Raw genomic sequence first — 288,358 nt, 5'->3', positions numbered from 1 at the left:
TTCTAAAAAGACTGAAGGATCTTTTTTTTTTCTCTCTTTTTTTTTATTTTATTTTTTTGACAGGCAGAATGGACAGTGAGAGAGAGAAACATGGAGAAAGGTCTTCCTTTGCCGTTGGTTCACCCTCCAATGGCCACCGCGGCCAGCGCGTTGCGGCCAACGCACCGCACTGAGATGGCAGGAGCCAGGTGCTTCTCCTGGTCTCCCATGGGGTGCAGGGCCCAAGCACTTGGGCCATCCTCCACTGCACTCCCTGGCCACAGCAGAGAGCTGGCCTGGAAGAGGGGCAACCTGGACAGAATCCGTTGCCCCGACCAGGACTAGAACCTGCTGTGCTGGCGCCGCAAGGCGGAGGATTAGCCTGTTGAGCTGCAGCGCCAGCCAAGACTGAAGGATCTTAAAGGATAAGTTCACCCATGCTTCAGTTGAGCAGCCCCCAAAATGCTTGGAAATAGTGCTGTTAAATAACCATTACCAGGTTTTGCAGAATTAAGAAATATGTGAAAAACAAACAAGTTAACAAGCACTACTTCCACTGAAATGGAAAAGAGCATGAAAGGGTTCCTATCCAAAAAAAAAAAAAAAAAAAAAATTTAAACTCTGGAAGAGACTGGTTTGCTTATTACTGGTTTCAATAACCGCATCCCTTCCTTCTTTAAATATTATTGATGAAATTGTTAGGTACAAACCTCATTTATGCACTTCTGCCAACTATGCCTTTAGATTGCATTTCATTTATTGGCCAAATATAGCTCATAATTTGGCAGTGGAATCAGATGTAGAATGGCATTTTCTATGCTTTTTCCATCTCAGATGAAAGGAAATATTTGATAACTATTTGTAGATACAGCTTGACATGACTAAAGACAGGATGGTGGTAACCACCAACTTGCACACTAGGGGACCCTGACAAGCAACCCACATCTATGGAATAAAAGTTTTTAAGGCATTCTACCAAATTTCTCATGCAGGTACAAATGCCTGGTATAGCATTTAACTGCTTCCTGACCTGTTAATATTTCTTGAGAAAGTCCACCTCTGTCTGGCTTAGCATATAAACTGCTTCCTGTTGCCCTGCTGCGTGGAGTCCACCTAACTTGGCATTACCCAATAGCAGACTTCTATCATAACTCCTCAGTAAATTAGATTCTGTGTTATCCTGGATTTGTTCTCCTCTTTCTACACTCGATCTTAGCCAAAAGGCCGAGAAGTGATGTTCTACTTTCTTTGGGCTCATAACCACTTCTACAGTTAGTTATTTGTTCTCAAACACCAGGTTTTCCTGAGATACTACTACTTCTTATAAGCAAATTTACCGCATCCTATATTACAGGTTTGTTTCTTAATTGACTCAGAAATATCTTGTAGAGTCATTTAATATATCATGGGTTATAAGACCAATGTTCTACCAATTAATTTCATTAATTAATACATCAAATAGCTAGAATTTTCTCAAATTCAAAGAGAAATTCTAATAACTAAAGAAGAGAATGGCTTTCACTGAAGTTTAGATGTTGCTCTATGGAATGCTTTTTATGCTGTCATATATAATGAGTTAATGTCCAAAAGCTTTCTTTTTTAAAAAATTAGGTCATTTTGAGGATGTTTCTTTACTGAAGTCAAAAATAAGAACAAATAATAATAATTTGGGTTATAAAAATCATTGATGTGCATTTTCTATATACTTGGTATAATAACAAAACTTTGCATGTATAGAAACTCCCATATTCACAAAATGCTTAAATTCAACTTACATGTTTATTAATAATCTCTGAACTTTTAGTATTCCAATAAGATAAACTCCCTTATGATCAATATGCATTCAATATCACATAATAAAACATTAATATTTTACGAGAGGCAGAAACAGTTCAACTGACATTAAAAGATGTATTCTTTGGAAACAAATACATTCATATTCTCATTTTGGAATTCATTAGAATGAATGAAGATGTAAATTGTAATGAAATGATCAAAGAGAAGGCTGGCTGCATCTGGCTCTCTGCTTGGGAAGCTCAGGGATGCCCTTCTTTCCATTTTCAGGGATAATCAGTCCCTGAGGGACAATCTTATGCTAACTAAACAGCAGAGACTGAAGAGAAAAAACAGATTGCAATTTTATTAATTACCGTGAGAATAAAGTTGTCACAAGACCTGAAATTCAGAATTTATGTCGGATCAAGTACTACATCTTCATCCTGTAGTTACACTACATAGAAATCCCATTATTGTCAGGAGAGCTTTGATTGTAGTAACTTTAGAAACAGTTTTCTTAGAGATAAGACTCAGGGACAGCATAAGCACCCTGTCTTAGTTTTACTGTAGAGTCCTTCCCTGATTAGCAACACCAGCAGAGGTTAGCTTCAGATGAGCAAATGAAGTTTGAAAATCATTAAAATCATTGCCCCCCAAAGTGTCACATATCCCTTCAGCTCGTATCTCTGAATGAGAGATATTCAGAGGGTCACACTCAGAGTGTGCTGTTAGCAAGGAGGAGTGTGATGTTAGTCCCTGGCTGGGTGGCTATTCCCAGTGATGATTCAACACCTTGGAAAAGGAACATAGATTTGGTAATGAAATGGCCATCTCAACCATTTGGATGAACAAGTCCAGAGAGCAAGAGATAATCTTAAGGATTGTGAAAGCATTCTACATAAAATATTTTAATAAGTAAATCTTGCTTTGCTGGCTATAAAGAAGCAAGTAACAGAAACAAAACTAAAGGATATGTTGAATATAAGATAAAATATTTTTCTAGAAGAAATATTACATTGACAAATAACTCTAATCTCAAAAGTCTATATATAAATATTGTTTTCACAAAATTATACCATCTGCATGACAATATACCCTTCTTTTATCACTTTATGGTCATTTATGCTAATCTGATTATGTGATTTAAATATCCCTATTTTCAAGAAATTCTAGTATATATGGGTATATACAAAACATCTATTTATGAGGTGAATATGGCAAAGTGTTAAAAACATGTTTAATCTTGAAATAAATTTAAAAAGTGTTTCTAGAAGCACAAAATACCAAACACTGTACCCATAAATATATATAATTATTGTTAATAAAATATTTTAACAAAAATTAAGTTTAAGCAATGAGAAAAAACTATTAGTGGTTGGAATAATTTTGAATCTTATTTTATTTAAAACCATATTGGCTGACTAACAAAAGAAATTGGTATCTCTGAGCTTACCTTAGAGCAATATGTCAAGATAAGCTCATTCAGTAACTAGGAGAACTTGTACCACGGTTCCAAATTATTTGCTGCCTCAGCTTCTAAGTGCCTTTCCACGTTCTCTGACATGGCTTGGTCATGTGACACACCAATGTAACTGACTAGGATGACCTTAGCATGGAAATGAGCATCAACATCTCCTGTTTCAGACATGTTTCTTTTACAAGTATCATGATGGTTCTGCATATATTCTACCCTAAAATTATTCCTTAAGCCTGGATTCTGTATGGAAAACATATATCAAAGTAAAAGTTAACTTGAGAAGAACATTTATTCTGATGGAGAAATAAACCTTTGTTGCTTATAAAATTGTTTCATAAGAAAAAGTGCTTATGAGAAAAGGTAATACATGAGATTTGCATTCAGCTGAATGTTCTTGAAGGAATCTATCTCTCCATGGTATTTTTTACTTCCTTTTTCTTTTAGGGAAAGGTTTTTCATTTGTTGGATTCTTATATTTTAAGAAAATAACTGCTTGTGCCTCAGTCTAGTACCTGCTTTGTTTTTAACTATATATTATAATATTGCTACTATCTACATACATTGTAATATAAAGATAGAAATTAAGTCTATTTAAAGCTCTTGCTAAAGGAAGATCTTGTCTCCAGAGACTGCACACCTTCAGTTCCAACTCTTGATTCAACAGAAACTATGTGGAAAGACAATTACTCATAGGTTGCTCAGAAAGTTAGTAAATTAAGTTCTTTCAAATGTGAGTGTTTGAAGGGTTGCTTTCAAATTTCATCCTGAAGACCCATTCATTGGAAGTATTGCCACATCTGCAATATTTGGATGGACTACCCAGGGCACTCTTCCATTCCTTTAGGTACAAACTGTGCATCACTATATAATTTCCTTTAGTTTTTAAAAAAAGTATTTGTGTTGGTCCGAATGTAAAAAACAAAATGTCATCTTTTAAATAGCATAACTTCAAGTTCTTGTTCACTTTATCATTAGACAGTTAAGCTTAAAAGTTGCAAGACATTAATGCTAAGGGTAAATTTTAGATAGACATCTTACCATGGACCAAAAGTTTTCAAGGGAACATCTGTCTTGCTAACTCCTATATAGAATCATCTAAAACACCTGCTGTGCAGATGGGAGGGAATTGGGAGATTTGGCTTCTGCTTCTGATCCCAGAAATCTTTAGTATTTTGGATAATATATAGAGACTGTGGTCTGTGATTGGGCTCCATGAGAGAAACACAGTATGGACATGGTTATGCTCCTGTCAATTGACAAGAGAAAACTCAAAGAAAGCAGTAAAGGTGAATGAAAGCTAAGGGTAATGAACTTGATGTCTTAGTAACAACTGAGGATGAAAGCTCCTCTTTAATCAATTTAGGAGTTTAATATGTCAAGCACAAACATTTACAAAAGTGGGAAGCAGCCCTGCCTATGCAGCAAAGCTCTTAAGATTGTTTGCAGGAAATGTTAGTGCCAACAAGGCTATGTGGACAAGGAGATACACATGCAAAGAAAGACACACAAATTAACAAAATGAAAACATGTCTTTAATTATGCAAATAATGTTCAGCTTTTGTTTTCTTTTTAACCACCTCTCTTTTTGTCAGTCATATTGAGGAGCTTAGAACCTCTTGTCACAATATAAACTACATAAGCATCCTGTGAGTTTTGCTGGGTTGCATTGTGATGCACAATATCTGAAAAGAAAATAGGTGGGTTTTTTTCATCCTCTGACTTTCTCTTCAATACACACACACCAGAGGTGATAGGCAATGAAAAAAAATTAGCAATCCATCTACCTTTGTTGTTCAGATTGTGCTTAATTGGTCCAATACTACTTTATACTAAGAAAATTAAGAAACACTTTCTATTTTGAAAAACACACAAGATATCAGCATATTTCTTCAGTTTCGGGTCGCTGCTCTTCTTCATTGTTAAAATCTCAATGGTTTCTTTTCCTCAGAGGAATGTCTATGACTTTGAAGGCCTTTGTCTAATATTCATTTTATAGGTTAGTGATCATTGCATTAATGTTATTTTCCTAAACCTGAAGTTCTTCTTTTTCAACAATCTTTCATTCAACTTTTACAATTATATATATTATATATAATGTTATATAATATATAATACATATAATTATATATAAATATATAATATATTATTATATATTATGTATTATATATATGCCCTTCCTCTAGTCTCTCAAGCTTTATCTATGTCCAAATTTAAGCAGTTGGTACCAATACTGTATATGACACAATTACAAGCATGACTTTTAATAAAAGTCTAAGTAGGTATCTAATATGACCAAGGTATTATCCTCATGTGACATAATACAAAATGCCCTTCTTAAAATAAATGCATTTTTCTTAATTAGTATATATACTCCTGAATTAAGACCTGAAAATGTGAGAGGCTCTGGGGAAATTTAGTGTTATACCTAAGAGAAACTAGAGTAGTGTAGGACACAGAAATGTTTTCATAAAGTTGTTTTTAATCTTACTTTGGGGACTATGAACACACACTTGGGAAACTCAATAGAAGAGGTAAATATTTCACATTATAGTGTGCTTTTGCATTCAGCATGATTGCTTGGGGAATAAATCCATTTTGAAGCACATAAAGGCATCATTATATCTAATCCTGGACACCTTCTAAAAATAATGGCCATTATGTCTGGTTCACACGCACATTCAGAGCAATAAAATTGGATTTGAAAACTTCTACAGTGTTGAAATATTGTGCATTTTTGTTTTAGTTTTTTATTTATTGTTCTCTTTCCTATGGCCGAGTATCCTTCTGGAATCTCTTTGATTCTCATTATCCCTAACTGGGAATAATCTCATCTGGGATGCTAGTGTCTTAAACTTTCTACACACTTACTTTAGCACTAAGGAAGGTCTGTTTTAGAAAACGCATAGAAAAGTAGAAGGAGCTTGTACCAAGAAATAAACAGAGTGTCAGAGAAATGGGGTGGTTTTGCATCCCTGAAATCCAAAACAAGTTTACAGTTTGTCTAATAAGCACCTAGAATCTGAACACTTAATTACAATGCAATGTTCTTATAACTGGCATGTTAACCAAAGAGAAAGAGAATTTGAATGGTGTTTATTGAAAATGATGAAAGATAATTGAAATTAATAAGTTGCCATATATCATTCCAACCCTGAATTTGCTCAGACCCTTCTCTTGACACATTAACAGAGTGGTAGGGAAAATAGCCTCTTTCTAAAGTGAATTTTCCTATTCCCTTAAGGCTTTTTATTACCATCTCACTTTAACTTGTCAATTAAAATAGATTAAAATTAATTTGTAAATGGGAATTTTAACAACATTCCTTTAAAGAAAAGATGAGCATTGTTTAAAACATATCCCCTGCTTTTGTATACTCTAAGAAAAATTGGTTTAAACACTAAATTGATATGTATTCTCTAAATACATTTTTTTAAAATAGAAGAAACACTTTCTTCTTTCCCTAATAAAATATTCTTAATTCCCCAGTAAGTTTCTTCCAACTGATGTTTTCCAGTTTGTTCTGTATAAAGAACATAGTTGCAGACACTCAGAAAGCACCTATTACTAGCAATTTATCAATTTCCTTTGGAGGCGTAGCTCTAATGATGAAGTAGGGAACAAATACTGATACATTATCTGATCTGCAGTCTTCAATAACGTAATCATTCTACAATGTGGAATTTGTGTTGACATTTTTCATAACAAAGTTTTACTTAGAGCAAACGCAGAAAAGATAGAGCGATAGGCCAAATAATGAAACATTTCCTCTCTATGGTTGGACAGAAATTATTACAATGAAATACTAAAATAACTATAACCCGTTTGGAATGTTTGATGATGCTCTTAAAATTATGCAAGGATCGTCTACAAAAAGATTGACAAATGAAAGTAATGAGTGTCATTCCACACATAGGAGCACTGGATCAAACTGAAAACACAAAGACTCTTCTAACTCTGGGCAAGTAGAAAAAAAAAAAAAAGACACTAACATTTTATAGATTAACAGTGTGCTGCCAAACTAACCGCTTCATTTCAAGAGTATAACACAATGGTCTAGAAAATGTATTGATTTTAATCAAAATCATAAACCTTTATTACATCTCAAGACTCTTCCCCTCTTATGCAGGATGAATGCATTCTTATGCTTTGCTTAATAACACTTTGGAAGCTAGAAATAGCATAAATACTCTTTTATAATATTTTCTCCCCTCATGTCTTATACAAGTTATGCAAAATGCATTCATAGTCAACTATTTCTCATAGATCCTCTAATTTATATACTGTATTATCACCTCTGAAATGATGCTCAAGGTGTGTAACGCCTCTCTAGGATCTGAAGAATTAAAAAAAGCTTACTAAAAATAGAAGAGACCAAAAAATAGGTCAAAAAAGTTGCAAAGTTATAATCTCCACCTTTTTCATCATCTTTCTCCTGCTGCAAAGAATGCCTTGACAAAGATAAAGAGACATGTCCTCCAAGGTAATATCACTTTACATAAAATATTCTAATCTTTGATAATTACCAGCCTTTCTCGACCCCTAAATTGTATCACCAATAATATAGTTTGAATAAAACTCCTAAATTTTGTTTAAGATTTAACTAAATCTGATCTTTTTTCATTTCAAAACATATTTTGGCAGACTAGCTATAATTTAATACAAAATCAGTACTTACAAAGCGATAGACAATTTTCCAGGGACTTCCCTTGTATTTGTTCTTTGTATATTTCTAAAAATCTTATTAAATGGGACTGCTTCTATTTTCCAAATGAGAGCTAAAGCTCACAGACTGAGCAGTAACTATTTTGATCACAGCTTAAATACTCTGAATATTTGTTGGTAAATAATCTGAATATTAAACAAATTAATGATAAAATCTAAAACCTGCTTTACAAAGCTCACAATATTATTAAGCATAATACAAATGTTTATCAATTATTGTTGCTTGCAGAACTGTACATGATTTCCTTCTTAGTGAAACACCAATTTGAATAGAGAAAAGCAAAGAAAATCTGTACCAGTACACCGAAATTAGTTCCTTCCTTTATTTTGTATAGATTTAGATAGATTTACAAAGACACAGATAAACAATATTTCTATAAATGGACTGTCTTGTCTCATCACGGTTTGATTAGAGTTTTTCAGCTTTACAAAAATATGCAAGTGCTGTGCGTTCAGTAGAAATTATACTTTTAATTTGGATCTTTTCTTGGGCTTAATGTTATGACATTTTCTCATGATGCTGGGCAGCAGCAGCAGGCTGCAGCTTCATGTCAGCCACATGATCATGAGAGGAAACAAATGACATTCTTGAGTGTTATGTACTGTATTGCTTAGCTGTGATTCCAGGAGGTTAGGTGTTCCAAATGCATTTTCGACTTAAGGTATTTTCAATTTATGATGAGTATGTAAGGACATAATCCTGTCAAAAGTCAATAAACATCCATATAGTTTAGAATATTCTAAACAGTCACTGTATATCACTGCATTGGGAATAAGTAACTCCATGTCTTTTTCCCTAATGTCTGAATCATGTTGTATTATCGGATAAGAGATGGGTTTGGCTGGGATGAGACAAATCCAGGTGGTTCCCTAATGATTATCATGTGCACATATTGCCTACCACCTGCTGAATATTACTTCATTCTGCTCTCTTCTGTAATAGCCCTTTAACCACAAAATTAAGAATATACTCAGAGGTGGACAAGTGGAAACTGAGCACATATTATTCCAAATTGTTATTATTTCTCTCAAATTGGCTTGAAGGCATTTCACTATTTAGGGACCAAGGGCTCATACATTTGCCTAGAATACAGGATCAAGCAGAGTTATAATTCTCTCTCTAATATCAAGAGTGGTTGCAATTTCCCTATAAAATATGTATCACTTTACTGGAGAGATATCAAACAGCTAACATAAAAGACTTTTTATGTGATTGGACCCTGTTTTATGATTCTGTTGAAATGATCTATTAATTTAGGCTCACCTATATAGTTTGGATTCATAGAAATGAGATGACTTGAGAATAAAGATAAAACTAATCAAAAAGTTAACTGGCATTTAGATTACATGCTTCCATATTTTTCATGTAATTTACCAAAAATTTGCATAAATATATAGAATGTTCACTTTGTGTAAGGTATAAACACATAATTAGAGCCCCTTCAGGTGGTTTTGAGTTAGATACAAAAGTAAATGAACATATTTAAAATGTAATTTATATAATCTGTTATGAATTATGAATTACAAGCACAATAATATAAATAAAATCATATATTGACAAATATAATCAGCAATAAATTTTTGTAATCTGTTATTAGATTTTCTTAAGTATTATATGACTTTTTTCTTAAATTTTTGTTATTTGACCGAGTTAGACAGTGAAGGAGAGAGACAGATAGAAAGGTCTTCCTTCCATTGGTTCACTCCCCAAATGGCCACTATGGCCAGAGCTATGCTGATCTGAAGCCAGGAGCCAGGTGCTTCCTCCCGGTCTCCCTTGCGGTTGCAGGGACCCAAGCACTTGGGCCATCCTCCACTGCCTTCCCAGACCACAGCAGAGAGCTGGACTGGAAGAGGAGCGACCGGGACTAGACTGGTGCCCATGTGGGATACTGGCGCTGCAGGCAGAGGATTAACCAAGTGAGCCACGGCATAGTCCCTTATGATTTTCTGTATTATTACTCTTTTCTAGATTCTGGTGGAAGACCAAAACACAAAGCTATTTGCCCTCAAGAAGATTCCAATCTAGAAAAAGATGGAGGTGTAGAAGCAGATGAGAAGGAAAATACAGCACCCATGGGATCTCCCACAGACACCAAATTCTCAGATGTCCAAGTCCCTTACATAGAAAATGGCTTTTCAGATCTTCATATAACCTTTGCACATCGTGTCGTATACTTTTGATCATGTCTAGATGGCTTATAATAGTTAACATAATGTAACTGTTACAGATACCTCCTATACTGCATTGTTTACAGAATAATGACAAGAAAAACATCTATGCACTTTCAATGGAGGCACATTTTTTTACAACTATTTTCCATCTGCTATCTGTTGAATGTGTAGATGAGGAACCTGAAGATACAGTGGGGAAATTTTACAGAATTCACAATTCATTCAAGGCAATAGTGCATTCATTACTAGGATATTACTGGGATTTCCTGGAATCATACAAGTTTAGTATGAACATGATTGTAATTCATATTATTCAGTCCATCAAAAGGAATCACCACTAAACTATTGAATCTTCAACAAAACCAAGTGAAGGTCATATAAACTCTTAAGTCATTGGAAATTTAGGAAATCATGGCCTCTAAGATGGACTTTGGGTTGCCTGCTCGAGAGACAGATTTACTCCTGATCATTTTAAGTGAAATCTTTAAACAAATGAATATTCAGAGTGTTAGCTTCATTAATAAATATTTGCATGTTATGCCAGTATTATCTCATGCTAATTTTCCTAAACACTGAATACCAAATTATTCAAGTAAGTTAAAAACCAACCATCCACCATGATCCTAATTATTTTGTGAACTTACCTACAACTGAGATGCAACACTTGGGATGCAAGCACCTGCTGAACACTGTGATGAGGAGGTATCTGTGCCTTGGCATATCTCCAATATTTAATTAACCCGTCATCTTTTATTAAGTCTGCAAAGCATCTACATCTTGTACAAGTTCAACATGCTAATAATATTTCCAAGTCAAACCTAGGATTAATTTAAAGTTTGTCCAATTATATGGATAATGACTATTTTTTAATTTATAGTGTTTTTCTTCTTATGAGGGGTTTTGCCATTCTTATGGTTAAAGTCTTAGCAAGTCCAATTGATAGTAATTTTAAATAGGTTAAGAAAGTAAAGCTCATAAGGGTGAGATTATAATTCACTTGTGTATTACATTTGTAATTATTCTTTGCAATTAGGCCCAAAATGTTAAAGAAATTTAAGTGTTTTCATCAACATTTTGTCTAAAACATCCAGAATGAAACACAGTTGAATTCAGTGTGCAGATATGGCATGCTACGGTGCTGCCCTCATACAATGTGAGATCTGGTACCGTCTCACTAGGGTTCAGTCTCACTAGAATATTTATCACTATTTTACATCTCTGTGTTTAATTACTATTCCTCATAAATATTATATTTCAGGAGTTCATGACTTGGCACCCATTTACATTCAGGGCCTCTGCTCTGGTGGCATAGTATCTGATTCAGATATATGCTTCTGAGCAAGATAAATTTACAAAGTAAATGCGTAAGTCATTTTTCTTAACATTTCTTATTTTGCTGCTTGATACATTTTTGTGAAGCATAGTATTTAGAAAAGCTATATTACCAGTGTTTTCTTAGTCACTGCCGTTTCTGGACCAAAGTTTCTTTTTATTCATTTAAATGCCTATCAGTAGTTCTGTAGTAGTAGTCCCTTGAAAAGAACTAATTTCCACTTGCTACTCCAGACCTATTGGACCAGAAAAGTAAACTGATCGCAGTCTTTTCAGGACAGGAGACAGGGATCTCAACATTCCACTGGAGACTTGTGTATGACTCATGAATGTGCAGATTTTCCAAGGCAGACTGAGGTTCTGAGGCTCGGTAGTTTGTAAAGAAAGAGGATAATTGAACTCACAGTTTTGGAGGGACGCTGCTGGCTCTGACAAGGGCCGCCTTGGCTGCAAAGCATCATGGTGAACACACCTGCAAGAGGGAGATGTAACATGATAAGCAAGGAGCCAAAGAGGTGGGGGAAGGGCCATCTGGCTCCTTCATAACAACCCTCTGGAGAAAAAACCTTCTGCAACCTCGTCAGAACCTCCTTCTGAGGTTCCATGAGAACTCTCTTCACCCCTTCTAAGGGCACAAATCCAATAACCAAGTCACCTCCAGCATGCTCCAGCTCTCCAAGGCGCCACCACCTCTTAACATCATTGTGCTGGCCACCGAGCGTCAAGCACATGACACTTTGAGGGACACCCTCAAACCACAGCATGTGTTTCAAATCATTTACTAAATGAATGTGTTTTCTAGATAATAACAAATGCCTCTAATTTAGATCTTCAATAAACTAAATCTATTAATCGTTAGTTCTGCCGGACTTTCTAAGATGCAGAATTACTCAGCAGATTTTTTTTTAAATTAGGATGCATATTAGAAAATTGAAGTATTCATTAGGTGGAATTAAGCTAAATATTCATCTGCTCATCAAATCACATTGTCCTCTGGGTTCAGCAGACTTTTAAGGGTCCTACAGATTGATGGCAAATAATTACGTGCTTAGAAGGCAAATAATGAATAGTGTTGGGCAAACAATTTCAAGAATTAATAACTAATAGGAATTCAAGGATCACACCTGCTTTAGTACTACCCACACTAGGCTTATTTTACTGTAAGTCATAGAACTTTCTATTCTTATTGAGAAGCAGATATTTTCTTATTAGGTTGTGCACATAGAAGAGGAGAAAAGCAACATTTAGACTCTAAAAATATGTGGCCATTTAAAAAGATTTCTTTACCTTGAAACAATAGATCTTAAGAGGGACACATGTGCTGGTAAGTTACAGGTAACGAGTACAGTCAGAATCATTTACTTATTTTATTTGAGGACCAGAGAGACTCAGAGAAGAAGGGAGAGAGAGAATGGTAGGGAGAAGGTGGGAAGAAGGGATGCGATTGGGAGAGAAAAACTAACATAAAGAGCTTACATCAAGTAGTTTACTACAAATATACCCACAATGCAGGGTTAGGCCAGGCTAAAGTCAAAAGCCAGGAAATCCATGCAAGTCTCCACATGGGTGGTAAGGTCATATATTCCTGAGTCAACAGGTGCTACCTCCCAGAATCCACATTATTAGGAAGATGGAGTCAGGAGTACAGCCAAGGACTCAAACCCTCTGCTATGGCATGGGGGCATCCCAAGAGGCATCTTAATTACTACGTCCAATACCCACCACTAAAATGAGAATTTTGATTGAAAATTATGAAAAATTATTATTTGCCCAGTACAACTTATAAAATTCCTGACAAGAAATTCATCATTTATATATCATGTTATAATATTTAACTATGCTTCCTGTTTCCTTTCCAATTTCTCACAGAGAAAACAATAGTTTTTGTCATTTAAGTACATTTACATAATATTGTTACGAATAATATTTGAACTTATCTTAGAATTTACATTCTTTATATGTCAGGTAATGCAAGCCTAACAAGCTGCATCTTTACTATAATATTTATTTATTTTTAATTTTTTTTTATTTTTTTACAGGCAGAGTGGACAGTTTATCTAGAAAAAAATTGAAGATAAAACACCTATAATTAAGAAAATCATCAATTTTGTATAGGATCCAAGGTAATATTAATTAATCATTGGTTATAACCTGAGCTTGTCAGTTCCTTTCAAATCACCAAGCATTACTTTTGCAAGCATATCTTCACATTTGTATCTATCTTTATCTATTTGAATGCATTCATTTGAGTTGAAACTAACTTATTTAACAGTTAAAAAGAACTACACTTTGCCTTAAATGATTTTAATGGTAAGAAAAAAGAAAGAGACCACACTCTTTACACAGAAAGCCATGTCACTGCCAATAGTTAAACTATGAAAGATCAGTAAACCTTCCTGACTTAACTCTAGCTAACAGAATTTAAATGTTTCTGTGCATCTCCCAGATACTCACCTTAGAGAACAAGGCACTAAGGACAGCATTTCCAGAGTTGTAGGCTCTTGGTCCCTCACAAATCAATCTCCTTCAGGGAGCAACTTATCCAAGTCATGCGCACACATCGGATGCCTGTCAGAAGTGAGAGTGCGGGCCCAGCCTCATGCCCCACTTTGATTCTGATGGGCCAACCAACGTGAGATTCCCTGTGGGATATGCCAACACCATTGCTGGAAGTGCAATGCAGTCTCTTCACTCCCCTGAAGCCTGCTTCCTTCCCTCATTATTCCAGTCAATATCCCCTGGACTTTTTGCATGCACGTCTCTGCCTCAGGTTCGGTTCTCCAGGGAGTCCAATCAAAACTGCCTTCTGTGTTGGAAGAACGAAATAGGAGCTGGTGTGGTGGTGGCCATCTTATACTCTGGTCCTCAGAGTTTTCCTTGCAGGAGAAAACAGTGTGTGTAGAGATGTTTGCACTTTATCCGTAGGCAGAACAGTTAACTTAGGGGCACCTGTAGAGACCATAGGTGAAATGACTTCAATTCAATCCCTAAGGCAAGAATGTAAATCAGCCATCTGGAGGGAAGAAAATGTGAGGCTTAGGGTAGAAATTCTCAGTGTGCATGTGGTTGAGCACCACGAAGGCAAGTTTTTCTTTGCTGAACAATAGTAAATAATGGCATGTTAAAATTCATCAGTAAAGTTAGAATTAACTTTTACCAGCAGAAAATGTCTTTATGACACCAAGTCAAATGGAAATCCCAATTGTTTTAAACTAATGCTCTACTAGTTCTGAACATACTCTCAGTTTTCTCTTAATATGTGTTACTCTGTCACTGATTATGTAGGTGCAAGCTCTCAGAACAGACAGCAAAGGGTTAAGGAAAAATTACAGAACTTAAAATTCAGAGAATGTTCTATCAATTTTATAAGTCTTCTCAATTTAGAAAAGTAGTTTGAGTGTAAATCTAACAGAAATATACAGAAGCATAGTACAAGAGCCCAAAACCTAGCAAAAGCAAGCCTCCAGCTGAGGGAAAGCAGGGAGAAAAGTTGGCAGCTGCTAGAATGTACGGTTTATGCATCTTGAGAGGGGAGCCTTGGACTTCATGGGGTCTCTCTTAATTACAGTGTCAATGTCATATTTCTTTTCAAATCTCTCAATTGTGTGCTTCTAAACATGTTGACTACAAGTTATTTATTTATTTTAAAGGCAGAGAGACAGAGATCTTCTATCCATTGATTCACTCCCCAAGTGCCAGTCAGAGCCAGGGCTGGGGCAAGTTAAATCCACAAGCCTACAATTCAGTCTGGGTCTCCCACATGGGTGGAAGGGACCCAGTCACTTGTGCCATCACTTCTTGCCTCCCAAGATGTACATGAGCAGGAAGCTTGAATAGAGAGAGGAGCCAGGATTTGAACACAGGCATTAGGTTGGGGATGCAGGTGTCCCACGTGAATCTCAGTGGCGCCTTAACCACTGCACCTTGAATGCTGTGCCAAACATCTGCTCCTTCAGTGACTAATATTGTCTGACATTGGTCCTGGACAGCTATACAATCAACTTTTATAAATAATCTGTAAACAAAAAGGGATGTTTTTCCCCAAATAAGCAACTGATCATAATAAGAAATACCTCTATAGAAAAGTGTTCATGAGAAATCAAACAAGAGAAAAAAAGTTTTAAAAAATGATCAGATTAGTCCATTTTAGTAGATTTCAATAGTTCAAGTGTATGTTTTGAATTTCATTGTTTTCTGAAAATTTGAATCTATTGCATTTAGACTAAGGACAATGTTCCTGCATTATTATACATAGGGTGATCACAGTGACAATTCAATTTATAATGTCATGACTAATAAAACCTTTCTGTAGGTTTAAACCTAACTTTAAACCAAAATCCTTTCAGCATGTATATCTGTCATTCCTTAAATATTTTTCTAAAAATACTGTATTTCTTAAAAATAAATATCTCAGTGGGCTCCCTTTTAATGAATTCCTAGGGTTGACAGTATCAGTAAGTTCAGTGGCTACAATATCACACTGTTTAATAGATACTTTCCAGCGAGGATATAATAGTATTTCCCTTCCTTCCCCTGTGGACCCTCACCTCCATCTACATCCATTTTACTTAGATGTTGTTTTTGCTTGCTCTTTGGCCCAAAGTTCATACCCTCAGTGAGAATAAAGACTAAATAACTAGATGACAGAAAAAAAAAAAAAACTCTAGAATTAAATCCTACAAATTTTTGTGCTTTGACTCATAGGATCTATTACTTCCAACAGTCATAGAATTCTTGTTTTTCTTTTAAGTATACCAAATGACAATACTCACCAGGAATTTAAATGGAGAAAATTTACATATGGATCACAAGCTACTAAAAAATAACAGTTAAATGCAACATGTCCAGAGGTATTCTGTTCATTCAGCATACTGAAAATAGACAATTCGTTAATAAAAGATCCTACATACAAATAGAGAGGAAATAGTTTTTACTATAACCCAGAAAGCACTAAATACTTTGATTTATTATATGTTTTTTATTGCTTTTCTGCCTGTATTCATTTATTAGTTCAGCAAAATAACACACAGATGCAGATTTTAGGCCTCATTCTATGATACATTAACATGTTCCATAAACAGGTACATGCACACCAAAAAAGAAAAAAAAAAAGTATTACTTTTGAAACTATAGAACAACTGTGAACTATATATTGTCTATTCCATTAAATCATAATTATATACTCATCCTAAGTAAGGAAACTGACAGGGACACGAGTTTCTTTAGAAAATTAGAATTATTCCATGAACAACCTATGCGGACATTTCTCAGGTTGAGGAGCAGCTATACAGTAAACTGAGGACACTAACTAATTATGGTGACTTTGAAGAAGGCATTAAGACAGTAAGAGTTATCTTGTGCCTACTATTTGAATCAATTATCTTCTTGAATACTTATTAGAGATGAGTGCGACCTCAGAAAGACCACATAAAAACATGGTTACATTATTCTTTCAGCAGTTACTTCAAAAAATTATATACAATTAATTTGTCAGAGCTATTTTGTTTCATGTTAATTAAATGCCTAGATTTTTGTTCTCATATGAGATTAGACTACCAGCATTAGTTCAACTCCATTCTAGAAGACTGCAATACAGTGTTTATTACTTATGTAAATGTGGCTAATTACACACCAACTCAGTTATCTTATTTATTGCATTTCAATTAGTATCCTTTTAATAGTCACTAACTCTTTAATTAACTCACAAGAATAAGAGGTGTCTTGTTAAATGTAAATTAAATAGATTTAAATAGACACTAGATTACAATTGGTAGATTTACTGCTAATGCTATAGAAAACTGTTGCTGGAAGTTTTAAATGTATTCAACCATCTGCCTTCCCCTCTAGGCAAGAAGAAAATACTATTTTCCTTGGCATTCCCTGTAGGCTAAAGATGAAACCATGACAAAATACAAATATGACAGGTCTGTGTTTTGTTCTGGTTTTGCGAGAATGTATTAAGTGTAATTTAGAGTTTTGCCTTATTATCCATGACAAATTCTAAACATGTGGGAAAGTATAAAAGAAAATCTTTCTTTGGTGTGGAATACCTTCTAAAACGAATGTTAAAAGGCTTACAAACAATCCAGGACCACTGATACATTTATCCAGGGTAGAAAGGAACAAAGTACCCCAGCTCCTCCCTAAACACTCCCTTGTCACCTAAGGAGGAAATTAATTAGCAGGGCAGCACAGTGGCAACAACGTGACTACAGGGGAGCCAGAAGGTCAGCGGGCTGACACTGTAACCCAGTTTTGTTAGCATTAATGTCTCTGCTTTAGCCTGCTTATTTCTCAGAGGCCAAATAAAGGCTTAGTTTAGCTGCAGAGCAAAACTACTTTCATTTAATAGCAAGTTTTATTCCTTGTAAAGGGAATTCAAGAGCATTTCTGGATTTTGTTATTTATGCTTGGGGACTGAAAGCATCTGTCACTCTAAACACAGGAAATAGATAGAGCAGGAGTTCCTGCATATTCCTTTGCTATTTTCTTCATGCTTTGCCTTATTAAAAGGAGCAATGGAGAATAAAAAGTTTAAAATACATGTGGTCCAGTGTTTGGGTACTTCTTATTTTAACAGAATGACACAAAATAAAATGACATTGCCATAAAACTCTGAATTTTTGATACAAAATTCTGGCTTTTTCTTTCAAAATAGGAAGATTCAAATTTATCTTTTTAAATATTTATTTAATTATTTGAAAGATAGAGTTACAGAAAGGCATGGGGAGGGAAAAGGGAGAGAGGGAGGGAGGGAGGGAAAGAGAAAAAGAAAGAAGCGAGTGAGCTCTTCCAATGCCTATATGGGATGCCTGCATTGTAAGTGGCAGCTTTACCTACTACGCCAAGATTCCAATTTAACAAATGAAATAATAATGATTTAAGCTAACAAAAACAACATCATTGTAATCCATAAGCTGTACTTTGGAAATTTATATTCATTAAATAAAAGTTAAAAATTAAAAAAAAAATTAAAAAATAAAATAATATGCTAAATTGATCTTCTGTATATAAAGATAATTGAAAATTAATCTTGATGTGAATGGAGGGGGAGAAGGAGGGAGAGAGAGGAGTGTTGTGGGTGGGAGGGAAGTTATGGGGGGGGAGCTATTGTAATCTATAAGCTGTACTTTGGAAATTTATGTTCATTAAATAAAATAAAAAAAAGTTTATATGCATATAAAAAAATTCCAAATATATTAGAATTTTGTAAAAAAATGCCTTTATAGTAAAACAAATGCCTTTATAGTAAACAAATGTGGTCTATGTGGTATCATTTATTAGATATGTGTTAAAATTTGCTTTATGGACCAATTCTTATAAATATTTCACATGAATGGATAAATGAGTGTTCTTTAACAAAAAAAAATTTTCTTAACTTCTCCAAATGCAAATTCTTCAGTTTTTTCAATGAATATAATAACTATTGATATATCAAGTTTACTATGAAGATCAATCAACATTTTATAGGAAGATTATTATCAACTGTTTAAAGCAATATTGTTGATATATTGTGATTGCTAAATAAATGGTAGATGTATCTGTCAAAGCACTGAAAGGTCATGTTTGCATCAGTGACAAAAGCATTTTTGAGGATGCAAATAAAAAATATGAATATATGTTACTATTTTTATACTTAAGGATTATTTCCTAGGTTGAAAGTAACAGTATTCACAACATTGTTTATCCTGAGATTATGCAGTAAAAAACAAAACTAAACAAAAATCTGAAATTCTTATAAGGATTGGATGTACAAATAGTGTAATCTTTATAAATTATTCTTATTTTTAACATGGATGACACCAACAACCACCTTAGGGAATTCATTGCCTTTGATATACACAGTGTTTATGTCTCTCCAGAATCCCTAAATTGGGAACCTAATCCCTAAGCTCACAACACTGGCTCCTAAAAATGCATTTCAAAATTTCTTAATGGAGTAATATTTCATGGATGTTATCTTATCAAATAATTTACAATTAAAAATTCTGTGATTCTCCTCTCCTTAATCTGAACAACTTAAAGAGTTTTCTCCAACAAAAGGATGATCCATGATTAGCAGCAGATTTATCTCATGATTCATTTTTGACACTTATGATGGGTGATTTTCCTGCATTTTTAAATCTGAACTGAATCTTCAAGTTTTGAATATCACAAATTTCTGTAGAACAAGAGTGACTTTGATCATTTATATAGTCAGAAATCTTGCTAGAAAAGGTGACAGTAAAGTTGGATGATTTTAATCAGTGCAGTTTATGACAAGAAATAGGAGCTGAGTAATCTGGAACAGATAATAAACACACTCTCTAGGTAATACTCTTTTTTTTTTTTTTAATTTTTTGACAGGCAGAGTGGACAGTGAGAGAGAGAGACAGAGAGAAAGGTCTTCCTTTGCCGTTGGTTCACCCTCCAATGGCCACCGCGGCTGGCGCACCGGAATGATCCCATGGCAGGAGTCAGGTACTTATCCTGGTCTCCCATGGGGTGCAGGGCCCAAGCACTTGGGCCATCCTCCACTGCACTCCCTGGCCACAGCAGAGAGCTGGCCTGGAAGAGGGGCAACCGGGACAGAATCCGGCGCCCCGACCGGGACTAGAACCCGGTGTGCCGGCGCCGCTAGGCGGAGGATTAGCCTAGTGAGCCGTGGCGCCAGCTGGTAATGCTCTTTTATGAGACTGTTTTTAAGGAAAGGGAAAACCTGTCATCCATATTTTGCATAGTTATATAGTAACTACTCATGCTGTCTTTGCAGGGTCTGAGGAAACAAAGTAGCTTAGAGAGTTACAATTTGGGAAATCTCTAATACTGATGCACAAGCCTAAACTGCTTGCTTTAGCCAGGTCACTTAAATTTGTAAAGTGATGAGCACTTTAAACACCTACTAAATATCCATTTTCCAACTTTCAAGGTTTAGTTGATGAAATGAAAATGAGATAGCAGAATTACTAACAAATTTAATATGCCGTCATCTCTTTTCATTCCCTTTAGTAGAATCTCAGCATTTTTTTCAGCAGTTGCCTTTACTTCTTAGTGTAATAATCCTGGAAGAAATTGAAATTTAGAAAATCTGGCCACCTACCTACTATTGCATTGATTGCCACTTGATGACTTGTTGAACAAGTGGGCTTCTTTATCTTTCTGCGTACATCACTTCTAAAGCTGCCAGTGTGGATAGAAGATGGAAGAAAGGGATTGAAAGATGGAAGAAAGCAGGATTTTCTTCTAAGATGGAAGAAAGCAGGATTTGACAGATTCACGTGATGGAGAGGAATGAAATAGGAATGGAGACATCTTGTGAAAAATGATTTTGCTAGAACATAGCTTAAAGACATAGTTACCAATATATCTATCCTTGGTAATCAGGATAGTACGCTGCACTGGACAGCTCACTGTAGTAAGTTCAAAATATATACTCTCTTTATTTGACTCTACACACATCAAAAAGACCTGATGGGGGCACAATTTATCCCACTATGAAGTAGATAATTGTGAGCCAAAGATTTATAGGTAAAGGTTAGGGAGGAAAAGTGATGTATTTTATCATGGCTGTCCTTTTCTGATCATAATATTTATCAACATTTATTTAGGTAGTGTACATGATTCATTTCTCTCTCTCTCTATCCTCCCTCCCCTCACCTTTTTGCTGGTCTCCATGGCAACTACAAGGGACAAAGGTCATGGCTTCTCAGAGCATTTTCTCATGTAATTGCTCAATTTTCATAGCTTTCAAGCTGTTAGTAGTGAATAGTTAGGTTATGTCCCCTTACACTATCTATCATGGTTGTTTGCTAACTCTCCATTTCAAAATGACCTTCGAGAAGCTTAAAAATTTGGAAGCTGTCTACACTTCTGCAGTTTCTATAGTCAATATGGAAGTAAAATGGAACAGGAAATTTTTTAAGTGCAGTATTCAAACATTCATACAGAAACAAAATAATAGTCTTAATGATGGTTCTTTTTCAAGTAAACACATTCAAAAATTGTTAATATTGCATTCCCTCAGGTGAACACAAAACACACATGGATTTCATGCAGTGAGAAATATGTCAGAGAATACAGTTTGGCAAAGAAAGGGAATAGGGAATCCTAAAAAGTTATTTGTATCATTTGTGCAGGTGATTATTGTGACATAGTCATATTGTTCTCCTAAATTTTCTGCATCAATTTACTGACTATAATTCATAATATATGAGGACATTTCTTTTTTCTTTTTTCTTTTTTTACAGGCAGAGTAGACAGTGAGAGAGACAGAGAGAAAGGTCTTCCTTTACCATTGGTTCACCCTCCAATGGCCGCTGCAGCCAGCGCACTGCGGCTGGCGCACTGCGCTGATCCGAAGCCAGGAGCCAGGTGCTTCTCCTCCCTTGTCCAAACTGTCGAGGAAGAGTTTGCTGTTTTATTATTTTTAGTATTTTCTTTTTCTACTTAATACCATTGGTTGAACTTTTTTTTTTTTTAGATTTTATTTCGTTATTTGAAAGTCAGTTACACAGAGAGAGAAGGAGAGGTAGAGAGAGAGAGAGGTCTTCCATCCGATGGTTCACTCCCCAATTGGCCTCAATGGACAGAGTTGTGTCGATGGGAAACCAAGAGCCTCCTCTGGGTATCCCATGTGGGTGCAAGGGGCCCAAGGAATTGGGCCATCCTCCACTGCTTTCCCAGGCCACAGCATAGAGCTGGATAGGAAGTAGAGCAGTCGGTCCCAAACCAGTGCCCATATGGGATGCCAGTGCCGCAGGCCAGGGTGTTAACACACTGTGCCACAGCTCCGGCCCCAGTTGAATTCTTTATTTAACAGAGAATTATTCTTAGGCATTTAAATCCAATTGAAAATTGACCCCTGTTAAAATAAGAGTGGGGATAAGAGAGAGAGGAGATGTACAGTTTTTGCACACGTTTCCTCAGACTTATCCCTTAAGGGTAAACCTAAAAACTTGACATGCGACTCCAAATCCCATTAAGTTGGCAGATACCAATGCTACCTACTAGTTAAAGTGATCACTTTAAGTTCATAACTGATCATAAAGATATGATTAAGTGTCAAAGGGATCATATAAATATGACCAAGTGCCTGCTGATAATAATAGATAGAATTAAGAAGGAGAGAACGATCCAAGATGAGAAGCAGGCCACACAGCAGACTCATAGAACGACAAATGCCCTAAATAGCACTCTTGGCTCAGAAGCAACCCTTTAGGCATTCGGATCTGGCTAAAAAGACCATGAGAGCATTTCAGGCATGGAAAGCCCAGATACTATGGTGAAAAATGACCTAAATGAAAGATCTCCATGAGATCCCGGAAAAAAGAAGGGGCCATCAAAGAAGGAGGTACCTTTCTCTGAAGGGAGGAGAGAACTACCACTTTGATTATGGTCCTGTCTAAATAAGATCGGAGTTTGTGGATTCAATAGGCTTCCATAGCCTTGGCAGCTCAGGACAAGAGCCTCCAGTAATCACTGATGTCATAAATAAGAGTGTCAATTGTTAAATCAACAACGGGAGTCACTGTGCACTTACTTCCCATGTAGAATCTCTGTCCTTAATGAGTTGTACTATGAGAATTATCAGTAAAACTAGTCTTCAAACAGTACTTTATACTCTGTGTGTCTGTGTGTTTGCAAACTGTTGAAATCTTTACATAGTATAGAGTTGATCTTCTGTATATAAAGATAATTAAAATGAATCTTAATGAAAAATGGGATGGGAGAGGGAGTAGGGAGGTGACCTGGTTTGGGGGTGGGAGGGCAGGTATTAGGGGAAGAACCACTATATTTCTAAAGTTGTACTTACGAAATTTATATTTATTATATAAAAGCATTCTATAAAAAATAATTTAAAAATAAGTAAAACTTTATTAAGACAAGAGCATTAGAACATTTCTTTCACACTATGAGACCCACTGCAAAACTGCTAGGCTCTGGCTCTGAACTCAAGGTCATGATTCCTGGTTCTTTATTGTTTACACTTAAAATACAAAATTACCCACAGAAAAGCAACAGACATTTTTAATTCAGAAAGATGAAGTCATACTTTCTTGGTCACATAAATTCTTACCACCTGTCAAATTTATCTTCTTTGACTATTCTCTATCCGACTTATATTAACATGATCAAATATGCTTTGAGTGCAGTGGTATGATATATGTATAAATAAAATATATTTTAACACTTATATTAAATGCATTGCATTAATACATTTTGATGGCCTTTGACACAATTAGTGTTACAAGTCAATTGGATCAGTAAGTTAGTGTTACAGAGCTAATTATTCAATGGAATTCTTTTTCCTTCAAATAATTCTTTTAACTAGAGGCTTACTTTTAAAGCTTTATGGCATTTTTTTCATTGAGCAATATAAAACATTTATTTTTAAATAAACTTTGTGAATTAAAACAAGGAAGTAATAAAGATATCTTAGAATAAAGATCAGAATTACATTGATCTCCAAAGGGGAAATCTTATATTTATTTCTATTATTGCATTAGTTCCTAAAATTTCAACTAAAAGTTTCAGGATGCATGCATTGTTCCAGTGTTTTCCTTTGTTTTGTATCTGCCAATTTAAAGACACCTCTCTATTTTATTCTAAATTTTCTCTCAATATTGTTTTTATAAAATACAACATTTTTTTCTACTCAGAACTGATTAATTACTGGACAGAAATTGTATTGGTGCATTTGCACAACAAAAAAGCTACCCATTAGCATGAATTTTCCCCTCAATAAGTAAATCTATCATATTATTCACCTTCAATGTCCATAACCCCAGCAGGAGAAAATCACCCACTTTCAAATTAAATTTAACCTTTCAAAGTATTAATTATTTATGCAACAATTTCCTTTCTGACTATTCACATGCAGTATTACTCACATGCATTGACTTCTGTGACAATGAATAATTACAAAATAGAAGCTGAAGAAATAGAATCCTCTGGGTTGGATTGGTTTTAGAATTGCTATTTTAGTTCTTTTAACTAGATGGCACTTTAAAAAGCCCTGTTTCAACATTAGAAATCCCTAATCAAATGAATGGTTTTGCATAAAAATTATAACATCAAATGATAATTATATCAGAAATGTTCATAGATTTTTTTACACACAAGGTAATTAAATTAAAACTTAATAAGTCAAGTGTAAAGACCAAATGTGAAAAAAAATGAGAGGTTTTAGGAAGTAAATTATTATTGTCATTTTTTTTCAAATACTAGAAGTGCATTGAATTTAATGAGGCTAATTTTCTTATTGTCTCAGAACCACTTCAGTGAAAAAGTAGAGGCATGATATATTGCTGTCTAAATTACAGAGTCCTGAATTCCAAATAACTCCCATCCCAGGCCCTCATCCCCAGAATGCTGAATGGATTAGTTTAGGGACAGAATTAGGCATTGATTCATCATCAAAGCTCTCTGGTAATTAAAATGTACAATCAGGGGGAATCCCTTTTATTTCATTTACTACAGGGTTTTCAACCATGTTGAACTTTGGAATGATATGAAAAAGCTTTTAAAAATCTGAGTGCCACCTCCAGTTTAATTGTTCTGGGTTACTGCCTGCACATCAGGGTTTCTCAGGCCCCCACCCCATCCTGCCCTGATCCTGGATTCCAGGGGCTGAAGTGTTCACTTGCTCCAGTCACCACCAACAAATCCTAGTATGCTCTGGGTCATCTTCCAGGTATATACCTATTGCTGCAGGCTAGCACTGTTAGTGAATGGGGCTGCCTGCCCAACCTCTTTGTGGCATCCCATTGTACTTTTTGCCTTATCTTCCCAACTTCATTTCAACGCCCCTCAAGTGTGATTTACATTATCCTCTAAAATCCTTGGGACACTTCCTGTCCTCCTAACTTCGCCTGGAGCCCCCTTTCACGGGACATTGCCTTCCTTATGATTGCATAGCTAATACTCCCATCAGAGTCAACAGGTTCTCTCCAAATAGGAACAAGATGAAACAGAGGCAGGTCTTGAACCATGATAGCTTGGGAGGCATGGGGACCAGGACAGGACAATTTGGGAACCCCTTATTCGAACTTACTCTTCCAAACTCCTGAGCTGACAAACTCCTAAAGCAAAAGTCTTTCATTAATTTTCTTCAGGAAGCCTTGACAAATAGATTCCTGAATCCCTGTGGACAAAATCCTGTAGTGTCCATTGATCCACAGAAATATATTACTTCTTAATTTGATAAATCGCTCATATGTTGTCCAGGCCACTCAGGGCTCTCACACCCCACATCCGTTCTCTTGTCAACCTCAGCACCCACAGGTGACTTTCTGTGTCCTTTTATGCACACACACAGACTTCACCAACAGCTAGGACAACCTGTTTCTGCTTCACTTTAGTTTAATGGAATAAGACATTAATAAGTTGTTTTTGGTTTCTATTGTTTTCAACTTTGTGTCCATTTACTTTGTGTTGCTAGAGTTGGAGGCTCTGAAATCTAATTTCATTGAAGCTCCAAAACTGAATTTCCAAAATACACTATAGAATAGCGCACTCAAAACCAATCTGCAAAGAAGTCATTCCACAGGCCGGCACCTTGGCTCAATAGGCTAATCCTCTGCCTTGGGGTGCCAGCACACCGGGTTCTAGTCCCAGTCGGGGCGCCGGATTCTGTCCCGGTTGCCCCTCTTCCAGGCCAGCTCTCTGCTGTGGCCCGGGAGTGCAATGGAGGATGGCCCAAGTGCTTGGGCCCTGCACCCCATGGGAGACCAGGAGAAGCACCTGGCTCCTGCCTTTGGATCAGCGTAGCGTGCTGGCCACAGCGGCTATTGGAAGGTGAACCAACGGCAAAGGAAGACCTTTCTCTCTGCCTCTCTCTCTCCATTCTGCCTGTAAAAAAAAAAAAAAAAAAAAAAAAAAAAGATGTCATTCCACAACTGAACTACTCATCATGTAAGCTTTGTAGGTTCATGCTGAATATAAATTCTTTGAAATGCTGAATTCTACAGGTCTAGATTATAGTCTGTCTCCTTCTATTTCTTTCAATGGATGTGAAATTATTGATTCTACCTGGAGTCCTAACCAGATGAGGAAGCAATTCAGTCTTTACAGTGAAAAGCTATTAATGAGGTGATTTTTGCTATTTTGTGAAAAATGAAAAGAATAAATCCCTGCTTCTTGATTGCAGAGAAAGATGGTGTGTGTTCCTTTTCACTTTAGGCCATATACTGAACTGTGATTTTCACGCTATTTATATCTTTCATACTACCCACTAATGATAAAATAAAAAAAAGGAACAGATATTTGATAATCCTTAAAGAAAAAAAGGGTAACTTAAATGGCAGACTTTTACACACTTTCGGACAAATATATTGAAAGCTGTATCAAAATTAATAATACATTTTTGAAACATTTGCAATATGTGTAATGCCTTCATAGCCTAATACTCAAGCTCTTAGTGTGTTTAAATTTTGCCAACATATTAATTCCATATTTCAATAATTTCAATCTAAAATAAAGTTAGGCAAAGATAACTTTTATAAATTATTTGGTCACTAAAATAAATTAAAATAAACATGTAAGACTTCTCACTATCTTATGTAAGTATATAGCATCTATTTTTATACCATTGTATAAAAATTTATACAACTAAGTACATTTTGAGTAGTTTTAAGAGAAGTAAGGCATGTGGCTTCAAGAATGGTATGCTAGGGGCCGGCACTCTGGCACAGTAAGTTAATCCTCCACCTGTGGTACCAGCATCCCATATGGACACCAGTTCTAGTCCTGGCTGCTCCTCTTCCAATCCAGCTCTCTGCAATGGCCTGGGAAACAGTACAAGATGACCCAAGTCTTTGGGCACCTGCACTCACATGGGAGACCCAGAAGAAGCTCCTGGCTCCTGGCTTCAGATCACATCAACACATAACTGATCCCTGTGGCCATTTGGAGAGCGAACCAGCAGATGGAAAACCTTTCTATCTCCCTCTATCTCTAACTCTACCTCTCAAATAAATAAATAAAATCTTTAAAAAATTATATGCCAGTAAATGAATAACTGTCAGGCAAAGAGAACTATATTTATATATGCATCAACATTATAAATTTTACAAATAAATAGTAGTACAATATACACCATACAGGCAATAATGTATCCCGTATTCTTCAGTCTAAATTCCATATGCACAGTTAAGTCTGAAAACATGCTTGTGTGGATTTTTGCTGAACTCTTTGTTTCCAGAGTCACTGTGCTTGCAGGTGATAAATGAATATCGATCTAACACAAATGTTGGTGGATATTTTTGTTTAAATTGATGAGCAAGATGAAAGTGAAAGACGACACTTGTGGGAATTTCACCCTTTCATCAAGGATGTTAGGGGGCTTCTTTGCTGACTTGGATAATAGTTTCTGAAATAATGGAAGAACAGATTCTCATTCCTTCATGATGTTCATAATGTTATGTCAAAAGACATAACATGCTTTTCAATTTCAACTGCATTAACAATTTTCCATTGCTTTCTTAAGTTGAGATCATAGTTTTATAAAGTTCTTCCTCAAGAGCCAGATGATGCATGCTTTGGGCTTGTTGGCCTTACCTGTTACAACTGTATTCCTGTCATCCTAGAGCAGTGTTCCAATAGCACATTACTTATTAAAACAGGCAGCTGATCCACAGATGGTGGTTTACTGATTCCTGGTTTCGATAATGAATCAAACAATAAATCAAGTCCTACTTGGTAGAAATTGCTGACTGCTATGGTATAAGTACTCTCACCATGGCCAATTTCAAGCTACCAAGATTAATTCACAGAAAGCAGAGATGGGAACAGATATTTAGTTGCAGAAGTTCATATAGTATCTGACACACACATACACAAAAAGATACAAGAGGTTTTTATAAGGCTGATAATTTATATCATGATAAAATAATGACTTAATCAGGAAATAATACATTTGGAATTTTCTTTTTACCCTTGTTTGAACACAGTTTATTTAATTGTGTTCACAAATACACACACACACATACACATAACATGAGGGGACTTCAAAAAAGCTCATGGAGTGGGTATTGAGCCTAGTGGCTAAGACGTTGGTGGCTCCCTCATTGGAGTACCTGAGTTGAATACTTGGCTCTGACTCCTAATTTCAGCTTCCTGTGAATGCAGGCCCTGGAAGGCAGAGTGATGACTCAAGTAGTTGGGTTCCAGCCACCCACATGAGATTTATGGATTTAGTTCCTGGCTCCAGTTTTGGCCTGGTGCATTATGGGCGCCTGGAAAGTCGACCAGCCAATGGAATCAATGAAAGCTAGTGGTCTCTCTTTCTCTCTCTCCCTCTCTCTCTCTCTCTCTGACTCTCAAATAAAATTTTCAAAGCTCTTGGAAAATGAAATCAAAATGTTTTTTTGTTATGTGTTTCTTTTTCTGAAGACAAAGAAAAAATGGATACATTAAATTGAGTCAAACATTAAAAATAATATGCAGATTATAAGCTTAAAAACGTCCCTCCAAGTTGAAACACAACTATAAGAAAGAGCATTTATCATAGGTGGATATGTTTATGAGGATAAAACAGTAGGACTTCTTTCACCTTTCGATGCTTTCCCCATTCACAAAGCAAGGATTATGAGCCTTACAATATGCCTCCCTCCCAGGAATATCATCAGGACAAAGAAATATCCACAGTACTTACTTAGCTCTTGACTGGGAAGGCATTTTGCTAAAAACAAAGAGACTTTTAAACTCCTTGCACAGTGTGACCTAGTGTTACAGTAAATTGCAGCATTGAATAGGGCACACACGGCGGGTATGCCAGATCCTACCTGGGCTGGCAGTTCCACTGTTTCTCACCCCATCTCTTCACACCTTCCTTTTGAATACAACCTTATGGCGAGAGCATGATGGTTTGACAGAGGGTCCAGCAGAGAAGTTGCGGGATCCTTGACTTCTATATGCTAAACTCGGCCTCAGGTAATCCTTCATGGATCGACCTTTCAGATTAACGATGGTAACTTCAGCTTTACAGCACAAATACAAACGTGCTTCTGCCAACAATAGTTTGAGGCTGATAATATTCAGTCTTCATGTGTGGGAAAATGAAAGGATAACCACAAAACCCTTTGTTTGCTAGTTGGAGAACAGAAAAAAAAAAAAAAAACCTACACTGACATATGAGTACCTGCAAAATTACCTCTAACTTATTTCAAAATGAGTTTATTTAAAAAATCTATAAGGCAGGTGTATTTAATTTTATTTTCAGAAGTGAAGTTCAAAGAAAAGCCTTTAGTAAGAAAAAGGGCTGAAACAATTTATCTTCTAAACAGTTTTGAAACAGCTTCCATATTTAGTGATTTATGAAATGATTTCCTCAATTCCAAATTCTAATAAGTTTCCCAGGAGAAAATGAAAGAACAAAACAGCAAACCTGGAAGGGGTTCTGTGAGAACAGCAAGAAAACTTTCATGGAATCACTTATTTTTTAGCATTTTGTTATTTTCTAACCCCTCTGAGAAGCTTACATAATTTCAATATAACGTGATCAGCTTCCTGTCCTGATATAAGATTTTAAACATTTTTATACTTTTGCAAAAACAAACAAAAAGCATAAATGCTGAGGTCTTTTAAGGTTCCCATCAGATAGCAAAGAGCTAAAAGCGAGAAATTGCTGGTAGCATTCTGCTGTTGTTAAAGCAGCAATAGCTAGCTATGTTGTTGAACACAAATTTTTAATTAAGGCCTGAAGTAATTTATGAGTTGTTTTTCACCTGATCAGGAGAGGGAGATTTTATCAAACATGAATGACAGATGTCAGGGCACTGGATTAAAAACATTTCCTAGCCATTTCTAGTTGAGGTAAATTTATGTCACATTTAATTTATCACTGATAACAAAAATTAAACTTTGCTTAATCTTCTTTCTGTTTGAAATAAAGGTTTGTTCTTCAGTAGAACTGGACTTGAACCTAAAAAAGTTAATTATTTTTGAATTTATAAATGTTTTATCAAATATAAGCATTATGGCTCTTCATTCTTGATTTTTCAAATTAAAAATGTTTTTGCCTCTGAATGGAGACATATCCCATGTTTTCACGGAGAAGGCTCCTAGGAGTTTAGGTTAGTCTAGAAGAGTGTACACTTCACCTCGTTAATTCTTCTGTACCTTGGAGCTCTTCAGACCACCCTCCGGTGAGAACTATTGCATCAGGTACATATATGCCACATGCCCTTAAAGGTGTTAATTTCAGGTAGAATAAAAAGATGGCGGAATAACAAAATAACTGAGGGCACTATATACATAACTGAGAAAATGGACTGGAAAATGGAGCCCAATGAAGTCTATGATATGTGTCTGGGACAGACAGTTTTGTTTTTATCCATGTCCACATGTTCAAGTCACCTATCAAATATAAATGACAATGAGGAAGCAGTTGAATTTCACAACCTCAGCATGCTCATTTAGTGGCTCCCTAGTCTATTGTACAGTAATTTTTGATGATAAAGAAATCAATGCCAAAACCATATCCCAGCTGAAGCGTAGAAAAATCTCAGATGGAGAAGACCTAGGAATCCTCCACTAACCAGTGTTAAAACTACTGTGTTGGCCTAATCAATAGTTGGTTCATATACATGTAACAAATCACCTGCAAAATATGAGTATTTTCAGAAACTAATGGAGTAGCATTTCAATTTTAAAATGTCTAACTTTTTTTTCTGCAAACATCTGTTCTTTAAAATGCTCTGATTTTTCTGATGTAGTCTCATGACTATGTGGAATACAAACTTAGAAATGTTTTCCTAAAGCTTCACAAAGCTACTTTGTTCCTGAGCAGAAATGATTAAGTTTTCACAATATTTCTATTTCTGAGTATTGTGTTGGGAAATGAAAGCACGGGAACTACCTACACAGCCACCTTTCTCTCCTCAGTTCCTTGCATCTAGAATGAGCCACGTGACCACACCCTACCAGTGGGATGGAAGTGGAAGCAGTATGTTCCACTTCTGCCCCAAAGAGGTTAAGCAAGCCATGTGCTTCTGCACCTCCTTTTACCACATCTGTGTCAAATGCGCAGGTCCTAGGAGTGGAATTCTCCAAAGATAAAAGAACATGAGGCCCTAAACCATCACTAAGAAGACAGGTACCCATGGAACAGCAGAGACATTGAATTTCAACTAAGTAGGATATCAATTCCTATCCATTTAAGCTACTGAGATTTGTGGATTTATTTGTTAAATTTATTTGCATTCCCTTAATGACTATAACCTATAAAGCTGATTAAAGATCCATTACCTATCTAAGCTTAGATCTCCTTCTTTGTCAGTCAGAAAATTTATTGAATATTGCTATGAAGTTTATAAAATCTAAATCTTGACCTAATTTAAAAAAATTAAAATTATATCCACAAAAAAAGAGGCAAGATGGCGGAATAGGAAGGGAGCACACTGATAGTCCGGGGAGAGATAGTTTAATAAAAGTGGAGATACTGCAGGTTCAAGGAAGAGTAGGGGAGGAAACAGCAGAAGAAACTCTTCCGGAACGCGTGATTCACAGCAGACCTGCGTGGAGAGCGTGGGAGCCCACAGTTCGGGACACCAGCGGCAGACTCAACACACCAGCGCTGGAACTCGAGGTGAGCCGAACCTCAATAGCCCGAGACACCAGCAGGCAAACGGAGAGAGGAGACTAGAGGGAACGTCCCCCAGGGGGGAAAAGTTCACCTGGCTAACTAGAAGAGAGAGAGAGAAAAAAAAAAGGTGACTGGTACGGACACGGGTTTCTCTCTCTCCACTCACCTCTCAAGGGCGAGCAAGACAAAGAGCAGGCGCCATCTTGGACATACATCATAAGCAGAGCGACCTCAGGTCTGCACCGGCCCTGAGCCTAGCAGAAAAACCTGACTCTGGGTGGGGCGAATTAACAGGAGATTAGGACCTAGCAAATTTGTGGTGCTACTGAACTGAGACTGTGAAAAAAGAGACGGTGGGGGAGAGAACTCACAGAATTCACGTGAGCACTCTCCAGAGACGCTACAATTCCATAACTTTGGCAACCCAGTGGGAGACTGAAGGGGAATTTGAGCCCACTCTGAGGGCAGAACAGATTCCCTGTGTGGTCCTTGGGAAAGAGCTTCCAATCTCTGGCTCCTGTGGGTATATCATTTGCCTGCTAACTACCTCCAACTTCGTTCAGCTGTGCAGAATTACTTCCCTTTTGAATCAAAAAAAGAAAGAGAGAGAGAGAGAGAGATTTACCACGCCTAACCTGGGAGTGTCACCTTTGTCACACCAAACAGAGCTCTCAGGCCACACCCATCTCAAGCCCTAAGGCTCCATCAAAAACAGATAGTCCACTTAATCTAGAGTCATAGTATAACAAGAAAAAGCACCACAGTGAAGAAACCAAATATCTCCAATATGCCAAATAACAAACGCAAAAACCGAGGTAATAAAAACAAGGAAGTCACTATGACGCCCTCAAATGAAAAAGACACCCCAATTCAAGATTATGAAGATGATGACATAGAAGAAATGCAAGAAGCAGATCTCAAAAAATTGATAAGAACATTAAGAAGTTCTCAAAAACAAATTCTGGAACTGCAGAAATCCTTAATGGACAAGATAGAAAATCTCTCTCGTGAAAATGAAATATTAAGGAGGAATCAAAATGAAACGAAACAACTAGTACAACAGGAAACTGTGATAGTGACTGAAGTGAAGAATTCAATAGATCAAATGAAAAACACAATAGAGAGCCTTACAAACAGAATGGGTGAAGCAGAAGAGAGAATATCGGACTTAGAAGACAGAGAACAGGAAAGGATACAGTCAGGCCAAAGAAAAGAAGAGGAAATTAGAAATCTAAAGCATATTGTCGGGAATCTTCAAGATACTATTAAAAAAACCAACATTCGGGTTCTAGGAGTTCCTGAAGGCATGGAGAGGGAGAAAGGATTAGAAGGCCTTTTTAGTGAGATATTAGCAGAAAATTTCCCAGGTTTGGAGAAGGACAGAGAAATCCTAGTACAGGAAGCCCACAGAACCCCTAATAAACACGACCAAAAGAGATCCTCACCACGACACGTTGTAATTAAACTCTCCACAGTGAAACATAAAGAAAAGATCCTAAAATGTGCAAGAGAGAAACGTCAAATTACTCTCAGAGGATCTCCAATCAGACTCACAGCTGACTTCTCATCAGAAACTCTACAAGCTAGGAGGGAATGGCGAGATATAGCCCACGTACTAAGAGAGAAAAACTGCCAGCCCAGAATATTATATCCTGCAAAGCTCTCATTTGTGAATGAAGGTGAAATAAAGACTTTTCATAGCAAACAGAAATTGAAAGAATTTGTCGCCACTCGTCCAGCCCTGCAACAGATGCTTAAAGATGTGCTACACACAGAAACACAGAAACACGGTCATCAATATGAAAGAAGGGAAAGGAAAGAAACCTCACAGCAAAAGATCACAGGGAATTCAAAGCATATATTAGAACTTATCTTTGGCAAATGGCAGGGCAAAGTTACCACTTTTCATTAGTCACATTGAATGTTAATGGCCTGAACTGTCCAGTTAAAAGACACCGATTGGCTGATTGGGTTAAGGAACAAAACCCATCTATTTGCTGCTTACAAGAAACACATCTTTCCAACAAAGATCCATACAGACTGAAAGTGAAAGGCTGGAAAAAGATATACCATGCCAACAGAAATGAAAAAAGAGCGGGCGTAGCCATCTTAATATCAGACAACATAAACTTTACCACAAAAACTGTTAAGAGAGACAAAGAGGGGCACTATATAGTGATTAAGGGATCAATAAAACAAGAAGATATAACAATTATCAATGTATGTGCACCTAACTACAGGGCACCGGTTTATCTAAAAGATTTGTTAACGGACTTAAAGGGAGACTTAGACCCCAATACAATAGTACTGGGGGACTTCAATACTCCACTCTCAGAAATAGACAGATCAATAGGACAGAAGATCAACAAGGATACAGTAGATTTAAATGACACTATAGCCCAAATGGATCTAACAGATATATACAGAACTTTCAATCCTACAGCTAAAGATTTTACATTCTTCTCAGCGGTACATGGAACCTTCTCTAGGATTGACCACATACTAGGCCATAAAGCAAGTCTCAGCAAATTCAAAAGAATTAGAATCATACCATGCAGCTTCTCAGACCATAAAGGAATGAAGTTGGAAATTAGCAACTCAGGAATCCCTAGAGCATTTGCAAACACATGGAGATTGAACAACATGCTCCGGAATGAACAATGGGTCATAGAAGACATTAAAAGAGAAATCAAAAATTTTCTGGAAGTAAATGAGGATAACAGCACAACATACCAAAACTTATGGGACGCAGCAAAAGCAATGTTAAGAGGAAAGTTTATATCAATAGGTGCCTACATCAAGAAATTGGAAAGGCACCAAATAGATGAGCTTTCAATTCAACTCAAGGATCTAGAAAAACTACAGCAAACCAGACCCAAATCTAGTAGGAGAAGAGAAATAATTAAAATCAGAGAAGAAATCAACAGGATTGAATCAAGAAAAACATTCCAAAAAATCAGCCAAACGAGGAGCTGTTTTTTTGAAAAAATAACAAAATTGACACCCCATTGGCCCAACTAACTAAAAAAAGAAGAGAAAAGACCCAAATCAATAAAATCAGAGATGAAAAAGGAGGCATAACAACAGACACCACAGAAATAAAAAGAATCATCAGAAATTACTACAAGGACTTGTATGCCAGCAAACAGGGAAACCTATCAGAAATGGATAGATTCCTGGACACATGCAACCTACCTAAATTGAACCAGGAAGACATAATAGAAAACCTAAACAGACCCATAAATGAGTCAGAAATTGAAACAGTAATTAAGGCCCTCGCAACAAAGAAAAGCCCAGGACCAGATGGATTCACTGCTGAATTCTACCAGACATTTAAAGAAGAACTAACTCCAATTCTTCTCAAACTATTCAGAACAATCGAAGAAGAGGGAATCCTCCCAAATTCTTTCTATGAAGCCAGCATCACCTTAATTCCTAAGCCGGAAAAAGATGCAGCACTGAAAGAGAATTACAGACCAATATCCCTGATGAACATAGATGCAAAAATCCTCAATAAAATTCTCGCCAATAGAATGCAACAACACATCAGAAAGATCATCCACCCAGACCAAGTGGGATTTATCCCTGGTATGCAGGGATGGTTTAATGTGTGCAAGACAATCAATGTGATACACCACATTAACAGACTGCAGAAGAAAAACCATATGATTATCTCAATAGATGCCGATAAAGCATTTGATAAAATACAACACCCATTCATGATGAAAACTCTAAGCAAACTGGGTTTGGAAGGAGCATTCCTCAATACAATCAAAGCAATCTATGAAAAACCCACAGTCAACATCCTATTGAATGGGGAAAAGTTGGAAGCATTTCCACTGAGATCTGGCACCAGACAGGGATGCCCACTCTCACCAATGCTATTCAATATAGTTCTGGATGTTCTAGCCAGAGCTATTAGGCAAGAAAAAGAAATTAAAGGGATACAAATTGGGAAGGAAGAACTCAAACTATCCCTCTTTGCAGATGATATGATTCTTTATTTAGAGGACTCAAAGAACTCTACTAAGAGACTATTGGAACTCATAGAAGAGTTTGGCAAAGTAGCAGGGTATAAAATCAATGCACAAAAATCAACAGCCTTTGGGGCCGGCGCCGCAGCTCAATAGGCTAATCCTGCGCCTAGCGGCGCCGGCACACCGGGTTCTAGTCCCGGTCGGGGCGCCGGATTCTGTCCCGGTTGCCCCTCTTCCAGGCCAGCCCTCTGCTGTGGCCAGGGAGTGCAGTGGAGGATGGCCCAGGTGCTTGGGCCCTGCACCCCATGGGAGACCAGGAAAAGCACCTGGCTCCTGGCTCCTGCCATCGGATCAGCGCGGTGCGCCGGCCGCAGCGCGCCGGCCGCAGCGCGCCGGCCGCGGCGGCCATTGGAGGGTGAACCAACGGCAAAGGAAGACCTTTCTCTCTGTCTCTCTCTCTCACTGTCCACTCTGCCTATCAAAAAATTAAAAAAATTAAAAAAAAATCAACAGCCTTTGTATACACAGGCAATGACATGGCTGAGCAAGAACTTCTAAGATCAATCCCATTCACAATAGCTACAAAAACAATCAAATACCTTGGAATAAGCTTAACCAAGGACGTTAAATATCTCTACGAGGAGAATTACAAAACCTTAAAGAAAGAAATAGAAGAGGATACCAAGAAATGGAAAAATCTTCCATGATCATGGATTGGAAGATTCAACACCATCAAAATGTCCATTCTCCCAAAAGCAATTTATAGATTCAATGCAATCCCAATCAAGATACCAAAGACATTCTTCTCAGATCTGGAAAAAATGGTGCTGAAATTTATATGGAGGCACAAGAGACCTTGAATAGCTAAAGCAATCTTGTACAACAAAAACAAAGCCGGAGGCATCACAATACCAGATTTCAGGACATACTACAGGGCAGTTGTAATCAAAACAGCATGGTACTGGTACAGAAACAGATGGATAGACCAATGGAACAGAATTGAAACACTAGAAATCAATCCAAACATGTACAGCCAACTTATATTTGATAAAGGATCTAAAACTAATTCCTGGAGCAAGGACAGTCTATTCAATAAATGGTGCTGGGAAAATTGGATTTCCACGTGCAGAATCATGAAGCAAGACCCCTACCTTACACCTTACACAAAAATCCACTCAACATGGATTAAAGACGTAAATCTATGACCTGACACCATCAAGTTATTAGAGAACATTGCAAAAACCCTTCAAGATATAGGCACAGGCAAAGAATTTCTGGAAAAGACCCGGGAGGCACAGGCAGTCAAAGCCAAAATCAACTATTGGGATTGCATCAAATTGAGAAGTTTCTCTACTGCAAAAGAAACAGGAGAGTGAAGAGACAACCGACAGAATGGGAAAAAATATTTGCAAACTATGCAACAGATAAAGGGTTAATAACCAGAATCTACAAAGAGATCAAGAAACTCCACAAAAACAAAACCAACAACCCACTTAAGAGATGGGCCAAGGACCTCAATAGACATTTTTCAAAAGAGGAAATCCAAATGGCCAACAGGCACATGGAAAAATGTTCAAGGTCATTAGCAATCAGGGAAATGCAAATCAAAACCACAATGATGTTTCACCTCACCCCGGTTAGAATGGCTCACATGCAGAAATCCACCAACAACAGATGCTGGCGAGGATGTGGGGAAAAAGGGACACTAACCCACTGTTGGTGGGAATGCAAACTGGTCAAGGCACTATGGAAGTCAGTCTGGAGATTCCTCAGAAACCTGAAGATAACCCTACCGTTCCACCCAGCCATCCCACTCCTTGGAATTTACCCAAAGGAATTTAAATTGGCAAACAAAAAAGCGGTCTGCAGCCTAATGTTTATTGCAGCTCAATTCACAATAGCTAAGACCTGGAACCAAACTAAATGCCCATCAACGGTAGACTGGATAAAGAAATTATGGGATATGTACTCTTTAGAATACTATACCGCAGTAAGAAACAATGAAATCCAGTCATTTGCAACAAAATGGAGGAATCTGGAACACATCATGCTGAGTGAAATAAGCCACTCCCAAAGGGACAAATATCATATGTTCTCCCTGATGGGTGACAACTGACTGAACACCAAAAAGGAAACCTGTTGAAGTGAAATGGACACTATGAGAAACGGTGACTTGATCAGCATAGCCCTGACTGTTAATACATAATTGTTAATAATAACTTAATACATTATCCCTCTTAGTAGTTTTTTGTCTGTTCTACTTTATATGACTGGTTTAATTCTGTAATTAATACACAATTATTCTTAAGTGTTGAAATTTAACTGAAATGTGATCCCTGTTAAACATAAGAGTAGGAATAAGAGAGGGAAGAGATGTATAATTTGGGACATGCTCAAGCTGACTTGCCCCAAATGGTAGAGTTAGAAACATACCAGGGGACTCCAATTTAATCCCATCAAGGTGGCATGTACCAATGCCATCTCACCAGTCCAAGTGATCAATTTCAGTTCACAATTGATCATAATGAAAGGACTTAGAGTCAAAGGAAGCACATAAACAAGTCTAGTACCTGCTAATACTAACCGATAGAATAAATAAAGGGGAGAGTGATCCAACATGGGAAGCGAGATACTCAGCAGACTCATAGAATGGCGGATGTCCTAAACAGCACTCTGGCCTCAGAATCAGCCCTAAAGGCATTCGGATCTGGCTGAAAAGCCCATGAGAGTATTTCAGGCATGGAAAGCCAAGACACTCTGGAAAAAAAAAAAAAAAAAAAAAAAAAAAACTCTAAATGAAAGATCTCTGTGAGTGAGATCCCAGTGGAAAGAACAGGTCTTCAAAGAAGGAGGTACCTTTCTCTGAAGGGAGGAGAGGACCTCCACTTTGACTATGACCGTGTCTAAACAAGATAAGAGTCGGTGAACTCAAAAGGCTTTCATAGCCTTGGAAACTCATGACTGGTGCATAGGGAGATTACTGATGCCATAGACAGGAGTGTCAATTGGTAAAGTCAACAACAGGAGTCACTGTGCACTTACTCCTCATGTAGGATCTCTGTCCTTAATGTGCTGTACATTGAGATTTAATGCTATAATGAGTACTCAAACAGTATATTTCACTTTGTGTTTCTATGGGGGTGCAAACTGTTGAAATCTTTACTTAATGTATACTAAACTGATCTTCTGTAAAAAAAAAAAAAAAAGAATAAATTATCAATTCCCAACTTGACTCTCACTGGGATTAAACATGACAATAGGTCTGATCTGATTTCATCATCATTTAAAAAATCATCTATTATTTTTCACTTCATGTTTGTGTGGGAGCAAACTGTTGAAATCTTTACTTAATGTATGCTAAACTGATCTTCTGTATATAAAGAGAATCGAAAATGAATCCTCATATGAATGGAAGGGGAGAGGGAGTGGGAAAGGGGAGGGATGCGGGTGGGAGAGACGATATGGGGGGGGAAGCCATTGTAATCCATAAGCCGTACTTTGGAAATTTATATTCATTAAATAAAAGTTAAAAAAAAAATTATATCCACAAAGTGATTTATTAATCTTCATCATTTTTGAGAAAAGTATCCTGTGATAGATAATTAAAATTGTAATATAACTCCCCCAATTGGATTTCATATTTGTTTCTATATTCTAATTATATGCAATATAAATATATAAATTTTCAAATTTTTTGAAGTTCTTTATATTTATTTTAGAATTAAAGTATTCAAAATACGTATTTTATTTATCTAAAGGGAACAAATTTCATATATTTCATACATACAGCTTTAAGAACATAATGATGCTTCCCAAATTAATTTTAAAATAATTTTAGAATTTGATAGGTTAAGAATGCCACATTTGGGGCCAGCAATATGGCACACCATGTTTTGCTACTGCCTGTCACTCCTACATCCCATGTGGGGTCCCAAGTCCCAGCTGTTCCACTTCCAATGCAGCTCCCTGCTGAAGTGCCTGGGAAAGCAGAGAATGATTGCCCATGTGCTTGGGCCACCCAGACGGAGTTCTTGGCCCCTGCTTCAGCCTGGAAGTGTGGACATTTTGTGTCTCAACCAATGGATGGATGATCTTGCTCTCATATGCAAGTGCGCTGTGTGTGTGTGTGTGTGTGTATGTTTATCTCCCTCTCTAATTCGGCCTTTGCCTTTCAATCTAATAAAAAAACAGAATGCCAAATTTATTAAAAATTAATCAAAAGGAAAGTAGGAAGGAAGTATGTAAGTGCTGAAATGGAAGCTTAAACACACAAAATGAGAAAAAGAAGACTTGACATAAAAGATGTTGAAGTGGTGAGAAAATACATTATAAGATGCTGATTTTTTTTAAAAAAAACTTTTATTTGTGGAATACTTATTTAGGGTCTGGGAACTTACCTAGATACTTTACAAATATTAAAATACAGGGGCAGTGTTTGGTATATTAGCTAAAATGTACAACAAAACAAACAATCCAGTTAAGAAATGGACAAAGAACATTAATAGGAATTTTTAAAAAGAGGAAATTCAAATGGCCCACAGACACATGAAAAAATACTCAATATCACTATCTATCAGGGAGATGTAAATCAAAACCTCAATGAGGTTTCTCCTTACCTCAGTTAGTACAGCTCTCATGCAGAAATCAAAATACAACAAAGGCTGATGAGAATGTGGGGAATAAGCACCCTAATACATCTTTGGTGGGAATGCAAACCAGTACAGCCATTGTGGATTACAGTATAAATATTCCTCAGAAATATGAAAATAGATCTATCATATGATCCAACAATCCCACTCCTGGGAATTGACTCAAACAGAATGAAATGAGCATACGAACGGGCTACCTGCAGCCCCCATGGTTACTGCAGCTCAATTCACAGGATACAGAATCATCCAAGATGCCCATCAACCGATGACTGGACAAAGAAAATGTGGTACACACACACACACACACACACACATATGCATCTATCTATCTATCTATCTATATATAATGTGGTATATATACACTATGGAAAACTACACAGAAGTCATAAAAAATGAAATCCTGTCTTTTGCAATAAAATGGATGCAACTAGAAACCGCTATACTTAGTGAAATAAGCCAGTCACAAAAGGACAAAGAACATGTTTTTCCCTGATCTGTGGTTACTAATAGAGTACAAAAAATTTAATGTATATGAATGAAATTGACATTTTGACTACTGATTATGGTTTACAGCTCTTGTCTCTACTGTTGAGAAACAGTATTTTTTTCTACTTACCATTTGTTGAATTATTTACTTGATGGAGGGTTAAACTTATGATTTTAAAATAAGTTGAAAGTATGTCATTGTAAAATTAAAAGAAATAATAATAAAGGCAGGAGGGGAAGGGTGGGATCATGGGCAGGAGGGAGGGTAGGGTGGGAAGTATCACTAATCTCCTAAATCTGTGTATATGTAATACATAAAATTTGTTCACATTGTACAAATTAAAAGAGAAAAGAAAAAATGATGACAAAAAATCTTCTTTCCTAAAATTGATTTTGAGTAAATTCTACCCACTGACTTAAACTTCAGTAGTCAAATATTTGTCACATAAGCATGATCCATTAGAAGCATGTAAATGCTATATTTTAGATGACCATCTTAAGAAAACAAGCCTTTGTTATTATGAACGAGGAGAGGATACATTCTGAATAGGCTTAATCATGGCTTCCTCAAAATAGAACTTTTGCACATGCATTAGAAGCCATGAAAGGAATCCTTGAGGAAGAAGGATGGTATTAATCACCTGTGTACCATCAGCGATCAGCAAATAGAACACAGTCAAAACAAAATACATGATAAATTTATCTATTATATTAAGAACACCAGAAGAACATTTATTTGTATGTGCTATAACCATGACCTCAGCTCATACTATTCTTTTACTTTCTATTATAAACCTGTTCTCATACAGTCATAAATTTTGTCAGAAGACCCACTTTTAAGCCTGCATTTTAACACTTTTTATGTTCATTCTCGGCTGAGCAACATAAGGCATGCTACAGAATCTCTCTGAAGTATATTTTTCTCACTTACACACCAGGAAGTTAAGACTTACCTAAAAGGGATGTGAAATAATTACAAATGAATGTATCTATAAAATTCTTTTAAAAATGCCTAACACCTAGTTAGTGAATAGTCATTTTTATTTTAAGCATTATTCCTACATCAGAGAAGATATTCGTCTTTTACTACTCAATTTTTGGCTCAAAATTTTTGACTGAGAATAAAATATTTAGCTATTATTCTTGTTTACAAAATCCCAGGTGGATGACAAATTGTATTTACCATTCCTGATATTTCTTCTCTTGTAAAGGCAGCTCTCCATAGCAGAATGCTGGCCAACTTTCAGAAGCATCTTGTCCATTCTCCTTCATGCAAAAGCCGATGAAATACCTACAACTCAGAGTAAATATGTCAACTATATAGCCCACAGGATCTCAAATTAATCACAAAAAGGTCCATTATTTTAAAATTTCTATTTTAAAAAATCATATTTAATTACTTATTTAAATCTCACATGCTGGAATTTCAACTTATTTGCTCTTTGTGTATTCTTAGTGGAGCAAGTAAACTACTACTCTCACTGTTGGAGACAGAAAACAAAACCATCATTTGGATAAAACAAAAAAATTAAATTATGATGATCTTAATTTTGCATATAAAGAGTTGAAATGCATATTAGTAGGAAACTAATGGCTATCTTTCCAATGTTTAAAGTTTTAAGAAAGGTTTTAGTCACTGACTTCATAAAATGTCTGAAGTTACTAAACAAACACCAATAAAAATAAATTCACCTGGTAGAAAGAGTAGAAATAACCTTTCCTATTAGGATAGGAGAGTCAGCAATCCTTGAAAACTTATTCATCCTCTTGGACCCAGGGGATGCTCAGGTAATTGAAAAAGAACTCAGTAATACTGGGTTTCTACTGGGTCAGCAATGCTGCATTTATGGAAACATTGAAACTGTAGTTAAACAATCGTGGCGCACTGCTTAGTGAGCATAAATATAATGGAAGTGCTTTTAAAGATTTTTTGTCATGCGTTTACACAAAATGAAGGAGAATTTAATGTAATGTTTAGGAATAATAATTTACCATTTAATTTATATATTTGCTTACTGCCATAAAATCAAGCTAATCAATTTAGCTCTAGGCAATGTAATCTATTTTTCATAATTTTGAATAACCTTTTTATTTTCCAAAATGCATTTTAATATATGAGTTACGTTAATTGATATCCATGTGATTAATCATAGCAGAGCTCTAGACATTTGTTAGCTTTGGAGACATTCTGCAGCAAAACAAGAAATTCATTATTGGGTGTTTGCTTCTAACCATCATGAGTGTTTGTGTTCCAAATACATTTTTAATGGAATTACTGAGAAAGAATCACTAGTGTCTAAAGATTAAAAAATGGAGGGCTTTAAGAGTGACATTTATTAAAAAAATAAACAGGTAGGTGTGGGGAGCGGGGCCCTGTGGGGAGCAGGGCCCGTCTCCTGCAACATGGCGAAATAAGTATTGAGACTGAGACTAGACTAGACTACTGAGACTATTAAGACTAACTCTATGCGCCTGATCTCCCACCATATGGCGCTGAGAGGGAGTAAACAAATCTTACACAGCTGCTTCGTTAATTAGCTGATTCCTGATCCAACCTCTGATTGGAGGAGAACAGCGTGCTCAGCACGTGGGCAGCAGAGCAGGGATTGGTAGGAGAGGACTATAAAGGCGAGACAGAAGTGGCGCGGGGCGGGACGGGGGATTTGTTTGTGCGCCACAGACATCTCACACCAAGCGCCAAAAGAATAACAAGAATGCGGACACACACCAAGTGGAATGCGGTTAGAATGTAGTTAGCACAGGAGCGAACTTGACCGCACAACGCAGAGTCATTCACTTAAACAACAGCGTCTGGTCCGGTGTCGGTCTCCAGGTAGCTCACGGAGGAGCGACAGGTAGGAAGAGAAGGAGGTGAAAGCATGAAAAAATAACAAAATATGGAAGCAGAAAATGAGTGAAAAACTATGCAGTATGCAGGAATTTCCTATGCCTAGGAGTGATGAGGAAGGGGACAAAACAAGTGACAGAAGAAACAAATGCATTTATGAATTACATTACATCTTTTCCCTTTCTAAAAATAAAACATGTAAGAAAAATAAATAACTACAAAAGAGAAACATATCGTAAAGTTAAACAACATTCCTCTATGGGTTAAAACTTCAAGGAATGATGGTCAGTATGTATGTGGTTTACAGTTTAGAATGGAGCAGAATGTGTAGAGCTGAGTATAAGTGAGTTGCTGGTGAACTTTGTGAGGATACTTTTCATAAAAGAGAATATCACATAGGCCAATGAAGATCAAAGGCAAAAACTATCAGAGCTGTTAGAAGGCTCCTAGAGGTGACAATCACACAAAGTACAGTCTTAAAAGCTGAAGTTAGGGTTGTGGTGACAACTGTAGAGAGACATTGAAAAACAATTTACCTGTAGGAAAAAGAACTGGGAAAGTTTATCTGCTTATCAGAGAGCTGTTGTGGTTTGAGTCTGTGACGGTTACCTTTGCATGTCATTTTGACTGAGCCACAGGATGCCCAAATATTTGGTTAAACATTCTGGGCATTTCTGTGATGGTGTTTCTAGATAAGATTAATGTTTTAAAAACAGTAAATGGAGGGCCGGCGCCATGGCTCACTTGGTTGATCCTCCGCCTGTGGCACTAGCATCCCATATGGGCACAAGGTTCTAGTCCCGGATGCTCCTCTTCCAGTCCAGCTCTCTGCTGTGGCCCGGAAGGGCAGTGGAGTATGGCCCAGGTACTTGGGTCCCTGCAACCACGTGGGAGACCAGGAGGAAGCACCTGGCTCCTGGCTTCAGATCGGCGTAGCTCTGGACATAGCGGCCATCTGGGGAGTGAACCAACGGAAGGAAGACCTTTCTCTCTGTCTGTCTGTCTGTCTCTCTCTCTCTCTCTCTCTAACTCTATCTGTAAAATTAAGAAAAAAAAAAAAACTGAACAGAACAGATTATGCTCCCTAATGTGGGTGGGCCTCACCCAGTCCATGGCACAACTGAATAGATCAGAATGATACAATAAGATAAAATTTCCTGTCTTGGAACCTCTGCCTTTTCTTCCTTTTGGAATCAAGGTGGAAGTGTCATCATTTCTACTGGGTCTCCAGCTTGCCAACTGCAGATCCAGGGACCTCTTGTCCTCCATAACTATTTGAGTCAATTCCTTACATAATAAATCTCTTTATATTTGCATTGTGCATATGTGTGCATGTGTTCTCTGAAAGCACAGATTAATACAGATTTTAGATTTTGGTCTGAGAATAATTCAACAAGAACTGAATTGTAAGGATGAGTTATCTGAATTAGTTCCTCAGTTTCTGGAATTAGCTCTCTACTCTGATTAGATTTAAAGACATTAATCACTCTAATTCCAATAATAAAGAGAATACTTGTAGTCAGTGGTATGATATGGCAACAGCCAGAGCAAAATATCTATGTTGGATATTCACAATCACCCACATATAAAAAACAAGGAGCTGTGAGACACATAGATGACAGATATGATATACATATATATATATGATATTCATTTATATCATATATATGCATGATCCATATACATACACATATATACATACATATATATATATATATATGGCACTTTCAAACATTTTTGGAAGAGTAATTAACAAGGTTTGCTGATTGCTCCTAATGCTACTGTGCAAAGTAGTAAATGAAAAGGCTGATCTCAAGAATTTTAGCTCCCAGTATAAGTTCTGCATACGTGACATGAAAGAGTTTGTGTGTGCATTGAAGAATATTTATTTCCTGTAGCCACAGGGCTAAAACTGTTTAAAAAATCAAAAGCAGAACCCCATCTTACAACTGGTCAACTTACAACACAAGTTGAACTCTCAGGCTTACAAGGTGAAGTTACTCATTAGGAAATAAGGGATGTCTGTAGACTGGAATAGGGATATGTTGGAAGACCCTAACAGACTGGGGCAGTTGGATCTCTAAATTTTAAGGGATCTTCTTTGTCAGTGGAAGGTGCCTCCCCAACCCTAATGAAAACGGCCCATCTACTCCCACCTCAGGGAATTAACTCATTTCCTGAGAAAAACATAATATCCTGTTCCAAGGCACTTGCCATGCAAGACGACTGATTCCTGATTCTCCTCAGGACCCGTCCCCACAAGCCCTCTTTGCTTTCTGACCTATAACTAGACTAAATCCAGACATGACCTAAAAGGTAAGATACAAAGACAGACACTTCAGGAGGTACATAGCACTATGCAAGAACTACAGCCATGTGCCTCATGTCATTATTTTGCCCAACCACACACCTCATATACAAGATTATATGGCCTAGTGATGCCTTAGCCTACTCAGTTTTTGTAAGCATACTCTATGACGTTCATACAATAATGAAATCACTTTATTATAGATTTCTCTTAATACATCCCTCTTTTTAAGTGGTGTATGGCTATACATGAATTTTCTAATATAGAGAAACAAAAATATAGGGGATGTGTATAGGGATGGATGTTAATGAGGTGGGATAATGGTGCAAGGAACATAAAGTTGTATAAAGCTGAGGTTATTGATTTTGGCTCACTAAGCAGAAATTCTGCATTTAATGTTGCATTTTAGGGAGGCAGAAAGGGCTCAATAGTTTGGCTGACTGAAACACGGAACAAAAGGTAATATATAGTGAGCAAATAAATGCTGGATCTGGCTGGGTTTCATATGAAAGTGATTCAAAGTCTTAGGCATATTGGTTTGTTAGAGTGGATTTGACACTTAAGACCTACATATCCACTATGGAAGGGTGCAGAAAACATCTTTCACAACTTCTGTAAGAAAAATAATTTATGAAGGGAAACTTGGCATCACTAAAGATCTCTGTGATTGTACTTTTGTCTAAATGGGACCTCATTGTGTGGACTGAAGTCACTGAAGTGTAATACTTAAATGCTACAGGAGTAACTATATTGTGGAGTGACATAGGTCAAATAGTATCATTCAATCACAAATACAATGTGGGTATGGTTAGTATAATGGATTCCAAAGTCAAAGGAGCAATCAGAATAGCCAGACTAATGCAGATCTATGCTGTTGACTAGTTGATTTGGTATACCTAGAGGGGAAATAGCTAGGAAGTCCTACTTGATCTGTATAAGCTGAAAAATTCTAGGTCAAGTGAACAAAATCTAACCTGAATAATGAAAAGAAAGTCACATATTTCCCCAAATTGAGCAATTCTGTCAATTCAGAATCCCCTGAATGGGGGTAGGGGCAGTGCTGTGGTATAGTGGGCAAAGCCAGATATGTGGTACCAGTATCCCATATGGGCACTACTTTGAGTCTTGGCTTCTCCACTTCATATCCACTCTCTGCTAGTACACCTTGGAAAGCAGAGGAAGACATCCCAACTACCTGGGCCCCTGCACCAATGTGGGAGACCTGGAGGAAGCTCTGATCTGTTCTTTTCTGATCTAGAAAAAATGATGCTGAAATTCATGTGGAAGCACAGGATAGCTTAAATAGCTAAAGCAACCTTATACAACAAAAACCAAGCTGGCAGCATCAAAATACCAGATTTCAAGACATATACAAGGCAGTTATAATCAAAACAGCCTGGTACTGGTATAAAAAGAAAATTGGCAGACCAATGGAACAGAACAGATACACCAGAAATCAATCCAAGCATCTACAACCAACATATATTGGACTAAGGAGGTAAAAACCAATCCCTGGAGCAAGGACAGTCTCTTCAATAAATGGTTCTGGGAAAACTAGATTTGTATATGCATAAGTATGAAGCAGGGCCTCTGCCTTATACCTTACAAAAAAACTCATTCAATTGGATTAAAGACCTAAATCTACAACCTGATACCTTCAAATTATTAGAGAGCATTGAGGAAACACTGCAAGACATTTGAACAGGCAAATAGTTACTGGAAAAGATCCCAGAGGCACATACAATAAAAGCCAAAATTAACAAATCGAATTACATCAAATTGAGAAGCTTCTGTCCTACAAAAGAAACAGTCAGGAAATTAAAGGGGCAACTGACAGAATGGGAGACATTGTTTGCAAACCATGCAACTGATAAAGGTTTAATGACCCAAATATATAAAGAGATCAAGATAGTCTACAACAACTAAATAAACAACCCAGTTAAGAAATGGGCAAAGGAGTGGAAGGAACTGTATAGTTATGCATACATTCCTATGGATTTAATTCTAAGGGTAAAGCTAAAACTTGCCATGGGACTCCAAATCCCATTAAGCTGGGTGGTAATAATGCCACGCTGTTAAAGTGATCATATGAAGTGTTCAGTTGATCATATAGATAAGATTAAGTGTAAAAGGTAAAGGAATAATATAAGTGAGATCAAATGTTTGGTAATAACAATAGATAGAATTGAAAAGGTGAGAATGTTCCAACCTGGGAAGCAGTCCACACAGCAGACTCATAGATTGACAAATGTTCTAAACAGCACTCTGATCTCAGAATCAGCCCTTAAGGCATCTGGTCTGGCTGAAAAGCTCATGAGAGTATCTCAGGCATGGAATACCAAGACATTGTGGCAAAAAAAAAAAAATGTTCTACATAAAGAATCTCTGTGAGTGAGACCCCAGGGGAAAGAAGAGGCCATCAAGGAAGGATGTACTTTCCTCTGAAAAGTGTACTTTGTTTATGCCTTGTCTAAGTACTGACAGAGATTGTGGACTCAAAAGGCTTCCATAGCTTTCGCAGCTCATGTCAAGAGCCTTGGATGATCACTACCATCATTAACACATAAGTGTGTTAATTGTTAAATTAACAACAGGAGTCACTGTGCACTTACTCCCTATTCAGGCCCTCTGTCCTTAATGAGTTGTACTATGAGAATTAACAGTAAAAGATATTCTCAGCTTTTTATATTTTGTGTGTGTTTGTGGGTGCAAATTAATGAAATCTTAGTATAGAGTTGGTCTCATGTGTATAAAGTTAATTAAAATGAACATTAATGGAGAATGAGAATATGAATGGGAAAGGGAGGAATAGATGGGATGGGAGTGGGGGTGGGAGGGCAGGTATGGGGGGAAGAGCCACTATATTTCTAAAGCTGCATTTATGGAATTCGAACTCATTAAACAAAAGATTTCTTTGGGAAAAAAAGATAAGCTTATTTGGGTGTAAAAATTTTGAAATTTTTAAATATAAGGGGGCTTCAATTAGTTCATGGGAAATGTGTCTTATGGAAAAATTATACATGGATTTCAGACTCTTGTTGAACCAAAATAAACATCGTTAATTCAATTTCTCCACAAATTTTTGAACTCCTTTATATGTATTTACATGTATATATACTTACACTCTCACATATACATGAATATCTATATTCTCATTTAATGCATTGCTGAAAGTATGTTGTCATTTTATTGGTTGATTTGTTTAATCTCAATTTTCATGATAATCTGAAGACGTTATACATGCCTAAGACTGGATCTGGTTCTGTTACCAAATAACTATGTACTCTTGATTAATTCACTTAACTTAAAAAAATTCCAAATTTTCCACTTGTGAAAGCTAAATTAGTAAGTTAGCCTTTAAGACCTGTTTGTCTGTCAAATTGTATTCAATTCTCAGAGGTTTTACTTTTAAAAGTATCAAAATCTTACTGAGTACATTCAAAGAAGGCTTTGTATTTAGAAACAGGATATGTACATCTGAACTTCTGCATACGCTAAAGCAAGCTTTCTAAATTATCCATTTTAAGGAAACCTTCAAAAGTGATGACAGATCATGCTGCCTTTTATATTTATTGGATATAAAGCTGGAGCCTACATTAAATGTACCTAATAGCATTAATGCATGCATAGTGCTTTTCTCAAAGTGTCACATATATTTTTTGTGTAGTGGATGATATATGTAATGACTAAAAGTATAAACCACCTGTTGTTAAGATTCTCACTGCTGGAGAGTTCAGCATTGTTTAGCTTTTTCTACAGTGTGGTGCGTGTGTCAATATTGATTTCAGAAAAAGTAATAAAGGATCCTGTCAAAATAAAATTAAAACCTAAGGCAATTTACTTTGCTGAAGGGGGTCAGCTTTAATAACCATCACCATCTTACCAGAACCACTGTGAAATTTCATTAACACTGTACTCCAGTCACATATCAGCTAGGCTTACAATTACCACTTGATTATATATCTGTATAGATCGTTAGGCACAAGCCTCCTGTTTGTGCCCTGTATTGTTCAGCGCAAAGGGTTTCTTTTCAATTCAGGGGAAATTCTATTCAAAAAAGAAAATGATAAAGAAAAGGTGGGTACTGGAACTGTTCCTCAACTCAGCACAAAATTGCTAAGCACAAAGCAATTTCAGGACATTTGGGGTTTCAATCTGTTCACCCTTCTGAAGTTAGATGTCTATTTGAGGTCAAAACCATATGAATTTATATGTAAAGAAAAGGGAAAATATGCAAGAATTTAGGAGAATCAGGAGCTACATTCCAGGAAGAACATGCAACTGCTTTTCTCCCTACTTCTGAGATGAAGGATATTCTCTGTTCCCTGCTCTAATTATCAACACAAATTACCCCATCCAGTGCATGCATAACAACCCTTAATGGACATGGGAACTATAGAGGCTCTGAAAGAGTGAGAAATATAATCGAGTGGACACATAGTTTTGAAGGATGGTACAGACCACAGCTTCATGGGCCATGCCAGCATAGAAATGTATATTCAAATTAAAAGCAGAGACTTGCTAATCATTGAGGCTGTCACTCAAAGGCTCTCTATATAGACAAATGTCAAGGCAATCCCTGACCACATGGGCATTGTTTTAGAAGAACATATTTCTGGCATAGGCATTGGCGTAAAGGGTCAAGACACCACTTGGGACTCTTGCATTACAGTCCTTAGGTTTGGGTCCACTTTGCATTACAGCTTCTTACTAATATGCACCCTGGGAGGCAGGAGTTGATGATTTAAATTCTTGGGTCCCAGACCTGGATTAAGTTTTGGGTTCCTGGCTTTGGCCTGATCCAGTCCTGGGCTATTGTAGGCATCTGGTGAGTGAACGAGCAGATGGAAGATTCATTCTCTCTCTCTCTCTCTCCCTCCCTCCCTCCCTCCCTTTAGAATAAAATGAACATGAACAAAAGTTTTAAAAATAATAATTAAAAAGACCACTTTTCCCATAGGTAATTTCTAAATAATCACCAAGTATCAAGCCAAATGTCTAGTGTCCATCAGAACTCCCCAAATCTCTGAGGAACCATGCTCCTTACTAAGCCTGTGTGGAGTCTCCTTCAGTTTCTCATTCATGCTACAGCTTTTCTCCATGCCTGGGATCTTGCATTGAACCCTTATGCTTAGGACTAAGCCCTTCTTAGTTCTTGCTCTGGTAGGTAGAGCCCTGATTCCGTCTAATCACATCGTGTAAGATGAAGCTCAACTACAGTTAAGACACATTCCTTTTTCCTCCATCCATGGAGGTCCCCTGTTAGGACTTTCACCATCACCTTGAGATAATTGTTCACAAGGCCGACACTGCGGCATAGCAGGTAAAGCCTCTGCCTGCAGTGCGGGTGTTTCAAATGGGCACTGCTTCATGTTTCAGTATTCCACTTCCGATCCAGCTCTCTGTTAACCCCCTTGGAAAAGCAATAGAAGACGACTTAGGAACTTGGGCCCCTGCTAGCCAAGTGGGAGACCTAGAAGAAGCTTCATGTACCCGGCTTCAGCCTGTTCTAGGCCTGGCTGTTGCTGTTGTGGCCATCTGGGGAGTGACCCAGCGGATGGATGATCTCTCTTTCTGTCTCTCCCTTTCTCTCTGTAACTCTAAGTTTGAAATAAATAAATAATTTTCTTTTTAAAAAGGTCATTATTTAGTAAATGGATTAAAGCCATTGAATTTTTGAGTAAAATAGATTTTATTCCAAGTATTTCAAACATATTTCTTGTTAACTACAGGCAGGTATCACTCTATAACTCTGAGTTCTCTTGTCTTTTTAAGGAGGACAACAGTAATTATTTCTACCTCATAATAATATTAGAATATTCTGTCATAGGTAGTAGCAAATATTTAATAAAAGGAATATTTACTATGATCTCTTGCCTTACCAGATACTTTTTTTTTTTTTGACAGGCAGAGTGGACAGTGAGAGAGAGAGACACAGAGAAAGGTCTTCCTTTGCCGCTGGTTCACCCTCCAATGGCCGCCACGGCCGGCGTGCTGCGGCCAGCGCACTGCGCTAATCCGATGGCAGGAGCCAGGTGCTTCTCCTGGTCTCCCATGGGGTGCAGGGCCCAAGGACTTGGGCCATCCTCCACTGCCTTCCCTGGCCACAGCAGAGAGATGGCCTGGAAGAGGGGCAACCGGGACAGAATCTGGCACCCCGACCGGGACTAGAACCCTGTGTGCCAGCGCCGCAAGGCGGAGGATTAGCCTAGTGAGCCGCGGTGCCAGCAACCAGATACTTTGACTAACAATATTATTCCAGACTTATATAGAAGTTGGATTCCTCTTTGGATATTATAAACTAAATGACTAAACATTTACAGTGCCAGTTATACAGCTGGACTTAACTTTCTTTGTTCATTAGAACTGACAATAACAGGAATTATAGTACTTCTCTTTCCATAGAGTGCTTACCTCAAACATTTTCCTGCTACCTGTCTATACCTGTGTAAACAGTAAGTATTGCCTCTGCCACAACTACCATTTCAGTATGAAGACATATATACAGATAGAGGGGCAACCGCTGACTTTTTTTTTTTTTTGACAGGCAGAGTGGACAGTGAGAGAGAGAGACACAGAGAAAGGTCTTCCTTTTGCTGTTGGTTCACCCTCCAATGGCTGCCACGGCTGGTGCGCTGCAGCCAGCGCACCGCGCTGATCCAAAGGCAGGAGCCAGGTGCTTCTCCTGGTCTCCCATGGGGTGCAGGGCCCAAGTACTCGGGCCATCCTCCACTGCCTTCCCGGGCCACAGCAGAGAGCTGGCCTGGAAGGGGGCAACTGGGAAAGAATCCGGCACCCTGACCGGGACTAGAACCCAGGGTGCGGGCGCCGCTAGGTGGAGGATTAGCCTATTGAGCCATGGCGCCGGCCCAACCACTGGCTTTTCACCTCAATTAGGCACCATTGCTATATACAGTAGAGCTCAAGATGAATATAAATCTAAGTATTAAAATAACATTACATTCCCTAAAGAGTGGATTTATACTTTCAGATTCTGAATAACTCTCTTTCTGAAGGACATCATATTGGGCAATGGGATGCATTTCATTTGAATAATACCACTTGGTGTCACAGGACTCTCACTCTGGATCTTTCCATACTAAGAGGCAGCCAGAGGCTCAGCTCTCAGTCTGATTCCTTCTGCAGTCTTGCCTCAAGTGAGACCCCAGTGATGCAATGCAGTTCTTCAGATCCTCCCAAAATCAGGATTCTTGGCAGTCCTATTAGTAGCATATAGAAATTCTGAGTTGAGCATGAGGAACAGGAATGTTTTGGAACAACAAACATTTTGTACTTTCGAAGTGAAATCCTTCTATTTGACTTTTCCCTATTTTCAAACTTTCTGTTTTATACTTTCCAAGGGTTTCCTTCTTTTCTGCCTCAAATTTACAGAAGTTTTTTTTCTTTTTAAGGAATGAAGAATGTGAATCAGACCAGCTATGATAAAATTCTAGGTCTATCCCTTGTTTTTAAAGATTTCTTTATTTATTTGAAAAGGATGCGCTGGCTTGAGCGATCCCTTGATTAGAGAGCTGTCAATGCCATGTTGACTTACATGTGTTCTTCAAAGACTCAATTCAATGCAGAGAACTCCTGCTTTCTTGATTCAGGAAACTTTATATCACCTCTGGATCTCCCTAATCCCTCACTTCACACTGGGGATTTGGGACTACTTCTAAATCCTTTTCTGCTAATTGACTCTTGCTCTTTAGGAAGGCATCAGCGATCCAGTGAAGCCTTTCTGTCTAGTTGACACAGGATGTTGCTCTTTTAATTTTCCAGGTATAAGTTTGTGTCTCAGGGGTGGGAATCCAGAGGTGGCACTGTCAGCCCACTATAAACACTCAAAAATTCCTAATTGCTAACCAATCTCCTTAACTTTATGACTTTCTGTTTTTAACATGAGCAAGGGTGGCTCTACACCTCTCTTTGAAATGTGGAGTTGGTCAATTCATCCCTTCTGAGTTTGAAGACTCAGAAGACATTAAGAATAAAATAATCCTCTTTTAACATTTGTTAATTAGCCAGACTTTTGTTACAAATCTCTGTATACTCTAATATTAAAAAAATTTTGGGGGACACATATTAGCCTTAAAATATCTACTGGCCAGGGCCAGCATTGTGGCATAGCTGGTAAAAGCTACTGCCTACAGTGCGGGCATCCCATATGGGCACTGGTTTGAGTCTGTCCTCACTGCTCCATTTTTGATCCTGCTCCCTACTAGGGTACCTGGGACGTTAGCAGAACATGGCCTGCACCTATGTGGGAGACCTAGAAGAAGCTCTTGGCTCCTGGCTTCAGATTGCCCCAGCTCTAGCCATTGTGGAATTTCAGGACTGAATCAGCAGATGGAAGATATCTCTGTCTCACCACCAACCCCAGTCTCTGTAACTCTGGTTTTCAAATAAAAGTAAGTAAATTTTTTAAAAAATGGCTATAACTACTTGTACTATGAACTAGTACAAAGACTAGCTTAGCAATCTGTTTCTTCCCTTGGACTCATACCCACCCTGGCTTCTAACTGACTTTTATTTTTTTACAAAATAGGAACGCATGCTCATTTTAAATAACCAAACTTTTAGGTAAACAGATGAGGAAGGAAACATTCAAAATTGTTGGCTCACTAGCAAGAAAGCACTGCCTATTTATATTAAAAGAGCTGCAGGTCTTTGCTGTCAGGCACCAAGACCTGTCACTAGATTGGATGGCAATGCATTCCTTCTCTGTTTCCTCATGGTGGTCCTTGGGATCCAGAGGTGGTCAGATTAGATTCATCCTGACCAGGTCCTCCTGCTCTACAAAAGAGGTTGAGACAAGGAACAAGACAATTTGTGCCTTAAAACATTGACAAGCCAGAAGCCAGCAGTCCTGCCCTGAACCATCAAATTCCTGGATTTACATTTAAGTAGTAACCATTCTTTGTTTATGCTATTTTATACCTGGTTACATATCCATTTACTTACAGATCACTAGATTCTTTTTTATTTTAATTGACAGGTAGAGTTATAGAGAGTGAGAGAGAGAGAGGCAGAGAGAAAGGTCTTCCTTCTGTGGTTCACTCCCCAAATGGCTGCTACGGCCGGCGCTGCGCCGATCTGAAGCAGGAGCCAGGTGCTTCTTCCTGGTCTCCCACGCAGGTGCAGGGGCCCAAGCACCTGGGCCATCCTCCACTGCCCTCCCGGACCACTGCAAGAGCTGGACTGGAAGAGGAACAACTAGGATTAGAACCTGGTGCCCATATGGGATGCCAGTGCCACAAGCAGATGATTAACCAACTTAGCCACTGTGCCAGCCCCCAGATCACTAGATTCTTAAAGATGTAGATCACATGCAACTTTTCCTATTACCCATCCCATTGTCTAGCATGTAAGAAATACTTATGGGGAAATTAGATGCTTAAATCATTTAATTTCTTGAAAACACACATAACAATATATGAATTTTATTGTGTTTCACTCTAAAAGGTAATGGTAATTGGATATAATGTAACAGGAACACTCAGAAAAAACTTGAACAGAATTTGGTTTATCATTTGAGTAACAGGCTCTTTGACTTTCATTACTCTTTTTAATTCTTTTTGTTTCAGCAGATGACTGAATGCTGACCATCCATGAATTAACTCAGCATGAGTCAGTGAAGCTTATTAGAAAAAAACCTCTTGCTTTCCATTGTTTCTACACTAAACAACATGTTTTTGCCTTAAGGTAGACTGACAATGACCAAAGCACAGTATTAATAATGGCAGTTCGGCCGGCGCCGCGGCTCACTAGGCTCATCCCCCACCTTGCGGCACCGGCACACCAGGTTCTAGTCCCGGTCGGGGCGCCGGATTCTTTCCTGGTTGCCCCTCTTCCAGGCCAGCTCTCTGCTGTGGCCAGGGAGTGCAGTGGAGGATGGCCCAAGTGCTTGGGCCCTGCACCCCATGGGAGACCAGGAGAAGCACCTGGCTCCTGCCTTCGGATCAGCACGGTGTGCCGGCTGCAGTGCGCCAGCCGTGGCGGCCATTGGAGGGTGAACCAGCGGCAAAAGAAGACCTTTCTCTCTGTCTCTCTCTCTCACTGTCCACTCTGCCTGTCAAAATAAATAAATAAATACATACATACATACATACTGGCAGTTCACTGTGTTCTAGAGACCTTGACTCAGCGGACAAATATTCCCAAATGAACTCATATTTTATCACAGAATAATTTGCAAGGAACTCTTGATTGCAAATATTCTAGTTTACAAAAGAAAGACTGTGGTTATTAGTGAGCCTGTTTTATTGAAAACATTCATTATGTTGCATTGGAAATTCTATTGAAGAAAATTCCTCAGATATAGTGTTTACTAAAGACTTTTTAGAAGTCAAATAAATAAAAAGATGAATCTAGAAAAAAAGGACCGATTTCTGCTAAAGGCTTATAAAATCTTACACCTCTGAAGGACCACAAAAATTAATCCTCTGCCTCAGATCCATTCAGAAGCAATCTTGTATTTCCCAAATTCTTTATCCTAGACTCAATCCTTTCAATAAAGAAGCATTTCCTACATTCCTACAATATGAAATAAATTGCAGTGCTTCATAGAAGCAACTTTGCCCTTGATAATTCCAAATGGGAATATATACACACACACACACACACATGCACACACATACATATGCATATATATACACACACAAAGATAATTAAAATAAAATCAATGATTAACAGATTAATTAATGAAAGAAAAATGTAGGTGTAAAGAGAGATTGAATAGGAAGGAATATAATAAATGAAGAGCTCAAAAATTAAGTAACAGTTGAGCTTTTACTTAAATATACAAAATAAGAATAATTTAAATAGAAGAATAGGGAAAGAGGGGTTGGCATTGTGCCATAGCAAGTAAGCTGTCAATCTGGGTGCCTATTCAGGTCCTGGCTGCTCCACTTTTGATCCAGCTCCCTGCTAATGGCCTGAGAGAAGCATTGGAAGACGGCCAAGTGTTTGGGCCCCTGCCACCCATGTGGGAGATCCACATAAAACTTTTGGCTTTGACCTGGCTCAGCTCTGATTGTTGGGGCCATCTGGGAAGTGAACAAGCAGGTGGAAGATATCTCTCCTCCTATCTCTCCCTCTTTCTATGTAACCCTGGCTTTCAAATAAAAAAAAAAAAATCTAAAAAAAAAAAGAATAGAGAAAGATGAAGATCTTAGATAAAACCATAAAATAATATTTTAATCATCTAACATATCCAGTTTCAATTTCTCTTGTCATTAGACAGATAGAATACTTTATGATATGCATTATACAATTTTAACTTTTGGTACTGTTAAATTTATTCAAGCTTTAAGGGAAAAAAATCTCACAATTTGCTTATTCTAGAGTTTATGCATGGCTTGAATTAGCAGAGTTCTAGCACCATCCCCAAACCTGACATGAGCCCTCTGCCCTATATTTTTTTTTTTTTTTTGACAGGCAGAGTTAGACAGTGAGAGAGAGAGAGACAGAGAGAAAGGTCTTCCTTTACCATTGGTTCACCCTCCAATGGCCGCTGCAGCCAGTGCACCACCCTGATCCAAAGCCAAGAGCCAGGTGCTTCCCCTGGTCTCCCATGCGGGTGCAGGGCCCAAGCACTTGGGCCATCCTCCACTGCACTCCCAGGCCACAGCAGAGAGCTGGCCTGGAAGAGGGGCAACCAGGAAAGAATCCGGCACCCCGACCAGGACTAGAACCCAGTGTGCTGGTGCCACTAGGCGGAGGATTAACCTATTGAGCCACGGCGCCCTCTCTTGTAGGTTGCAGCTTTCAGCAGCAAGACTCTGAATAATATCCACTGCATCTGTCTCACATCTGCTACCTTCTTCCTAATTACAATTTATCTGAACTGGGAAGGGGTAGCTCATCTAAATGTTTAAGCTGGGTTTGCTGTAGAAAGCTACATTTGGGATTCTGATTATCACTGATAATCAATAACAATAAACAATATTGTTTCTTCTCTTGAAAGACTTATGTAAAGCTTTGGACATTATCTATGAAGATGATATTTAAATGGATAGAGAGACTAGAAAGTACGGTTGAGTTGATTTTTGCAGAGCATCAGACCAAATCATTGTATCTTTCTGTTCCTGAGTCTCTGGAACTGACTTGAGTCATGAATGATGCTTCTTGTTCCACAATCAATGAAGTCTGCCCATATAAGAGTTCTTATATGTGGATTTCTATGAATTTGCACTCCATTTGCTTCCACATGAACACACATACTAACCCCTTTACATAAGCTGGATTTAAGATGCCTGTTTGTTAAGTCAAAGGGTTTACTAATGCATGTGTCAGAGGTCCTTGAGGGTCTTTGCTTTTTTCCCTTTGCCTGAAATACTTTCTATCTTTATAATCTTACCTTCCACTACCTAGTATGTGCTTAACGATCCTTTTTAGGATCTAACTGAGGTTTGCGTTCCTGATATAAACCTATCTAACCCTCCAAACATGCTGTTTGTGGCTTCCTAAAGGCTGCTATTGCACTCTGCCTCACTTCCACTTTTTTCATATTTGTCACACCCACGGTATGAGTTGGTAAATATCTTCTTTCTTTCCACCAGGCAGTAAGCTTTCTGAGAATAAGTACATTATTGGACTCATTTTTACTTCCCAAGGAGTGATAAAACAGCACCTGGCACACTGTAGACACTCAGAAATTATGGAATGAATAAAAGGGACAATGCTTTGAAGCATTCAAATAATCGAACATTGGAATTTACAAGACATGGCAAATATTTTCTATGATGCCACTGGAGGGCTTCTCTACTTGGCCTAGAGAAGTTAAATAATGAAAAGAAAAATGAATATCAATAGCAATAAAAAACATTAAAATAATGCATCTCTTATAGTTTGTCAAATGAGTACTATGTTAAGGTAGGGATTTATGTGAAATAGATGGACAAATTCTGTGATATAAAGTTAATGTAGAGAGAGTATATAATGAGGAAGGTATTCACAACTGAGTCTGGAAGAACAGAATTTGAACTAGGTTATCACCACAAATTTACATTCTTCTAGAACTTATGAAAATATAAACTAGATTTATGGCAGGAAAAGAATACATAAAAGATTCACTATATTCAGTTGGATGATATAGATATCCTTTCCCATTTCTAAGTGATTCCAACACTCATATAATTCTGAACCAGTCTTTAACTATATTATTTATGAGAATCTTCTGAAAATATCAGTGGGATGCAAGCTGTTTCTGTGGATAAAGTATCCAATTTATGTAGTACAGAATTATGTTAAATGTCTTAATAAAATTTCATTTAATATTAAATGTACATCTTATGACTACATGTAGACAGTTTTGGAGTCTTGTTGGGGTTTTGTATTTTTTTCAAGCTTAGGAAACCAAAGTGCTGAACAGTGAAGCAAATATGTGCCTAAATTCCTTAACTGCTCAGCCCCTTCTGATACTCCCAAAAGCCTTCTTCATGTAGCCCTGTCTCTTATTTCATCACCATGCTTGCCAATCAGTTACAGTCTCTGGCCTCATGTCACTTTCATCCCATTGGATGACTGTCATGGGAGATGCCCAATGGTGCGCTGCTAATGAGGCAGCTTAAAGAGCAGCTGGGGATGTGCAATTGTTGGATTAGGGTCAAGGCCAAGAGAGAAAATGGATGAGAGAGATAGAGCCTGAATGACTGCCAATAAGCAGGGGTTCTATTATCCTGCTAAAGCAGGACATTCATTACCATCTATTGTAACATAATTTGGGTTCAGTCAAGCTGTCTCTCCCTCTCTTTGGATTTACAATTTATAAACCACAAACGTCCAAAGGGTGCATTGTCCCCTGTGGCCATGTAACCCTGGGAGAAGGGGAAGTCTGGCAGAAATGAATGAGCTACGAAGCCCCTAGTGTGAGCACCATCAGGGCTGCCACCTTGTTCGTTGGAGCTGTGACATAAGTTGTACGCACAGTGCTGAAATAGTTTCTCATCTCTCTGCAGCCAGTGTGCTCATTAAGCAAAGATAAAATAAAAAATTCCTTGTTTATCCTTTGCAAAATCAAACCCTAATGCTAACAGCCAGTATTTCCATGCTAATTTCCTGTCACTGGTGAGATCACTGCACAGGAACAGGAGTGAAGTTTGTTTTCCACTAGCATACAAACCCCTGGCTTTTTTTTTTTTTTAGACAAATTTCTTCCAAGTCTCAGAAAGCAATCTGGTCTTCAATTTTTCAGTATGTTTATGTTGTTTCTGTACATGAAAAGTGACATGTAGAAAACTGTCTCACATGTCTTATCAAAAAGAAATAGCAAACTTATGTCATGACATCATTGCTATTGCCATGTGAAATAGGGCAAATGCCTCCTCTCTCTCTGTGCCCCTGCCAATCTTTCTCAATTATGCTACTTACGATCCTTTGGATTCAGTGCTGAAGCCCACCTGCCACCCAAACTAATGGAACCGCCAGTGTTTTGTCTCCGTGTCTTACCCAGGAAGGCAAGCGAGCTTGGTGAAAAGAACGCAAGTACTGTGATTCACAGCAAGTTAACCCAGGCACAGTGAAAACAGTGAACCACTGTGGTAAAGCAGAGAAAGGAAGTAGAAGCATCCTCTGTGTTCCACTTGACTGCTAATGGGAAACCTGGACTCAGTGCACGGGGCAGGAGGACTTTGCATGGCATCCTCACACCCCTATCCAATGGAAAGTTCTGTGAGTCACTGAGGCAAGGCCTGGAAGTACAACTGTAGTCCTTTACTATTATGGCTCTAATACAGATGAGTTTTAAATTGTGCTTACATCTTCTTAGGTTTGTAAGAGTTATTCTACATTGGATATGCCATTGATGTTAGCAGAAGTAGTGAGGAACCTAGTACTATCCCCATCTGTGCCATAGCCCCACGTGTATCCCACAAAACCCCACCCCTTCTACATAAATACAGCTGCCAGTGTGGAGCCAACAAGAAATATCCAACATGGCTTCAGGCTTGTCATAACCACTCACATGACGCATCAGACACCATAACACTTCTAAGATTTCAAAAAATGGGGCATGGAAATGGAGGTACTCAAGTGTTGCCAAAACTCTACCACCATCTGAATATTTCATTAAGCTCTGCCCAGGCACCACCCACTATACTATAAAAAGATGACCCTAAGCTTTGTTCATTGCATCACTCTTCCATGACATTTTCTGTACTCACTCCTGGGTGTGTATTTTTCCTTTGCTCTTAAATAAATATTGTTTCTTTGCTTACATTTACCTGCATCTCCTTCTTGAATTCTTTCACACATGGAAATAAGAGCCTGGAACAAGCCTAGCCATTGGTCTCCCCCACAACATAGTGAACCATCCAGGAGGATGGAGCATGAATTAGAAGTCCATCTGATATAGGTGAGTGGATATTAATTTTTTGTTTAATTTTGGTCTCTTGTCATGCATAAAGATAAGCATTCTAAGTGCTGACACAAATGAAGTGCACAAAGTGGTAAGATTTATTTAAAAGATGAGAAAGTGAACAGACACACACATGTGAACATGGGTTGCCCCACACAGAGATACCTGTCATGGATGGGCAGTGGGACAGAATATTGCCCAATAGGAGAAGGATTTGGGAAGGGGAGACAGAAAACACCTGGCAGCCTTTCCTGCCATGGTCTGAGGTACAAGAGACAGGGAGAGAGAAACAGCTCATCCCAGCTGTTGGTCTCTTTTATGAAATAAGAAACGCCTTCTCTGTAGGTGTGAAGCCACCTGGGAATTGTATGACATGTTCACAAGTTCCACATGGAACTCAATACCCATATTTTCATGGTGTTTTCCTTAGGTCCCAGACAAAGTACATGCATCCTGGCATGGGGGTGTTTTCATTGACAAGTAGGAGGATAGAATTACACCGGGGCAGTGGTGGACAGGGACTTCAGCTCAACAGAGCTAGACTAACTCCTTCCTGTTTATTTCATATCACACCCAAACATCAGTTAGTGAATATTTTTTTCAACTGCACTTAGAGGTTTTTGTTTCTATTGATTTGCCCATTCCTGAAAATTATCAATTGGTGGTGCCCATCCTCAACTGAGTCAGCCCTCAGAGTCAATCTGTTATCCCAAAGATCTAGCTTCCCATGTCTGTGTCTGTCTGTCTTTCTCTTCTGTTCCTATCCACTATGGACTAACTCTGCTTGCTTTATAAGAGTAGCTAGGGGGCATAAGAGTAGCTAGGGGTCAGGAACTGTGGCTTAATAGGTTAAGTCTCTGCCTATGGTGCCAGCATCCAATATGGGCACCAGTTATTGTCCTGGCTGCTACACTTCTGATCTAGCTCCCTGCTAATGCACCTAGGAAAGCAGTGAAAGATGGCCCAAGTACTTGGGCTCCTGTACTTGCTCTTGGCTCCTGACTCTGGATAAGCTCAGTTCAAACCATTAGAGCCATTTGGGAGTAAATCAGAGGATGGAAGATCTCTCAGTCTCTGTCTCTTCTTCCCCCTGTAGCTCTGCCTTTTGAATAAAATAAAAAACAAGAAGGAAGGAAGGAAGGGGAGGAAAAAAGGGAGGGAGGGAGGTAGTTGGGACTTTTTCCCAAGCCATGTAGTGCCCTGATGATCTCCTTATTTTCTATTGATATCTTCTTTTGGCTTGTGCCTTCTAAACTTCCCCACAGTTGGTAACTTTCAAAAAAAATCATATTGCTTCTGGCTAGACCTAAGGCACTAAGCAGGATGCTGCTTTGATGAGGCATTAAAGCTGAGGCTTAAAATCTCTTGTGATCAAACCACCTCTCATAGAAACTGCCCCCAGGGATTCCCCAGAGCATGGAGGACATTTGAAGACTAGGGTTGCTGGATTCAAGCTGTCCTGTAGCAAGGAGCTCCTAGGTTTGCCTGGGGTATAGAAGGACATGTTTGAGACTCTGGGATGCCACGGCAAGGGGTTCCAGGTTTAACCAGGGCAAAGATAGAAGTGTTCAAGACTCGCAGACTGCAGGTTCAAACTCTCCTGCAAAAAAGCACTCTCAAAGGTCCATGAATGACTATTTCTCTCCCAAGGGCACAAAGAGGCCATGGGTAACTTCCTACCTGTTTCCAGGCAACACAACTTGTCCCAGCACAACCATCTCTAGAGGAAGCTAGGTCCTCCCCTCTCCTTCAGGCCCTGATTCTCTTTCGCCTCCTACTATCTATGATGGTTTCTGAGAAGTGGGGCCAAAAAGTGGATTTTAGTTATTTGGGGCATGCCCTTGGGGGGTGTTTTCATGACAGGTTTGAATATTTGAGTTAAGATTTTCCAACCAGGCATAAACTAACGATTTTAACTGTTTAAATGTAAAGAATGAAGTTGATGTCTCAGGGCTCAGATGCTGAATTTCTGCTCCTACAATGTGGTACACGCTGCCTTGTTCCTTATCTCAACTTCTTTTGCAGAGCTGGACAAGCTGGTCAGGCTAGATCTAACCTAATCACCTGTGGGCATCAAAGACCACAGTGATGAAACAGAGGAGGGATGTAATTGATTGACTGGTTATCATTGATCTAATGAGAAGCCTTGATATCTGACACCAGAAGCATGCGACTCCTCTATGAATTTGGCCATACCAGCACCCCCTTTCATTTATTCACTTTACAACTCCCTAAAATCACCCCGATCCAGCAGAGTGGTAGCCATTGAGACCCAGAGGTTGGCTACCCTCTCAACTGCCAACAGATTAAACGTCATCTTTCCTTTACCCCCAAACCTTGTCCTCTTCATTTTAATTTAGCACCAGGGAGAGGGACTGAGCTTTTAGTATCAGTGCGGCTTTGGTTTCTCTGCTGCTTGCCTTGCCAGGTGATCAGTGTCACTGTGTCTGCCATAACCAGTCTCCACCAGACTTCAAGCAACTCTGCATTCCTGCACTGTGATCCTCCACACTGAAAGCTGAAATACAGCTTTTCTTTCTGTCGCGAGCGCCTACTGTCACATAACTCGACAGTAGCAAGTACGACGTACGACTACTCAGTCATGGGGAAGAATGGAACACACGGACACGAGATTGCCTTTCCTATAAAAGATTTTTATTGCTTACACACCAGGGACACACCAGGTTTATTGCATCACTCCACTGCTTAGTTATTAGGATCAATATACTCATCTATATCAATATACTTATCAATCTATACTATTTAATACACTTATCAATAAACTTAACACCACTACTTAATGTGACTTAATTACTTTGCTACTTAGCTTAACATAACTACTTAGCTTAAGTACTTGACCTAATCACCTAACTTAACTACTTAACACACTTATAAATATCACTAATATCACTATCAATAATATCACTTATCATAACTTATAGCTAACAACAAACTTACTAAATTACTTAGTTTAAGATAACTACTTATCTTAATATATATACCTAATCTTAACAATATCACTTATGGGCCAGAAAATCAATATTCTTATACCATAAGTCACAACAAACACTCTTAAAATAATCTTAAGTACTATCACAATGAACACTACAAGCACAGCAAAAGATTCAATACATAACATTGGATTGCTACGTATCTAGGCTCATATCCCTGTCATAAATGTGTTTCTCCAATGGGGAGCGTACAGTGTCCAGGGTTCAACATCCCAGCAGGGACGGAACTCGGATCAGTCACTTACAGGCAGGAAGTTGTGGGAAGGCTATCACTCTGGGCAGTAGGCTCAAAGTTCCCAGGTGGGCGGCAAGGCGAGAAGTTGGAGAGGTCCCCCGCTGAGAGGCCTGGTCCGGATCTGTGGTCAACTCTGGCAGCGGGCTGATGAGGACTCCAGGCGAGGCGGTGAGGCAGCAACTGCGCTGGTCAGACACGGTGGCAGGGAGGCAACGCAGCAGCTCTGCTGGCCTCTTGATCCTGTCATCGCCCTGTGCCGCGTAGCAAAAGCTAGCGGGCTGGCTCTTCGACTCCAAATGCAAGGAGATCCAGAGCTTCGCTTGCACTGGGCCCATGTACACACACACACTCACACAGACAGAGGGGTATTACAGCTCAGGGACAGCTCTGCAGGTTGGCTTGTGCTGCTACCGGCTCCGTGCAGAGTAACGGGTTGCCTCTTCAGCTCCGGATGTGTGGAGATCCAGAGGTTCACACACACCGGGCCCTTGTTTCGGCTGCAAAGCTGAAAGTGTTATAGCAACTCTTATTAGACAGGAACAGGGCAGCTCATGCGGCTAAGACCGCACAGGAGACTGCGGCAGGAGCGGCTCAGGAACAGATGCAGCTCAGAGAGCTGTGGCTGGGACAGGTCAGGAACGGTCAGGATCTCGTCCGTGACAGCCCAGTGACAGCTCAGCTCAGCTCCGCTCTCCTTTCTTCCGCTCCCGGAGGTTTACATGCACCAGGCCATGATCCTCGAAAGGATGGAGAGTGGTGCAAGGGCTCCCCATTTTATCTTCATTTTCCATCAGTCCTCCAGCTTGCCATCCTCCAACTTGTCCAATCAGTGCTGGTTCCTCCTTGCTTGCAGTTGAACAGTCCAGTCAATACTGTTCCCGCCTTACTTATGTTTGAACTGTCCAGTCAGCGTGGGTAGGAGGGTATTGCCTCTAGCACCCTGTTATCTGACTGACCAGAGATGTCTGCTTGGTGTGATTAGGAGCGCCTCCCTAACAGCCATTAGGTATTGCCTCAGCTCCTGACTTGTAACTCCACTTTACTTTTATTTTGTGGCAAGTGGTAACTTTTTAACTCAATGTTTTACTGTGTTTCCACAGTTCATCTCCTTTGCAGGTAAGCGGTGATCCATGACTCTTTCTGAGACTCCTGTGGGATTCTCCACACTTTCCCCCACAATTCCTTTCAGGTATTTTAGTTAAGGAAATGAAAAGTAGATTAGTGTAGAAAATTGGGACTTACATGTGGAATTGATCTTCTTTGTACGTGAACATGTGGCGGAGTCTTGGGATCAGTTTGCTGGGAAATTTTAGGACAGCGTGGAGGAGCAGGCTAGGGAAAGCCCAGAACATTGTACACTGAGGGTGTCGGGTAATTCTGGTGATGTCTCAGAAGTTCGCAATGCTGGTGACCGTGGACAATGTAGGTTATATTGATGGTGTTTCACAAGGAAATATTGGAAACTGGACTAAAGATCAGACATGCTACACACTGGCAAAGAACTTGGCTGCATTGTGTCCCTAACCCAAGGGTTGGATTGTATGAGGTTGAACTTGCAGAGGCTGGACTGGGTTGTGTGGTAGAGGAGATTTGAAGGCAGCAGCATCAATGCTAAGGGCTACTCTAATCATATTTTACAGCCGGAATCAGGAGCAGAAAGGGACAGAGCACAAAAATCTTAAAAATCCCCAGTATGACCCAGGAAGGAAAGAAAGGGTGGTGATAAATTTGGGGTAGGAAACTGCTCACTGAAGAGAAAGTTTGAGGCAGAAGGTAGTCACATGTTAGTGAGCAGGATAATAGGAGAAAGAACCTGCAGGCATCTTAAAATCTTTCAGGCTGCCTCTCTCATCACAGGCTTATCAGAAACATAAAAACCAGAAACGATCCACGGGGCCCAAAGCTCATCAACCAGATGCTAGATCTAGCATTTGGAGTGTTTAGTAATAGAGATAAGCTTAGTATAGAAAAGATGGGAGTGTCCCAATATAGGAAACAATGGTCTAAACAATAGGTTTGTAGTACAGCAGTCACTGTGAACAGAACCTTGAAATCACCAGGCTAACACTGGTGGTGTTAAATAAAGAAGAATGGCTGACAAGCCCAAGAGAGAATGCTTTGGATGTAGGAAGCTGGGATATTGGTGCAAGAAATATCCCCACCTAAATAGCTTGCATGGCCCCTGGCCTCCATATAAACAAGAGAGGCACTGAAAATGGGATTTCCTCAGCTCTGTGATTCCCTCGTGTCCTTATTAAAGACTGATGGGGCTTAGAAATCCAGGTGGCTCTCACAACACATATGACCACCACATTCCTGGAGTCCTGGGGTATCACAGCTAAGAATATCAATTATATCATTCATAGGGCACCTTCTGCAAGTGGCATGTTGCTCATTGCAGGGGACACAAAGAAGAGAACAGCCATATCACCAGAAACAAAGCACTGGCAAACCAATTTGGGTCAGGTGTAGAAGCTTCTGACACAAAATGGCAACAAGGTTCTCCCAGCACCAGACTCAAGATCATAAACAACCAGTTTCCTAAGGAGTTTCAGTATTGCTAAAAATTTGGAGACAGGGACCAGGGACCCCCACCAACAATGATCATTTGCAGCCTAAATTAAAGAATCTTATCAGGTGCTATTTAGTACTCCAATTGCAGTTAAAGTACAGTGGATTTTTAGCTGGATATATCTGTCAAGAGTTAAACGTGTACCACAAGTCTTCACAGGAACACCAAGGAAATAACTCCGTCTACTCTTGTGAGCCAATTGAGAATGTCAAGCTTATCTTCAAAAGGACAAAAGATAGTAGATTTTTTGCTTCTGCCATACACTGCTCCCTAGAGAGACATTAAGACTCTTGTACTTCTAGGCTGATGTGCTTTTCCTGCTTCTCCTATGTTTCTCAGAAAACTGCAATTCAGGAAAACTGCCTGGTAAACTATTCTACCATAATGGGAAAAATCTTATTATGTCCCATGAAGTTGCTTCATGAAACCTGTCTGTTGCCTTTGATGACTTATACCAGACCCCTGGCAAAGCTGTACAGCAACTATACAGCTCTTCAGATTGCTTAGCTTAACTGGTTATGGACAGCCAAATAGCCCTGGATTACCTCCTATGAAGACAATGTGGAATATGTGCAGTTTCTAATAAAAACCTGCTGCACTTACATTAACAACAATGTGTTCATGGCAAAAGGCATCAACAGGATTTATGATCAAGACAAGCAGTTTCATGATTTTCATAAGAGAATTCCCTCAGCTTCCAGCATCTGGAAAGCAGTTAAAAGTGCACTCCCTTCTCTAAGAAAGTTCCTATCCTTGTCCCTTTTTGACTCGAGTACTCTCATCCTAATTATCAAACTTATGTCTTCCAGAATTAAACAGTTTCATGTAAAAATGATGGCCATGCAGGTAGTCTAGCCATTGCCAATGAATCTCTGGCTCCTCTACAACAGTTAACAAGAGATTTTCCTTCCCTGGCTAAGCAGTGACAGTGCCCTGATACAGCGTGAAGCAGCTACAGAACACTGATCTTCCTCCCTCTACCTCCATTAAAGAGTAAGGGATGACAATCTTGAGGAGGTGAATGATGTAGGCAGGGAAGTAGTGACAAGTGGAGGATTGCTAGCATCTGTGCCACAGCCCCATTGGTACTTAACTCCACCTCTTTCCATGCAGACACAGCTGTCAGGAGGGCGCCAGCCAGAGATATGAAACATGTCTACAGACTCGGCATGCCCACTCTCATGTCCCAGAAACCACGACACTTCCAAGACACTTTCAAAAAATGGTGCATGGAAATGGGTGGTACTCAATCCCTGCCCAAATTCTGCCTCCATGTGAATATTCAATTATGCCCTTCCTCAGGCACCATGCCCTATACTATAAAGGGAAGATCTCAAATCTTGCTAATTGCATCAGTCTTCCATGAGGTTGTCCACACTCCCAACTGAGTGTGTATCTTCCATTTGTCTTTAAATAAATCTTCCTTCTCTGCACCCCTTTACCTAGATCCCCTGCTTGAATTCATTTATGCATGCAGATAAAAGCCCGGACCAAGCCTCATCAGGGGTCTCCCCCACAACACCATTGCTTGATGTAAATTTGCTACCATTGCTTTTCTAATTATTTCCATTTATTCTTTACAGAAAGAATGCTTTAATATTATCTTAGGGGGCAGCACTGTGGCATAATGGGTTAGGCTGCTGTCTGCCATCCAGGTATCATATATGGGTGTGGGCCCGAGTCCTCACTGGTATACTTCTTTTTATTTTTGACAGGCAGAGTGGACGGTGAGAGAGAGAGACAGAGAGAAAGGTCTTCCTTTGCCGTTGGTTCACCCTCCAATGGCCACCACGGCCGGTGCGCTGTGGCCGGCGCACTGCACTGATCCGATGACAGGAGCCAGGTGCTTCTCCTGGTCTTCCATGCGAGTGTAGGGCCCAAGTACTTGGGCCATCCTCCACTGCACTCCCTGGCCACAGCAGAGAGCTGGCCTGGAAGAGGGGCAACCGGGACAGAATCTGGCGCCCCGACCAGGACTAGAACCCAGTGTGCTGGCGCCGTAAGGCAGAGTATTAGCCTAGTGAGCCGTGGCGCCGGCCTGTTATATTTCTGAAAAGCTCCCTGCTGATGTGCCTGGGAAAGAAGCAGCCTAAGGGTTTGGGTCCCTCATGTGGGAGACCCAGAGGAAGCTCCTGGCTCCTGGCTTCAGCTCAGCTCAGCTCCAGCCATTGCAGGCATTTGGGGGGTGACCCAGTAGATGGAAGCTCACAGCCTCTCTCTCTGCCTCCCCTTCTCTCTTCCGCACCGTAACGCTACCTTTCAAGTGAATAAACTTTTAAAATATTATTTTAAAATTCAGTGTTTTGACTATACATGCCCACCAGCATGTGTGTTTCAAATCTCCCATACACAAATAGAAAATGATCCATTACTGAACTCTGTCTCTGATTTTCATTTTATACTTGTAAATATATTACAACGTTTAAAATATACATTGAGGAATGGAGAATTTAATGCATGAGGAATGGAGAATTCTCTTAACTCATATCATTTAATATCATGATTATAATAGTAATGATTTTAAAAACAAATCATTTTTCTGATCAAAAATTTCTACAAACTCTTAACACAATCATTATTCCTGAGGGTATAAATTGCTGAACACTGACATTTGTGTATGTGTGTGTATAAATGTATTCGTGTTTTTTGTGGTTTAAGACAGTTGATTCTTCCTACTTAACGCGCTTAATCTCTGGATCACTGATCTGATATCTATTTTTGATAATTCAACTCGTGTTCTTATCATACACAGTTCAAATTAGAACTTTTGAGGATATGGATAATAGTGCCTTACTCAAAGCCATAAAGTCCAATCTTAAAAGAACAATCTGAATGACACAATGGCCATAAGTAATAATTTTGTCCTCAAAGACCTAGACATACTGTTTTATATTGACAATGATTGCTTTATTGAGGTGAAGTTTTCCAGTCTCAATTTCTTCATGAAAGAATTCCTAACCTGCCCAGCGCCATGGCTCAATGGGCTAATCTTCCGCCTGTGGCGCCGGCACACCAGATTCTGTCCTGGTTGCTCTTCTTCCAGTCCGGCTCTCTGCTGTGGCCCAGGAGTGCAGTGGAGGATGGCCCAAGTCCTTGGGCCCTGCACCCCATGGGAGATCAGGAGAGTCACCTGGGTCCTGGCTTCGAATCAGCGTGGTGTGCCAGTCGCAGCACGCCAGCCGCAGCAGCCATTGGGGGGCCAACCAACAGAAAAGGAAGACCTTTCTCTCTGTCTCTCTCTCACTGTCCACTCTGCCTGTCAAAAAAAAAAAAAAAAAAAAAGCCGGTGCCGGGGCTCACTAGGCTAATCCTCCGCCTTGCGGCGCCTGCACACCGGGTTCTAGTCCCGGTTGGGGCACCGGATTTTGTCCTGGTTGCCCCTCTTCCAGTCCAGCTCTCTGCTGTGGCCAGGGAGTGCAGTGGAGGATGGCCCAAGTGCTTGGGCCCTGCACCCCATGGGAGACCAGGAGAAGCACCTGGCTCCTGCCTGTGGATAGGCGCGGTGCGCCTGTCGCGGCAGCCATTGGAGGGTGAACCAACGGCAAAGGAAGACCTTTCTCTCTGTCTCTCTCTCTCTCACTGTCCACTCTGCCTGTCAAAAAAATAAATAAATAAAGTCAGGGAACTTACAGAAAAACGTTGAATCTGTACTTAATCATCAGCCTACTGACAACAAGGCGGAGAATCTGGTTTTCTGAGGTAAAATTCAAGGACACAAAGTTGCCAAGAACATTGCGTGTTCCCAGAAGAAAAGGCTGGGAGATGGGGCTTGGATCAGAGATAAGGAGAACTTGTTAATATGGTTCCTCCACAGGATCCTCAAAATCTTTGGTGAAATTATAAAACACACAACATGCTTAGTGAATTCACAGGTTGTGGAGTGAAGGGGTTAAATTTATCTGAGTAAAGAAAAATCAGCTTCCGGGGTTCTTTCAAAAAGTTCACAGAAAATGCCCATTCTGAAAAATTGTGCATGGACTTCAAACTTAAAAAAAAAAAAAAAAGATTTATTCATTTGAAAGGCAGAATGATAGGAAGGGGGGGGGGATGGAAAAGGAAACAGGGGAAGAGAGGGAGAGAACCTTCCATCTGCTGGTTCACTATTGGTTCATCTATTGGTTCCCAAATACCTGCAAAAGCTGCCATTGAGCTAGACTGAAGCCAGAAGCCAAGAACTCCATTCCTTTCTCCCATGTGGAGGGCAAGGGCCTAAGCACTAAGTAAGTCATCGTCTGCTGGGCCAAACACACGAGTAGGAAGCTGGATTGGAGGGCTGAGTAGCTGGAACTGAAACTGGCTCTCTGACAGGGCTGCAGGTATTCCAAAGCGGCACTTTAACCCACTGCACCACAATACCCACTCTAAAATTTTGTTTGGCACCAAATTAAATTTATATTTTCATCCCACTTACTGTGAACTTTTTGAAGTGTGGTGTAGATAAGACGACAAATGGGTGACAACCATAGCCATAGCCATAGCTGTCAGGCAATGTCATAGGCCCTAAGACATCCTCCTGGACATGACCAGACACCCTGTACATGTTTGGATGCTGTCCACAGGTTGTGCGCCTGCCAGAAAGCATGATTTTTGGTAATAACAGCTCACATTTAGTTTTCTTATGGGTCTGGGAGTGTGCTAACGTGTTTTACATACATCCTTACATTTATTCTTCAGAACATACTTCTTCTAAAAGGAAAATATTTTACCCTATTTTTTTCCCCAAATTGAAAACTAATGCTTACAGAAAGTTCGGGTGCTTTGTTGTAACTCAGCCGGCTATTAAACTGCAGAGCTGAAATTCAAATCCAGGCAGTGTGGCTCCACAGCCCCTGCCCTTTACATGCGCTAAACCAGGAAGGAAGGAAATGCTAATGGCTTCCCCCAGTGCTGCATTTCTGCCAGGGAAGGACTTTCACGCCAAGAGAGAATTGGCCTTTTGGAATGAAGCCCTGAGTGGGGGACAACAAACAGAAACTTTGAGTTAGAATGAAGGAGGGCTACAAACAGAAACACATTTTAACATTGTCATTTTGTCATTTTGTCTGCTTGTCCATTTAGTTTCTAAGAAAGCTGCAGTACTGCTCCTTGGATCCTGGAGCTTCTACACGCTTATTAATTTAGCATGCATTTGAACTGATCTAACAGTCCATTTTCCAGCCCTTCTTTTTGCTCATTTCTAGAAGAGTCTCAAGACATACATGGACAAATTACCTTCCTGTATATTCTAGAATCTTCTAGAAGTGAATGGAAAGGTCTTCCCAGGCTCTAACTGGCTTTCATCAAATACCTTCTCTCTTGAAACTTACTTACAGGCAGATATAGGTAAGAATCAAATATTTTTCCTTGAAATTCTAATACAATGTTATATTTTAGAGGCTACTTAATGGGTCAAAAAATAAAGTGTCTATATATACACAAATGTACTTCTACTCTCTCAACCTATGTAGGCAATGATCACTTTTTGTAGACAAGTACAAGAGGTTTTTTTTAAATTTTTAAATAGTTTCAAATAAGTGGAAACAGCTATAAAACCTCAACAGCTTAAAATATATATCTTTTAATTCTATAGGCAAAAAAATATACTTATTATTTTAATGACTATTTTCCCAGAAAGTCATTAACATATTCTCAGAGGCTTCCGGAATCCATTCTGCATCTGGCATTCCCATGACACCCTTCACAGATGATAACATTGGTGGAATGGTGAATCAGAGCTAGAATGGAGAATACAAGTGAGAAGTGGTGTGTAAATCAGCCTGGAGATTGTCCTGCTGCTTTCCTGGGGCGCAGCAGTGGGGGGACAGTTAACTCAATGCTGCAGGAGCTCATCTTGGCCCTGATGAAAACCACAATTGAGTTGCAGACAAAAAACAAAGTGCTCCCAGGAGAATACCAAAATGGGAATTTAGGGAGGCTGCCACAGATTACCTGCTTGTACAAGTTCAAAATTTGCCATCACATCCTTGACCATCTGTACCTTTTTATTTTGGTAAATGCTAGGTTTATACCTACTTTTAGCATTCTCTTGAAATAATTGGCACTCAGCAAGCTAATGCTCTCTGGTGGGCTAGATTCACCCAACAATCCACTTAGTTGCTCAGTGATTGCCTATGAAGGCTACCCTTTCCCTCTTGTTCTTGTAAACTGTCCCAAGGCTAAAATGCAGCAATAATATAAGAATTATGTAGAGAAAAGTGTTTTGAAATATCATCTGAATGAATATGCAAACTCCAAGCCTGAAACATCATCCCATGTTATAAAGCCCACTTCGCAGTTGAATTTACAAAGCTCATTGGTGTTTCCACTTTCTAGTGTTTTTCTAAAGAATTAGAGCAGACAGGTTTCCTAGGGATTGATTTACTTTTTTTAAGTTTTATTTATAGATTTATTTGAAAGACAGAGTCACAGGGGCAGAGGCAAAGAGAGAGAGAGAGGTCCTTCATCTTCTGGTTCACTCCCCAAATGGCCACAATGGCCAAAGCTGGGCATATATGAAACCAGAAACTCCCTCAGGGTCTCCTACATGCATGCAGGGGCCCAAGGACTTGGGCCATTTTCCACTGATTTCCCAGGCCACAGCAAAGAGCTGGATCAGAAGTGGAGCAGCTAGGACTCAAGACGGTTCCCACATGGGATGCTGGAACTGCGGGCCGCGGCTTCACCCACTATGCCACAGCACCGTTCCCGATTGATTTGTTTTTAATGGTAAAATATATAAATTGATTTTGTACACACAAACACACAAAACACACAATTTTGTTTTAAACTCTGGGAGAGAAATTTAAAGTATTTTTTCCTGAATTTGTGTACAGTAAAGAATTCTGTATTTACACATCACATCCTAATAACTTGCTGACACTTATCTACAATTATTTGAACGTAGACAAAAATTGAAATACATATTTCTAGTGTGAGCATTTGGCCCAGCAGTTACAAAACCACTTAGGACACCCATATTCCATATTGCAGTACCTGGGTTTGAGTCCTGACTCTGTTCCTGCTAATACTCTCCATGAGAGAGAAGATGATGTCTCAAGTACTTGGAACCTTGACATCTACCTGTGTTAGGGTCCAAAAAAGCCCACCGCCCAAGGAACGATTCCAAGAGACTTTTTTCTCTCATGCAACCAGCAAAGGGTTAAATTTATTGATCCAACATGTTGGGGCCCTCTGACAAGGACAGAGGAGCAGTGAGGAACTACAGCATAGGGTTTATAAAGGCAAAAACCGCAAAATCGGGAGGAGGGAGAGAATACACGGTTGCTAAGCGGTTGCTAAAATCTTACAATCAGCAATTATGATCTTAAGACATAGACAAATCACATCTTCATTATTAGCCCAGGTAACCCAGGTGCAACCTTTCTACTTTTAAGCTTGAGCAATCATGCTAGGGGGTTTTTGTGCGTTGCCAAGGGTGATGTAGTGCACTGCTATTGTCCGACTATTTGAGATCATAGTTTCAGACCAGAGTCTCACGGTGGGGGGGGGGGCTGCTTTCCCAGAATGCAGTCTCAAGTGCTCCAAAATGGAGTCCCTACTGTCAAGGTGCTACTTTACTCTGTCTTATTTTTACAGCTGCACCAGGAAGGTTTAAACCTGTAAGCTTAAGCTTAACTTTTTACACCTGCACATATACAATTTTAACTCTTCACCTGGGAGACCCAGATTGAGTTCCTGGCTCCTGGAGGTCCAGCTTTGGCTCTTGCAGGCCTTTGAGGAGTGAAGCAACAGACATGATATTTCTGTTTTCCTCTCTCTGCCTCCCACACAAGTAGAATAAAAAAATGTTTAAGTGAGAAAACAAGATATTCCTGAAGAAAAAGTACTACAACTCTATTTTCATGAGTGAACTGAGAATGAAAAGTGTTAAAACTTGTGTAGAGTCCCACAATGATTTCAGAGTCCTGAGCATGTTCCCCTCTCCACCACTGTAAAGTGGCACAAAATGTATCTATGTATATGGTTGGTTGGCTGAGGCATTTCATTCAAATTAGGCCAGGAAAACAGAGACTAGAAAAGCAATCACACTGTTTGTTTTACTTAATGAATTACTTATACAAAGCTAGTCAATAAATTGATACCCAACAGCCAGTCTTAAGGCTCCATGTACTGATAAGGCAAATGACTGCTTCTTTCAGAATTAGCCTAAAGAGTGAAACGCCTAATAAAACACAATATAAACTTGGAGTACACCAGTGTTTATAATTTTTATGGCTCCTTTGGGTGCCTATATCAAGAAATTGGAAAGGTACAAAATAAATGAGCTTTCAGCGCATCTCAAGGACCTAGAAAAACTGCAGCAAACCAGACCCAAATCTAGTAGGAGAAGAGAAATAATTAAAATCAGAGAAGAAATTAACAAGATTGAATAAAAAAAAATTACAAAAAATCAGCCAAGCAAAGAGCTGGTTTTTTGAAAAAATGAACAAAATTGACACCCCATTGGCCCAACTAACTAAAAAAAAGAAAAGACCCAAATCAATAAAATCAGAGATGAAAAAGGAAACATAACAACAGACACCACAGAAATAAAAAGATCATCAGAAATTACTACAAGGAGTTGTATGCCAGCAAACAGGAAAATCTATCAGAAATGGATAGATTCCTGGACACATGCAATCTACCTAAATTGAACCATAAAGACATAGAAAACCTAAATAGACCCATAACTGAGACAGAAATTGAAACAGTAATTAAGGCCCTCCCAACAAAGAAAAGCCCAGGACCAGCTGGATTCACTGCTGAATTCTACCAGACATTTAAAGAAGAACTAATCCCATCTCTTCTCAAACTATTCAGAACAATCGAAAAAGATGGAATCCTCCCAAATTCCTTCTATGAAGCCAGCATTACCTTAATCCCTAAGCCAGAGAAAGATGCAGCACTGAAAGAAAATTATAGACCAATATCTCTGATGAACATAGATTCAAAAATCCTCAATAAAATTCTGGCCAATAGAATACAACAACACATCAGGAAAATCATCCACTCAGACCAAGTGGGATTTATCCCTGGTATGCAGGGATGGTTCAACATTCGCAAATCAATCAATGTGATTCACCACATTAACAGACTGCAGAAGAAAAACCATATGAATATCTCAATAGATGCACAGACAGCATTCGATAAAATTCAACACCCTTTCATGATGAAAACTCTAAGCAAATTGGGTATAGAAGGAACATTCCTCAATATAATCAAAGCAATTTATGAAAAACCCATGGCCAGCATCCTATTGAATGGGGAAAAGTTGGAAGCATTTCCACTGAGATCTGGCACCAGACAGGGATGCCCACTCTCACCACTGCTATTTAACATAGTTCTGGAAGTTTTAGCCAGAGCCATCAGACGAGAAAAAGAAATTAAAGGAATACAAATTGAGAAGGAAGAAGTCAAACTATCCCTCTTTGCAGACGATATGATTCTTTACTTAGAGGATCCTAAGAACTCTACTAAGAGACTATTGGAACTCATAGAGGAGTTTGGCAAAGTGGCAGGATATAAAATCAATGCACAAAAATCAACAGCCTTTGTATACACAAGCAATGCCACGGCTGAGAAAGAACTGCTAAGATCAATCCCATTCACAATAGCTACAAAAACAATCAAATACCTTGGAATAAGCTTAACCAAGGAGGTTAAAGATCTCTACGATGAGAATTACAAAATCTTAAAGAAAGAAATAGAAGAGGATACCAAGAAATGGAAAAATCTTCCATGCTCATGGATTGGAAGAATCAACATCATCAAAATGTCCATTCTCCCAAAAGCAATTTATAGATTCAATGCAATCCCAATCAAGATACCAAAGACATTCTTCTCAGATCTAGAAAAAATGATGCTGAAATTCATATGGAGGCACAAGAGACCTTGAATAGCTAAAGCAATCTTGTACAACAAAAACAAAGCCGGAGGCATCACAATACCAGATTTCAGGACATACTACAGGGCAGGGTACCTTTCTCTGAAGGGAGGAGAGAACTTCCACTTTGACTATGACCTTGTCTAAATAAGATAAGAGTCTGTGAACTCAAAAGGCTTCCATTGCCTTGGAAACTCATGACTGGAGCATAGGAAGATTACTGATGCCATAAACAGGAGTGTCAATTTGTAAAGTCAACAACAGGAGTCACTGTGCACTTACTCCTCATGTAGGAGCTCTGTCCTTAATGTGCTGTACATTGAGATTTAATGTTATGACGAGTACTCAAACAGTATTTTTCACTTTGTGTTTCTATGTGGGTGAAAACTGTTGAAATCTTAATGTATACTAAACTGATCTTCTGTATATATAGAAAATTGAAAATGAATCTTGATATGAATGGAAGGGGAGAGAGAGCGGGAAAGGGGAGGGTTGCAGGTGGGAGGGAAGTCAGTGGGGGGGGGGACCAATGTAATCCATAAGCTGTACTTTGGAAATCTATATTCATTAAATAAAAGTTAAAAAGATAATTTTTATGGCTCCTTTGGATATTGGCCTTCATCTGAATTATTTTGTTAATATAATTAAGTGATTATTTCTGAATCAATCCATTAAAATGATTCTTTAGGAACCTATTGTGTGATCAGAATCAGATCGCAAATACAAGTACAGGAACATGAAGACATGAAGACGGAGCAACCACTCTACCCGTCAGCTTCTTGTTGATGTACTGAACATCTAGGTGCCTCCCGCTCATTAAGAGAAAAAGCTTATTTGGAAGTTCAAAGTCTAAATGGCATGGCACATGCATTAGCTCTGGCGAGACACCCACAGAGAATGGCAGAGCACTTGGAGAAAGTACCACATGATGAGCCAGGACAGGGAGTGGGGGTTGTTTGTGCCCACATTCAAGCTTTATAAACGTCCTGTCATGAGGGCACACCCTCAAAGACCTGAAAAACTCCCACAAGGCTTCCCTTCCCACAGCTTCTACCCTCTCCCTGGGCTGCCACCTGGGGACCAAAGGTGTTTAACCACAGACCTTTTAGGGAACATTCAACATCCAAACCAGTATCCAAAGGATAGCACAATCAAGCTTCTAAACAGGGGTAAAAAGAGGAGGTCTTTGAGAGATAAATGAAAGCATTTAGAAACTATAAGGAAGAAAATGCAGTCTAATCTGACTACAAACTACCTTAGGAAGCCGTGTCTGACCCAAGTCTTACAGGTGAATTCTAGGAGAGAAGCCGGCAGAGTCAATACCCTTGACACTGTTGCAGTAACTTGACGATGCGCGAGGGTCCAACGTGGAACAGCGACAGTGTTACAGTTCTTTCTTGATTCTTCCTTGTTTACTTTTATTGTGCCTTCAAAATAAATTAGTCTTTCAATGCTTGCACTCTTAGTTTTGTTATTCAATGTAGTAATAATGGAAAGCAAAATGGGATTTGATTACAAATTACCCAATACAATTTTAATAAAATGTTTAGTACTAACTTGCATGATTTTAGGGAAAACACTGTTCTATGAGCTCAGTTTCTCAGCTTTCTGGTGGAGAAAGGAATGGGTTCCTTAAATGTTGCAGAGTCTTCAGACAAAAGCATTGGGTGGAAATTTATAATTCATCCCTGCTTTTTCTCATACTGTTGTTCCGTCATTGGTGAGAAAAACCTTCACTTTTCATTATTTGCCTGTTATTAATTATTGTTTACATTGTTAAAGATTCACAGATCAATTTACAAAGTGCTTTGATATGCCGTTCCTTATAAAACCATCAAAAAGCATGCTATCGTGAAATTAGATTCCTCCATATTTTAGATCCTTTAACTTTGTCCTCTGTTAGCATTTGCTGTCCCCTTGCCAGTTTCTAAGAATGTGGATTCAATGTGTCAGGCTACTGACACTACTATTCCAGAACTCAAGGCTCATGTAGGCTTACAAAGCAGATGAGGAGCAAATATGAGATTCCAGGAACAAATTGAGCCAGAGAAAAAAGGAAGTACTAGTTATGCAAGCACATTAACACAAGAATGGATAAATGCTAAGAATATAAAGATAAGAATATTCATATTTTGTGTCTTTTTTCTCACTGTAGATACCCACATTTTCCTGTGTATTATCCCTCAAATGCCTTTACATCTACATGTTCTTTTACTTATTTATTTATTTTTGACAGGCAGAGTTAGATAGAGAGAGAGAGAGAGACAGAGAGAAAGGTCTTCCTTCTGTTGGTTCACCCCCCAAAAAGGCCGCTACAGCTGGCGCACTGCACTGATCCACAGCCAGGAGCCAGGTGCTTCCTCCTGGTCTCCTATGTGGGTGCAGGGCCCAAGCACTTGGGCCATCCTCCACTGCCTTCCCCGGGCCACAGCAGAGAGCTGGACTGGAAGAGCAGCAACCGGGAAAGAATCCGGTGCCCCGACCAGGACTAGAACCCAGGGTGCCGGCGCCACAGGTGGAGGATTAGCCTAGTGAGCCGCGACGCTTGCCTACATGTTCTTTTAGACCATTCTCATCATCACAACTCAAACCTGGACACTACTACAATAGTCAAAATTTTCACCTGCTCCTCAAGTTTCAATGTGTTTCCATTAACTGAAGAACTGAGTTCAGTCTGCTAAGTAGTGAAATGTAAGTGTCTCCACACGTGATCCCAGGACCTGTTCCATGGATTCATTCAGATAATGACAGGTATGAAAGCTAATTATGCACATTTCTTCCTTCTTCTGTGTGCAATGATGATGGTAGTAGCTTAAATCTGCCTGTGGTTGGAATATTGACCACAAGAAAATCAGCAAGCATTCAAATCAGGCTTTGTTTCACCAGAGAGCCAGTTGTTCAACATTTTTTCTGCATCCTGCTGGTTCTGTTCCAACCTACTTGTCACTATGTTTGTCGTACACATTTGAATTCTCCTAAGTCTGTCCTCATTGTGATTGTTTCAAACACCCTGTGATGATATATCCCAAATTCATATTTTTAGGTGAAAAATTATGACTCCTACGGGATTGACACCTTTTGGTAGATTTTTTCCTCTGTTATAGAGTTTTTTGAGGAGCATGTCTTATATCTCAAACAGAAATAAAGTAAAATCTTTCCTTCTGGGCCGGGTTGTTAATATATCTCTTACCAATGGGTAACTTATTTTTCATCGTGGAAAAATAATTTCACTCTCCTTGTGATCCCATAAGATTTTACTTGTATTTGCTTGATAACACGTAACATCTCACCTAACATTTTTGTTTATTTTTATCCTCCCAACCATACTTTAAATTTCATGAGGGCAAAGTTTGCATCTTGTTTATGTGGATCCCCAGACTGATTCATTTAATGTGTGGCAAATGAAAGGGGCTTTGTTCGTGAATGTTTCAGTAAATGGATAAATAACAAGACATTTTACGGGCTTCACATTTCCACAGTTTGTCCACTTTTCCTCCTTAACTCTGTTAACTCTTATCAAAGGGGTACTGCAAAGATCTTTGAAAGAGTAATGAAAATCTGCCCCATTCACTGTTACTCCATGATTGAGTACGCTGTACTAAATGCCGCATGAGTCACAGGCCCTGTTTTTGAATGACACTTATGAAGGAAAAAAATAGAAAACAAAATGTGAAAATAACCATTGAATTGCAGATCTATTTCTAAAGAAAATAATGCAAACCAACACAGCTTTTACAGTAAGTGCCCCCCAAAGGTCAGCAGGAGAGAAAACACCACTTGAAAAACATGTTCTGTATAAATATTTACTCAAGTGTTAGTTTGGGGAGAAAAATATTCGCAGGATGGAATTGCTTTGTTACCAGTATACTGAGCCTACTTTCTTGACTTGAAAACAGCCAAGGAATCCCAATACTATTTTAATCTTGTTTTGTTTTGTTTTCCCACTAGCATAAATGTAGACTACTTGCTTCAGATTTAAATCTCCCAACACTTAAATACTTCTCAGAAATGGGGAGCTCCCTGAGTCAGCTCAAATTCAGTAGTTTTAAAGCCACAAATAATATATCCTCACTTACCGTTTCCTATGAAGGAGGATTTTCTCAATTCTAGCCATTTAATTTCCTAAAAGACCCAATAAACATGTTCAATCAGCAGCCCATTGAAAGAAGCGATTCACTGGGGAGCAGAGCAGGTGTCGCTGACAACCCAGCTTGGAAGCAGTTAACTTTTTTTATTTTAATGGTTTTCATTAGTTCCAGTGTTAGAGAAGTGTGCTAGGGCTAAAGTGGTTAAGACTTAGATGTCTCTTTGCTTTGTCCTGTGACTTGACCACACATGCCCTTAACTTTCATAAGCTGTGTGCATCATATAAGCCCTTGATGACAATGAAACAAATTGAGAGATCTAGCTGGATCACAACAGAACCAAGCAGGCTACTGGAAGAAGTGATCTGAAGCCTGCACATACCACACTAATTGTATTCTGTGACACCATCTTTGCATAGAATAGACAGTAGTGTTACCACTTAAGATTTTTCTCTAATTAATGCTTATAGACAAAGAAATTCCTCTGGGTTGCTTTTAGGGTATGGCAAGCAAGGGGAGAGGGGGGAAGACCTAGAAATTTAAGCTGAGACTCGATGGTTGTTGGTTGATGTAATTATAGAAGAGAAAATATTGCTGGAGACCTGCTATTTTATCAAAATGAACTGTCTCCTCTTAATACTGTCCCAGATTAGAGGGGTCAGCAGATGTTATTTCCATGCTGTGGAAAACCATCTTGAAAAAGGTCACTGTGCAAAATAGCACAAAGCAGGGAAGTATCTATAGAACTGGCCAGAGAAAATAATTGAAGTAATTGATAATCTGCATTCTGCTCCATAGTTTAATGCTGATAATTCCCAATGGGTTATTTAGCTTGAATATACATCTATTTGAGAAATTGTTTACCCATAGGTATATAACATATCTATAATTATACATGCAATAGGATGTGGCAGTACTAAAAATTAAACGTATCATTACTTTATTCATGAATAGGATATAAAGTACTCTAGAAGTATTATAATATTTATTAAATCAATAGTACCCACTATATATTTTGAAGAGCTTTGATGTCAAGCAGTACGTAATACATATTCTTCTATTAACTCATTGAACTTTACAATTACTACACAGGAATAGGTAATATCTTCCCAATTATACAGCTGAGGAAATCAACGCTGGAGGAGAGGATTTTTTTGAAATGCCACAACCCATGCCACACCACGATCACTGAAGCCTAAGATTTTCTACTTCCAGAGATTTGTCTCATGACTGCTGTACCAAATGTGGCAAAGTACAAGAAATTTACAAGTTTTTCTTAAGATACATTTAAGAATTATAAATATATACACACATTTATGAAACACTGACTTCCAGGTCTTTTGTTTTTCATGTAGATATTTGAATATTTAGAGTGGAATTTTCCCAAGTGTGCTCCTATAGAGAGTAGCTATGCAGGTCATTAATAAATATTTCAGGAAAAGCTGTCAAAAATTCAAATACATTTTCATTAGGAACAATTGAGTTATTGCAGATTTCATTTCTCAAATTACAATATGCAAGTTGATTCTTCAATGAGAGGAATAATAACTGCCAATTTTTATTGCCTGCTTGCCATGTTTCAGGTACAAACATTACTTCATTTAATTCTAACAGGATTTAGGAGTTCAATTTGTCAGAAAATAAGAGATAAGGAAGCTGATACTAAGAAATGTTTAAGATGTTGTCCAAGGTCACAAAAATAGATTGACACTGATGTCTGTCTGACCTCAGGCTCTGGCTATCTTTCCTGCTATGATATACTGCTACATTGCTGTCTTTTCTGTTGATTGCCATTTTTAAAGCTTTGTATACACTTGGAATCATCAAGAAAGGTTGCAAAAACATAGTCTTGCTACTCCTAACACACCATTGTCATTTCATCAAGATCTGCACTTTAGATCTGTTTGTGAGCTCCTTGGATACAAGATCCATTATATTTGTATTCTCAGTCCCTAAAAAAAGAGTGTTTGATACATAATGGGTTCTCAATAAGCATCTGTAGATTAGCCTCTCCTTGAGTTGTCAGATCTACAAAGATCATCTTGTTGATTCCAAATCAGCTTCTAGTGTTAGAGATGAGAAAGCAGGTCAAAGTGAAAGAAACATTACAGCAGCTTTTTTTTTTTTAATATTATTTGAAAGGCACAGAGACTGACAGAGATCTCTCACCTGCTGGTTTACTCCTCAAATGTCTGCTACCACCAGAAGAGGTTTCCTACATGGGTGGCAAGGACCCATGCACTTTATTTATTTATTTATTTTTGACAGGCAGAGTTAGACAGTGAGAGAGAGACAGAGAGAAAGGTCTTCCTTCCGCTGGTTCACCCCTTAAATGGCCACCATGGCCAGTGCGCTGCGCCAGTCTGAAGCCAGGAGCCAGGTGCTTCCTCCTGGTTTCCCATGTGGGTGCAGGGCCCAAGCACTTGGGCCATCTTCCATTGCACCTCCCCCCTGGGCCACAGCAGAGAGCTGGACTGGAAGAGGAGCAACCGAGACAGAATCCGGTGCCCCAACGGGGACTAGAACCTGGGGTGCCGGTGCCACAGGCAGAGGATTAGCCTAGTGAGCCACAGTGCCGGCCGGACCCATGCACTTTAACCATCACCTGCTGTGCATTAGTAGGGTGCCGGAATCAGAAGCAGAGCCTGAGCTTGAACTCAGCCATTCCTACATGGGATGAGGAGTTCTCCAAGTGGCATCTTTTCTACTGCAACAAATGCTAGCTACTAAATCTCTATTACATACAGAATCTTGATAATATATTTAATAGGTGAAAATAATTAGTTAACACGTAAACAGAGATTATAGAACCAAAAATTCACATTGTCATTCCCATAAGTAACTATTACTTCAGGGACTGGCATTGTGGCATAGCAGGTTAAGCCACAGCTTGCAATGATGGCAACCTACATCAGACCACTTGTTCACATGCAGGCTACTCTGCTTCCAATCCAGTTCACTGCTAATGCACCTGGAAAAACAGCAGACAACAGCCCAAGTATTTGGGCCACTCACACCCAAGTGAGAGACCAGGATGGAGTTATGGGCTCCTGTTTCAGCCTGCCCCAATCCAAACAGTTGTGGCCATTTGGGGAGTGAACCAGCGGATGGAAGACTGTCTTCTCACGTTGTCTCTGCCTTTCTGTCACTCTATCATTCAAATAAATGTCTTTTTTTTTTTTTTTTTTTTTTTTACAGGCAGAGTGGACAGTGAGAGAGAGACAGAGAGAAAGGTCTTCCTTTTGCCGTTGGTTCACCCTCCAATGGCCGCCGCGGCCGGCGCGCTGCGGCCGGCGCAGCGTGCTGATCCGATGGCAGGAGCCAGGAGCCAGGTGCTTTTCCTGGTCTCCCATGGGGTGCAGGGCCCAAGCACCTGGGCCATCCTCCACTGCACTCCTGGGCCACAGCAGAGAGCTGGCCTGGAAGAGGGGCAACCGGGACAGAATCCGGCGCCCCAACCGGGACTAGAACCCGGTGTGCCGGCGCCGCTAGGCGGAGGATTAGCCTAGTGAGCCGCGGCGCCGGCCAAATAAATGTCTTTTAAAAAACAAATATTATTTAAAATTTATCACTATGGTTAGAATAAAAATGTTTTTGCTTTGTTTTGTTTTGTTGTAATGTGAGAAAGTTAGGAATGCTCATGTTTAGCCTGGGATTAGGTATGGCAGACTGGAATTCCACCTTTTCAGATTCCACACTTTGGCAAGTCTTCACAGTATTAAGGTCCACTTTCCCTATTTCAAAAAGGTCTTGTTATATTTCTTGTAGGATTTTGCAAAAATTAAATGAGTTAAACCACCCATGAGAGCATCTGGAACATCAGAGTCACCAACAAATAGTAAGAATTACTTTTTTGACTTTAAATCAATTCAGATGGCTGATTTTTGAAGAATTAACTTACTTATAAGGGAATTGGATCCATGTAAATAGTCATAATCTGCTACACTGAATTTACTTCTGACCCTGCCCACTGCTAACAGATTCATTTCTCATTTTTAAAAACTGCTGATGCTAGAAGAAAAGTGGGTGCATTGTAAGATTGTCCTATGAAAATCTGCCATTCATCAGGATACTCACTAACTTCTCCAACAATCTGAAAATTGACTTCAGGAGTTTCCTTCATCTAGATACAAACTTAAGCATTTTGAGATGTATTAGGTTGTCATATACAGAACAAAAGAGACTAGCGATTCTGCATAAACCAGATAAATGCAGAAATAAATCTGCTGCTATTTCTAATAGAGCATAGGCCTTCCTGACATGCCACTGCTAAATGTTCCACTTTACAAGATTGAAATTGTCCAGAGTCACTCACTATTCTAAACAGGATCAATACTAAAAGGGATTTACTACTCAGCTCAGTGCATAAATCTGCTACGATAAAAGCTGGTTCTATAGAATATAGCACTAACACTGAAAATTTTCCTTTGGCTTTTCAGAGGAAGGGATGAGACACTCATTTTAAGGATGACATAGCAAGCAATTTGTTTTTTCACCACAACTATCAATGTTACTCACTAATAATTCATTGGCTCATTTCTAAGATATCTTTAAGATTTATTTATTTGAAAGGCAGAATTACACAGTGGAAAGGGGGGGGGGGAGAGGAGAGAAACTTCCATCTGCTGGTTCACTCCTCGAATCAACATCTGCTGCTTTCTCAGGCACATCTGGAGGGAGTGAGTGGGATTGGAAGTGGAGCACCTGGAACTTGAACTTGGGGTGCTGGATATGCCACAGCACTGGCCTCAAAGATATCTTACGTTTCCTAAATGCAAGGCACTTTCGAAGCAACAACTTTGATCATGCATGGAACCTTCCCTGGAGAAGCTTAAAACTGTTAGGTATGGTAAGCACATCAATAGAGTTTTAGGGAAAACTTAACATTTGGCCTAGAAATCATAGAAGTCTTTAGAGAAGTTTCCTGCATACATGGCCTTAAAGAATGGATACATTTACAGTTAAAGCAGAAAATTTTTAGATTTTTAAAATCGATTTTAGCTTTTCCAGTAGAATAGCCACCAGCTATGAGCATTAAACCATTTAACTAGACTTTACTAACAAAATAATTTGAATCTCATGTACAAAACTGGCATGTATTTCCCAAACATCTCAATCACATTCTAGTTTAAGTATTTTAAGAAATAACTTGATCTGTCCTGGTTTCAGGAAAACCCTCTGCTATTAAAGAGTAGCTGCATACTCAGGAGACTAAACCATTGGTGGCTTAGTCTTTATCTCTCCTGCTTGTTAAATGAAGATGATCATTAAAATTCTAGCAACTTCCCTATGATGTCTGGTTAGAGTATGAAAATAATATTTGAGAGATTATGCTTAAGATTTATATGTTTAGAAACAAATATATAAATAATCCTTAGATCAGGAAATAGGTATTTAACGAATTCTAACAATTTCCCACAAGTAAATAGTATCTGTGATTTTAAAAAAAGTGAGCACTACTTCCACCTTAATATTTTTAACATTTATTTTGTATTCTGGGAGACCTTGCTTCTTTACTTCTGTGGAATTTAAGAGTTTTTACTGCCCTTCATTGGGGATTAGATGATCAAATACATTTGTGCTAAAACAAAGTTAAGCAAGCTTCTTTATCGCGGGGATTAGCAAGGGCAGCATGAATTTCTCACACACTACCTAAAATGCAGTATCTCATAAGATCTACGATAATGAAATATTCTTTTAAAAAATCTTAGGTCATCTTCCATACTCAGATAATTCTAAGACTTGAAGCAGATATTCAACTAAAGATGAAAACTTCATGAATATTAAGAGGACTGACTTGTGCATTTATTCAATTAAAAGCAAACAAACAAACATGGGCAGGCATTTGGGAAAGCAGTTAGGCTGCTGCTTTGGATGCCCTCATCCCATGTCAGAATGCCTGCAGTTGAGTCCTGGCTCTGCTTCCAATTCTAGCTTCCTGCTACTGTGCACCCTGGAAGACAGCAAGTAACAGCTCAAGTATTGGGGTTCCTGCCACCAATGTGGGAGGCTTGAATTAAACTCCAGGTTGCTGGCTTTGGCCTGTCCCAGGTGTAGACATTGCAGGGGGTACGGGGTAGTGGTGAACCAGCAAATTGGAGATCTTTGTCTTTCAAAGAAATAAAACCACTAATAATTGAAAAGAAAAAGCTTTGGACTACCAGAGCTTCCTATTTTTAAAAAGTAACAGTTTCATTGAACTATAATTGTCATACAATTCACCCTTTCAAAGTACATGAAGCATATATTTTTAGTGTACTTATGAATTATATAACCATCAACTCTAATTTAAGAATGTTTTCATCACTATATCAAGAAACTGCAGTCAACAATATCCATACAGAATTTCACACTACCCTAGCCTTTGATAGCCACAAATCTTTCTGTCTCCATAAATTTTCCAATTCTGGGCATATCATATAAATGGAATCTCACAATATGTATTCTTTCACTTAGTTCCTTTCACTTAGTATAATGTTTTCAAGGTTCAACCATGTTGTAGCATGTGTTAATACATTATTAGTTCTTATTGCTAAATAACAGTAGTTCACATTTATTTATCTATTCACCAGATGACAGATATTTGCATTGTTTCTGCCTTTTGGCTACTATGGAAAATCCTGCTGTGTGTGGTTATAGGTTTTCAATTCTACTGAATATGCAGTGGAATTATTGGGTGGTATAGTAAATCTATGACTGACATTTTGTGGAACTTCCAAATTATTTTCCAATTTGGCTTCACATTTTATAATCCCACTGGCAATGTGTGGCTATTCCGGTTTTTCCTTTTTCTCTTGAAACACTTTTGATTGTCTATCTTTTTTTTTAATTTTAGTCAACTCAGTGAGCAATTCATTGTGCTTTCAGAGAATTCTTACAGGACTGAAAAGTGGATTTTTTTATTTTGAGGGAAGAGATAATCTCAAATAATGTCACATCTTTGCAGAATGGAAAATAATAAACTAAATGTCTTGCAATGGCCATGAGTACATTGCTGTTTTGATGCATACTGAAGAATAAATTCCATTCTATGAAGACACACTTAACCTACAGGGTACAAGACAAAGTTCTCAAATAGTACCACATTTGAGTTTCAACAACTCTATATAAATCGTAGGTCTATCTGGGTAAAACTAAACTTTTTACACACAAAAATATGAAATATTTAGAAGAATTATAAGTATACATTGGATATAGCTTCAGAAGTAGTTATTTAAAATATATCTCCAAAAGAACTTCTCACCTTAGTAACTAGAAAAATTGAATTATAAAAAAACAATATTTCTGTTCATATTTTCATCCTTATTCCTAACTGGTACCCCATAACTTTACATATCAAAATATTTTCCCTAGGCACTTCCAATAATCTACAGAATTTTATTATTCATATTTGCTTTAGGTCTTTGTGGCTCCTTTACCAAGCACCAGAAATGTGGCATCTTAGAAAACATACATTATTCTCAGACAGTTCTGAAGCCCAGAGTCCAAGGTCTGTTTCATTAGGTTGGATTCAAGCTGTCAGTAACATCACATTCCCACTAGAGTCTAGAAAACAATCTATTCCTTGCCTCTTCTGGCATCTCATGGCTGCCAGCATTCCTTCAATTGTGGCCCCATCACTTTAATCTCTGCCTCTGTGGCTACATACAACTGTTTATATGGCTGTTGATTCAGATGTATTATTTTATGTCTAGGGATACAAATGTGATTTTTTTAAAAAAATTCAGTGGTAATGAGAATACTTCATATTCTTGTAATCTGATTTCCTTAGTCTCAATAATGTCCTATTAAATATATGGAAAATAATTGTCCTTGAAGGTTATTATAAACCTATGTGAAATCTCAAGGCAAATCCATAGTAACTATATTATTTCAAAAAGGATTTATTGTGCATTTTCTGCTTGCCAAACATTGGAATTAAGGCAGATGCTTGATGTTACTAGTGAACTAATAGCTAGTGGCGAGCCAGGTATGGAAACAGATAACTGACTACAGTGTAAAAAGCACTACAAGGAACATCCGGTTCAAGCTGAAAGATGATGAGATAAGCTTGACTGGAAGTTTTAGTAGTTGGCACCGAGCCTAATGCACTGTAGACAAGCAATAAATTATGATTGAGTAAATAAGTAGACAATTCACATGCCATAGACAGATTTCTGAAATTTTTTCTAAAAGACTATGACTTCATCACAGTTGATAAAGTATAGGTAGATTTCTAGGAAAAGGGAAAACATTGGAAATCTATGATTCTTTGACTTAAATACATAAAAGGAGACCATATTTCTAATCATGAAATAGTTTGATGTGATTAGTCTTCCTTTAGACTAAAACTTATTCACACCCAAAAAGTCTTTTTAGTGTTACAGATTATCCCTATATACTACATTAGAAATAAAGACTAAGTTGGTTGTGGATGCATAGGTTGATTTCTGGAGCTTCAATTCTGCTCCATTGGTCTACCTGTCTGTTTCTGTGCCAGTACAGGCTATTTACATTATAACTGCCCTGCAGTGTGTCTTGAGAACTGGTATTGTGACGCCTTTGGCCTTGTTTTTGTTGTCTAAGGTTACTTTAACTATTTGGGGTCTATTGTGTTTTCATATGAATTTTACCATCATTTTTTTCTAGATTTGGGAAGAATGCCAATGGTATTCTGATTGGGATTGCATTGAATCTGTAAAATGCTTCTGGTAGTATGGACATTTTGATAATGTTGATTCTTACAATTGATGGACATGGAAGATTTTTCCATTTTTAATGTCTTCTTTAACTTCTTTCTTTAGTGTTTTGTAATTTTCATCGTGAGATCCTTGACATCCTTGGTTAAACTTATTCCAAAGTATTTAATTATTTTTGGAGCTATTGTGAATGGGATTGATCTTTAAAGTTCTTTTTCAGCTATGACATTTCTGTGTATACAAAGGCTATTGACTTTAGTGTTTTGATTTTAAATCCTGCCACTTTACCAAACTCTTTTATGAGTTCCAATAGTCTCCTGGTGGAGTTTTTTGGATCCCTTATATATAGAATCATGTCATCTGTAAATAGGGATAGTTTGAGTTCTTCATTTCCAATATATATCCCTTTGATTTTATTTTTTGGGCCTATTAGCACTGGTTAAAACTTCCAGAACTATGTTAAATAGCATTGGTGAGAGTGGGCATCCCTGTCTGGTACAGGATCTTAGGGGGAATGCTTCCAGCTTTTCCCCAATCGACAGGATGCTGGCTGTAGATCTGTCATAAATTGCCTTGATTGTGTTGAGGAATGTTCCTTCTATACCCAATTTGCTTAAAGTTTTCATCATGAAAGGATGCTGCATTTCATCATTGCTAAAATCAATCCCTAGAGCAAGGAGTCTCTTTAACAAATGGTGCTGGGAAAATTGGATCTCCATGTGCAGAAGTATGGAAGTAGACCCCTGCCTTGCACAAAAATCCACTCAAAATGGATCAAAGACCTAAATCTAAAACCCAATATTCTCAAACTTCTGGATAACTTTTGGGAATGCCTGCAGGACATTGGCATAGGCAAAACTTCTTGGAAAAGACCACAGAAGCACAGGCAATCAAAGCCAAAATTGACAGATGGGATTACATTAAATTGAGGTACTTCTTCACTGCCAGAGAAACATTCAGAAAAAGGAAGAGGACCAACAAAATGGGGGAAATTACTTGCAAATTATGCAACATATATAAAGAGCTCAAGAAATCAACAAAACAGTTAAGAAATGGGCAAAGGACTTGAACAGGAATTTTTCAAGAGAGGAAATTCAAATGGTCAACAGACATTTGAAAAAATGCTCAGGGTCACCAGCCATCAGGGAAATGCAAACCAAAATCACAACGAGGTTTCACCTCATCCCAGTTAGAATGGCTCTCATACAGAAATCAACAAACAACAAATGCTGCCAAGGATGCGGGGGAAAAGGTACCCTGGTACACTGCTGGTGGGAATGTAAACTGGTATAGCCACTGTGGAAAACAGTTTGGAGATACTTCAGAAATATGAATATGGACCTACCATAAGATCCAGCCATCCCACTCCTGAGAATTTACCCAAATCAAAAGAAATCAGCCTCTGAAAGAGTTATCCATACCCCCGTGTTCATTGCAGCAGAATTGATGATAGCTCACATATGGCATCAACCTAAATGTCCATCAACTGTTGACTGGATAAAGAAATTATGGCATATAAACACTATGGAGTACTACTCAACTATAAACAATGAAATTTTGTCTTTGCAACAAGATGGACACAACTGGAAACCATTATACTCAGTGAAATAAGCCAGTCCCAAAAAGGCAGATCATATTTTCCCTGATCTAACTAATAGAGTACCTAAAATGTAATGTATTGCAGGGAAAAGGACATTTTGAGATTTGATGATTGTTTACAACCCTGTTTTCTTCTTCATACTATTTGTTGAACTCTTTTACTTAGTGTAGGATAAATTTTATGATGATTAAGTAAACTTAAAATAGATATTTGTAAAAATTAAGAGTTGGAATGGGAGAGTGAGCAGGAAGAAGGGTTGGAACATGGATGGGAGGAAAGGAGGGAATGGTGGGAAGTCTCACCATGTCCCTAAATCTATTTATATCTATCTATCTATATATAATACATGAAAATTGTATAGCAATTTAAAAAAGGAAAAAGATTAAGAACTAAAAAAACTATAAAAAATATTTAGTCATTTTAAAAAGAAAATCATAAAGCTAGTGCACATTAACATATATAACACATTTTGATTTAAAGGATTATATTTTCCAGAACAAAATAACTTAGGGGGATGATGTTGTTTTACCTTTGTCAAATATCTGTTATAATTTAAAATAGCTGGAAATTTCACATTTGTTGGTTTCATATTTTATATTTACTTCTACATTCATTCTGCTATGATTTCTTCATTGCAGTATATTGAGAACATTCAGCCACATTGTTATTTGATTTGAAAATAATTGTGTCAGACAGTAATAATCATTGCTAAGTTTTTGATATTAAAGTGAAAGGTAACAAGTGGTGATTTTTTAAAGATGAGTGGTGAGACTAGTTTAGTTTGCAAATTAAGCAATTTCTGTTCCTCCCATTTTTTTTATCCAGAGTATTAGAAATATATCTAAGGGTTAATATTGAATAAAATTACTAATTTTAGTATTTCATTAATTACATTGTTAAATGAACTGGGGTTTTTCTCCCTGCCAATGTATCTCAGTGAAGAAGAAAATAACTGGGGGCCGTGGTTGTGGCATACCTGCAATGCTGGCATCCCACATGGGTGCCAGCTCTTGTCGCAGCTGCTCCACTTCCAATCTTACTCCATGCCAGTGGCCTGAGACAAGCAGCAACAAATGGTCCAAGTGTTATGGTTCCTGCCACCAACATGGGAGACCTTGAAGAAACTCCTAGCCTTAGGTTGGCCCTGTTCTGGCCATTGTGGCTATCTTGGAGTTTAACCAATGAATGGAAGATTTCTCTCTGACTTTAAAAAATAAATATTTAAATATAAATATCATTTAGAAATAATTCAATATTGATACATAATTTTTGTTACTAAAATAGTCTTGCAGTCTCCGGAATTATTTTAAGAAATACTAAATTCTCTATCATATTTCATGTATTATATTCATATCAATATAATGTAAAAGAGCACTGAAATATCTTTCATGTAAAAATTACCTCTGTTATTATTCTTTCAAGCAAGAGCTGTGTTTTCTCATGCCCGCCAGTTGTACATTACAAAATCAGCCCTTTACTCTCAGAAGAATCCACAGGTATTATAATGGATTCCGTATCCTCTACATACTGGTAATTCCATCAACATTTGTTGAGTGTGTGAAAGATGGAATGAGCAGACGCCAAGTTAGAACAGAGCACTGAGCTGCTAGTGAAGGTAGCAAAAATTGGCAAAAATTGTGACGTGATGGCTGATAAATCTATGAACAGGAAAGAGAAAAAGGATTTAGTAATAGTCAAAAGAGCTTTAGAAGTATAGCTGGTGGTCTACTAGATTTTGTAGAAGTTAATAATTTTGATGGATATGTTTTTCTATAATATGAATCTATTTCTCTGGATACTTTGTCAAAAAGCATCAAACATCAAACATCACCCATAAATATTTTATTTTTTTAAAAATGGTTCATCTGAAGAAAATGCAAAGATTAGTGTTACAAGAAGAGTATTCATGACATAGAAAATCTCATTTTAAGGATTCCAAATCATGGAAGCATAACTTGATATCTTACCTCTTGCTCTATTTAGTCCCTACATAGCCTATAACACTGTAAGGAAACCTTTGAAAATGTGAACATTTTGTTGTCAATGCTGTTTAACTGCTCTACGGAGGTTCTGAGAGAAGAATTTTGTAGGCTGGTGTTTTACTTGGTATGGATTAAAATATATGGAGTACAGAATGGCTGAACATGTACAGGGGAGATACATTGGTTTCTTTACTCTTTATTATGGAATTGTTTCTGGAATTTGAAATAAATTATAAATATGAAAATGCAAAATAAAAAACCTATCTGAAGTCTATTATAAATGCTTTGTAGCAACTTGCCATTTTAAAATACCACGTCCGTTCTCAGATCAATGTAATAAAAATAGTTGAAAGCCTATGTTAGATTAAGAATCTGAGAGTTGATATAAAGAAAGGCCAATAAAATTACCAACCACTAAAAGTCAATACTAGAAACTGTATTGAATTTCAGAACTCCTGAGACCTACATATAAGTGCAAATTATTTAACAATACAAATTGTTTGTTTTGGCTTAGAGATCTTAGATTATCTTAATTGAATCTATATTATCTGATTTATTATATTTTTATATTTGTCACCTCAATTTTTTATTAAAATGATCAATTATGGTAGATATCATTTAAATACAAACTAAATTTTTAACATTACTAAGATTTAGAGAGTTAAAAAAAACCTTGTTGGCTGGCGCCACGGCTCAGTAGGCTAATCATCCGCCTTGTGGCGCCGGCACACCAGGTTCTAGTCCCGGTCGGGGCATGGGATTCTGTCACGGTTGCCCCTCTTCCAGGCCAGCTCTCTGCTGTGGCCAGGGAGTGCAGTGGAGGATGGCCCAAGTCTTTGGGCCCTGCACCCAGTGGGAGACCAGGATAAGCACCTGGCTCCTGCCTTCGGATAGGCGCGGTGCGCCGGCTGCAGCGCGCTGGCTACGGCGGCCATTGGAGGGTGAACCAACGGCAAAGGAAGACCTTTCTCTCTGTCTCTCTCTCTCACTATCCACTCTGCCTGTAAAAAAACAAACAAACAAACAAACAAAAAAACAAAAAAAAAAAACAAAACAAAACAACAAAAAAAACACCTTGTTGACATTTCCAATTTAATATCCTTAATAAGCCCAATAATATCTAATATCTTCCAGCAAAGACGCATATTTTTAATAAGTACTTCCTATTATTGAACCAGTGATAGTAACAGGATGAGTTTCAGATGATTGCACATACCAGTATAAGAAGTATAAAAATAACTTTTTTGGTAGGGGAGGATACAGTAAATACTAAATGCCAGAAAACTAGGTTGATTGAAAAATTTGCTACATTCTGTATTAGTTTACATTTCTATATATCTACTTTCAATTACACTGAACTAAATGTTTTCAACAAGTATTTCCTAAAAGCTAGCATTTTTACCATTACAAATCTTCATCTTACATACTGTGAAGGTGACAATAACATTTCATACTCATATGATATAGCTTATATTTTTATAGTATGAAAACTAGCAGGATCATATATTACAAAAACCTTTTTAATGTGCTGAAAACTATCAGGATCAAATATTACCAAAACTGGAAATTACTATAGCCCACATTGGCATTAAAATGTAACCTCCCAAGGGCCCCTGTGGGAATCACTCTCCAACATGTTTTTCAGAGAACAGTAAGACAGGGCTCAATATCATTTCAACCGTGTTGACCATCAAGTGTCTCATAAGCAAAATCAGGCTCAGAAGTCGGCTACACAATTTCTTCTACAAACAGCAATGTGCAGATTATCAGTGAAAACGCCAAAGGTGGCTTTACCCAGAGCGCTTTTTTGGAACATGAGGATCTCAGCAAGAGCAGTGCAGCCCGCAGCATTTAATCCCTCGAAGCCCAATGGAAACAGCAGATGCGCACATTACTCGGTGGCTATCTCCTTTCACTCCAGCCTTCCTCTGAGGCCCACGCCTTGTTGTGCCTTATTTATTCCCTGCCATGTTTGCTACAGCATCTATATGGGCCATATGTGAAGTTGCTTCAAAAAGTTCATGTAAAATGGGGATTAAAAGATGTTTATTTTGGTACCACCCCCCCAAAAAAAACCCTTTGACATGTGCATTTTCCACAAACTTTTTGAAGATCCTGAATATAAAAGGTGTTCAGAGGTCATAAGAAACCCAAGAATAACAAATTTTGAGACCATGTTAGAGTGTCATAATCTTAAATATTCAGAATCTTAAAACTGAAAACCACATCTTAATTTGATGTTAAAATGCTATGATGGTAACTGGCACACTTGGAGAGCTTAAAATATACAAGATATCTTGAGATTTCTATACAAATTTCCTGATCTAATTCTTTACACATTAGAAGTAAAATCATGATTACCTTAATAAAGAAAAGAGATAAATCTGAGGCTTAGAGTTTCAACTATAGGTACAAGTTCTCACAGTTAACAAGTGTTCTCACGCTGAAGAATTTATGCCAAATCAGTACATTCTGTAATAGACCAGTATGAATTAAACAACCTGGTCCATCATGGGGCGAGAAAGATAAGGATATATTATAAAGTGGTAATTCAACTGTTGATGCCATAGTGTTAAACAAGTTATGGTAATCAGCTGCTGCCTTCACAAAGCTGCAGTTATGCACTGGGACTTCTTATCTAAACAGAAAATGTTTACTTCGTTCCAGGTATGGTTACTTGCAGAGAACACACTGCAAAGCAAAATCAGGAAGATTTCTGTGTGCATGCAATTTGCCAACTACAGAAGCCTTCAGCTTGACATAACAAAACGAAACCAAATCAGGTCAGTATGGACTATCAGAAGAGGCGACTTCAAATGTTCTCCCATTTGCTAATTTCCTGGAGCCATGTACATTAGTATGCATGGCTCTTATTGATCACCAACTGCCAGAGTCTCAGAATTCCCCAGGATTGCAGGGCCAACTTTCCAATTTATTTATCATGAGAACCAGTTTACTCTTCACTCTGCAAGTACCTGACTTTAGGCCATTTTACTAATGTTTACCTACAGCAAAAATGAAATTGAAGGTCAGTCAACAAAGTAGTCCTCAATTCTGACAGTGCTGGGGAAATTAAATGTAATGCTTGAAGAGTATGAGATTCTTTTTATCAGTTTTGTAGATTGTACTTATTTGTTTATGTTATCAGTTGCTTCTCTTGCTGTAACTTGGAAAGCTTTGGGTAAAGAGTGGGGGCATTCTTTATTCAACATAAAGGACATTCTATCTAATTCAGTGACACTGAAGAGATCAACAAATGAATATTATAATCTAAATTTTAGCTGCTTACACTATTCTTTGAACAAAAAAAGACAGCTCAGGAAAATGTCAACCTGATCAATCTGTATCACAAGAAAAAAAAACCTGTATAGTGTTCATGCAATGAAATTCTGGTCATGGGGACTAATAGGTGCTCAGTAGGTATCCAGCAGGCTTAGGGAGAAAAAGCACGTTTGCTTACAACGCTAAACTCATAGTCATACTATAAAAAGTGGGAAAAAAAATACTGAACAAGACACAGGTGTCATGGTTTCTGTGACTTTTTCTGATGGTGTCATATTGGCATGAGTAGTGCTTAGCACTGTGCTGGTGATAAACATAGTTTATACACTTCCCTATATTTAACTTGCAATTTCTTCTGTAATAGCTATAATTTTGAGTGCATTGAGTGCTATTCAAGTGACAAGGGGAATGCTACTGGATGCATGCACTTTTCTATAATGATGCCAGACTTGTTTTAACCCTTACAGTTTTCAAGTGTTTAGGAACACACAGTGTTTATAAACCTACTGAAATAAGTTAAATGACTTAATTACTCCTGTAAATGCTTACCAAGTGTGTTACAGGTATTCCCCATACCAGTTTCCTCAGCAGGGGATTACAATTCTGCAAGGATTTGAGGATCACAAAGCAACACTAGTTTGAAAAAGGGTCTGAAGCCAGTGAGGCTTGACATTTTCCCAACAAAGCATTCTGGGGACATTTGGGAGAGGGTCATCTTCTAAGAATAGTTTAAATGGACATATATTATTCTCTTTTCATTTCTAATGCAATACTATACAGCCCAAAGCATGCTCCTTTATTCTCAGGAATAATTTTGCACCGATGTGGGTATTGCATATTCCATTTTCAACATAAAAATTGCTATGTGTACATTTAATTCTACTAAAAGTTAACATTATTTGATAAAATTATAGCTAATGGACACTTAGATCCTAAAGTCATTCTTGATTTCTCCCTGTCTCTCTTGACTGACAATCAATCCATCAAGTCCTGTCTAATCTACTTCCAAATGATGGCTGTAATCCATTGACTTTTCTCCACTTCGACTGCTCTCCCGGTCTGAGCCATCTTCATCATGTTGAGATACCTGGGTAATTTCACTGCCATCTTTTCATTCGTGCCATGTTCTTGCCATCCATTCAGCATATATTAGTAAGAAGGATGATTTAATAATGGCAATCACATTACACACACCTGCTTACAATCCTTTTCCCTCTTACCAAGAATAATTAAAATTATTATTTTTTAAGTTAGAAATTTATTTATTTTTTTTAACTTTTATTTAATGAATATAAATTTCCAAAGTACAGCTTATGGATTACAATGGCTTCCCCCCCCCATAACTTCCCTCCCACCCGCAAGCCTCCCCTTTCCCTCTCCCTCCCCCCTTCCATTCACATCAAGATTCTTTTTTTTTTTTTTTTTTTTTTTTGACGGGCAGAGTGGACAGTGAGAGAGAGAGAGACAGAGAGAAAGGTCTTCCTTTGCCGTTGGTTCACCCTCCAATGGCCGCTGTGCCAGCACGCTGCAGCCGGCGCACCGCGCTGATCCGATGGCAGGAGCCAGGTACTTATCCTGGTCTCCCATGGGGTACAGGGCCCAAGGACTTGGACCATCCTCCACTGCACTCCCTGGCCACAGCAGAGAGCTGGCCTGGAAGAGGGGCAACCGGGACAGAATCCAGCGCCCTGACTGGGACTAGAACCCGGTGTGCCGGCGCCACAAGGTGGAGGATTAGCCTAGTGAGCCGCAGCACCGGCTACATCAAGATTCATTTTCAATTCTCTATATATACAGAAGATCAGTTTAGCATATATTAAGTAAAGATTTCAACAGTTTGCACCCACATAGAAACACAAAGTGAAAAATACTGTTTGAGTACTAGTTATAGCATTAAATCACAATGTACAGCACATTAAGGACAGGCTCTTGTCATGAGTTGCCAAGGCTATGGAAGCCTTTTGAGTTCACCGACTCTGATCATATTTAGACAAGGCTGTAGTCAAAGTGGAAGTTCTCTCCTCCCTTCAGAGAAAGGTACCTCCTTCTTTCATGATCTGTTCTTTCCACTGGGATCTCACTTGCGGAGATCTTTCATTTAGTGTTTAGTGTTTTTTTTTCTTTTTTTTCTTTTTCCCCCAGAGTGTTTTGGCTTTCCATGGCTGAAATACTCTCATGGGCTTTTCACCGGATCCACATTCCTTAAGGGCTGATTCTCAGGCCAGAGTGCTGTTTAGGACATCTGCCGTTCTATGGTCTGCTATGTATCTCACTTCCCATGTTGGATGGTTCTCTCCCTTTTTTATTCTATCAGCTAGTAATCACAGACACTAGTCTTGTTTACATGATCCCTTTGGCTCTTAGTCCTATCATTATGATGAATTGTGAACTGAAATTGATCACTGGGACTAGTTAGATGGCATTGGTACATGCCACCTTGATGGGATTGAATTGGAATCCCCTGGTATGTTTCTAACTCTACCGTTTGAGGAAAGTCAGCTTGAGCATGTCCTGAATTGCACATCTCTTCCCTCTCTTATTCCCACTCTTATATTTAACAGCGATCACTTTTCAGTTTTGTTTCAACACTTGAGAATAACTGTGTATTGATTACAGTATTCAACCAAAAGTATTAAGTAGAACAAACAAACAAAAAAATGCTAAGAGGGATAACGTATCAAGTTGTTCATCAACAGTCAGGGCAAGGGCTGATCAAGTCACCGTTTCTCATAGTGTTCATTTCACTTTAACAGGTTTCCTTTTTGGTGTTGTCAGCGATCCAGGAGAACATATGATATTTGTCCCTTTGGAACTGGCTTATTTCACTCAGTGGCTATTTTTGTATTAGACAAAGTCAACTTTAAGTCAAAAATTGTCATGAGACAAAGAAGGTCATAACCTATTTCAAAAAATTGGATTTTTGTCAAACATTCTAAGAAAATATATACTAAAAGCTAATATGGTTCAAGCATCTTGTACTCTTTAAAAATCAAGAGAAAATAAAATTTAAAATTAATGCTAGACACTATTTTCTTCAATCACATTTTGCAATTGAGTAAAGTGATGATCCAAAATGGTCCCACTACTTGCCTACAGTCGTAGGGCCAGCAAGTGATGGAATCAGCCTTGAAATTCAGGCTGTCTAATGTCAGAAACTCCATTGACGAACCTTGGGACACCCTTGCAAGTGAGATGCCTTCAGTTTTTTAGAGTCTGCATCTGGGATTAGAAGTGACAGAAAACCAGTCAACTACCAGGTACCCAGAACACCTCCCTCTTTCAATAATAATTTTGAATCAATGAACTATCCTAAATATTTATATGATATTATGGAAAAGAAAGTTGCTTAAAGAGTTTTCTAATAAATGGAAATGTCTTAATTTGCACTATATGGCAGTTTTTCCATGAGATATCTATTGTTTGAGAGATCTGATCTGTTAAAAGTCAAGAATTCCCACTGATATGTTATATTTCACAAAATACTAGGATTTCATTTTTTACCTATCTAATCAACTTCTTCATGAATTGACAGAATGGCAGAATGAACTTTTCTAAGGAAATATTTAGTATCACCTTCCCTAATAAATACACAAGTTAAACCTTAAATTATAAGTTTTCAAATGTTTTTCTGTTGTATGCAGTACTTTGTATTGTCATTCATTCAACTCATTTCAATTCACTCACAGTAATTCTAAAATTAAAGGATAAAAGAGTAAAAAGTTATCTGAAATACATTCACAGGATCAGTTGTAACAACTTTATAAATGTACAAGCACCAATTTTAACAAAAATTACCTTAAAAGTAAGTGAAATATATTTGATATGCCTGATATATCTTAATAGAATTTCTTCTCTAGAAGACACATTTTGAATATTGTTTCATAAGTTGAGTCTACCTACCATCCACAGCTTGTATCATAAAGTTACATGTATACCATCAAAACTTGCACATTCTGAATGACAACACAAGGATGCTTTTTGTGTTCTATGTGTTTACTCCACAGGCAATAGCAGTCTCTAGGGAAATTTATTGCCAGATTTTTATGAAAGAGTCTTCTGGTCTATTTTATTCTCTGTGATAAAATAAATTAAGATACTAATTAGATGTGCAAAGCTCAGGTGATGATATGCTCATACAGGAGATAACAGAATACCACATTTTGAAATGTTTCCACAGGCTTTGAATGCAATAAAACCAATAATCGTTTCCTTTCCTTTAATCACAGCTCCAAAATGAACTACATAGTCCCTTTAAATAAAAATGCTAATAAGATCAATTTAAAAAAAAAATTTTAAAACCCAAGATTTCAACCAGGTATTTTTTTTTTCTTTTTTTTATCCTAGACCAGTAGGGAATCAACATGCCAGTCCCTCGTGAAGAGGTTAAAAGCAAAGGGTTTTTCTTGGAACTATCTCTCTACCATTAATGTGAAAGCAACGTCATTTTTCCCAATAAATAAAATCAATTCTGTACCTTGTCTGCCGCTGGCCTGGATGGAGTCGCTGCATCCATTTAGTCCATCAGCTTCTTATCTCACAGGAGTACTGGACTAAATGCTTTTGTTCAAGAGAAAACAAGAAATGAAACCATAGCTGGCACTTAAAAAGTCTAAAGTTTTAAAACCTTGCATCTAGCCCTAAGCAGAGCTGATTAGACTCCTCAGTTTAAGCTATTTTCAATTTCTATAATTATTACTACTTAGGATGATTTGAAAGTCTAGCTACTCTTTGAAATAAGGTGACTCAAACCTCACTGAGGAATTTTTGTCAACATCCATGGATTCATGTTACTTATTATCAAGGTAACTCAAGAATCAATGTTCTAACAACTTAATGTTTTTTGAGGGGGGGAAATTTCATTCCTGCTTTCTCTTGTATTTTGAGGTTGTTATGCTATTCAAAATAGTAAACACTGATTTTTTTTCAACCTAAATTATTTTTAAGTAAAAGGCAAAATCAGAGCTAACTTATTTATTTTCTGCACATTAGTTCTAAGTTGAATGAGAACTTGCACCCGCATTTCCTGAGTTGCTTCACTTTGATCATGTACTAGTAGCCTCAGAAAGACAAAGATCTGCTTATAATAGATTAAACAAACAGGGAAATTCACTGGAAAGCTCGGGAAGGGCAGGAACCAGGAATGGAGCATCCCCGGAAATCTGAAAACTTGGCTTTATGTAAGTTTTATGCAAGTTTTGCGTGTCGCACGGTGTAGTTTTTGTTTTGTTTTGCTATTGTTTTGTTTTGGCTTTGACTTTTCCAATCCAGCTTTGATTTTGCCATAATTTCCACCTAAGTAACTAGCACGTTAAAAGTTCAGTTACCTTTTGTAACCAGTTTCATAATCTACCTACACGTTTCCAGAAAAGCCCAAACTCTGGATCTTCCAGAGGTGACAAAGGAATATCCCTCTTTCACCTGCTATCTAATACAATTAGCCATGGCCATGGTGTAGACTCAGGGTATCAAAAGTGTTCAATAAGATTTCCAACTCAAATAAATACTTATTGAATACTCCATATGATACTGAATGATATGTTGTAGATGTGATGAATAAAATTGTGAACCATTAAGATTCTTACAATTTTATAGAATAAGCATTTCATATAAAAATTGGAATATGCAATATTTGTAACAAGATTTTTTAGTATTCCTTTTAATAAGGAATATTTGGTTATGAACTTTAAAATTATCTCTTTGGGGAGAGGGCATATATTTTATGGGGAGTGGAAGACTATTTCATATTGTTTCAAATAATTTTTAGCTCCATGGATTTATGACATGGTATAGACACTAAAATTTCAAGTCTGTTACTTCACCAAGAGACACCAGATCCATCAAAATTTAAGGGATTCTGGGGATAGCGCTGTGGCATAGCAGGTAAAGTCGCCACCAGCAGGCCAGCATCCCATACAGGTGCCAATTCAAGTTCCGGCTGCTCCACTTCCAGTGTAGCTCTCTGCTATGGGAAAGCAGTAGAAGACGGCCCAAGTTCTTGGGACCCTGCACCCATGTGGGAGACTAGGAAGAAGCTCCTGGCTTCAGTTTGGTTCAATTCCAGCCATTGTGGCCATTTGGGGAGCGAACCAGCAATGGAAGACCTCTCTCTCTCTTCTTCTCTGTAGGTCTGCCTTTCAAATAAATAAATCTTTAAAAAACAAAATTGAAGGGATGATGATAGGTATGTTTACATGGAAACATGTTAGTAAATATAATCTGTAAAAAAGATTTAATTCAACTCAAATTAATCACATACCCATACAAGAAAATATCTTTACAATATAGCAAACATATTAAAATATAAAATAGGGTGACAAACAAAATGTGTTCCTTAAAATCTTGCACAAGCATCAAAGACTTGACTATGAAATTGTTGCAACCAATAAAAGATAGCATTCAATTTCCTTCATCTACACATAAAATTACAAATATACTAGTTATTCAGGGGAAGCATGAGTATTTCCATGCCCAGGGTTATAAGATTATTCCCTTGCAATCTCAGAGAATATAAACGTGAGAAATATGGGACTGATGAATATCCTGAAATTGATCCTCACAGTGATCACAGTAACAGGAGACAGTAACAGGCTGATGCTCTGATCCTTCCTCCATTCTCACTAATGCATTAGTTCAAAGGGCAATTCATTAAAAAGGACGGTGTTCTAGGGGATGGTGGAGGAGCACAGGGTCTCATAGAAAAACCTATGCGGAGGCATGTAAGGCCACGACATATGAAATCAAAGGATGGATGTATCACAGAGCATTAAAGAACTGATCATGCATCTCCTAGACAATTCACTGACTGCTGATTATATTTGCACTTCAGTACAGTATATTAAGTGTCTTAGTCCATTTTGTGCTACTGTCGGAGGATTCCTTAGATTAGGAAACTTATAAAGAAAAAATTTATTTTCTCACAGTTCTGGAAGCTGGCAAGTCCAAATTCAAGGTGTCAGAACGTTTGTCTGGGGCACCCTCTGGGGAGGCAGACTGCTGCCCTCCCATGGTGGGAAGTGGAAAGAGAAGCCGGGAGAGTACCCTGGGAAGCCCCTTTTCTCTGGGCCTTATTCCCTTGTGTGAGGGCTGGAGGTCTGTCTGTCAAACTCCTCTTAAAGCTCCTGCCTCACTGTGGCAACAGCTGAATTTTGGAGAGGACACCTTCAACTCATAGGGAGCGAGGTTTAGCATAAATTAAAAATGTGAGGTCTTAGTCTTGGAAAACAGTACCTTCAGAGTAGGTATTGCACATTATTTGTCAAATACAGAGCTATGTGCTTCTACTATTAGATCAAGAAGCAGGATGGTAGGTAACCTTTAATTATCATGGACCAGGGATCCGATGATTATGTGTGCCTGGAAAGAATAACACCATTGACAGAAGAGGCAACTCAGGATAAAGGAGCTTCTTCTCTAATGTAGTTAAATGATGAAGATCAAGCACCTGCCTGCTTTCCCAAATTAAGGAATCATGTCCGTTACGTTTACTCCTAAAGAACTTAAAATATTAACAGAGAACATAATTGTATTATTGCTTAATACATCTCACTAGTTTCTGTTCAATATGAGGATTCAAGTTCCCTGTGATGATCTGTTAATTCAATCAACATTTGGTGACCCTGATGCAGTTTCTGGCTCCTGGCTTCACCCTGGCCCAGCCCCAGCTGTTGCACCCATCTGGGGAATGAACCATCAGATGGAAGCTCCCCTTGGCCCTGTCTCTGTTCCTCCTTCTCCATAATTTGCTATTCAAAAAATTAATTTTTAGAAAATTTTTAATTGAAGCCTCCTATCCCATCCCATAAGCTTTCTTATTCTTTACTGAAATTTGAGTACTCTGGGAAAATAAACGTGTAAAAGAAATTTCTACAAATAATATTCATTGGTTAAAAGCTGGAGAATATTAAATGTGAATAAAGAGCACCATTTTATTCTCCAAAAATAGTTTGGATTTCTATTAGCAATACAAGTACAGTTTTCCTATTCTCATGCGTCTTTACCAATATGATTTTTATCTTTTAAGATTTGTCAAATTCTTAATAAATATGATATCATAATTCTGCATTTTCCCTGTGTTTTTCCTGTTATTAATAGTGTCATCTGTCATACAGATTTTCAGCTTTAATACCCTATCTCATTAAAAATATAAGTACAGGGCTGGAACTGTGGCAAAGCAGGTAAAGCCACTGCCTGCAGTGCCCGCATCCCATATGGGCACCGGTTCGAGTCTCAGCTGCTCCACTTCTGATCCAGTACTCTGCTATGGCCTGGGAAAGCAGTAGAAAATGGTCCAAATCCTTGGGCCCCTCCACGCTCGTGGGAGACCCGAAAGAGGCTTCTGGCTCCGGATTGGCGCAGCTCCGGTCCTTGCGGCTATCTGAGGAGTAATACAGTGGATGAAAGATCTCTCTCTGCCTTTGCCTCTCTGTAACTCTGCCTTTCAAATAAAATAAATAAATCTTTTAAAAAATATGTACTTGTTTTATTCTAGTTCACTCATTGTTTTAGATCTTCTGTTTAGACTGAATATACATGTGAAATGTGATTAGGGTAAGATGAATATTGTATTTCCCTTATAGATACCAATTAATTCAATGGATAAATATATTTCTACAGCTTCAAAACACAAATTTAATATGCCAACCACTTATGTATGCACAATCTACAATGAAATCTAGATTATCAGTCCCTTTATTTTCACACTGAATACCATACCGTTTGAGTCAGTATAGTTAGATAGTACAACTTCATATCTAGTACAGCAGGTGGTTGCTAAAATTTTAGTAAGTACTTTTTAATTATTTTACCAAATGATATACAGAAATTGTTTGTTAAGTGTTTCTAGTATTTCACTGAAATATTAATAAAAGATGTTAGCTGGAAAACACAATAAGTACTTACTTTTAAACTTGTTTGATATTCAAAGACAGCTTTTTTACACAATTTGGCATTTCTTTCAAGATATCTTATAGTTTGTTATTGTGGATATTTTTATGTTGTAATTGGTTATTACCAGAATTGAAAGGCATTAATCTCCATTTATCTATAAGCTGAAAAATGTGAATTCTTAACAGTTCTATTCCAGCTGATTCTCTTTGATTTTCTGGATTAAATTTCTTTTCTTGAGTAATGCTATTATTATGACTATACTTTTATTATTATTTTTTATCAACTTATCTCAGGAGTCTGAATCTTAATACAGTGCTTGATAAGACATTTATTTCTAACTTGTTAATGCTTGTAGTAATTTACTCTAAAGATCTATTTGTGACATTAGTTACAATTTAAAAAAAAAATCAATATATTTCAAAATCTATTAAGCTTCAGTATTAACACTGTGCCACATCTTTTTGTAGGAATTAACTTTACCATGTTTTCAATTTATTCTAAACTCATTTGTGACAAACTCATATATTACTAAATAGGTTGATACTTAAAATGATCAAAGTTTATATTTCATTAAAATACTTGAGGTTATCACTAGATAATTTCATCAGTGTTATGCTAATAAAATATCACAATATAGTTTATATAAAGACCACTGAGACTATGTATATGAACTTCTCTTTGTTTATCCAACCTTCTATCTACATCTTGTTCTGAAAACACCACAATCATCAGGCTTTGTGTGCTAGGACAAAGGGACACTTTGGATTGAAACCCTGCTATTTATTCTATTGCCAACTGATAGCATTTTATACAGGCAAATAAAATATCTCTTCCTGACCAGTCATAGAATTAGAGCTCTAGCATCATTTTAAAAAAAATTATTACTAGCTTTTCCTAATGACCCATTTGTGTAAAAAATACTTTTCAAGCAAATTGAAGCGGAAGCCTCATCAGCCAGAGGAGAACGGGTGCAGCCTCTGAGGAGGAGGAGCAGCAGATTAGTATCTGCAGAGCGTAATGAGAATGCAGTCGTGCTGATGTTCGGACCGATTCTCATTGCAATCTTTGTCACTGCAATGGATTCACGGCGTATCATTTTCCATCCTTGTTATATTCTTTGTCAGAAAAATGAGATATCACTCATGCCATCTGCCTTTCTTCCACACCCCGCTCCCTTATACTTGATTATATTTTTCACAGATTGCATTAGAGGAATAAATTGAGTAGCTCATACAAAGTCCATGGAAGAGTCTTGATAAATATCAGGACAAAGTCACAAAGCAGGAATCCATAAGCTATCTAATGGAATTGTAAAATAGAATACGATAGTTATAGATAAACACGTCACTCTGAAATTAAAGTGTATGCAGATTCATCCCTAGAGAAAATTACCAAGGTAAACAAACTTTCTGACACACTTGTAGCTTGAAATGGGAATATTGTGAATTAAATCATCTGTTTCATGGCCTCTTTCCACAACTTTCCCAATAGGCCATGAATACAAGTGGGATGATGAAGAAATACATATGTGAAGGGTCTTCAAAAAATCATGGAAATATGCATTTTGAAAAAATTATGCATACATTTCAATTTTTGCATCAAAATATTCTTATCTTTTAATTCTATTTAACTCCTTTCATATGTAACTGTGTGATTTGTTGAGTTTGCTTTTTCAGTTGTTTGCTTCCATTTGGAAACTTTTAAAAAAGTAGTTTCAAATTCATAGCAGATAGAAAGGTAACAAGATTTGTCAGTCTATCTCCTGCCCCCCAACACTCACAGCCTCCCCTATGATTGCATTCCCACAGTGGAATGGTACACTTGTTAATAAGCCTACAGGACACAACATGCAGCATAATCATCCGAAGTCCACCATTTACATCACGTTTTACTCTTGCTCCTGTACCTTCTGTGGGATTGGGCAAATACAAAGTGATAATATAGACACCATCACCTTCAGAGTATTTGCCTTAAACAATCTCTGAGATCCATCTATTCACCCCTTCCCCCACCTGCCCCCGGCAATCAGATATTTTTGCTGTTCCTGTCCTTCGCCTTTTGCAACATGTCCTGTAAGTAGACAGCTTCCTCAGACTGGCTTCTTTCACTTGATAGGCATTTAGTTCCCCTGTGTCTTTCCACGGCTTTTTTTTTTTTTTTTTTTTTTGACAGGCAGAATTATACAGTGAGAGAGAGAGAGACAGAAAGAAAGGTCTTCCTTGGCCATTGGTTCACCCCGCCATGGCCACCACACTGCGCCAATCCGAAGCCAGGAGCCAGGTGCCCCCTTAGCTCTGAGTAATCCATTGTCTAGAGATTTACCACGGTTTATATACCCATTTACCTACTAAAGAACTTTCGGTTGTTTGCAAGTTTTGACAAGTATGTGTATAGCTGCTATAAATATCCTTTCAACTTATTTGAGGGAATAAATAGGAACTGGGTAATGTGGTGTCTATTTTGTTTCATAACGAATCACCAAATTGTCTTCCGAAGAGGCCAGCAATGTTGAGTTCCTGTCAGCAAGAAAATGGATTTTCTGTTGCTCCACATCCTCACCAACGTTGGATATAGCAAGTGTTCTCGAATTTAGTCATTCTAACAGGTGCATAATGGTCACTTGTTTTAAGTTGCATTTCTCAGATGAGAAGATGGGGGGCACCTTTACGCATGCTTATTTGTCTTCTGCCTATCTTCTCTTAGTAGGTGTGTGTTAAGATTTCTAGATAATTTTTTGAACTGAATTGTTGCCTTTCTTATTGTTCTTATGGTTCTTTTTGGTTTATTTTGAACAAGTTTTTTATCAGATGTGTCTTTCCAAATATTGTCTTCTAGTCTGACTCGTCTCCTCAATCTCTTGATATTTTTCAGAGAAATTTCTTTTAAAGATGTATTTACTTGAAAGAGTTACACAGAGAGGGAGGGAGGGAGAGACAGAGAGACAGAGAGATCCTCCATTCCTCCGTCTGCCAGTTCACTTCTCAAATGGCTGGGGCCGGGCCAGCCTCAAGCCAGGAGCTTCTTTAAGGTCTCCCACATGAATGCAAGGGTCCAAAATACTTGGGTCACCTTCTGCTTCTTTCCAGGCACATGAGCAAGGAGTTGGAATGGAAGTGGAGTAGCAGGGACAGGAACCAGCACCCATATGGGATGCCAGCATCAAAGGAGGCAGCTTAACCTGCTGTGCCAGGATGCCAGCCCACACAGAAATTTCTAGATTTTAGTTCAATCCAATTATCAGTTATTCCTTCATAGGTCATACCTTTTATGCTGTATCTAAAATATTACCATACCCAAGTTCATCTACAGTTTCTTCTTTCTTTCTCCCTCTCTTTTTCTTTTTCTTACTTAAAGACAGAGCTGAAGCTGAAAATTTCGGGGAATGGGAGGCATGGAAAACTTACCATTACACTCTTAGGGTCTTTAAACTGACTTGAATTTGATATGTTATAAGACAGACTAATGGGAGTAAAGTATCCAGATTTTTACATCTACGTGGGAGCCCTCAAAGGAAATCAAAGTCTCAAAGAACTAGCAAGACCAAAATGCTTTTATACTAACTTGAACAAAGTTAAATCATGAAAACTAAAATATATAGGGAGGGTGAAAGAAAATACTAAGCAAATACGGTTTTACAGGGGAATTTGACCAAATAATTAGTAAGTAGTTGAAGATTTCTACATAATTTTCTAGAAACTAGTAAAAAATCTGGGTCTTCCCTTGTATATTTTATTAATCTAGCATAATTTTATGTAATATGGAAAAGGAACATTAGAAAACAAGCTTACTCATGAACATAGGTATTTTTTAAATCCTATAAAATATTAGTAAACTGATTCTACCAATGTTTCAAAATTATTATGACAATTTAGTATTTATTCCACAAATGCCCCATTGTTTTAATATTAGAGAGTTAATAAATTTTTCTCTATGTGTGAGTTACATTATCTTCATAGATGCAAGAAAGGTATTTGAGATGACTGAATGCTTAAGAAAAAACAGCACTAATGGATTTTAAATAAAAGAGAACTTCCTTGGCATGGAAAGTTATAGCTATAAAAAAATTCACAGCAGATAACATGCTACAAATATTTTATTAAGAAAAAGAGTAAGGGGCTGGTGTCATGGCCTACCAAGTTTGGGACCCAGGTGCTCCAATTCTGATTCAGCTCCCATGCTTATGCTCCTGCGAAGGCAGTAGGAGATGGCCTATATGCTTGGGCCCCTGTACCCATGTGAGACCTGGAAGATGCTCCAAGTTCCTGGCTTTGGACTGGCACAGTCCCGGCCAGTGCAACCATTTGAGGAATAAACCAGCAAATGGAAGATCTGTCTCTATCTCTCTCTGTATAACTCTGACTTTCAAATAAATACAAAGTAAATCTAAAAAAAAAAAAAAAAAGGAAAAGATAGATAAAGTAAAAGGACAAGTGGGAGCATTGCTACAAAGTGCAGCAGCCTTTGTAGAACCCTGCATGTGAACCCTGCTTCTTCCAGTTACTAATGGGTTGGCACTAGGAATCTGCTAACCTGTCTATTTCATTTTCCTCATCTTGAGCACTACAGTAATAACAATGCTCAACTCAAGAACTTACGACGATAAAATTAAGTAAACTTTTAGGCTTAGAACACTTTCTGGCTTATATTAAACAAAATAGGAATATTTGTTACAAGAATAGTAAGATTCCTCAATTACCATTTCCATAAATACTGTAACTGAGGGACTAATATTATTTCAATAAGAAAAATAATATACACCCTCACACACTCATACACACTTACTGATGTGGCTTTTAAGAGGTTCAGTGTTTGCAGATAATATGATTATCTGCACAGAAAAACCATTTCCAATAGTGAAATAAAACAAACTATCAAAGGATACATCTAAAACAATGTGCAAGCCTTTTATGGAACATAAAACTTTACTGGCTGACTATAAAGAAAACATAGTGAGCCTAGCCTCTTAAATAGAAAGTCTCACTATCATGAAGTTCTCCCAAAAGTGACTTATGTATTCCATGTATTATCCTCAATTCCAATATTTTTCCCTCTGTGGAAACTGATCATTGATTTTAAGATATTTATAGGAATAGTGACCACCAGATCTATTTCTCTGAATAGAAAGGCATAATTGGAATGAATTTACTAAAATGTATCTATCATGATTCTTCTGGTATCACAAAACAAATAGACGTGTTAACTAATAACAGGTAATACAGAGAGACCAGAAACATGCTTTCATGCAGAAATTATTTATAAAAAATCTGGTATTACATATCAGTAGGAAAATAGGGAAATGTTTAAAAAAAGTCTGGACCAATTAGTCACCCTTGTAGAAAAAGTATAACAGACACCCATGTCACAAACTTAAAAAGTAACATTTTCAGGCCAGCACCCGTGGCTCAATAGGCTAATCCTCCACCTTGAGGTGCCAGCACACCAGGTTCTAGTCCCGGTCGGGGTGCCAGATTCTTTCCCGGTTGCCCCTCTTCCAGGCCAGCTCTCTGCTGTGGCCCGGGAGTGCAGTGGAGGATGGCCCAAGTCCTTGGGCCCTGTACCTGCATGGGAGACCAGGAGAAGCACCTGGCTCTTGCCATCGGATCAGCGCGGTGCACCAGCTGCAGTGGCCATTAGAGGGTGAACCAACGGCAAAGGAAGACCTTTCTCTCTGTCTCTCTCTCTCACTGTCCACTCTGCCTGTCAAAAATAAATAAATAAAAAATAACATTTTCAGGTAGATTCATAACTTAGATAAAAGACTTTAAAAATTCATGAAGTCCCATACAGGAAAATTTTTAGAAATTGGATTTTTATTGACCAAAAACTAATAACTGATAAATCTGAGTAATTTAAGAAAATCTTGTCAAAAGCAGTACTTGCCTTTTTCTTTTACTGTGAAAAGAAAAGATTAAATTTACCACCCCATGAGAGAAATTATCAGATTTATTAATGTAGGGTTAAGTTTTAGATGTCCAAAAACCTTTTATACAGTTTTTTTTTTTTTTTACTCCAAAAGCACCATTTGCCCCTTTTATGATGTCACTGACCCTCTTGACCATGCATGATCTAAAGACACCTTAAGGAAAGCCGAAGCTAAAAAGCAAATGGGAAAATATGATTGTAGTATGTTAAGGCCAACAAAGCATTTACATACCTACTTTAAATCAACAGAAAATAATTAACCCAGTAGAAAAATTACTCCAGTAGAAATTAACTCCAGTAGAAAAAGAATATGAAGAGGCATTACATAGAAGAAACATAAGTGGCCAAAACACGGAGAGGTGCTTGTCCCAGTTAGTGATTAGAGAAATGCAAATATTATTTAATACCCAAAAACTTAATAGAAATATACGGCAAGCTACATATGTAATACATATGCAGATATAATGCATGTTTACATATGTATGTATATATGCATACATATATGCATACATACAAAAGATTAGAAGAATAAATTTAAAAGATAATTTTATTTGGTGAAAAGAACTTTCAGAACCATTAATTGTTTTTTCATAATATACATTTCCCTAAACTCTTTGAAGGCTCTCTTGTACATACTGTATACCAAAAATATGCAAAGGAATGAAAACATAATTCAAGAAGGAATGCAATGCAAGTAGGGCACCAAAGAGCCTATTTGCCAAAGCAATTAACTTGCAAGAGCTATATTAAGTTTCCTGATCAAAAAGATCTGAGCTGGAAGGTAGTGTGAGAGAGAAGGAACAGGGGGATTGCTTAAAACTATGTGGCATTTGCCATGTTTAAAATAATTTCCTTTTCCCGCCTCATTTTTCCTGTCAGTAAACATCATTTAATGACCTAATAAGTTTTATAATCTATCATTGCATATATACTCTACAATCTATAATGTTTCTGATCCTTCATTAACAAACCGTAGAATATTTGCTAACTTTAGGAAATGACTTATAGGTAGCTCACTCAGAATACACTACCTCTAAGTCATCTAGCAGGAAATATTCAATGTCCCCACTTATCCAGGCTCACAGCTGTATGTTCAATGACTCAATTTCCATTTCCCTATATAAAGGGACTATAAAGTTTCCACACTGCCGGAGTCTATTGCATGAGTATAATTGGTACACAGAAAGTGTCACTCAATATATTAGAAAGCTCCCCCAATAAAGGTGAAGATAGCAAACCACACAAAAGCTTCTATAGTCTAACCAGTGCACAGGAAGTGTTAAATCATTCTAAGTTATTTCCCAGACATTCCCAGAGGCTAACAAGTTCTAGGTGGGAGGATTTCCTGACTATCCTATCTTTTGTGGTTGACAAGTATTTGCACAGGGTATACTAAACATATGGATGATATGACTTTTGATTTATTCAATTTAGCTTTTAAAAGTAGATTAAGAAGATATTGCATCTATGACCTGCAGATTTTTATTATGTGCTCTAAGCTTAAACAAAAATTTGCTATTTTTGAGAGACAGACCAAGAGAGTTCTCATTTATTGGTTCATCCCCAAAATGCCTTCAACAGTCAGGGCTGGGTTAAGGCTGGTACCAGGAGCTGGGAATTCAATCCAGGTCTTCCACAAAGGTGGCAACAACCCAATTACTTATAAGGCTAAATTTAATATAATACTTTCTGGGCATGGAAACCAATGACATGTTCAAAATGGGCAACTTAAGATAGTTAAATAAGGGATGGTTCACTGATGTATTAGCAAGAACAAGAAAAACTGAAAAGGAATGGCAAATGCACCCCAGAGCTGCCAACTAGAGATAGTCTCACCATTCTCCACTCTAGGAAATAGAATTTTATTTAAGGAATACAATATTTAAGGAATGAAGCAAAGACCTCCATGGGAGGTCTTTAGAGAGAGGGAGACAGGATCTGCTGGGAAAGAACTGGGAAAACAAAAACAAAAACAAAAACAAAAACAAAAACATTGCTTTTCTGCCTTCCAGTCTCATACTGTCTGTTCTCTTCAGCTGACCCCAACCAGAAGTTAGAGGACTAGAAGCCCATATGATGCAGCCAGTACAAGCCACTCTCCTAAAGCATAGGGTAGGTAGAAAATTCAAACTGGATGGGGGCAAAGAAAATATATTAAGGATAGGAAGGCAATGATTGAATGTAACATGGCCAGTGTATTTTATCAAAGTCATGCCTGGCAAATGAGCTCAAAGTTTTCTGACATCAAAGGATGAAATACACAAAGCAGCAAAATGCTCACATGGGTTTGTAGCCAATCTAATTAATTTTTCATTTTGTTCTCATGTATGGTGCCCTCATGAATTGGGTTAATGTCTTTGAAACAGGTTTTATGGAGTTGTCGCTTCTGCCATGTGAGGACCCAGCTAAAGGCACCATCTTTGAAGTAGAACGAGCCTTCACCAGACACCAAATCTTCTCGTGCCTTGATCTTGTATTTTTTGTTTTTTTGACAGGCAGAGTTAAACAGTGAGAGAGAGAGAGACAGAGAGAAAGGTCTTCCTTCCATTGGTTCACCCCCAAAATGGCCGCTATGGCTGGCACACTGCGCCGATCCGAAGCCAGGAGCCAGGTGCTTCCTCCTGGTCTCCCATGAGGGTGCAGGGCCCAAGGACTGCACTCCTGGGCCACAGCAGAGAGCTGGACTTTGAAGAGGAGCAACCGGGACAGAACCAGCGCCGCAACCGGGACTAGAACCCGGAGTACCAGCACTGCAGGCAGAGGATTAGCCAAGGGAGCCGCAGTGCCGGCCAGATCTTGTACTTCTTGATCTGGCAAAGAATTGCAGGGACCAGGTCAACTTACAAAGAAGAAAAACAGTGCAGAAAACATCAACGACCCTGGCACTAGCAATCACATTAATGATATTAGAAGCACAAGGTCATCTTCGACTGGTAATGCCAGAACTATAAGAGAGCCTTAGGTTTCAGAACGAGTAGAGCAGCCAATATGGCCATTACCACACATTTTCAGACCTCAAGGCAAAGAGTAGTAGGAAGCCAGTGAACAAATGTATTTCACAAAAAAATCAAGTCTCCTTCCTTAGTACATATTTAAAGCTTTAAAAAAAGGTATTTATTTGAAAGGCAGAGTTGCAGAGAGACAGAGGCAGAGAGTGAGGGAGGTCTTCCATCTGTGGGTTCACTTCCCAAATGGTGGCAACGGCCGGGGGTGGGCCGATCCAAAGCCAGTAGCCTGCAGGTGCAGGGGCCCACAGTCTTGGGCCATCTTCCACTGCTTTCCCAGGCCACAGCAGAGAGCTGAATGGGAAGTGGAGCAGCCCAGCTTCGAACTGGCACCCATAAGGGATGCCAGCACTGCAGACGGTGGCCTTAACCACTCTACCACAGTGCCGACCCCATCTTTATATTCTAATATTCTAATTTAACCAATTATTCATTTTTGAAATGTATTAATTAGAATTTTAAGGTAAGTAGTTAAACAGGAAATTATATTCCATTAAAAATATGGAACACAGACTCCAAATGTGGTTCTTTCCCCTTAGAGTCAAGTCAGTGTTCTCTTTTTCTTAATTTTTAATTTTAATTTTTAATTAGTTCAACAGATTCCATGTGATTTGTAGATACAATTCTAAGAACATGATAATCCCTTCTTCCCTCCCTTCCTGTCCTTCCCCCCACCCTCCTTCCTTCTCCCTATTTTACTTTTGAGATAACATTTTAAACTTACAATATAGTAAAGAGGCTTCATACTTTATAGAGTAAGAAGTTTAACAAGTGAAAAGCAAAAAGACACTAGTTTAGCAGTAATCAGATAATGGCTATAAACAATAATTACATGGAAAAATGTGTGTTGACTTGTTTTTAAATCAACAAGATGATTAGCATGAAAAAATATACTCTCTAGATACAGGTAAAAGATGACTTCAAATACATTGATACAGTTATGGCAAGGAGCCCTGCAACGACACAATGGTAACTCCGTGATGTATCGAATAGAGCCTGAAATCCAGAATGCACTATTAAACTGGAAGTCTGGAAATAGGCCCTCTTTAGGAATTTGTCAAGCACCCACACATAGTTCTGAGAAAGCAAGTAAGGGTGGCTTTGATCTTATGAGTACTTAAGCCGAGAGGGTGGTACTACGTGAAGATAAACTACCTCCCTAGAAGCTTGTGTTTCCATACAAGCACGTAGGAAGGGGCTTAGGAACACCTTGCTGAAAGGAGCTGGAGGCTCTCGATTTGGAGTTGAGGACATGTCCAGTGGAATGTGAGGCCCAGGGTCCTCACAGTAGAAAGGAGCTACCAAAGACTGAGAAGGGAGGAAGGCAAAAGAGAGGAGAAAGCTGACTGGTAGCTATATGTAAAGAGCTTTTTGACTTCGACCCAGAGTGAAGCTGTGTCAGCAGGAACTAGGGCATTAGGGTGAACCGAGGGAGCTGACCAAAGAAGGCCCTAGGAGCCAAGACTGCTCTCAGTAACACCCGTGCGTCCATGACAGCGCTGGGGAAGCTACCATGAAGGCACTGAACCACTAGGACTGCCTGAAGACTCACCCTGAGAGGATTCACCTCCCTGAGTGCCATCTCACCGGGCAGACAGCAGCAAGTAAGCAAGAAATTTGTTTAAAGTACAAACATGAAACACATTTCTGTAAATGATACTTGGGCAAAGTCATAATTTCTTTTAGCTAGCCCCCTTATCTGTCATATCTTTTTGAAGGATTAATATTATCTTGCTGTAAAATGTGAACACTTTTTACCCATTCACCTGCTCCTTTTTAACCTGCCAGCACCACATTTTATCCACACACCATTTCTCTCATTTGTCCACCATGACTCAGAGAATCCTTTCTATGACAAACCAAATAGAAGTTATTGATGTCGGAGATTTCTCATGGCTTCCAGTACTTGCTTTGCAAATACGGACATGCAGATAGCTGAGTTCTGCAGTCCTTATTTAGAAGATTCAATTTGGAATATTGATAATTCTAACATTCTATGTTCAGCGTCTCCATTTTTCAAACTATAAGATGACAGAAATACTTCTCATTTCCATTTTCCATCCTCATAGGTGTGTTTTTACAACCAATGAGATAACATTGATAATCCTAGGGAGTGGATGGTTTTCTTTCTCAAGACATTAGTGTGCAGTTTAGTGCTTATGGAGAAGCAATTTACTGAATGGCACCCTGGTGGTATAAAACATTTCAAGGACTATTCCATTTCTAGAAAGTAAAAAAAAAAAAATGGTGGATTCTGCAGAGTAGAGCCTTAGGATATTTGTAGTTTAAAAAGTTGTAAGTAGTAAAACATTTAAACAAGACTAATCCGTGTATCTTTTGTCATATTTCTTGATTCTACTTCCTAATAAATTTTCTTCCAAAGGAAATATTTTGCTCTAGTTAATTCATAATTTCTCTCTGTCCCCCTCACCTTTGCCATATAGTTTCTTTGACTATTAACATTATCTTGTGGAAGATGAAAATTTTTAAGTCTTGTATTTAACCCATACTTACTGTTTTAAATTCTTATTGCTTCCTCTGATCCATTTACCATTTCTCTCTAGAGCCCATTACTTCAAAATGCAAGTACATTCTTAATTACTTAAAAATATTCAATATGAGAAAGAAATTTCAATTATAGGAGCATGACTTAAACACCTCTTATAAATTGATAAAGTCTGAAGCCAGAATCAGTAAATTTTCTTGATGACTATGATGACAAATTTACATCTGCCTGCATCATAGATTATATTGTGATTGTTTTACTGTAAATCTTAAAATTCATGCTTTAAAGTTCTTTAAGTGTTAAATACCTTTTATTTCAGTTTATTATTATAATTACTATATTTTGTTACCAGTTATATTTTTTATGATGCTTAATTCACAAATTAATCTTTATCATGGGCATGTATGCATCAGGAAAACAGTAAACATAGGGTTGATTACTGCCCAGGGTTTTAGACATATTCTGGAGTCTTGGACAGTGTCCCCATATATAAGGGGAGATCACTATATACAGAAATCTATATCTATAACATCAATAATTCTGTGCTGGGCCCAGGACTCCCTTTTGGGTGGAGCCCTCTGCCTTAAGAATTCTCATGGAAGTGTCAAAGAAAAGGAGACATGAGGGGTCGAGGCTGTGGCACAGAAGGTCTCACCCCCACATGCAGTGTCAGCATCCCATATAGGTGCTGCTTCAAGTCTCAGCCACTCCACCTCCAACCCAGCTCTCCGCCATTGTGCCTGGGAAAGCAGCCAAAGGTGACCAAACCATCTGGGCCCTGCACCCACGGGAGATCCAGAGGAAGCCTCTAGCCCCCGGCTTCGACCCAGCCCAGCCCCGGCCACTGTAGCCACCCAGGGAGTGAACAAGGGGATGGAATCTCTGTTTTTCTTTCAATTAGATGAAAATAAATACATAAAGTCTTGAATGAATGGATGAATGGATGCATAATTTAAGGGCAACAATTATTCCTTTAACTGAAAAGTGATCTCTGTTAAATATAAGAGTGGGAATAAGAGAGGGAGGGGATATACAATTTGGGACATTCTTAAGCTGACTTGCCCCAAGTGGTGGAGTTAGAAATGTGCCAGGGGATTCCAATACAATCCCATCAAGGTTGCATGTACCAATGCCATCTCACTAGTCCAAGTGATCAGTTTCAGGTCACAATAGACCATAATGATAGGTCTAAGAGCCAAAGGGATCACATAAACAAGACTAGTGTCTGCTAATACTGACAGAATCAAAAAGGGAGAGAATGATCCAACATGGGAAGTGGGATACACAGCAAACTCGTAGAATGGCAGATGTCCTAAACAGCACGCTGGCCTCAGAATCAGCCCTTAAAGCACTTGGATCTGGCTCAAGAGCCCTTGAGAGTATTTTAGGCATGGAAAGCCAAGACACTGTGGGAAAAAAATAAAAAAAGAAGACCTAAATGAAAGATCTCTGCAAGTGAGATCCCAGTGGAAAGAATGGGCCATCAAAGAAGGAGGTACCTTTCTCTGAAGAGAGGAGAGAACTTCCACTTTGACTATGGCCTTGTCAAAATAAGATCAAAGGCGGTGAGCTCAGAGGGCTTCCATGGACTTGGCAACTCATGACTAGAGCCTGGGGAGATTGCTGACGCCTTAAACAAGAGTGTCAATTTGTTAAGTCAACAACAGGAGCCACTGTGCACTTGCTCCCCATATAGGATCTCAGTTCTTAATGTGTAGTTCAGCATGAATTAATGATGTGACTAATGCTCAAACAGTATTTGGTAATTTGTGTTCTATGTGGGGGCAAACTGATGAAATCTTTACTTAATATATACTAAATTGATCTTCTGTATATAAAGATAATTGAAAATTAATCTTGATGTGAATGGAACGGGAGAGGGAGTGGGAGATAGGAGGGTTGTGGGTGGGTGGGAAGTTATGGGGGGAGGGGAAGCCATTGTAATCCATAAACTGTACTTTGGAAATTTATATCTACTAAATAAAAGTTTAAAAAAAATCCTGAAATACTTACTTGAAATTGTGCTAATAGACTCCTTATATTTAAATTGAGCCAGATTAATTTTAAGTTCATAAATGTTTCAACTCTTCCATGCATTTAACAAGTAATAGAATCTGGGTACTATTTCCATGCAGGTGTTTAGACAAATGAAAGGAGAGGCAATATTAGCAACTTAGAATGAATGTGAAATTTCTATGCCCGTTTTCTGCTTTTATGGTGGAGATGCCTAAATGTTTGTTACTGTTGTCCTACTGTGCTAGTCTCCATCCACAGAAGGCAGTAAAAGCACAGTAGTTACGATACGGGCTCTGAACTCCACCTCTGTGCTAACCTCTAAAGTCTCAGTTTCCACATGCATAAATTTCCATGATTCTATAAATGCAGCATGCGGATTTCATGAGAAAATAAAGAATTATTCCCAGTACACGGTATGTGCTCAAATATATTAACTGGTAATTATAACTACCCATCTGCTCTATTTGAAGCAGAATTGGAATTTATATAACTAAAGAAAAACTGTCTTCCTTTTAGAATGAAATGTTGTCATGTAGGACACACAGGTCTGTTTTGACCATGTTCAGTTTCTCTGCCTTCATGCCTTGTATCTTTTCCCTTCATTTGTTTCTCAGGATTTGTGTTGTTTTGGTTTTCTGCTGGTTGGGGTAGAAAATACATTTCTTACATTTACTTACTTTTTATTTACTCATTCATTATTATAATCAAATTTATTCCAAGATGGACTGATAGTATTTTATAATTAAAACGCAAATATACAAATTAATGTACTTTAAAAATTAACTACAAAAATCAGAACTGCGCTTCCTAATGCATTTGTTCCCTCCTTGATTTTCTTTGGTGATAGTCAATCACCAACTCATTCCTCATTTGAAGTTTCCTTCCTGTTTTTAAACCTAAACAGTGAGGCCTGCGCCGTGGCTCACTAAGCTAATCCTCCGCCTGTGACACTGGTACACTAGTCCCAGTCGGGGCGCCGGATTCTGTCCCGGTTGCCCCTCTTCCAGGCCAGCTCTCTGCTGTGGCCAGGGAGTGCAGTGGAGGATGGCCCAAGTGCTTGGGCCCTGCACCCCATGGGAGACCACACCAGCTGCAGCGCGCTGGCCACGGTGGCCATTGGAGGGTGAACCAATGGCAAAGGAAGACCTTTCTCTCTGTCTCTCTCTCTCTCTCTCACTGTCCACTCTGTCAAAAAAAAAAAAAAAAAAAAAAAAAAAAAAAAACAAAAAAACACCTAAACAAGGAAGAATAAGCTCAGGTACAAAACACAAAGAAGGAAATAAAATGGGGCTGCGTCATGAGGCACGCTGTACGGGAGAAAAGGAATAATGGGAACACCCTGGAGAGATTTCCAAGACTCCCCTTTCATGACTTCCGTTCTGTGTTCTGCATGATTGTGTATGTAACTTTCAGAGGGCGATGATCATGCCTACTTCATATCTTCAAAAGTCAAAAACTTCAAGATTCTGCTCTGTAGGTTTTCCTACTAAAATAACTGATTTCATGCAGTTCACTGAATTAACTGATGATGTTAGCTGTGATTATAACTTATGTGACCACTGCCAGTTTTTCCTCTTTGCTTTCCTGTATCTCATACAACTCTGATTGTGATATGTGAACTGTTAAAGGTATAGTATATGTTGCCCTCTAGTGATTAATAGGAACATAGGAAAAGTCACAGAGACTGGCAGCTCCTTAGATCCTACATAGATTGCTTATGTCATCATGCAGAATGTTTGCACTTTTTCCTTGGTACTGAATTCCTTAAGTCCTTTATGAACTTGCTTTTACATTTTATTTTATTACTGAAGTCCAAGCCAAACCCCTCTAGTCTTTGTTATGCAAAACAAAACAAAGCAAGAAAGCATGAGGATAGATAAAATATTCTCAAACGAAAAAAAAAATTGTCATTTCACTAACTATATTTTGTGGAGTCCTTTCATCAGAGAATTAATTCAGTTAAATGCATAGTCCAGTAAAAGTTAATAATTTTCTCACTTCAGTATTTCCTGACTAGATCTCAGGAAAAGGCCTAGAATAACATAGGCAGCTAGTGTGCAGGATGACCGTGGCAAAGTTACCGGATCGGCTTGCTTAAAACCTGCATTCTTTGTGTTCAGGACCAGGGATCTGACAAGGTGCCAAGGGAGCTGCATTTTGGATTTGGAGCCCGAGTGATTCTGCCTTGCTCTGAGCCCTTCCAGGTTCCTTCCGTGCCATCACATGCTCCCTTTTGCTGCAGTAATCTTAGGAAAGGTTATCCTATCCGTGTTTCACAGTTTCCATGTATGACCTTCACGCAAAAAGTGCTTCTAACATACGATGGGAACATGGCCTCGTGGTTGTATCTTAACCTGATTTTATTTAATCTTAGACTTCATGATAGGAAACTGTTCTTCAAAGCAACTAGATTTCTGAAAAAATAACAGGACTTCCTGACATACAGTGTTTCACAATTAATATTAACTTCTGTTTCATCTTACTAACGGGAAAAATTTAGAAGCATATTTCAACTTCTGGTTGTATTATTCTGATCTGTGGTATCATTTATGGATATTTTACACTAGTTCTGTCATTAAACTGCCACAGTAATTGTTAGATATTAATATCACCTTTCTATTAAAAACAGAACAAGTGAGACAATCCTGTTTAGAATTTAGATGTAATGACTCAGCAAGTATAAGGGAGAACTAGAATGGGAATCCAGGAAGACCATTGGACCAAATCAAAGTATCCAAGACAATATGTAAAAGGAAATTTTAAAATTATCTTATTTTGGCACTGGAGAAATGCAAAATATATTGGGCAGAATTTCATTTAAAATCATACTTGTTTCACTTGTATCTAATTTTTATTGTAAATTAATTGGAAAATATAATTGATAAAGTTGCTGACCTAGAAAAATAAACTAGCAACTCTTTGTTAGGCTCCATTTAATTTAGGAATAAAACTTACACAGCCTACAGCTTAACTAAAATCAGCTAGAATCAAATCCCACAGGAAGATACTAAACAGTACCTACACTTTGTGTGTCTTTGTGGTGCAGTCTGTTGAAATCTTTACTTAGTATATACTAAGTTGATCTTCTGTATATAAAGATAATTGAAAATGAATCTTGATGAAGAATGGGATGGGAAAGGGTGTGGGGGATGGGATGGTTGCGGGTGGAGGGAGATTATGGGGGCGAAGCTGCTATAATTCAAAAGTTGTACTTTGGAAATGTATCTTTATTAAATAAAAGTTGAAAAAAAAGTTTGTAGAAGGGGCCGGTGCAGTGGCACAACGGGTTAACACCCTGGCCTGAAGTGCCAGCATCCCATATGGGTGCCAGTTCGAGACCTGGCTGCTCCACTTCTGATCCAGCTCTCTGCTCTGGCCTTGGGAAAGCAGTGGAGGATGGCCCAAGTCCTTGCGTCCCTGCACCCACGTGGGAGACCTGGAAGAAGCTCCTGGCTCCTGGCTTTGGATCAGTGCAGCTCTGGCCGTAGTGGCCAGTTGGGGAGTGAACCTTCGGATGGAAGACCAACCTCTCTCTCTCTCTCTCTCTCTCTCTAACTCTGACTTTCAAATAAATAAAAAAATCTTTTAAAAAAAAACTTTATAGAAAATGAAATTAAGCTTATTTTGGTCAAAATTTTTTAAATCAACATATATAAGGGGTCTTCAAACATTTCATGGAAAAATGAGTGTTATGGAAAGGGCTAAGTGTAAATTTGAAAAGTTCTTTGTACCCAAATTTATAATTAAATTATCCATGGATTTTTGAAGCATATTCATATATGTACACATACATACACATTGCATGTGGATATATATTACACATATACAGTCACCTTTTTTGTCAGTTATTGGTTTGGCATGATATTTCTTTATGGCTTCATTGAGCATTTCTCTGGGGCCAGTGTTGTGGCACAGCAGGTTAAGCTGACACCTGTGAGGCTGGCGTTTCAGATGAGTGTCAGTTTAAGTCCCAGCCACTCCACTCATGATCCAGGTCGATGTTAATGTGCCTTGAAAAGCAGAAAATGGCTCAACTGCTGGGACTCCTGACATCCACATGGGAGACCTGGATGGAATTCCATGCTCCTGGCTTCCACCTGGCCCAGCCCCAACTGTTTGATAGGGCCATTTGTGGAGTGAACCAGTGGATGGAAGATCTTTCCCTACTACCCCTCAATATCTTTAACTCTACCTTTCAAGTAAATAATTAAAAATACACATTTCTGATTACTAATAGGGCAAGCACCATTTCTTACATTGGGCACACTTATGTTTCTGATATGTAATGTCTCTTCACATTCTTTCACATTTTTTCTATTATTTATTTATTTATTTATTTATTTTTGACAGGCAGAGTTAGACAGAGAGAGAGAGAGACAGAGAGAAAGGTCTTCCTTTTCCTTTGGTTCACCCCCCAAATGGCTGCTACAGCCGGCACACTGCGCCGATCTGAAGCCAGGAGCCAGGTGCTTCCTCCTGGTCTTCCATGCGGGTACAGGGCCCAAGCACTTGGGCCATCCTCCACTGCCTTCCCGGGCCACAGCAGTTATTTTTATTGACTCATAGGGGTTTTTATGCAACTTCTTATATTTGAAAGTTAAAGGGAAAAGGACAAGAAAAATGAATCACTTCCCACTGCATTTTGTTAGTGTTTTTCCCTGATATTTTTAGAATATCTTCTATTTTAGTGGAAGAAGAAGTGTATCTAAAAACCAAATCCAAAATTTTACTTGAAATTTCCATCCTGTCTGTGCGGTCTTATAAACTACTGGGGAAAACTTGAAAAAAAAAAAAAAAAACTTATAAACTACTGAGGAACCTTGTGATTGAATAAGCTTGGTAATTCTACCTCAAAAGAAGGCTGTATCTACTGAGACCAAAACCAGCATTTGTACCAATTAATAACAACCAGCCAAATCACTGACAATCAAGTAATTGAAACTTACAACTCAGGAACCATAGCTAATGTTACTGAAGTTTTGTTTTCTCATACTTTGCTTATGCAGATAAATAAATAAATAGGAAGAGGTGAAGGGAGGGAGAAAAAAATAAAATGGGAAATCATTGCAACCAGAAAAACCCGTCCTCATTATGAACTCCAACAGGACAGCTTGGTTAGCAGTCCGCCTTTCTCATCGCCCACCTACAGACTCCTTCCTTCTAAAGCTACTTTACTCTCAACTCTTCTGTCACGCACGTTATACCTATTACAAACTGAATACCAGATAAGCGTAGACACGTTTCGCACAGCTCTGCAGCAGATATCAAAGTAATAACACATATTGTTTTCATATTCTCAAAGAGCTTTCAACCTGGGATGACAAATAGAAAAATAAAGAGGTGGTTGTAATACAGAACAAAAATAATATTTGTTTTTGAAAAGAAACACATCACAGTTTCTGCAAATGACTGCACATTTTCATGAAAAATGGTAAGATTTGAAATGGACTAAGAAGGAAGAGTCAGACATCAACAAGCAGAGATAGAAACAGCTGTCAGCATGTTCTCAGGCAATGCCATCAGTCCAGTTTATTTTAATTTTAATTTTTCATGTATTTCACATGTATAGAAGTATAGTGATACTTCCCATCCTCCCTTTTGCTTCCTTTCTTATCCTTTTAATTCTTACAATGACATACTTTCAGTTTATTTTATAATCATAAGATTAACCCTCCACTAAGTAAAGAATTCAACAAATAGAAGAAGAAAAAAAAAAAAAACACTGTTCCTCAATAGTAGATACAATGGCTGTAAACAATAATCAATACTCAATATGTCAATTTCACTCATATACAGTACACATTTTTGTATTCTATTAGCACAGATCAGGGAAAAAAGTGGTATTTGTCTTTTTGGGACTAGTTTATTTCACTAAGTACAATGGTTTCCAGTTGCATTCATTTTGTTGAAAAGACAAGATTTCATTCTTTTTTATGGCTGAGTAGTATTCTACAGTGTACATATACCACATATTCTTATCCTCTCATCGGTTGCTGGGCATCAGGGTTGATTCCATCAGTCCAGTTTTAGAGTCAGGGATGTGTGGGGTGGGTAGGGTCTGAGAAACAATGTATGTTCCAGGCTTTTTCCTTATGTAATTTTTTTCCCTCTAACCATTGTCATAGACCACTGGTGTTATTATAACAGGGACTGGGTAACTTTTAAAGGACAGATATTTATTTCTTACAGTTCATAAAACTGGGAAGGCTAAGGCACTGGATCTTTGTCTGTGAGTGACTTTTCTCTCTGCTTCCAAGAAAGCACCTTGAACGCTGTGTCCTCCAAAGGGGAGGAATCTTGCTGTGTCTACACACAGCAAAGGCAGAAAGGCAATGAAGATGAGGCAGACTCCACTGTTAGGCCCTTTTGTAATGGCATTAGTCCATGAGGGCAGAGTCTACACCTCCTAAATATTTCCCCCAAAGGACCCATCTCTCAACAATGCCGCACTGAGTTAAGTTTCCAACACATGAATTCTGGGAGACAGTCCACAGCATCTCGTGTTTGGGATCTGCAGTCACCTTTACTCACTTCCTTGGTTCCTTTACAGTATCTGTTAACTCTTCCTTTTTCTCCTAAAATGCTGGAATTCCCCAGAGCTTTCTACTTCTTCTATGTTCTGTCTATATCATCTCCATCTAGGATTTCAATGTGTGGTTCCACCTATAACCTACATAGTCATATTTATCAAATCTACTGATTTGTGCCCCCAATAATAAACCCAGGGTAGAAGCTAAGGTTTGGCACTCAGATGCCTTTCTGAGGATTCGGGTACTTTGACAGATGCTTGGATCACTGTAGTTCTCAGTTGACTTTTCCAGGAATTGCATTGATTAGAGCAGATAACCCTTGTTTAAGGCCATATCCCCATTCTCTGGTAAATTCTGCATCTAGTTAACTGTTAAATATAAGAGTACAAAGGTTTGTCCCTCATTTTTACGTCAACATTGGATGACTCTGAAGAGATAGCCCAGATCCAGGGTTTCCCTGAGATGAACTGAGGTCTATTTTGGAAATGCATTTCAGTTCAACTCCTCCGGCTGCACAATTCTACTCCCTTCAATCCACCTTCCCCAGTAAATACTATTTCCAATGACATTCTCTAAAAATCTTTCTGCATGACAACCTTCATCTCACTGTGTTTTAGAAGGAATCTGACTTCAGGAAATATCCATCTGTACTAGACCCTATTCTATGTTGATACCATAAAGGTTTTCTCTATTCCCCAAAGTATGTTTACCCATTGGCTTTATTTATGAATGCTGCAGACTATACATATCAGTTGTACCTGCCTCATCTATACTTTTCTTCTTAAAAAATAGACTTCATCTACAATCTGAAAAGGACATCTCTATGTGCTACAGGGATTATCCCTAAACTAACTAATGGTAGTAACTTGAGCCTATCAATCAGAAATTTGGAATAGGACTAGGACATTCTAGAGTATAAGTAAAATTGGGGACGGATCTTATTTCATGACAAACTCAAATCAAACAGAATCTGATCTCATTGAACAGAAAAAAAAAAAAACTATGAAGCTTGCTGTGGAAGTCAAACTACAGAGGGAAGAATAAAATAAATTGGTGGGAAAAATTAAACATAAGTGAGAAGTCATTTATCCTCAGAAAGGAACAATGATGGACAGAATGGATGCCACATTACTCCCTAGTTCCTTTGTATTCAGACTGTTACTGTTTAGAATGTAGCATAGTATGATTACTCTGAAATATTGTAAAAATATTCTGATTACCACTAAATGAAATACTGTAAAATACATCCTTGCTTTAGTGAAGACACCATAATTTATACTTTCATTTCAGTCCAAAACCTGAGAGATGATAAGTCCTCACTCTCTAGAGCTCCATTCAGTTTTGCGGTCTCTGTCTTCTTTGTCTCCAATGCTATTGCTCTACCCAAACTCAGGACTTCCTTATTCCTTGGCTGTCAACATACAAGATACATTGCCCAAGGTCCTGACTCTAATTTTGACTTTTTCCAATATGTCACATTAATGAATGAGCTCTAATTTTGACTCATTCCAACCTGTCACATTAATGAATGAGTATTCTCATTAACATACTAATATGATGCTGTCATTCCCATGGTAAAAAGTTCTTCTGAGATCCCAACATCTCGTCTGTGGAATAAACATAAGCTGCTGTATTAGCGTACTTTCTTATATGGCCCCATCATATCTGTTCAGCTATGTCTTCTATCACAAGCACTCCTTGGCATATTTGATCCATTATCAGCCTTCCCACAGTTCCACAGACTTGTCATACTCACTCACATTTCCCTTCTTTGCAAGTTCTTCCCACTCCTCAGAACATTCTCACTCTTGTTGAAATCTATATCATTAATTGCTCTATTTAATAGTCATTTTATTCTTCTAGCCGACTAATGTCTAGATTCCTCAAGGTCAAGACCCATGCTGACCTTAGTCAGCGCTGTTTCTCCACATAGCACAATAGCTTACTTGCAGATCCTTATCTGTTTTATGAATTAAATGAAACCTCCCTTGCCTCACGCAGGCATCTTTTTGAGCATCATTCCATCACGGCAATTAATTTACTTTGTTGTCAGTTTCTTGTGTGCACACTGTCCTCACAAAAATGAAAGTGTTTGGAGGGCATATTCTATAAATCTTCATAGTAAAAAAAAAAAATGCTCCCCAGGAGCTAACAAAGTACTTGGCGTATTCTACCCAGAAATATTTGCCTCATGAATGAGTGAATGCTCAAAGGGTAGAAATGAGAGATAAGATTCTAAAATTATACAAAGCTCTCAGTTCTCAGTAGGAAAGCAATGCCTCTGAGAGATAAAGCCCAGAAATTCCTTCTTTAGAACAACAGAAACGATGTGTGTGGGCTGAGGGCGAGAATTTCCCCTGGAACCAGATTGTATGAAGAAGTGCCGGATGCCACACACAAGCTATATTCACAGAGAGCAGTCTGTTGATTCAGGAGGAGAGGAAGGGACAGTCTGCATTATTAGCAGTTTTGTGATGCTGAATGCAGGGCACTTGGAGTAAGAAAAGGCAAAAATAATGTACTCTCACCCACAACCCTGGGCCATAGGAATTATTCATACAAATGATAGATTTCCAGTGTCCCTCTAACAAGCTCCCCAAAATTATCATCCCATGCCCCCATGCATAATACCTGCTGCAAACAATAAGATGCACTAAAAGATAAGCCAAGATTAAAAGGAAATAGGCAAGAATATATATAGAAATCATGAAAAAAGAATAAAGCAAACAGGAAAAACAAGAAGCAGGTACAGCAGGTACAAGAGACCTATATGTGACACATGTCTAGACAGTGAAGTGGTTTCAATAAACAATGAAATAGCAAACATATTTTATATTTGTATTTATCTGAAAGGAACAGAAGCAGAGATCTTCCACCAGCTGGTTCACTTCTAAAATGCCTGCAACTGTCAGGCCAAAGCCAGGAACCAGGAATTCAATTCAAGTGTCAAGTGAGTGCCAGGGACCCAAATACTTGAGCCATCATCTGCTGCTTCCCATGGTGCACACTAGCAGGAAGCTGGGTCAGAAGTGGAGTGGGAACTTGGAACCAGGCACTCCAGTAATGATGCAGGCATCCCAAGTAGTGTCTTAACACTGCATCAATGGTACCCCTCTGAAACATCTAACTTTATAGTAGCTCAAAGGGAAATATAAAAACTCAAGGTAGGTATGAAAAGAAAATGACATGAGATAGAAAGTAAGCTGGATGTGCCGGCCGTGGCGGCCATTGGAGGGTGAACCAATGGCAAAGGAAGACCTTTCTCTCCTTTCTCTCTGTCTCTTTCTCTCACTGTCCACTCTGCCTGTCCAAAAAAAAAAAAAAAAAAAAAAAGTAAGCTGGATGAAATCAGGAAAAATATAGAAAACAATAAAGTCACAGATATGAAAACAATCACAATGGAAATGAAAAACAATTCAAAACAGCAATAGGGAATATAAAAAGTTTAAGAATATATTGTAAGAGTACATGCTTTTCCAACAAAAATACAAGCTGCAAGTAAGAATTAGCTAACAAAAAATGTATAAACATTCTTCCATAGAAAATAAAACTTTGAAAACCATAAGAAAAAGGACAGAGCTACCAAGTTCATGAATAGAAAAGTTAGTAAACAAAATTCCTGCAAAATGACAATGATATTCCATGCAATTCGGAGAAAAAATTTTTAAAAGAAACTTGTCAATATCGTTCAAGTACACACGCAAAATCAAAGAGCTAAGGATAGCCAAACAAAGAGGTAAAATGACCTGTCAAAATGTCAAGACTTACCATGAATTTTCTTGATTTAGAAAGAATTGTATTGTCATGAAAATAATAATTAATATTGATAATGGCATACTTTCCTTGGGACCCTGGTGTTTTATCTATGAGGATATGGTTTACATAACATTATGACAAATATAATACCAGTTCCATTATATTTATTTCACAAATAAAGCATCTAAGATACAAGGATGTTAAGCAATTTGCCCAAGGTGATAAGCAGCAGACTTAGCTATCTAAACTGTACTCCATACTCTTCATTATACATATATATGTAAATCGTATATATTCTATATATATATATATATATATCATACTCTTAACAAACAGAATAAATTGGAAGCAGAAACCTGGGAAAGTTGACTATTTAGTAATTAATGCTAGGATAACTGAATATCCACATGAGAAACAAAATTAGATCTATGACCCATACTATAGACAGAACAAAAAACAGATGAGATACAAACACAAATATAAAGGGCTAAATTGCATACAAATACAGATAATATCTTGAGATGGGGAATATTTTCATCAATAAAATATAAGAAAAGCACATATTCATAATGAAGAATTAGATAAATTCTATTATGTTAGAATAAGAATGATCATCAAAAGACATAATGAAAGAATTCAACAAATTCAAGAAATTTAAACACATATAACCAAAAAACAGTCCTCTACAAATCAGTGCAAAAGAAGCCTATTTGAATAAGCAGAAAAGGAGAGAAAACTATGATCTAGTGCTTCCCAAAAGAAAGTCATACTTGCCAGTAAATACATGAAAGACTACTCAAGATCTTTAGAGGTCAAACAAATGCACATTAAGTGAAAAATTACACCAGCTCAAACATCACACTATATCAACAGATATTCGAATGAGAGTTTTGCATAGCAATTAAGCCATTGTTAAGAGCCCAAATCCCACATGCCTGGGTTCAATACCTGACTCCTGTGGACAATGACTCAAATAGTTGGATCCCTGTTTCCCACGTGGGGGATCTGAAGTGAGTTCTGGACTTCCTGCTTTGGTACTTCAGCTGTTGTGGGCATTTGGTGAGTGAAAAAGAAAATGCGAGTTCTTTGTCTCCCTCTCTGTATCTGTCACTCTCTCTGTGTCTCTCAATTTTTATTTTTAATGAAAGAAATAGTGAGCACATAGATCAATAAATACTTTAGTGGCAGTCTAAATTGTAAACAGCTAGAGATACAAGTTGTCACTGCAGAGTAAAACAAAAAGGTTGCATAGAATACTACCTAGCCTTTTTACGTTACAAATTCCTGGTATTGGGAGCTGTGTTCCAGAATGTTCATAGATGTCTCCTCACCTCTTTGTGCTAATAAATTCCTGAAAAACTTATCCTGCTGCACTCAAATGGAACCAATTATTTTGGTATTGCACAAAAACTTACATAGCTGGTTTTCTTTCATGAAAGACAATTTTTGTCTAACCATCAACTTCAATCAAACAGCTCTCTCTCCATTCCACATTTCCTTAAAGCTAGCAAGACAGACACATTCTTGGCTCATAGGGAGGTCAGAGTATAGGAAAGGAAGCTCTGACAATTTAAAATCAAAGTGTGACATTGGGTACAATAAAATTTTAGTTTTGGGAGTTTAGGGGAGCACTCCCTAAGAATATCTAATACAGTGTGACAAATATGTAAGACCAAAAAGTACATATATATGGAAGTCTATAGGTGTGGAAAAAAAAGCCTCTGTAGGTTCTAGATAATCAAGTTCATTATATATTAGGGAGGGAAATGAAAGTTGATTAGTACTGCAAAAGCATAAAAAAAATCGAGTCGACGCATATGGCTGGGGAGATAAATAAATATAAACCAATCCAGGTTTGTTTACTGTGGAAAGAGTATGGACTTGTTTTTTTTTTTTTTGACAGGTAGAGTTATAGACAGTGAGAGAGAGAGAGACAGAGAGAGAGGTCTTCCCTCCGTTGGTTCACTCCCCAAATTCCCACTAAGGCCAGCGCTGCGCCAATCCAAAGCCAGGAGCCAGGAGCTTCCTCCTGGTCTCTCATGTGGGTACAGGGCCCAAGCACTTGGGCCATCCTCCACTGCCCTCCCAGGCCACAGCAGAGAGCTGGACTGGAAGAGGAGCAACTGGGACTGGAACTCGGAGCCCATATGGGATGCCGGCGCTGTAGGCAGAGGATTAACCAAGTGAGCCACGGCACCAGCCCCTGGAACTGTATTTCGAGGGCAGTATGACATGAGTAAAGGATGGTTAATCTTTGCCTTTTTAACATCCATGTTTAATTCAACATCATGGCTGCTCTGTGGGGAATAGATTGATGTTGAGAAAGGAAAGAAGTAGAAGGAGATTAATTCTACTAAGAAACTGACAGTGTAAATAAGAGAATTTGATACATTCAAGAGGTGTTTAGGAGACGGAATCAGAAGAATTTGATGCTAATTAGATATACTTGGTGAAGACAAAACTACATGTTTTAGATTTCTGGTTGAATCAGAGGATTGTATTGAAAACATGGAGGATGACAAACTTGGGTACCTGGAATATATCCAGCATATAGGTGTGGTTACAGTCTTTCATCCGAATAGGAGAGAGCAGCCAGCTCCTTTATGTGCTATTCAAAGTGCTCTATGTGTATTGACTCAGGTATTTCTACAAAATAGAAACCATACTGTCCTCGTGTTGCAGGTGTCAAATTGAGGTACCTAGAGGCTACTTAATTCATCCAGAGTCACAGCCAATTGACAGTGTTTTTGTTACTGAAATCCAGGCAAAAAAAAAAAAAAAAAAACCAAAAAACAAAGGCGGGCTCCCTTACCTGGCTCACTTGGTTAATCCTCCTCCTTGTAGGGCCAGTATCCCATATGGACAACAGGTTCTAGTCTTCTAGTCCCGGTTGCTCCTCTTCCAGTCCAGCTCTTTGCTATGTCCAGGGAGGGCAGTGGAGGATGGCCCAAGTGCTTGGGCTTCTGCTCTGGCAAGGGAGACCAGGAAGAAGCGCCTGGCTCCTGGCTTCAGATCAGCGTAGCGGCCATTTAGGGAGTGAACCAATGGAAGGAAGACCTTTCTCTCTCTCTCACTGTCTATAACTCTACCTGTCAAATAAATTGAAAAAAAAAAATCCAGGCAATGTGATTACAGAAGCAGAGCAACTGAAGACTATTATTCTTCTGCAACTTGTAAACCAGGTAAAGCTTCATTCTGGGCAGTGTCACAACATGTAAACAAACACTAAAGAGAGTAGAAATATTTTCTCTCGTTGTATTCTCACATCTCCCTCAAGGAATAATCAAGTAAACGTGAAGTGATAAGAATATGTATATGTTTACAAAAAGGAGTTTAAGGAGACTACACAGGCTGATTGCAATGAGGAAGAAGCAAATGTACAAACACAAAAGCAGCAAAGCACACAAGACTAGAGGTCCCTATTAAAAGTTTCTGAAAAAGCCAAATTTTAAGCTTAATGAATAAAATATATATTGGGATTAAACTGCAAATTAAACAAAAGTGAATGGTATGCTTTCAGAAAATCTAATCTCTGAATAAATGTAATAATTCCACCTCTTTTGCAGATTGGAATGCCCACAAATGCTACTTACTCATGCTGAGGGTCAGATGCCATGGTTCTGCCCTAAGGATTCTTAACTTATATGAGTGATGGTGAAGCAATTCTAATACTCACTCAGAGCTCAGAATGAGGCGATAATGAACTACAGCCAACTGTCTTATCCTACAAGTCCGTGAGACTGTATAATACCCAATGGTCCTGTCCTACAAGAGTGCATGGCATCCCATTAGCAAACAATAAATGTTATATTTCAATGGTGGGAGTAAAGTTAGTTTTGCCAGCACATGTATGATATACATAAATAGACATGAGTCTATAACATCTATGTGTCTGTACATGTATTTGTACAGAGTCCTCTGTTCTTAGTGGAAGGTATGTTTCTTTTTTTTTTTTTTTTTTTGACAGGCAGAGTGGACAGTGAGAGAGAGAGACAGGTGAGAAAGGTCTTCCTTTGCCGTTGGTTCACCCTCCAATGGCCGCCGCGGCCGGCGCGCTGCGGCAGGCGCACCGCGCTGATCCGATGGCAGGAGCCAGGAGCCAGGTGCTTTTCCTGGTCTCCCATGGGGTGCAGGGCCCAAGCACCTGGGCCATCCTAGTGGAAGGTATGTTTCAAGACACCCTTGCCGGTTTCATGCCTGAAACCATGGATACTGCTGAAACACATATTCTGTCTTACACATACATATTTATGATAAAATTTAATAAATTTGCTACATGGAAAGATAAATAAGGATATATTATCCTAGAAACTTAGTGCCATAACCTAGGATACTTTTTTTCTCTCTTAAGAGTTTTTACCATTTTCCCTAAAGGAAGCATTTTATGGCTTTCCTATGACTGTAATCCAATTTGCCAGCATCACATGGGCTTTGGGCCCATTATTAATTAAAACAAGAGTTACCTGAACGAAAGCAGTCCAATACTGAGAGTCGCTGATAACCAAGACAGCTACTAACTTACTCATGGATGGGTAGTATATGCAGCATAGATAACTCTGGCCAAAGGGATGACCCATAATTTTCCATGTAGTATTTTCAGACCTCAGTTGACCATGGCACATTGAACCACAGAGAAAGTGAAAGTGTAAATAAGGGGACACAATTACCACACAGAGTATTGGTCAAGGTCTTTGCACACAACCAAATGATTCTGGCAGTTTAAGCAGAAAAACTCAAAATGACTAGCTGACTCAATCATTGAGGTCTGGAAAAAACAGTCAGGAGGTAAGCCTTCCATAACCGTGCCCTAGAAGACGTGTGTTAAGGAAACTCACCATTATCCTAGCAGCTGCAATATCCAAGCACCAAATGCCAGAAATTCACTATTCCATTCACTGTTCATTTCCAGCATTGGGTGTACAGCTGTGTTACATGACAGAACTGTACATCACTGTCAGCCCAAAAGAAGCCAGCCTCATTGAAATGTGGCTCCATGTATGTGGGTGCCTCTGCATCTTTACTGAATGATATTTACTGCTGATATCTGAGTTTTCAATTCTCTATCAGCGAGGCTAATTTTACAATGTGACAGATTATCCAAATATAAAAAGCAATGAGGAACCTCACTTTGACAAATGTCCTCTGCATGCATCCACACAACACCCCAACCCTTACTAATGTGTTTTCTCCTAATGTTTTAATAGTAACTAACTCATATATTGTTCAAAGGATTGAAATACTTCCCTTGTGCAGTGTTTCGAAGTGTGCCTGGCGCACAAGTACTATGTAAGTGTTTGCTATTTTTCCTTCCTCTCCCTTCTTTTTCTTTCTTTTTACTTGTACCAATAAATGAGGAGATGTTAACTTGGTTGTTATGAAAACACTGTGTAAGGATTGCATTCTTACATGCATTCTTTTTTTTTTTTTTCTTTTTTTGACAGGCAGAGTGGACAGTGAGAGAGAGAGACAGAGAGAAAGGTCTTCCTTTGCCGTTGGTTCACCCTCCAATGGCCGCCGCGGCTGGCGCGCTGTGGCCGGCGCACCGCGCTGATCCGATGGCAGGAGCCAGGAGCCAGGTGCTTTTTCCTGGTCTCCCATGGGGTGCAGGGCCCAAGCACCTGGGCCATCCTCCACTGCACTCCCTGGCCACAGCAGAGAGCTGGCCTGGAAGAGGGACGACCGGGACAGAATCCGGCGCCCCGACCGGGACTAGAACCCGGTGTGCCGGCGCCGCTAGGCGGAGGATTAGCCTAGTGAGCCGCGGCGCCGGCTCTTACATGCATTCTTACTTGGACATAGTGTAGCAAGCATGTGCTTTGGGGCCATAGAGAACTGTCGTGATTTCTAGCTGTGGGAATCTGAGTAATTATCTAGTTTTCAAACTCAGTTTCTTGGAAGGTAAATGGGAATCCTAAGATCTGGCAAATAATTCAAAATTCAGAAAAATCATGAGCCATGCAGTGGCTGCCTTTGTGATACTATGAATCAGATACATTAAAGGACACTGGTTGGACGGACTATCATTATCAAACCTTTTATGTTATATTACCCATACTTTTCTTCATGGACCTTGTGGCAAAGGAATGTCATACCACAGTAAAAACAGGGATGTTTAAAAGAAATGTTAACCTGGGGCCGGCACCACGGCTCACTTGATTAATCCTCTGCCTGCGGCGCCGGCATCCCATGTGGGCGCCGGGTTCTTGTTTCAGTTGTTCTCTTCCAGTCCAGCTCTCTGCTGTTGCTGGGAAGGCAGTGGAGGATGGCTTAGGTGCTTGGGCCTCTGCACCTGCATGGGAGACTGGGAAGAAGCACCTGGCTCCTGGTATAACTTCAGCCTTAGCGGGAATTTGGGGGGTGAGCCAACGGAAGGAAGACCTTTCTCTCTGTCTCTCTCTCTCACTGTCTAACTCTGCCAAATGAAAAAGAAAAAAAAAAAAAAAGAAATGTTCACCTAAGGATTCAATGGCACACACTGCCTTTCTGAGTAGCAATGGCAGATCATAAATTCATAGAGGTGGATGGCATCTTCAAATACAGTCTAACAAATCCTCCACTTGCCACAAACAATGAATCAAAACATGAAACAAATATAGTTCTAGGACTAAATTCTAGACCCTTAATCTTCATGAGAGTCACTTTCATTCTTACTAAGATTTTTATTATACAACGGGAAGAATCTTAGATAGGAATTGCTTTTTTACCCTTTAATTTATATATCCACTGTTTGTGAATGCATTTCCCAGAGCTTTATCAAAATCCTACTGCATGCCTGCAAACAGAAGGAAATAACGCATTGTGGGCCCAAGCTCACCGTCCGGGAGTGATGATAACACAGCTGAAGAAAACCCAAACCAAAGTTCATAAACCTTACAATTCTAAGAAAAAGATGCATCATAGCATATTGTGAATGTTCTTTTAAAAATATGAACTATATTTTTTGCAAACAAGGATGTCATAAATGTAAGTTAACTATTATTAAATATTATAAATGTATTAACAGTAAATATATTTTCAAATATATGTTTAGTACTTCAATGACATTTCATGGGAGCTACTTTTTAACTCAAGACATTTCAATCTTGCTCACTCACTTCCCTGTTGTAAAGTTTCATAACATCCATGTTAATTACACTACTTCTGCCACATTTAAACTAATGCATATAGTGGTAGAGGAGCCCATGCTTTAGAGATTTACTTTATAATAGTTTTCTTTTGAATGACAAGTCCTAATATTAAACATTTGGTTTAGTTACATTAATAGTATCCATAAATATTAAAATGAAAAAATAAAGGTCAGTGCCAAAGATGTTAGAACCACTAGAAATGCCTTGCAATTTTGGAGAGAAGTGGTATCTTACTCATGTTTACCTAACCCATCAAAGATATTTGGCATCTAGTTATGTTATATGTAACTTTCAAGCATTTTAGTATGTATAAAAATATCTAAAATACCCAACTATCGATAAGTAAATTAATGATGAATAGCCATTTCTCCTTAGTGCTGGAAAAAAATATCTTGTGTATGGTTGAATGAGGAGACCTATTATCTTCATTCAAAGGAAAAGCCATTGAAATCTGACACTAAAATGGGGACTATATCTGTCAGTTTAGGGGCCAGGGATAACTCCTAAGTTACAACAGCCAGAGACAATTGCTCTTCCTTTTTCATTTGGCAACCACTGCGCTAACCTGTTGACTGCTTCCACCTGGGGAAGCACTTTCTGTTGTTGGATCCTGGGCTTGCTCTCTGGTCTTACTCCCTTTTGGCATTTCCTTTACACCCCCCATTTTAAGATGATCTTTTTTTATTTTTATTATTTCTTTCTTTTTTTTTGATTTAGTAAATGTAAATTTCCAAAGTACAGTTTATGGATTACATTGGCTTCCCACCCCCATAATTTCCCTCCCACTCACACCCCTCCCATCTCCCGCTCCCTCTCCCATTCCATTCACATCAAGATTCATTTTCAATTCTCTTTATATACAGAAGATCGATTCAGTATATATTAAGTAAAGATTTCATCAGTTTGCACCCACACAGAAACACAAAGTGTAAAAATACTGTTTCAGTACTAGTTATAGCATTACTTCACATTGGACAACACATTAAGGACAGATCCCACATGAGAAGTAAGGACACAGTGACTCCTGTTGTTGACTTAACAATTTGGCACTCTTGTTTATGGCGTCAGTAATTTCCCTAGGCTCTAGTCATCAGTTGCCAAGGCTATGGAAGCCTTTTGGGTTCGCCGACTTTGATCTTATTCTGACAGGGTCATAGTCAAAGTGGAAGTTCTCTCCTCCCTTCAGAGAAAGGTACCTCCTTCTTTGATGGCCCCGTTCTTTCCACTGGGATCTCACTTGCAGAGATCTTTCATTTAGGTCTTCTTTTTTTATTTTATTTTTCCCAGAGTGTCTTGGCTTTCCATGCCTAAACTACTCTCATGGGTTCTTCAGCCATATCTGAATGCCTTAAGGGCTAATTCTGAGGCCAGAGAGCTATTTAGGAAATAAGATGATCTTGTTTTTAAACCATAAAGTTTGGCATTTTTTTTCCAATGCTTCTTTTCTTTTTCCAATTCCTTTTTGCTTATTCATTCTAAAAACTACATCTTTTTTGTGTGTGCAGCAGCACCAAAAAATGTGTTACATGTTCAGAATGGGAGATAGTTAACAAGAGAAACAAACTCCGTGGTTTATAGCTTAGAATCTTGGGATACAGGCAAGTAAGCACAGACTCTTACGGGATGATATGGTTGGGATAGTACTGTGGTCCCATAGGAGTCCATGGGGGGATTTCTTAACTCATCTGTGGGTCCATGTTAGGAAATAGTTGTCAAGGAAACAGAGATTTGCTGAAATAGCTTTTAATGGAGCTCTGAAGGATGAGTCAGTAATAATTTTAAAAATGGAAGGAACAATAGTCTCAAGAAAATTTATGTGAACAGAGAAAATAAACACTCAAATGAAGTTAGAGTTGCAGGTGGGAGTGAATTTTGGTGAAATATGAAATTGGAGACATGAATAGGGTCAGAGCAATGTCAGATCCTGCAAAACATACGCAGGAATACAACGCTAAGAACAATGAGCATCCATTTTGCTTTTCTCAATCCATCATCATGAGCTTCTAGTACACAACCCTGATAATATTTCTTCCAACCTGCATCTCCTTCCCAAAACTCTCCAACTCAAGATCCTTCTATCCATTGTCCTAAGAAAGTCTAGTACTTGGAAACCCCATGCAAACATCTCTAATAGCATGTCCAAATGTGACTGTATCATGTTTCTCATGCCACCAAACCTGCTTCTCCTTGTTTACCAACTTCCATACTTCAGGGGGGACTATCATCCTCACTCAGTTACCAAACTCAGAAAAGAAGAAGTGCTCTTCAACTTGTGCATTCCTCTTGACCTCATATCTAGCAAGTGGTTAAATGATACTTTTGTTTTCCCAAAACATTTAAAGCATGTCTACTTTTTTATCTTAACAGCAATCAGCTTTAGATAAGAACATAAATATTATTTCATGTTCATTCTCACAATAGCTTTTTACTACGTCCAGATCTTTTGCTTTAGTGATTCATTAATATTGCCATAGAGTGACCCTTTAAGAAATACAAATCCAACTGTGGTAGGACAGAATCATGTTTAGGTGGCTGTCTCTTAATGATGGTCTGGATGGAAGACTATGCAATTTTTTTAAAAAAATTCTCACTCTAAAATATATGTGAAGATAGAAAAATAGTACCTACCTCCTAAAACTATTTAAATGAGGCTACATATGTAAATTTCTTCTCATAGAACCTGACACACATGGAGTTGATTATCAATTTTGCATACAGTTTCCAACTACTTTGATTTATGGGTTAAATTCAAATCTCACTTATGACTTCATGATTTAAAATAAATTTCTTCACACTTCCTTCCCACTCTGCTAAAGGAATCCAAACTGCTGATAATTCTCAAGGTGGACTGTGCTCATTCGTACCTTGATATCTTTACACACAATTCTCTTTATCTGGATTAGAGTATACTCCTATCCTCTTCATCGTGGGTGACTCTTAATCACCTTCTTTGGTATAAATTAGGTGTCACCATTTCTAGGCAGCCCATCTACCAAAACCCTCCATCATAGCTTAAAATCTGCAGGGGAGGTTCATAGATTCCTCACATAGTCCTTACCAAATCTTCACTATGGGGTGTGGTTTCTGTTCTACATTCTTGGTCTCTGGCATTGTTACTGATACACAGCAAATGCTTTTCAGTGCTCATGAAGGAAAGGAAGGAAAATAGGCCATAGATTTCATTACAGGTGATTCATTAGTTTAAAAAGTTATTACTGATGATCAGCTACCAGCTCTTGCTGCCCTAAAATCCTTCACCATTATAATTCAGTAATTAAAAGTCAGATATGCAGTTTAAGGAAACATTTAAAACTGTGCAACGGGGTATTTGTGACTCATATTCTGTGTTACCGTTTCAATGTAAAGTAATTCTTTAAAGGTGCACTGTTCCTACTCCTGATGTTTACATATAGTCCTATCTTTCTCTCTGACTAGAATACAACCAGCAAAACACCATCACTCACACTATACCACACCCCCACCCCCCCCACACACACACACCCTCAACTTGCCCAGAGAGCCATTCCTTGAATTTAAGTTAGCTCTTACTATGGTCTTGGACAGTACCCTGTCCCTCCCTTTTCACTTCACTTTTTTCCTTATCTATCTCCAATCAGCTAGTAAAAAAGAGCATGTTCTTCCTCTTTCATAATAGTTCATAAGAAATCCTGTTTCTTGGTAGTGCTAACACATCATATGAGAGATGCTACAAAGAATCCATACTATAAATCCCAGGATAAAATGCCATAAAATCCTAATAATATATCTCTGGTTCCTTATCTCTGGTTCCTTAAATTCCCACTTATAATGATGCCCCCTCTCATGGCACATTATTTAGCTTCTCCTCTATTGCTACAAAGAGTATATAATTATGTGTAACTCCCTCAACTAAACCAGTCACCTTGGCTTAATTGAACTCATCATCAGTAGAACAAATTTTGAAAATCGTTTTAGCTACTAAGTAGTTAAGTTACTACTCTCAGTATGGTTTTGAATATACTATCTAGCTCAAAGAGAAATGCTCAAATATAGCTTCTTAGCTAATTCTACAGTTTTGCTTGCCTATATTCTAATTCACAGTAATTTTGAGATATACATAGAAAGTACATGCTATATGTAATTAATGATATCTTGCTTAGAACTATATCAATTATTTTTTCACTGAAAATAAGAATCCATTCACAGAACATCTAGATGATAGAAATTTTTGACTCTATTATATGACTTATTTTTCTGTGATTCTATAGAACTATTTCTATGCTAACTTTTATTATACACGTTCTGCATTTGCCTCATGCATAGCCACTATTCCACCTTCTTTACCTCTTCCCTGTCTGAGCAGACTGATCAAACATATTTTATGAATGGGGTCTTTTACCTTCTGGCTTATGCTTGGGCTCAACTATAAGAGTCAGGAACAGGAGAGCTGGAGGGTGGATTTGAATGAAGTTAAAGTAAATATTCCCCCAGATTCTTTAGTGCCCTGTTGCCACAGGTTGAATAGCTTTCTCACACAGACTACTGCTTTGGGAAGGGACCCTCTCTACAGGTTCTTCTGCAAGTCCTGGTTATGTCTCCTTCACTTTGTTCCTTTATCACTGTTTGCGTTTTGCACCTATGAGTGGTAACAGCACCTTGCTGTTACCATACCTGAGGGTACTGCCCTGTCATGTCTCTTGCTTCTTCTCCATGACTGATTAAAAAAAAAAAATTTGCCCAAGGGTAGGCAAAAGTAAGGTATTTTCCTCAGAGTTCTTGAGCCAACGGAAGAACAATTCTCCACTGAAAATTCTGGAGTAGACAGGTAACACACGAGCTATTTATTACTTAAAAACTCAAGCAATCAAATAAGTAAGATCAGAGCAGCACTTCAGATGATTTATAGGAAAGAAAGCAAATAATGTCCCTCCACGAATACAGCTCAGACGTGGATGGGGCAGAGCATGCGGTTAACACCCAACCAGCTCTCACATTGCGAACATCTCTGGTTCTTTTCATATTCTCTTAAGGGTTAGTATTTTGGTTTTCTGTTGTTGCCACTAGAAATCGCCACAAAGTTAGTAATCAGGCACGTTAAGTTTATTATCTTATGGTTCTGTAGGTCAGTTGTCTGACATGGGTCTTCCTAAGCTGAAATCAAGTTGTTAACAAAGCTAACTTTTCCACAGGCTATAGAGAAAACTTGTTTCCTTGCTCATTCAGGTAGCTGACAATTCAATTTTGTGCAGTGGTAGGACTGAGGTCCCTTTTTCCTTGCTGTCAGCTAAGAGCCATTCCTATATTCTAGAGGTTGCTTGTCTTCCTAGGCTCATGCCTCCTCTTCCATGTTCAAAACTAGCACAGTGTATTGAATCTATCATTTCTTCTCCAATCATCCCCTCTCTAAGCAACTTTTCTGCTTATCTCTTCTGCTTTCAAATGCACATGTCTCTGCACTGAGCTCATCTTGATAATCAAGGCTCATCTCCCTATTGTAAAATCATAACTCTTAATGTCATCTACAAAAATCTCATTTGATATGTAAGGTAACATATTTGCAATTTCAAAGGTTAGAGAGTATATATTTTGGGGCATTTTTAAATTAAAAAATTAACACTTTAATTTTGAATGCTAACTTGGAATTAATAAAATGTAAGTTTTTAAATTTGATTTTAAAAACTAATTCAGGGCCGGCGCTACCGCTCAATAGGCTAATCCTCTGCCTGCAGAGCCGGCACCCTGGGTTCTAGTCCTGGTCAGGGTGCTGGATTCTGTACCGGTTGCCCCTCTTCCAGGCCAGCTCTCTGCTGTGGCCCAGGAGTGAAGTGGAGGATGGCCCAAGGTCTTGGGCCCTGCACCCACATGGGAGACCAGGAGAAGCACCTGGCTCCTGGCTTCAGATCAGTGCGGTGTGCCAGCCGCAGCGCACTGGCCGCGGCGGCCATTGGAGGATGAACCAACAGCTAAGGAAGACCTTTCTCTCTCTGTCTCTCTCTCACTGTCCACTCTGCCTGTCAAAGAAAAAAAAAAAAACTAATTCAGATAAAGGAATCACCTTTAAAAATTATGAGAATAGTTCTTATATATTTGATAAATTTTGAACTTTATCCAGCTAAAAATATTATTACCTTACCTGATGAGTACAGGTTTCACCATTAAATACCAAGTGGAAAAAGTTGCCAAATATTTAATTAAAATTATAATGCTCACTGTTTAAGGATATGTTTAGCATGTATCTTGATATAGTAAAAGCAAAACTTAATTTTTAGTACTTGGTTTATATTTGATGTGAATATATTTTAGATTGAAAAGACCTAGTACTTCAATGTAAGAACTCAGTATAAATTAATTTTATTTATAACCAAAATTGATACTAATTATTGTTTTAAAATAGATTGCACCAGGCCAGTGCCATAGCACAGTAGGTTGATCCTCCATCTGCAGCGCTGGCAACCATATGGGTGCCGGTTCTAGTCCCGGCTGCTCCTCTTCCAATTCAGCTCTCTACTGTGGCCTAGGAAAGCAGTAGAGGATGGTCCAAGTGCTTGGGCCCCTGCACCCACATGGGAGACCAGGAAGAAGCTCCTGGCTCCTGGCTCCTGGCTTAGGATTGGCGTAGCTCCAGCCATTGTGGCCATTTTTGGGAGTGAACCAATGGAAGGAGACTTTTCTCTCTGTCTCTCCCTCTCACTGTCTGTAACTCTACCTCTCAAATAAATAATATCTTAAAATAATAAAATAAATAAAATACATTGCACCAATCTGATTTTTTCACAAAAATTTACCCTTCTGCTGTCAGGATACTGGGCTAATGCGATTATTGAAATTCTAAGAGTTGTTAAGTACAAGAATGGGAGTCAAGGAAAGTGATTTCTTGTCCCATCCCAAGCTACTGCGATTAGCCTCCAGGGTTCTTGGTGTCTTTTCCTATAAAAAAAATTCATGGGTGATATTGCATGAACTTACCTACTTGTGATTTTCTGTGACCATGGCTGCTTCTAAGTCACTTTTTTGATTAATGTTTCACTATAGGTGAAATGAAGATAAGCAGATGAACAGAAATTATGTCTCCTACAAAGATAAAAAAAAAATACTTGAGAAAAAAGCTCATACATTTAACAAATGAGAATTGATTACATCTGAATATATTGTTTATAGGACAATAATATCCATAGATCAAGTTTCAGTCAAGCTTCACAGAGACTGCTTAGTTTGGCACCTTGTCTGGAAGCAATGTACATTTGCTCTTACTTTTCTTCTATTATTTTTGCCACATGGGCTACTTTATTGATAAGCCGAAAGACAAAAGTCAAATAGACAAGGCAGCAAAACAGTAAAAAGCTCACTTTGGGGTTTGTAGCCAATCTAATTAATTTTTCATTTGGTTCTCATGTATTAGAGGTCAATCAATTTAGGATTATGTTTACAGAGTTATAAAAGGAGAGAAGATTGGGTGCTCAATTTGTTGTCTAGGCTGTCCAAATTAGTCAGTTAAATGATCTCTGGGGATATCATAAAGTATATGAATAGGTTCTTCTGAGTACCTTTTCCTTTAATTACAGACCAAGTCATCAACACTTCCCATAGACCTTGACTCTACTGAAGGACAGAGTTCTAAAATCAAACAAAGGAATTTTATATTTCAGAGTATTTTTCTTTTCTTTCTCACATATTTTAGTTAAAATATCTTTAGAGAACCATTTTAGCATGTCGAGGTTTGGAGTTAAAGAACTGACTATCATTCAATGGAAGGAGTCAGATAAAAAGTGATATTAAGATTGATAGTCTCTATTCTATAAGAATTTGTCATACTGAATCACTTCAGAAAATGGAATTATATGAAATAGTGGGATAGGGCACTATATTTCACAGAAATAAAGAACCTGAAAAAATGGTGTCATCTGAAATATAGGTCCCAGAGCATTAATGGGGAACAAAAATAAACTTGTGTGTTGTTTAACATTTGGTAGCACACCTGTGCAGGGTTTGAGTTCCATCAATATTTTGGAAACACTTGTTTAAAAGAAATCACTTTTCTAGCATGTGGCAGGTTCAGATAATTTAGTTGAGAAGATCTAGAAACTGTTAAAATCATCTTTAACTTGTATTTTTCTCTCCAAGTTCCACCAATCTACCTCTCTGACTCTATTCATGCCTCATCATTGCTCACCTGGTCTACAGTAAGACCGCCCATCCTCTCTAGTGAACTGCATTCAGGAGTACTACAGTATTCTGTTTTGTGTCAACATACCCTCTACACAGCTGCTCAACTTTCAAAAACATAATCACACTCTTTATCAACCCTGATGTGGGGAAAACAAGATCAAGATCTCTGTGAAGTTCTTTGGAAACTTTATGCACTCAATTCTACTCAAGGAATGAGGTCACATCATAGTCAAATCCCATCATAAGCCAACTACAAGTATCTATGAGACTTCTTCTAGACTCCTAGTTTCTGGCTCAGGAGATTCTCAGATTTTTGAGCAACATATCACTGAACTACTGTTTGCCAGACACAGCTTGGGGTATAAAACAAAGACACTGTAAGAGAGAAAATGTGAAATGAGTACTTTTAAATATATCAGATTTTGTGCTGCTTCTCAGGCTTTTTTGAAAAACAAAGGCCACTAATCCTGAGCCCATTATATATGAGATGAAGTTTAATAACTTAATAAGTGTCAATTTTATTTTAAAGTTTAGTCAATCTAGCCTTAATTTTTTTTTCCCGTTTCTAACAAGAACTTTAATTGTGAGAACTCCTGGGAAAGGAAATGAATACTACAAGGCCAGATGGATTCACGGCAGGAAAAGATGACTTCTGAGGTTACTTGACAACATTCGGGATTTTTTAAAACTCATTTTGGGGTAGATTAGGTGGGACAAGATAGTCTTTATCTCAAAGCACACAATGACCTGAAATTCATGGCTCTCTTAAGACAGAGTTTGAAAATTGGATCCAAGTTGAATCTTTTCAGAGCCCCAGAGAATTCCTATTACTTTCATTGGGGTTTTATGGCTTAATTAGTACTGTTAGGAGTCAAGTGAGAGCACTTGCTCTCTATTCCTTTCTTTGAAATCCATTAGCTCAGAGTTCCTTAAATTGTGTAAAAGAGTTGTGATGGTTTGATTTAAAAGTACATAGTAGTTTTAACTAAATTTCTGAAAGACTGAGCAAGACAGTTAAAGTTCTCTTTTTTTTAGGCTAGTTTCTAAAGCAAAATTTATATGTGGTAAATTTCACCCTTTTTAAGCATGAAGTTCAATGAATTAAGAAAACATATACACTATCTTCTAACTACCACAACAATCAAGATACTGTTTTTGTTTTTTTTTTTTTTTTTAACAAACTTTCTCATCACCCTTTGCCATCAATCCCTTCCCTCAACCTCCAGTCTTTGGAAATTTCAATCTGATTTTTGTTGCTTTTTAATTTTAGCTTTTTCATAATACCCTGTGGAAAAGCACTGCTTGTTATATTTTGTGTCTACTTTCATTATGTTGATTCGGAGTCACCAAGTCTAATCAATAGTTTGTAACATTTACTTTTTTAGCAATATCAATTTTATAGGTGCCATACATTAGATCTTTCTAACAGATGATGGACATTTATATCATTTCCAAGTGCTAAACCATTTGCCAAAGCAACCGTGCAATTTTGCTTCCCTCAGAATCATATTTTTGGACCTCTAAGTCATAAATTCTCAAGGTAGATACCATAAATCAGCATTTCGAAATGAAAAACAAGTTGGTTTGTATGTACAAGAAGTATGAAATACTTGTCTCCTGATATTATTTCTCCTACCAACTATTATTAAAAGGCACTTGAAGTATTGTGATTACCAGTCACCCCATATACATAACTGCATGATCCAAATAGATCACTTTTTAATTTTATTGCCACTCTAACAAATTACCACTCAGTAGGTGACTTAAAATAACACAAAATTGCATGATTTCTTTAGAAACCCAGCACAAATTCTCTTGCCCTATCTACAACATTGGTGGAGTTACACTCCTTCCTGGATACTCTTAGAGAGTCTCTTTCCTTACTTTTTTCCGCCATCTAGAGATCACCCACAATTTCTTGGTTCATGGCCCAGTGGCAGACCAGAAATCTTGCATCTCTCTGATCACTTCTCCACAGCCACAGTTCCTTCTGATCACAGCTTGGAGAAGTTGTTCCCTTTTGAAAACTCGAGTGACTCACGGTTTCCACCTGGATAATTAAGACTGCTTCCTCCCTCTCAACATCCTTAACTTAATCCCACCAGCAAAATCCTTTTTGCCATACAAAATAACATATTCACAGGTTTCAAAAACTAGGATATGAGTATCTATGCAGGCTACTACTCTGCATGTTATAGACACACAATTCTCATGAAATTATCAGAAAATGCCAATTTTGTCTTCTCAACTGAAAGTTGGGAATTTGTGTCCATTTTATTAATAAGATTTGGAATAAATTACTCAATCTCTTAGAATTTCTGTTTTCCTATCTGTAACAAGCATGTAAGCACGTGCTTATAATCTCAAAAACATTGATGTCCTTAAGTATGACAGAATATCAGGAACTTTGGTTACTGGCTTGTTGGATAAGTGCACATTTGAGAAACAGAAATGTCTGCACGTTGTTTGCTATCAGTGGTTTTTCCTATGCATCAGCATCAGTAAGGAAGGAACACAATCAACTGATCAGGCTTGGAACCATGCAGTGCCGAGAACGCCTGCATCTGGTCCTATTAGTTAAATGCAAATTGGCACTTATTTTAACACAAAATACATGCCAAGTTATGAAGTGCAGTATACACTTTACCCCTTTGCGCAACGCATTTAGCCTGTAGTTATATGCTATCTAAACATTTTAGCAAATATTAAAAAAATTGTTAAGAAGACTTTTTTGAAGTGAAATACCAACATGTTTTGATATAATTTCCCTTAATTTGAAAGAACTTGCATTTGCAAGCATTTAGTACCTTTATTAATGAGAGATATTTTGGAAAATTTAGGTTTCTATCCTGCTTGTATCATATACTAAGAGACTTGAAGTAAGCATATAACCTCTAAAACCTCAGTTTTCTCATCTGTATAATGTAAATGATACCTCCTTTCAGAAATGTGATGTGGGTCAAATAAGAAATTAAGTAGAGGGGTCAGCACCATGGCTCACTTGGTTAATCCTCTGCCTGTGGCACCGGCATCCCATATGGACTCCAGGTTCTAGTCCCAAGTGCTCCTCTTCCAGTCCAGCTCTCTGCTGTGGCCTGGGAGGGCAGCAGAGGATGGCCCAAGTGCTTGGTCCCTGCACCTGCATGGGAGACCAGAAGGAAGCACCTGACTTTTGGCTTCAGATTGGTGTAACTCTGGCTGTAGCGGCCATTTTGGGAGGTGAACCAAAACCAACGGAAAGAAGACCTTTCTCTCTGTCTCTCTCTCTCTCACTGTCTAACTCTGTCAAATAAATAAAAAAAAAAGAAATTAAGTAGAAACACATTCATTGTCAAAACTGTAATCATTATCATCATTATTTTTGAAGTATCCATATCATCACATTATTGGATCTTAAGATGCTATGTTACCTATAAATCATTCATGAATGCAACCAGAAAATGTAAAACTGTCAATATGTGTCACCATCAATATCTAAAAGCCTAAAAAAGTCACTGTTTCATTTTTAAATTCTGGCCAACTAATGACTAGTAGACAAGATGTATACAATCCGTAATTTTGAAAATTCACTCCTAGATAAAAATTTTGGAGAAATTGTTGAATATCTACCTGAGGAGACATAGGAGAATGTTTATATAGGCATTGTTTATAACTGCAAAAACCTTAGTAAAAATAGTTTTAAGTCCACCAGAAGAACATATAACTAATTTGTGAAATGGTCATTCAATGAAATACTAAACAGCATTGAGACTAAATCAATGAGAGCCACGTGAACAACATGCATAACTCAAAAAAGATTTCACTGGATAAAAAAAAGGTTTCGAAGATACATATAAGTTATCTATTAAGATAAATGGTGTTATTTATAAAAGCTTTTAAATCATCACATATGTAGTAGAACTATAAAGAAATGTATGAAAGAACAGAGTTATCAGAAAAAGTACTGGATGCCTACTGAAATCAGAGTTTTACATATTCAATAATTGTTTTTAGTAGAGGTAATCCCATTCGCTACTTAGGATAACTAAAATGTATTGGTTGTTTCCCCCCAGTTTAAATTTTATGTGTAGCCTTTATCTTTATTTGCATCTAGCAATTCAACAAGTGCAGGAAGGATATTAAGGAGACTTTATATCATGATGTTTTATTTCATAAGCTGGGTGGTGGGCAAGTGGGTATTCACTGCATTCTTTACTTCAAAGTCTTAAATATTTCACAGAATGTTAAAATATTAATGGATTAAAAACAAACCATTCACCAGAAGAAAATCCCAAGTTGAAAGAGAAAATAAAGAGCTAATAGCAGCAATAAAGAATCGAGCAGAATGAGAAAGGGAAAATATGAAAAGCATATAAAAATTTTAAGTTATGAGAAACACAATAAAATGATATCATGTTCTATTTTGGTATTATTAATACCTTTCATTTGTATGGCATTTATTTCTTTCAAAATCAAGGACCTGAAATGAGATGCTGAGTTAATTACAGAATTCAACCTAGAAAAAAAAAAAAAAACTTAGACAAACGTAGATCTTATGTGTTTTCCAAGATAGTAGTAATTTCAATTATGTGTTAATCACAGAGATTATATTTTTTATTTTTATTTTTATTTTTATTTTTATTTTTTATTTTGACAGGCAGAGTTAGACAGTGAGAGAGAGAGAGACAGAGAGAAAGGTCTTCCTTCCATTGGTTCACCCCCAAAATGGCCGCTACGGCCAGCGCTGAGTGGATCTGAAGCCAGGAGCCAGGTGCCTCCTCCTGGTCTCCCATGGGGTGCAGGGCCCAAGCACTTGGGCCATCCTCCACTGCACTCCCTGGTCACAGCAGAGAGCTGGACTGGAAGAGAGGCAACTGGGACAGAAACCGGCGCCCCAACTGGGACTAGAACCAGGAGTGCCAGCGCTGCAGGTGGAGGATTAGCCTATTGAGCCATGGCGCTGGCCTGAGATTATATTTGGCAACAGGTAACAATCATAAGTGGAATGTTTAAATCTATAAAACAAATTGCTAATAGCCATCATTTAACTGTTTTTAAGCCTAGAAGAAAAAGAACTCAATAGATGAAACAGAATCATAAAGTATAATCATTTATTTCCTTAGTGAGTACTAGAAAGTAGTGGCTCCCAGGCATGGGTGCACGTTAAAATCACGCAGAGAACTTAAACACTATGGACATCTGTAACTCACCATAGGTAAGTCTCATTTAATTGATCTGGAAGAAGAAGTCATCGCTACTTTTTTAAAACTTCCAAGGTGATGCTAATATGGTCAAGATATGAAGAACACTGCCCTAAAGTTTGAAAAATCCACACTTGTGTGGGAGATAGAATAAATCAAAAATATTTGCCCTGTGGACATAGAGTTTAGTCTTAGTCACCTTGCCTCTATTAGCTTTAGACTAAGGATTTAGTATAAGTGCCAAGTCAATAGATATTATGGAATCATAATACCTCGCATAAAGGCAGTGCTAGATGAAGAGGTATTCACTGAGGGAGATAAAATACCCTAAGTATAAATACCCTAAGGGGTCATGATGCATGTAGCTTACATGGTGACCCTCGAGGGGTATAATTGAAATACTAAGAAACCGAGCAGTGATTTAATTTCAAAATGTGGGGAATGAACTTTTCTTTCTTTTTTTTTTTTTTTTTTTTTTTGTTAGCTTGGAATGGAAATACTTCAATGTCTCCTAGCAACCTCCTGCCTTTACCACAATGAGATGGATTTAAAACAGTCAGTTTTTATTTCTACTTGAGTAACATGAGCTTTGGTTTATGGCCCTTTTTCCCTTTACCTCATAATTAAATGACTAAATCCCATCCACAGCATTACCTACAGAATATGATTGGAGAAAGATTAGCCATTAAAGACAGAAGGGATTGCTATTACGGCTTCCCAGGCCCCTAACACCCACTCTCTTAGGAATTCTATTATGGCTGTGCGTTCGTGTTATTGGCGTTGCAACTCAATTCACATATATCAAGCTGTAAACTCCATTTACAGTCAACCCATATCTCTGGGTCTCCTCTAGCAACTTAGTTATTTGTGTGTTTCATTTTGGAAGAAGTTATGTGCTCCTGGACATCTCTGACCATTGCCAGAGATGCCACATTTCCCTCTGTGTCACAGAAAACGCTTTATCCTTATTAACTAAAACTCAAACACCTGCTGTTCACCTGTGCTTAATAAAACCTTATCATGAACAGTCATGTGACTTCAGATAGCCACTTTCAGTTCCGATGGGCAGTAATAAGAAAAGTGTTTGCTCTACCTGGAGATGATATCTGATCAGGATCAATTCCATAAATCAGCAAACAGATACCAAGCACACATCAATCTCATATTTATTTCCTTTGTAATTAAGAACAGTGGTATCAGTGATATGTATTAACATCTTCAAGTTGATTCTTGAGAGGAAAAAGAACTGGTGCCACTAAGCAGGTGACCCCACATGTTAGCTAAACCTGGTGCTCAATTAACCACACAATACATTTTTCCACAGAATATTCGGTGAGCCTCCACTGTCTTCCCCTCTATCACGCTTGCCTGTGTGAAGGATGTTTCCTTTTTCCATGTTTAAATTCATTTCCTTGACAACAGGCATTGCAAACCTCTCAATGATTTCTCTGCGCTAAATGAATTTCTGTCAAAAGGTTCAGATGAAATCTGTCTACTCCTGGTGACCAAATTGATCCAACCCCAGCACAAGATGAAGCAGATCAGTCATGGAAGTTTGGCAATGCCAGAAAGTTGCTCCCTCCTACACACACCCACGGCTGTGGAGAAGTGGCAACTGACTTTGTCCTACAACCAGAGCTTAGAGTTTCCGAGTGTTTTCATTACCTGTGGGCATCAATGGATTCTGGACACAATTAATTGTGCTGACATCACTTCATTATTTTAATGAGGTTTTTCTCTTTCCTCTAGCTATGATAAAAAGGACAAGGGGAACTAAATTTCTTCTCATTATTTCTGAAACTAAAGGAGAGTGAATGATGTTAAATGGGAAAACGCAGAAAGCCTGCAAAGGAAGAGAGTTGAGCCTTTCGCCGCTCTATTTCCTCCTGCATCAGCAAAGGGAAATGTGGGGAAGAGAGAGGTCAGTAAATTTGGAAGCTCAAAGACAAAATGGCTGCCAGGGCTTGGCGTGTGAAGCAAAGTGACTTCACCTTAAAATCTTCAGAATTCCTGTTCACCCTGAATATTTGAAAGCATATTTTTTAAAGGAGAGGAGAGAAAAAAGAATGTCTGTGTGTATGCTAATAGTGTATGAAAATAAATGGGCTCAGTGCTCTTCAAATCTGATCGCTGCTCTCCTCTAACAAGGGCTGAGGATGGCTGCTATGTTTACAAACTGGAAGACTATATGGTATTCTTTGAGTGTGCAGGCACTTACATAATCTATAGCGTAATGCCTTCTTCTTTATGGACTAGACTTGGCCAAGAGTAATTCTACAACATAGATAGAAAAGGCAAGGTTCAGCAATTAAGATTGTTTTCCTTAAAGCAGTAATTCTCAAACTTTAGGGTGCACCAGGATTATCTGATGGACTGGTGGAGCTTACCCACAAAGTTTCTGATTCGGAAGCTTTGGGGTGGAGAGTGAGATGGTGCAATTTTAACATGTTTCTAGTTATTGCTGCTGCTGCTGGTCCTGGTACAATTTTGGGAACCACAGTGAGTTGTTTCACAGAGGTAATCATGGCATATTATTCTATCTTAAGGCCTCAGAATTAATTCACTTCAAAGAGATTCCTGAGAGAACGGTTACTGCTTGTTAGACTGCTAGAAGGTAGGCTGAGATCATACTGTCTTATTTGCCACTATCCAGAGAAAAGAATTGGTTGTCATTGAATAGAGGAAGCCAGTCATTTCCAAGGACATCTCTCCCTCTTATATACACCCTCTCAACACACTTAAAATGCTAGAGAAAAACTTACACACTCTACCAAGTACCATAGTTTTGTTGTTTTTTTTTTTTTTCTGTATTGTTGGAAAGTGGGATTTCAGGTACTGCATATTAAATCCTTGTGACATTAAATATTATGTAGTCCACCCACCTCCATTCCTCCTGCACAATGACAGACCCTTGAACCTGGAGTTTGGGAGCACATCTTTGAGGTCATCAAGCTACATAAAGTGAAAGGCAGTAGTAGAACCCAACTGTACATTCACCCCCAGGTCTCTATTTTACACACATTTTCACTAATTCCTTATTCACAGAGTTCTCATTAAACAGATGGCATTCTGCAGGAAACATGTGACAGAAACTGCCAGGCACTGGCCATGCCACTGAGGGAAGGACAAAGTGAAAACTAATAACTAATTAGTGACCACTCTTGGCCAAGCACTGTGTCAAGGAGGGTACTTCTAATATGGTTTCTAATCTAGACTTCACACTTTGGAAAGTACCACCATTCCCATCTTGATTGGTGAAAACATATATTGGTTGGACACAAATATCTTGACCCCAAATTTAGGGTTCTTTTTATCATAAGACGTGAGCCCTGTCCAAGAGAAAACCAAAACCTAAACACACTGGAATGCTAACAATTCTGGTGAAGTGTCAAGGACCATAACAGAGATATGGCAAAGGAAGGAGCAGTGAGCTCTGCCTGTGAATGAACATCAGGACAGCTGACAGCTAATAGTCATATGCCTACACCATGAGATTCAAGGAGATTAACCTCACCAAACTGAATAAGTTCCTTCAGATTCTCAGCAGAAAGTACTATTATGTCCACCACAAATATCAAAATGGAAAATAGAAATGGAAAGGATCGTGCCCACGGACTCAAAGCCATTGCTTTCCCATACGCTCTGATTTACATGGCGGATGCTACACCAAGCTCAACCCCTCACGTTCCTGCCGTTTTTTTTTTTTTTTTTTTTAGGTTTCCTGCAGAAAGCCCTCTGGCATGTGGATTGTTCTGCTTTTAAGCTGTTGTCAATAACCATCCATGCTTCTCTCAGAGTGACTCCTATGCCTCTGAAAAGTTGTTTCAGGGCTCGCTGATGGTGCAAACTGAGAGGCTTCAAGCACTGGCGTCCTGAGGGTTTCCTGGCAAAACTTAGCCTTCCACAGTGCTGCCGTGCATCATAACTTGGGAAGTTTTTCTTTGTTGTTGACGATGATATCATCAGGAGCTTTACTGTTAATGGAGCAGAAGAGGCAGAAAAACAGAACGCTCTGTCCTAGAGGGCCACAACCAAAATAGAGTTCCAAGAGCATTATTTTGATAATTTATTCAGACAGAGGATGAACAGCATTGATAAGCTCAGCATCTCTAAAGACTTTCCCAAACTTGCACTTTGAAAAAAATGAACACTACAAAAGAGAGCGCTTTAGGATACAAGGGGCGCAGTAACTACATTCTGTTTTATTAGAGAAAGATAGGCTTCCTTCCCCGGGTGTCAAGGTTTTGCACAGCTCTCAGCCCTGCAGACGGATTAGATCTGTTTAAACCCATCACGGCCACACAGTGTTTGCTGATTCCTAGGTGGATTGCGGGACTCTGGGGGCTTGCAGCCCTGTGCACAGGGAGCACAGTATCCAGGCAGCTGAATGATGCCTGACTGCTGCCTGCCTCTGCGTCACTTTGCTCTCCGACAATGCCAGGAGGGACTGTGAGCTTTAAGAACCTCCAGAGACTAATAATGCAAGTGCTAATCGTTAGCATCTCCCAGAATTCTTGTAGTTCTCATCTCCTCCAGATTTTCCAGCTGCTGTTTGTGTAATTGAAGAAAACGACACAGCCAAGGGGAGGTAATTTATCTTGCAAGCCTTGCTGTAACACAGCAACCTAGCTGGGCTGCATAAAAATCCAAACGAAAAACTTGTAATTGATCATGAGGGGCCTGTGGGTGTGGTCCCTTCTGTAAACATAGATCTGAATTGTTAGGAGAATTTTAAGGAGGATTTTTAAGTTTTAAGGAGAATTAAAAATCTTCAGGTTTTAAAGCAAATCTCCAAGAAACATTTTTCCATTGGAAAAAACAACCTCAGCAGAGAGGCATGCAAGAAGATCTACATTTATTTAAAACTGAATAAATATAGGGGAACGATAACTTGGGCTAAATGGTCTATGTCGTGCTCTGTAGCTTTGAATCACCACATTGAAGGGGTACTGAGAGATTCTTAGTCTGATATAACCAGTTAGTTGCAGAGTATAAAATACACCTGTCCTGACACCATCTCAATATTTATTCTGCTATTATTATGTTGCCTATCACAACAAAGGTATATTGCTAGACCAGATTCAAGAGAACACTGAGGATATCTACAAATTTACATACCTTGTCACCCTGGGAAAACTCTGTAGGTATTTAGATATAAATGCAGGTAACTCAGGAATATTTTTTAGGTTTTCTAGTTTATCTAGTAACTAAGGACACCAGAAGATAAATAACAGCAGTAAAGAAAGAGTGTAACTAACATCCACTTAGCACTATTAATGTCATCATCACCTGAGAAGGCAGCAATGAAGGCTCAAGTGCTTGGTCCCTGTCACCCACATGAGGACTGAGATGGAGTTCTCAGCTCTTGGCCTCAGCCTTACGCAGTCCTGGCTGTTAGGGGCATTTGGGTCGTCAGCTAGTGGATGGAAGGTTCCTTTCTCTCTCTGTCTCCTCATCCACTCTCTGTGTTCTGCATTTCAAAGAGCTAGCTAGCTGGATAGATAGAAAGATGATAGATAGATAGATAGATAGATAGATAGATAGATAAAGGGATTTGGGGAGTGAACTAGCAGATGGAATGTTTCCTTGTCTCTCCCTCTCTGTCACTCTGCCTATCAAATAAATAAATTAAGGTGTTACTTTTTTCTTTTTTTAAAAGTTGTTGACATCACCTTGAGGGGCAGAAGCATTTCACCCAGCAGTTAAAATGCCCACATCCCATATTGGAGTACCAGCGTTTGCTATCCAGTTCTGTCTCCTGACTTGTTTTCGACAAGTGCAGATCCTGTGAAGTAGCGATGATGGCTCCAGTAGTTGACTTTCTGTCACCTACGTAGAAGATACGGATGACATTCATGGCTAATGGCTTCAGCCATGCCTACCACAAGCCTTTGTGGGTACTTGGGGAGTAAACTACCAAACAGAAGCTTTGTTGCTCTTTCTCTCTCTGCCTCTTAATAAACAAAAATTTAAAAAATGAAATAAAGTTCACTGTTAGCCCAACCCCAGACCTACTGAATCAGGATCCAAATTGTAACCTGGGCATATAAATTATCTGGGGCTCATACCAATATTCTCCTACTGAGTAGTTTTTAAACCTCCCTTTCATTTATAATACTAAAGGGAAACAGCTTTAAAAAAAGGAGTAAAAATATATGAATGAAATATGAATGGAAATTCAGAATAACATATCTGGCAAACTATAGGAGGACATTAGAAAAATCCTTCCATCTGGTCAAGGGCTTTTTCACAAACTTACCTTTTTAATAACAATTTTGATATTCCAAGTTCCCTTTTACGTCTCAGTTGCCCTCTGCATCTGGGGTAAGTTCTGGCATCATCATCTAACATCCCTTTTTGGATCAGGGACACAGGAGCTTCAAGCTTTACCACAAACCACTCCTTAACTAGGCTTCATCTTGTAAAATCTCCCTTTATCTGGAACTTCTCCAAGCCATCACCTGATGGGCACTTCCTCCTCCATTGTTGTATTAGGTCTGCTGGTGGAGGAAGAAGGACCCTCCAGGGTGAGATGAAACCAGCTTGGTGAAAATCATCACTCTGGACTGCTTAAATGACTGCAAAGTAAGCAAAACAGAACTTAGTTCTTCATGCAGTCCTCTGAATATATTACCAAGGCCATCAAAGTTCTAGGTATATTCTCTGTCTCCAATACACCTGTGTCAGAGACTGAGAACCAGAAGCGCTCAGGGGCTATTTTGGACCAACTGGCAGAAACACCCACATGCATATAAGGAGACTTCAGACAGTTCTTGAGAAAATACGTATTATGAAAAACTACACATGCACTTCAAATTTCTTCATAATTTATATCATGGAAAAAATACATGGATTTCAAAATCCATGTTATGAAAAGATGATACATGGATTTCAAACTGTGTTTCAAAAACATTCAAATAAATTATCTTTTAAGTTCATTTTCCCACAACCTTTTTGAAATATCTTTGTGCATTCTTAAAATATTAAATAAAAATCCAAAGCTGAAGAATTTTATGCTAACCCTATGAGAGATGCTTTTTCCTGAATAACGCAAAAAGATAAGGAAAACAATTACCAACGCAGGAAAAAGTTAATTATAAACCAAATGCCTCGGATCAAAGTTTCAGGGGACTTTCTGGGGAAAAAAAATTAGACAGTCCTAGTTAAACCAATGAGCATGGGAACATGGCAGGAGAAGAGGAGGAATAACTGAGATGGGATCCAAAGGGTGAGAGTTTTCCATGCAGAACCACTTTACTGGTAATAAGAACATCCAAAATGTTCTGGCAAAATTTACAAGGAAATGGTGGATTGTTACCCATGTTTGCATCTCTAATGTTAGTCCCTAACAGTATACATTTGTCTGTATAAGCAGAACTCCCACATTGCAAAATGTTCAAACTAAGATTTCAAGTGGGCAAATGTGCTAGCCTATTGTTGATAGGCTTCAGAAACTGCTTTAGCTTCCAGTTAAACCACTTGATGATGAAATGTAGCAGCGAATACAAAGCAATCTGTATTTGGAGTTGTACCATTTTAAGTGTTAAGTGTAAGATTGATTTAGAACACGCTACTTCAGCAGAGATTGTGAAGTAATACGTAATAACCCTTTAATCGTATCACATTAGCTGTTCCTTCAGATTATAGCTGATGTTCAGGAATTTGTTCGAGTTATTTAGCAAAAAGATTCTTAGGAGTCCAAGTCAAGTCAGACGTCTGGTTCTTCCCAAAGTTTGCATTTCCCTCCACTTTAACTTTGAACAAGAAGGGCCATTTTCTGTATTAGCTCATCCCGGAGGATGTAATTCAGCCCCAAGATTTTCAGCATAAGAAACATCCCTGTTTAATCACAGCCTTCTGTTGTTTATCAGTTCCTTGCCCATGTTCTCCCATTCTAAACCCTGCCTCTGGCTTCTCCATGACCTCTTGCTCTTTGGCTTTGCCATTAACCCCCTGATAGAAGCTTTGCTGCCTGCCCTGTGGAGCCTGGAGCTCCCACACATTTCTTTGTTCATTCCTGAATTCATTCAGAGGATCATCCCAGTGCCAGTCCCTAACCACCAGTCCATTCTAACCCCTCCTGGATTAATCTGTCAAGGAGTGAGGTCCCCAGGTCAGAGCCCAGAACCTAGCAAGATAGCAACAATTGCAAGTCTTGTTTCTTCTTTTCTGTCAGTTTCAGAATTCCTAGAAATTACTGCAATTTCTTCACACTGACTTCCCTCATGCATCTGAAACAATTATCCCTAGGTGGGTCATTCTGTCAATTTCCTGCATTCTTTATACCTTGTTCTCTATTGCCTAGGTTTTTCCTTTGTGAGAAAATCATCTCTCTTTCATTCAACCTCCTTTGACTTCCACACCCTTCCTTTGTGTACGGAAACTCCCCATTACCCTCATTGACAAATATATTCCCTTTCCTTATTGCTTACCTCCATTATCTCAGGATTCTCTGAGGTGATGTTCTTTCCATTTTTCTCATTCAAATTATTGATCTGCATTGGCCTTTACTCTTCTTTTCCAAATATGATTAAATCTTCTATCCTGAAAGGATGGTATAGTTATTCTCCTGCTAGCACGAATTCTTTACCCAAGTGATAGAAATCATTGTGTGTCTGTATCTCCCATCTGTTTCCCTCACAAGGATCCATGTACTTGCCTCTATAATACATGTACATTTCATATATGCCATCGCCCTCAAAATAAAAAATTAACCTAAATATCTCAATTCATTGAACTTGGTTTGTCTTACAAGCAATGAAGGAAATGAACACATCTCTAAAATTATTTAGGTTGATGTTCAGTGTCCAGTTTTTCTAAGAGGAAAATGAATCTACGAGGGCAAGATCAAAAGAATGCAGAGAAATCCATGCACTAGGTCAAGATGAGCTTTTACGTGCTAGTTTCCCAATTTCTTAATGCCTAGTTTGTAAAATAATTAATTAGAGCAAAAACATTCTAAAAGCTTATCAGGAGGCCTATCATAAAGTTTATTTCTTATTTTTTTGGCCAGAGAAGTTCAAGTGAAATATAAAATTAATATGCAGTAATATATAATACATAAAATTCTGTATCTCTACATTGACAACTATCAATAATCATGTTTAAATAATCAGATGTTTAAACATCTGCCAGTTCATTATCAACAGAGATAGAAATGGCACCAATGAGATAAAATGTCCTATATGTTTTCCTATTTGTATCTTTCCTTTTAATAGAGAAAATGAATATTGACTGAAAAATTTATCTTTTTCACACTCAAAATGACTTTTAAAAATCACATTAAGAAAAGTCTTCCTAATTTATGTTGCTCATGAAGAGAAATAGCAAGAAACAAAGAACATGAAATGTAGGCATGAAGTAATCAGCAATCTGTAAAAAGGCCTTCCTTTGCTCAGACTGTTCCTGACAAAGGATCACATATGCTAGAACGCTTCGCATTATGTGGTAACAGTGTGCTGTGACACCTAACAAAACAACCAAGTCTCTATTAGGCTTCAGCAACACATGGATGGATGAAGAACGTATCCATCTGCCTTCTTTATCTGGGAGGAGACATAGAACAACCCCACAGACATTTCTTTCCCATCTCATTTAGCACCATGCAAATCAGTGAGCCTCTTCATCTTTGCAATATGCAATAACAATATTTTCATGTACATGCCTCAGATAGTTACTTGCTATTCCAAAAGACATAGTGATCTAGGTGCTCACATCTTCATTCTTTATTCCAAGGAAGCCCACAGAATTAGCTCATAGACAATCTCCACATATGAAAATTTCATGAAAATTTGGCAGGTACCCATACTTCTCACACTGCCTTTTCTTACCCATCTGTCATAATTCAGAGAAACACTAAACACATACATCTCTCCATTTGGTATATATATCTAACATAAATGTCTCTAAAATATTTAAATCTACAGGTGATCTATGAGACAAATGTGTAAATCTTTTAGATAAAAATCAGAGTGTTAAGTTTAAGTAATAATGGCTGTGAAATGGAAACCTAGCTAAAATGATTTTTGATTCCTTGGGTACCCATGCCCCAACCATACAGGTTAAAACAACAATAACAACAGCAACAACAATAACAACAAAGATAGACTTAGAGACTTAACAAAATCAATATCCTTGTTTTAGGAAAACATAGACAGGCTCATTTATTACTAACATTCCCATGTGAAAATAGAACATATTTTTTTTTCTAGTGGGCTTCCAAGTTTTTTAGTGGGGTTTAAGTTGCTTAAAGCAGCAATACTGATGCACATATGTTAAAATAGCTGCCAGATGAGGGCTGTTTCAAGGATAACACAGGACACCCTGCAGTGTGTAGGAGTAGAGTGGGAGAGAGTTGGGCTGAGGAAAAACTGACAGTTCTGATAGGAGCAGATGGTGGTGAATACGCACAAAGCTCTTTAATACACACCATTCCTTACTCCACGCAATTGTATAGGGACTTGGCGTATGCCAGCATTTCCAAAACTAATTGCCTTTGTATCTCCTGCCATAGCTCGGTTTGTCCCAGGGAAAAGTTAGGAGTAAGGGGACGGAAGATAATATAACATGGACTTTCTGGCCCTCTACTGCTTACTTATTTAACTGTTTATTAATTATGTAATTTCACAGTTCGTAGATTTCAGAAGGTGCATCCAAGAATAGATCAGTTGCCCTTTGGAGCTACCGAGAGGAAAAAGAAAAGAAACAGGAGAGGGCAAAGGGTAGAAACGGCTGTACTGACTGTCATGAGAACACCAAAAAATCAAGCTCAATGTTGCAAGAAAAAAGTTACCTTGACAAAAAAGTGCCCAAGTGCATACAAAGGAAAGTCAGGAGAAATCAAAGGTTTCAATTGCTACTGGGTGTGAATTTCTGAAGAGCTACGGTTGCTGGATCTTTTCTGGAGAAAAAATGTGGCTTCCATAGGTTGGCTGCAAAGCATTTGCTGGCCATCATTTTAATTACTGAGCATCCACTATGTGCCATTGCAGGGCTCCTGGGGATGGAATGGACACGGAGTATTGCAGGGTTCTTCAGAGAAACAGAACTAATAATGTGTGCACAGAGGGAGAGAGAGCATTATGGAATGCTATCATAAATTCCAAAGTCTAGCAGTCCACAATACGCAGACCAGGCTGGCCAGCAAGAGGCTCTGGGAAAAGATGGTGTTGCAGCATGTCTGAAGTTCAACTTGAAGCACGAAGAATTCCTTTGTTGAAGACCACCACAAAACATAGCAAACACCAGAGTTAAGGGAAAGGTTTATTGTTGGGTGGAGAAAACCTGACAGGCTGGAGGGAGAGGGGCAGGAAAGCAAGAGAGAGAGAGAGAGAGAGAGAGCACACGTGCAGAAAGCAGGTCCTATTATACTCTTGCAAGGGATAGGGAAATGGGAGCAGCAAATCCTGTTAGGGTGGAGTGGAGCTGACACTTCTTTTGGGCCTTTTAGTCACCTGACATCTATTGAGCCAGGTTGGGCTTAGGACTGAAGCTTACTGTGCAAGTTGGACAGGGGCCAGATCTTAAGATGGTGTCTGAGGTTTAGATAGTACCACAGATAAGACCATACCATTTTATTAACATGTCTTCCTCCAGGGACCTCAATGATTGGATGAGGCCCAATCAAACTTCCTGCGTCTGATTTATCTCCCTTAACATGATGTCCACCAGTTCCATCCACTTTGCTACATATGACCAGATTTCAATCTTTTAATGGCTAAATAATATCCCACTGTGTATATATTCTACATTTTCTTTATCCATTCATCTTTTGTCTGCAAACATGGGACACCTTAGCTGATTCCGCATTTTGGCTATTGTGAACACTATTGCTATAAAAATGATGGAGCAGGTATATTTTTGATAAAAGGAGTAATGTCTTTTAGGTATATACCAAGTAGTAGGATTGCTAGATCATATGGCAGTCCCATTTCTAGCTTTTAAAGAAATCTCCATACTGTTTCCCACATTGGCTGCACTAATTTATATTGCCACCAAAAGTGTGTAAATATTCCCCTTTCTCCACAACCTTGCTGACATTTGTTACTCTCTCTCTCTCTCTCTTTTAATAACAGCCATTCAAACAGGGAAGAGGGAACATTTCAATGTGGTTTTGATTTACATTTCCTTGTTGGCTAGTGATATTGAGCATTTTTTTTTTACATATTTGTTGTGATTTGTATTTCTTCTTTTAAGATCTATTGGGGTCCTCTGTCTATCTCTTAACTGCATTGGTTGTTTCATTGTTGTTGAGTTTTTTTTAAGTTCTTGATGTATTCTAGATATTAATCCTCTGTTAGATAAGTAGTTTTGCAAATATTTTCTTTCATTCTGTTAGTTGTCTCTTCACCTTATTTTCCCGTTGTTGGACAGAAGCTTCTGAGTTTGATATAAGCCCATCTGTCTAGTTTTGCTTACTGTTGACTTGGATTTGTGCTCATCACCTACGCCAATGTCTTGAAGTATTTCCTCTATGTTTTATTCTATGAATTTCACAGTTTCTCATCTTATATTTAGATATGTGATTTTTTGAGTTGATTTTTGTATAAGGTGAGAGGCAGGGATCTAATTTCATTCTTCTATGTATATACATACAGTTTTGCTAGCACCATTTGTTGAAAAGAAGTGCCATTTCTCCCATAATTGTTACTGGTGCCTTTGTAAAGGTATATATGTGGATTAATTTCTCAGCTTTGTGTCCTGTCCAATTGATCTATGCACCAGTATTTATTCCAAGGTCATGCTGTTTTAATTATCAGAGCTTTGGGGCGGAGCCATGGCTCACTAGGCTAATCCTCCACCTTGCGGCGCCGGCACACCGGGTTCTAGTCCCGGTCAGGGCGCCGGATTCTGTCCCGGTTGCCCCTCTTCCAGGCCAGCTCTCTGCTGTGGCCAGGGAGTGCAGTGGAGGATGGCCCAAGTGCTTGGGCCCTGCACCCCATGGGAGACCAGGAGAAGTACCTGGCTCATGGCTTTGGATCAGCGTGGTGCGCCAGCTGCAGCGCGCTGGCCACGGCAGCCATTGGAGGGTGAACCAACAGCAAAAGGAAGACCTTTCTCTCTGTCTCTCTCTCTCACTGTCCACTCTGCCTGTCAAAAAAATAAATAAATAAATTAAAAAAAAATATCAGAGCTTTGTAGTTTTCATTGAAATCTGCTATTATAATCCCTCCATCTTCAAATTTTTTGCTAGGGATTGCTTTTGTTATTCTGGATCTTCTGTGATTCCATGTGAATTTAAGGACATTTTACTCATTCTGTAAAGACTGTCATTGGTGTTTTGATCAGGATTGTACTAAATCTGTAGGTTACTTTCGGTAGTACAGGCATTTTAATGACATCAAGTTTTCCAATCAATAAGCAAGGAAAATCTCTTCATTTTTTGTGTGTATTTCTTGTTTTCTTTCTTCGACATTTTACAAATTTTCATTGTAGAGGTCTTCCACTATTTTGGTTAAGTTACTCATAAATATTTGACGTTTTCTTGTTGCTATTGTGAATTGCATTTCTTCTCTTATTTGTTTTTAAGCAAAATCATTATTGATGTACAATAGTGTAATGTTTTTCTTTGTTGATTTTGTCTAGTGATATTACTTAATCAGTTTATCAGTTCTAACAGTATTCTGGTGGAATGTTTATGGTTTTCCATCATGTACAACATCGTGTCATCTACAAGCATGGAAATTCTATGTACAACATCATCTGCAAACATGGGTATTTTGACTTCCTCCCTTACAATTTTATGTGAAACCAGTCATCTGGCTAGGATTTGCTCATTGGGTATCTCCCAGGTTTTTCAATCCAAGAAGGGCAGCAACTGTTAGATCCTTGCTGCGGAATTGGCAACTGAGGGTTAGAGCAATGGAAACTAGTTTTGGCAACATAGCTCGAAAATGGAAAAATCGGGATTTAAATGATATCTATTCATTCTAAATCTAAGAAACTTAAGGTCTGGGAAGTTGTATATTATGTTCCAGACATGCTTCTGTTTCTTCATTTATAGAGTGAGAATAAAGTAGCATTTTGAAGAATTGATCTGAAGACTAGGTACCATTGTGCAGTAAAAGTAGTAAGTACAATGTTTGGCAAATGGAAGGCACTCAATTATTGATAGCTTTTGGAATTATTAATTGGCAAAAGCCACATCTCTGTCAATGAGCCATTCATCATAGCACCTGTGTGGAGCCTTCCTGTTCTGCACTGTAGGATTACTCCATTGCAAGGGTTCCTCGCTGTGTAGAATACAAAGTCCTCAATGTGAACAGTGCCCCCTGGATTTGAGCAATGTTTCTTTTTAAGATGGCAACACTGGAGCAGCACTTTATTGCCAGAGACCAGAATATTAGCAAAGGGGAGGCAGGTGCTTGGCTTGAAACATCACTATCCAATATTCAGATGCCTGAGTTCAAGTTCCAGCCCTATTCCATTTTCCAGTTTCCTACATACATGTACCCTGGGATGCAGTAGTGAAGGTTCAAATACTTGGATTCTTGCAATGCATGTGGAAGATTAGATTGAGTTTCTGGTACCTAGCTTAGACCTCACCAAACCCTGGCAGTTGCAGACATCTGGGGTATGAACCAGCAGATGGGAGATTGCTCTCTGTTTCTCTGCCATATCAATAAATAAATTAATTAATTTTATTTTTAAAACCCAAAATATTAGCAATGATGAGAATAGAAATCCTGAAAAAAAAGACATGGGAAATAGCAGCCAGCACAGCCACTGAGCACTTTATGGTGTATGTGGCTGATGGGAGGCAAGCTGGAAGAGCCCAAATTCTGCAGTAATCTCTATACCACAAGGACCTAGTGGAATAATGGCTTCCATATAGTTTACTCCCACCTGTCATCAGAATTATAGGGGTAAAAATCTATAAGTTTGAATTTCTATTACTTTAAATTAGCAGTTGATCAGTAGAAAAACCATATTAAGTGTTATTTTCTGACAAGCCATGTTATGAAACTTTGATCACCTATCACATATTAAATAATGAAGGCTAAATGGCCTGTCTCCATTTGGCACAGAGACAATGAGATATACAAAACTTAATCAGATTCTACTTAGACAAATAAATCAGTGAAAACCTCTGATGTGTTTATTCATATTATTTGTCTACTCCGAGAACAAAATAGCATCACTTATGTTTTAGAAAGAACAATAAATCTCTTTCTCAAACCCTAGATAATATATAGTACTTCAAAATGAAAGAAAAAGCATCTTAGATTAAAACATCAATATAACTGTCTTCAGAGAAATCAAATAAAATGTTCAGTCTAGAAGAATTTTGTTTATACTGATGGGCTGAGTAAAAAATATCAAACTTGGTTTATCTATGCAATAAATGTGAGAAAATGAAGTTGCCAGACACAAGTGTTTATAAGTGACAGTATTTATTATTATGGCCCTAAATGTACATTGATGTCAACTAGACAATAAATTTTAGGTATGTAATACAATGACTCACTATACTAACTTTTCCCTACCATCCCTTTTTACACCTATTTTAAAATAGTTAAACGTAAGGAAGAGGGATTCCTAATACAGCTACTAGCCTTGATTTTGAATTCCCGAGTTCTCTGAGTGGCTAACAGTAGTTGGTATTCTTCAAAACTGAAGAGTGTTCAGTTTTGAAAATAGTTAACATAAAGAAAACATACTATTTCTAGCTTCTGGCATATATTGTGTTCTAGAAGCCAAGTGAGATGAGTATTTACTGTAGACCATCTGAATATGCAGTTTCTGCATCCATAGATTTAACCAATCAAGAATTCAATGCATTGTAAATATAGCATTTAAATTTTTTTCCATTTTATTTATTTACATTATTATAGGCAATCTGGAGATGATTTAGTGTATATGGGAGAATGTGTGTATGTTACATGCAAATACTATGCTATTTTATGTAAGGGACTTGGGCATCCACAAATTTTGGTATCCACCAAGGGTACTGGAACCAATCACTTGTGGATACTGAGGGATGGCAGTGTGTGCAAGTAGTTTATTTGGATCATAACCCCAGAAGAGGAAGAAATGGACTCAAGGAATGGAAAGAAGCCAAGGAAACAAGTATGGAGTGCATTAATAAGCTAGTTACAACTGTGGGGAAAACTAGAATTCCATCCAGTTACTCACTTGTTGGTAGAGGGTGACTTTTACAGTAAGAAGAGAAGGAAAAGAATAGGGAGTGGATGGGAGAAGACAGGGAGAGAGGGAGAGCTGGATGGGTTGGAGGAGAGAGAAAGAGAGACAAGATGACGGAATAGTGACAGGACGATCTGAATCACATGGGGCACAATAATACTTGAAAAGGGAAGAAGACACATGCCTGAGATAAAGCCATGGGAAATTCACAGCAGCATGGGGAATTTGCAGCAGGAAATCCAGTGAGAACAGTAGAGACAGTCTAGAAGTGAGCCAGGCTCCAATAGGCAGGGCTCTGCCCACCCAATTGCAACCCACAGAACCCCAGCAGCACATAACAGAAAAGTTTCCAAAAATTAGAAGTGCAGTTCATTAAGTACTGAAAACTAGTGCTGAACACACCAGGGACTAACACCAGGGCACAATTGTGAGAAGGGTGGGTTACACCAACAGAAATGAAAAGCCTTCTCCAACCAGAAAACCAGAGCTACAAAGCCACACAGGGGCCTTACCTTGAATACCAGCTCCACCCTGTATGCTGAACAGAGTACCCAGGCCACATCCAGCACACACTGCTTGGTACTCACTGAAAGTATAGACATCCCATTAAACCACAAAGAAACAAATGAAAGATAAAAACAAACAAAAAAATACACAAATGCCAAATAATAAAGGAAGAAACCTAGATAAGGTAGACACTCTGAGCCCCCAAAGGAACACTAGACTACTTCAATAACAGAAAGTGAAGATGAAGGGATTGAGGATATGCAAGAAATGGAATTCAGAAAGTTAATCATCAAAATTGCTTAGAAGCAATAGGAAGCAAATTCAGCAACTAAATGAAGAGTTTTCCCATGAAATTGAAATATTAAAGAGAAGTCAGAATGAAATATTAGAAATGAAGAATTCAATAGATAAATTTAAAAAATGCAGTGGAAAGCCATAACAACAGAAGAGGTAAGACAGAAGAAAGAATATCAGAACTAGAAGAGAAATTTCTGGAAATTTTACAGTCAAACACGCCCCCCCCAAAATGAAAAAACACTGTTGGAGATCTCCAAGACAGTATCAAAAGACCCAACATACAGGTCCTAGGAGTTCCTGCAGGCATGGAAAGAGAAAAAGTATTAAATGGCCTTCTTAATGAAATAATAACTGAAAAATTCCCCAAGCTACAGAAAAAAAGAGACATTCAAGTACAGGAAGTACAGAGAATTCCCAATAGACATGATAAGATAACACGAAAAAAGATTTTCAACACGACACATTGTAGTAAAACTCTCCACGGTAAACATAAAGAAAAGATCTTAAAATGTGCGTGAGAGAAACCCCAGATCACATTCAGAGGAACTCCAATTAGACTCACTGTGGACTTTTCATCCAAAACCCTACAGGCAAGGAGAGAATGGTGAGATATACTCCAAGTGTTAAGAGAAAAAGATTGTCAACACAGAATACCGTACCCTGCAAAGCTCTCATTTGTGAATGAAGGTGAAATAAAGATCTTCCATAACAAAAAGAAATTGAAAAGAATCTGTAACTACCTGTCCAGCCCTACAAAAGATGCTCAAGGATGTGCTACACAAGGAAACACAAAAACAGGAACATCATTATGAAAGAAAGTGAAGTCAGAAAATTGCCCAGTAAAAGTACAAAGGAAATCCAAAGCAAAAAATTAGAACTATTAACAGAAATATGCCAGTGCAAAATCATTAGTTAACAATAGCCACCCTGAATATAAATAAATGGTCTCAACTCCCCAGTTAAAAGAAAAAGACTGGCTGAATTGATTAAAAAAGAAAACCCATCTATTTGCTGCCTACAAGAAACACATTTCACCAACAAAGATGCATGCAGACTGAAAGTGAAAGGATGGAAAATAACAATCCATGCTAACAGAAACCAAAAAAGAGCTGGTATATCCAACCTAATATCAGACAAAATAGACATTAAAACAAAAAATATTAAAAGAGACAAAGAAGGACACTACATAATGACTAAAGGATCAATTCAACAGGAAGATATGACTGCTATAAATGTATATGCACCTAATTACAGGGAACCTGGATATTTAAAAGAAATGTTAATGGATTTAAAGGAAGAGATCGACTCAAATACAATAGTAATTGAGGACTTTAATACCCCACTTTCAGCAATGGACAGATCAACTAGATGGAAAACCAGCAAGGAAACAACAGAATTAATTAACATCATAGACCAAATGTACCTAACAGATATCTACAGAGCTCTCCACCACATAACCACAGAATACACATTCTTCACATCAGTACATGGAACCTTCTCTAGGGTTGACCATATGCTAGGCCATAAAGCAAGTCTCAGCAAATTCAAAAAAATCAAAATCATACCCTGCATCTTCTCTGATGAATGAAGTTGGTAAACAACAACTCAGGAATTCCCAGAACATATACAGACACATGGAGACTGAATTACAGGCAACAGAATGAAGAGTGGGTCATTGAAGAAATCAAAAGAGAAATCAAAAAAATTCTGGAAACAAATGAAGATGATGATACAATATATCAAAACTTATGGGATACAGCAAAAGCAGTGTTAAGAGGAAAGTTTATAGCAATAGGTGCCTACATCAAGAAATTGTGAAGGCATCAAATAAACGAGCTATCAATACATCTCGGGGGTGGAGCCAAGATGGCAGAATAGTGAGTGCGCACACCGATAGTCCGGGAAAATTTAGTTTAATAAAAGTGGAGTTACGGTAGCCTCAGAAAAAGGATCAGGAAAAAATTTCAGAGGAAACTCTTCCAGATCTAGTGGCTGTGACTCGGAGGACCTACTGGGAGAGCAAGGTCACCCACCGCGTGGAAGCCGAGCCACGGGAGCCGCAGGGTCTACACGACAGTGCGGGAAGGGAAGTGGATGTCACACAGACACCAGCGGGGAGAGCAGGGACGCCCAGGGCTCCGAGACCACACATCGGTGCTGGAAGGGGAGTTGAGCTCAGTAACCGGAGACATTGGCAGGGAAACGGCGGACAGAATTTAGAGGGAAGCGGGCTTTGAGGCGGGAAAGTTCACCAGACTGACTACAGGAGAGAAGGAAAAAAAAAAAAAAAAGGAAAAAAAAAGGGTGGGGGGGTACTGGTACAAACAAGTTTCTCTCTCTCCGCCTACCTTGCAAAGGTGAGCAAGAGACAAAGAGCAGGCCCCACTCGGGATATACACAACAAAAGGGGAGAGCTAAGGCTACAATTCAGTAGCCTAGGCAACCCAGTGGGAGTCCGCAGCAGACACTGAACCAGCACAGACTCTTTGGGTAGAAGCCAGAGATCGGAAGCTAAATACCATCAATTCTGCTCAGCCGTGCAGTATTACTTACCTCCTGAATAAAAAATAAATAAATAAATAGAGAGAGAGAGAGATTTACTACACATAACCTGAGGGTGTCACCTTTGGACACCCACAACCCGGAAGAACCAAGCAGAGCTCTCAGGCCACACCCATCTCAAGCCTCCAAGGCTCCTCCAACAGCAGGCAGTCCACTTAACACAGACATAGTATAAAAAAAAAAAAAAAAAAAAAAAACTCACAGTGAGGGAAGAAGAATTAACAATGCCAAGCAACAAACACAAAAATCGAGGGAACAAGATCAACGATGACACTATGATGCCTCAAAATAAACAAAACACCCCAAGCCAAGATTATAAAGATGATGAGATAGAAGAAATGCAAGATACAGATAACAAAAAATTTATGACAAGAACATTTAGAAGTTTTCAAAAGCAAATCCTTGAACTACAGAAACCCTTATTGGACAGGATTGAAAATCTCTCTAGTGAAAATTAAATTTTAAGGAAGAATCAAAATGAAATGCAGAAACTAGTAGAACAGGAAAGTGTGATAGTGAAGAGAAATCAAAATGAAATGAAGAGCTCAATAGATCAAATGACAAACACATAAGAAAGTCTAAAAAACAGAGTCAGTGAAACAGAAGAGAGCATATCGGACTTAGAAGACAAAGCACAGGAAAACATACAGTCAAACCAAAGAAAAGAAGAGGAAATTAGAAATCTAAAAAATATTGTTGGGAATCTACAGGATACTATTTAAAAAACCAACATTCGCGTTCTAGGAGTTCCTGAAGGCATGGAGAAAGAGAAAGGATTAGAAGGCCTTTTTAGTGAGATAGCAGAGAACTTTCTGGGTTTGGAGAAGGACAGAGACATCCTAGTACAGGAAGCTCATAGAACCCCCAATAAACATGACCAAAAGAGATCCTCACCACGACACGTTGTAATTAAACTCACCACAGTGAAACATAAAGAAAAGATCCTAAAATGTGCAAGAGAGAAACGTCAGATTACTCTCAGAGGATCTCCAATTAGACTCACAGCAGACTTCTCATCAGAAACACTACAGGCTAGGAGGGAATGGCGAGACATAGCACAGGTGCTAAGAGAGAAAAATTGCCAGCCCAGAATATTATATACTGCTAAGCTCTCATTTGTGAATGAAGGTGAAATAAAGACCTTTCATAGCAAACAGAAATTGAAAGACTTTGCCACCACTTGTCTGGCCCTGCAAAAGATACTTCAAAATGTGCTACACTCAGAAACACAGAAACACGGCCATCAATATGAAAGAAGGTAAAGGAAGAAAACCTACCAGTAAAAGAGCATGGGAAGCTCAAAGCATATACTAGAAAATATCTCCGGGAAAATGGCAGGGCAAAGTCACTATGTATCAATAGTCAAATTAAACGTTAATGGACTTAACTCTTCAGTTAAAAGACATCAATTGGCTGATTGGCTCAAGGAACAAAACCCAACTATTTGTTGCTACAAGAAACACATCTCTCTAACAAAGAAGCAAGCAGACTGAAAGTGAAAGGTTGGAAAAAGATATTCCATGCCAACAAAAACCAAAAAAATGCAGGTGTAGCCATATTAATATCAGACAAAATTAACTTTAATACAAAAACTGTTAAGAGAGACAAAGAGGGACACTATATAATTATTAAGGGTTCAATTCAACAGGAAGATGTAACTATTATAAATGTATATGCACCTAATTACAGGGCACCGGTCTCTTTAAAAGATATGTTAGGGACTTAAAGGGATATTTAGATTCCAATACAATAGTACTGGGGAACTTCAATACTCCACTCTCAGAAATAGACAGATCATCCGGACAGAAGATCAACACTATTGCCAAATGGATCTAACAGATATCTACAGAACTTTCAATCCTACATCTAAAGACTTCACATTCTTCTCAGCAGTGCATGGAACCTTCTCTAGGATTGATCACATACTAGGCCATAAAGCAAGTCCCAGCAAATTTAAAAGAATTAGAATCATGCCATGCAGCTTCTCAGACCACAGCGGAATGAGGCAAGAAATTAGCAACTCAGGAAACATTAGAAAGTATGCAAACACACGGAGATTGAACAACATGCTCCTGAATGAACACTGGGTCATTCAAGAAATCAAAAGAGAAATCAAAAACTTTCTGGAAGTAAATGAGGATAACAACACAACATATCAAAACTCATGGGATACGGCAAAAGCGGTATTGAGAGGCAAGTTTATATCAATAGGCGCCTATATCAAGAAATTGGAAAGGTACCAAATAAATGAGCTTTAAGCACATCTCAAGGACCTAGAAAAACTGCAGCAAACCAGACCCAAATCTAGTAGGAGAAGAGAAATAATTAAAATCAGAGAAGAAATCAACAGGATTGAATCAAAAAAAAAATTTTAAAAAATCAACCAAGGAAGAGCTGGTTTTTTGAAAAAATAAACAAAATTGACACCCCACTGGCCCAATTAACTAAAAAAAGAAGAGAAAAGACCCAAATCAATAAAATCAGAGATGAAAAAGGAAACGTAACAACAGACACCACAGAAATAAAAAGAATCATCAGAAGTTACTACAAGGACTTGTATGCCAGCAAACAGGAAAATCTATCAGAAATGGATAGATTCCTGGACACATGCAATCTACCTAAATTGAACCATGAAGACATAGAAAACCTAAATAGACCCATAACTGAAACAGAAATTGAAGCAGTAATAAAGGCTCTCCCAACAAAGAAAAGCCCAGGACCAGATGGATTCACTGCTGAATTCTACCAGACATTTAAAGAAGAACTAATTCCATTTCTTCTCAAACTATTCAGAATAATCAAAAAAGAGGGAATCCTCCCAAATTCTTTCTATGAAGCCAGCATCACCTTAATCCCTAAGCCAGAGAAAGATGCAGCACTGAAAGAAAATTATAGACCAATATCCCTGATGAACATAGACGCAAAAATCCTCAATAAAATTCTGGCCAATAGAATACAACAACACATCAGGAAAATCATCCACCCAGACCAAGTGGGATTTATCCCTGGTATGCAGGGATGGTTCAACATTCACAAATCAATCAATGTGATTCACAACATTAACAGACTGCAGAAGAAAAACCATATGATTATCTCAATAGATGCAGAGAAAGCATTCGATAAAATTCAACACCCTTTCATGATGAAAACTCTAAGCAAGTTGGGTATAGAAGGAACATTCCTCAATATAATCAAAGCAATTTATGAAAAACGCACGGCCAGCATCCTATAGAATGGGGAAAAGTTGGAAGCATTTACACTGAGATCTGGCACCAGACAGGGATGCCCACTCTCACCACCGCTATTTAACATAGTTCTGGAAGTATTAGCCAGAGCCATCAGACAAGAAAAAGAAACTAAAGGAATACAAATTGAGAAGGAAGAAGTCAAACTATCCCTCTTTGCAGACGATATGATTCTTTACTTAGAGGATCCAAAGAACTCTACTAAGAGACTACTGGAACTCATAAAGGAGTTTGGCAAAGTGGCAGGATATAAAATCAATGCACAAAAATCAACAGCCTTTGTATACACAAGCAATGCCACGGCTGAGAAAGAACTGCTAAGATCAATCAATCCCATTCACAATAGCTACAAAAACAATCAAATACCTTGGAATAAGCTTAACCAAGGACGTTAAAGATCTCTACGATGAGAATTACAAAATCTTAAAGAAAGAAATAGAAGAGGATACCAAGAAATGGAAAAATCTTCCATGCTCATGGATTGGAAGAATCAATATCATCAAAATGTCCATTCTCCCAAAAGCAATTTATAGATTCAATGCAATCCCAATCAAGATACCAAAGACATTCTTCTCAGATCTAGAAAAAATGATGCTGAAATTCATATGGAGGCACAAGAGACCTCGAATAGCTAAAGCAATCTTGTACAACAAAAACAAAGCCGGAGGCATCACAATACCAGATTTCAGGACATACTACAGGGCAGTTGTAATCAAAAGAGCATGGTACTGGTACAGAAACAGATGGATAGACCAATGGAACAGAATTGAAACACCAGAAATCAATCCAAACATCTACAGCCAACTTATATTTGATCAAGGATCTAAAACTAATTCCTGGAACAAGGACAGTCTATTCAATAAATGGTGCTGGGAAAATTGGATTTCCATGTGCAGAAGCATGAAGCAAGACCCCTACCTTACACCTCACACAAAAATCCACTCAACATGGATTAAAGACCTAAATCTACGACCTGACACCATCAGGTTATTAGAGAACATTGGAGAAACCCCTCAAGATATTGGCACAGGCAAAGTATTTCTGGAAAAGACCCGGGAGGCACAGGCAGTCAAAGCCAAAATCAACTATTGGGATTGCCTCAAATTGATAAGTTTCTGTACTGCAAAAGAAACAGTCAGGAGAGTGAAGAGACAACCAACAGAATGGGAAAAAATATTTGCAAACTATGCAACAGATAAAGGGTTAATAACCAGAATCTACAAAGAGATCAAGAAACTCCACAAAAACAAAACAAACAACCCACTTAAGAGATGGACCAAGGACCTCAATAGACATTTTTCAAAAGAGGAAATCCAAATGGCCAACAGGCACATGAAAAAATTTTCAAGATCTCTAGCAATCAGGGAAATGCAAATCAAAACCACAATGAGGTTTCACCTCACCCCGGTTAGAATGGCTCACATACAGAAATCTACCAACAACAGATGCTGGCGAGGTTGTGGGGAAAAAGGGACACTAACCCACTGTTGGTGGGAATGCAAACTGGTCAAGCCACTATGGAAGCCAGTGTGGAGATTCCTCAGAAATCTGAAGATAACCCTACCGTTTGACCCAGCCATCCCACTCCTTGGAATTTACCCAAAGGAATTTAAATTGGCAAGCAAAAAAGCGGTCTGCACCCTAATGTTTATTGCAGCACAATTCACAATAGCCTAGACCTGGAACCAACCTAAATGCCCTTCAACGGTAGACTGGATAAAGAAATTATGGGATATGTACTCTTTAGAATACTATACCGCAATAAAAAAAAAAAAAAAAAAAACAATAAATCCAGTCATTTGCAACAAACTGGAGGAATCTGGAACACATCATGCTGAGTGAAATAAGTCAGTCCCAAAGGCACAAATATCATATGTTCTCCCTGATGGGTGACAACTGACTGAACACCAAAAAGGAAACCTGTTGAAGTGAAATGGACACTATGAGAAATGGTGACTTGATCAGCATAGCCCTGACTGTTAATGAACAACTTAATACATTATCCCTCTTAGTATTTTTTTTTCTGTTCTACTTAATACTACTGGTTTAATTCTGTAATTAATACACAGTTATTCTTAATAGTGGTCTTAGTGGCCATTTAGGGGGTGAACCAACAGAAAAGTAAGACCCTTCTCTCTGTCTCTCTCTGTCTCTCACTGTCTCTGTCAAAAAATAAATAAATAAAATGGACAAACTATTTGACCAACTAACAAAAAGAAGGAGAGTAGACCCAAAGTAATAAATCAGATGAAAATGGAAATGTAACAACAGATACCACAGAAATACAAAGAATCATCAGATAATACTACAAAATGTTGTATGGCAACAAAACAGGAAACCTAGAAGAAATGGATAGATTTCTTGATTCCTATGACCTATCTAAACTGAGCCATGAAGCCATAGAAAACCTAAATATACCAATAACCAAGACAGAGCTGAAATCAGTAATAAAGATCATCCCAACAAAGAAAAGCCCAGAACCAGATAGGTTAATTACTGAATTATATACAAACATCTAAAGAAGAAGTAACTACAATTCTTCTCAAGCTAGTCAAAACAATCAAGAGAGAGGGAATCCTCTAAAATTCTTTATGAGAAGCCAGCATCACCTTAATTTCTAAACCTGAAAAAGATACAATAAAGAGAATCACAGGCCAGTCTTTCTGATGAACATAGACCAAAACATCCTCAACAAAATAGTAGCCAATTGAATCCAGCAGCATATCAGAAAGACCAAGTGGGATTTATCATGGCATGAGGGACGGTTCAACATTCAGAAATCAATCAATGTGATACATCACATTAACAAACTGAAGATTAAAACTACACAATTATCTCAATAGATGCAGAGAAACCATTTAACAAAATATAGCACCCTTTCATGAACACTTTAAGCAAATTGGGAATAGAAGGAACATTTCTCAAAATAATCAAAGCAATATATGACAAACTCATGGCCAGTATCCTATTGAAAGGGGAAGAGCTGGAAGAAATCCCTCTGAGCGCTGGAACCAGATAAGGGTACCCACTCTCACCACTGCTTTTAAATATAGTCCTGGAAGTTTTAGCCTGAGCCATGAGACAAGAAAAAGAAGTCAAAGGATACAAATTGGGAAGGAAGAAGTCAAACTATCCCCACATTTGCAGATGACCTAATACTATACATAGGGTATCTGAAAGACTTCATTAAGAGACTACTGGAACTCATAGAAGAGTCAAGAAATATAACTGGATATAAAATTAACACACAAAAATCAACAGATTTTTTTATACACAGACAATGCCACAGCCTAGAAAGAGTTCTAAGATCAATCTCATACAAAATATCTACCAAAAAATCAAATACCTTGAAATAAATTTAACAAAGAGTGTCAAGGATACCTATGATGAGAATTATAAAACATTAAAGAAAGCAAAAGAAGACACAAAAGAATGGAAAAATCTTCCATGTTCATGGATAGGAAGAATCAGTATCATCAAAATATCCATACTACTGAAAGCAATTTACAGATTCAAGGTGATACCTTCTCAGATATAGAAAAAATGATGTTGAAATTCATATGGAAACACAGGAGGCCCCGAATAGCTAAAGCAATCTTATACAAGGAAAAAAAAAAGTTAGAGGCGTCACAATATCAGATTTCAAGACATACTACAGGGCAGTTTAATCAAAATAGCTTGGTACTATTTTGTACCATATGTACAAAAACATATGGATAGATAACTGGAACAGAACAGAAACACTAGAAATCAATCCAAACATCTACAACCAACATATCTTTGACAAAGGAGCTAAAATCCACCGCTGGAACAAGGACAATCTCTTCAACAAATGTTGCTGTGAAAACTGGATCACCACATCAAAAGCATGGAGCAAGACCTTTACCTGACACCTTTCACCAGAATCCACTCAAAATGGTCTAAAGACCTAAATCAATACCTGACACCAACAAATTAGTAGAGAACATTGGAGAAACCATACAAGACATTGGTGTAGATAAAGAGTTCTTGGAAAAGGCCTCAAAGGCATAGGTAATCAAAGCCAAAACTGACAAATGAGATTACATAAAATTGAGAAGCTTCTGCACTGCAATCAGTAAAGTGAGGAGACAACAGGCAGAATGGGAGAAAATATTGGGAAACTATACAATTGATACAAGATTACTAACTAGAATAGCCGGCGCCGTGGCTCACTAGGCTAATCCTCTGCCTTGCGGCGCTGGCACACCGGGTTCTAGTCCCCGTCGGGGCGCCGGATTCTGTCCCGGTTGCCCCTCTTCCAGGCCAGCTCTCTGCTGTGGCCAGGGAGTGCAGTGGAGGATGGCCCAAGTGCTTGGGCCCTGCACCCCCATGGGAGACTAGGAGAAACACCTGGCTCCTGCCATCGGATCAGCACGGTGTGCCGGCCGCAGCGTGCCGGCTGCGGCGGCCATTGGAGGGTGAACCAACGGCAAAGGAAGACCTTTCTCTCTGTCTCTCTCTCTCACTGTCCACTCTGCCTGTCAAAAAAAAAAAAAAATAACTAGAATATATAAAGAGATCAAGAAACTCAACAACAAAACAAAAAATACAGTTAAGAAATGGGCAAATGACTTAAACAATATTTTTTCTTATCTTTTTAAGATTTATTTATTTGAAAGGCAGAGCTATAGAGAGACAGAGGCCTTCAGAGAGGTCTTCCATCCACTGGTTCACTCCCCCAGGTGGCCGAAGTGGCCAGAGTTCCACTGATCTGAGGCCAGGATCCAGGAACTTCTTTCGGGTCTCCCACATATGTGAAGGGGCTCAAGGACGTGGATCACCTTCCACGGCTTTCCCAGGCCATAGAAGAGAGCTGGATCAGAAGTGGAACAGCCAGGACTTGAACCAGTGCCCATATGGGATATTGGCACTATAGGCAGCAGCTTTACCTGTTATGTCATAGTGCTGGCCCCAAATATCATTTTTCAAAAGAGGAAATACAAATGGCCAAAAGACACATGAAAAAACATTTAGGATTGCTAGCCATCAGAGAAATGCAGATCAAAGCCACAATGAGATTTTACCTCACCCTAATTAGAATGGCTTTCATACAGAAATCAATGAAAAGCAAATGTGGGGAAAATGTACACTAATCCACTGTTGGTGGAAATGTAAACTGGTAAAGCCACTATGTAAGACAGTGTGGAGATACCTTAGAGGTCTGAACATAGACCTACCATATGACCTAGCCATCCCACTCTGGGAAGCTATCCAAGGACAATGAAATAATCATATGAAACAGATATCTGTACCTCCATGTTTATCACAGCTCAATTCACAATAGCAAAGACATGGAATCAACCCAAATGCCTCTCCCCTGAAGACTGAATAAAGAAATTATGAGATATGTATGCCATTGAATACTACACAGCAGTAAAAAAAAATGAAGTCTAATCATTTGCAACAACATGGATGAAACTGGAAAGCATCATACTTAATGAAATAAGCCAATCTCTAAGGGACAAATTCTATATGACCTGCAATAACTAATAGAGCCCTAAAGCCAACATGTAGAAATGAAATGGGCACTACAAGTATCAATGATTTTGAACAGCCCTTCTTTTGACTGTTGAGGAATAGCTTTTTATTCTATATCTTTGGTTATCATTTCCTTTTTTCTCCTTTATAATATTTTCCAAAACATTTTCTCTTTTGATGAGTCATTGAACTCCATACTCAACATAGAGTTAATCATATATGTATAAAGTTAACTGAAAATAGATCTTAGTAGAGAATAGGAAATGGAAGAGGAGGGGTGTGGGTAGGAGGGTGAGCACAGTGGTAAGAATTCCCAAGATCCTAAAGATGTAATTTTGAAACATATGAAGTTTGTTACTGCAAAGCAGTATAGGCCTACATACTTTCCTGTGGACTCACTTCTAAGGGTACAGCTAAACAACTTGCCATAAGACCCCAAACTCCCTAACTGGGCTGATAAAAGTAGCAGCTTAAATGTTATAAAGAGCAGATGGATAGGATTAAGAGGTTAAGTGAGCATATAGATAGAATCAAGTGACAGAGTGATCACATAATTAAGACTAAGTGTGTGGAAACAATAAAAGAAAGAATTAAAAGAAGTGAATGTTCCAACAAGGGAAGCAGTCCATGGAGCAGACTCACACAATGACAATTGCTTTAAGCAGCAGTCCCACCTCAAAATCAGCCCTTAAGGCATTCTGGCTGGAAAGTTGTGTCAAATGATCCAAAAGGCTTCCATAGCCAGGAAAGATTATGTCAAGAGCCTTGGGTGAACACTGCTGTCATATACAAGATTGTTATTTTTTAAATAAATAAGAGTCATTGTGTACTAACTTCCCATGCAGGACCTCTGACCCCAGAGCATTCTACAATGAAACTTAATAACTTACTTAATAGTAAAACTTACTCTCAAAAATCACTTCCTTTTAGTGTATTAAATGGAGGATTTTTAAAACAAAATTATAGGCTGGCTCCGTGGCTCACTTGGCTAATTCTCTGTCTGCAGTGCCAGCACCCTGGGGTTCTAGTCCCGGTTGGGGCACCAGATTCTGTCCCAGTTGCTCCTCTTCCAGTCCAGCTCTCTACTGTGGCCCGGGAGGGCAGTGGAGGATGGCCCAAGTGCTTGGGCCCTGCACCTGCATGGGAGACCAGGAGGAAGTACCTGGCTCCTGGGTTCGGATCAGCACAGCGCACTGGCCATAACAGCCATTTGGAGGGTGAAACAACGGAAGGAAGACCTTTCTCTCTGTCTCTCTCTCTCTCACTGTCTAACTCTGCCTGTCAAAATAATTTTTAAAAATTATATATAATATTTATTTGAAAATCAGAGTTACACAGAGAGGGAAGGAAAGGCAGAGAGAGAAGTCATCTACCCAATGGTTCACTCCACAACTGGCCGCACCGATCCAAGCCAGGAACTAGGAGCTTATTCTGCGTCTCCCACATGGGTGCAGAAGCCCAAGGACTTGAGTCATCTTCTACAGCTATCCCAGGCCATAGCAAAGAGCTGGATCAGAAATGGAGTAGCCAGGAATGAAACAGGCACCCATAAGGGATGCCAGCATTGCAGGCAGCGGCTTTACCCACTATGTCACAGCACTGGCCCCAAAATGGAGGATAGTATTATGTCTCATAAGTTATAGTTATATCTGAAAGCTCACAAAATATGTATCATCCTTGGGTTCATCTTTAAAGACAATTTTCTAAAAGGAAGGAAGGGGTGGGGAGGTAGGGAAAAGAGGAAGAGGAGAAAAAAAAGCAAAATAACCATGGAGAGGCAATAACATAGAACAACCCTTGTATACACTGTTGAGGAACAGTTCTCAATTTTATTTTTTTAACTGCATTTTTTTTTTTTTTTTTTTTTTTTTTGTTTTTTTTTTTTTTTTTTTTTTTTTTTGACAGGCAGAGTGGAAAGTGAGAAAGAGACAGAGAGAAAGGTCTTCCTTTTCCATTGGTTCACCCCCACAGTGGCCACTGCAGCCCTGCAGCCGGCACGCTGCGGCTGATGCACCGTGCTGATCTGAAGCCAGGAGCCAGGTGCTTCTCCTGGTCTCCCATAGGGTGCAGGGCCCAAGCATTTGGGACATCCTCCACTGCACTCCCTGGCCACAGCAGAGAGCTGGCCTGGAAGAGGGGCAACCGGGACAGAATCTGGTACCCTGACTGGGACTAGAACCCGGTATGCCTGCTCCACAAAGTGGAGGATTAGCCTATTGAGCCATGGCGCCGGTCTTCCCTTTTTCTTTCTTTTTTTGCTTTCTCAGATAAAACATGAGAGGGAATAGGAATTGGGGGGAAGAGAATGGGTAAAAGGGCGAGTACAATAGGAAAAATTACTATGCTCATAATGTTGTATTTATGAGATACATACAAATTTTAAAAATTTAAAATAGAGAAAAAGCTGGTAACCAATATTCATTTGTTATTTCTGAGCTGCTAACTGCCGGAAGTGTTGGTGGCTAACTCACTGGCACTTCCAGACTGCCCTGCTTCAGTTGTTGTAGCAACACAAGCTTTTAGAGGCACTTGTATTAACTATCATTAACAAGGCAAAGGAGAGACAAGGCAATATATTTGGAAGCAGACAGCATCTGTTACCGTATTTAACTCAAGATATGGACTGGATTCACAACTTTAGTGTGATCACCAATCTTTGACATGGTATCTCTCTAGACTGTTCTGGTACATGGGCCCTCTAATGGTTTCCTTGGTGGTGCCCAAGTCAGGGTTTCTCTATGACTATTAGATTCATATGTCACCATCAGTTGTCAGACATTCAGCACTAATACATTACCAATATGAATTCAAATACCAAAATCTGAAAATTATTATCTTTCTTAGGGAGTGGGAGGAAGGGTTGGACCCAGGGCGGGAGAGAGGGTAGGGCAGAGGGGAAAGTGCCACTATGTTTCAAAATCTGTATATATGAAATATATAAACTTATATAACTTAAATATAATTTTTAAAAAGAAAGTAAGAATAGTTAAAAAATAATTAAACTCAAGTTATCCTTTCAAAGAATCATCTGACTCCCTGTATTTTTTCTTAAATGAAAGAGCCAGGGTAAAGACAGAACTTTTGCCCTGAAATACACATCAATAGGAATCCATCTTATTTATACTACAAACTGTAGTGCTGTAGTGTCTCTCTCATGTGAAAGAATGGTATTTTGTATTTTATGGATTAAAAGTGTTGGTAGTCACCGGTAAATGCAGCAGTCTAACTCATCTGTATTCTCTCTGAGTAATGTACTTGCAAAGGACATGCTGTACAAAAATCCTCAAAGAGTTTGAGGCAAATGCTCTTCGTGAAGAAAAGTTTGACTTATATGAAATTTAGTAAGACATATGATCAAGGGTGTGAAATTATCCAGACCCCAAGATAGCATTTAAAATGGGGAAATACTGGTGTGTTATCATATGCACATTAGACTGGTCATAGTGAAGTAGAGTGAATTACAATTTGTGCCAATCAGACAAACAAAGAAGAGAGAATACATACTCTTCAGAATATTTAATAATATTACTCAAAGCAGAATTTCTTAAAATTTGTAAGCTGTCCAAGAGATTAAGAATGGATAGCATGCATTTTTGGTGATTTTTGCAAAATGGAATCAGAGTGAAATTTGTTCAGAAGACCATAATTAGGAAGGGTACAAATTATTAATTCAACATTTTGAAAACTGTGTACTATACTAATGAAATGAACTTGCCCTTAGAGAGCTTAATTCATGTGCAGACTATGCATATCAAAATGTAAATGCTAGTAAAAGTATAACTGTATATGATTATTTTAAATGACAGCTTGAGATAATAAGTGCTAGAAGTTATAGGAGGGTCTCATGATTAGTGATCACTTCATTGAAAAATGGAGACAGAATGTCATTTTAAAGACTGATAAATTTTAGATCGGATCAAGCAATCATGAGGTTAATGACAGAGGAAAGAAATAATGAGTGTAAAAAGCTTAAAAAGCACTAGTAGAATAGTATATCAAATATCTGAGTTATTTAATAGCAACTCAACATTCAATTGCTGTATATTCAATAACTCAGCATTTCAACATTATTTGTAGGCATTGATAACAACCATCAAAAGGATACAACCATGATTTTGAGATCTATTTCAGGAATGCAGTTCACGCCTTTATTCTGTTTAATTTATCAATTTTTCTCAAACTTCAGGCTGTGGATCACCAATTAAGAGGATTTCATGCTACTACATCTTGAAGAGTGTTTCCTAAACACTGTTAGGAAGGGAGTTGCCTTTGGTTAAAGACAACTGTGAATAATCCTTATCTGTACTATTAAAGGCTTAATTTTCAAATCAATCCAGATTTGAGTTCCTCTGATTTAAATAGTGAAGAAAGGACTTGCACACAATGAGAATCTATTCCCCCCATCATTGATTTTTCTTGTTCAATAAGAATCAATGGAGAAAACTGTTATGTAGAATTGAGCAACCATCCAGACAGAACAAGTAGGACAAAATTATCTCCAAAAGAATAATAGCAAAGGGTCAATATGCCGTACTGATGGTGTCCCTACCTTGATAACCTCAGTTTCTTGAGATTAAGAACATAGCTAAAATTTAGTGAGTTTTAAAAATTATGTATCAGGCATGTTTTTGTGGGCTTTATGTATATTTCCCTTTAGATTTAGAATTATCTTATGAAGCACTATTGTTAGTCCCTATATCACAAAGAGGAAAATTAAGCTGTAAGAAGGCTAAGAAATTTCTCCATGGTTTCAAAGACATAAAGCTATAAACCCAGGATGTTTGAGGAACAAACCAAAATTTTATTGAATGTTGTGTTCTAATTTTCTTTGAGTTTGTCATCTCTTTCATTGCTTAATTTGGCCAAATCCCCAGCAATCATCATTCATGTTTGCCCCCTAATTTACTGCATCTGTCAGGAGTTGTTCACCACTTTTTCCTCTTGTTCTGATTCTCATTCTTCTGTTGAGGCCTGAGAAAACTAAAAGGACATTTTGAGGTGACCAATGTGGACACGTCCATCATTTGATCTACACTGAATAAGGCTTTCCCGTGTGAACACACGGATATCCCATAACAAACCTGTGGAATTAGTGATGTTGCTAACTATCCAACACTCCAAACCTTGTGCCCTTACATTCACCACTGGATACTAAACCAACTATCAAGATACGCTACTGTGTCAGCAGGGAGTCTGAGGAATACTGTTATCTATCAGAGCACTAAATTCAAGCTGTTCTTTATTCTGCGGCTAAATGGAGAGATATTCTTTGCATTGTCTTCACAGCAATACAACTTGTACCTCTTAGTATCTCAAGGGGATTTGTGTAAAATTAGCGTCCTTTAATGGGACTGAACCATAATACATGTGGGCTGGTCTGGAACCAAATCTGCATGACTGATACAGTGCTGATTTCAAAATTGTCTCTTGTCCTTCAGAAAATTAATCACATAAATTCTTTAGTATGAGCTCGGCCCTGACAAGGAGCTCAGTACCTCTGGCAAATGCATTTGTGACACACCAACATATAGGGCACCTGAAACTCCAAGTTAATCATTACATGTGTTGTGGCATAGTAAGTTAAGCCATTGCCTGTGACAGAAGCATCTCATTGGGGCATCAGTTTGTATCCCAGCTGCTACACTTCCAATCCAGCTCCCTGCTCAGTGGCCTGGGAAAAGCAGCAGCAGAAGGTGACCCAAGTGTTTGTGTCCTTACCACCCATGTGGGAGACACAGATGAAGCTCCTGGCTGTGAGGAGGTCTGGCTATGAGGAGATTCACTTGGAGAGTGAATCAGTGGATGGAAGATCTTTCTTTTCTCTCTTTCTCTTCCTCTGTAACCCTGATGCTCAAATAATGAATCTTAAAAAAAAAATGGAAAAAACAGAAGTGTAGGAATTAGGTCCAGTGGGGAGAATGTGCAACTGTCATAATTCATCTTCACTTTTGAAAGTATTTTCTCTCATATAAAATTTTAAATTCACAAGTTGTGGTGTGTTATTCCCCTGCATTAAAAAACGACTGCAGTATCATCTGGCTTGCATTGTTTCCAATGAAAAGTCCGCTATTAAACTATCTTTCTTCTTTTGTACCAGGGTCTTTTGCCGTCTGTTTTGAGAATTTTTTTAATACCATGGATTGAAACCAATTTGATTATGATGTGCCTTGGCTTATTTTGCTTCAGACTTGTTGAATTTCTTGGATCTATGGGTTTATAGATTTATGTAAGTTTAAAAAATACCCAACCATTATTTCCTCAAATATATTGCCTGCTTTTCCTTTTTTGGTACTCAAATTTCATGCATATTAGGTAATGTCAAATTGACTCATAGCATAAACTGCTTTTTCTCTGTGTGCTTTAGTTCAAATTTCTTATTCTATATTTTCACATTCACTAATCTTTCCTTGTATAGTATCTAACCTGTTGTTAATAACACCACATACTTTTCAAGTAAAAGAGATTTGTTTAATTGCTATAAGTTTAATTTCATATTTGTTCTTATATAGCCTATGTGTTTAGGATATTCATACTTTCTACTATCTCCAAGAACAGCTGTAATATACTCATAATAGCTCACTTAATATCCTCAACTGTTAATTATATAATCTGAGTTATTTATAGATGTATTGAATTTGACCCAATTTTCTCCTCATTATGGGTGATATTTTTAAGCTTTTTTGTATGTCTGATAAAATTTCATCAGATGTCAGACATTATTAATTTTGCCTTAATAAGAATATTTATACTCCTTTAATTCTGTGGATCATTCTGGAATTCAGTTAAGTTTCTTGGAAACAATTTGAGCCTTTTGAGGATTTCTTCCAGAATTTCTTTTTTTTTTCTTAAAGATTTATTTTATTTATTTGAAAGAAAGAGTTACAAAGAGAGGTAGACACACAGAGAGAGGGGTCTTCCACGTGCTGCTTCACTCCCCAGATGGCCGCAAAGGCCGGAGCTGTGCCAATCCAAAGCCAAGAGTCAGGAACTTCTTCCGGGTCTCCCACATGGGTGGAGGGGCCCAAAGACTTGGGCCATCTACTGTTTTCCCAGGCCATAGCAAAGAGCTGGGTTGGAAGAGGAGCAGCTGGGACTAGAACCAGCACCCATATGGGATGCTGGCGTTTCAGGCCAGGGAGTTAACCTGCTGCACTACAGCACCGGCCCCTCCAGAATTTCTTAAGCAGGACAGATCAATCTGTAACTAAGTGGTAATTTTCCTTAATCCTGATACAGTGCCCTTAGGAATATTCCATCTTAACACATGTATTATGTGGCTGGTGAGAACATGAAATATTTCCATTCTTGTGTGAGGACTGAGAGGCTCTGTCTGGGGTTTGTATCTCCGTGCTACCACCTAGAAACTCTCCTCAAACATTAAGGGAGAGAAAATTTTAAGTATATATATTTTGTATCTGTTTCTCAGGGATCATTGTCCATGCTACTTGTCCAAAGACTGAAAACCTCTCTTCCTTTCTTCCATTTTGTCTTCTTTCTTTTCATTCATTGTTTTCTTTCTTTCCCTTTTTCTTCCCCCTCCCTCCCTCCCTCTCTCCTCCCCCTTCCCCCCTCCCTCCCTCTCTCCTCCCCCTTCCTCCCTCCCTCCTCCCCCTGCCTTCTCCCTCCCTCCTCCCTCCCTTCTCCCTCCCTCCCTACCTCCCTCTTCTTTCTTTTCATTCATTGTTTTCTTTCTTTCCCTTTTTCTTCCCCCTCCCTCCCCCCCTCTCTCCTCCCCCTTCCTCCCTCCTTCCCTCCCCCCCTGCCTTCTCCCTCCCTCCCTCCTCCCTCCCTTCTCCCTCCCTCCCTCCCTCTCTCCTCCCCCTTCCTCCCTCCCTCCCTCCCTCCCTCCTTCCCCTCCCTCCCTCCCTCCCTTTTCCATTCCCATCCCCCTTCCCTTCCCTTCCCTTCCCTTCCCTTCCCTTCCCTTCCTTTCTTCAGTGGTCGCTTATTGCAGAAAGGTTAATCCAGCCTCTATTATTCCACTTGAACTAGAAGTGAAGAAACGCATTTCCAAAGATCTCATCCTAAGCATCTACCTACTGGTGATTAGCATTTAAGTCATCCTGGAGGTAATATGTGAGAATATTAAGTGGGAGGATCAGAATTTACTGAAAACCTGCATAAGAGGGCAGGATACAAGCAGAAAACAGATGAATAATTGGATAGTTTGAAGAGAACTCACTGAAGAGAATGTAACAAAGTATGAATGTTGTTTCTGGAAAACAAGAAGAAGAAATGATGCAGCACCTCAAGATTAGTAACACACAAGAAAACTGTCACCATCACAGGCCTGAAAATAGAGAGTTTACAGATACAGAAAAAGAATTGCTCCTGCTGTTCCTCAATACAGAAATGTATCTACTGTAAACTTTAACTAGCAGCAAAGGATCAGGCAAATATAAACCAAGACCTGACAGTAACCCCACTTGATCAGTATATCCCACTGACACTAATCAGAGAAGCTAGAGGGCAAAGGGGTCATTTGACTTGTTGTATGGGTCAGTCTCCAGTATGGTGTAGATTTAATCTGGAAGGCCAAATGGAAAGTATTCAGACCATCCCATCAAAGTACACTGGAAATATGATTTATGCATTATTACCAACTTTAGGTACTAATGAAGATGCAATAAAGAAAATAAAATGTGGATCAAATCAAATATAACCACAATAATAAAAGAAAACTGGAGACCATGTTAGTAAGTTATATGTATGGCACCTTTATAACTATTCAAAGAGTAAGAGATAATCACACATGAGGAAACCTGAATAGGTATAGAGTCTACTCAAAAGAAACATAAGGGGCTGGCGCTGTGGTGCAGTGAGTCAATGCCCTGGCCTGAAGTGCTGCCATCCCATATGGGCGCCGGTTCAAGTCCTGGCTGCTCAACTTCCAATACAGCTCTCTGCTATGGCCTGGGAAAGCAGAAGAAGATGGCCCAAGTCCTTGAGCCTCTGCACCCTCATGGGAGACCAGGAAGAAGCTCCTGGCTCCTGGCTTCTGATCGGTGCAGTTCCGGCCATTGTAACCAATTGGGGAGTGAACCAGTGGATGGAAGACCTCTCTCTCTCTCTCTCTGTCTCTCTGTTGCTCCTCTCTCGGTGTAACTCACACTTTCAAATAAATAAATAAATCTTAAAAAAAACATAAACCACTTAATCTTTAATAGTAGTTTCAAAATTAACTGTTAATCACACATTCAGCAAGTACTTTTAACTCCTCAGATCTATGTGAATAAATAGGAGTATAGAAAGAAGCAAATATAAGGTTGTTTCTGTTGTCAAAGACTTCACAAAATACTTGACAAAATATGCATGCAACTAAATAATCAAATACATACACATACAAACATACCATACATTATTTTTCTATATAGATGATAAATCATATAATTGAGAATAATACAAAATATCATCAGAAAATAAAAATATGTAGTCAATGACTTGCAATTCAGATGGATTTGTACATTTATATAATGATTTTAATAAAATTTTGATAATGTATGATTTTTACTAGTTTTGCTATTTTTTTGTGGAGCCCTGGTGTTTATAATCTTAAATGTCCTTAAATTCTCTTGCATTCAACAAGAATGTCCTTTGAGTTGTTATTTCAGGAAAACTAATAACAATGATTACTCTGCAGTGGAGTCCATGTGAAGAGCTGTAAGAATCTAAATTACAGAACAAGAGACATATTAATGGATATTAGATCATCTATCAGTTTTTACCGTGCCTACATATGAAAGACACAATTTATTAGAAAATTAAGACGAAAGTATCCTTGGATTTGTAAGTGACTCAGGGGTAGATTATCTTAAATTAATTAAATTTTTTTATGTTTCAATATTGTCATCCCATTAAAGGGTACAAAAGGCCAAATGGGAATATCATCTCGATTTGGCATCTAATTCTGCTAGCAAATAGTTAACCCTGTTTTACTTGGCAGAGATGAGAAGTCTGATATTCACTTATATGTTTCAGAGACACAGTCATCAAATAAATGTGGTGCTTAATTTGATTTCTGGAGATTCCTTGATGGTGGAAAAGGGAAAGGGCAGTTCTAGGATAGGGAAAAATAGTAAAAAAAAAAAAAAAATTGGAAGAAATCGCATTCTCAATGGAGAGTTGGAGAGAAATCTGCAGGGGAGAGTCTGTAGAAGGAGGAGAAGGAGTAATGCTGTGGGTCTGTGTGGGAGATACAGAGATGCAGCAGCAATCACAGACACAATAGACAACCAGCAGCACAGAGCTGCAGAAGGTACCAAGTTTGGACAGCAAGGTAAGGTAAGACTGCAGTGGCCCATATCACTGGTGAGACAGCCAGAGGAACAGCCTAGCAGACTACAATGTCTTTGAGTTCAACCTTGAGCCCTGAGGGGAACAGGGTGCTCACTAACCCAGTGGAAAACATTTCTCTTTCTCCATCTTCCCCTCCCAACAAGAGTGCCCAGCAACCAGCTGAGAGAGAGTGGTTGCCATTTTCAAATAAGAAGGTAGTAGCTGTGGCAGGTCTTGTTCACTCTCCCACAACCTGGCAGGAAAAAGACGCCAGCTGGTCAGCAGTAGCAGCTGCAGCAGCTGCAGCAGCTCAAGAGCACACACCCAGTGGGAGAAAGAGCCATTTCCACGTCAGTACCAGCTACAGAGACTCTTGTACGAATCCAGCAACTGGCAGGGAGAAGGTGCAATTGTAAAATGAGGAGGTCTGTAGCCGGCAATACTTGTGCATGCATGCAACCCAGGGATTTTACCAGAGGGGAAAATCCATATTCCCCACTGACTTTGATTCTGGCTGGGAGGATTGACAAGGGACTGGGCACCCATGGATGACTGTGAAGTGCCCCAGCATCTCAATATAACACAGGCTCTGAGCCTCAAACTGCCTAGACAGAAAGAGCATCCACAGGCAGCAGATTCTAGGAACATTTTAGGCTCCCTGTGGACAGGACAGGCTAGAAGGGTGGAATGGATCCTCTTTAACCTATGACTATGGGAGCTCTGTGTGCTGAGACTGTGGAAGGCCTATGATTGCATGAGAGGGTGCATGGCATAGCTGGGTCTCTGGGCAACCATTGTGTGTGGCTCCACAAACTCAGAGCTCCCTGATTGTCTGGGGTGGGTCACTGGAGCAGGATCCATGCTCACATTCAGGACAGCACAGATCCTTTGTGTACTTTATGTGGAAGTATGGATGAGTGTTGCACCCACTGAGGGCTAACACCCAGGCATTGATTACCTTGGAAGAGGAAGTGAGAGTATTATTACATCATCAGAGGTGATCATACTCCACTTTCTGCTAACAAGATAGCCACCAAGCCAGCATGGATGTCAACCTGGATACCTTTCCCACCCTGGGGCAGTAACCAGAGCACCCTGGCCACACCCAGTACAGAACTCTGGATAATCACTAAAAGAACAGACATCCACTAACCCACAGATGCTTACTTCAAAGATAAAAGCCATCAGAGGAAAAAAGCTAACAAGTACCTCCACAAATGCCTGAAAATGAATGCAGAAATTCAGAAACAAGAATAACAAAGATAACATGAACACTCCAAAGGAAAACAATAACACTTCAATATTAGAATGTGAAGATGAAGAGATTGATGAAATACCTGAAATGGATTTCAAAAGATTAATCATAGGATTACTCAGAAGCAATGAGAATCAAATTCATGAATTAAAAAATCCATACGTGACATGAATGAAAAATACTCCCATGAAATTGAGACTTCGAAGATAAATCAAAATAAAAATTAGAAATGAAGAATTCAATATGTCAAATAAAAATATAGTCAACAGCCATAATAACAGACTTGGTGAGCCAGAAGAAAGAAGAACCAGGGCAGAAGACAATCATTGAAAGTTTTTCAGTCACCAAAAAGAAAAAAAAAAATAGAAAATTTAAAAAGCGTTGTAGATTTATGGGATACTATCAAACAACCCAATATATGGGTATTAGGATTTCTTGAAGGTATGGAAAGAGAGAAGGGATTAGAAGGTCTATATAGTGAAGTAATTACAGAAAACTTCCCTATTTTGGAAAAAGAAAAGGACATCCAAGTACACGAGACATACAGAACTCCTAATAGACATGACCAGAAAAGATCTTACCCATGACATATTAAATCAAGCTTTCATCAGAAAAACATAAAGTATTCTAAAATGTGCATGAGAAAAACGCAAGATTACTTTCAGAGGATCTCCAATCAGACTCTCTCTTGACTTATCAGATACTCCACAGGCCAGGAGAGAATGGAGAGACAGTCTAAATCTTAAGAGACAAAAAACAGTCAACCCGGAATACTGTACTCTGCAAAGCTCTCATTTATGAATGAAAGTGAAATAAAGTCCTTCCACAGCAAGCAGAAATTGAAAGAATTTGTCACTGCTCACCAGCCTTACAAAAGATGCTTAAGGATGTGCTATACACATAAACACAGATAGTCATCATTGAAAAATGTGAAGGCATAAAGTCTTCCAATAAAAGCAAAAAGGAAATCAAAAGTAAATCATAGGAATATTTATGGAAAAATGGCAAAGCCAAGTCATTACTTGTCAATAGTAACCTTGATTGTAAATGGCCTAAATTCTCCGATTAAAGATACAGACTGGCTGAATGGATTAAAAAGCAATTCCCATCTATTTGTTGCCAACAAAAAACACACATCACCAACAAGGGTACACACAGAATGAAAGTGAAAGGATGTAAAAAGATATCTCATGCTAACAGAAAGCAAAAAAGAGCATGACTAGTTATCCTAACATCAGAGAAAATATACTTTTACACAAAAACTGTTAAAAGAGACAAAGAAGGGCTTCATGTAATAACTACGGGAAAAATTCAACAGGAAGATGTGACAATAATAAATTTATATGCACCCAATACCAGGACATCCAAGAAATGTTAATGAACCTAAAGGGAGACATGCACTCCAACACAATAGAAATGGGGGACTTCAACACCTTACTTTCATCAATGGACAGATCAACTAAACAGAAAATCACCAAGGGAACAACAAAGCTAATACACACTATGGACCAAATGGTCCTAACAGATATGTAGAACGTTTCACCCCACAGTTACAGAATGCAAATTCTTCTCATCAGTGAACGGAACTTTCTCTAGAATAGACCATATGGTAAGCCATAAAGCAAGTCTCAGGAAATTCAAACTAATCAAAATCATACTATGCATCTTCTTGGACTACAAAACAGTGAAGCTGGAAATTAACAACTCAAAAATCTCTAGAATATATGCAAACACATAGAGGATAAGAATATGCTGCTGAACAAAATGAACAGTAGGCCATAGAAGAAATCAAAAGAGAAATTTAAAAAATTTCTGTTAAGGAATAAAGATGGCAATTAAACATGTCAAATCTTATGGGATATAGCAAAAGCAGTTTCAAGAGGGAAGTTTATAGCAATTGGTGTATACAAGAAAAATTGGAAAGGTACCAAACAAATGAGCTATCAATACATCTCAAGGATCTAGAAAATCAAAAAGAAATCAGACCCAAAATTAGGGGAAGGAAGGAAATAATTAAAATTAAAGAAAAAATTTAAACAATGAATAAAAAACATACCAAAGATCAGTGAAATGAAGATCTGGTTTTTTGAACAAATATACATGAGTTGGTTAAATGGTCTTCAATAATGAAGATCTTCCCAACAAAGAAAATCCCAGGACTGGATGGCTACTCTACTGAATTCTACCAGACATTTAAATAATTAATTCCAATTCTTCACAAGTTATTCAAAACAACTAACTGAAGGGGAAGGAATCCTTTCAAACTCCTTTTATGAAGCCGTCATCACCTTAATTCCTAAACCAGAAAAAGACACAACACATAAAGAGATCTATAGACAAATATCCCAGATGAAAATAGAGGCAAAAATCCACAACAAAATACTAGACAGTCGAATCCAACAACACATCAGAAGGATCATTCAACTGAATCAATTAGTATGTATCATGTTATACATGGATTGTTTTAACATTCGCAAGTCAATAAATATAACACATCACATTAACAAAGAAGAAGAATAAAAACCATATGATCATCTCAATAGATGCAGAGAAAGCACTTGATAAAATACAATATCCTTTCATGATGAATGCCTTAAGAAAACTGAGTGTGGAAGGAACATTCCTCAACACAATCAAGGCAATTTATGACAAACCCACAGCAAGCATCTTAATAAATGGGGAAAAGCTGGAAGCTTTTTTGCAAAGATCCTGAACCAGACAAGGATGGCACTTTCACTGTTGATATTCAATATTCCTGGAAGTTCTAGCCAGAGTCATTAGGCAAGAAAAAGAAATCAAAGAGATACAAATTGGAAAGGTGGATGTCAAGTTATCCTTATTTTTAAATGACATGATTCTATATATAAAGGATCCGAAATACTCTACTACGTGACTATTGGAATTCATAAAAGCATTTGGTAAAGTTGCAGGATATAAAGTTAACATACAAAAATCAATAGCTTTGTTTACACAGACAATGCCTGGGCTTAGATATAGCTTCTGAAATCAATCCCATTCACAATAGCCAAAGAAATTTAATTATTTTGGAATAAATTTAACCAAGGAATTCAATTATCTCCATGATAAAAATTAAAAAACATTAAAGAGATAATTGAAGACACTAAAAACAGAAAAATCTTCCATGTCTAAGGGTTGGAAGAATTAATATCCTCTAAATGCCCATACTACTGAAAGCAGTTTTCAGAGTCAATGTGATCCCAATCAAAATATCAAAGACAGTCTTTTTAGATCTAGAAAAAATGAACTAAAATTCATATGGAAATACAGTAGGCCCTAAATAGCCAAAGCAATCTTATACAACAAATTCAAAGCCTGAGGAAACACAATACCTTATTTCAAGACATACTACAGGGCAATTGTTATCAGAACAGCCTGATACTGGCAAAAAATAGATGTGTAGACCAATGGAACAGATATAAACTCCAGAAATCAATCCACATATCTGTAACCAACTTATCTTTGACAAAGAAGCTGAAATCAATCTCCAAAGGTAGGACAGTCTCTTCAACTAGCAGTGCTGGGAAAACTGAATCTCTGCATGCAGAAGTATGAAACAAGAGCCCTACCGTGCACCATACACAAAAATCTACTCAGCATGAATCAAGTACCTAATACTCCCAAATTACTAGGGAACATTGAGGAGACTCTGCAAGAAATTGGCATAGGCACAGACTTCTTGGAAAAGATCCCAAAAGCTTAGCAATCAAAGCCCAAATTGACAAATGATATTAAATCAAGCTGAGAAGCTTCTGTACTGCAAAGAAACACTCATCAAAGTGAAGAGGCAACCAAAACAATGGGAGAATATACTTGCAAAGGATGCAACTGATATAGAGTCAATTGAATCTATAAACAGCTCATGAAGATCAACAACAAAAAAACCAAACAATCCAGCTAAGAAAGGGCAAATGACTTCAATAGGCATTTTCCAAAAGAAGAAATTCAAATGGCCAACAGACACATGAAAAAAATGCTCACAATCACTAGCCATCAAGGAAATGCAAATCAAAACCACAAAGAGGTTTCATCTCACTCCAGTTAAAATGGCTTGCATACAGAAACCACAAATAATAAATGCTAGCAAGGATGGGGAAAAAGTTCCTTAATCCACGGCTGGGGGTATATAAATGGTCCAGCCACTGTGGAAGAAAGCATGGAGATACTTCTGAAATCTGAGTACAGATCTACCATATGACCCAGACATCCCACTCCTGGGAACTTACCCAAGGGAAATGAAATCAACATTGAAAGAGTGATCTGTACACTCATGTTTATTGCAACTAAGATAAGGAATCAACCCAGATTACTGTCAACTGAGGAATGGATAAAGAAATCATGGTATATATACACAATGGAATACTACTCATACATAAAAAAATGAAATCCTGTCAATTGTAACAAAACTGATGCAAGTGGAAACTGTGATACTTAGTGAAATAAAGAAGTCCCAAAAGGACAAATACCATGTTTTCCTTGATCGGTGGTAACTAATAGAGTATCTAAAATGAAATGTATAAGAGTGAAATTGACATTTTGAGATTCTATGATTATGTACAGCCCTTGTCTCAACTGTTGAGAAAGTTGTTGTTGAATTCTTTACTTAGTGTAGGGTTAATCTTATGAGAATAAAGTCAACTGAAAATAGATCTTTGTAAAAATTAAGAGTGGGAATAGGAGAGGGAGGTGGAAAAAATGGTGGGAATGTGGGCAGGAGAGAATGTAGAGTTGGAAGTATCACTGTATGTTCCTGAATGTGTATATAGAAAATACATGAAATTTGTACAACTTAAATAAAATTATAAAAAGTAACAAAATCTGATTTCTATGATCATCTGAGAGGAGTATGATCAATTTTCTCCTAGCAAAGGTGCCTTCTGAAAATTCTTCTTCTTGCGCTGTGTCCCACAGATTAGGTCACATCTACCATACCTTTACACGTTTCATTAAAAATGTAAGATCTTTGAGCAAATCCACACAGAGCTATTAAATTGTCATCTTACTTCTTCCTTATTTACAGAGTTGAAGCAAACCTATTAGAACTATTTTTCAGTTAATCATGATATAAATATCAAGCACTATCAGCACAAGGAAGGGTCATTTCAGAAATGTTCAGCTACGACCAACTGAGAAATCCTCACCTAACCCATTGCATTGTGAAATTGGGTAGAAGAAATACTATGATTAACTCAAAAGTCTCCAGGTGTCTCAGAACTGTCATGGAAATAAGGAGTCACTTTTTCATAAACAACTTGTGAGCTTAAATTCACAGATATTCAAGCTGAAATCATTAAGTAATTTTTTGAAAATTTCAGTTTCTGTTTTACAAAATGAGGAAAATCATGATAATTTTTCCTTGAACCACATCAATTTACTTTTCAAAAGCACAGAATATAAGCAACTTGCTAATAGGCCTAGAGATTAACATAAGAGTCTCAGAAAAAAAAATCCTATCCCCTAGTATAAGTTGAGTATTCTTTGCTTTCTGTTTCCTCCCTGCTTTTTACACCACACACCATGGATAGACTCTGTCTACAAATATATTCACATGGAAGTATTGAGATCAAACAAAAATTGAGTGAAAAAGAAAGGATAAAGAAAACACACTACTGTGCTTCTTTAAATCTCCACCTAGTACTTCCTGAAATAAGATTTCTTAGCTGGGAAGTTAGCAGAAATGACATGAGTGAATTTCACAATATTTTTAAGGGAATTAGATATAAAAAATTCGTGAGGAAGAAGCACTTTGTTTTTTAACAAGACATCAATAGCTTATAGAATCTGAATCTAGTGACTGAAGTTTCCCATACATTTAAAAAAATTCTTGTTTATCTTTCAAAATTAAATAAGCTTTTGAGCTAACAATCCAAATTTTCTTTCCTAACAATACTTTTTTCTGTATTAAAATGTATCAGAAAACAGTAAAGAAGATTTAAGAGAAGTGGGATAAACCGAATTAAAGCATACTTAATCTGTTTTCAACTACTGCAATTCTTTTAAAAGGGTAATTATTAAAAGTAAGACTACATGAATTTTTTTTAAATAATTCACTTTACTTCATTTGATATAGAGCTTTACGGTTCACCAGAACCCCAGAGCCATAAGTTCTATAAGATTAAAAGCAAGTGGTAAGTGTTTCTGTGTCACTGTAAATGATCTCTTTAAGGAGGAAAAAGACAATAAAGAAGAAGAAAATACTACCAGGCAATGAGGTTGAGTAATGGACTCTTAGAAAAGGGAAAATCAGACTCCAGTTAAAACTATAAATTGAGATACTGCATTATTCACTTTCTAGGCAACCATATATAAATTTGAACTGCTGCTTGTTAAGTAGGGGGTTCTATTGTGAGACCATGCAATGTGCATAGATATTTAGCAATTTATCATTGATGTTAAGAAGTATTATTTAATGTGCAGTGGAACACTATAAATTGTACATGGCAACACTCTCATAAATTGGACTTATAATAATAATCTGTGGACTAATGGGGCAATGAGTTTCTAAGCAAAGGAGAGCACTGTGATAAACTCCATTGGAGTTAAAGACCATGTTGAATCGCAGCTTCCACACATAGAGCTTAATACCCACTGCTTTAAAAATTACGGGTATAATCTTGAAATCATAGTAAGCAAATCAGAAAGAGAGCAGCAAAGACTAATCAAAATTTGAAATTTGTACTATAAAAAGAAGACAAATCTCATTTGTCAAAATCTGGAGGTGGGAAGTTTCCCAGTGGTGAGCCCAGCAGGCCCCAAGCCAATCACATTATTTCTGTTCCCTGTGAAACAATTGCCCACCCTATGCCTTTTATATGTCCTTGATTCTCTCTGCTCTAATGTGCTTGAGATATCTCTCACCTAAATAATATTAAAGAATTGTATCTGTGTTGGTGATTATTTTCACAGTGGCATCTCCACAGTGAGTCACAAACAAAAAATACAGGAGCAATGCATGTTTAGAAGGTATAAAATACCACAGCACAAATGGCCATACGAAGAGCAAGCCATTGGAGCAGACTTTATGCAGAACTCATCTTCAGTGCTTTAGTTTGTCTCCTACTTAATCCACATTTATACAATCACTAGAACTCAGAGGGTACCTTTTATCTTATTTCTCACCCCTCTTCTTTCAGAAGAAAGCAAGAAAAAGATTAGGTAGGCTATCTAGCCTCACTGTTGCACACTGACCCCCTCAAAAAATCCACATATCCAAAAGGATATAAATTATAAAATCTAGAATATTGAGACATACAGGCAGACATAACAGGAAGATACAAGAACAGATACTGAGAGAAGCACAGGTCCTGAGTCAAATCAATTGAGCAAGAGCTGAAAACAAGTTCTGGACAAACTTCTACATTGTTTTCGAGTCGTGAGTTCTTCAGACAAAATTGGAAACCCTTACACGTTGAAAATTTTCAAAACTCAGTAGGGCGGTGTTCCGAACACCACACGCTTGGGCAATTCATGATTCTCCACTGCTACCAAGAAAATGAGTAAAATGATGAAACTATGACTCAGTAAGGTAGAATTCCAGACAACAGAATCCAGAATATGCGGAATAGTGATATTCTTGAGTCTGTTTGGCACTAACAGCCAACTCTAGGGATGCTCAGGTTTTGAAATCAAGGTCCAGGAGCCAAAGCCCATCTACATCTGCCTGGGCAGAAAATCTGGGAATGTCTAATTCAACATATCATAATACCCTTTACTCACATTGCAAATTGCCCAAACAGATACTTTTGGATGAACCTGCCTTTCCCCGGCTGGCTTTTTGTTTCAGAGTAAAGGAGCATCCTTTAGTAGAACTCTCGTTGCTGTCTCATCCATTCACCCTAGATGAGAATTATATTTTCTCCTTGATTACTTTGAGAGAGAGGGAGAATGTCCAAGCTGACCTGTCCTTTCTTTCCATCTCTTGACAGTGTACTTGCCCCTGGAGAGGATTTTCATTGATGTGCTTCAATCTAAATACAATGTTTAGCAGAAAGTCCTTTGTTCCTGCCTGGAGACCCCATGAATTACCCAGCAGTACCTGGGATAAGTCTGTGTACTTATCTGCTTCTGTTTTAGAAAGCATATTTTGGTCATATACTTAAGATATATTTTCTTTAATATCTCTAAAGAAATAAAACTGATTATTTTTTCATTTATCTGTCTCCTTCTTCATCTATGAATTTGTTAAAAAGGCATATAAGTAATAAAGAGGTAATTCAGTATTTACTTCCTCCAGCTCAAATAAATATGTCATTTGTTATTAATACAATCGGTCTTATTAATATGCATAATAAAGATGAAGCTAAGCTCTTCAGTACCTTTTAAGGTCACCTTTAATCCACATACATAGCTCACTAGGCTAATCCTCCACCTTGTGGCGCCAGCACAGCGGGTTCTAGTCCTGGTCGGAGCCGCGGCGCCAGCCGATAGACAGCTTTTATAATGAAAGCTACTGATGAAGGAGTCGAAATATCAAGGTGAATGATCTGCAACATGATTATACCTGTAGTTCCGTTTGCTCGCTCACCATGAGCAATGCTTAGTAATTTTATTTTTAAAATAAAAAATATTGTATTAAAATGACAGAACTCCATAAACTATTTTCTGAAAGTAACACACCAGTCAATTCACATACACATAGACACATGCATGAAGACAATTAGAAATAACAGAGAAAAAAGTCAATGGGTCACAGAAAAAAATTAAAAGTGATATTCAAAAATATCTTGGGATAAATGAATATAGAAAGAGAACATACCAAAATATAGGATGAAACAAAATCAGTTCCAAGAAAGAATCCTTTAGAAATAAAAGTTAGCAGAATGAAGAAAACAGAATGAAGATCAGAGAAGAAGTCAATGAAATAGTGCCAAGAAAAATAATAGGAAAACTCAATGAAACTAAGAGTTGTTTTTTGGAAAAGATAAACAAAATCAACAAAACTGAGGGGGTTGGGAGAGAAAGAGAAACTCAAATAAAATCAGAAATGAAAGAGGAGATACCTCAACTGATAATACAGAAATATAAGGGACCATGAGAGGATATTGTGATCACTTACACATCATTAGGTATTCTAGAAGAACTGTATAAACTGCTTTACACATACAACCCACCAAGAATGGATCATGATGAAATAAAAATCTCAGTAGATAAATAATGACTTAGGAGACTGAAATAGTAATAAAATGTACACCACCAATGAAAAGCTAAGGGCCTGATGACTTTATTGCTGAATTCTACCAAGTATTTAAAGAAGAACTAATACTAACCCTCCTTGGACTTTTAAGAAGAAGAATTTCAGGCCGGCACTGCAGCTCAATAGGCTAATCCTCCGCCTGCGGCGCCGGCATCCCAGGTTCTAGTCCTGGTCAGGGTGCCGGAATCTGTCCAGGTCGCTCCTCTTCCTGTCCAGCTCTCTGCTATGGCCCAGGAGTGCAGTGGAGGATGGCCCAGGTCCTTGGGCCCTGCACCTACATGGGAGACCAGGAGAAGCACCTGGATCCTGGCTTCGGATCAGCACAGTGTGCCAGCTGCAGCACACCGGCCGCAGCGGCCATTGGTGGGTGAACCAACAGAGAAAAAGAAAGACCTTTCTCTCTGTCTCTCTCTCTTTCATTGTCTACTCTGCCTTTTAAAAAATTTTTAAATAAATTAAAAAATAAAAATAAGAAAAAAAAAATTTCAAGCTCATTGTATAAGGTGAGAATTATACGGGTATCACAGCCAAACATACAAGGCAACACCGGAAAAAGCTAGAGAAAAACTTCCCTGGTGAACATAGGTATAGATATCCTCAACAAAATATTAGTGAAACAAATTTAATAGCACATTAAAAGGATAATTCACCATGATCAACGGGAGTCCCAGGGTTGCAAGCATGGTTCCACATACACAACTCTGTAAGTGTGATACATCACATTAACATCATGAAATATAAGCAACATGATGATCTCAACAAATGCCGAAAAAAAATTTGACAAAATTTATTATTTATTTGTGACAAGAAAAGAAGTCTCAATTCATTAGGTATTGAAACATGTTTTGAAACAGTAACATTCATATGCAAGAAAAACCCTGCTTCTAACCTACTCAAGGATGATTACTTGAATTTTTTTCCCTAAGATCAGGAACAAGAATAAGGATGCTCATATGCATCACTTTTATTTAACATAGTACTTGAAGTTTAATCCAGAGCAAACAGGCAAGAGAAATAAATAAAAAGGCATCCATAGCAGAAAGGAAAAGGCCAAATTATCACTATTTACAGACAGTATGATCTTGTGTATAGAAAAATTCTAAAGATTTCACTTAAATGACTATCATTAAATTATAAAAAGGGGACGGTGCTGTAGCACAGTGGGTTAAAACCCAAGCCTGCAGTGCCAGCATCCCAGATGGGCGTTGGTTTGAGTGCTAGCTGCTCTACTCTGATCCAGCTCTCTACTAAGACTAGGAAAGCAGTAGAAGATGGTCCAAGTCCTTGGGCCCCTGCAACTGCATGGGAGTCCTGGAGAAAGCTCCTGGATCCTGATTGGCTGAGATTGGCTCAGCTCTGGCTGTTGTGGTCATTTGGGGAGTGAACCAGCAGATGGAACACCTCTCTCCTCTATCTCTCTCTCTCTGTAACTCTTTCAAATAAATAAAACAAATAAATTATAAATAAATAATAAGCACAAAATCAGTGAACTTATAAAATACAAAACCAAAATGCTAAACTCAGGAGCATTTCTACACACTAACAATGATGCAAAAAAGAAATCAAGAAAACAATTCTATACACGTCAGTCTCATAAAATAGGAATAAATTTAACCAAGGAGGCAAAAGATTTATACGCTCTAAACTATGAAACACTGATAAAAGAAACTGAAGATGATACAAGTAAATGGAAAAATATCCCATGCTAATAGTTTGGAAGAATTTATATTGCTAGAATGTCCATTCTGGAGGCCAGCATTGTGGTGCAGCAGATTAAGCCAACACCTGTGAGGCCAACATCCCATAGCACTGGTTTGAATCCTGGCTACTCCATTTCTGATCCAGTCTTCTGCCAATGTGTTTGGGAAGGCAGCAGATGATGTCCCAAGAATGTGGACCACTGCCACCCATGTGAGAGAGCCAGATGGAGTTCCAGGCTCCTGGTTTGATCTGTTTCAGCCCCAGTCATTGCAACCATTTGGGAAGTGAACCAACAGATGGAAGAAAAATCTCTCTCTCTCTCTTTCCATCTATCTGTAAATCTGCTTTTCAAATAACTAAAACAAATTGTTAACAATAAAAAAGCATCCATCTTACCTGCTATAGTTTTAATGTTTGTCCAAAAAAACTCATGTTGGAAACGTATTCCCTAGTGCAACAATACTGGTAGCTGTGGCCTAACAAGTGGTGATTAAGACATGAGGGCTCTGCTTTCAGCAATGGATTAATATTGTTATTGCTGGAGTGGGTTTGTTAAACAGAAAGAAAAAAGTTGGAGGTATCACGTTAAGTGACTTCTAAATATGAAACATGACACTAGCATAAAGACAGATTTATACATCAACACAGCAAAGTAAAGAGACCAGTAATAGATCCACACATTTTTGAACAATTGATTTTCAACTAAGATGGCAAGAATATACAATAAGTAGGGTCTATTCAATAAATGATGTTGGGACAACTGCCTATCCACACCCAGGAGAATTAAGTTAGACCCTCATCTCATATTATATAAAAAACTATAACCAAAAGGGATTAAGGACTTAAATATAAAATTTGTAAAACTATTAGAATAACACAGGGATAAATATTGATTTTGATCTGAGCAATAATTTGGGGGATATGAACCAAAAGCACTGGAAACAAAAGCAAAAATGGATAAATAGGATGACACTAAACTTAAAAACATTCTGCACAGCCAAGGAAACATTCAATAAAGTTAATAGACCTTTTGCAAATGGGAGAAAATATTTGCACACTACACATCTGATAAATATAGAACCCAACTTATGTAAGGAATTCAATTATATAGTAAGGAGACAAATGAGTTAATTAAAATTAGGCAAAGGAAGTGAATAGATATTTCTCAAGATAAGACACACAAATGGCCAAAAGGCATACGAAAAAAAAGCTCAAAATCATTAATTATCAGATAAATGTGAATTAAAACAGAATAAGCTATTACCTCACACTTGTTAGCATGACAACTATCAAAAAAGAAAAATGATAGCAAGAGTTAGCCAGGATGTGGAGAAAAAAGAACCATTGTACACTGTTGGTAGAAAATGGAAATAGGTGTAGCCAATTTGTATGCGTCTCACATTGGAGTACATGGATTTGATGGCCCAGCCCCAGCTCCTAACTTCAGCTTCCTGGTAACGTAGACCCTAGGAGGCACCAGTGATACCTCAAGTAACTCAGTTCCCGTAATGCATTTTGGAGACCTGAATTGTGTTCCTAGCTCTCAGCTTTGGAACTGGCCCTGTCCAACCATTGTGCATATTTGGGGAGTGAATCAGTAGATGACATCTTAGTGCTCTCTCTTTCAAATAACATTAATTAATTACTTAATTAATTAATACTAAAAATGTTTAAAAGTTGAACTCAGGGAAGTAGAGAGTAGAATTGTTGTTACCAGGATCTGAAGAGTGGTATGAAGAAATGGACAAAGGCTACAAAATTTAAATTAAATAGGAGGAGTAAGTTCCAGAGTTCTACTGTACAACATGGCAATTATAGTTAATAATAATAACATTTTATTCTTGAAAATAAAAGGGATTTTATGTGCTCTCACCAAATGAATAATGATTAGTATGTGAAGCAACAGATATGTTATTCAGCTAAATGTAGCCATTACACATATTTCAAATCAACATATACATGATAAATATGTTCAATTTTCACTTGATTAAAAAATGAAAATATCTGTCAATAAATCTAGCACCTAAAATGAAGAAACTAGTTATAATCCTACCTCTTTTACCAGCACTCTCAAAAAACTACCAGCATTTTTGGTCAGAATAAATGAAAAAACCTCTTAACTCATCTAACCAGTATCCACTCTTCCAAGCTTCAGTCTACTCTCAACATGTCATTTAGATCTTATTAAACAAGAAATTACATTGTTATTGTTATAACAAATTCAGTGCTTTTCTTCCATTTATCCCACTAGAAGTTCGGGTTTGGGTTTTGTCCCATCCCAGTGGTCTTATTGGATGACAAATGCAAGGTTATTTGGCAAAACCAAGTCCCTGCCATGCCACTCTCTTGTCTTGTATCACTGCTCCCCAATTATTAAGCACTGGCATTACTCTTTGAATATTCTTGCCCAGAGATTTTTTTCCTCACATTTTACATTTCCTCTGGCTGGTGAATCCAAATATTCTTTGTGCCACATCTCTCATTTCCTCATGATTTTTGATAAAATTTCAAACTTTCTAGTAAAAGGTTGATTATGGATGGTAATAATACTCTCCCATTTCCACAAGGTATGCTCCATTCTCTGACTCTGTTTTATTTTTCATCGTAGATGTTATCTCTGACATACTGTAAGTTTATTGGTTTATTTTTTTTCTTTTTTCCATCCATCCCTCCAGACTATAAATGCACTGAGAGCGGGAATGTGTACTTGTTCATTCACCTCCAGTGGTGATGGTCACATAATTTGAGTACAGACTCAATAGAAGCTTCCTTAGAAAAAAATAAAAAGAACTGTGTTACAGACTATTAGGCATGATGCTGAAACGATGTGTGCAAAATGGTAAGATACACACGAAAATGATGTTTCTTCAATACAATATTCCATGCATATCATATTTTTGATAATAGTTCTGTAGAATATTGAAAAACATCACTGAGGATGACATCAGTGGTCATTTCAACTGTACCTGAATTGCTGCCACATATTTATGAACAAAAATGGGTAAATATGAAAAATTTAATAGCTTTCAATTCACAATGGTGGAAGCATTCATATTTTCATGTTTTCTTTATATTTTTGTGTATTTTCACTCCTTCAAAATCTGATCTATATCAATTGTATCCTTCCTATAAATGGAATAGCAGAGAACTATGAGTTTGCCATTCATTGTTAAATCCTTTATAAAGTCTTCCATAAAATGGAAATTGATTTGAAGAACACTGTTATTAACACAATATGCCTTTCTGGGTATTGCATTTAGTGAAAAATATTGAAGCTAAAATCATAAACTAGAAGTAAATGAATGATGTTCCAGAGTATTATTTCCTCTATAATATAATAAAAAAGGGCCATTTATTTTCAATTACTTTTGCAAATCTTACTGTTACATTGTAGAGTTTTCTCCTGGCTCTTCAGTTATGCCTTATGTCTTTCTAACTCTTACTCAGTAAGTTCTTTCTTTCCTTTCTCTGAGCATAAAAGTAAAATTATATTTTATTGAAGTCACTTAACTTCCTACTCTTTTCTGAACTCATGCAAAAAAATATAACATCCTACTCCAGCAAGCTCACAGAACTACTGACATCTTATTTGTGAAAAGCACTTTGTGAACTCTAAATCATTATATGATCATTAGGTCTCATTATTATTCTCTAGGAGAAAAACTATTCTCTGAAAATTTGTGATGATTTTATAGGGAAAAATACGTGGGAGAAAATTAAATAAAAACATAGATGCTAGGAGAGATAGATTTTTCCATTAATCATAGAGAATTAGACAAGTAACAGGAAATACTGAGCTGAAGCTCTGCTCCAGTACTTTGACAAAAATTTCTTTCCTTTTAAAAACTTTTTAAAAGCTCACTTTCTTTTATTTGAAGGGAAGAAAGGCAGAGCCAGAAAGAGATTTTCCACCTGTTGGCTCTTTCCCTAAATGCTCACAACAGGGAGGGTTAAACCAGGAGCTCAGATCTTCATCTGGGTCTATGTGGGTGGCAGGTATCCAAGTACATGAGGCATCACTGGTTACTTTCTTATTATGCACATTAGCAGAAAGCTGGCTCAGAAGCAGAGCAAGGACCCAAAGAACTCTGATATGGGTATGGATTTCCTCTGTGGGGGTCCAATTCACTGAATCAAACACCTGTCCTATGGTCTGTAATTTCTTTGTAATGAATGCATAACAAATTCATTTCATATGACTCAGAGAGAATAATTTATTCTTCTTAATAGCAATGGTATGATATCTAAGTTTTATATTGATAAAAGGTTTATTTGGGAATAAATAATGCACAAAAAATCATGGAATTGCTTATGAAAATAATTTCAATAAACTCAGAAAAGGCAAGCGAGTGCTTGGGATTTTTATGTTTCTGATACTTAAGAATCTGAAAAAAAATCAGTCAAGGGACTCAAAGAAATAAAAATTTTAAAAAATTGTTTTTCAAATATACTTACAGAAATAATGGAAGATATCAAAATTACATAGAAACATGGACATTGTAATCAGAAATATTTCAATTGGAGACTACATTTTTTAATGAATGACATTCTATTAAGAAAGGCTAAACTTAGTCCTAGGTATGATGATAATATTATTCTATCCAAAAGATAAAGTGGAATCTACTCTGTGATTGATTATGTTTTCTTTTTTTATTGATTTTGTTTCCTTCCAGGACAAAAAATAGTTTGTGTTAAATTGAAATAATGATATGAAGCTGAAAAGATAACATAGTTGCAGAGAGCTGACTGTCTATGCATAAAAGAACATACCCTATCTGTTATTTGCTTCTTCATTTACAAGCAGTTCAAATCTAGATATATTCATGGAATGCATACCGTGTATAAGACATCATCACAAATAAAATCTTTCCTTGATTAGATTTCAAATTATCTGAGACTAAAACTTTTCAAAATTAGAATCTGTATTTTTAATATGCAACAATTAGCAATTAGTTATTCCATAACTATTTGTATGAATTTGTTCTGTGAAGATTTAAACGTGCCTTTTCAACTTTAACATCACCTGGTTTAAGTGTTCAGTGTACAGAATGGTTTATTTTTCTGATACCATCTGCAAAGAATATTTATTCTACCTTCTTTCCATCACCTCCTGAAAACTGTTGCATTTATCACAAGAGGCTTGGAATACAGAAGTTTGTCAGTTAATACTACATAATACTACATCCAAGGCACCCATCACAGTGCCACTTAGTAAGGATAAAGAATAAATGAACAAAGTAAATTCCAAACTGTTCATTAGGTATTCAAAATACGTGCTAAATGAAAAGGGGATATATTCCAAGTTAACATAGAGATTTATCCTACCTATAAACCAGTTTCCATCAGGAAGATTTTATAATTTGGCAAAGTATTCTAAAGCTTATTTGAGAAAAGTAAAAATAGCAAAAGTAGTTAGAAAAGGCTGGTTAGTGGGGTGCTTGCTTATATGTTACAATAAAAGCTAAAATTTGTGTTGTCAAAAAATTTAAGCTCAATGTAAGTATAAGAGCATGGAATAAGAGACCTGATATATTAGGATTTGTGTATATAATGAAAGTAGCAACACTGATAATAGTCTAAAACTTTTTTCCAACATATTATATTTGAATAATTGATTAACCACTTAGCAAAATTAAATCTTTCTTCATATCTTATCCCAAAATGATTTTTAAGCTTTCTAAACAAATCTAATACTATAAATATTAAGCCCGTGGGAGAGTATATGTTAAACTGATAGTAGGCAATGAGTTTCTGAGAATATAATGGTAGATTAACTCATAAAAGAAAAAGGTCAGTTGATCTAACATATCTATGTTTTAATGTAGTTAATACAATGCAAAGCAGATGACCGAAGTGAAGGAGAGAACTGCAACAAATATGACAGTTAATACAGTTATCCCTCAATATTTGTGGTGATTGGTTCTAGGGACTCCTCCCCAAGCCCACATAAAAACAGTAAAACCCATAAATGTTCAACTGCCTTACATACAATGGCCTAGCATTTGAAGATAACCTATTCACACCCTCCTGTATGCTATTTAAATCATCTCTATACAACTTATGATACCTGGTAAGAGGTAAAAGCCATGTAGGTGGTTGTCATACTACATCATTCAGGGCATAATGACAAGGGTACATGCTCAGTATAGAGGTAATTGTTCTAGAAAATGTGAACCCACAGCTCATAGCATCCATGGATAAGGAGGGACAAATGTATGCCCTTAATAAATAATGAGATGTACAAATTAATTAAAGAAATAACTCCCTTATACACAGTATTTCAACAAAAGTCATAATAAAATCACTGATATGTAGTTGAGGGATGACGAACACTATAGAAAATCTCTGACATTACGAATGAAGACATTTAGAATAAAAAACATAAGATTTTCCATCTATTAGGTTTACAAACTTTTTTTGTACCAAAGAATAACATTCCATTGCTATATAAAATCAATGATACAGGCATTCTTATGCCCGACTGGTGAACAGATATATGGGCCGGACCTTTTGGTACAGCACTTTTGATGGAAAGTAGGACATGATCTTTCCCTACTAGTGTGTAGAGCTTATGAAATCTGGCCCTCATATTCCAGTCTTAGAAAAAAGTCTTGGTCAAAGCAGTACCAAAACTACAACCAAAGAACACATTCAAAAACGGGCCTTTTTCTATTTTCATCACATGCTTATGCAGTTCCACAGTTCCTTTCCTCAAACCAGATGAATATTTTTTAAAATTCCTCCTCTCCCCTTCACTTCCTTACTCAGAAAGGGTAAGCTAACCTCTCCCGCACTCCATTAGGAAACTACTCTCACTCTCCTGGCCCAGGTGTATCACGTCCTTCTACATTTCCTCTGCGGTCCCCTATTCTGCACCCACAAACTTAAACAGAATGAAAATGGCCAACCAGGACCTTAGGGAGAGGGGAATGACACACAAAAAAAGAGAAATATATTGAAGGAAGAGAGTTAAAGTTTCCTTCCAGAGTCAGTATGAAAGACTTACAAATATTCCTAAATTAATAATTTGTGCTGTCACATAAAGAAAAAAAAATCAAAATACCATCCACAACTGTACAAAGAAAGCCACACATACAGCATTTAAATAAAGCAAAACATTGGATTTTATTTCTTTTTAAAAAAGATTTATTTATTTATTTATTTGAAAGGCAGTTATAAGGAGACAGAGAGAAAGAGAGAGGGTGGGGTGGGAGGAGGGGGGAGAGAGAGAAAGAGAGAAGAGCGAGGTAGGGAGACAGAGATCTTCCATCTACTGGTTCACTCCCCAAATGGCCTCAAAGACTGGGCCTGGGCCAATTGGAAGCCTGGAGCCAGGAGCTTCTTCTGGGTATCCTAAATAGGTTCAGGGGCCCAGTACTTAGGCTATCTTCCACTGCTTTCCCAGGAGCACTAGTAGGGAGCTAGATAGAAAGTGGAGCAGCTGGGACTCAAACCAGTGCCTATATGGGATGCTGGCGCAGCAGACAGCAGCAGATTAAGCAAGCATCAAATCATTCACATAGGAAATATTCAGTGATGATATCCCATATTTGAATAATAATTGATGACATGAGAAAAGTCTAAGTAGGAAAAAAATCAGAACAGAAAAAATGGCATTTCCATTACCACAATATTTTTTACATAAAAAAAGGACAAAGGAAAGGCACCATAAAGATTGCTGTAGCTATTCTAGGCTTTTTCTTGATTCTTTGCACATTATGTATCTTTGACAACTCTGAAAGTAAACATATTTAATTTTTTTTTTAAAGGCAAACAGAGAAGATGGGAAAGTGACCCTTTAGAATATTGGCTTTCATTTCCACTCTGTATTTATACTAGCATGAGAAGGGAGACTAATTACCAATTAACCCAAGTTACTAAGAATTAAAGCTGTAAATTTTCTTTCATTACATACAGTTAAGCATTGGCATTGCTGTTGTCTTTCTCTCTGCTGTTATTTTAGCAGGAAGAGAAAACAGGGTAATCATGAATCTAAACTCGGGATGGTGACTGACAATGTGTTAGCAAAAGACACTCATTTTACCTAGCACAGTATAAAGAGAGGCCACAGAATTCATTTATCTTCCAATACTGTCCCGATTCTAAATGAGAGGCGAAATAGCCATGCATCAGTCTACGTCCTTAACGTCACAGTTCCAATTTAACACGTTCCTAAGAAGATAAATCTTTGAATAGATCCTGCATAAGTAACATATTGTTATGATTCTGTTAATAAAGCATGACAATTGGCCTAGAGAATTCTAGAATCTTTTTTTCATTGTATTATTTTTAAATGCTGAGCATATACAAAAATATTTTTGAGGATGTTTAAGGTATAAGAAAATAACAATGAAATAAACCAAACTGCCAGTTAAAAAACACAATATCCTGCTTTTGAAGTTACTATGTAACATTCTCTCCTCTGTGCCAGTATCAGGCTGTTTTGATTACAAGTGCCCCCTAGTACTTCTTCAAACCTGGTACTGTGATATCTCTGGCTTTGTTTTTGTTGGGCATGGTAGATCTCTATTTTCAGTAGGCGGCTGACCATGATCTCAAGGGCTGGCATGATCACAGCATCAGCCCTTCTCAGCCATGGTGAACCAGCCACCCAATGTGAGCCCTCACCGTGCCCAGGCACCTCACCCATGCAGGCCCCTGCACCGCACATAGGATTGGCACACTCCTCAGGGTGAGAACCAAACCCCCAAGCTCTGAAGCCAGGAACAGTGGTTGCCCAAAGATCTAGCCACCCTATCACATGCCCTATGGCACAGTCAGGAAGTCCCACAGTCACAGGGAGCAGGAGACCCACGCTCAGCCCCACAATCCTCCCCCATCCACTGAAAGAGCCAAGGAATTCCCAGAGGCAGCTGCCTAACCCATAAGGGGACGATCAGTGCTCTGTCTTAGCCTGTCCATTGAGGGCACCTTGATAGAGTGAGGGAGAGGGAGAGCTTCATGGACAAAGTGAGTATCCTTTCTTGCGCTAATCCTCTAATGGGCACCAGAGACTTTTCCTTCTGATTAAATTCCCCAGTTGTACATGTGTGCAGCCGCCACTATTCACTTTATTAAGATGGCTTTTCCTCCCTGCTAGTTGTGTGTCTTGCTCCAAGAAGATGGCGACCCTACCAGCTACCAGCTGTAGGAGTTGCTGGAGGTTTCCTGCTCACTGCTGTGTGATTGTAATGCCCCAGCCACACCCCATCCCTCCTCTCTAAGGTGTCTCTTTTGGTGTAAAATTTCCACCACAAACTTCTTTGGTTACCTTCCTGTGGTCAGAATGAGCTTGTCTTTTCCCTACTCAGCCATCTTGGATCTTCTCCCTCTTGAAATTCTTAATGGTTTTTTCTTGAACTTGTGTTTTGTTAATGAAATCTGATGGAACAATGGATCACAGGATTGAGCTGAAAATATATGTGCAATATATGCATCTACTATTTCTTGCTATGCGACAGTTTACATGTAATATTCACAGTGACCTCTGAGCACAGAATCCTAGTGGGCCAGATGCTTGGGAATTTAGGGGAATTCAACCAATTATAAGGCAGATTTGTTATGTCTATCATCAAAGAAGTAAGGGTTATGACATAAGAACCATAACTGCTAAAACTGACACAGGAAGAAATGAAAACTTGAATAAGTTATGTGATCCACTATAGAAATTAAATATATGATTAAAAAGATTTCTCAGTGAAAAGGTCAAATGGCTTTACTGCTGAATTTGTCTAAATACTTAAGATAAACTAATTCCAATATTACACAAATTTTTAGTCTCTTTTAATTTGACCAGAAGCATAACATTTACATCCAAAATTTACAATGGTTTTCCAAGGAAAAATCACAAGCGAGTCTTACTCAGGAACATAAATTCAGCAGTGCTAAACAATATTTACTAGTGATTTCAGAATTATGTAAAAGGAAGTGTCTTGTGATGTGGTTGGCTTCACTTTAGTAATGCAAGCTTATGCATCCATTAAAAATTTAGTGTAATTCACTACATTAACAGAATATAGAAAAATTATGTGATCAGGGCCTGGTGTTTTAGTGCAGCAGCTTAAGCTGCTGCTTGCAATGCAGGAATCCCATATCACAGTGCCAGTCTGAGTCCTGGCTGCTCCACTTCCAATTCAGGTCCCTGCTAATGTGCCTGGGAAGCCAGCAGAAGATGAACTAAGTGCTTGGGTACTGGCCACACATGTGGGAGATCCAATGGAGTTCCAGGCTCCTGGCTTTGTCCTGGCCCAGGTTATCTGGGGAATGAACCAGAGGAAGGAAGATGGACCCCCCACACTCTCTGTCTCTGCTTTTCAAAATAAATAAATCTTTTATAAAAACTCAGTAAATTAAGAATTAAAGGAAACTTTTCATAATATAAAAAGGACATCTGCAAAAAAAATGCAGCACATACTATGTGACTTGGCAAGAAAATAAAAATGAATAAGCACTGGCTCAAGGTATGTAAAAGAATCTGATACCACTGATAAGCCAACATGCCAGGTGAACACACGGACCATGTTAGAGGCGTGTCCAATCCCAGATGAGAGCAGACTCTCTGAGGTGGGCCAAGGCACATCAGCTGACCATCTGTGCAAGGGACTCTTTTTCTAAGCCGCCCAGAGACTGAAGCTGTACCTAACCCCTTTCTAATGCAGCCGCCTTAATTTCATCAGCACCCAGTCATAATTCTTGACAGACAGAAGATGTAAACTACTAACCCCCTTGTAGTTTCAGATTTTCAATACAGCAGCTATTTTCTTTAAGCTTCAGAACACAATTCAAGAATACGTGACTCCTGGGTTGCAATCCTATTTAGTCAGAAATAAATCATAAACGTGACTTTTTGGTTCTTTGTCAAGTTTATTTTGTTCTTGGTTGGCAATCATAAAATACTGACAAAATTTCCTCTAAGATCGAAAATTAGAATAGATTGCCACAATCACTTGGTTTTGTCAACATTCTACTAGAGGTTGAATCTTGGTCATAACACTGAATCGAAATTTTAAAATTATAATAATTTAAATGTATAAAGTAATGTGTCATTGTAAATAATATAATTCTGCACATAAAATTCTGAGAATAATGCACAGCTAAGTTATTTAAAAACTGAATATGTGGGGCTGGCATCGTGGCATAACAGGTAAAGCTGCTGCTTCCGATACTAACATCCCTAATGAGTGCCACTTGGGGTCCCAGCTGCTCCACTTTTGATCCAGCTCCCTGCTAATGTGCCTGGGAAAGCAGTCAAAAATGGCCCAAGTGCTTCGTCCCCTGCATCCATGTGGGAGACTCCAAAGAAGCTCCTGGCTCCTGACCAGCCCAGCTCCTGCTATTGCAGCCATTTAGTGGCAAACCAGGGATGGAAGATTCTCTCTCTCTCTCTCTCTCTCTCTTTCTCTCCCTTCCTCCCTCCCTTCTTCCCTCTCTCCCTCCTTCTCTTTCCTGTAAACTCTGCCTTTCAAATAAATAAATAAATCTTTTAAAAATTGAGTATGATGTAGCTGGTGCATATAGTTCAATCTACAAACATTTTAAAAACAATATTAAATTACAGTGAACTAGGGTCCTTTTCCTGTTTACTTGCTGAACTCTTTATTTAGTGGAGCCCTAAGTCATTGACTCTAATGCCAGTGAAAAATGTTATCTCAAAAACAAGGAAAGAGAGGGAGGGAGATAATATTATATTCTTAAAATTGTATCTATATGTAAAATATTTAAAATGAAAAAGAATATGAAATGTTAAATTATTTCTGAGAACTTCAAAATATATTAAAGGTAAGCCTCCAAGTAATATCAGCAAGATGACAAAATAGGAATTCAATAGCTTCATTCTCCTCTCTCTCAAAATTGCAACTAGCGACTGCCCAAGGGTTGAGAATACTTTCATGAATATCTCAGAACTTAGGAGTGAGGCTGAGCCAATGCGCTGGACGGCAGAACTGAGAAAACATGTATTCAACTGATAAGAAGAATGATTCTTTCTCTCCTAAAAAGAAAAATCTGCTTTCATTTTATTTGAAAGGTGGAATAATAGAGAAAGAGACAGAGAGAGAGAATTAGAGAGAGAGAAAGAGGGTCACTCCCTAAGTGTCCTCCCACAGCTGAAGCTGGGAGCCAGGAACCCCATCTGGGACTGCCACAGCGGTAGCAAGGACCCATGACTTTGGACCGTCAACTGCTGCCTCTCAGGGTGTGCAACAGTAGGAAGCTGGATCAGAAGCAGAGGTGGTGGGACTTAAGCATTCCCCTAGGGAGTGTGGGTGTCTCAAGCAGCTACTTCACCCCTGCATCAGATGCCTTTTTCCAGCTTTATCTATCTAACAGTTCTCTTTGACAGTGCTGCCACTCCCCTGAGCTGGCATCGCCCCACGCACAGGATATTCCCCTGGACCAGAGTTCTACGGTGAGATGTGAGTTGGAGGCAAGAATTCCCTTCACAGGAAGCTCTTGTTTGTCTCCAACATGGGAAGCATGGGGTACCCACAGAGCTAGAACGCCTGTGCTCAGAAACAAAGAATGGGAGCAGGGCTCCCAAGGACAAGTTTAGGGATCCTGGCAGGTGCACTCCTGACAATGAAAGCACCTCACCAGAGAAATCAGCCAATAGCAGCCTGCCACGGAAGAAAGGCCCACAATCCTCCCAAACTGCCCTGCTTCCTCACACACTACCAGGCTCTCAGTCAGCTTTCACCAGGCAAATGCGGGTCTGTGATTAGCCACTGAGGGAGTAGCTGTACAGTGTAGGAGAATCGTGAGACTCCACTTGCTTATTCTGAATTTCTCGAGAAAAGGTATCTGGCAGGAAATTCAAAAAGCTTAAAACGTTCTTTTCCTAATGTTATAAACATTTACAGCAGATTTATATTTTTATCCTATGAAATAAAATTATCATCTTATGAAGCAAGTACTTATACTTAATATGTTCCTAAGTGCTTTGCAATTATTTTTATTCTGGCAATTTATATAAATAATGGGATAGCTTAATAAGGATTATCAGATACCATATTACAAATTAATGAGAGGGCAAAGAAATAACTAAAATTCTGATTCACTAAATGTGCTTTGTATAATATTCTAGATGCTAGATTTAGCATGCAAATGTTTTTTAAAAATTGTAATTAAGAAAAGAGCTGAAATCATGTCTATGGAAAGAAGAGTGATACAATCAGATACTTCATGCTCCATAAAACAATTGTGAACATTTATTATAGAAAGACCAGATAGAATTGGACCAATTGAGATTGTATCTCCATGAAAATGTTCATTCCGACGTGCTGATAATTTAAATAAATCAAATTTGCATATACACAGTTGTTCTTCCAACTCACTAACATTTAAACCCAAAATCAATACACACTTCCAGGTTGTTCCTTAACATGCTCAGAGCTGGCAAAATTTGAATTGCCTGTGCACATGTTCCCAGCTGATATCCATTAAGGCCATTCTTTGCATTGCCTCAGCTCTCATACACGATGACCAGAGACAAAGATGATGGAGACAAAGGGTGAGGTTGTAACACAATGCAAGGCAAGAAGCTCCAACTCTGGGGCTGGTAGGCCCAGCCTGAATCCCAACTCTGGCACCTGTTTGTGGGGCAGCCCCAGGCGAAATACTTAACACTTTTGAAACTCCTTTTCCCTTTTGTAAAATAAAGAAAAGTGAATCCAATTGAATGAGTTGTTTTTAAGATTTCAGATCATAATCCATGGGAAATACAGATATATACCCATAAACATACATTTTCCCTAGGAACAATGCTACAGTCTTTGCTACTTTAAAATTCACAGCAACTTTATAAAACATAAATACCATGAATACTTAGATTCAACTGATTATCTACTTCCCTATATGTTTATCCAGACAAATATAAATTTATAGTTTTTGACTGTGACATCTATATACATAGAGATATAGTCGGAAATACTCTTTAGTTGTACTTGAATCTGCAATTGTCAAAAAGAATGGGTCTTGTGTGAGCAGAGCTAAATGATCATATTATTGGAGATAATAAAAATGATCCACTGATGATGAAATAAATCATAGACTTACAGTTAATAACATTCTCCTGAAATAAAAATGTAAAAACAAACAACAAAATTTAGTGACTACTAAAATGTGGAAAGAATACCAGAAAAATATATTGCCTGTCACAATAATTTACTATTGATGGCTTTATACAAATTGCCTCTTAAGAACTAAAATTTTATGAGGCAAAAGGAAAATATTAAACTCCAATTAATTAAGTTTTAAACTTGATGAAACTTATACTTTTCAATTTTTTATTTCCACATAACCAGAGGGGTGATTCATTTATATACACAGTTCTTTTTATGTCACAGTTTATAATAGACATTATCAGTAATAGGTATGATGGATGATGATGAAGCCAGGTTACAAAGATTTCAATCTATGTATGTCTTGTACACTATGTCCATTAGTGGTATACATCACTTTTGGCCTAAGACCAGTTGAAGAAAAAACCCTCTTAGTTTCATTTAGAACACACTGGTGTAAAATCCACAGCTTTGGTTAAAAATAAAACTAAGATTTCTGAAATGGGTAATAAATCAAAAAGATTTCCTTTAAAATTTTGATCAATATCTGCATATAGATGCATCAGTTTTGGGTTGATTCCATATCTTGGTTGTTGTGAACTGACTGGAATAAACATAGGGGTACAGATAAACCATACTTGCTGATTCCATTTTCTCTGGGTAAATTCTCAGGAGTGGGATGGTTGAGTCATATGACATAGTAGATCTATTTTCAGATTTCTGAAGTCTCCCCATACTATCTCCCACAATGGATGTAATAGTTTACATTTCCACCAATAGTGGATTGGGGTCCCTTTTTCCCCACATCCTAGGCAGCATTTATTGTTTGTTGATTTCCATATGAGAGCCATTTCAATTGGGGTAAGCTAAAACCTCATTGCTTTTTAGACTTGCATTTCTCTGATGGCTAGTGATTGTGAGCATTTTTGATGAATTTGAATTTCCTGTTTTGAAAAATGTTTGTTCAATGACCAGTGCTGTAGCTCAATAGGCTAATCCTCTGCCTGCAGCACCGGCACACTGGGTTCTAGTCCTGGTCAGGGCACTGGATTCTGTCCCGGTTGCTCCTCTTCCAGTCCAGCTCTCTGCTGTGGCCCAGGAGTGCAGTGGAGGATGGCCCAAGTCCTGGGGCCCTACACCCGCATGGGAGACCAGGAGAAGCACCTGTCTCCTGGCTTGGGATCAGCGCGGTGAACCGACCGCAGCGGCCATTGGCGGGTGAACCAATGGAAAAGGAAGACCTTTCTCTCGGTCTCTCTCTATCTCAGTGTCCACTCTGCCTGTAAAAAAAAAAAAAAAAAAAAAAAGTCAAGTCCTTTGCCCATTTCTTAATTGGATTATTTGTTTTTTGTTGTTGAGTTACCTGAGTTGTTTATAGATTCTGAATATCCTTTTTCAGTTGCATAGGAAGGAAGGAAGGAAGGAAGGAAAGAAGGAAGGAAATGATGGATCTTCCATCCACTTGTTCATTCCCCAAATGGGCATAACAGCCAGGTCTGAGCTAGAATAAACCACAGCCAGGGATTCCACCCTAGTCTCTAACACGGATGGCAGGGGCCCAAGTTCTAGGGCATCTCCTGCTGGCTCCCCAGGCACAGTATCAAGAAGCTGGATCAGAAGCAGAGCAGTCAAGAATCAAACTGGCACTATTATAAGGGATGCTGGCATCACAGGCAGCAGTTTAACCCACTATGGCACAACATCAGCCCCCATTACGCATATAAATATTATGGGACTTGAGAGGCAGAAAAGGGGGGAGAGGTCTGAAGAAGCCGTAGTATCGCAAGCAAGGTAAATTTGTCAATCTGTAAAGAACTCAAAGCCTCTGGCTGTTAGGAGTATTGGAGTGAAAGAAGTAGACTTGGAATCAAACAGAAAACCCAAATTAAAATTCAAATCCATCCTTTTACATCTACTGTGTCACACTGAGGAAGCTGCCTAATGTCTTTGGGCCATGAGGCCCTATAAGCATGCCTCTTGGCATTATGAAAAGGATAGAGTGGCTGAGCGTAGAAAATCTGTGAACTTTTTACAACACGCAAACATGTGTTCTTTGTTCACAAAAGCCACGAGAATAGCTTGTTCAACTAAAACCGATCTGAGTTTTAAGATATTCTCATACCCTCTTTATGTTTATGTAGGCTAAACTTATATAATTCATTGTGTACTCCTTTTCTTTCCATAAATTACATTGACCATTTTCCCAATATTATTATCACATTTTTCTGCTAACTTAAAAAACAGCGTATTCTGAGAGTACTTTCTTTCCTACCACCTAAAACCCAGCTAATTACCTAACTCACTTTAGCTACTGATACTTTTCAATTTCACTGGTATTTTTTCCCAGAATTTATTAAATCCTCCTCCTTTTTGGCATGAAGAGAAGCAACCTTTCATATTTCCATTGATCGATTTTCATATTCAGAAGAAAAACATCTGAACATGAAAGGTGTTGATGTACATAGCTTACTCATTTTTCCATGTGGGTTGAGATAACTACTGACTACTTTGAAAATCTTAGGTCTCTGTGCAAAATCTTGTTAGAGTACCTGACAAATCTCTGCAGTTCTACTTCTTCCTCATAAAAGGGCTTTCTCTGAAAATGCACCAGCTGGAAACTGTTGATGTAGCCAATTCTATTAGGGGACATGAGTGGTTACATGTGATTTCCTGTCTTTGTCTTTACTGTCTTAAATGTTTTCACTGTAGTCATTTTCTCTGAATATCCATCCAGCTTACTGTATTTTTTTTTTCAGAGAAATGTTAACTTCAGTATACTGTTTCTTCCAAAATAGCATTGTAATTATGTGGCTTGTTATTTCTTTATCCAATTAGGCTGTGGTTTCCATCACATGCTGTTTCTGGTCTACTCTACTTTCTGTTCCCCTGTGCTAAAATACTTTTTTCTGAGAATAGCACAACCAGAAACTTTTAGAATCAATTCAGTCATCCATGGTTTCTTTGGTTGCAATTACATTTTTGCTTCTTAGGATATTATTAATTTTTCATTTTTAAAATAAGGGTATTTGAAAAATCTAAATATCTTGATAAACATGTCTTACGAAAATGTAAGCATCTTTATCTGGTTCCTTTCTCCTGACTGCTCAATCTTCCTTTAGCCAACTGTGGTTCACTGGTGGTTAGAGTATCACTCTTTTTTTTTTCCAGGCAGAGTTAGTGAGAGAGACAGAGAGAAAGGTCTTCCTTTTCTGTTGGTTCACCCTCCAATGGCCGTCATGGCCGGCTCTGTGCTGATCCAAAGCCAGGAGCCAGGTGCACCTTCCTGGTCTCCCATGCGGGTGCAGGGGCCCAAGCACTTGGGCCATCCTCCACTGCCCTCCCAGGCCACAGCAGAGAGCCAGACTGGAAGAGGAGCAACCGGGAATAGTACCCGGCGCCCCAACAGGGACTAGAACCCAGGGTACCAGTGCCACAGGCGGAAGACCAGCCAAATGAGCCACAGCGCTGGCCAAGTATAACTCTTCATATACTACAAACTAGGATTTCCCAGGGAACAAATCATTTCTACCTCCAGAGAAGTAGCTTTGGAGAGTGATGACAAGGAGACAATCAGCTGCACATATACACAAAGTTAGATGCTAAACAAGCCTTGCTACTGCTGATTAAATGAGAAAATGTATTTGAGAGCTTTTCCAACAGTCCAGTATCTCATGGTTTGAGGTAGCATGGCATCAACAAAGAGAGAGAAGCTGAAAAAGGGAATTATTTTTTATATTTCCTAATATATGGTCATCAGATTAATAAAATAAAATAAAATTTGAGAAATACTTTTAAAGACATTAGGCAGCTATATTTTATCTGATGTCATAAAAAGTAATGAATATTTTCTGTCATTTTTCAGTTGATAAACAACTAAATGTTTAGTTTTATATTGTCTTAAAGTACTGTCAATATTTCAAAAATTAAAAGAACACATAAAATGAGTGACTTTTTCACCAAATACCTGAGAAAAAAACTGCCTCTAAAAATCATGGAAAGTATTTAAGAGAAACACTTACTGACATTACTATGATGGTTGTATGCATGAAGCTATTAATCTCACCTACCAAGTCAATCTAATGTGGGTAGTGTGTACAAAGGGTCAGCTTCATCTAGCCATCTGGAGCAAACTTGAGCAAGCCTTTGTTCTTTATGTTAGGTTTTAGGATTTTAGGGTTCAAAGGCAAGGAAGTGGCCAGTTTAACCAGAAAGGACGTTTTTCCTGCAGGGACAGAACAGGTAGGTAAAGAGGGTGGGGTTTCAGCCCACCCAGAGAGAGGTGGGTGGAGGCAGATGGTATGGGGTAGGGAGGGGCAGTTTGAAGTCAGGCTACATCCTGCCTGGGCAGAATCCATTCATAAGGCGCTTGTTGGGGGAGGTCATGTGGATAGTGATAAGGTGGATTTGGGAAGTGCAGAAAGGCACATTGGCATAGTTCACAAGCCACTGTCTTAGCAGTTTTAATGTCCTAGATAAAGAGTTTTTCCACCAGCCTTTAGATTATCTGTACCTAGTTTTATTAGATTGGAGGGTAACTATTCATGCCTCAGTGGCCTAACTGGTCCTAACACTCTATCTACACATCCCTTATCCCCAGAAATGCCTTTTGTAAAATTAATCAGTATCCTGCTTTAGAGTGGCCTCTTTGAAGAGATGAAGTTTGCAAGTAATCATCTTCTAGAGAAAGTAGTTTGCAGTCTGTGAGAAATTTGTTCTCATTTACTTAACGCCACCTTTCCAGGGCAAGTCAAGGTATGTCCATTGTGTAATGAAAATGAAAATCTATGGGGTAGGACCTATTAGGCCACTGAAGCCCAAACCCATTTCCTAGATCAAAAGTCTACAATTCCAAATCTTCTCCCCTCTGTAGGCTCCTGAAATTCTTATGAATTGTTACTATTCACAAGAGGTACAGTAGCTGGTTTTTGCTATATAAAAATAGAAAAACAAAGGAAAGGAAGATGGCTTTATCATGGTTACATTAAGAAACCATAGAGGAGATTCCAAGATGGTTGCATAGGGAAAAAACATACTGCTTTAAATGAGGGGAAAATATCAGGGAAAAAGTGGAGGAAATTTGCAATGGAAATTCTACAGAAGAAAGAGGGATGCAGTGGAGCAGTGTGGAAGGTTCAGATACGCAGCTAGGAGCATGGACCACACACAACCCCTTCAGCTGAGAGCTGGAGGACACACCAGCATGGGAGAGTAAGGTGACAGCAGACTGTGGCAGCCCCTGCCACTGGTGATATTGCCAGATGGGGAGCCTTGCAGAACACACTGTCTTTGAGTATGGCCTGGAGTCCTAACAGAGGGCAGGGTACTGCTTAATCCAGTAAAAGTAAAGTACATTTCTTTCTTCCATCCCCCCACAAGTGTACCCTGCAACTGTTGGGGAGAAGGCATCATTTTGACACCAATAGCGGCTGTGGTGGCTCATGTGTACACATCTGATCAGGGGATTTTACCAGAGGGGAAAACCTGCATTCCCACTGACTTTCAGTCTGGTTGGAAAGGTTGACAGGGACTGGGCACCCACAAATGACTGTGAGGTGCCCCCAGCCTCTCAACATATCACAAGTTCCAGGCTCAAACTACCAAGTTGAAACATCTACAGGCAGCTTGCTCTGGGAACACCTCTGCTCTTTCTGTGGCCAGGACTCATCACTGGGGTGCAGCAGATCCTCTGCACCCTATGACTGGGGACCTTGCGTGGTGTAACTGTGGAATCATGCAACTGCATGATAGGGTGCAGGATGAAACTGGGTCTCTGGAAAATCACCATAGCAGGCACCATAGGCTCAGAGCTCTCTGATTTTCTGGGGAGAGTCATTACAGAGGGTTCCATGCTCACACTAAGGACTGTACAGATTTTTTGTGACATTCATATGGCAGCACAGGTGAGTACTGCACCCACTGTGGGCTCACCTTGGGCATTGAACACCTTGGAAAATAGGAGGTTATCATATCCTCACCACATCTGAAAATAGAGGAGATCCAACATGCCAATTTGGGTGTCAACCTGGATAAACATCCCACCCTGGAGCAGTGACCAGGGCTCCCTGGTCACACCCAGCACACACCTCTGGGATTCATTGAAAGAACAGACACCACACTAAGCCACAGAGGCATAGTTCAAAGATAAAATACAAAAGATGAAAAACCAGCAAGTATTTCCAAAAAGTTCCTAAAAATAAAATGCAGAAATTGAAGAAACAAGACTAAGGAAGAAAATATGACTCCTCCAGAGGAACACAGCAACACTTTAATATTAGAATGTGAAGTTGAAGAGACTGATGAAATTCCTAAAATGGACATCAAAAGACTAGTGATAAGATCACTCAGAAACAAGCAGAAGCAAATCCACAAAGTCAAGAAATCCATGTATGACAAGGAGGAAAAAATTTCCTACGAGATTGATACTTTGAAGAGAAATCAAACTGAAATATTAGAAATGAAGAATCTAATATGTTAAATAAAAAATACAGTGGGAAACCCTTAAAAACAGACTTGGTGAAACAGAAGGAAGAATATCCGAAATAGAAGAAAAATTTACGGAAATAGACCAAAAAAAAAAGAAATTAGAAAAATTAAATAAATGTTTGAGCTTGATGGGATATTTTAAAAGGATCCAACATACTGGTCTAGGAGTTCCAGAAAGTGTGGAAACAGAAAATGCAATTGAAGGCCTATTCAATGAAATAATTACAGAAATATTGCCTAATTTGGGAAATGAAAGGGATGCCCAAGTACATGAGGCACACAGAACTCCTTATGGACATGACCAGAAAAGATCTTCACCTTGACACACTGAAGTCAAAATTTCAACATTAAGAAAAGATTCTTAAAATATGCACCATAGAAATACCAGATTATATTCAGAGGATCTTCAACTAGACGCACAGCTGACTTCTCATCAGAAACACTACAGGCTAGGAAATAATAGAGATCATAATCCAAGTATTAAAAGAAGAAAACTATCAACCCAGAATACTGTACCCTGCAAAGCTCTCATTTATGAATGAAGGAGAAATAAAAATGTTACATAACAAACAGAAATTGAAAAAAAATTTGTCACCACTTGTCCAGCCTCACACATGATGCTTAAGGATGTGCTACACACAGAAACACAGAAATACAGTCATCATAACGAATAAATATGATGTCAGAAAATCTCCAATTATAAGTACAATATAAATCCAAAGCAAAGAATAGGAATACTTATGTAAATGGCAAGGGTAAGTCATTACTTATCAATGGCAACCATGAATGTAAATGGCCTAAACTGAGAATTAAAAGATACAACTGACTGAATAGATTAAAAAACAAGACTCATCTATCTGCTGCCTACAAGAAGCACACTTTGGAGCTGGAGAAAGTGTTAACTTTAGGGAGCAAGTTGAGATCAGACTGCAGCAGCCCATGCCACTGGGGATATAGGAAGAAGGGGATCTACACACAGAAATGCAGAAAAAGAGTCATCGTTAGGAAAGAATGTGAAGGCAGAAAATCTCCCAGTAAGAGCACAAAGGAAATCAAAAGAAAAGATAGGAATACCTATGGGAAAATGGCAGGACAAATTCATTACTTATCAATAGTCACCTTGAATGTAAATGGCCTAAGCTTCCCAGTTAAAAGATACAAACTGGCTGAATGGATTAAAAAAAAAGACCCATCAATTTGCTACCTATAAGAAACATACATCATCAACAAAGATATATGCAGACTGAACGTGAAAGAATGGAAAAAGATATTCCATGCTAATGGATACCAAAAAAGAGCAGGTATAGCCATCTTAATATCAGATAAAATAGACTTTAACATAAAAACTGTTAAAAAAGACAAGTAAGGACACTATGTAATGATTAAGGGGTCAGTTCAACAGGAATATGTGACTATAATAAATGTATATGCACCCAATTCCAGAGTGTCTAGCTATTTAAAAGAAATGTTAATGGACTTAAAGGGAGACACAGACCCTAATACATTAGTAATGGGAGACTTCAACACCCCACTTTCATCAATGGACAGAAAAACTAGACAGAAAATCAACAAAGAAACAACAGAGCGAATCCACACTATGGACCAAATGGGCCTAACTGATATCTTCAGAATTTTTCATTCCACAGTTACAGAATACCATTCTTCTCATCAGTGCAGAGAACTTTCTCTAGGATAGACCATATGCTAGGACAGAAAGCAAGTCTCAGCAAATTCCACAAAATCAAAATTATACCACACATCTTCTCTGACCATAACTGAATGATGCTAAAAATCAACAACTGAAGAATTTCTAGAAGATATGCAAACACATGGAGACTGAAGAACATATTGATGAATGAACATGGCCACAGTAAAAATCAAATCATAAATCAAAATACCCTGGAAATGAATGAAAATGACACTACAACATATCAAAACTTATGAGATACAGCAAAAGCAGAGGTAACAGAGGTAACATGAAGTTATAGCAATTGATGCTATCAATGCATCTCAAGGATCTAGAAAAAAAACAATAATCAAGCTCAAAATCAGTAGTAGGAAAGAAATAATTAAAATTAGAAAATAAACAAATTTCATAAAAGTGCAAATGATCAGTGAAATGAAGAATTGTTTTTTTGAAAAAATAAACAAAATTGATATACTATTGGCCAAATTAATAAAAAGAATAAAATTAACCAATTAATAAAATCAGAGATGCAAAAGAGATGTAATAAAAGACACCCCAAAATAAAAAGTGTCATCAGGAATTGAAACAACTATATGCCAACAAATTGAAAAATCTAGAAAATATGGATAGATTCATGGACACATACAATCTGCCAAAATTGAGTCAAGAAGACATAAAAAAACCTAAACAGACCAAAACCGAAGAAGGAGATTGAATTTGTAATAAAAACCCTCCCAGCAAAAGAAAGCCCAGGATGGGATGCCTTCACTGCTGAATTCTACCAGACTTTTAAAGAAGAACTAATTCCAATTTTTCTCAAGCTATTCAAAGCAATTTAAAGGAGGTACTTCTTCCAAACTCCTTTATGAAGCCAGCATCATCTTAATTTAAAAACCAGAAAAAGATAAATCAAAGAAAGGGAACTATAGACCAATGTCCCTGATGAATATGGATGCAAAAAAAAAACACTAGCTAATCAAATCCAACACATGAGAAAGAATATTCACTAAGACCAATCTATAAAGAGCTCAAGAAACTCAAAAACAACAAAACTAACAATCCTTTTTAGACATAGGCAAATGACTTGAACAGGCACTTTTCAAAAGAGGAAATTAAAATGGCCAACAGACACATGAAAAAATTGCTCAAGATTACTAGCCATCAAGGGAATGCAAATCAAAACCACAATGAGGTTTCACTTTACTCCAGTTAGAATGTCTCTCATACAGAAATCAACAATAAATGCTGGTTCCCATGTAGATAAAAGGGCACCCTAATACACTGTTGGTGGAATTTTAAACTAGTACAACCATTGTGGAAGACAGTAATGGAGATACTATATGATACAGCCATCCCACTCTAGGGAATTTACCCAAACTAACAGAAATAGGCATATTAAAGATCTATCCAAACCCCCACTCCATGTTCTTGCAGCTCAATTCACAGTAGCTAATACATGGACTCAACCCAGATGTCTGTCTGTAAACTGATGACCAGCAAATCAATTTGTGATATGTGTGTGTGTGTGTGTGTGTGTGAATACTATTTAGCCATAAAAAAGAATGAAATCCTTTTTTTTTGCAACAAAATGGATGCAACTGCAAACCATTACACTTAGTGAAATAAGTGAGTCACAAAAAGACAAGTACCATAGGTTTTCCCTGATCTGTCATTACAAATAGAATACCAAAATGTAATGTTTGGGAGTGAAATTGACATTCTGAGATTCAGTGATTGTTTACAGCACTTGTTTCTGCTTTTAAGGAACAGTGTTTTTGTTCTTCTATTTGTTGAACTCTTTACTTAGTATAGGGTTAATCTTCTAAATATAAAATAAACTGGAAGTAGATTACAGTACAATTAGGAGGGGGAATAAGACAGGAAGGAAGAGAAAGTGTAGTAGCATGAGCAGCAAAGAGGGCAGGATAGGAAGTATCACAATGTTCCTGAATTTTTATATATGAAATACATGAAATCTGTTAACCCTAAGAAATTATAAAAATTAATAAGCTAAAAAAAAGTACAAAGATTTTTCTTGTAACCTAAAAATAGGGACTATTGGATATACATTCACAGAAAATAAAATTGATCTGTTGAAGAGACATCTGCACTCCTATGTTTATCACAGCAGTATTCACAATAGTGAAGAAATGAATATAACTTAAGTGTCCATCAAATGTTGAATGAATGAATACAGAAAATATGATACAAATACACAATAGAATATCATTTAGTCATATAATAGGTGAACGTTTGTAATTTACTACAACATGGATGGTACTTGACATTATATTTAAGTTAAATATGTGAAGCACAGAAACACAAATATCACATTGTTTCATTCATATGTGGATTCTAAAAAATAGGTGACTTCAGATCAGTTAAAAATGAATGGTGGCTACCAGAGGTTGAGAGGGAAATGGGGACTGGGAATGGGAAAATTTTAACTGATGTGTACTGAATTATAGATAAATTGGAGTAAGAAATTCTTGGGTTCAACTGCAAAGAGAATATAGTTTTAATGTAATGCATATTTCTCTAATTTAAAAAAGGAGATATGACTTAGGATGTTTTCACTATAAAGAAATGTTAAATTGATGAAAGGATAAATATATTTATCCAGGTCCTTGCCTTTTTTTTTTTTTTTTTTTTTTTTTTTTTTACACACAGAGTGGACAGTGAGAGAGAGACAGAGAGAAAGGTCTTCCTTTGCCATTGGTTTACCCTCCAATGGCCACCGCGGCCAGCGTGCTGCGGCCGGCGCACCGCACTGATCCAATGGCAGGAGCCAGGTACTTCTCCTGGTCTCCCATGGGGTGCAGGGCCCAAGCACTTGGGCCATCCTCCACTGCACTCCTGGGCCGCAGCAGAAAGCTGGCCTGGAAGAGGAGCAACTGGGACAGAATCCGGCGCCCCAACCAGGACTAGAACCCGGTGTGCTGGCGCCGCTAGGTGGAGGATTAGCCTATTGAGCCGCGGTGCCGGCCAAGGTCCTTGCCTTTTACTAGAGAAGCATTCTATGTACGGCCAAAACTACAGTGCACAACGTGATAAAGTTTATTTAAAAGGTGAGGAACACACACACACACACACACACACACATATGGGCATAGTTCAGGAATATAGTGGACCACGACAGGAAAAGGATGGATGAGGGAAGTAGACAGACAGTGCCTCAGTACCCTGTCTCAGTCCTCATTTACAAAGACAGAGAGAGGACAATGGAGAGGGCGAGGGCAAGGGCGAGGGCGAGGGAGAGGGAGAGGGAGAGGGAGATTGAAACCCTCCCAGTTTCTGGCCTCTTTTGTGAGTCTGGGAGGGGAGTGGCTATGTGATACCTCCCTCAGGTTCCCAGGTGAAGTGAAATACATCCTGGGAAAGGAGTTATCTGACTGACAAATAGGCAGATCTGATTACATAAAGCAGGGGACATGTGGCTTCCAACTAGTGGCCCTAATCTATCTACCTGCTTTATCCCATATCATTAACAACTCTCTTCTCTGGTGAATTCTCTGTCCAAGTGATGAGCAGTTGGAGCCAGATACTTGTGCAGTAACACAGTCTCTCCTTTTCTGGTGTTCCAGTTGTGAGTATGTTAAACATTTTCTTGTTCCTTCACAGTTCTTGAATGTTCCGTCCATTTATTAAACTCCTCTTTCTCTTGGCATTTCAAGTTGGGAGGTTTCTATTACTTATCTGCAAGTTCACTGAGGATCTCCTTGCCTTTCAGACAGTGTTTCACCTTGCTTTTATATGTGTTTACCTTCGCTTGGAAATAGCACGTGTTGTATAAGAGAAAACATATGCAGTAAGTAGGATTTTAGTGAGAATCACACGGCTAGGACTTGGGCTATTTCTTTTATTTATTTATTTTTTTTTTTTTTTGACAGGCAGAGTGGACAGTGAAAGAGAGAGAGAGAGAGAGAGGTCTTCCTTTTGCCATTGGTTCACCCTCCAATGGCTGCGGCTGGCACATTGCGCTGATCCAAAGCCAGGAGCCAGGTGTTTTCTCCTGGTCTCCCAGGCGGGTGCAGGGCCCAAGCACTTGGGCCATCCTCCACTGCCTTCCCGGGCCATAGCAGAGAGCTGGCCTGGAAGAGGCGCAACTGGGACAGAATCTGGTGCCCCGACCAGGACTAGAACCCGGTGTGCCGACACCACAGGCGGAGGATTAGCCTATGGAGCCGCAGCGCCTGCCAAGTCTTGGGCTATTTCTATTGTTTGTTGTAGCTACTGGTATCAGAAGTTCTGGATCCCTCTTAGTGTCTTTGTTTTGGTTTTCTCTGGTGACTTTTGTGCTTCTGTTGTACTGGTCCACAGAGAGGCTCCATGTCTCATAGTTGTTTCAGCTGTAATCTACCAGAATAAGACTGGAAGCTCACTGATGTGGCAGGAGGGTGTTGGGGAGAAAGGCGCTCTATACTCCTCTGATCCAATCTCCTTTTATGGTAGGCCTGTGTCCTGGGGATGTTTCACACTTCAGAAATATTTCTAGCTCTTTTCTAGAAGTACTTTTCTTCTTTTCTATCCCACACTCACTTCCCTAGGCACAGTATTTCCAATCTGTTTCCTTGCTTCCTGGTGACTGTGTCTACATCTCCCACTCCTGCCTTGGCATGCCAGGAAGGTTGGATCAGCCATGTAGGAAAATACTTTAGAATTGCCCTAGATTTACTCTTCAGAGGGTTGGCCTTTGCTGTAGAGAAAAATTTTGGAGGATTACTCTTTGTTGGCTCTTCTCATCCTCTTGTCAGGTACTTGAGGCTTAGCCCATCCCCCCTCGCTCCGCTTCCATCACTGTTGTCAACATTTGGGAAGTGAACCAATGGATGGAATATCTTCCTGTCAAACAGGGTCAAGGACAGGGCCTGTCTCTTCAGATTTTGTTGTGGGAGTTTCCCCTGTGACCACAGACCTTCGATGAGTAGGTCAAGAAAAATCAGTGGATTTTGTTTGTCTACCTTTTATTTGTTGGAACTGTATTATCACACCACCTGATTCACCATGTTGCATGATTTCACATGTACAGATATTATGTTGTGAATTGCATTCCATTGATAAAATTATCATTTATAATGTGTAGAACTATAAAGTTTTACTTTTGCATCACACAAACCACACACAGATCACTGAACAAAGTACAACTCTTGATTTGATCTCTTCTACTATTCCAGTTTCTTTCCACATATCATTCAAGATTAAAAAAAAAAGGTATGCCCATCACTTTGTTACTCCTGAATCTTTTACTTACCAAAAGTGAAGTGATGTATTCTATTATTTCCTATCAAGATGAGTGATGAATACGAAATTGGTTTTGCAACCGATGTCTGGCCAACACAACCGAGGATAATGTAAGGCAATAATAGAATTCATGGCTCATACTGCAAGTTCAGCTACAATCGCATATTCCAGGAAAAGACCCATTGCAAGTGGACTCTGTCATCATAATTCATCATGCTGCCCTGGACAATTTTAGATATTTCTGCTATCCCTTGCATTAGGATCTATGTCATCTAGTTTGTTTCCCTGGAATATAGTTTTATAAGTCTTCCATAACAGTTACAGTTTGGTTCTCTTGATGAAGCCAGGTAAACAAAAAGAACTGAGAAAACTTGAGGGGTTGCAAAGACAAGGAATAAAGTGGTCCATGGGCGATGCTTCAGAAAGCAGAACTAATAGGCAAAGATGCTGTTCTCTGCTGTGCAGTGCCGACTGAAGTTAAGGGGTGCACAGGTCTGGAATAATGAGTGGGAAGGTATGAGTGTAGCTGAGAAGTGATTCACATCATGCCTGGTTCATCAGAAGACTTCAATTCACTTTAAAAAGCACTTACTAACACCAAAATGACTTTTAGAAACAGTCTTAACCATAGCTTCAACCAGTTTTCAGAATGTCTCAGTGATCCAGTTTTGTGGCTAACAGTCATATTTTATTTTTGTTCTTCATTGGCTAAATGGAGCATATTTGTTATATTTTTATTGCTTTGCGGCTTTTAGTGGTCTTCTCATTGGAGTCAACATTCTGTCTTTTTAGAAGCCAGAGGATAGCAATATGTATTAAATCAGACACACATAAAAGCTGTATAGTAATTGTAGTCATGATGAAAAATACTGTGGGGGCTGGCATGGTGGCATAGCAGATAAATTGCCACCCTTGTTTCCAGTATCCCAAATGGGCATTGGATCGTGTCTTAACTGTTCCACTTTTGATCCAGCTCCCTGATAATGACCTGGAAAAAGAAACAGAAGATGGTCCAAGTGTTTGGATCCCTGTCATCCACGTGGGAGACCTGGATTAAGCTCCTGGCTTTGGCCTGGCTCAGCCCTAGAGATTACAGACATCTCAGTGAACCAGCATACGGAATACCCAATTCTCCCTCTCTCTGTAACTCTGACTTTCAAATAAATAAATAACTCTTAAAAAAAAAAAAAAAAAAAAAAAAAAAAAAAACAAGAGAACTATTCTGAATTTATTACTCACTCAAATTGTATCCAAGGGTTTCCCCAGAAACTGACCTCTGCCAAGTCCATCATGGTTAAAAGATTAGTGATGTCATATTAAGTAAAGTCTGGCAATTATCTAGTGAATTTAAGTTAAAAATAGAACATATTTAGGTAGGTACAACATTAAGTACAGGCATGGTTTAGATGATCAAAATAAGATTTTATATTATGTAGAATAAATCTTTATATAAAATTCTACTTTCCAGGATTATATTCTTCATTTCTATCAATTTTTCTAGTATTGTCCCATCCTAAACAACTGCCTTATCTCAGACACTCCAATTTCTTTTTCTGAATAGTGATGTCCACAGGCTAAGCAGAAAATAAATTGCATTTAATTTAATCAAGTACCTCCTAGGTACTAGGTAATTATGTAAGCTTTACTATCAATTGCCTTATTAATTAAGGAAGAAACAGTCTCCTACCTACTGAACAGTTTATCTATGATTTGAGTTTGAGTTACTCACCCTTATCATGTTACCCTAACTCAACTTTTCTAGGCTATCCTGTTTCACGCATAGATGCTCAGCATATGGAGAGTCATAAACCAATAAGGCAACAGGTACCTTCTGAGTATAACATAACAATGTCTCTATGCATGTGTCAATGCAATTTCTTATTCCACATGATAGGAAAATTGTAAGAAGTCAATTTCGAAGAAGTTTAATTCTGTACTTTATATGGTGAAAGCAGAAAGGTTTTCTTTGTGTAAGCATTTAATTGCATGTTTGTCTAAAACATTCAAACAAACCAAAAAGCATCCTTAGTCTTAATTGCATTGACAGTGCCCTGACAACTCTGTAATCCTTGCAACACTTTTATTAGAAGTCATTCTTAATTGCATATCATGGTGGAAATGATCCATGCAAATGGACTAATTCTCTTATTTCAGAAATATATGATATCAAGGACTCATTTCATTTTGAGATTTTAAGGTGAGCATATGGAGTTAAGATATGAATAAACATAAGTGATAGATTGAGTTGTCTAATAGCCAGCCTCAAGCAAGAAAACCAACTGACTTAAACAAAGGATCTCAGCAGAGGGAGATTTATGTGATTCAGCTGAATTACATTCCTTTATAGACTGCTGCAGATGGGCTACAGGAAAAGCAGCCATCTATCCGATTTAAATAGACTGTGGGCTAGTACTATAGATATGCCATTAATTCATTGCTGCAAGTTGCTGTAGGCATAGAATTGGCTTTGTTCTCTGACAGTCTCCCCAGTTTAAATAGAAATGCCATTTACCAGAGTGTCAAATAAGTAAAGCCCATATAACACTATAATCAAGTTGTAGTGACATTACATATTTTAGCCTCAATATTGAAAATGGTAAAGTCAGCAGAGACTTACAATCTGCAGAACTCTGCTGACCACCCAGCGCCACTTGTAATTTATCAAGTAGTTATTGTCATCTCTAAGTATAAATAATATCATTCCCTTTAATTTGTGCTGCATATTGTGGCTATGATGCTGAATTTTTCTACATGCTCTCTTCTTTAATTTTTTACAAGGTTTATGCAGTGCGTATTATTATCTTAGATTTAGGGATAATAAAATTGCACAGGAGAAGTTAAATGAGTCTCCTAAGGTTATACAACTAGAAAGTGAAAACCTAGCAATTCTAATAATCTTCCCACGGCGCTGTGTTAGGTGGTCTGGAGTGGGATTAGGACAAATAAAGTAAATTATGGAGTATTTCATGTTCTGAGTTGTGAGTAACGTATGCATATAAACAACTAGAACAAGAAAGATGACTGCGATATTTAAATGTAGCTACTTTCTTGACATGTATCTAGTGCCTCAGTATATTTATCAAGTCATAGCAAAAAGGTACAGTGCTTCCTTAGAGCATAAGCAAAATGAGTTGAACAAATTAGAAACCAGGTCTTTTTTTTTTTTTTTTTTTTTTTTTACAGGCAGAGTTAGACAATGAGAGAAAGAGAGACAGAGAGAAAGGTCTTCCTTTTTCCATTGGTTCGCCCCCCAAGTGGCCAATCCGAAACCAGGAGCCAAGAGCCAGGTGCTTACCCCTGGTCTCCCATGGGGTGCAGGGCCCAAGCACTTGGGCCATCCTTCACTGCACTCCCGGGCCACAGCAGAGAGCTGGCCTGGAAGAGGAGCAACCGGGACAGAATCCGAAGCCCTGACTGGGACTAGACCCAGGGTGCCAGCGCCGCAGGCGGAGGATTAGCCTATTGAGCCGCAGCGCCAGCCTAGAAACCAGGTCTTAATACTGAAAATGGAGACTGCTATATTGAACCTGTGCTACTAAGCATTCACTAAGTTGCATATAGGTAGGCTACTTAATTTATGTGGAAACACTTGAGCTCTCTTATAGGTAGAGGACTCAGAGTGGGAAATTCAGAAAGTTTGTGGAAAATGGCATTAAAAATACGTTTATTTTTCTTGCATAAAGATAAAGCCCTACTAATTTGACAGTTAAGATGGAACGTGCTTAAGAATCATTGAGCACTTCTTACTGGGGCCTGTAGGCAGAGAACCTATGGGTATGAGACATAATACACCGTCTCCGTGAATCTTTTGAAATAGTCTAGTATTAAACTAATGCTCAGCTAATTTGGAATGTTTTTGATTTTTAAAGTTTCTTTTTTAAAAACTAACAATATGAATGTTAGGCAGAGTTTACTGAATGTATTCAAGGGGTGGGCACGAGAGTCTGATATTCATAGAAGCATATATTCCCTAAGATTAGACAGCTCAGACCCTTCACATTGTAAACCATTAATGATTCAGTATCTGCATTTCTCATTCAGCTGGCAGCACATTGTCCTCACTGCACTTTCCCATCACGGGGAGACGATCTGTCAGCATCTAACACCACACACAGACGCCGCTCCACCTGCAATGTCAGTCTCAAATGACTCCATGTGAATGATTAAGTATCAACACTTGAATGCAATACCTTGTTTAGGGTACAGGGTGACCAGAATGATGAAATAATTCTTTTGTAGGTAACCAGTGGATTGTATAGAAGAAAAAAAATTACTTGGTCTGCCCAGTTAATCCAGAACCTCTAGGCAGCCAGATCCTTGGCACAATAATGGAAATTCTAGTGTCTGATAAAAACATACAGCCTGGTTCAAATTTCACATGAGAGACTTCATTTTAAAAAGAGATGACTAGAACCTGTTTTGAAATTAGCTTCTCAGAGAACAGAATCAATTCAGGTCTTTGCCTTGCCTGAAGAGTACCAGTATGTAGCTCATTTCATAATGCAACAATTATCTCTCACATTCTTTTTGTTCTCAATAAATCACAATTAGTGAGTAAACACAAATCACAAATAGTAAGTAAGCACTTTAAATAAATATATGTCTCAAGAATTGGGAAGACGTTGTGTAAGTTTTATTATTAGGAACAAGCCAAGTATACATTTCCCAGTTTCCTTGATTTTAACTGAACTTGGTGATTTTGTCAATTTTTCTACTTATGCTGAAGAACAGATACAAGAAATTGGAGTCTGTGTTTTTAAATCTGGATTTTGGTGAGTATTTATCAAACATGCTTACGTATGTACCACTATGCCAGATGTTTGGAAAATTTTAAAAGAACAGAACTCTTTCTAGGCTCTCAAGAAGCTCATAATATTGTTTTAAAACATACGCCCATGCTATAATAAAGGGAAATATCATTACATTTCAAACTTATGACAGAAACAGTAAGTTAAATGAAGGTTATTCAGGTGGAAGATAGAGAACACTAAAGTCTAATCTTATTCCTAAAGTGACTCCTCTTTCTTATTCTTATTCCCTAAGCAAACTTTCTTTACCACCCATATCATGCATGCAAATAAAGAAAAGGATTTAGAGACTTTAAGCTATAGAAATATAACAGATGGGTTTGTGTGCATACACATCACTTTCAATCATACATCCATTATGTTTGGGATACCATTCCTGCAGTATTTCAAACCTACACAAATCATTAAGTATATCTCTAATATTAACAAACATTAATCAGAAATTTTCTGAAAATAGTGTGAGAGAAAGTATGCATGTGTATACACATTTGATATTTCGCTTTATTATATGTCTGTACATACACACATGTATAAATCTAACATATACAGGGAATCCTATGAGTGTACTATATGTGTGGGTATGATAGTTTAATCTGAGACACCAACTCTTCGCTGTACCTTACAGTTAAAAATACTATCTAGAAGCCTTGATGAAACTTCAGCCAAGAGAAGCAGAACAAAATGCTAACAAAAAATGATTGGCAAAAAGTCACGGGGAATGTTTTATGACAATTAGTTTTTCTATTACCACAACAATTGTAACTATCACTACCATCTTCCACATCAGCTTCACTGAAATGAACCTCAGAAGCCAAAAGAATACTCTTTGTTTTTTGGTGTAAGCAACTTTTCACAAGTGAATTAAGTAAACATGAGCCCCGTGCATTTGATAAATATATATGTCTTATTTCTCCTTTCCCACTGCTTTTCACCCAGCTGCAGCTGGGAACCAAGCAATAAATACTATTTATTTATTTTAATAGTATGCTTAGTAGAAGTATTACCAATATTTCCTAAGCCTAAAAACATCCCCAAATGCATTTTACTGTTAGGCTCAGCATTTTCATTGTAATTTACAACTTAAAAAGGGTAAACTCTATTACTCTATGTCAAACCAACAACTGGGTAAGTGCAGAATGTTACCCCATGAAGTATGACCAAATTTATTGCTGTAGTCATTAGTACATATTGATTCTGTTTATAACCACCCAAAGGGAATAGCAAACCTATTATGCTGGTGCTTGGGCTCTCTCTCTCTCTCTCTGAGAGAAGCCAGGCTTGGAACAGCCAAATTTCAACAACATCCAATTAGTTCAGCGATCAATGCTGCTTCTTTCCTTGTGGTTATTATTAATATCACTAGCCAGCAACATGAACTTCAAGATCTTGTACTGTGTCTCACAACCAAGTCTGAGCAAGATTACTGCTTTCAAACAAAGGCCATATCCCCCAATCGTCCTTTGAAATCAGACTTTTTATATGTGGCACCATGTGCTTGTTTTTCTTCTGTAGGAAATGGCATTCACAAGTAAGCCTTTGAAGAGGAAACAATTCTTGCCACTACTCCTGCACAAAGGAAGCCTGTCTTGCTCACCAGCCTCCTGTTTGTTCTCTCCAAAATGGTGTTCAGTTTTCTGGGTCGCATTATTTTAGAACACAGGTCCTCCTGTGCAGTGGGCAGGCTCACAGAGATGAGCTTCTTTTGTTGAATTTCTCCTGCTCTTTTGATTTCATCTGCCTCACGGCCAATGAGATTAAAGATCTGAATGCTTGGGTTTGGTCTTCATGGAATGTGAAGTCACTCATATCTTTTTTGGCTGAGACATGGGGATCTAATCCAGCTTTACAGAGCTCTGTACTGGAGCAATTAAGTGTATTCTTGCCTGTGAACTTTAATGTTCTTTTTATATAAGGAACCGAAAGAATTCACATAACAAATGATTAAGCCAAAGCAAAATTTAGTCATTTTTGGTGGAGTTCCATCTCAGAAAGCCCTTATACATCATACAATTAAAACCCAACACATAACTCCCTAACAAAACAAAACCCCAAGCCCATAGTTGAGATGACAATTTAAATATAAGTGATGTGTATCTTTCCTGCTATGTCTATTTTTGCAAATAAAATTTTATTTGAACACTACCAGTTTCATTGGCTTGCTATGGTTTTTTGTTGCTTTTGAACTGCAAAGTCACAGTTGAAGTACAGAACATATGTCCCATAAAGCCAAAAATTTATACAATGTAGACCTTAACAGCAAACATTTGCCAACTCTTCTAATATGTCACATTTTAGATAATGCTATACATTAAAGTTCTGAGGGCAGTGCTATTACATAGTAGATACTCATTAAAGTTCACTGGAATGAATGAGTGAATCTAATGTAAAATTTTTGTGTGAATTACATTGATTTGGAAGAAAAAAAAAACTGCTTAAGATATTGCTATAAATCTATCCTCCCCTCCACCCTGGCTTCCTTTATGCCTTCCTTCCTAGCTGCCTGCATTTCTCCTTCTTCTGGGGAAAAAATGAAGAAGATATTAGCAAGGGCTGTTCTTGAAATCTGAGGAAACTAACATGTACCTCCAAGACAGCCTGCCATCCTCAAGTTTGTGAGCAGATAAATCACAATGGGAATTCCTCAGGGAGCCAGTCTCGGAAGGTTCATCCACACATTCATATTCTCCTAACACTCAGCACATGCCTTGCCATACCCTCGTCTACCACTCAAGGTCCTACACCATTTATGCCATAAAATGCCTAAGCAGACACTTGTTTAAGTAGGAGTCACTGATATTGTCATTTTATGGACTCATGAGATGGTTAATTTGCAAACTTTAATGTTACATAGGAGATCTTACTGAACTGTCACTTTGGTTCATGTTAGATTTAGCATTTCACATTATGCAGCCTCAATGTTTTCCAGGGGAGAGGCAATAAAAGATAAAGAGAGCTAGGAGCAAATCAGGAGGATAAGAGGTGGGAAGAATTAGATTAATAATACGAATGCTAGAGGTACAGTTTTGTTTGTTTGTTTGAAAACTGCAAATAGAGAAGAAATACTTATTCCCAAAATGCTGCACCAATTTTTTAGCTTTCAAAATAAATTAAGTCATAAACAATTTGTCCTTTCTCATGGCATCACGTAGATGTTTGTTTTCCAACATGGTTATATTATCTTCTTGAATCATTTAATTTTGAATAAACCCAATATGTCAGTTTTCATTATAGTGGTGTGAATGTAAAACAAACAGAACTAAAAGTTAAAGACTCAAGACCAACAGCACAGAGATACCCAGACATGATCCATGCAACAGTTCCAGCTGAGCTGACTGAAAGTTTGGCCATAAATACTTCTAATATGAAAGAACAGAGAAATGGTTAACCACAAAATCCATAAACACCCAGATCTTCTGTATTTTGCCATATTCTTCTCCTATTCACTTAGCCTGGTTTTCACCATATTGAATTTTTAACATGTAAAAATTGTTTCTAGAATATCATTATTTGTTCTGAACTATTATAAAAGGTATTAATTGACTTGGAAACTTCTTTTTTAAAAAGATTTATTTTATTTATTTGAAAGACAGAGTTACAGAGAGAGGTAGAGACAGAGAGAGGTCTTCCATCTGATGGTTCACTCCCAAATTGGCCACAGTGGCCAGAGGTGCACCAATCCGAAGCCAGAAGCTTCTTCCTGGTCTCCCACATGGGTGCAGGGGCCCAAGGTCTTGGGCCATTTTCTACTGCCTTCCCAGGCCATAGCAGAGAGCTGGATCAGAAGAGGAGCAGCCAGGACTAGAACCAGCACCCACATGGGATGCCAGCGCTGCAGGCTGAGGCTTTAACCCACTGCACCACGGCGCAAGCCCCCGACTTGCCAACTTCTAAACAACAGAAGCAAAAAATGATCCCCAATTTTTTTAAACCATGTGAAGTGCTTAAATGCTACTTTTAATAAGTATTAGAAATTCATACATAAATGTTATAATTTTGAAATTTTAAATTTGCTAGTCAGAGGGATAAACAGAAAGAAAGACATCATATTGACAAAAAGAGCTTCTATCTACCAGTTCACTCCTCAAATGCCTTCAGCGACTCAGTCCCAGACAAAGCCTGGAGTCAGGAACTCAACTGAAGTCTCCTACATGTGTGGCATAGATGCAATTAATTGAGCCATTCTACATCATCCTGTGTTAGCAGGAAGCTGCTGTCAGGAGTTGGATCCAAAAATCAAACCCAGGCACTCTGACATGGAATGTGGGCACCTTAACCACTAGACCAAACACCTGCTCTTGAATATTTTAACCTAAAAATTCTCTCCTGTACAATCTAAACACACTTCTGTGATCAGGTTTATCATTTAAACCACAAAAACCATGTGCCTTCATGTATAGATACTGGCTTCCAAAGGTATTAGGAAAGGGGAAGGAAGAAAGAAGGGGTCACTTAATTGATTATGACTACTTCTCAACACATGTAAAACACTGGAATAAGAGACAACTTAACGCTATCGTGAATCTAGATTCATCGAGATTCTGGTATATGCTCATTTTCAATACCCCAAAACATTGGCGTATATTACAGAAATAGAAGTTATATACACCATCTGAGTTTTTTTCCATTTACGTCTCTTTCAAAACTATAATAGTGTGTGTTTGGGGGAAAAGTAATACAATAATTATTTATACTACATGGTTTAAAAAGCTTATTTCCAAATGAATTATGGGCTTACAAATAAAGTATTAGTATTAAAATGCTTAAATTCTGGAGAGTTCTCAGATGCAGTTTTCAAAGGTCACTTCTTGGGGCCTCCTGAACAACCATCTCCTCATGCTGGTTCCATATGGCATCCTCTTGAACTCTTCTTGCACCACAGTCACACTGCTTCAATTTTATGGCTGAACAAGCTGATGGAGCTCCTTATAACTGCACCAGTATACAGCGTAATTTGGACCACCTGTCAGAAATCAGGACAACTCTTTCCCCATCCCATTTTCAGATGCTCCACATCTCTTTGAGCTCTTCAACTTAACCACACTCTTGAAGTCAACATCCCATGCTAAACCAGAAGAACTTGTCCCATGATAGCCGGCTGGCCATCTCCTCTTGCTCAAAACAAATAGATATGTGCAACCTTTCAGATATGGATAGATGCATATTCCTCTACTCCAGCAGTATGCGATCTATATGTGACTGAGCAAAGATATGACAGTTTTTCCTCAGTTGTCTGATTCCAAAACAGACAGCTTTCTTCTAAATCCCTGCCTCTGTTTTGGCTCAGTTTTATAAGCAATTTCATAGTAATCACCACTAAAATACATTTAATTTGGTCCTTCGCTCTCTTCTCTCAGGGGCAATTTGAGATATGAAAGGTATAACCTAAATCACCAGCAGATGCACAATCTTCAAATATTGCCTAATGCGACTGCAAAATGACCATTATTAATTCAACACTTACTAGAACACAGACTGTGTAGGAAAAGTGAGGTGTTTACTAATTGATAAGTAGAACTTGTCTAAGCTGAATGAGGAAAAGAACAATCAAATCAAATATGAAATTGACCACCCCCAGACTTCTTGAAATGCATGAAATTCTTGAAAGGCTCTGTGTCATCTCCAGAGCACTTTCCATGGATCCTCAGCCTGTCACTAGGCAACCCTGACTGACTCCACACCCTAACGTACAGAGGAAACAAAAGGCTACTGAGACACTGGCTACACACCAGAATCTGTCACGTTAATCCTTGTCAACACTTTCATAGCAGTTGATGCATAAATAATTATTGGATGATGAAGTATTCCTGATGCTAGAAAAGAAAGACTGCATGCCATAGGTGGTTTAAGTAGAATAACCCAAGAAGGCAATTGAAAGTGATAAATCAATATATTAAAAAATCTTTTACTTTAGGATAGTTTCACATTTACCAAAGAAAAATAATGAAGTAGAACAGAGTTCCCATGTACTCCACACCTAGCTACTCTTATTATTAACATCTCATATTAGTGTGATATATCATCACAATTAATGAAACACACACAGCTTCCCTTATTTTATAAAAATCCAGATTCCTTCTATCCTTCCCACCCTTCCCAGCCTATAGAAATCAAAAATTCCAGGTTCAGAATGAGTTTTCATTTTATTTATTTATTTGTGCCCTAATTTGAGGAGGGAAATAATGCAGATTTGTCTTTCTGTGTCTGGCTATTTTCACTCAGCACAATGCTGCAAACTTCCAAACATTTTGCTGCTAAGGATAAGATTTCATTCTTTGTGGCTGAATAGTATCCTATTGTGTATGTACTCCATGTATTTTTTATTCATTCATTTAATGATGGATACCTTCATTGATTCAATATTTTTAGCTATTGTGAACAGTGTCACAACAAACATGATGTAGTAGATATCTCTTTCATAAAGTGAATTCATATCTTTGGATATATACCCAGTATTGTGATTGCAGGATAATGTACTAGTAATATTTTTAGCTTTTTAAAAAAATTTCCATGCTGTTTTCCAGACTTCCACTTTTTACGCATTTTCACTGTGGTTTTTTTCTGTCTTTTTGATAATAGCCATTCTGATGTGAAGTGATATCTCATTGTGGTTTCAATTTTTCTTTTTGACAGGCAGAGTTAGACAGTGAGAGAGAGAGAGAGACAGAGAAAAAGGTCTTCCTTCCATTGGTTCACCCCGCAAATGACCGCTACGGCTGGCCCGTGCACCACGCTGATCCAAAGCCAGGAGCCAGGTGCTTCCTCCTGGTCTCCCATGCGGGTGCCAGGCCCAAGCACTTGGGCCATCCTCCACTGCACTCCCAGGCCACAGCAGAGAGCTAGACTGGAAAAGGAGCAACTGGGACAGAACCGATGCCCCAAGCGGGACAGAATCCGGCGCCCTGACCGGGAACTAGAACCCAGTGTGCCAGTGCCTCAGGTGGAGGATTAGCCTAGTGAGCCTCAGCGCCCGCCTGTGGTTTCAATTTACATTTCCCTCATGGCCAATGATATTGAGCATTTTTTCATATACTTGTTTTCTATTTGTATTCCTTTTTTTAGGAATTGTCTATTCAGGACCTTTGCCCGTTTCTTAATTAGATTGGATGTTTTTGTGTTGTTGACATTTTTAGTTCTTAATAAAATTTGGATATTAATCCTTTGTCAGATAAGTAGTTTCAAATATTTTTCCCATTCTGTCTGATGTCTCTTCAATTTATTGATCATTTCCTTTGCAATACAACAGCTTCTGAGTTTGATATAATCCCATTTGTCCAGCTTTGCTTTTTATTGTTTGTGTTTTTGGGGTCATATCCAAGAAACATTGCCCAACATCAGTGTCTTAAAATATTTCCTTATATTTTCTTCTGGAAACTTCATAATTTCCGGTCTTATTATTCAGATCTTTGATCCATTTTGAGTTGGTTTTTATATATGGAGGTCTGGTTCTAATTTCATTTTTCTACATATATACATAAACCTTTTCTAGCACCATTTATTGAAAAGAATATCCTTTATTCAATGTATGGTCTGGACACTTCAGTCAAAACTCTCCTGGCTCTATGTAAGAATACCAATTTCTTGGATCTCTATTCTGTTCCAATGATCTATATGTAGACTTTCATGCCAGTACCAGTACCATGCTGTTTTAATTGCCATAGCTTTGAAGTATGCTTTGAAATCAGGTATTTTGAGGGCTCCAACTTGAATTTTTCCCTCATGATTGTTTTTGCTATTATGAGTTTTTTGTGGTTCTTAATTATTTTTTCTAATTCTGTAAAGAATGTCATTGATATTTTCATAGGAATTGCATTGAATTTATATGAATTTATATATGGCTTTTGATAGTATAGACTTTTCATATTAATTCTTCTAATCCATGAGCAAGAAATATCTTTCCATTGTGTGTGTGTGTGTTGATGGTTTCTCCCAACAATGTCTAAAATTTCACGATGCTGATCTTTCATTCCTTTGGTTAAATTCGTCCCTAAATATTTCATTATAGAAATATAGGGAATATAAGGAATTGTAAAGCTCTCTGTTCATCTTCCACACCAACTTCAAGGAATGAAATTTCTTCCTTTACTTTCAATCAGATCATTATTTGTTTATAAAACTGCTACATTTGGGCAGGCACTGTGGCATACTGGGCAAAGTCGCCGCCACCTGCAGTGCTGGAATCCCATATGAGCACCAGTTCAAGTCCCAGCTGCTCCAACTTCTGATACAACTCTCTGCTGTGGCCTGGGAAAGCAGTAGAAGATGGCCTAAGCCCTTGGGCCCCTGAAACTGCACGGGAGACCTGGAAGAAGCTCCTGGCTTCTGGCTTCTGGCTTCTGGCTTCTGGCTTCGGATTGGCGCAGCTCAGGTCTTTGCAGACATCTGAGGAGTGAACCAGCAGAGGGAAGACCTCTCTCTCTCTGTTTCTGCCTCTGCCTTTCAAATAAATAAATAAATCTTAAAAAAAAAAAAAACTGCTACATTTTTTGTACCTTAACTTTCTATTCTGTGAAATTACTTAATTGGGTTATTAGTTCTAACAGCTTTTAGGTAGAATGTAGGTTTTTCATTTATAGTCTTTATCATTTTGAGGTATGCCTCATGTGTACCTAATTGGTTGAAAGTTTTTTTAACACAAGCATATTGAATCTTATCAAATGCTTTCCCTGTATCTATTGAGCTAATCTTAGAGTTTTTATTCTTTATTCCATTAATATGATTTATGACATTTATTGATTAGCAAATATTGAACCAGCTTTGCATCTCTTAGATAAATCTTACTTGATTGTGATGTATGATCTTTCCAATGTAGTGTTCCATTCAGTTTAATAGTTTTAAGGGTTTTTGCACATATCTCACCAAGGATACTGGTGTGTTTTATTCTTTTTATGTTGTGTATTTGTGGTTTTCTTTGAAATTAATTTATATTTGGAAGAATTTCAAAGAGAGAGAGAGAAAGAGAGCAAGAGGGAGAGAGAAAATGTGGTCTTTCCTCCACTAGTTCATTCCCCAGATGCCTTAAAGGCCGGGCCTGGGTCAGGCGGAAGCCAGAAGACTGCAGCTTCATCTGGGTCTCCCACACGCATGGCAGGGTCCTGAGCACTTGGGCCATCTTCTGTTTTCCCAGACTATTAGCAGGGAGCTGGATTGGAAGTGGAGAAGCTGGGACAAGAACTGGTGCCCATACGGGATGCCTGTGTCACAAGCGGTGGCTATATCTACTATGCCATAATGCTGACCCAAGTCCACATTTTTCTTTTTGTTATCAGAGTAGTGCTGGCCTCCTCAAAAATACATGGTAGTGTTCCAGACTTTTCAGTATTTCAAAATAATTTTTCATTAAAGATTTTATTTATTTATTTGACAGAGTTACAGACAGTGAGAGAGAGACAGAGAGAAAGGTCTTTCCCTCCATTGTTTCACTTCCCAAGTGGCTGCAACGGCCGGAGCTGCGCTGATCCGAAGCCAGGATCCAGGTACTTCCTCCAGGTCTCCCAAGTGGGTGCAGGGGCCCAAGCACTTGGACCATCCTCCACTGCCTTCCCAGGGCACAGCAGAGAGCTGGACTGGAAGAGGAGCAACCGGGACAGAACCGGTGCTCATATGAGATGCCAGCGCTGCAGGTGGCAGATTAACCTAGTGCGCCACTGTGCCAGCCCCTCAAAATAATTTTTAAAAGTATTGTAGTTCCTCTTTAAATGTTTTGTAGAATTCAGTTGTAAATCTATAAAGGCCTGGACATTTCTTTAATAAAAGACTTAATTACTGCTTCAAAATCACTTCTTGTTATGGGTCTGTTTAGATTTTCTATACCTTCTTGATTTGATCTTGGTAGATTATGTGTATCTACAAATTTATCTAATTTCTTTGAGGTTTTCCAATTTGCTAGCATATAGTAGTTCATAGCAGTTTCTTACGATCCTTTGTATTTCTGTGGTATCAGTTGTAATGTATCCTTTTCCATATCCAATTGTACTTATTTCTGTTTTCTCTCCTTTTTTCTTTGCTAGTCTGGCTAAAGGTTTGTCTTTTCTGTGAGAAATGTGTAGATTTATTTAACCTTAAAAGTTCATAATTCCTTTTTATTTTTATCCATTTTAACTTCTATGCTCAATTTGAATGCAGTTTAATTACTTTTGGGTAAATGAATTGTTTGAGAAGTTTAATCCAGTATTTCTTTGAATATATCCATCTACATTGTTACACATTTTTTTAAAAAAATTTAAACATGTTCATACATCCAGCCAACAAATTAAAACAGATGTCAAGATGAAATACAGAATCAGAGGCCTGATATCAATGTTTAAAAAAGACAAATGAGCCGGCACCACGGCTCACTAGGCTAATCCTCCGCCTAGCGGCGCCGGCACACCGGGTTCTAGTCCCGGTTGGGGCGCCAGATTCTGTCCCGGTTGCCCCTCTTCCAGGCCAGCTCTCTGCTGTGGCCCGGGAGTGCAGTGGAGGATGGCCCAAGTGCTTGGGCCCTGCACCCCATGGGAGACCAGGAAAAGCACCTGGCTCCTGGCTCCTGGCTCCTGCCATCGGATCAGCGCAGTGCGCCGGCCGCAGCGCGCCGGCCGCGGCGGCCATTGGAGGGTGAACCAACGGCAAAGGAAGACCTTTCTCTCTGTTTCTCTCTCTCACTGTCCACTCTGCCTGTCAAAAAAAAAAAAAAAAAAGACAAATGATTAAGGATTTCTCTCTATTCGAATATCCATCTCTGCCACTCATGCCATTCATCATCCAGCAGGCTTGCTCTGTCACCTCTGGTGACTCAAACTTAACCACAGCAAACCACCTGGACTTCCCATTCTCCACCTTGATGTTGGCATACAGCATGTGGCCATATTCATTGAATTTAGGTCCTTTAGCACCTTGAATGTGAAATCAAATGGATGATTTCTCACAAAGATCTGGCAGGCCTTCTTGGCCACCCCAGGGACACAGCCTCCAGCTCTGCTAAAGGAACTTGCAAAGCTTCCTCCAAAGTTGCCATACTTCCTCTTGATGGCACAGTCAAAGCTGGCACTGCCACCATCCATGGCCAGACCCATGCACTCGATGCTGAAGCCCAGGGCTTGACCCATGGCAGGACACATGTGCTCAGATTGTTGGTAGCCAAGGTTGTTGGTGCCCAAGTGTTCCAGATTGTTGGCACTCATGCACTCCACTGGCCCCCACGCCTGCCAAAACCATGAGTTCCATGCTCAGGCCAGTCTGCTCAATAGCAGACCCCATGCACTTGAGATCAGAGCCCATATGTTCCACCATCTGGCTCACAGGGTTCATAGGCTAAAAGCCAAAGCCCATGCAGGCCCCTATGCAATACGCCACATGGTCTGGCCCAAATGATTGATGTTGGAGGCCTTGTGGTGGTGGCCCAATGGGCCTATGCACTCAATGCTGGAGCCCATGCACTCTTTTGAGGCCAGGTAGCTTGTGACCAGGCACTTGCACTCAATCTCAGAGCCCACTCAGTCCATGCTGTGGCCCGGGTCTGTACCCATGCACTCCAAGTCAGCACTCCCAGTGTGGTCAATGCCAGGTCCCAGCCTCTAGATCTCCAGCATGCTGCCCAAGGCTCCACTGTTTATACAACCCATGCTTATCGCAGGTCCAAACTGCCCATGTTTGCTATAGTATGACCAAAGGGCCCTCCATGCTATAGAAAATTCCAAATTCTATGCCTTTCATTCCCATTCCTGCAGGTGCTATGTATCCCATGCCAGTGCCTTTATTAAGGTGACTAGCATCCATAGGCTAACCGCCTGGTCCTAACCCTGTGCTGATACCACCAAGAACATGGGAAAATATGGATGCTCAGGAGGGGGGAAAAAATCTCCCTTTGGTAAGGCCCTCTCATCCATTTCAACATGCATTAGCCTGTCCAATAGCAGTTGGCCATTTCACATGGATATAATTTGCACAGCTTCAATGGCCTATTCGAAAGCCACGATGCCTATTCCTTAACTTTTCCCATCTTTATTCTCCACAACCTCAGCCATATCAGAACTTCCTTCAGTTTCTTCCAGTCAACTTTAGAATCCATATTTGCTACAAATCCACTGCTTGCGAGTCTTCCAGGCTTTTGCGCGGGTCTTCCGGTATGGACACTGTCAGGATCTTTGCTTTCAGTGGTCATCCACTCAGACTATATAGAACTTCAGTAGCTTTTTAAAAATTATCTCTTCCATCTTGAATTCAACAAAGACACAGCCCCTTGACTCACCTTCAGCACCCATTAAGAGCTCAATGCATGTTACCTCACAGAAGTTTTCTTTAACCAGGCCTTTAAGTAACTGTCATTTCACATCAAAAGTTCTGTTTGTGATGAAAGCTCGGTATCTCTTTTTGAGGTTGGCCTATGGTTCAAAGCAGTTGCCCTCTCTTTTTCTGTTTTTCTCCTTCTTCTCATTCTGAGTGTTTCCCTTCACCCTTCAGGCCTGGAGCCCACTGCTGCTTGAGACACTGGGACAGGTCACTGTCCTCCCAAAGTTTGGGCTCTGTAGCTGCCACTTTGACCACCACTATGACCTAGACTACCATTTTCTCCACTTCTGAGCTTTGCCTCCACTATACATTTTTAGATCTCAAATACTCAAGTATGAAAAGCACAACTACAAGGTATCCTAGTAGCTTGGTCATACAGTAGGAAATTCTGTTCTTCTTTTATGGATCTCTGTCTTTCGCTATTTTATCTCCCCTGGTTTCTGTCCCACAGGAAATACATGACTTCCGATTACCAGGACCTCTGATGATTGATCTGCATTATTCATTTGTGTTCCTTAAATAACACAGCAAATGCTTATGGAGAAACCACTTCATTATAGGCACTCTTGTAGATATTTAAAACATAAGTTAAACCAAAGATTCTAGCAGAGTAGAAATGTAGAAAAAATGAGACTAGTGTAGACAGCTAAGGGTAAGATTAAAAATATATGCAGAAGGCCGGCGCCGCAGCTCACTAAGCTAATCCTCCACCTGCGGCGCCAGCACCTCGAGTTCTAGTCCCGGTTGGGGTGCCGGATTCTGTCCCAGTTTCTTCTCTTCCAGTCCAGCTCTCTGCTGTGACCTGGGAGTGCATTGGAGGATGGCCCAAGTGCTTGGGCCCTGCACCCGCATGGGAGACCAGGAGAAGCACCTGGCTCCTGGCTTCGGATGGGTGAGGTGCAGCTGTAGCGGCCATTTGGGGGGTGAACCAACAGAAAAAAGACCTTTCTCTCTGTCTCTCTCTCTCACTGTCTAACTCTACCTGTCAAAAAAAATATACATACGCAAAGAACAGTGGCAACACCTTAAATGAGAGAGGAATGAAATATTTGTGAGCTACTTTTCTGCTGTTGGGCTGCTTCTTTTAATGCCACTATCTCTAAGCCACTTCCTTTTAAAGGAACTCGTTGGACACTGAGAAGTAGCAAGTCTGAGGCCTATTGCAATTTAATTCCTTAAGGGTCCAAACCTACTGTGTTTAATTTAAGACAAATGCTCAATAATTATTTATTTAAGTGATTTACTTTACTAAAGCAATGTTGAGGAGCAAGAAAACACAAAGGAATAAGAAACTGGGCAGTAAGTGAGAGTGACCCAGGCCCAGCTGCCTTCACCCACTCCCTGCCTTCCCAGCCCATAACATGCAACAGATTCTTCTGCCTGGCTGCACTCATCCAGACCTGCAGCCCCTTGGCCAGGTTTGCTCTGCTGATGTGTTTCAGTTCCTCTCCACTCTCTGCAAAGTTACCCGCATGTTTAAAATCCTGATGTGAAGTTATGTGTGTCTTGAAACTCAAAGATAATACTTCTGGAGGATATTTAAGCAGACACAATTTATGTTCTGCCTCTTGAAATCCTGACAAACAACCCTAAACTAACATTGTATGTGGCAGGGCTGTAATTACAAGGGGAAGGACGGCTTTCAAAGGCATTACTCTTAAAAATATATATCCAGCCACTGAAGTAATGACTTGCCCTGAGAAAGGAAGAACTCGTGGGCTGTCCTTGAACCACACTGACAATCTCTCTCAGCAATGACCTGAAGACGAGGATGTGCACTCTGAAACGGGATTGCCACAATTTTTAATCCGGCTGGTTTTTCTGTTCAGGCAAAATATAAATCATTTAATCAGTTCCCGACTGAGCATCAGGTACAACTGGTATAAATTTTCCTTCATAAAAGTTTCATCAAAGCTGGGGATACCTGCAGTGCCTTATCTTCTGCTAGAGAAATCACAGCCTGAAAAGACTGGCTGGTAGTGCTGGTAGTCATCTGTGATTGATAGGCGTGGGTGGACGGCCTTCGTGCAGAGGAGTTCAGATCTAAATAGCCTTGCAGCGACTTTCATCTTCCCCTTAAGATGATGCTTGGCTTCATTTACCGCAGAGAAAAGCCTGCTAACAATTGTGTTGTTGTTGTTGTTTTCCTGAAAATATCTCACCTCCATCAATTTACAGCTAGAACAATATTGAAAAATGCACCTTTCAACATGGTAATGCTTTCTTCTAAGCCAATACACGCCTATACGAACAGGTAGAAGATGGAAGGAATCACAAAGCTCCACCCATTTGAATGATATTAAGGAAATGAATATTATTAAATTATGTGTCCTCATTAGCTAGGTTTCTTGTCTCATAAAATATCTGTGTGATTTGTTAAGTTGGGAAATATCTCTAACCAAATGAAGATAATGTGGATTGAAAAAATTCCTTAATCAATCACTAAGTCACGTGCCTCTTTTATAATATGTAAATCCTTTCAAATGGGAAAAAATTATATAAAATACCATAAACACTGAGAATGAGAACACAGAATGAGAGAAAACCTGAAGGACTAAGGAGGTTTCACTACAAACAGTGAAAAACAGGTGATATTACTTCTCTCAAATACTGGTCACATCAAGAACTAACAAATAAATCAGTGCTATTAAGAATACATATGTTAATTTCAAGAAATCTGATTTTCAGTAGAATTACATCACCATAATATATTTCAACTTAAAAGCCCTATCATTTAATACTTTCAAATCAATAAGTATATGAATTGCCTTACATTCCAATCTCATGTATTTTAATTTAATACAGTTGTGCTGAATTATAGTAAGACTTAAAGTGGGACAAATAGATACAGCAATTTATGATTCAAATATTAAAAAGTAAACAGAAAAGGCTTAGGATAAGGTGTCAAACACTATGCAGGCCAGTAAATAAAACTTTTATATTCCACGAACTATCAAAATGGAATCCACTGAAATTCCTTACCAGAGGCTGGCATTGTGGTGTACCTGGTTAAGTTGCCACCTGTAATGCCAGTATCCCAAATGAGCACTGGTTTGAGTCCCAGCTGTTTTGTTTCTGATCCAGCTCCCTGATAATGTCCCTGGAAAAGCAATGCAGAATGGCCCAAGTATTTGGGCCCCTGCAATGCACCCAGGAGACCTGAATAACTATAGTTCATGGACCATGGCTTCTGCCAGGCCCAGCTCCTTAGCTGTTATGGCCATTTGGAAAGTGAACCAGCAAACGGAAAAATCTCCATCTTTCTTCCTCCCTCTTTTAAAAAAGATTTATTTATTTATTTATATGAAAGGCAGCAAAGTTAGAGAGGGAGAGACAGAGAGAGGGAAAGAGATCTACCAACTGTTGGTTCACTCCCCACATGGCCACACCAGCCACAGCTGGGCCAGGCCAAAGCAAAGAGCGAGAATTCTATGTGAGTCTCCTCCAGGGACCATCCTCCAATGCTTGCCCAGGAGCATTGGCACGGAGCTGGACTGGAGGCAAAGCAGCTGCTACTTCAACTATGTGATGTCAGTGTCACAGGAGGTGGCTTAATCTGCTACACTGCTGGTCCCAACAAATAAATCTTTTAAAAAATAAAATCAATTAACACAAATAAATAGGGTGCATCAGGTATGGTGACATCAGGTCCCACCATAAAAAGTATTTCAGTTGATACCAAAGTGAAATTTCTTCTCAAATGGAAAAGTGCAAAACAAAGGAAAGAAGAAATCAGATGATATTAATCAAGTGGGGCCACCAAATAAAATCTCTCCTAAAACTAAGTATACTTTTAAATCCAGTTAATCATGAATCCAATCAATTGTAGTTCTATTGTAGGGAAGCTGCTACTCTTACATCCTATACAAACAAGTGAAATGTCACTAAATTATAAAGAATTTTGGAAGCGTTCAAAGGCAGTTTCATCTTCAAGTCTCAAGTGTGAGTAGCTCCTTCATACAGGATCCATAATTCACAAAACCAAGAATTCAAGACTTCTGTACTAGTTCATTCTTAGTTATCTCCAACTTCAGTATACATGGGAGTTGCCTGGGGGGTAATTGGGCCTCTTCCTGGATCTGAACCTCTTAGCAGAGATTTGACTCAACTGGCCTGGCCAGCATCCTGGCACCTCCATTGTCCCACAGCTCCTCAGGAAACTTAGCAGAGATTGACTGATGCTGCTATATGCCTGTATAAATACTGCAACAAAAAATAAAATAGTCAAATACAGTAAAGAATCCCTTGAGCTACAGAGCACACCTGAAGTGCTGATTTTTGTGGAATAGGTGAATTCAGTAGGGAAAATTGATTTCACGGAGAAAATGGACCCTTTTTGGTCCATGGCATATTTGGCCATGGTGAATGGAGGGAAATGTGCATCTACAATGGATGTCGAACATATTTTGAGCTTGCTTTAGTTTTCTATTCCTGGAAGATAAAACAACACAACTCACTGAGAGTGATGCTTATAGGACTGTTGGTTTCACTTAGCCTGAACTTTAGTTTTTCATTTCCATTTTCTATTTTTTTTTTTTTTTTTTTGACAGGCAGAGTGGATAGTGAGAGAGAGAGACAGAGAGAAAGGTCTTCCTTTTGCCGTTGGTTCACCCTCCAATGGCCGCACTGTGGCCCGCACACCGCGCTGATCCAATGGCAGGAGCCAGGTGCTTCTCCTGGTCTCCCATGGGGTGCAGGGTCCAAGCACTTGGGCCATCCTCCACTGCACTCCCGGGTCACAGCAGAGAGCTGGCCTGGAAGAGGGGCAACCAGGAAAGAATCCGGCGCCCTGACCGGGACTAGAACCTGGTGTGCTGGCGCTGCAAGGCGGAGGATTAGCCTAGTGAGCCGCGGCGCCGGCCCATTTCCATTTTCACAGAGAGCTGCAGGCGCCTGTGAGCAGCTCTAAGGGAACTTTCATTTATTCTGCTGTTCTAGACTCGTTCAGTGCTGTTTTCCTTATCCAAGTGGAGCTTTATCCATTCAGGCACTTGCACAGTCCAGATATGTCTAAGTGCAATCAACTTCTTTAAACTTGTGCTTCATAAAAACATGAATTAATGCAAGGAAGGCTAGTCATAGGCCTCCGATCCATTCTCACATTTTCTCTATCATTGACTTTGCGCCTAAATATCTCTCCATTTCTTGAAAATAATCATCTTGTTTCAAACTCCATCATCTCACTGCTGAGCTCACTTGCATACCCCAAATCAAATCATGGAACCAAAAAACAAACAAAACAAAAAGTTCTCCTGGTGACCCATTTCCCCACTTAAAAGGTATTGTGACTTTGCTCACAAGATCAAAACTCTTTAGCATGCATTTCTAGCCTTTTAATTGTTTGGATCCGACTGACCTCTTCACTTAGGACTTCTAACCTGATTCCATCTACTGTATTGTCACTGCCTTGGGGTTGGACCGATCTGCATTTTCATGCCACTATCCTCTCTCATCCTGTCTCCTTCATCTGGCCTTCCTGTGTTCCATGTCCGCTCTCTGGAAGACTTTTTCCACTCATCACACATCAACATTTGTACATACTTCACATTTCCATTCAACTATAATCGCCCAGGGGAAAATTTCCTGTTTTTCTCTCTGAGAATCAAATCAAAATATTTTATGCAGGCATAAACCATAGTTTTCCTTCATATTTTGCCACAGGTGAATTTTAAATGTTTAATGACTACTTAATGAAAAATTATTTCTTATACAGCAAGTCATTTTAATTTGCTTTTATATATTTCCAGTCTTATCACAATACTAGACACATAGAATTTTTTGAATGTGTGAATTAATAACATGTTTTACTTATCTAGAAGAATAAAATTACATGAATCCAAAGACAAGAAGTGAACCCAAAATAGTTACAGAAATGGTACAGAAAAAATACCTCACAGAAACATAACTTTTCAGTTTTATATGGTTTTTATACTCTAAATTATTATTGAATGTTCCAAAGGGCTAGTGTTTATATGGATAATATTTATACGTATTTATTATGTTTGACAATAAAACTGAGCACAAAAATGCATACTTACTTATAAACTCACTTTTAAATAACATACATAAAACAAATTCAGTATGTGTTAATATAAATAACATACTTTAACAAAAATAAATCTATTTCCCAAGCGAACAAAAATATTAGTAACCAAAGTTTGTTTAATGTTCATTCAGTCGTTAATATTTGGCTTAATAGAACACAGCTGGATTCTAAGATCAGTTTCTGCACTCAATTGGCTACAATATCAAATATCATACAGTTTTTGAAACACTCAAAAGTAATTTTGCAGCATATTATAAAAATAATTTTGATCTGATTGATGCCATGAAAACTTCTCAGATACCCCTAGTGTTCCCTGAACCAAATTTAAGAAGTGCTGATATAACTAGAAAAATATGAAAATAAAGGAATGTATTATAATTTTTTGGGGACATCGGGCATAATTAGGACTATCGTTAAAATAATTTAATGGATAGTCATGTAAAATGCTAATAAAATATTTTATAATTCAAATAAAGAATATAGAGTATATAATATTTTTTCCTTTTAAACCCTAATCCTCTTTCCTATTAAAGTTAAAGTTGGATACATTTTTGCATGACCATAGGATCTAAAATAGTATCTTCTACAAAATAGACTTTCAAGAAATATTTAATATGCATAATAATAAATTATTTTGTAAAGAAAGAACTAAATATCTCTTAGTATATGTATGCCAGGACTTAACAATCTAGAAAGATGGAGGGAATTCATACTGTGGCAATGATTCTACCATAAATTCTCTGCCTCCTCCAAATCTCTCAATTTTTCAGCTTAATTCAAATATGAAAAGGTAGAATCTATAAGTAGAATACAAAGTCTCCTAGATGCTATGATTTAAGAGGCACACAGCTCTCCAACTTCAAAAATTATTCCTATTATATATGTATACATAAGTTATTATGATAAATTATTTACAATTATTCCTAGTAATACTTGAATATATTAACCAGAGTTGGTAAGAATTACCAACAATAAGAATGACCATTCTCCATTGTATGACAATTTTTAAATAGAAATTTGTTGGGAGAAACACCCCATCCTTTATTTAAGAGTGAAGAATTCACACAAGGCCAAAGTCATGTTAGAAAGTATTTAAGAGTTCCCTAGAATTTATCCAAACATACACTTCTACACATACCAGCAGCATATACCATCCAGAAAATGACATTTAACCTTTCACTTAATCAATACAGAAAACTTCCAGAGTGTGAGATGGCTTTAGATACTTTTTTTTTCTATAGCGATAACCTTGGACATGAAAAGACTCCCGAGTGCAAGGATAGTAAGAAATGTTGAAGACTGAGGTAGGTGATTTGGTAGACTGATAAGAGACCACTCAAAAAAACAGAATGTCTTTACTAAGAAAAACTGAAGATTAATGATAAGAATTTAAAATATTATAAAACTATACTTCAAAAAATTTTAAAACATTACAGCAATCCTTTTGCAAGAGAAAATTATAGAAAAGGTAAAAGCCATTCTCAACCACTAAGTTTCTAATTGATTACAAGATATTGCTCTATCATCTAAATTGATAAAGATTACTTATATTGTCCATAAATAATAGTTAAATGGAACACTAATAATTAAAAATAAAAAACAAATAATTCATTAAATGATGATCTCACATTATCTACTTCTTATGGCAGAAAATCGCTTGTTTATTTACTTTCCAAGTATGAATTAGGTATCGTAATATCCCTTTTGCTATAGGAGATTCAAATATACATCAAAGTTGGCTTTGAGCGTAGTGACATGAGATATGCACACAAAATATAAGGTAGTGATTCAAGGTTTTGATGGTTTCCACAGAAAGGGGATATTACATTCTGCTTTCAGCCATCTAGGGAGAAGAGACATGCATTTAAGTCTTTGTTAGGTATCTGTGAGATAAAAGGGATAGAGTAGCTGCAGTCCTCTCATGAAGATAAAATGAACCAGAAAAAATAATCACCCTGGGGGCAGTACCTGAATACAAATTAAATGGAATCCCAGTTCTTACCAGCAGGGTAGAGAATCAAAATTAGTTTTCGGTCATGATGGTTGTAAATAAAAAAAGAAAAATGGCTGATCATAGCTAAAATTACAGGGGTCGGTGCTGTGGCTCACTTGGTTAATCCTTCACCTGTGGCGCCGACATCCCATATAGGCGCCAGGTTCTAGTCCCGATTGCTCCTCTTCCAGTCCAGCTCTCTTCTGTGGCCCAGGAGTGCAGTGGAGGATGGCCCAAGTGCTTGGGCCCTGCACCTGCATGGGAGACCAGGATAAGTACCTGGCTCCTGGCTTCGGATCAGCGCAGCGCGCCGGCCACATGACCATTTGGGGGGTGAACCAATGGAAGGAAGACCTTTTTCTCTGTCTTTCTCTCTCACTGTCCAATTCTGCCTGTCAAATAAAAATTAAAAAAATAAATTTAAAAATTAGCTAAAATTACAAAGGAAGATGACAAAATAGGCGATGACAGCAGAAGAGAATTCACAGGGATGCCGATGGTCAGGAGATCTGAGAAGCAAGAGGAGATTCTAGCAAGGAACGTATTCAGTGTCCCGACCAGTGCCAGTATGTTGTATTCCCTTTCTAACAGATCCATTCATTCATGAATATAATATATGGATGGAAACAACATTTTATTTCAAACAGGTAACCAGAATTTCAACTAAGCCCAAATATGAGATTCATTTGTAGTAAAGGGAAAGTAAGTTTTAATCATGCTTGTATCTCTGGAATGCAGAATACTACCAGGAACCTAGCACATATCTGATTCATGGCTATGGATTTAGCACTAAAAAGTGTATTACCTGGCTCATGCTGGGTGTCAGTGGATGTAATTACTATTTAAGGAAAGACTATAGGAGCAGTGAATATCTAGATTACATTTTATTAGTTTTCAACATACTGTCTGAGCATTCTACAGAGATTCAGAACAATATGATAGAAGATGATGGATGGTAGATGATAGATAGATACATACATACATAATACAAACATAATTTATTAGCAAAACTAGCTTAGGTGATTATGAAGATAGAGAAAATCCACAATAGGATGGGCCTTTTGACAGTTAGAACTAGGGAAGTTGGTAACATGGCCTCGTTTAAGTCCAAAAGCCTCAGAACAGAGAAGCTGGTGCAGTAATTAAGTCTAGGACATATGAGGCTGATGATAAAGGTTCTGGAGTTCTGATGGTCAAAGACATGAGAAGAATTTTCCATTTCCAGGTGAGAGAGAATTGACCTTTTCTATATTTCCTGGCACTCAGCCATGTGGGTGCACACACACCACAGTGAAGATGCATCTTCATTAATCAGTCCACTGATTGAAACATCATTCTGTTTTAGAAATTGCTTCAGAGGATTCCAAGATGGCTGATCAGGAAAAAGACATTAAGCTTTTGAACAGGGGAAAACAGCAGAACAACACTACAGGAAGTGCATTCCCAGAGGAGAGTTGGAAAGAAGTTGGCGGTGGAAATTCCACAGAGGGAAGACAGATGCCGTTGAGCAGCATGGAAGGTGTGGACACACAGCAATGAGATGGGACGCTACACATGATCCTGCAACTGGAAACTGAGGGAGACGTCAGCTTTGGAGAGCAAGATGACAGCAGACAGTGGCAGTCTGTTCCCTCTAGTGATATTGCCTGTGGGAAAGTCTTGCAAATCACATTGTGTTTGAGTCTGGCCTAGAGCCCTAGCTGGGGGTAGGGTACCAGCCTAATCCAGGGAAAGAAAAGCATATTTTTTCTCCCCATCCCCCCTACAAGAGCACCTGGCAACTGGAGGGGAGGAGGCGCCATTTTGACACCAGTAGAGGATGTGGTAGCTCTAGTGCAAGCTTGTGACCGGGGCACTTCATCAGAGGGGAAAAGCCATGTTCTCTGCTGACTTTTGAGTCTGGCTGGGAGAGTTGACAGGAGCTGGGCACTCACATATGCCTGTGAGATGCCCACATCCTCTCAACATATCACAGGCTACAGAGCTCAAACTGCCAAGGCAGGGTAATTACAGGCAACTGCCTCTGGGAACCTCTTTGCCCTCTTTGTGGACAGGACAGGCTAGTGGGTTGGAGCAAATCCACTGTAACCATGACTGTAGGAGCCTTATGTGCTGTGTCCATGGGAACTCTGTGACTGCATGATAGGGTGCCAGGTGTAGCTGGGTGTCTGGACAATCCCTGTGTCTGGCCTCAGAGGCTCAGAGCTCTCTAAGGGCTTGGGTAAGTCATTGCAAAGGGTCCCTTGCTTACACTGAGCGCCACACAGATCCTCTGTGGAATAATGTCTGAGCATGGATGGGGCTTGTACCTACTATGGGCAAACCTCAGTCACTGAACATCTTGGAAGAGAGAAGGTGAGGTTTGATTACACCAACTTATGTGATCATACCCTCTGCCCTGTTGACAACAGAGGAAATGTACCACACCCAAATTGGATGTTACCCTGGATTTTCACCACACCTGGAGCAATGGCCAGAGCTCTGGCCACATACCCACACCTCTGGGTATTCACTGAAAGTGGAGACTCTCCACTAAGCTACAGAGGTATACATAAAAGATAAAATCCATCAGAGGAGAAAATTAACAAGTATTCCTACAAATGCCTAAAAATAAAATGCAGAAGTTCAATAAACAAAAATAAGGAAGACAACATGATTCTCACAGAGAAACACAACATTTCAATTTTAAAATATGAAGAGAAGCAGATTGATGAAATGTGTGAAAAGCAATTCAAAAGAATGATCATAGGATTACTCAGAAGCAATGAGAAGCAAATTAATTTGGGAGTTAAAGAAATCCATATATGACATGGATGAAAAATTTTCCTGAGAAATTAAGATTTTGAAGAGAAATCAAACTAAAATATCAGAAATGAAGGATTCAATATGACAGAAAATACAGTAAAAAGTCTTAACAATAGACCTTGTGAAACAGAAAAAGGAATACCCACGCTAGAAGATGAATGTTAGGAAGAATTTCGGTCAGACCAAAGAAAAAGAAAAAAGAAGAAATAAAGAAGAAGAAATTAGAAAAATTCAAAACAATGTTTGAGATACATGGGATACTATCAAACAATTCAACATATGGGTCTTAGAGAAATTCCTAAAGGTATGGAAAGAGACAATGGATTAGGAGGCCTACTCAGGGAAATAATAACAGAAAACTTCCCTAATTTGGAGAAATAAAGGTATATCCAAGTACGTGAGGCCTATAGAACTCCTAATAGACATGACATGAAAAGATCTTCACCGATACACATTGTGGTCAAACTTTCAACACCATAACGTAAAGAAAATATTCTAAAATGTGCAAGAGAGAAAAACACGATTACTTTCAGAATTTCTCCAATTTGACTCACAGATGATTCCTCATTGACAGCTCTACAGGCTAGGAGAGAAAGAAAAGACACAGACCAAATATTAAGAGAAAAAAAAAAACTGTCAACCTAGAATATTGTAACCTGTGAAGCTCTCATTTATGAATGAAGGTGAAAAAAGACAGTCTATAACAAACAGAAATTTGAAAAATTTGACACCACTTGTCTAGCCCTAAAAATGATGCTTAAGAATGTGCTACGCAGAAACAGAAAGATAGTCATCATAAAAGAATTCAAAGGCAGAAAATCCCCCAGCAAAGAACAATACAATACATAGACTCTAATACAATAGTAATGGGGGACTTCAACATCCCACTTTCATTAAATGCACAGATCTATTAGACAGAAAATCATGACAGGATCAAAAGAGCTAATTGAAGCAATAGGCCAAATGAACCTCCTGATGTTTACCAATGATTTAATCCCACAGTTGAAGAATACATATTCTTTTCTTCACTGCATGGAACTTTCTTTAGGACAGAACAGTTGCTAGGCCATAAATAAGTCTCAGTAAATTTAGAAAAATTGAAATCATAACATGTGTCTTTCCTGACCACAATAAAATGAAGCTGGAAATTATCTACTTAAGAAACTCTAGAAAATATTCAAACACATGGTTACTGAAGAAGATTCTACTGAATGAACAGTAGGTCATAGAAAAAATCAAAAGAGAAATCAGAAATTCCTAGAAACAAATGAAGATGACATTAGAACATATCAAACTAATGCTATACAGCAAAAAGAGGTGTTGAGGGAAGTTTATAGCAATTAGTGTCTACATCAAGAAATTAGAAAGGCAACAAACAATGATCTTTACAAGGCATTTCAGAGACAGAAAAACAACTATCTAAACCCAAAATTAGTAGGAAGGAAGAAATAATTAAAATTAGAGATGAAACAAACAATATTGAAACCACAAAAAATGTAGAAGATCAGTGAAATGAAGAGATTTTTTTTGAAAAAATAAATAAAATTGATAAGCCATTGGCCCTACTAACATCAAAAAAGAGGGCGACGCTGGAGCCGCGGCTCAATAGGCTAATCCTCCACCTAGCGGCGCCGGCACACTGGGTTCTAGTCTCGGTCGGGGCGCCGGATTCTGTCCCGGTTGCCCCTCTCCAGGCCAGCTCTCTGCTGTGGCCAGGGAAGGCAGTGGAGGATGGCCCAAGTGCTTGGGCCCTGCACCCCATGGGAGACCAGGAGAAGCACCTGGCTCCTGCCTTCGGATCAGGGCAGTGCACTGACCGCAGTGCGCCAGCCATGGCAGCCATTGGAGGGTGAACCAATGGCAAAAAGAAGACCTTTCTCTCTGTCTCTCTCTCTCACTATCCACTCCGCCTGTCAAAAAAATAAAAAATAAATAAAAATAAAAAAGAGGGCGAAACCCAAATCAATAAAAAGAGATGACAAAGGAGATGTAACATGGATAGTACAGAAATAAAAGAATCATCAGGTATTACTACAAACAGGTATAATCTGAGAAATTGGAAAATCTAGAAGAAACCAGTAGATTCCTAGATACACACAATCTACCAAAACCGAAACACAAAAACATTGTAAACCTAAACAGATCAATACCCAAGATTGAGACTGAATCAGTAATAAGACTCTATCAACAAAGAAAAGCTCAGGACTAGATGGCTTAACTATTGAATTCTAACAGATTTTTAAAGAAATAATTCTAATTCTTCTCAATCTATTAAAACAATTAAAAGGAAGGTAATCCTCCCAACCTCCTTCTCTGAGGCCATCCATCATCACATCAATTCCAAAATAAGAAGAAGATACAACAAAGAAAGTGAACTGCAGACCAATATGACTGATGAACATAGATACAAAAGCCCTCAACAAAATACTAGCTAATCAAATTCAAAAACACATCAGAAAAATCATTTACCCAGACCAAGTAGGATATATTTACGCAGGTATGATTCAATGTAAATCAATAAATGTAATATATCACATTAATAAACTGAAGAAAAACATATTATTGTCTCAATAGATGCAGAGAAAGCCTTTGATAAAATAGGACACCCTTTCATGATAAAAATTTCAAGTCAATTGAGTACAGAAGGAACATTCCTCAACATAATCAAGGCAATTTATGACAAGCCCACAGCCAGCATAATATTGAATAGGGAAAAACCAAAAGTATTTCCACAAAGATTCAAAGTTAGATAAGGATGTCCACTTTCACCACTGCTATTCAATATAATTCTGAAAGTTTTAGCTAGAGGTATTAGACAAGAAAAAGAAATTAAAGGGATACAAATTGGAAAGAATGAAGTCAAATAATTGCAGTTTTCAGATTACATGATATAGAGGAGCTAAAAGACTCCAATAATAGCCTATGGGAACTCATAAGAGAGTTTGGTAAGTTGCAGGGTATAAAATTAACACACAATAATCAATAGCCTTTGTGCACACAGACAATGCCATGGCTGAGAATGAACTTGTAATGCAGTCCCATTCACAATAAAAAAAAATTGAGATAAATTTAACCAAGGAGATGAAATATCTCTATGACAAAAATTAATAGAAATTAAAGAAATAAATGGATGAAGACATACAAAAATGGAAAAATCTTACATGTTTGTGGATTGGAATAATCAATATTTTTTTCTTTTTTCTTTCTTTTTTTTTTTTTTTTTGACAGGCAGAGTGGACAATGAGAGACAGAGAGACAGAGAGAAAGGTCTTTTTTTTTTCCATTGGTTCACCCCCCAATGGCCGCTGCGGCTGGCACGCTATGGCCGGTGCACCGCACTGATCCAAAGCCAGGAGCCAGGTGCTTCTCCTGTTCTCCCATGGGGTGCAGGGCCCAAGCACTTGGGCACTTGGGCCATCCTCCACTGCACTCCTGGGCCACAGCAGAGAGCTGGACTGGAAGAGGAGCAACCGGGACAAAACCCCAACTGGGACTAGAACCTGGTGTGCCGGCACTGCAGGTGGAGGATTAGCCTACTGAGCCGTGGCGCCGGCCTGGAATAATCAATATTATCAAAAAGTCCATACTACTGAAAGCAGTTTACAGGGTCAATGTGATCCAAAACAAAATAACCAACTAATCTTTTGAAATTGATACTGCAACAAAATGGATGCAACTAGAAACCATCATACTTAGTGAAGCTAGACAATCCTAAAAAGAAAAATACCAGATATTTTCCCTGATCTGTGGTAACTAACAGAGTGCCCAGAAATACGTAATCCATATGAGTGGGAAAAAAAGAAATAGCCTCACAAACACCCAGAAGTATTGAAGTACCAGCTGCAAGTGCATCCCTTAATTCAATGAAGTTGAGACCGTTAAAATTAACCATTGAAATAGTTTTGAAAATGAATATTTTTAAAGAAATATTTTAGGAAAAGATCTTCAAGTCACAAGCAGAATAGATTGGTGCAACTGTGTCAAGCCACAGGTGCCATTTCTATTAGGAAAAGCCACCACTCATATGAGAGAAAACACATAAAGAATGCATGAGAGAACTGAAATGGACTGATTTTATTGTTCTGGTCAGATATTGTATGACAGACATTTGAAACATTTAATGACTTCCTTCCAATCCTCAAAAATATTTCATCTATATTTTTATATGAGTAATCTAAGGTGCAGGTATATTAACTAATGGAAGTTATACAGGCAATAGTAAGAAGATGGTATTTGACGTCTCTTTTACTCTAAAGTACATGCTATGACATCTATGACAAAATTTACATGCTTGGAAGAAGTTATTTCAAAAAAACTGATTAGAAGTTCTTATGAAAACACAAGAGTTAGAGCATCAGTGGTGCAAATTAAGATTGTCATGAATTTGGGGCTACACTTGCTATTATAAGGTGTGGAGTCTACCTCCCTATCCTTGGACTCTGTGCTGGACCTGTGCCTCTTTTGACTAACGTGTCTTGACAGAAATGACACTGCAGATTTTACAGAGTTAAGAGTTTAAGTTCTGCTCCTCACTCTGGTGAAACCAGCCACCATATCAAAAGCTGACTTTCCTAAATGACCATGCTTCGAGAATCCCAGGCCAAAAAGGGAATCCTTAAAGAGTGAGACACATGCTATGTGGACAGGGAAAAGTACCAAGTCTCAAGCAGGTAAGTGAAGAAGCACAGCCCATCACCCAACTGACGACATTAGGATCAGCTACAAACTCTTTCTCCAGTTCATGCTTCCCAAAATTCTAATCAAAATTAAATGTTTGTTTTCAGCTGGTATGTTTTGGGGGAAATTATTGAGCAGTAGTAGGTAATAAGAACTGCTGGGGATAGCAACAGTCATAATACTTTTATTACTTTTTAAAATGTCCTAGCAAAGTGGTGATTCTGGTGCAGGGGGTTAAGCTGCTACTTGGGACACTGGCATCCTTTCTGGAAGTGCCAGTATCCTGGGTGCTCTACTTTGATCTGACTCCCTGGTAATATGCCTGGGAAGCAGCATATTATGGCTCAAGTGCTTGAGTTTCCTGTCATTCATGGGGGAGTTCCACGTGGAGTTCCTGCCTGCTGGCTTAGCCGTGTCCCAGACATGGTTATTACAGCCATTGGAAAAGTGAATCCAAAGATAAAAGAACTCACTCTTGTCTCTTCCTCTCTCTCTGACACTCTGTCTCTCATATTAAATGAATAAATAAAATCTTAAGAAAAATAAATGACATTCCCAGTATTAATGAAAAACTTTCGAAACAATTAGCTTCCTATGGACATCTACTGATTGATTAAATATTAAATCAAATTATTCCAATAACAAAATACCATTGTGCACACACATTCATGCATATACCTACACAATAATCAATTTTTAAAAACTCAGCAGGTGACAATGGAATGTGAGGAGAAAGGGAAATTCTAGTAGTCAGCACTGAGCTATCAAACAGGACTCATCCTGATATTTGCAGGACTTTATCTCAAAGCATCATTTTTTTTAAATCCTCCTCACCTCCATGGAAAACCTACAGACCTAGTGACCTACCTTTAGTGGCCTACCTCACAGCTAGGTCACTTAAAATCAATTCTCAGTAAAAATCAACCAACGAGGCAAGATTCAAACGAAAGGATGGGAAGATTTGACCAAGATTTTATTGAACCTCTTTGCACTTCACACATTTGGGATCTAGAAATGGAATAAGTACTTGCTAGCCATCCTGGGAAAAGCTATTTTCCTTCTTCTCAGCTGAACCAAAAGGAGGACAGAATGCTTTGCCTAAAAATATTCTTTTTCAAAGAAACTAAAAATACACGAAAGTAATAAAGATGATGTGCTTTCAGAAAACAATGCACCAAACTCATTGATTGTTTCCTGCCCATAGATAATCCTGAGTAAGTATTGCTCATTGATTTATGTCAGTTCTAAAAGCCTCAATTCTCCTGAGTTATTCTAGTGCATTTCACGTGAACCAATTCTAATTCGTTTCTTTAATCTATGGACTGCATAAGAAATCTGCAGTCCTTTCAGTAGGATTTTTCAAATGAATTTTATCAGAAACACATTTTTAAATGCCCATATCTTCTCTAAATACTTCATATTTAAAAACAGTCTATGGATAGGAACTATGGTTTTTTAAGCAGTGTTAAACATATGTGAGTTTAGCCCACGTACAGAGATCTGTCAAGGACCTTTCGTGTCTCTGACAACACTTAACAGTCTGATCCAGGCGCTTGTTCCGATGTTGTCTTCGGTGGAAACACTCAATCAGCATTGTCCCAGAGCCATCTGACTTTAGATAATCTCAGGTGTAAGTCATTACTGAAGCACATGCTGGAAATGTGGTGCTGTTCTTCAAATTGGCATGATTGCTCTGCTTTTCCTTTCTTAAAGTTTATCATAAATATGAACAATTGACAGGTCTCGTTTTTCCATGGATTTCCTAGAGCCAAATACTGAAATATGATGACCCAGAGAACATTTCTGGAGGTGATACAGCACATTAATTCAAATAGAATGACATTTGCAATTCTTCACTTCTACCTCCCTCTCTCTGTTACACATAAATTAATGCATCATGTGAAAGGAATTCACATCCATAGCTCAGGATGCTTGAAAAACACATGCCTTCTTTACTGATGCTCAATACAAGGAAATCGGACACACAGAAGACAAAATCTCAGGCCGACTTGTTCACTCATGTATCCCTTGCAGTTAATAGTAAATGAGACATAATCAGTGTCCACCAATAGCAGTTGTATTCATTCAGAATAAAGCAGGCATTTTTAATTTCTGTAAGGTCTGATTAAAAAACAGGTTTTTAAAAAATTATTCTTTTAATTGAATAATAATTGCACATATTTATTGCACGCAGTAAGTGTACTTTGGTAATTTGATACATATACATAATGTGTAATGATCAAATTACAGTAATTGGTATTTCCATTTCCTTAGACATTTATCATTTTTATGTGTTTCAAACTCATCTCTTCTAGTTATTCATAAAAGATATAACTGCTGCAAACTATTGTTACCCTACTGTGCTATAGAACAAGAGAATTTATTCCTCTTTTCTAAATTTATCACGATACCTGTTATCCCACATCTCTCTAAGCACTCTCCCCTACCCTTCTCTGGCTCTAGTAATCACTATTCTGCTCTTTTCAACTCTGAGATCAACTATTTTAGAAGAAAATTTAAATAAACACCAAAATGCACCCTCCAGTCCTCAGGAAATAGTCTAGACAACTGCTGCTGCTTTCCCTCCTTAAAGCAGAGTCCTTAACTGAGAGAGACAATCTGGTCACAAATGAGAGACTTGCAGCTGACAACTCGACACATATTCAATGGACATTTTGTATTCAAGTTATGCGATTCCAGAGTTGAGAAGATACATAAGGCTGTCCAGCTCACTTATTTGGAAGTTAAGGAGGAAAGGCAGAGGAGAATTAGAGATATGCAAACAAATAATGGCATGGCTGAGGCTAGGAAACACAGGGCACTCACCATCGGAGCCGCTGAAATCTCTTCTTACATATGTGGATTCCTTCCTCCATTTCCTGTGTTGAGACACACTGAAACAAGTTAAGCTCAATGCTACTATCCATGATTAAAAGGGAAGTGTGAACACTTTCCTAACAACATACTACAGTTGAAATATTCCACAGGATAAATGGGGGAACATGAAATCTTTACCAGATCTATCTTAGAAATAGCAATGTGGCCTTTCTCTCTGTCTCTCTCTCTCTCACTGTCTATCTCGGCCTGTCTAATAAAAAATAAATTAAAAAATCTTGTACCAGACTTTGAATAAAACAAAATCAGCATATATTTAAAAAAGAAAGAAATAGCAATGTGGTATGGAAGAGAAGTTTTAATTGTTTATCTTACTAGTGAACATTCATGGAATAGATCATTCTTCTGTAGTCAGAAAATAAAGAGAATCTGAGTTTTATTCTCAGTGAACACAGTAAGTGATTGGCTACAAGTGATATTTGAATGAATATTTTATGTATTAAATATTGGAATAATTAATTGCATTATATATTATTTTGGATATATTAATGGGTATTGACATATTAGCAATTAATAATATATTATTATATTAATAATGACCATATTAGCCAAAGTAATCTTCAGATTCAGTGGAATCCCTATCAAAATCCCAATGGCATTTTTCATAGGATTATAGAAAACAAAGCTAAATTCATAGGGAATGTCCAAAGACTCTGAAAGAGTCTTGAGCAAGAAGGATAAAAACGAAGCATCGTACTACCTGCTTTCAAAATACACTACAAAGATATCACAAGAGTATGGAACTGCAAAAAAAAAAAAAAAAGACAATTAGATCAATGGAACAGATCTTAGAAATAAATCCACACATTCACGGTCACCAGGTCTCAGATGCAGGTGCCACAAATACATAACGGGGAAATAAGCTCTTCAATCAATAGTTTTGGAACTACGCACATCAACATGCAGAACAATGAAACAGGATCCCCATCTGACCTTAAATAAAAAATAAACTTAAAATGGGTTAGACTGCAATGTAAGCACTGAGACTGTATAATTATTAGAAGAAGGCATGGAGGAAAAGCTTCTTTACTGCAGTCAGAGCTAGCATTTGTGGACATGCCCCAAAAGAACAAGCAACAGAAGTAGAAACAAATGAGATTTCATCATTTAAAAAGCTTCTGGGAAGCAAAGAGCGCAATCAGCAAAGTACAGACAATCCAAAGAATAGGAAAAATACTTGCAAAGCATAAATCTCATAAGAGGTTACTACCCAAAATGTATAATGAACTTGAAAAATTCAAAAGGAAAAAAAAATGAAACAAAAATAACCTGATTTAAAATTGGGCAGAGGCTTTGAATAGCTATTACTTTAAATAAGATGTACAAGTGGCAGAAGGTATGTGAAAAATTCTCAACATCACTAATCATCAGGGAAATGCAAACCAAAACCACAATGAGATATCATCTAACGTTTGTTGGCATGGGTACTGTCAAATAGACTAAAGATAACAAACACTGGCTAGTATTTCAGGGCAGGAAACATTGGTAGAAATGTAAATTGGCATGTTCATTATGGAAAACAATATGGAGATTCTTCAAAAACTTAAAAATAGAACTATGATCCAGTAACAGAATAAATCTAGTAATCTTAATTCTGGATATCCATACAAAGGAAATTAAATTAGTATGTCATAGAGATAAACTGTATTGCCATTTTGATTATTATATTACTCACAATGGCAAAGATATGGAATCAACCTAAGTGTGAATCAATGGATGAATGCATAAAGAAAATATAGGGTACATATGTACAATGGAGTATAATTCAGTATTAAAGAGAAAGAAAAGCTATCATTTGGAACATCATGAGTAAACCTGGAAGACACTATGTGAAATCAAATAAGCCAGGCACAGAAAGACAAATACGGCATGATCTTACTTACACTTGTATAATGAATAATGTAGAGTGTGTAATATTTGCCCAGTTCCTACTTGGAATTCATAAAAGACTCCCCAAAGACTGTAATTTGTGACAAAACTTTAAGTAGAAAATGACATGCTCCTCTGTGATGTATTTCCTTTTGGGTGAGGACATGGAAGGGAACATTTGTTACCAAGTTTATTGAGATATAATTAACAAATAAACTGTATATATTTAACATGTACAATGTGTTTATACACAAAACAAGCACATTGTGAAATGATCGCCTCAACATAGCCAATTATCCATCAATTACATGGCTTCATTTTTATGCTGAGAACATTTAAGATCTACAAGTACTCTTCAGAACATTCCTGGAAAAATGGAAAAAAAGAGATAAGTTTATTTTTTCCCTTCTCTGTCTTTCCTTTTCTCTTGTCACTCTGCATTTCCAATAACTAAGATAAATCCGTTTAAAAACTTATTTATTTTGGAACAAAAAATTATGAAACCCATATATAGTTTATTCTTAATATTCACTTTCCAGGAACTTTTTGAAGAACACTCATAGTCTCTGCTTCCTGTCACTCTCCAATGTGCACATGTTCAAACTAATTTTTTTGAAATGATGAGAATATAGATCTAGAAGATTTTTTGTATCTGAAAATGAAAAACATATGAAAGGACAGAAATTATTTGTACATATTTTATTATATTTACTTTTTTTTTTTTTTTAGACAGACAGAGTGGACAGTGAGAGAGAGAGACAGAGAGAAAGGTCTTCCTTTGCCGTTGGTTCACCCTCCAATGGCCACCGCGGCCAGCGCTGTGGCCGGTGCACCGCGCTGATCCGAAGCCAGGAGCCAGGTGCTTTTCCTGGTCTCCCATGGGGTGCAGGGCCCAAGTACTCGGGCCATCCTCCACTGCACTCCCGGGCCACAGCAGAGAGCTGGCCTGGAAGAGGGGCAACGGGGACAGAATCCGGTGCCCCGACCGGAACTAGAACCTGGTGTGCCGGCGCAGCAAAGCGGAGGATTAGCCTATTGAGCCGCGGCGCCGGCCTATATTTACATTTTTGAAGTTACCTTTTAGTTGGCATCTGGAGGAAGGCAAGAAGTATAAAAGACAGTTAGGGCTATTTGTATCGCATCTTAATTTGTGTGTATTTGTTCACCATGCGAAGGAGTTAGGATCTTAACTCAAGGTTCCTGTTACTTCCTTGATGGTGTTTTTTTTTTCTATGCACCTACTGACCAAAAGACAGTCTGAAAGGGGGTACAGTTTTACAGGTTCCTGCACATTCTTAGAAATCAGTACAATAATGCAGTTAAGTGTGTGATTCCTATAATCAGTGTTATACTGTATATAACTTATAAATTACCCTATCTGGATTCAAGTTTACATAATAAGGCATTAAAAATCTTGCAAAAAGCACCAAAGAATACCAACCACTGAATAATAAGCAAGTAAATCTGTAGCTTTTCCCTGAGGATAGGCATGCCTTTTTCAGCCACTTTAAATACATATTTTATATAATAATTATAGGAACTAAACGGTGTCTTGGTTTCTCATTAGTTAGTTAACTCCTACACTCCTTTTGTTTTCACACTCTAAGAAAGCTACTGAGTTATGAAACTCCCCCACAGTTCCAAAGGCAGCACAATATTCTGAAGGTAGAATTTATGGCTGGGATTTAAGTTCTTGTAGTTCCCTCTTAAACAGTGTGTGGTTAAGTAGAAAAGCATTTCTAACATCCCAAATATACAGCAAGAAAAATAGAGAGGGAAAATTAGATAGGTTCATATTTTTTATAATTTCATATTTTATATCTTCATAATTCATAGCATTCCCCAACTCTTTCTCAGACTATAGAAGAATGAAAGTTTTTGATTTTGTCTGCTTATTTTTCTTAAAGCCTGGAATTTTTTTCTTCTCACTCATGAAAAGTTATTCATCAAAACTATGAATAAACATAATGATCAGTGGCAGCATAGATTTATTTATTTCTGTTTGACAGGTGACACAGTGATGGATCAAACCTTCATCAGAATGAAGATAATTTATAGCATTGCTGGTCACATAATTTCAGATACTCAGTTTAGTGATGTTTGCAGATTAGAAGATAACTTTTATTCAGTTCATACTCCTGAAGATAGTTAATCCATCTGAAAATGGAGCATTTTTGTATTGAAATTTAAAAAAAAAAAATCGACCATGACCATGGAAGAAAGTTCACATTTGTCATTCTACTAAAATTCCCCTTTTAAAAATTACTGATTATCTTAAAATGATCCACTGATATTTGTTGCACTCTTATTTACAAGGGTTGAATTGAGCATTAATACAATTTAGATACTAGCCGTGAATATGTGCTGATATTGAACTAAATCCATGAATTCAAACTTATAAAAATATTATTTTAAACATTAATGTGATAACCTATTATATGCCAAAAAATCCAATATTAAAGCTATTATTCCACTTTTAACTCAAATATTTTCTTAGAGAAAAGAATAAGGAATTTTGATTTTAGAACTGAAAAAACAAATAGGTTGTATCAGAGATCTTTTTAATCAGCTTTTTTGTTACACATTTATAGAGTAGGTTTAACATAAGCCAAATTTTTGCTAAGATTTTAAATATTGCTTAATTTAATCTTGTGCTTGCAGTCTTACACATTTTCCAATAGGATACCCCCTCAAAATCTGAATAATATTATTTTAGATTAAAGAAGAAAAATTTGTATTAGGTAAGTTTAAATAGTAGTTATGAAAGTAAAAATTTCAAATCTCAACAGAAGGCAACATATTCCATTTCCCTTTATTTTGATACAGATTTCTAAGGGTGGCCAACTAGAGAAAGTGTGAACATTAGTATGCTAAATGTTTGGTCAACATAATTTCAAACTTTTCACTAAAAATCATGATTTGAATGGACCAATGAGATGAAACAAACAAACAAACAAAAAAAAAACAACAACACAAAGATATAGGCAGATAGCTAGATTCTGGTCCCAGCTTTCCCACTGAACAGCTGCAATCCTGAACAAATCATTTTAAGGATTTTACTTCTGTTAAATGAGGGAATGGGGCTTTAAGGTATTCTTAAGCTCAAAAATTCCATGAATTTCTATTTTAGAAAGCAGAAAACACACAGGAATTGGGGAGGATGTTGTGACACAGGGGGTTAAGGCACTGCCTGGGACACATGCATTCCATATGGGAGGACTGGTCAAGACCTGGCTACTCTACTTCTGATCCAGCTCCCTGCTAATGTACCCGGGAAGGCAGCAGATGAGTGCCTGAGTTCCTGCCACACAAGCAGCAAAACCAGATGAAGCGCTTGGCTCCTGGTTTCAAGCTGTCCCAACCCCGGCTGTTGTAGCCATTGGGGGTGTGAACTAGTGGATGGAAGATCTCTCTCTCTCTCTCTCTCTCTCTCTCTCTCTTTCTTTCTCTCTCTCTCCCGCCCTTCCTCTATCTTCAAATCAAAAAATCTTTTTATATAGAAAAAGTACAAACAAATTGACAGTGTTTCTTTATCTGAAATTTTCCTAATCAATCATCCCACAAATGTACTGCTAAGAATTTTAAAAAAGAAAAAAAGTCACCTTGAAATACAGTCTCATGTTGTCTCCCCTGAATAAACAGTGCACATCTCACTGGCAGGGGTATAAAAGTCTACCTTTTATACAAACAGTGATACTTTTTGCTTCCCTCACCTATTTTCTCTTGTTTCAGCCTGAGGGGGAAATTCACGTGTGATACAACGTGGAATGTTACTTTACTCACAAGGGCAACCTCCAAGACTTTGACTTTGTTGATGAATAAGCTTCCCTCTACATCCCTCAGGACCAGTGGAATTCATACCTATGCTCAAAACCTGGCCAGTTAATCTAAGTGATAGGTAGAAGCCTGCACACAGATAATGGGTAAGCACGTTGATGAAAAGTCTGCAGAGCAAATTTCTGGAATCTCCTTAATTAGCCACCCAACATTACCTAGATGAGAGACCATTCTCCAGTTTTCTTGTTCCAAAGCAGACATTTGGAAATGCATGAAAAACAGCTGGCTGGAATTCAGTCTGGCTGCCACAAAAATGATGTTTTTGGAATGTTAAGTAGCAAATACAAAACATCCAATAGAATATGCCCTTAATCTTTGTATATCCTGATGTATAATTAAAACTTGCAGGAACAAAAATAGAAAAGTTAAAAATTAACTGATGTTATACATTGTTGAGTGAAGGAATTACAAGAACTCTATTTTCTCAGATCAATTTCTAACCCCTTGCCTATATCATTATTTTCTACAAGATATTAAAACTCAGAAAAATAACACTAAAAACCATTTTTGATTTCTCACTAAGAACAGAGATTTATATTTGAGTGCCTCATTAATGTAACAACACCTTGCCAACTGAAGCATATAGCACTGTCCACTGGATCAGGAATGTACAATACCATACACCAATGAATTACTTTCAGTACACACTGATTTACTGCAGCTATTGAGCACCAAAACTGTCACTGCATGGGACTCTACTTGCTGCCCTCGAATCCCTTCATTCCAATTACTGTTTCTCTGCTTTGAAATAACAAGAAGCACTAAGAAAAAAAGTATTTAATTCCATATTGGGATTAAACAGCAAAGCAGTTAACTGTATCTGTCATATGGAAGGTGAGTGGACCAGATTACATAGTTCAACATAAATAATCACAGGCTGGCGCCGTGGCTCACTAGGCTAATCCTCCGCCTTGAGGCACTGGCACACCAGGTTCTAGTCCTGGTCGGGGCTCACGATTCGGTCCTGGTTGCCCTCTTCCAGGGCAGCTCTCTGCTGTGGCCAGGGAGTGCAGTGGAGGATGGCCCAAGTGCTTGGGCCCTGCACCCGATGGGAGACCAGGAAAAGCACTTGGCTCCTGCCTTCGGATAGGCACGGTGCACCAGCTGCAGTGCACTGGCCGCGGCAGCCACTGGAGGGTGAACCAACGGCAAAGGAAGACCTTTCTCTCTGTCTCTCTCTCTCACTGTCCACTCTGCCTGTCAAATAAATAAATAAATAAATAATCACTTCTCATCATAGAGAAACAAGTCTTGAAATTATAATTTTGTTTCAGTATTGTCATATGGCAGCCCTCCAAATGGCTTGGGCTTTTGCAAACAAATTGATCTACAGGATTTTTCAAAAATATGCTTTCAAATGAGAATTTTGGTGAAATTTTCATACTGCTTTGTGTAAAACTATAAATTCTATGATTGCAATAAGGATTGGCTTTCGTCACAGTAAGGCATTGGATTGTATTATAATGTAAAACAATCATTCTTTGTGAATATGTCTTTATGTTATCTTTATGTTGTATTATCCAACAAAATTTGGATGTACATATAGTGCATCGATCATGATAACAGCTTATTTCATAATTAATGGGCATCTCACTTTATGGTGTTAAGTCTGGGGCATGGATTCATTGGATCTTATGTGTCCACCATGTTTAGCACTTTTCTTAAGTATTCATCCCCATCTTCTGCATGAAGGCAATGAATAAATAAGAAAGCAGTACATGTAGAGGGCATGTACATTTTTAAAAGACTTCAACACATTCCATCAGACAGAATACATCATGTGGCCCAGGTAGATACAAACAGCATCCGGAAGTCCCTTACACCCTGAAAAGACAATTTTTTCTCAGCTACCATTCTGCATGACATCAAGAAGACAATACGTGTTCATTTTCAATTTTAAGGAAGGAGCAATTGTGAAGTGTTTATACCATTGCTATACAGTGATGCCCAACATAGTGCAAGAAAACTTATTTTTCCTTATTTCATCAGAAAAGTGCCCCGGTACAGAAACAAAAGTATTCTCTTAACAATATTGGAGATACAAAACCAGTATCTGTGAGTTTTTTATGAATTCTCTGCCAGGTTATTAAAACCATAGAGTCTCTTATCTTTCTACTCTTTCAAGGAATCCCTAAGATACAGAAAATGGTTGTAGATTATGAAGATACTTAAATATCAGAAATATACCACTTGGCACATACAGTGCATAATAAAGGATCATGCTGCAAATGGAAATGAATTTCTGGACAACCTCAGACCTGAAAAACCTATTTGCACATCCACTGAAAAAAAATATCTTTCTACGTGGAATCTCAGAGTGTGAACTTTTTTAGAAACAGGGTCTTTACAGATATTATCAGTTAATTTCACACGCGATCACACTCTACTAGGTGGCCCATAAATCCAGCATCTCTAATAGAGAATCCAGAAGAACAGATACCCACAAAGAAAGTCATATGAAATCACACACAGGAAAGGCCATTCGAGGATAAAGACATTAGAGATGCCACCATAAGGCAAGGGGAGCCCAGGATTTCCTGCAACCCCAAGGCATGGGACAGACTCCTCCTCAGAGCCTTCAGAAAGAATGCACCTGCTAGCTTCTTGCTCTAAACTTTTTAAAAATTATTTTTTTATGTATTTGAGAGGCAGAGACATGGAGGGTGTGTATCAACTTTAGGCTCTGGCCTTGAGCCACATGACAGAACAAATATCTGAGTTTATTTATTTATTTATTTTTAGATTTAAAAAAACAATATTTATTAGAGTCTAAGACCTTCAGCCAGAGCAGCATAGAGGGGGGCTTCCAAGAGAGGAAAAAACAATTTTAGTGAAGAAACTCAATCAAGGTAAGGACAAACTCAACAAAAGACCTGATTTACAATCCTTTATCCTGTCTGGAAGGGTGGGGTGGGTAACTTGTTTTCACAATAAACTGTGAGCTCAGGAGGGTGAAATCACTACTCCCTTGCTATTCCCATGCTAAATTTGGAGATTCCTAAGGTAGAATGGGTGGATGTTTTGATCTTGCTAAAGGTAAACTTTTGGTGGGAAGCAAGTACTCTACACCCCGAATTTCCACTGGGACTACACTGTGCCTATTAACCCATCTGACTCCTCACATAACCCCCTAAAGAAGAATGGACTCTAACAACTGTTAGGGGGACTAGGTGATGTTCACTCTGGCTGCTTCATGCTGAAAAGGGGTGTGGTTGGGAATAGCAGTCATGATAGGGTCCAGCAGGAGGCAGCTTCTCCAGGGGGACACAGTGCCCTTCGACTCCAGGGCAGTTTAGTTTCCAGTGACCCAACTCCTGGCTGGCAGAGCTGCCAGGGCTCTTTATAAGGTGAGTTCCGCAGACGCTCTGGCTTTCCACATCCAAAATCGATGCAGTGGGCTGGTCTGTTGGGTCTCCTTGATGGCAGATCACTGCGTAAACAGCCATGAATTGGCCTGCCACCTATCTTTACATTGTTTCTGCTGCCTAGCTTCCTCTTCCTCCTGGTTTTTGTTAAAGCAGACCAGAGGAAGAGGATGCAAGTCAAGGGGCAGCTCCGTCCCTAATCTTTGGTCGCCTAAACTAGAAATCCATAGTCACAGACATGTTCTGATAGTGGTTTTCTCTGAGGTAGACAACGCGCATGAGGAAAGCTATGTCCTCACTTTAAAACTTTCTCTCCATTTGGTCTGAAAGGGAGGTCTTTGCCTGTTACTGTGCCCATGGCAAAGTAAATCTAGCCATGAAATCATAATTTAAACTCTCATTTTGGTTCTGCTGTTATTATAGAAAAGTGTCAGCCATCCATTTCATATGGTCTAAAGATTAAATTGTATGTATCTGTTGTTTTAAGTTACCCATTGTATGGTGATTTGTTATTGCAACACCAGTAAGCTAGTAACCATGAACATCCCATCATTACAAAACAGACATTCCTCAGTCGACTATCTTCACCCTTTCGTGGGAATTAGTTTCCTTTTCTGAGTGCCAGCCTGTAATACCATCACTTCTTACTGAAAGGAACGGCCGAGAGCCAAGAGCCGCCATAAGAATGGCCTTAATAAAACAGTCCTGGGAAATGGGGAGTAAACTAAGTTCACAGAGAAGGCAGATAGCTACTACCCAGAGATAAGGGCTACTACCCAGAGATAAGGGCGACAGAACATCCTGGTACACACCTAAGCCCCCTCCCCTGTGCTTGTTCAAGCTTAACAAAGAAACCGCGAGGCACGTAGGGCACGTAGCCACCCCTTTCTGTTCTTCAAGGACCCCCTCCCCATATCCAAGCTTAGACATGTAGGGCACGTAGCCCCCTGTTTCTCCTCCTCCTCGACGACCTCCTCCCCTTGTAGTTGTCCAATAAACTTACGCCACCCTATAGTATGTTAATTTTGTGGTTTTGCCCTTTAAAAACTGTGTAAAATGATTGTTCAGGGCTCCTCTCTGCCCCCGCTGCTTGCGGCAGCAAGTAGAGGGCCCATTTGCGCAAATGAAATAAAACTGCCTCCTGCCTTTTGCATCGTCTGGTCTGGAGTCTGTGTTTCTGGGGTCGTCACAAAAGGACACCGCTTTTGGGGTCCTACATTACCTTCTGGAGACCATAAACTAGAAAGTAGCTGCTCTTGATGCACCTAAAGCAAGAAAACTCTCCCTTTTGAAAAAAATAAAAATAAGTAAAAATAAAAAAAAACCACCCAGAGGCCAAATTACTTTATTCCTTCCTCTTTCCCCACAATTTTCTCTCTGTCGTTTCACTTGTCTGTGCAAGAGAATAATTTTCTACCCACGTCAGATAACACAAATGCCATTTTCATCCTGAAGTAGGTAGGCATACAGGTTAAAATTGATTAGATTTGTGAGCTGGAAGACCACGCCTTCACCACACCCCCGTGTGACCTCATGCCCCTACCTGGCCTCACCTGGGTGCCCACTAGCCAATCAGGTTAATTAACCACTCCCCTTTGGAAGTGAGTTAAAAGCCTGGGACGTGGTGTGTCTGGCCCTTCTCTCCCTTTCCCTGGTCTCTTGCCAGGAGAGGGTTTGCTGTAGCCCTGCGCCTCCAGACCACGTGGCTTTCGAGCCACCCACCCTATCTTCCTGGCCTAGATGCTCCTCCATGTGGCTGGTTCCGGGTGCTTGGTATGAACCCAGATTAACTGCTCTTAGATAAAGCTCTCACTCTCCTATGCATCTTTCACACTAAATAAAAGCCTAAAATGTACCATGCTGCCTCATTTATTTATGCTGGTATTTAGAATTCTTCTCTAAATATTAGGCAAGAACCCTCTCGGGCTTATTAATATTGGGGATTTATTAATATGCATATGGTGATATCATATGGTACCCCAAATACTGGTAACATATGTGACATCCCAGGTGGCACTTTTGGGGAATTTTAAGGGCCACATTTTTGCACAGATTTTAGGAGGTCATTCCCAATATCAATCCCATTCACTCCTCCAAGCCTCCTTGGTTTTGTGCAGCACACTTCTGATAAGAAATTCATTGTTGGCAAAAGTAACTGAGAATCTTTCAGGGAGATTTAACAACAGATAGAAAGATTCTTTCAGCTCTTTCTTTTTTCCTTCAATATTCTAATGTTGGTTACTTTTTGATGGTCAACAAAAAATTCCAGCCCTATAAAGCTCATTGTCCACCTACATATCAGGGCACCTTTCAGGGAACACAGCCTCTACTTTCCATTGCTTTTGATTAGGCCAATGAATTAAAATGTCTTCTGTGGTATTCTACTGCCTCTCTTGGGGAGCACCTAAAATAAATAGCATGGATTTACTTGACACTGTAATAGAATAATTTGGTTTTTAGCATGCCTTTTCAGAAAAAAAAAATGTTGGTTTAATGTACCCAAGGTTAAAACTAATATAAATAGTAGAATGTATGTGAATCAAAGCATTTTGTACACAATGGGACTTTACAGATCATTTTACTTGATAACTTCTTTGCACTATTCCTAATGGTTTGTTCCACCTCTAATCAAACTGGGGAGAGACTCAATGGCACTCTGAGTATAAGACAGACATTGGCATTGTCTATATTAAACGAAGATAGGAGTAACACAAGTTATAACAATCCATGTTTGCTTACTTTCAGAAAAGATACTTGCAATTTCTCCTGAAGTTGCTTACTCCACATATCCTTGAGCATAAATAGCTGGTGATCAATGAACTATAGGAAAGGTGCTACGTACACTTTACTAATACATAGAACTCTTCCCGAGAGTCTGACGTGAGCACCACCACTGTACTAACTCCTTCGACCTTTAGCAACATCATCTCAAGGAAAATGCCCGTGAAGGATCAGGAGTCACCTTCCACACTGGCTAATCTAGATATCTGACTTTTTCCTTTCAATCTTTTAATGCCTGCCACAAAGAGTATTTTGGAAAATCTCTCAGTTCCCATCATGAACACTACTTCCCTATAAAATGAGATATTTGGTGATTACAGCTTTGCAATCATGTGTGGAGGAATCTCTTCTCTATTAAAGAAAAAAAACTTTCATTTATTACCAACTTCATAAAACACATACTTTATTTTATAATCACAAGAACTAAGCCCTTTGAAGTGGGATGTCAATTACCTAGAGTGTATTGTTAAGACCTTCTTCAGACCTCTAATTATCAGTATTTAATGCTATATACTTCTGGAGGGATGATAATTTACATGGAAATCCAGGCTTTCTACAATTAACTTAATCATAATTGATTTTTTGGTAACCTTAAAAGAATGGAATTATTCAGATGTACTCTCAGGAGTTGACAGTGCTTCAGATTATTAAAAGAAAGTGATTTATCTCCTATTTATAGCAGAGGGGGGAAAGGGAAAATCATATTAAATATATAAATTTTTTTTACTTAGCAAGAAAACTACAGATTAAAAAATATTTAAATTTCTGTGGAATTATGTGAACTCCATCATTATATATATAAACTCTAAAAAACACTTTGCAGGCTATTCAGATGAATGTCATGAGAAATATAATCATGAAATGTTGAAATAATGAATCATTTGTAATAAAAAGCAAACAGAAGCTTAAGGAATATTAGTTCTTATTCAAAAAAGTATATTCTAGTTCTCCATTCTGCTTTAAGAGGAAAATATTTGAGGTTTATTTCCTTACATATATAATTTATATCATGGTTAAGTAACATAAGGAGAAATATGAGAAGAAATCCATGCACACATTTTCATAGTATGCACTTTTCCATGAACTTTTAAAATATTATTAATTTATTTGAAAGGCACAGAGACGGGCAGATAAAGTAAAGGAGAATTGCCATCTACCAGATCACTCCCCAGATGCCTGCATCAGGACTGAGCTAGCCCAAGGCTGGGAGCTTGGGATTCAATCAGTGTCTCCCACATGAAGGGCAGGAACACAGTAACTTGAACCATCACTGAATCCCACCAGGGTCTGCATTAGCAGGGAGCAGAAGTCAGGAGCTGGAGCCAGAAACTGAACCCCAGTATTCCAATACGGAATGTGAGCTTCTTAACTAGTAGGCTAAACACCCACCCTGTTTTAGGAACTTCCTGAAGACTCCCTCATATCTGCGGATTTCAAAAACTTTTATTTCCATTTTCCATGAACTTTCTGAAGTGTCCTTGTAGATAACTCTGCAGGTTAAAATCAAGTGAGAATCTTTGAAATAATCAAGAAATAGTTTTCAGCTTAAATAAAAATTATACCGCTATGAGTTATTTCTGAAAATTGATTAAATAATAATTCTTTTTAAGAGTCAAACCACATTTCAAGAAGAAACTTCCAAGAAGTATTCCTGGTTATAAACCTTCTTTTGAGGAACCTCAGTATTTCAAAACTCCACACGATTTCATGCATTAAAGCAACTAGGTGGCATGTTTTTCTAGGAGATTTTTGTAGAGATCTATATTTGATTCTGTCATGTGTTATTCTTATATTCTGAAGCTGACAATCCCTGAGTTCCATGTGCTTTATTAACAGAATGAAGTTAATAATATCTGTAAAGGGGTGCGGCCAAAGGAGGTGACAAAGTATAGAAACTCCTTGATGCTCTATATCTAAAACTCACAGGAGCTACACAGTATATTTATAAAAGGAAGAAACTGAAGAATATGAGTACTTAAGGAAGGAAGGGCAAAAGCAGAAGGGACAGGGAAGGCGAGAGCGAAGGAGACCCACTAGCAGAAGGAATGTCATACAAAAGATAGCAAATGCCACTGAGATAAAGGGAAAGAAGTTAACAAAGGAATCTGTGTATGTGAGGGGAGGTATTTTGGCGTTAAAGATTTTGTTGGAAAATAAATTGTGGATAATGTGTCTATAGGAAAATCACTGATGAGATGCTCAATGTCTGAAGTCTCTAGTTCCAACTAAGTGAGCATTTTTATAATGATAATGTGATAAATGTATAATAACTATGGGTTGGAATGGCATGCTTTAAAATAGATGCACGATGAGAAACAAGAAAAGCAAACGTGTTGCTGGGGAGGGTGTTTGGCCCAGTGGTTAAGGCACATCTGGTGATACCTGCATCCCATATCAGAGTTCAGGTTCAGGTTCTCAGCTCCATTTCTATTCCAGCTTCTTGCTAATGCACATCCCAGAGGAAGCCCTGATTGCTCAGGAGGTTGGATGCTAGCCACAGCGTGGGAGGTTTGAATTGACCTTCAGGCTCTTTGAGTCAGTCTGGCCTAGCCCTGGGGATGTAAGTATTTGGAGAAAGAACCAATAAATGGAATACCTTTCTCTGTCTTTGTCTGTCTACATTTCAAGTAAATTAAAATAAATAAAATAACAAGAACAAGAACAAGAACAATTTAAGGGCAAAAATGCTGTCTAGAAAGATGGGCCACGGCTAATCCTCCGCCTTGTGGCGCCGGCACACCGGGTTCTAGTCCTGGTCGAGGCGCTGGAGTCTGTCCCGGTTGCCCCTCTTCCAGGCCAGCTCTCTGCTGTGGCCTGGGAAGGCAGTGGAGGATGGCCCAAGTGCTTGGGCCCTGCACCCCATGGGAGACCAGGAGGAAGCACCTGGCTGCTAGCGTTGGATCAGCGCGGTGAGCCGGCCACAGTGCGCCGGCCGCAGTGGCCACTGGGGGTGAACCAACGGCAAAGGAAGACCTTTCTCTCTGTCTCTCTCTCTCACTGTCCACTCTGCCTGTCAAAAAAAAAAAAGAAAGAAAGAAAGAAAAAGAAAAAGGAAAAAAGAAAGATGTGCCACAACTTTCCTGGATTATTCCTATGTTCACAGCATCTATCATATTGTAAGATCTATCACATTTGGAAGATCTCAATTAATATATAATGAGTGGATGGTGAAACTCACTAATTTATTCTATTTGACAAGTTGGTGATACCACAGTGTTGGTTCTAGTTGAACTCGCTCGGGGACCATCAATATGAGGATACTTCAAAAAGTGTGTGGGGAAAATAGAATTAAAAGATTATTTTGGTGCAAAAAATTTCATAATACACATTTCTATGAACTTTTTGAGGAATAAAAACTTTTATTTTGTGAATATTTAGCTTCAGCATGAACTTATCTTTTAATTCCATTTTCCATACTTTTTAAAGTAAGCTTATATCTAAAGTGATAACAAATACTGCCAAGAAAAAAAAATGTCCCATTTCAGGATAGGTAAAATAATATCTGAAAGAAACATTGAATAAGAATTTTAAGTAACCATGCAAACAGAATGCCCCCAAAGGAGGCTAATTGCATGGTTCTGTGTTGTAAATAAAAGGAAAAGTTTGTTAGTTTTTAAAATCTCTGCCTTAAAACCAAACTTGAACTTCCTAAGACTGCTGATAAAGTATGCTCAGACTAGTAAAGTCATTTGTTAAATAAGAGACGTTTAAACCAATATAGGGGCTTCTATTAATAACATAAATAATCAAAGTAAAATCTGTCAAAAATATAATATTTCAGGCCAAAGGTATGCCATAATGAGTCTTACAGCATAATAAATTTGGTGATGTGATAAGGAAGAATTTTAAATTAAAACACTGGCAGCATACAAACCAATAATATGATTGCACATGACATGGAATTTTCTGGAATCCTGGAATCATTCTGAAGTTCCTTCTACATTTTTCATGGTGTTCACAGCTCATACATATCATTCAGATCCATCAGTGTTTACTGTATAGCCGCAGTTCACATGACACTAAAGTAGACATTTGGGCCACAGAACTAGGAATCCGGCAACCATCTCGCGTTGTCAGTCTTAGCTATGTGACATTTTGCATGGGAATGGAGGTGTAACATTATTTGAAGTCAGCCTTTCCTACTATTCTCAGGGTGTATTTCCTAATGTCAATTGACATCTTCCTGCTCCAAGCAGTACTTCTGAAATGCTGGACTACTCAGCAACATGTCTTTAATTTTTTTTTCCTTTGGCTTTGATCCATGTGGCCAAGAGGCACTCATTCAAACATTTAGATTTCTTTGCTTTCTGTAAGAAATATGATAGTTGTTTTAATGACCTTAGGAGTCATTACTACTAGGTGATGATGTGTTACCATATTACAATGAATTATAGCATGATAACATAAAAGAATAGGAAGTCTTAGTAACTGCTTCAACAGAAAATAATCATGTATACTTTTGCAACAAAAACAATCTGTGTAGGTTTTTTCAAATCATATCGAAATTTAATCTCTTACCTTCCAATGAGAAGATACTCATATTTTAAATCTACATGTTTTAATTGTTTCACAGAAAAAAATAGAATTAGAAGATAGTTTTTAATTGTGGAAATGGTAGCTTTGCAATGTTGTTTTTAAAAATTAATATGACTTTTGGCAATTTGTGCAATCTGTCAGCTAAAAATTTAAATTAGCCATCACAACCAGAATAAATTGGCCTCAGATCTTTTACTTTTAGTGACTTTGGTAAGGATTGGTATGCCTTGTGGTGGTATTTAATTAACTGCAGAGAAACCCAAGTGAAATGTGAAGGCTCAGCTCAATCCACTATTACTTTAAACCAGAGTATCACTTATTAATTGTGAAACCCTGAAAACAAATTCTTCTTCTGAGGCCATTTAATAGCTTCAATAATGCAACCTCTATATAATTTAAAGTTATACTTAAGCAATAAAATTTTCCATAGGCCATTATTGATATCTGAGTGTCAAAATATGGCACTCAAAATAGCTTATCATTAGACTTATATTTCTTTTCTTCTATGAAACACACTGATATTGTTCATCTTAAAATGATCTCTCATAGGGAAATTTGTCTTCAGTGTTACAACAGAAATTCAATTAAATGAAAGATGTATGGAAACCTTTTTTATCCATTTATTTTAGACAGAGGGAGAGAGCGAGTGAGATAAAACAGAGAAAGAGAAAACTCCCATTCACTGGTACACTCCCCAAATGCCCACAGCAGGGTTGCAGTGGGGCTGGAGCCAGGAATGCAATTCCAGTCTCCTATATGAGTGGCAGAAACTAAAGTCCTTGAGCCATCATTGCTGCTTCCTGGGGCCTGCATTAGCAATAAGATGGAATCAGTAGCTGCAGCCAGGGAGTGAACACAGGAACTCGTATGTTGGACACAGGGTAAGGATGCCTTAAACACTAGTATGTACGACCTGTCTGGGAACTGTATTTTAATCAGTTTTTTTCTGTTAGGAAATAGATAAACGTTGGTAGGAAAAGTTAAATTTAATTATTTAATTTAAATAACTCTCCTATTCAGATTCTGTTTTACTGCCTAATTTCTACATTTTTATTGCGATAAAGCAAAATAATTGTGACATATGTCATAAAGGTCCAGAATCTGACAAATACTGACTGAAGTCCTGGCTCAGCTACTTCTTTGCTGGCAGACAATTTATTCAGTCTCTAAAGCCTATTTCTGTACTGCAACTCTGGTTCCAACGAAGTCGGGTTTATTTCCCCAAGTAAGCCTTTGCCCTCTCTCCGCATTGCTCTTCAGTATACCCTTGGAATAACCAAAATATTTTTCTGAACAGTGAACATGAGAAAGATCACTTGTACTCTTGGTTTAGCTCTGTCTTTTCTCTTGAGAGCAAGCTGACTATAAGGAGCACAGCTGCTACCTTCCCTCCACATCAAGTATACAGAGAAGTTCCCCGGCCTGTCTGCAACTGAGGATGAAGTCTCCCTAATTTTAGAGTTTTCTATTAACAAGTCTTCTTGGCTAAAAGACCTAAAGCCACAGGCTGAAACCTAGTCCTATCAATACCATGCTTACATGTGAGCTCTTCAGAATTTCATGGAAAATATGTTACGAAAAAAAACTATTCGTAAGTTTCAAAATATTTTACAGCAAAACAAACTTATTTCTTTGTTCCAGTTTGCATGAACATTTTGAAGTGCTCAAAATGTTGGCCATTATCTTCATTTTTTACTTTATTTCTCCACTTATGGACCAACAGATGAAAGGGGAGTGCTATTGATTGGCACTCTTCAAGATCTTACTATCTACCATTTTGTTGGTTGATCAACTACTACTCACCAGCCTTTATCATAGATGCTTACTGGAGTTTTGTTTTATCCTCTCATTCATCCTAGCCTTAAAGAGGACCTAAATGAAAGATCTCTGCGAGTGAGATCCCAGTGGAAAGAACGGGCCATCAAAGAAGGAGGTACCTTTCTCTGAAGGGAGGAGAGAACTTCCACTTTGACTATGGCCTTGTCAAAATAAGATCAAAGACGGCGAGCTCAGGGGGCCTCCATGGCCTTGGCAACTCATGACTAGAGCCTGGGGAGATTGCTGACGCCTTAAACAAGAGTGTCAATTTGTTAAGTCAACAACGGGAGCCACTGTGCACTTACTCCTCATGTAGGATCTCTGTCCTTAATGTGTAGTTCAATGTGAATTAATGATATGACTAGTGCTCAAACAGTATTTTGCACTTTGTGTTCTGTGCGGGTGCAAACTGATGAAATCTTTACTTAATATATACTAAATTGATCTTCTGTATATAAAGATAATTGAAAATGAATCTTGATGTGAATGGAATGGGAGAGGGAGCAGGAGATGGGAGGGGTGTGAGTGGGAGGGAAATTATTGGGGGGGGGGCATTGTAATCCATAAACTGTACTTTGGAAATTTATATCTACTAAATAAAAGTTTTAAAAAATGAAGAAATAAGGTTTACCAAAGGTGAAATAAGTTTACCAGGTTACCCAAGGCAATTAAGTTAATAAAAGCAAGAGGTAGATTTGACTTGGGTTTGTTTTGACTCAAAACTTCACTCTATGCATCACATCATGTGGCATTTCATAATACAAGGAAGTCTTAGAGCTCTGTATTAATTTTCTGATGCTGTGTAACAAATTACCATAAAAGTCATGATACAAAACACACTACCTATTTATTAATTCAGAGTTCTTTAAGGTAGAGGTATGGGTAGGCTGAGACAAGTTCTATCTTCAGAGTATCACAAGGTGAAAATCAAGGTATTAATTAGCTGGGATGAGTGCTTTTCTGGAAGAGGCTTTGGGAAAGAATTCAGAAGTTCATAGTTGTGCAGAATTCAGTTATCTCTCACTCTAGGACTGAAGGACTGAAGTCTCCATCTCTCTCTCTCTCTTTTTTTTTTTTTTTTTTTTTTTTGCTTTCAGCCAGAGACTGCTTGCACATTTTACAGTCTACTCATATTCCTTGTCATGTGGTTCGATCTGTCCAGGAATTATGTCCTTCTGTTTCCAACCTATCTTCCAATTTTTCTACTTAATAGAAAAATTCTCTTCTTTAAAGACCTACAGTGATTGATTAGATCAGATTTGATTGCAACCCCCACAGATATTCCAAGATAATCTCCCAATATTTTAGGGTCATTTGATTAAGAACATTAATTATGTCTACAGAATCCTTTTTCCCATGCACCCTCACATAGTCAAGGGTGTGATAAATCAGCATATCTAAAGGCTGGGAGAATCAGGAAGGAAGAACTATTTGAGAAAAAGGAGTGATATTCTTAAAATTCCTTCCATCAGAGTAGTGGGCATATAATGATTAAGATGCTTGCAACCGACGTTGGAATGCCTGGGTTTGTTTCCAACCACACTTTCTGATTCCAGCTTCCTGCCAGTGAAGACCCTGGGAGACAGCAGATGATGGCTCAGGTAATTGGGTCCTTTAACCCAAGTGGGAGATATGGACTGCATTCCTGCTTCAGGTCTCAGCATAGCCCCATCAGTTTCAGGCATCTGGATAGTGAACCAGTGGATAAAAGTGTCCTCTTTCCCTCTCTCACTCCATTACTCTGCTATAAGAAATGATGTATTAGCTTTCTAATGCTGTCATAACCGATGACTATGAGGTTAGTGCCTTAAAATACATAAATGCATTACTTGGTAGATTAGAAGTCTGATATGGGCCTCACTGGAAAAATCCTGAAGGCATGAGGGAGGATCCATTTCCTGCCTTTTCCAGACTCTAAGGACCTCCATGTTGCTTGGCTGTAGCTTTTCTCCTCCATATTGAAAGCTGGAGAAAGTACATTTCTTTCATCACTAAAGTCACATTGTAACTCTTTCTGACCACAACTAAAAAAGGTTCTCTGACTTGAAGACAGGCCATTAAGACTGACTCTACCTATTTAGTCCAGGATATTCTTTTGACCTCAAGGTCCCTAATCTTACCGCAAATTCCATTTTCTGATATAAATTATAAATGTCAGTTAACATATTCACAGGTTCTGAAATAGGATTCACAAAAATGATAGTGCATATAAATTGTAGTCCATGATATTGAGTCATAAATGCTTTCAATATTTATTACGAATTTCTTAAATTTTTCAGTATTAATGCAAAAATGTTCATATTTAGATTTAAGTAGTGGAAACAATTTCTTAATTAAAGTACCTATTTGTCAAATATCATTGCTTATATGCTCATACTCTCCCACCTAAGACCGACTCTCTTTAATCTCAGAATTTGAGAGTTTCAAGTCATTTCCCTCACTGTAGTTTTGAGGTCTGTCATGACCAAAATCTGAAATTTGAATTAGTCATTCAAGGTATTCCTCTAAGCATCTTGACTGCCTATTACATTATTCACAGTAATTCTGAAAATTCTCCTTTCCATGTCTCAATAGTACATTCAAGAATCAAGCAGTGAGTTACCACAGAGCATGCCGGCACCAGAAATTATTTTTGACACTGAAACCCCACAGACTTTCTCACAAACTCACATTGATGATAAAGAGCTCATAGCCAGTCAAAAGTGAAATAAAGCATTGCACTGGTCATGCTTTCCTTGGCTGCAGAAATCAGAGCACACGTCGAAGTTACAGCCCCACCTGGTTCTCACCCTTCTTCAAGTTGTGCTTTCCCTAAATTCAAGTTAAACACATTCCACATTAAAATGTTCTATCGCCCTGCCATTTTCATTAATTAACTTCCTGTGCTGAACTTTCCTGACTCTTACATTGTATACAGTCATCCCTTGGTGTCCAAGAGGATTGGTTCCAGGAATGCCTGTCTTGACTGCCATAGATACCAAAATCCACAGACGCTCAAGTCCTTTTATAAAATGGTATAGTATTTGCATATAACCTATGCACATCTTTCTGTATCCTTTAACTCACCACTAAATAACATATATGATACAATGCAAATGCTATGCAAACAATTATTATATTGTATTATTTAAATAATGAAAAGAAAAAAGAAGTCTATACACATTCAATACAGACACAAAATTTTTAAAATGCATTTGATGTAATTTTGGTAGAATGCTTGAATGTAGAACCTGTAAAAACATAGGACTGACTATATGTTCCTCCTCTAATGTACTATCTCAGCCACTAATCTCAGATTCTTTATACCTTTTAGTGAGTTTTCAATTTTTTGATTAACTAACTGAAAACCCATTCATGTAAAAGCTATGGATAATTCATGTGATGTTAACTATTCAAATTCTAATTTGCAATGATGGTAGCCCATCCTAAAGCAAAACTCTAAGGATTTAATGGAATCATTGTAAAATACTGAATCATTTCTTTCCAATTTTGAGTATACCAAGCATCTTAAGTCTACACACGCTCTTAGTCTCAGCATTGGGTTATTTTGAGAAAAAGCAGCTTAACACAATTTATATGTGCTTCTTGTATTAAATAAGGGAGTGATAATCAGGCTTAAAAATAATGATTTGTTTTGCTCATTAACTGAATGAATGTGGAAAATGATTCATCAGTTCATAAATTTGTCATAATGCTGTCTTTGCTGTCAGCCAGCAGTAAGATCCAGATTAACAGAGTCATAGCAGGAGACTCAAAAGATTATAGAAAATTGCTGTTAAAAATGACAACATTGTAAGTTTGTTATTCTTTGGCAAAACAATGCAGTCAGCCAATTGCTGAATTCTCAGCACGCTGCTCACCTCTTCTTGAATTATAATCCATTTGTAGAAACATGATGTGTTTTGTTCTACATGGACAAGACAGAAGGTTTACCAGCTTGAACTGGTTTTTCTCTGAAAAACTGTCCGGCACCCCACTGATGCTAAATGTGTCATTAACCTTCTACCTGGAGTGTTTATTACCTTAACTTAGACAATATTCACAAATGCCCTTATCAACATAATGAGGTCAAGGCAGCAATCAATGTCTGCTGTGTTGTCTCCTCTTTCTTGAATGTGTAACTGCTTTTTAAATCAAAATCTATCATGTAGGTTAAAAAGAAAGAGCACTAAAAAGCTTCAGTGTACCAAAAGATCAGTGCTTGTCTCTGTCTCTCTCTCACTCTCTCTCTCTCTCAAAGAAAAAAAAAAGGATGCAAAAAGTTGAGTGACCATGTAATTTATCATCCAAGGACACCTTTTTAGAATGAAACATGGTACTATTAACAGTTACATTCAAACAGCTCCACAAACAGGGACTCTCCTGGGCAAACTGGGATATATGGTTACCCTATGTGAAAAGAACATCAAAGACAAGATTCTCTGCTTTGCAGTTTGACATCCTTTAGAAGTTTTAAATCAGGCTTTCAGTTAAAACTTTGATCCTGATGGGTTTCCTGAAAGTTACTTAAGCAGCCCACATTGGTATACACTTTTAAAAATTTTATAAGTCTCAATCTGACTACAATGAAAAAAACAATCAAAGTAAATAACTTAGAAGGATAAATTTTCCTTTTAAATTTACCATCAACTATTTCTTGGAGATCCTTTGCTTGGGTTTGCAAAGGAATCCTCCAAAATGAGGAATATTTCCTTATTATATATCCATGCCAGCCGACTGAGTAAGATGGCATCTTTTACCACTTAGGTCTCTCCACTGATTCATTCTGGAAGCAGAATGTCTGAATCACAGCTATTTTTAAAAGGAAGCTGTTTAAAAGCCATTGTCTGTGCTATGTATCTTCTTTTGGGTGTTGGCTGCATGGAGGCTATATGAGGATATTTCAGAAAGTTCATGGACAAATGGAATGAAAAGATGTTTATTCTGTTGCCAAATTTTTGAAATCCATGGATTTTTTTTTTTTTTTGACAGGCAGAGTTAGACAGTGAGAGAGAGAGAGAGACAGAAAGCTCTTCCTTTTCCATTGGTTCACCCTCCAATGGCCGCCGCAGCCAGCGCGCTGCGGCCGGCGCACCGCGCTGATCCAAAGCCAGGAGCCAGGTGCTTCTCCTGGTCTCCCATAGGGTGCAGGGCCCAAGCACTTGGGCCATCCTCCACTGCACTCCCGGGCCACAGCAGAGAGCTGGCCTGGAAGAGGGGCAACCGGGACAGAATCTGGTGCCCCGACCGGGACTAGAACCTGGTGTGCCAGCACCGCAAGGCAAAGGATTAGCCTAGTGAGCCGCGGTGCCGGCCACCATGGATAGCTTTTTAAAACTTGAGTAATGTGTGGTATCTGTACATTCTTACTGAGATTCATTGTAATACCTCAACATTACAGCTTTCGGGATAATGGATATTTTTGAAGATCTCTCATACAGTTTGTCAAAACTTTTCAAACTGTACAATTAACATTTGTGCCTAGTTATACAGAGCTATGTTTATTTAAAATCTTCTGTTGACCTGCAAGGACTTGCAGTAGTTAATTATTAACAAATATTTTGTGGATCTGTGTCTTTTAGTATTTGTATCAGAATTTATTTGAGTCACTAGGGATAAATTAGTAAGGCCTGGGAGTCAAAGACTTTGCTGCAAGGAAAAAAATGGGCTTCTAGTGGGATAAAAGGGGAAAAATACAAAAAAAAAAATCACAAGTAAATAAGATACTTCCATATAGTAATTAATCCTGTGAAGTTTTCCCAAAGAACTGACATTTGAACAAAGAACTTAATGAAGGGGAAAGGAGTTTTCCTCATTTCTAGTTTTTTTTAACCTCTTATTTGAAACTAATAGTATGATTTTATGGACTAGTTTATTTCCCTAACCCACAGAATCAGAAATTCATCAGGCACAAGTACAAATGGTTTCAGGATGCTTGCATTCTGAGTTAAACCTATTTTGTTGTAATAGTCTTTCCATTCTAGGAAAATGATAATACCATATTTCCATCATTGTAAAATGCCAATGTTTAAATGCCCATGCGTATTACAGATGTTCAGTTTGAAACATCAATATGTTATTAACTTGCTAATGACATCTACATAGATGTAATATGACAGTATTTGTTGGATGACTGAATGAAAAGCCATGGCAGGAGAAAATGTGTGTTTCTGGAAGGGCTTGCCCTTTGGGCGGGTTTGTTTACTAATGTGGGTAGCAATGATTCTCTGCACATGAAAGTAGAGCAAATTGTTTTATGGAATTATCCATCTCAGCAGTGATGATAAATAATTTTCATTGCAAATGTTCCACAAAGTTTGCCAGTGTCGTTTTATTTTCTGTTTAGGTTTCACCATTTGAGCCTGCCAAAACTACTTAGTGCTTGACAGGATCCTGTTTGTGATAGGCCAATACAAATTTGATGATCCATCCAAATATACAGAGATGTTGCTTTAATGGTGTCATCATTATTGGAGCTGTCCTTTACAC

General features: G+C 38.2%; 2 pseudogenes; both read right to left on the bottom strand.

Annotated features, from left to right (window-relative positions):
• Positions 1-65,245: 65,245 nt before the first annotated feature.
• Positions 65,246-244,412, bottom strand: LOC149125165 (heterogeneous nuclear ribonucleoprotein M-like; annotated as a pseudogene).
• A 141-nt stretch (positions 244,413-244,553) lies between these two features.
• On the bottom strand, positions 244,554-245,240 carry LOC149125164 (heterogeneous nuclear ribonucleoprotein M pseudogene; annotated as a pseudogene).
• Between the last annotated feature and the right edge of the window lie 43,118 nt (positions 245,241-288,358).

Source organism: Oryctolagus cuniculus, chromosome 8 (genome assembly GCF_051225735.1).
Source record: "Oryctolagus cuniculus isolate XC-2025 breed Fujian yellow rabbit chromosome 8, ASM5122573v1, whole genome shotgun sequence".
Lineage (NCBI taxonomy): Eukaryota > Metazoa > Chordata > Mammalia > Lagomorpha > Leporidae > Oryctolagus > Oryctolagus cuniculus.
This window is presented reverse-complemented; position numbering and strand designations above follow the sequence as displayed.